Genomic DNA, 231,995 nt, shown 5'->3' with positions numbered 1-231,995 from the left:
TTGACGTTGTTGTACAGCAGAAACCAACACAACATGTAAAGCAATTATCCTCCAATTAAAAAGATAAAGCAAAAATAAAACACATGAGAATTATAGCATATGTTAGAGGAGAGAAGTGAAAATATGCTATTGTAAAGTTATACTGCTTATAAGGTGGTATATCATTTGAGATAGATTGTGTAAGTTAAACATGTACACTAAAAATCCTGAAGAACCACTAAAATAACAAAATGAAGGTTTTTAGCTCAACAGCCAACAAAGAAGATAAAACAATGATAAAACTTGATTAATTTAAAAGATGGCAGAGAAAAGGGGAAGGTGGGAACAATAGCTGAGACAAATAGAAAACAAGTAGCAATATGTTAGACTCAATATTTAACCATATCAAAACCCAATTAAAAGCAGATTTAAATTAAACTGGATTTCCCACTATAATCTGACTAAAGCCACATGCTACCCATATGAGTGCAATAAACCTGAAAAACTGGGAGAGATAATAAATCACTGCTTTAAACCAATATATTTTCAGGAGATTTATTATTCTGCAATGATTAACTGGAACATCAAAACCAGAATCAGGTCACTGTATCCATGTGTATAACTGTGCTTGTTCTAACAATAAATTCTGTCCTCCTCAGTCTAAAACGCTGACAACTCATTTCCAAACATAAAGACCTAGGTTTCTGACCACATAAATTGGAAAAAAACTTGCAATTGTTTGGATACAAGAAAAAAATATTCTTTAAGGTCAGTTTTCTATGGTTCTCTGTCTTTAATTAAAAATTTCAAGTGCTAACTTGGTCGTTTTCTCTCTTTAATTTCTCCCATGCATTTTGCACAAAGCCAGGCAGGGGATTGATATACAATAAACGTCCTTAGAACAAACAACCAGTTACAGCTTTGTGTGGGAACCCACACTGGACACACACACACCCCTCCTCTCCCAGCTCCTCCCTCGTGGAAGGCGGGCCTTCCTGGGGATGCTGTCATCCTTCTTCCCGGGGACCTGCTTCCTCAGCTCACCCTGCCCAGGAAGGCGGGATGCCCTGGTACTTGGCCCGAGATTCAAGCTGAGCAGCAGTCACTGGCCTGGGCCTGCATCTTCTGGACGTTCTACATCCCTTGATAAAGAGCCAAAGTCCTGAGCCTTCTCCCAGCCCCCGAGACCTGCCAGCGGTCCTGCGCCTGCACTGTGTCCCTGATGCTGGTTACATGCTTGAACATGACTCACGCGTAAAGTGGCCGTCCCCACACACACTCTAGTGTTCTCACTCCTCCTCCACCTCCACACCCATGGGCTGTATATAACGTACTCACCTGAAAGAGACACCAGTTTTCCCTTTGATTGTCAATGAAGATCCGACAGTCAAGGACCCATCACGTGTGTACGGGACCTGCCAGGGAAGACGAGAGTGGATGAGGGGCAAGGCCAGGTGTGGACTCCTGCCCTACAGTGGTTCCCAGGGGTGCAGCAGGTTAGACATCAAAGGGCAGACTCTTGCTGTTCTTCAGTCGCTAAGTTGTGTTCAACTCTTTGTGACCCCACGACTGCAGCACGCTAGGCTCCCCCGTTCTTCACTATTTCCTGGAGTTTACTCAGATTCACGTCCATTGAGTCACTGATGCTATCTAACCATCTCACCCTCTGCTGCCCTCTTCTCCTTTTGCCTTCAGTCTTTCCCAGCATCAGGGTCTTTTCCACTGAGTTGGCCCCTCACATCAGATTAAGAGCACAGGTTCAGAAGTCAGCTGCCTGGATTCAGTACTGATTTGGTTCCTTCCTGACAGTGAGATCTTAAGATTCATTAAACTCCTCCGGTCTCAGTTTCCTTGGCACAAGGAGGATTATCAGAAAGTCCTACTTCCTAGGATGTTCTCAGGAACAGATGAGCTGGTATATGTAAAACCTTTAGCTGAATCACTGGCACATGCCTGGGGCCAACTGTCAGAAAGGGAGGACCCTTTCTGAAATACCATTCTTGTATTATTTTCTAACATCTGAAACTCAAGAACTGAGGATGTAAAAATATAAAAAAGAAAAAACCTCACTCCAGGGCTTCCCTGGTAAAGAATCTGCCTGCCAATGCAGGGGACACAGGTTTGAACCCTGGTGTGGGAAGATCCCACATGCCACAGGACAACTAAGCCTGTGCCCCACATCTATTGAGCTTGTGCCCCAGGGCTTGGGAGCCTCAACAAGAGAAACCACTGCAATGAGAAGCTCTCGCACCAAAACTAGAGAGCAGCCCCTGCTCCCCGCAATGGGAAAAAGCCCGCACGCAGCAGCAAAGACCCAGTGCACACTGATGAACATAGATGCAAAAATCCTTAATAGAATCTTAGCAATCAGAATCCAACAACACATTAAAAAGATCATACACCATGACCAAGTGGGCTTTATCCCAGGGATGCAAGGATTCTTCAATATCTGCAAATCAATCAATGTAATACACATTATCAAATTGAAAAATAAAAGCCATATGATTATCTCAATAGATGCAGAGAAAGCCTTTGATAAAATTCAACATCCATGTATGATAAAAACTCTCCAGAAAGCAGGAATAGAAGGAACATACCTCAACGTAATAAAAGCTATATATGACAAACCCACAGCAAACATTATCCTCAATGGTGAAAAATTGAAAGCATTTCCCCTAAAGTCAGGAACAAGACAAGGGTGCCCACTTTCATCATTACTATTCAACATAGTTTTGGAAGTTTTGGAAGTTTTCTGCCCACAGCAGAAAAAGAAATAAAAGGAATCCAAATTGGAAAAGAAGTAAAACTCTCACTGTTTGCAGATGACATGATCCTCTACGTAGAAAACCCTAAAGACTCCACCAGAAAATTACTAGAGCTAATCAATGAATATAGTAAAGTTGCAGGATATAAAATCAACACACAGAAATCCCTTGCATTCCTATACACTAATAATGAGAAAATAGAAAGAGAAATTAAGGAAACAATTCCATTCACCATTGCAATGAAAAGAATAAAATACTAAGGAATATATCTACCTAAAGAAACTAAAGACCTATATATAGAAAACTATAAAACACTGATGAAAGAAATCAAAGAGGACACTAATAGATGGAGAAATATACCATGGTCATGGATCAGAAGAATCAATATAATGAAAATGAGTATACTACCCAAAGCAATCTATAGATTCAATGCAATACCTATCAAGCTACCAACGGTATTTTTCACAGAGCTAGAACAAATAATTTCACAATTTGTATGGAAATACCAAAAACCTCGAATAGCCAAAGTAATCTTGAGAAAGAAGAATGGAACTGGAGGAATCAACCTGCCTGACTTCAGGCTGTACTACAAAGCCACAGTCATCAAGACAGTATGGTACTGGCACAAAGACAGAAATATAGATCAATGGAACAAAATAGAAAGCCCAGAGATAAACCCACGCACCTATGGACACCTTATCTTTGACAAAGGAGGCAAGAATATACAATGGATTAAAGACAATCTCTTTAACAAGTGGTGCTGGGAAAACTGGTCAACCACTTGTAAAAGAATGAAACTAGAACACTTTCTAACACCATACACAAAAATAAACTCAAAATGGATTAAAGATCTAAACATAATACCAGAAACTATAAAACTCTTAGAGGAGAACACAGGCAAAACATTCTCTGACATACATCACAGCAGGATCCTCTATGACCCACCTCCCAGAATATTGGAAATAAAAGCAAAAATAAACAAATGGATCTAATTAAAATTAAAAGCTTCTGCATGACAAAAGAAACTATAGCAAGGTGAAAAGACAGCCTTCAGAATGGGAGAAAATAATAGCAAATGAAGCAACTGACAAACAACTAATCTCAAAAATATACAAGCAACTCCTGCAGCTCAATTCCAGAAAAATAAACAACCCAATCAAAAAATGGGCCAAAGAACTAAATAGACATTTCTCCAAAGAAGACATACAGATGGCTAACAAACACATGAAAAGATGCTCAACATCACTCATTATCAGAAAAATGCAAATCAAAACCACAATGAGGTACCATTTCACGCCAGTCAGAATGGCTGTGATCCAAAAGTCTACAAGCAATAAATGCTGGAGAGGATGTGGAGAAAAGGGAACCCTCTTACACTGTTGGTGGGAATGCAAACTAGTACAGCCACTATGGAGAACAGTGTGGAGATTCCTTAAAAAACTGGAAACAGAACTGCCATATGACCCAGCAATCCCACTGCTGGGCACACACACCGAGGAAACAGAATTGAAAGAGACACATGTACCCCAATGTTCATCGCAGCACTGTTTATAATAGCCAGGACATGGAAGCAACCTAGATGTCCATCAGCAGATGAATGGATAAGAAAGCTTGGTACATATACACAATGGAGTATTCAGTTCAGTTCGGTCACTCAGTCATGTCCGACTCTTTGTGACCCCAAGAATCGCAGCACGCCAGGCCTCCCTGTCCATCACCAACTCCCGGAGTTCACTCAGACTCACGCCCATAGAGTCAGTAACGCCATCCAACCGTCTCATCCTCTGTCTTCCCCTTCTCCTCCTGTCCCCAATCCCTCCCAGCATCAGAGTCTTTTCCAATGAGTCAACTCTTCGCATGAGGTGGCCAAAGTACTGGAGTTTCAATTACTCAGCCATTAAAAAGAATACATTTGAATCAGTTCTAATGAAGTGGATGAAACTGGAGCCTATTATACAGAGTGAAGGAAGCCAGAAAGAAAAACACCAATACAGTATACTAACGCATATATATGGAGTTCAGAAAGATGGTAACGACAACCCTGTATGCGAGACAGCAAAAGAGACAGAGATGTATAGAACAGTCTTTTGGACTCTGTGGGAGGGGGGGGGGGTGATTTGGGAGAATGGCATTAAAACATGTATAATATCATATAAGAAATGAATCGCCAGTCCAGGCTCAATGCAGGATACAGGAAGCTTGGGGCTGGTGCCCTGGGATGACCCAGAGGGATGGTATGGGGAGGGAGGTGGGAAGGGGGTTCAGGATGGGGAACACGTGTACACCCGGGGCGGATGCATGTTGATGTATGGCAAAACCGATACAATATTGTAAGGTAAAAAAATAATAATAATAATAAAAGTAAAAAAAAAAAATAATAAAAGTAAAAAAAAAAAAAAAAAGACCCAGTGCAGCTATAAATAAATAATCTTGAAAAAAAAAGTCATTGATTAAAAAAAAATTTACTCCAGTGAAAAACATTTATTTAAGGAGAGAAGGAAATAATGGGAAAGGGAAGCCCTATTTGTGGGATGCATATGCATCGGAATTATCAAAGGCAACGCATGTCATTTCAAGAACATGTACAGTACTGTTGAGAATCCAGCCAGTGCTTGTCGAAAGGGTGAAGGACAAGAAAGTAATTGGGAGAATCTACAAGTCATTGACTGATATCTATTGTAAACTCTGGACTGAGGGGGAATTTATCCCTTCCAGCTTCAGGTGACTTGGTTCTCTGCAACCAAGTTCCCCAGTGGCTTTCCCTTGCTCAAGGATTAACTATATACACATATGTAGGATTTGGTTCTATCCAAGGTTTCAGGCATCCACTGTGGGTCTTTGAACATAACCCCTGTTTCCAAGGGGCCACTACTGTAGATCTTTTTGAGTTGGGGTGGGGGGTCTTCATTTCCTTTGAGGAGTATCCAGAAGTAAAACTGCTGGATCATATGACAATTACATTTTCAATTTTTAGAGAAATCGCCATACTCTTTCCCATGACAGTTGCACCACATTTCTCTCAACTTTTACTCCAGTCTCCTCTTGTCTGCATGGTTTCTAAGGAGACATTTGATATAATTCTTATTTTCACTATGTGGGCAGGTGCTTTTTCCCTCTGGCTTCTTTTTGTCTGTGGTTTTGGTGTTTGGCATAAATTTGGGATATTCTCAGATATTATTACTTCAAATATCTCTTCTGTTCCTTTCTCTTTTCTGCAGCTGGTTCCCCATTAAGCACATGCTACACTTTCTGTACCTGTCCCAGAGTTTTTTGATATTCAATATCTTTCCAGTCTTTTTTCTTTTTTTCAGTTTTCGAAGTTTCTATTGACATATCCTCAACCTCCGAGATTCTTTCCTAGCTATAGCTAATCTAGATAATGGGCTCATCAAATGCATTCTTCACTTATGTAAAATTTTTAATCTGTAGGGGTTCTATTTGACTCTCTTAGAATTTCCATCACTCTGCTTATATTATCCATCTGTTCCTGTAGGCTGTACTTTCTTCCTTAGAGCTCGTAGCATAACTTTGTATTAAGTTTTGAAACCGAGATGTGGGAATCCTCCAAACCTCTTCTTTGTGCAGACTATCTTGGCTGTTTGATGTCCCTTTCAGCTCCATGTGAATTTTAGGATCTGTTTTCCATTCTGCACACTGAGGCTACTGGCATTCTGACAGGGAGTGCACTGAATCTCTCAAACCACACTGGATAACATATTTAGAATTAATAGTATTAACAATATTGTCTTCCAACCCATAAACATGGAATGTCTCTTCATTATTGAGGTTGCTCATCTATAATTTCTATCAATGGTGTTTTGTCATTTTCAATGTAGAAGTCTGGCACCTCCTTGATTAGATTTTGTCTTAAGCACTGTATTCTTTTTTTCAGTTCAGTTCAGTTGCTCAGTCATGTCCGACTATTTGCGACTGCATGAATTGCAGCACGCCAGGCCTCCCTGTCCATCACCAACTCCCGGAGTTCACCCAGACTCACGTCCATCGAGTCAGTAATGCCATCCAGCCATCTCATCCTCTGTCGTCCCCTTCTCCTCCTGCCCCCAATCCCTCCCACCATCAGAGTCTTCTCCAATGAGTCAACTCTTCGCATGAGGTGGCCAAAGTACTGGAGTTTCAGCTTTAGCATCATTCCTTCCAAAGAAATCCCAGGGCTGATCTCCTTCAGAATGGACTGGTTGGATCTCCTTGCAGTCCAAGAGACTCTCAAGAGTCTTCTCCATCACCACAGTTCAAAAGCATCAATTCTTCGGTGCTCACCCTCCTTCACAGTCCAACTCTCACATCCATACATGACCACAGGAAAAACCATAGCCTTGACTAGATGGACCTTTGTTGGCAAAGTAATGTCTCTGCTTTTGAATATGCTATCTAGGTTGGTCATAACCTTCCTTCCAAGGAGTAGGCGTCTTTGAATTTCATGGCTGCAAATCACCATCTGCAGTGATTTTGGAGCCCAGAAAAATAAAGTCTGACACTGTTTACACTGTTTCCCCATCTATTTCCCACAAAGTGATGGGACCAGATGCCACGATCTTCGTTTTCTGAATGTTGAGCTTTAAGCCAACTTTTTCACTCTCCACTTTCACTTTCATCAAGAGGCTTTTTGGTTCCTCTTCACTTTTTGCCATAAGGGTGGTGTCATCTGCATATCTGAGGTTATTAACATTTCTCCCGGCAATCTTGATTCCAGCTTGTGCTTCTTCCAGCCCAGCGTTTCTCATGATGTACTCTGCATATAAGTTAAATAAGCAGGGTGACAATATACAGCCTTGACATACTCCTTTTCCTATTTGGAACCAGTCTGTTGTTCCATGTCCAGTTCTAACTGTTGCTTCCTGACCTGCATATAGGTTTCTCAAGAGGCAGGTCAGGTGGTCTGGTATTCCCATCTCTTTCAGAATTTTCCACAGTTTATTGTGATCCACACAGTCAAAGGCTTTGGCATAGTCAATAAAGCAGAAATAGATGTTTTTCTGGAACTCTCTTCTTTTGTCCATGATCCAGCAGATGTTGGCAATTTGATCTCTGCTTCCTCTGCCTTTTCTAAAACCAGCTTGAACATCAGGAAATTCACGGTTCACATATTGCTGAAGCCTGGCTTGGAGAATTTTGAGCATTACTTTACTAGCGTGTGAGATGAGTGCAATTGTGTGGTAGTTTGAGCATTCTTTGGCATTGCCTTTCTTTGGGATTGGAATGCAAACTGACCTTTTCCAGTCCTGTGGCCACTGCTGAGTTTTCCAAATTTGCTGGCATATTGAGTGCAGCACTTTCACAGAATCATCTTTCAGGATTTGGAATAGCTCCACTGGAATTCCATCACCTGCACTAGCTTTGTTCATAGTGATGCTTTCTAAGGCCCACTTGACTTCACATTCCAGGATGTCTGGCTCTAGGTCAGTGATCACATCATCGTGATTATCTGGGTTGTGAAGATCTTTTTGTACAGTTCTTCTGTGTATTCTTGCCACCTCTTCTTAGTATCTTCTGCTTCTGTTAGGTCCCTACCATTTCTGTCCTTTATCGAGCTCATCTTTGCATGAAATGTTCCCTTGGTATCTCTAATTTTCTTGAAGAGATCTCTAGTCTTTCCCATTCTGTTGTTTTCCTCTATTTCTTTGCACTGATCACTGAGAAAGGCTTTCTTATCTCTTCTTGCTGTTCTTTGGAACTCTGCATTCAGATGCTTATATCTATATCCTTCCTTTTCTCCTTTGCTTTTCGCTTCTCTTCTTTTCACAGCTATTTGTAAGGCCTCCCCAGACAGCCATTTTGCTTTTTTTGCATTTCTTTTGCATGGGGATGGTCTTGATCCCTGTCTCCTGTACTATGTCACGAACCTCATTCCATAGTTCAACAGGCGCTCTATCTATCAGATCTAGGCCCTTAAATCTATTTCTCACTTCCACTGTATAATCATAAGGAATTTTATTTAGGTCATACCCAAATGGTCTAGTGGTTTCCACTACTTTCTTCAATTTAAGTCTGAATTTGGCAATACGGAGTTCATGATCTGAGCCACAGTCAGCTCCTGGTCTTGTTTTTGTTGACTGTATAGAGCTTCTTCATCTTTGGCTGCAAAGAACATAATTAATATGATTTCGGTGTTGGCCATCTGGTGATGTCCATGTGTAGAGTCTTCTCTTGTGTTGTTGGAAGAGGGTGTTTGCTATGACCAGTGCATTTTCTTGGCAAAACTCTGTCAGTCTTTGCCCTGCTTCATTCCATATTCCAAGGCCAAATTTGCCTGTTTTTTTTACACTGCTCTAAAAGAACTGGTTTCTTACTTTCCTCTACAGGTTGTTCATTGTCAAGGTATAGAAATAGGGAAGAATGCTCAGAGGGCCCTAAGACGACAAAAGCAAGCAGCCTTCCTTTATATATGGAGTGTCTAGGAAACTGCAGGCACTTAGAAACTTAGGGATTCATTAGGTCCTCTGTCTCTAGAAGACCTCCAGGCTGGAGGGGTCTGGAAGGATCTGGGTGCAGCCTCCTATGTCACACTTCATAACCCCTGAAAGCTGCCAGATGTTCCTAAGCGAGGGGAGACAGAAACCAGGAAAGCCACGCACCATGGTTTATGCTGTATCTGCCCGAACATCTGACATTCAGCTCCTGAGTTCCAAACACCCCACCGGGCTGACTTTACCCTTGACTTATCAGTATCAAGTTCCTTTTGCCAACAACACCATTCTCTAGTCCTCTCAGCATCACATAGGGTTCATACGGAATGTCTGGCACGTAGAAAGGTATGTTACAGAAAGGAGCTGTAATGGTTAATCTTCTGTGTCATCTTGACTGGGCTGTTGGGTGGTCAGGTCTTGGGCTGTACATTATTTTCAGTGTGTCTGTGACCGTGTTCCTGGGATGAGATTAACATCTGAATCCACAGACTGAGTAAAGCAGAATGCCCTCCCTAGTGTGGATGGGCTTCCTCCCATCATCTGAAGACCTAAACAGAACAAAAAAGCTCACCAGCCTAGAGAAGGGAGGGTTTTTCCTGCCTTCAGAATGGAACCGAAACACTGGCTCTTCCTGGGTCTCAGGCTTCCAGACTCAGACTAGAACTACATCTTTGAAGATCTTGGGAATTGTCAGTCTCCATAATCAAATTCCTCTGTGTGTGTACATTTGTACACACACACACACACACCAGTTTCTCTGGAGAACCCTGACAAATACAGGGACCAATAAATACTTGAGGAATGAAAAAACAAGTCAAAAGAGGCTAACATATAAAGTCATATCCCTTCCTTAAACAGCCCCAAACCTGACCACCTTCTTCATGACATCCTGAGACACTCACTCTGTCTCTATTTCAGGGTTAGCCCTTGATATTTCGGCCAACTGGGCCCTTCCAAAACCACACTCCCCACTCCACACCTGGGACGACGTTCTCTTTGTGCCAAATCTGCCCTTGATGTCTTTCCTACAAGCAAGAGCCAAGTCCTGGTTCATATCAGGAATATTTTATTATGACTGGAGTAAGTGTGAGGGCAGGGGCACATGCTGGCATCTTCTGGGAGTGGCCATGATCCTGCACATTATGGAAGAGTGGAATGGGGTGGATATCTTCACTGGAAGATCTTCTGCCCCTTAAAATGTATCCACTGAAGTCAGCACAGTATCTCCCCTCACCTTCAGCATTTTCACAGACTGTACGGGCAGGCGGTGGGCAAACTGGCAGAAGGACTCGTTATTCACAAACACCTAAGGAAGGAGATGTATTTCTTGTGAGCTCAGAACGATTAGGCCTCCTCTTTCCCTTTCCTACTTTCATTGCCTTCTGTAAAATTTCTTTACTCTGTAAAAGCAAAGCAGAAATTCTTCTCCAGGACATCCTGCCAATACAGTGCTGTAGAAATCATCCTCCATGTCCACTTCCTCGCCTCCAGAGCTGCCATCCCTGCTTTACCCTGAGGGCAGGGGGCCTGCACGTCTCCCTCCACACTGCTGACTGTCTGATACAGTAAGAGCTGTGTGGAGTTCACCTCAGCATCTCTACTTGTACAGCACACACACTGAGTACAGCACACAAGATCCTGAGTATAGATGCCTGTGCTATACAGGGACAAGGGGCTCCACCACTCTGTTGTACGCCTGAAACTCACATGGTAAAGTAAATCAATGATACTTCAATTTCAAAAAGCACATGTGTTAAAAATACAAAACAAAGAAAAAATTGGTCTTTTGTGATCACATCAGAGTTGGACTCTCTGTGTGTTTCTCCACAGCAGCCCCAACACAGCCATGGCGCTCCACACCCAAGAGGGCCCACACACCTTGTATTCATTCTCCAGCACCAAGAATCGAAGCTCAAATGGCTGGCCTGGCACGAAAGGGTCAGAAAACATTCTCTTTTCCTCCTGCCATCCCCCTTTCTGGAAACTGTTCATCACCACCATGCTGTTCGTGTAGACTCGGAAATGGAATGCAATGTCGCTGTCTTCCTCAATACCCGTGCAGAAATTCACCACAAGCTCTGGGTTCTTCCTGCAAAGACAAGAGGATAGCTCCTGCAGGCAGGCATTTACTGCAGACAACAACTTCCTCAGGAACAACCACAGTCCTTTTTTCTCTCTCTCTCCCTCTCCCTCCTTCCCCTTCCCCCTGCCTTCTTTCTCAAAATATTTATACCTTTCTCACTTTGCTATCTCTCTCTCTTTTCCTCCCCTGCCTCCCCAGCTCACACACACACACATAGACACAGACACACAGAGGAAGGAAATCCCACCTGAAGTGTAATCTCACACTTTTGCATGAGACACTTCAGCTTATTCTGATGATTAAAGAAGATCAAGCTGTTTCCAATGAATGTCCCCAAGACATGCTAACACTCTCCCCTTGTGCTTCACCCTCCATCAGACATAAACCGGCCTCTACTCACCCACAAGAAGACTCAAGATTTCCCTTGATCTTCACCATGAAACCCACAGCCAGGGAAACAGACTGCTGATAGGGGTTCGGCTGTGGAGGAGACGGACGTGTCAGTGAGTGAAGAGCCCATGTTCTCTCTCCCACATCATTGCCCAAGCAGACTCAGGACACAAAACGTGATCTCCTCCTGCAGCTAAGAGACATTAGTATACCTCCAACAAGGAGACATTAATCCGAGTCCAGACATGCACTCAGAGGCACAGATACATATATTATATACAAACCCTTCCAAACCCAGAGAAACAAGATGCAAAAGGACATACAATAACGCAAATCCAGTGATTCCCACTCACACACACACACTCCTTCCCATTCTCTACCAGTATGCACACAATGATTTGTGTCAAGGTGACCTGGCACCAGCAGCAGAGGTAATCAGATTCCTTCCTCCCATTTTTCATACCAAGCAGTCCATAGTCTCCATCTGGGCCTTTCTTCCCTGTTGAAACTGTGTGTGTGAGTCTGTCTGGAGAAGGTGCCCTATAAATGCCATTAGGAGGTGAATCACCCCTGACCCTTTCACTCAGGCTATAGAGCCCCGCCCTCTGTTCTTCTGAAATTCATGATATAAAAAGTGTGTTCAGTCCACACTATCCAAAGTCCCCTGTGATAATAAGAAGTGGGTTCAAACTGTACTCACTTCAGTTCAGTTCAGTCACTCAGTCGTGTCTGACTCTTTGCAACCCCATGAATCGCAGCACGCCAGGCCTCCCTGTCCATCACCAACTCCCGGAGTTCACTCAGACTCATGTCCATCGAGTCGGTGATGCCATCCAACCATCTCATCCTCTGTCATCCCCTTCTCCTCCTGCCCCCAATCCCTCCCAGCATCAGGGTCTTTTCTAATGAGTCAACTCTTCATATGAGGTGGCCAAAGTATTGGAGTTTCAGCTTTAGCATCATTCCTTCCAATGAACACCCAGGACTGATCTCTTTTAGAATGGACTGGTTGGATCTCCTTGCAGTCCAAGGGACTCTCAAGAGTCCGCTCCAACACCACAGTTCAAAAGCATCAATTCTTCGGCACTCAGCTTTCTTCACAGTCCAACTCTCACATCCATACATGACCCCAGGAAAAACCATAGCCTTGACTAGACGGACCTTTGAACCATCTTCATAACAAGATTTGTTGACAAGTCCTGGACTTTCTGCTAGAGTTTTATTAATTTCAGTTACTTCTCCTGATAGAGAATAGAGTTCACTAGGAGCTTTCACACTTTCCAAGCACCAAACTCCTCTTGTTTGTTCAATTTCATCCCAACTTAAGGCAGACTACGGTAAACATCTCCCAAAGCTTCCTGTGCAAAATTGCTGATTCCCAGTGCTTCAACACCGTTTTCTGTTGTAACCCATTCGTGGTTTTCTGTGAATTTCCGCACCGACAGCAGAGCGAGGCCAGTGCGCAGTGCTCGGACAGCACCCGCCCATAGTCCCCAGGGCCGCGGCGAGCAGGGCGCATGTGATGCCGAGATGGCGTGCAGGCTGCCAACCGCCGCCCGCACGCTCCGCACTGTTGGCAGCGCCGTGTTCCCAGGCGTGCAGAGGGTCTCCGCGCGGCACTTAGAGCACCTGGGCTCGCGGGGCAGCCCCGCCAATTCAAGATTTTTAAAAGACTGAAATCGTAAACAGTATGTTGAGCACAACAGGAACTAAATTAAAATCAACAACAGAAGAAAATTTGGGAAATTCACAAATGTGTGGAAACTGAACAATAGTCTCCTGAAGAATCAACTGGTCAAAGAAAAAAATCACGAGAAAGATTTTAAAATATTTTGAGATAAATGAAAACAAAAGCACACAACTTATGAGGTGCAGCACAAGCACTGTTCGCAAGGAAATTTAAGAGTTGTAAATGACTATATTAACAAAAATGAAAAACTTCCACTTTAAGAAACTAGAAGAGCAAACTAAATCCAAAACAAGCAGAAAGAAATCATAAAGATGAAAACAGAAATGAAACAGAGAGGAGGAACAGACAAAATCAAGAATCAAAAGTTGGTTCCTTGAGAAGATTAACAAAACTGACAACTGTTAGGGAGACTGACCAAGAAAAAAGAGAGAAAGCTCAAATTATTTGCAATTGTCAAAGAAACTATTTTTAATGTCTATTAGAACTTACAAACATTCAGCAAAGTTACTGGACAACATGGAACCATTGGCATTCTTATACACCAACCCAAGAGTCCCATGTGCCTGGCCTGTTCAATGTCCATTGATTAAAGAGGCTAAGAACCCTGGTTGGTAACACCTATAAATCTCCCTAGTCATCCCTCCCCACTGCCTCGACTTGCTCACTGACCTGACTTGCTCACTGCCCCAAGTAAACTCCATTTAAAATTTCTCATTTAGTCACAGTTTCACTAGCTACATCTATAAACAATTGGGGCGGGGGGGACTATAAACTTATGTAATTTAAAGAAAACTGACACATACATCACATTAATACAGGAGAAAGATCCATTTTAAAGATTCCAGTTCTTCCCTAAATTAATCTAAGAATTCATGAATTCCTAAGCAAAATCCCAGTAAGCTTTCAGAGAAATTCTCAAACTGACTCAAAACTTCACAGACACTGTAAAGTCCAAAGAGAACTGAGACAATCTCGAAGAACAAGGAAGGAGATTCAAGCTCATTCACTGTCAATAAATCACATATTAAAGTGTTTGATATAAATATAGTAAGACAACATACACTGGTGCAGATAAGCAAATAAATTAATAGGAAAGAACAGAGGTGGGACTTAGCTGGCGATCCAGTGGTTAAGAATCCTCCCTTTCCACTGCAGGGTCCATGGATTCCATCCCTGGTCAGAAAACTAGGATCCTGCGGGAAGGGAGGCAGGGGGAGGGAGGACTGTCCAGATACAGACCCAAGCACAGAGGTGGCATTACAAGAGGGTCTGGAAGACAGTTCCCCTAGAAGTTTGGAGCAGTCTGGGATGAAAGTTTGGGAGTTACAACTGTAGGGTAGGCAGAGAAGCCTGCCAGAGACTTAGATTTAAGACGAAGGGCAAAGGGGAAGGTAGTGTGGAGAAAGAATCGTGAAGGACAGAGGCTGGGAGAAACAAAATGAAAGAGCGGGAGAAGGAGAAAGGTAAAGTGGATGTGGGGAACGGAAAGAGAAGACAGCAGGGGAAAAGACCAAGAAGGAGAAGGAACAGAGAGGAAAGAGGGAAGGGGAAAGAAAAGCTGGAAAGAGAAAAGCAGATGGGAAACACAAAGAGGTGCAAACGCATATGGGGTAACAGCAGACACGGGAGGGCCGTATCAGGTTTCCAGCACCAAAAGTTGTAGTTTTCTAAAACAAAATAGGGTCTGAGACACTGATGCTGAGTGTGTCTTACCAAGAATTACTTGACTAAGATTCAAAGTATGAAGCAGCCGTTCTCATTTGTTGGGTGCTAAGAGCAACTTCAGTTCAGTTCAGTTCAGTCGCTCAGTCGTGTCTGACTCTTTGCGACCCCGTGAATCGCAGCACGCCAGGCCTCCCTGTCCATCACCAACTCCCGGAGTTCACTCAGACTCACATCCATCGAGTCAGTGATGCCATCCAGCCATCTCATCCTCTGTCGTCCCCTTCTCCTCCTGCCCCCAATCCCTCCCAGCATCAGAGTCTTTTCCAATGAGTCAACTCTTCACATGAGGTGGCCAAAGTACTGGAGTTTCAGCTTCAGCATCATTCCTTCCAATGAACACCCAGGATTGATCTCCTTTAGGATGGACTGGTTGGATCTCCTTGCAGTCCAAGGGACTCGCAAGAGTCTTCTCCAACACCGCAGTTCAGAAGCATCAGTTCTTCAGTGCTCAGCTTTCTTTATAGTCTAACTCTCCCATCCATACATGACTACTGGAAAAGGCATAGCCTTGACTAGACAAACCTTTGTTGGCAAAGTAATATCTCTGCTTTTTTATATGCTATCTAGGTTGGTCATAACTTTTCTTACGAGGAGTAAGCATCTTTTAATTTCATGGCTGCAGTCACCATCTGCAGTGATTTTGGAGCCCAAAAAAATAAAGTCTGACACTGTTTCCGCTGTTTCCCCATCTGTTTCCCATGAAGTGATGGGACCAGATGCCATGATCTTAGTTTTCTTACTGTTGAGCTTTAAGCCAACTTTTTTACTCTCCTCTTTCACTTTTATCAAGAGGCTTTTTAGTTCCTCTTCACTTTCTGCCATAAGGGTGGTGTCATCTGCATATCTGAGGTTATTGATATTTCATAGGTTCAACCAACTTATTTTGTGTGCTACTTGAGGATATAGTTCAACTCAGCAAAATAAAGAACAAGAGGGAGGGGCCTTCCCTCGTGGTCCAGAGGTTAAGAACCTGAGCTTCCCATGCACGGAGGTATGGGTTCAATTCCTGGTCAAAAACTAAGACCTCCCATGCCACCCAGTGCAGGGGTTGGGGGGGTGGTGGTCACAAACAAAGGGGAATTTGTGTGAAAGAAAGGAGAATCCACACAAGAGGGTAAGAAGGGGAGCTTCCAGGTTGAGTCCTATACAACAGGCCTGGAAAGCAAGCAGAGCTGATTCCTGGGGGGAGGAAATGGCAACCCACTCCAGTATTCTTGCCTGGGAAATTCTGTGGACAGAGGAACCTGGTGGGCTACAGTCCATGGAATTGCAGAGTCAAGACATGACTGAGTACACGTACATGTACATCTGCGACCAATATAAGAAATAAATTATTGGTGTCCAGAATACAACAAAAATGTTCTACTAAACCTCAAAGGTGGGGCGGGGGAGGGGGGTGAATACTAGAAAATCGTCAAAGGAAAGAAGTAGGAAATTAGCAAAAGAGAAAAGCAAAATAGACTTTAAAATAGAGTGAAGAGTCTCAATTTCATTGGTTAATAAAGAAATGGAACTGGATCAAATTTCATGTACCCACTATTACAAACATAAGGCCCAAAGTGGAGTCACTTATGCTCCACACTGCCAACAGACTTAATTTACAGTTTCAGCTCTCCCAGAAATGGAATCTTAAGCAATCAGGAATTGCTCAATCAGTACTAGTTAGGTAACTGCCTGATAGACCCCTGCTATCTCATAAAGGGAAGTAACCCTGCAATAATCTGATTTCCCACCTTGAATAACCTAGTTCCTATTCCCTTCTGCCTGTACAATACAAATCATTCATTTTACACAGCTCCTCTGAGCTCCTTTTGATATGCTAGACTGGATCCTGCCTGATTCATGAATCACTGAATAAAGCCAATACAATCTTTAAAATTTACTCAGTTGAATTTTGTTTCCGGAACACCACCAATGGTTGACATTTAAAAGTATGACAGTGCCGGGAGCGAGCACGGGAGTTCCCACTCATGACAAAGGTCATGCGGAGAGGCCTGATATGCAAAGACGAGTCAGGGCTCAAGGGGTCCCCGTGGACCTGCCCGAGCATCTACCCCAAAACCAAAATCTGTCTGTTTTACTACTTCACAACTTTCACCAACTCTTCTGACATTAATGGGGGGCTATCCCCGACCACCTTTCTCTGTAAGAAAATCAACTTAAAACTCTAGTTAATAAGTCTCCTGGGCATAATAGGAGTGTTTCAATTCAAACCCCTCTGATGACTTTCTAGCTTGCCTGACAGGTTTGTTCAGATTCACAGCCTCCCAACCATGAGAGGCACGGGAAGCTTAAGATATTCTAACAATGCAGAGCTTCCCAGAGAATAGAACTAGTAGAGGATTTCTTTGTTGAGCTAATGCTTGCTGCCAAGTTTCCATATCCCTTACTTACTGTGTCCCTGGGAGTGTATTGATTAATATAGTTGGTGTATAGAAATGTAAGTAGTAGCTTTAATGTTTGTAACCTTGGACCCTTGAGTTAATTCTTTTCTTGTTATAGCCCACCACACTTCTGCCCTATAGGAATGCAACTTTTATCTAATGCTTTCGGAGGGTGGCGCCTGACTTTAGAATAATCACCTTTAGAGAAAAATAAGTTTTCTGAAGAAAGGGTCATAAAATGTTAACAGGCCTCCTGGCCAGAAGATGATGTAAATCACCTAAAGCTATTGCATATGATAAGTTTGCAGAAAGAAAGCCTGGCTTCGATAAGGATCAAGGACTGCTGACCTTGCATGACTCTACCCACCGCACACACCCCCCCCCCATTATCCTCTATGCACAACTTAAGGTATAAAAACTACTTTGGAAAATAAAGTGTGGGCCTTGCTCACCGAAGCTTGGTCTCCCCATGTCGTTCTTTCTCTTTCCTTTTCCTATTCAGGCTGATTCCATGGAGCCCAGGGGCTCTCTGCGTTCACTTTCCTGCCTGGGCTTCTAAGACCCACTCGAGAAGGTGCCTAAGGTGGGGCACCTTCCGCGATTCGAGAGGGCGCCTGCGGCCTTCGTGAACAGAGCAAGTCCCGTGCTGGGGCTTTATTGGCTTTCTGCGTAAACCAAGGGATATCAGCCTCTTTTCTCTCCTCTATTTTCTTAACTGCAAAATTCTGCTATTCTTTTAATCGCTGACGCCGTCCTCCCAAGGGAATCCCTGGATCCAACCGGGGCTAGACCCTGGTATGACAGTACCACTAGTTAAAAAGGAGGTGGAGACACAAAAACTTCCATTACTGGTGATGTAATTTTCTACTACATGTTAGATCACGAAAGGAATGTTCCCCAAAGCTAAAATTATACATAACAGCCCATCTCTGGGAACCCTCCCAGGTAATGATCATTAAGCTAAAATATCTTTGTTTACCATATAGAAAATATCTTAACAAGGCTCACCTGAGGATGAGGTGGGACGGTCATTAACACAGTCCCTCCAGAGGTTGACGGGAACCAGGAAGCCACACACGTACTCACAGATCAACACCTAGTCACAGATTTCTTACACACACTCACACACATAGTCACACAGACATGCAGCTCCCCATGTCACACATGCCTCCCCACATTCTCACTCACTGTACATGAACATTGTGCTCCACTCTTACACACAGACTCATGAAGACAGATCCATAATCTCAGCCCCTTGCACTCATGCACACACTCCCTCATCCCATTCAGTGCTTCCCCCCCACCCCCCGCAAAGTGACAGTGTCTCGGTAGAGTTCACTCTCAGTCAGGTACCATCAAATGCTATTGCACTGGTCCCGGCTCCACACGATTCCCACAAGGATTCAACATAATAGATCCTCAAGGAGTCTCTCTTCCACACAACTCTCAATACAACATTCCAAGTAGAAATGTACATATTTTCATCTTACGCAATTTCCTATCTCTTCTTCCTCCCTTTATCTGACCTGGGATCACTGAAGGCTGTGTCTTTCAGCTCACCCGTTGCTCTGACATTGTTATATCTTCCTCAGGGCAGCCCTTCCAAACTGTGTCCAGTTTTGTAGGTGAATCTTTTGGAGTTGCAGAATACAAGTGAATCCTGGCAGCCCCGCCCTCTGGCTTTGTTCCTGTTTGTAAGCCTCAGAGTTACCCAGCAGGGTGAAGGGGGATGTCAGAAGCAGATTCAGTCACAAGCATGTCCTTGAGCAGGGCATGTCTGTGGCACGGCAGGGACTGCGGTGAGGGTAATGCCAGGGCGGAGGGAGTAGCCGGGGAAACACAGGAGTAAAGGTGATGGAGCGAGGGGGTGGCTGAGTCTAAAATCCAGCCTTTGCGCCTCTTCCCAGGTCTTTACCCCACAGACAGAATCTACTCAAAAGGTGCACATTGTTATAATTTTCACAATGGCAAAGAATGGATGACCCTGGCTCAAAAGACATGAACTTCCCGAAGGCTTCCAAGCAAGGCAGCATTTGGGGTGAGAGCTGTAGGATGCGTGACTTCTTTCTGATTGGTTTTGGTGAAGTAATGGTGATGTTTCAGGAATCTTTTTTTTTTTTTTTAATGTATTTTTGGCTGTGCTGGGTCTTCATTGCTACCTGGGTTTTTCCTCTAAGTTTCGGAGAGCAGGGACTACTTTCTAGTTTCAGCACACTGGCTTCTCATTGTGGTGGCTTCTCTTGTTGCAGAGCACATGCTCTAGGCTGCATGGGCTTCAGTGGTTGTGGCTCCAAGGCTCTAGAGCATGGGCTGAGTAGCTGTGGCACACCAGCTTAGTTGCTCCATGGCAGGTGGGATCTTCTTGGAGTAGGGATCGAACCCACATCTCCTGCATTGGCAGGTGGATTCTTTACTACTGGGCCACCTGGGAAGCCCTGTTTCAGGAGTCGAATCATCAACCTTCTGGTTCCAACCACTTGCTCCACATCATCCTCCACTTGAGTCTAGGTGTGAATTTCTGTAGAACAACTCAAAGATATGTGTCAGATTGTTTTATGTATCACGAGGAGGAGCTAGGATTCTGTTTATCGGTGAACCATTGTTTAAGCCATCATTACTGTTCTTCCTTCTCCCGTTTTTTCCTGCATTCCCTCACTTCCCTAATTAGTAACTGTCTGAGTCTGCTCTTCGGAACTCAGGGAAGGCCTTAGAAAGAAACTAAAGCCCTTTTCAACAAACAAGAAACAGGGCTTACAAAGGCTGTGTATGTACCTTGGAGGGGTCTGTTGTGGCCTGCTTGGTTTCAACACTCCCCACTTTTGTTTGACACTCCTCAATCCTGAAGTGGGACAAGAGAAGGAATACAGTTTTGAATAGAGAGGTCTGTTATAAACTTGGCAGGGAACTTGGTTTTACGAGGGCTTGGTTTCCCTGGGCATAAATCCTCACTTCTGCCGATCCTGTGAAAGTACTGGCTGATCCTCAGCTGTCCCAAAATCCTTCCCAGGTGGCACAGTGGTAAAGAGACCACCTGCCAATGCAGGAAACCCGGGTTTGATCCCTGAGTTGGAAAGATCCCCTGGAGAAGGAAATGGCAACCCATTCCAGTATACTTGCCTGGAGAATTCCATGGGCAGAGGAGCCTGGGTTTGACATAAAATTGTAGGACTCTGGCTCAGAAAAGTTGAAGTAGATATCCTTGTTCCCACCGCATCCACTAAGCTAGTTTGACTAAGAATCCTAGAGAGTATATGTAAGACAAATAAAGAAGACTCTGGAAGGTGGAGAGAAAAAGACGGTGCAGCTGGGGACCCTGAGCCCCCAGAGCATCATGATGTTCCCCGATGACACCTGAGTTTTCTTCTTGTCTCTTCTGTCCCAGAACGGATACTACAGTAGCTGGAAGTCTGTAAACCATTAACCATTAAATGCCCAAGTGGATGAAGAGAGAGGATTATACTCCTGAAATAATGCTTCCTGTTTAATTTGGGGGCCTAGTGTCCCCTGCTGGATGCTGATCACCCCTCCAGGTTACCTCCCAGTACACACACATGCACGCGCACAGAAATCTGTATGGATGTCAGGATGATTTATGAACATGCAACAGTTTGTTGTTCAGTCGCTCAGTCATGTCTGACTCTTTGCGACCCCATGGACCACAACACACCAGGCTTCCCTGTCCTTCACCATCTCCCAGAGCTTGCTCAAACTCATGTCCATTGGGTTGGTGATGCCATCCAACCATCTCATGCTCTGTCAGTCCCCTTCTCCTCCTGCCTTCAGTCTTTCTCACCATCAGAGTCTTTTCCAATGAGTCGGCTCTTTGCATTACGTGACCAAAGTATTGGAGCTTCAGCTTAAGCATCAGTCCTTCCAATGAATATTCAGGATTGATTTCCTTTAAGAATTGACTGGTTTGATCTCCTTGCTGTCCATGGGGCTGTCACAAATCTTCTCCAACACCACAGTTTGAACGCATCAATTCTTCAGCGCTAGGCCTTCTTTATGGTCCAACTCTCACATCCATACATGACTACATGCAACAGTAAATATAAGATAAAGTTTGTTATCCATACAGTAAATAGTAAAGGGATTCCCCAAGGAGACAGCTCAGTTGGCGGGGAGTGAAGTCAGAGCAAAGTGGGGCAGCAGGCTTTGGCTTTATTGGTGAGGAGGTGGGTCCAGGCTCTGGGTTTATGAAGGGCCAGAAGTGCCTCTATTTCAAATTCCCCTGGTGTACACTTGGGCTTTGTTAATATGGTCCCAGAGATAGTAGGGATTAAGCAGAGAAAGGACCGGGGAGCCTGTCCAGGACCCGACATTAGAGATGTTTGTAAATGTAGGGACTTCCCTGGTGGTCCAGTGGCCAAGAATGTGCTTCCGCTGCAGGGGGCACAGGTTCGATCCCTGGTTGGGGAACCAAGATCCCACATACCTGTTGGTGCAGCCAAAAAAAAAAAAAGATGTTTATAAATGTAAATAACATAAACATTATTGCACTTTGCCCCCATGCCAGCACACTCAGGCCTTCCCGCAGCTTAGAAGCAGTCCACCGTCCATCTTTGTTTCTGTCACAGCAGCTCAGGCCAGACCTGAATTATCCCTGCCCGTCTTTCGATCACACCTGGAATGTGCTCTGTCCACAAGTCCTATTGGCTCTGCTTTAAAATTCTTCAAGGATGGAGCACCGCTCATCACCTGACAGCTCAGTGAAGCCAGAGATTGTATCTGATACCTTCCTGTTGCATTCCTGTGTCCCTGAAATTGCCTTGCTCCTAGTAGATGCTTCATAGTTATTTTATAATCCTTCCTTTAAATGAATGCCTTCTCTTCCCTCTGAAATAAAGCCTAGTTTTTTCAGAAATCCTCAGTAATTTCTATAGGTTAAGAAATTCAACTGTTTCTTCAGAATCTTTTTATGATTAGCTAACCTAAAGAAAAGTAAATAGAGAGGTATTTCATGTTTAAAATTTAATCAGAATAAGGAAGAGAAAATTCTGGTGAAACCATGCTGAGATATCTTATCTTAGGATTTCATGCAAAAAGCATTTAGTAGCCGTGTCAACTTTGTCGTAATGCCAAGACAGTAGGAAACGTTAAACGATATAAAGAGTAATGTGTGTCATACACAGCGATAAGGAAATTGCAAATAACATCAACACTGCTGTCAATTGCTTCATTTTCTAGAAGAAGAGGTGACTGCTTTCCTATGTTTGTTGGGCATCTTCATTTAAGGTTGGCGGGAATGATATTTAACACAGGCTTCCAGGGACTTCCCTGGTGGTCCACTGGTTAGGACTCTGCACTTCCACTGCAGGGGGTACAGGTTCAATTCCTTGTCAGGGAACTAAGATCCCACATACCACAGAACAGCTAAGCCAGTGGGCCTCAACTACTGAAGCTCCCACACCACAATGAAAGAGTCTGCACTGCAATGAAAGATCATGTGTGACAATATTTTTTAAAGAACATGAGGCTTTATTAGAATTTAAGCAGTTTTTGCATGTCTTCAGTGTGCGTGTGTGTGTCTGTGTGAGAGAGAGAGATACCATCTCATCTTGTCACGTGTGTAGCCACCGTGTAACCACCACCACTGTTCCACGCACACAAACTCCCTTGTGCTACCCCTTTACAGTCAGGTTCTCAGCCTCATCCGAAGCCTTGATGAGCACTGAGCTTCATCACTGGAATTTTGTGGTGTCAGGAGTTGAGTCGAACAGTAAGTAACCTGTTGAGAGCGACATTTCATTCCTCACAGTACCCTGGAAATTCATTCTGTTTTGTTTTGTTTTTTTCCCCAAGTATCAAGTAATCAAGAAAAAGTCTCCTTAACTCTAGGCAGGGTCAGACTTTCTGTTCTATTTATTTTATTTCCTTTTCTTGCCTTATTTTACTGACTAAAACCTCCGGTAGTAGATCAGGTAGTAGTGATAATGAGTCTTGGCTCATTTTCAATCATAGACCTAAAACATTCAGTTTTTCATTATTGAGTGTGATGTTGACTGTAGATTTATTACAGCTTTCTATCAGGTTGAGAAATTTCCCTTCTATATCTAGTTTGCTGATGATGTTTGTCAGAAACCAGCACAATTCTGTAAAGCAGTTATCCTTCAATTAAAAAATAAATTTAAAATTTAAAAAAAGAAAAAAGATGTTTTTAAAAGAAAAACTTTTATTGGAAAGAATTATGAGTTCTCGAGAAGCTGCAAATGTTGTATAGTGAGGTCCCATGTACCCATTGCGTGTGCTGTGCTAAGTCACTTCAGTCAAGTCTGACTGTTTGCAGTCCTATGGACTGTAGCCCCCAGGTTCCTCTGTCCATGGAATTCTCCAGGCAGGGATACTGGAGTGGATTGCCATGCCCTCCTCCAGGAGATCATCCTGGCCCAGGGATCGAACCCATGACTTTTATGTCTCCTGCATTGGCAGGCGGGTTCTTTACTGCTAGTGCCACCTATTGCCTAGTTTTTCCCAATTGGATACATCTTACGTAATTATAGTCCAGTGTCAAAACCAGGGATTATACATTGGTACAATGTATGCATATAGTTCTGTGTCATTTTATGAGAAATGTAGGTATATGTAACCAGTGCCACAATCAAGATAAAAAATTATTCCAACGTCAAGATAGACCTCATGTCATTCCTTTGTAGCAGCATCTAACACTTCTCCCTGATCTCCATCTATAAGCCACCTCCCATCTACTTTCTGTCTCTGGCTTTAAACTTTTTAAGATGTTAAACAAATGCACTTACACATTATGTGACCTTTTAAGGATGGTTTTTCCACTCAGGACAATGCTCATGTATTCTCTTGATTTCTTCTTAACCTCACTGTTCTTCATTTCTGCCTCTTTTTCTTTTGGGTCCTTGATCTGAACAACTCAGTGCCAATTCATTCCCGTTGTAAGCTGCACTCACTCCCTTGGTGATCTCAGCGTGTCACAGTTTTAATTGTTATCTATATGTTAGAATTTCAGATTTTACATCTCCAACCAGACGTCTCTTCCAAATTCATGCCTTAAACCCTGTACAATAGGCATCTCAACCTCCAAGTGCCCAAAGCTGAATTCCTTATCTTTTTCCTTCCCAGTGGTCCCAGCCACAGTTTGCTGACCTCAGTGTATGGCTTCAGCAATATATGAACCATGAACTTCTTGATGTTCAAGCTGGTTTTAGAAAAGGCAGGGAACCAGATATCAAATTGCCAACATCTGCTGGATCATAGAAAAAGCAAGAGAGTTCCAGAAAAACATCTATTTCTGCTTTATTGACTATGCCAAAGCCTTTGACTGTGTGGCTCACAATAAACTGTGGAAAATTCTGAAAGAGATGGGAATACCAGACCACCTGATCTGCCTCTTGAGAAATTTGTATGCAGGTCAGGCAGCAACAGTTAGAACTGGACATAGAACAATAGACTGGTTCCAAATAGGAAAAGAAGTTCGTCAAGGCTGTATATTGTCACCCTGTTTATTTTACTTATATGCAGAGTACATCATGAGAAACACTGGACTGGAATAAACACAAGCTGGAATCAAGATTGCCAGGAGAAATATCAATAACCTCAGATATGCAGATGACACCACCCTTATGGCAGAAAGTGAAGAGGAACTCAAAAGCCTCTTGATGAAAGTGAAAGTGGAGAGTGAAAAAGTTGGCTTAAGGCTCAACATTCAGAAAACGAAGATCATGGCATCCGGTCCCACCACTTCATGGGAAATAGATAGGGAAACAGTGGAAACAGTGTGAGACTTTATTTTTCGGGGCTCCAAAATCACTACAGATGGTGACTGCAGCTATGAAATTAAAAGACACTTACTCCTTGAAGGAAAGTTATGACCAACCTAGATAGCATATTCAAAAGCAGAGACATTACTTTGCCAACAAAGGTCCGTCTAGTCAAGGCTATGGTTTTTCCTGTGGTCATGTATGGATGTGAGAGTTGGACTGCGAAGAAGGCTGAGCGCCAAAGAATTGATGCCTTTGAACTGTGGTGTTGGAGAAGACTCTTGAGAGTCCCGTGGACTGCAAGGAGATCCAACCAGTCCATTCTGAAGGAGATCAGCCCTGGGATTTCTTTGGAAGGAATGATGCTAAAGCTGAAACTCCAGTACTTTGGCCACCTCATGGGAAGAGTTGACTCATTGGAAAAGACTCTGATGCTGGGAGGATTGGGGCAGGAGGAGAAGGGGACGACAGAGGATGAGATGGCTGGATGGCATCACTGACTCGATGGACGTGAGTCTGAGTGAACTCCGGTGTTGGTGATGGACAGGGAGGCCTGGCGTGCTGCAATTCATGGGGTCGCAAAGAGTCGGACACGACTGAGCGACTGATCTGATCTGATCTGATGGCTTCAGTAGTTCAGTAACAAGACCAAAATCCTACTAGTCATTCTTGATTGTCACTTTTAATTTTTTATTGAAGTAACATTGGTTTATAACATCATAAAAGTTTCATGTGTGCAGCATTGCACTTCTGCGTCTGTTTCCTCTGCCCCGCCAAACATTGTGTTTTTGTCCGTCATCGTACAGTTGATCTGCTTTGCCCATTTTCCCTCCCCCCATAACTACTATTCTGTTTCCTATGCATTTATTTTCATTAGGTGTGTTTATTTATTTTGTTGATGTTGTTTGCTTTTTATGTTCCACTTATGAGTGAAGTTATATGATATTTGTCTTTCTCAATCTGACTTATTTCCACTTAGTATGATGCCCTCAAGGCCTGTCCATGTTGTTGCAATTGGCAGGATTTCAACTTTTTATAGCAGAGTAGTGTTTCATATATATATGTCTATATCTCACCTCTTGTTTATCCAGTCATCCAGTGCTGGGCACTTTTTGTTTCCATATCTTGCTGTTGTCCCCAGTGCTTTGACAAACATACAGGTGCATTTATCTTTCTGAGTTAGTGTTTTTGTCTTCTTTGTGTACATACTCTAAAGTGGGATAGCTGGATCATATGTTAGTTCTGTCCTCAACTTGTTCCACAGTGGCTATACCAATTTACATTTCCAGCAACAGTGTATGAAGGTTCCCTTTTTATACATCCTGGACAACACTTGTCATTTTTTACCTTTTTGTTAATAGCCATCCTGACAGGCATGAGTTGATATCTAATTGTGGTTCTGATTTGCATTTCCCTAATAATTTGTGGTGTTAATCTTTTCATGTGCCCACTGGCCATCTGGCTGTCTTCTTCCAGACAATGAAGAACTGTCTATTCGGCTCTGTCTACTTTTTAATCAGGTTGTTTGTTTTCTTGTTGTTGACTTGTAGGAGTGCTTTATATACTTTGGATATTAACCTTTATCAGATGTATCATTTGCAGATATCCTCCCTGTTTGGTAGATTATTTTTTTCATTTCCTTGATGGTTTTGTTTACCATGAAGGAGACTGATAGTTTGATGTTTATTTTTGCTTTTTTGTTTCCTCCGATCAGGTGACATATCTAGAAAGATACTGCTGAGACTGATGTCACTGAGCATACTGCCTATGTTTGCTCCTTGGAGTTTTATGGTTTCAGGTCTTAGATTGATGCTTTTAATCAATTTTGAGTTGATTTTTGGATATGATGTGAGATAATAGTTTCTTTTTTGTATGCCCATCTTTCGCAGCATTTATTGAAGATACTGTCCTTTCTCCATGGTATGTTCTTTGTTCCTTTGTCAAAAATCAATTATCCATTTATGTGTGGATGTTTTCTGGGCTCTCAATTCTGTTCCATTGGTTGTGTTTCACTTTTTTTTTTTTTTTGGCCAGTTCTGGGCAGTTCCAAATTGGGAAAGGTGTATGTCAAGGCTGTATGTCGTCATCCTGCTTATTTAACTTATATGCAGAGTACAACATGAGAAATGCCGGATTGAATGAAGCACAAGCTGGAATCAAGATTGCCGGCAGAAATATCAATAACCTCAGATATGCAGATGACACCACCCTTATGGCAGAAAGCGAAGAAGATCTAAAGAGCCTCTTGAAGAAAGTGAAAGAGGAGAATGAAAAAGTTGACTTAAAACTCAACATTCAGAAAACTAAGATCATGGCATCTGGTCCCATCACTTCATGGCAAATAGATGGGGAAACAGTGGAAACACTGACAGACTTTATTTTATGGGCTCCAACATCACTGCAGATGGTGACTGCAGCCATGACGTTAAAAGACACTTGCTCTCTTGGAAGAAAAGCTGTGACCAACCTAGACAGCATATTATAAACCAGAGACTACTTTGCCAACAAAGTCTGTCTAGTCAAAGCTATGGTTTTTCCAGTGGTCATGTATGGATGTGAGAGTTGGACTGTGAAGAAAGCTGAGCGCTGAAGAATTGATGCTTTTGGACGGTGGTGTTGGAGAAGACTCTTGAGAGTCCCTTGGACTGCAAGGAGATCCAACCAGTCCATTCTGAAGGAGATCAGTCCTGGGTGTTCATTGGAAGGACGATGCTGAAGCTGAAACTCCAATACTTTGGCCACCTCATGCGAAGAGTCGACTCATTGGGAAAGACCCTGATGCTGGGAGGGATTAGGGGCAGGAGGAGAAGGGGACGACAGAGGATGAGATGACTGGATGGCATCACCGACTCAATGGACATGAGTTTGGGTAAACTCTGGGAGTTGGTGATGGACAGGGAGGCCCTGAGTGCAGTGATTCATGGGGTCACAAAGAGTCGGACCTGACTGAGCAACTGAACGGAACTGAACTGAACCTAAAGAAAAGTAAATAGAGAGGTATTTCATGTTTAAAATTTAATCAGAATAAGGAAGAGAAAACTCTGGTGAAACCATGCTGAGATATCTTATCTTAGGATTTCATGCAAAAAGTATTTAGTAGCCGAGTCAACTTTGTCGTAATGCCAAGACAGTAGGAAATGTTAAACGATATAAAAAGTAATGTGTGTCATACACAGTGATGAGGAAATTGCAAATAACATCAACATTGCTGTCAATTGCTTCATTTTCTAGAAGAAGAGGTGACTGCTTTCCTATGTTTGTTGGGCATCTTCATTTAAGGTTGGCGGGAATGATATTTAACACAGGCTTCCAGGGACTTCCCTGGTGGTCCACTGGTTAGGACTCTGCACTTCCACTGCAGGGGGTACAGGTTCAATTCCTTGTCAGGGAACTAAGATCCCACATACCACAGAACAGCTAAGCCAGTGGGCTACAACTACTGAAGCTCCCACACCACAATGAAAGAGTCTGTGCACTGCAATGAAAGATCATGTGTGACAATATTTTTTTTAAAGAACATGAGGCTTTATTAGAATTTAAGCAGTTTTTGCATGTCTTCAGTGTGCGTGTGTGTGTCTGTGTGAGAGAGAGAGATACCATCTCATCTTGTCACGTGTGTAGCCACCATGTAACCACCACCACTGTTCCACGCACACAAACTCCCTTGTGCTACCCCTTTACAGTCAGGTTCTCAGCCTCATCCAAGCCTTGATGAGCACTGAGCTTCATCACTGGAATTTTGTGGTGTCAGGATTGAGTCGTACAGTAAGTAACCTGTTGAGATCGACATTTTCATTCCTCACAGTACCCTGGAAATTCATTCTGTTTTGTTTTGTTTTTTTTTCCAAGTATCAAGTAATCAAGAAAAAGTCTCCTTAACTCTAGGCAGGGTCAGACTTTCTGTTCTATTTTTTTATTTCCTTTTCTTGCCTTATTTTACTGACTAAAACCTCCGGTAGTAGATCAGGTAGTAGTGATAATGAGTCTTGGCTCATTTTTGATCATAGACTGAAAACATTCAGTTTTTCATCATTGAGTGTGATGTTGACTGTAGATTTATTACAGCTTTCTATCAGGTTGAGAAATTTCCCTTCTATATCTAGTTTGCTGATGATGTTTGGCAGAAACCAGCACAATTCTGTTAAAGCAGTTATCCTTCAATTAAAAAAAAAATTTAAAATTTAAAAAAAGAAAAAAGATGTTTTTAAAAGAAAAACTTTTATTGGAAAGAATTATGAGTTCTCGAGAAGCTGCAAATGTTGTATAGTGAGGTCCCATGTACCCATTGCGTGTGCTGTGCTAAGTCACTTCAGTCAAGTCTGACTGTTTGCAGTCCTATGGACTGTAGCCCCCAGGTTCCTCTGTCCATGGAATTCTCCAGGCAGGGATACTGGAGTGGATTGCCATGCCCTCCTCCAGGAGATCATCCTGGCCCAGGGATCGAACCCATGACTTTTATGTCTCCTGCATTGGCAGGCGGGTTCTTTACTGCTAGTGCCACCTATTGCCTAGTTTTTCCCAATTGGATACATCTTACGTAATTATAGTCCAGTGTCAAAACCAGGGATTATACATTGGTACAATGTATGCATATAGTTCTGTGTCATTTTATGAGAAATGTAGGTATATGTAACCAGTGCTGCAATCAAGATAAAAATTATTCCAACGCCAAGATAGACCTCATGTCATTCCTTTGTAGCAGCATCTAACACTTCTCCTGATCTCCATCTATAAGCCACCTCCCATCTACTTTCTGTCTCTGGTGTCATTTTAAACTTTTTAAGATGTTAAACAAATGCACTTACACATTATGTGACCTTTTAAGGATGGTTTTTCCACTCAGGACAATGCTCATGTATTCTCTTGATTTCTTCTTAAGCTCACTGTTCTTCATTTCTGCCTCTTTTTTTTCTTTTGGGTCCTTGATCTGAACAACTCAGTGCCAATTCATTCCCGTTGTAAGCTGCACTCACTCCCTTGGTGATCTCAGCGTGTCACAGTTTTAATTGTTATCTATATGTTAGAATTTCAGATTTTACATCTCCAACCAGACCTCTCTTCCAAATTCATGCCTTAAACCCTGTACAATAGGGCATCTCAACCTCCAAGTGCCCAAAGCTGAATTCCTTATCTTTTTCCTTCCCAGTGGTCCCAGCCACAGTTTGCTGACCTCAGTGTATGGCTTCAGCAATATATGAACCATGAACTTCTTGATGTTCAAGCTGGTTTTAGAAAAGGCAGGGAACCAGATATCAAATTGCCAACATCTGCTGGATCATAGAAAAAGCAAGAGAGTTCCAGAAAACATCTATTTCTGCTTTATTGACTATGCCAAAGCCTTTGACTGTGTGGCTCACAATAAACTGTGGAAAATTCTGAAAGAGATGGGAATACCAGACCACCTGATCTGCCTCTTGAGAAATTTGTATGCAGGTCAGGCAGCAACAGTTAGAACTGGACATAGAACAATAGACTGGTTCCAAATAGGAAAAGAAGTTCGTCAAGGCTGTATATTGTCACCCTGTTTATTTTACTTATATGCAGAGTACATCATGAGAAACACTGGACTGGAATAAACACAAGCTGGAATCAAGATTGCCAGGAGAAATATCAATAACCTCAGATATGCAGATGACACCACCCTTATGGCAGAAAGTGAAGAGGAACTCAAAAGCCTCTTGATGAAAGTGAAAGTGGAGAGTGAAAAAGTTGGCTTAAGGCTCAACATTCAGAAAACGAAGATCATGGCATCCGGTCCCACCACTTCATGGGAAATAGATAGGGAAACAGTGGAAACAGTGTGAGACTTTATTTTTCGGGGCTCCAAAATCACTACAGATGGTGACTGCAGCTATGAAATTAAAAGACACTTACTCCTTGAAGGAAAGTTATGACCAACCTAGATAGCATATTCAAAAGCAGAGACATTACTTTGCCAACAAAGGTCCGTCTAGTCAAGGCTATGGTTTTTCCTGTGGTCATGTATGGATGTGAGAGTTGGACTGCGAAGAAGGCTGAGCGCCGAAGAATTGATGCCTTTGAACTGTGGTGTTGGAGAAGACTCTTGAGAGTCCCTTGGACTGCAAGGAGATCCAACCAGTCCATTCTAAAGGAGATCAACCCTGGGATTTCTTTGGAAGGAATGATGCTAAAGCTGAAACTCCAGTACTTTGGCCACCTCATGCGAAGAGTTGACTCATTGGAAAAGACTCTGATGCTGGGAGGGATTGGGGGCAGGAGGAGAAGGGGACGACAGAGGATGAGATGGCTGGATGGCATCACTGACTCGATGGACATGAGTCTGAGTGAACTCCGGGAGTTGGTGATGGACAGGGAGGCCTGGCATGCTGCGATTCATGGGGTCGCAAAGAGTCGGACACGACTGAGCGACTGATCTGATCTGATCTGATGGCTTCAGTAGTTCAGTAACAAGACCAAAATCCTACTAGTCATTCTTGATTGTCACTTTTAATTTTTTATTGAAGTAACATTGGTTTATAACATCATAAAAGTTTCATGTGTGCAGCATTGCACTTCTGCGTCTGTTTCCTCTGCCCCGCCAAACATTGTGTTTTTGTCCGTCATCGTACAGTTGATCTGCTTTGCCCATTTTCCCTCCCCCCATAACTACTATTCTGTTTCCTATGCATTTATTTTCGTTAGGTGTGTTTATTTATTTTGTTGATGTTGTTTGCTTTTTTATGTTCCACCTATGAGTGAAGTTATATGATATTTGTCTTTCTCAATCTGACTTATTTCCACTTAGTATGATGCCCTCAAGGCCTGTCCATGTTGTTGCAATTGGCAGGATTTCAACTTTTTATAGCAGAGTAGTGTTTCATATATATATGTCTATATCTCACCTCTTGTTTATCCAGTCATCCAGTGCTGGGCACTTTTTGTTTCCATATCTTGCTATTGTCCCCAATGCTTTGACAAATATAGGGGTGCATTTATCTTTCTGAGTTAGTGTTTTTGTCTTCTTTGTGTACATACTCTAAAGTGGGATAGCTGGATCATATGTTAGTTCTGTCCTCAACTTGTTCCACAGTGGCTATACCAATTTACATTTCCAGCAACAGTGTATGAAGGTTCCCTTTTTATACATCCTGGACAACACTTGTCATTTTTTACCTTTTTGTTAATAGCCATCCTGACAGGCATGAGTTGATATCTAATTGTGGTTCTGATTTGCATTTCCCTAATAATTTGTGGTGTTAATCTTTTCATGTGCCCACTGGCCATCTGGCTGTCTTCTTCCAGACAATGAAGAACTGTCTATTCGGCTCTGTCTACTTTTTAATCAGGTTGTTTGTTTTCTTGTTGTTGACTTGTAGGAGTGCTTTATATACTTTGGATATTAACCTTTATCAGATGTATCATTTGCAGATATCCTCCCCTGTTTGGTAGATTATTTTTTCATTTCCTTGATGGTTTTGCTTACCATGAAGGAGACTGATAGTTTGATGTTTATTTTTGCTTTTGTTTCCCTCCGATCAGGTGACATATCTAGAAAGATACTGCTGAGACTGATGTCACTGAGCATACTGCCTATGTTTGCTCCTTGGAGTTTTATGGTTTCAGGTCTTAGATTGATGCTTTTAATCAATTTTGAGTTGATTTTTGGATATGATGTGAGATAATAGTTTCTTTTTTGTATGCCCATCTTTCGCAGCATTTATTGAAGATACTGTCCTTTCTCCATGGTATGTTCTTTGTTCCTTTGTCAAAAATCAATTATCCATTTATGTGTGGATGTTTTCTGGGCTCTCAATTCTGTTCCATTGGTTGTGTTTCACTTTTTTTTTTTTTTTGGCCAGTTCTGGGCAGTTCCAAATTGGGAAAGGTGTATGTCAAGGCTGTATGTCGTCATCCTGCTTATTTAACTTATATGCAGAGTACAACATGAGAAATGCCGGATTGAATGAAGCACAAGCTGGAATCAAGATTGCCGGCAGAAATATCAATAACCTCAGATATGCAGATGACACCACCCTTATGGCAGAAAGCGAAGAAGATCTAAAGAGCCTCTTGAAGAAAGTGAAAGAGGAGAATGAAAAAGTTGACTTAAAACTCAACATTCAGAAAACTAAGATCATGGCATCTGGTCCCATCACTTCATGGCAAATAGATGGGGAAACAGTGGAAACACTGACAGACTTTATTTTGCGGGGCTCCAACATCACTGCAGATGGTGACTGCAGCCATGACGTTAAAAGACACTTGCTCCTTGGAAGAAAAGCTATGACCAACCTAGACAGCATATTATAAACCAGAGACTACTTTGCCAACAAAGTCTGTCTAGTCAAAGCTATGGTTTTTCCAGTGGTCATGTATGGATGTGAGAGTTGGACTGTGAAGAAAGCTGAGCGCTGAAGAATTGATGCTTTTGGACGGTGGTGTTGGAGAAGACTCTTGAGAGTCCCTTGGACTGCAAGGAGATCCAACCAGTCCATTCTGAAGGAGATCAGTCCTGGGTGTTCATTGGAAGGACGATGCTGAAGCTGAAACTCCAATACTTTGGCCACCTCATGCGAAGAGTCGACTCATTGGGAAAGACCCTGATGCTGGGAGGGATTAGGGGCAGGAGGAGAAGGGACGACAGAGGATGAGATGACTGGATGGCATCACCGACTCAATGGACATGAGTTTGGGTAAACTCTGGGAGTTGGTGATGGACAGGGAGGCCCTGAGTGCAGTGATTCATGGGGTCACAAAGAGTCGGACCTGACTGAGCAACTGAACGGAACTGAACTGAACCTAAAGAAAAGTAAATAGAGAGGTATTTCATGTTTAAAATTTAATCAGAATAAGGAAGAGAAAACTCTGGTGAAACCATGCTGAGATATCTTATCTTAGGATTTCATGCAAAAAGTATTTAGTAGCCGAGTCAACTTTGTCGTAATGCCAAGACAGTAGGAAATGTTAAACGATATAAAAAGTAATGTGTGTCATACACAGTGATGAGGAAATTGCAAATAACATCAACATTGCTGTCAATTGCTTCATTTTCTAGAAGAAGAGGTGACTGCTTTCCTATGTTTGTTGGGCATCTTCATTTAAGGTTGGCGGGAATGATATTTAACACAGGCTTCCAGGGACTTCCCTGGTGGTCCACTGGTTAGGACTCTGCACTTCCACTGCAGGGGGTACAGGTTCAATTCCTTGTCAGGGAACTAAGATCCCACATACCACAGAACAGCTAAGCCAGTGGGCTACAACTACTGAAGCTCCCACACCACAATGAAAGAGTCTGTGCACTGCAATGAAAGATCCCGTGTGACACAATATTTTTTAAAGAACATGAGGCTTTATTAGAATTTAAGCAGTTTTTGCATGTCTTCAGTGTGCGTGTGTGTGTCTGTGTGAGAGAGAGAGATACCATCTCATCTTGTCACGTGTGTAGCCACCATGTAACCACCACCACTGTTCCACGCACACAAACTCCCTTGTGCTACCCCTTTACAGTCAGGTTCTCAGCCTCATCCGAAGCCTTGATGAGCACTGAGCTTCATCACTGGAATTTTGTGGTGTCAGGATTGAGTCGTACAGTAAGTAACCTGTTGAGATCGACACCTTTCATTCCTCACAGTACCCTGGAGATTCATTCTGTTTTGTTTTGTATGTTTTTCCAAGTATCAAGTAATCAAGAAAAAGTCTCCTTAACTCTAGGCAGGGTCAGACTTTCTGTTCTATTTTATTTCCTTTCCTTGCCTTATTTTACTGACTAAAACCTCCAGTACTAGATCAGGTAGTAGTGATAATGAGTCTTGGCTCGTTTTGGATCTTAGACTGAAAACACTCAGTTTTTCATCATTGAGTGTGATGTTGACTGTAGATTTATTACAGCTTTCTATCAGGTTGAGAAATTTCCCTTCTATATCTAGTTTGCTGATGATGTTTGGCAGAAACCAGCACAATTCTGTTAAGCAGTTATCCTTCAATTGGGAAATAAATTTAAAATTTAAAAAAAGAAAAAAGATGTTTTTAAAAGAATAACTTTTATTGGAAAGAATTATGAATTCTCGAGAAGCTGCAAATGTTGTATAGTGAGGTCCCATGTACCCATTGCGTGTGCTGTGCTAAGTCGCTTCAGTCAAGTCAGACTCTTTGCAATCCTATGGACTGTAGCCCCCAGGTTCCTCTGTCCATGGAATTCTCCAGGCAGGGATACTGGAGTGGATTGCCATGCCCTCCTCCAGGAGATTATCCTGGCCTAGGGATCGAACCCATGACTTTTATTTCTCCTGCATTGGCAGGCGGGTTCTTTACTGCTGCTGCTGCTGCTGCTAAGTCGCTTCAGTTGTTTCCGACTCTGTGCGACCCCATAGACGGCAGCCCACCAGGCCGCACCGTCCCTGGGATTCTCCAGGCAAGAACACTGGAGTGGGTTGCCATTTCCTTCTCCAATGCATGAAAGTGAAAAGTGAAAGTGAAGTCGCTCAGTCGTGTCTGACTCTTAGCGACCCCATGGATTGCAGCCTACCAGGCTCCTCCCTCCATGGGATTTTCCAGGCAAGAGTACTGGAGTGGGGTGCCATTGCTGCTAGTGCCACCTATTGCCTGCTGCTGCTGCTGCTAAGTCGCTTCAGTCGTGTCCGACTCTGTGCAACCCCATAGACGGCAGCCCAACAGGCTCCGCCAACCCTGGGATTCTCCAGGCAAGAACACTGGAGTGGGTTGCCATTTCCTTCTCCAATGCAGGAAGGTGAAAAGTGAAAGTGACGTCGCTCAGTCGTGTCCGACTCCTCGAGACCCTTAGTTTTTCCCAGTTGGATACATCTTACATAATTACAGTCCAGTGTCAAAACCAGGGATTATACATTGGTATAATGTATGCATATAGTTCTGTGTCATTTTATGAGAAATGTAGGTATGTGTAACCAGCACCACAATCAAGATAAAAAATTATTCCAACATCAAGATAGACCTCATGTCATTCCTTTGTAGTAGCCTCTAACACTTCTCCCTGATCTCCATCTATAAGCCACCACTCATCTACTTTCTGTCTCTGGCTTTCAACTTTTGAGGATGTTAAACAAGTGCACTTACACATTATGTGACCTTTTTAGGTTGGTTTTCCCACTGAGGACAATGCTCATGTAATCTCTTGATTTCTTCTTAACCTCACTGTCCTTCACTTCTGCCTCTTTTTCTTTTGGGTCCTTGATCTGAACAACTCAGTGCCAATTCATTCCCGTTGTAAGCTGCACTCACTCCCTTGGTGATCTCAGCATGTCACAGTTTTAATTGCTATCTATATGTTAGAATTTTAACTTTTACGTCTCCGACCAGATCTCTCTTCCAAATTCATGCCTTAAACCCTGTACAATAGGCATCTCAACCTCCAAGTGCCCAAAGCTGAATTCCTTATCTTTTTCCTTCCCAGTGGTCCCAGCCACAGTTTGCTGACCTCAGTGTGTGACTTCAGTAGTTCAGTAAGAAGACCAAAATCCTACTAGTCATTCTTGATTCTCACTTTTAACTTTTTATTGAAGTAACATAAAAGTTTCTTGTGTGCAGCATTATACTTCTGCGTCTGTATCCTCTGCACCGCCAAACATTGTTTTGTCCGTCATCGTACAGTCGATCTGCTTTACACATTTTGCCTCCCCCCATAACTACTATTCTGTTTCCTATGCATTTATGTTCATTAGGTGTGTTTATTTATTTTGTTGATGTTGTTTGCTTTTTATGTTCCACCTATGAGCGAAGTTATATGATATTTGTCTTTCTCAATCTGACTTATTTCCACTTAGTATGATGCCCTCAAGGCCTGTCCATGTTGTTGCAATTGGCAGGATTTCATCTTTTTTATAGCAGAGTAGTGTTTCATATATATATGTCTATATCTCACCTCTTCTTTATCCAGTGCTGGGCACTTTTTGTTTCCATATCTTGCTATTGTCCGCAATGCTTTGACAAATATAGGGGTGCATTTATCTTTCTGAGTTAGTGTTTTTGTCTTCTTTGTGTGCATAGCCTAAAGTGGGATAGCTGGATCATATGTTAGTTCTGTCCTCAACTTGTTCCATAGTGGCTATACCAATTTACATTCCCAGCAACAGTGTATGAGGGTTCCCTTTTCTATGCATCCTCGCCAACTCTTGTCATTTTTTACCTTTTTGTTAATAGCCATCCTGACAGATATGCTGCTGCTAAGTCGTGTGAGTCGTGTCCAACTCTGAGCAACCCCATAGACGGCAGCCCAACAGGCTCCTCTGTCCTTGAGATTCTCCTGGCAAGAACACTGGAGTGGGTTGCCATTTCCTTCTCCAATGCATGAAAGTGAAAAGTGAAAGTGAAGTCGCTCAGTCGTGCCTGACTCTTAGTGACCCCATGGACTGCAGCCCACCAGGCTCCTCTGTCCATGGGATTCTCCAGGCAAGAGCACTGGAGTGGGGTGCCATTGCCTTGAGTTGATATCTAATTGTGGTTTTGTTTTGATTTGCATTTCCCTAATAATTTGTGGTTAAACAATCTTTTCATGTGCCCATTGGCCATCCGATTGTCTTCTTCCAGACAATGAAAAACTGTCTATGCAGCTTCTGTCCACTTTTTAATCAGGTTGTTTGTTTTCTTGTTGTTGACTTGTATGAATTCTTTATATACTTTGGATATTAACCTTTATCAGATGTATCATTTGCAGATATCCTCCCCTGTTTGGTAGGTTATTTTTTCATTTCCTTGATGGTTTTGTTTACCATGAAGGAGATTTTTAGTTTGATGTTTATTTTTGCTTTTGTTTCCCTCCAATCAGGTGACATATCTAGAAAGATACTGCTAAGACTGATGTCAATGAGCATGCTGCCAATGTTTTCTCCTTATTGTTTCAGGTCTTAGATTCAAGCTTTTAATCAATTCTGAGTTGATTTTTGTATATGATATGAGATAGTAGTTTCTTTTTTTGTATGCCCAACTTTCGTAGTATTTATTGAAGAGACTGTCCTTTCTCCATGGTATGTTCTTTGTTCCTTTGTCATAAATCAATTATCTATTTATGTGTGGATTTTTTTTCTTGGCTCTCAGTTCTGTTCCATTGGTTATGTCTTTTTTTTTTTTTTGCCAGTACTGTGCAGTTTTGATTATCATGTTTTTTTCTGCAGTTACCATGACTTTTTAATATAGTCTGAGACCACAGGAGTATGACTTTCAGCTTTTTTCAGGATATCTTTGGCTATTGGGGTCTTTTGTGAGTCCATATAAATTTTAACATTTTCTATCTGTGAAAAATGTCTTTGAGATTTTGACAGGGATTGCATGGAATATGTAAGTTGTGCAGGTAATATGGACATTTTAACAATTTTATTTCTTTCAATTCATGAACATGGACTGTCTTTCCATTTGAGTCTTCGTCACTTTGTTTCAACATTGTATAGGTCTCAGCGTATGGGTCTTTCACCTCCTTGGTTACATTTATTCCTGTGTATTTTTGTTGTGAATATAAAGGCACTTCATAGATAAAACTGCTTTCTTAATTTCTCTTTCAGGTAGCTCATATTTAGCATGTAGAAATGCAACATTTTGTCTATTGATTTTGTACCCTGTACAAACTTTACTGTATTCATTTACGTGCTTAGTCACTCTGTCATGTCCAGCTCTTTGTGACTCCATGTATTGTAGCCTGCCAGGCTTTCCTGTCCATTGAGACTGTCCAGGCAAGTATACTGGAGTGGGTTGCCATGCCCTCCTCCAGGGGATCTTCCCAACTCAGGGATTGAAGCCAGGTCTCCTGCATTGCAGGGGGATTCTTTACTGTCTGAGCCACCAAGGAAGCCTTACATTTATTTATAATTTTTAATCATTTCTGGTGGAGTTATTCGGGTTTTCTGTATGTAAAATCATGACATCCAAATATAGCATCAGTTTTGTTTTTTCCTTTCCAATGTGGATATCTTTTTTTCTTTTTCTTGTCTAATTGCTTTGGCTAGGACTTCCAATATTATGTTGAATAGGAGTGGCAGAGTGGGCATCTTTGTCTTGTTCTTGATTTTAGGGGGATAGCTTTCAGCTTTTCACCCTTGAATGTATGATGTTTGCTAGGAGTTTGTCATATGTCACCTTTACTATTTTGAATACATTTCTTCTATACCCAATTTATTGAGGTTTTCTTTTAATCACTAATATATGTTGAATATTGACAAATGCTTTTACGTATTGACATGATCACATAGCTTTTATCCTTTATTTTTCTTTGATGTGGTATATCCCATTTATTGATATCTGGATGTTGAACCATCCTTGCCTTTGGTTAGCACTTTCCACCTTCCACTGCCTGTGTCAGGGGCAAGGCTCCAAGCCCTGACTATCACTGCTTGCACCTCCAGGGTCCTTAGTGCCTTGCAGATGCCAGTGTCATTCAGTGCCTGCAGATGCCAGGCAGTATTCACTGCCTGGGATACTGGGATGGTGAGCTCCTCTTCTGAGAGTGCCTGAGTCACAGCCTCTAGCACTGTGGGGGGTGTGGAGGGTGAATGGGAAGCCTGGTTGCATGGGTCTCTGCTATGTCCAGGGCTGTAACTAAGCCTTGCAGGCTTCACTGCTGTGGATGGCGACCTCTTTGCTGAACTCCACAGTTCTATCAAACCGCATCCAAGTCCCGGTCACTGCTCTCCAGGATTACTGTAATGGCCTTGTGAATGGTCTTATTTTGTCCAGGTCCACATACAGTCTATTTTCCACACAGCAGCAGAGGAGATCCTTTTAAAACACAGATGAGAACAGATCCCTCGTCTGCCTCAAGTGCCCACCTCACTTACAGCAAGAGTCCTGCAATAGCCTGTGATCTACTTTTCCATCTCCTGAGTTGAGCCCTCCTTCTCTCTCTCTTTACTCCAGTCACACAGTCACCCTTTTGTTCCTCGAAACTTCATGTTGTCTTTTCACATTGTGGTCTCCATGCTGATCTCTCTAACTAGAAGTTCTTCCCCAAAATACACGTGGCTCTTTTCTTGACTGCTAAGCCTTTGCTCAGTTCTCATCTCCTCAACAAGGGCCACCTTAACCAGCCTATTTGAGATTAAGCCCTTTGTGGACTGCTCTGTTCTATTAACAACATCTTTTTCAAGACACTTATTCCCTTCTAACACATTATATATTTTACTTGTGTATTATAATTTGAAAGTTACTGCATATATTTTCCAGCTGGAGTATAAGCTCCATGAAGCAAGATTTTTATCTGTGTTTTTCCACTTATGCAGATAGTACAAAGCCTGCTGCCGATTCATCACTCAATAAGCAGTTGTCAAATGAACAGATAGATGGTTGGATCCCTTTGATTGCTTTACTAACAACCCTCTGGTTTGGGATTATGGTCATCAGATATTCTGTGTGTAAGAAGACTGGATCTAGCAGAGGTTACACTTTTAATAAGTCCTCACAATGGCAGAGCTTGGACTCTCATCCAGGTGCTGTGTCTCCCCAAGTCTAGGGCGAATAGGGAAATTGCCAGCAAAGATTCTGGAATAGGTTTGATGTCAAAGAAAAAGTCAGCTGCATACGGCATGGGATGGGGACCAGTTTTATGAAGAAGGGTAGCCAGGGAGCTCTCTGTTACAGCTGTATCATTGTCACTTATCAGTAGACACAAGGAATTGCACTTAGATTAAGAATATCAGCATCTCTAGTACGTGAACCGTGAACTTCCAGATGTTCAAGCTGATTTTAGAAAAGGCAGAGGAACCAGAGATCAAATTGCCAACATTGCTGGATCATGGAAAAAAGAAGAGAGTTCCAGAAAAACATCTATTTCTGCTTTATTGACTATTCCAAAGCCTTTTACTGTGTGGATCACACTGAACTGTGGAAAATTCTGAAAGAGGTGGGAATACCAGACCACCTGCCCTTCCTCTTGAGACACCTATATGCAGGTCAGGAAGCAACAGTTAGACTGGACATGGAACAACAGACTGGTTCCAAATAGGAAAAGGAGTACGTCAAGGCTGTATATTGTCACCCTGCTTATTTAACTTATATGCAGAGTACATCATGAGAAACGCTGGACTGGAAGAAACACAAGCTGGAATCAAGATTGCTGGGAGAAATATCAATAACCTCAGATATGCAGATGATACCACCCTTATGGCAGAAAGTGAAGAGGAAGTAAAAAGCCTCTTGATGAAAGTGAAAGAGGAGAGTGAAAAAGTTGGCTTAAAGCTCAACATTCAGAAAACCAAGATCATGGAATCTGGTCCCATCACTTTATGGGAAATAGATGGGGAAACTGGAAACAGCGTCAGACTTTATTTTTTCGGACTCTAAAATCACTGCAGATGGTGACTGCAGCCATGAAATTAAAAGACACTTACTCTCGGAAGGAAAGTTATGACAAACCTAGACAGCATATAAAAAAGCAGACACATTACTTTGCCAACAAATGTCCGTCTAGTCAAGGCTATGGTTTTTCCAGTGGTCATGTATGGATGTGAGAGTTGGACTGTGAAGAAAGCTGAACGCCAAAGAATTGATGCTTTTGAACTGCGGTGTTGGAGTGTACTCTTGAGAGTCCCTTGGACTGCAAGGAGATCCAACCAGTCCATTCTAAACGAGATCAGTCCTGGGTGTTCATTGGAAGGAATGATGCTAAAGCTGAAACTCCAATACTTTGGCCACCTCATATGAAGAGTTGACTCGTTAGAAAAGACCCTGATGCTGGGAGGAATTGGGGGCAGGAGGAGAAGGGGACGACAGAGGATGAGATGGCTGGATGGCATCACCGACTCAATGGACATGAGTTTGAGTGAACTCTGGGAGTTGGTGACGGACAGGGAGGCCTGGCGTGCTGCGATCATGGGTTCCCAAAGAGTCAGACGCGACTGAGCGACTGAACTGAACTGAACTGACTACAGTTTGAACCCACTTCTTATTATTACAGTGGACTTTGGATAGTGTGGACTGAACACACTTTTGATGTCATAAATTTCAGAAGAATAGAGGGCAGGGCTCTATAGCCTGAGTGAAAGGGTCAGGGGTGACTCATCTCCTAATGGCATTTATAGGGCATCTTCTCCAGACAGACTCGCACACACAGTCAACAAGGAAGAAAGGCCCAGTTGAAGACTATGAACTCCTTGGTATGAAGGATGGGAGGAAGGAATCTGATTACCTCTGCTGCTGGTACCAGGTCACCTTGACACAAATCATTACGTGAATGCTAGTAGAGAATGGGAAAGAGTGTGTGTGTGTGAGTGGGAATCACTGGATTTGCATTATTTTATGTCCTTTTGCATATTGTTTCTCTGGGTTTGGAAGTGTTTGTATATAAAATATGTATCTGTGCCTCTGAGTGCATGTCTGGACTCAGATTAATGTCTCCTTGTTGGAGGTATACTAATGTCTCTTAGCTGTGGGAGGAGATCACGTTTTGTGTCCTGAGTCTGCTTGGGCAATGATTAGGGAGAGAGAACACTGGCTGTTCATTCACTGACGCATCCGTCTCTTCCATAGCCAAACCCCTATCAGCAGTCTGTTTCCCTGGCTGTGGGTTTCATGGTGAAGATCAAGGGAAATCTTGAGTCTTCTTGTGGGTGAGTAGAGGCCGGTTTATGTCTGATGGAGGGTGAAGCACAAGGGGAGAGTGTTAGCATGTCTTGGGGACACTCATTGGAAACAGCTTGATCTTCTTTAATCATCGGAATAAGCTGAGGTGTCTCATGCAAAAGTGTGAGATTACACTTCAGGTGGGATTTCCTTCCTCTGTGTGTCTGTGTCTATGTGTCTGTGTGTGAGCGGGGGAGGCAGGGGAGGAAAAGAGAGAGAGAGATAGCAAAGTGAGAAAGGTAAAAATATTTTGAGAAAGAGGGCAGGGGGAAGGGGAAGGAGGGAGAGGGAGAGAGAGAGAGAAAAGGACTGTGGTTGTTCCTGAGGAAGTTTTTTTCTACAGTAAATGCCTGCCTGCGGGAGCTATCCTTTTGTCTTTGCAGGAAGAACCCAGAGCTTGTGGTGGATTTCTGCATGGGTATTGAGGAAGGCAGCAACATTGCATTCCATTTCCGAGTCTACACGAACAGCATGGTGGTGATGAACAGTTTCCAGGAAGGGGGATGGCAGGAGGAAAAGAGAATGTTTTCTGACCCTTTCATGCCAGGCCAGCCATTTGAGCTTCGATTCTTGGTGCTGGAGAATGAATACAAGGTGTGTGGGCCCTCCAGGGTGTGGAGCGCCATGGCTGTGTTGGGGCTGCTGTGGAGAAACACACAGAGAGTCCAACTCTGATGTGATCACAACAGACCAATTTTTTGTTTGTTTTTTATTTTTAACACATGTGCTTTTTGAAATTGAAGTATCATTGATTTACCTTACCATGTGAGTTTCAGGCATACAACAGAGTGGTGGAGCCCCTTGTCCCTGTATAGCACAGGCATCTATACTCAGGATCTTGTGTGCTGTACTCAGTGTGTGTGCTGTACAAGTAGAGATGCTGAGGTGAACTCCACACAGCTCTTACTGTATCAGACAGTCAGCAGTGTGGAGGGAGACGTGCAGGCCCCCTGCCCTCAGGGTAAAGCAGGGATGGCAGCTCTGGAGGCGAGGAAGTGGACATGGAGGATGATTTCTACAGCACTGTATTGGCAGGATGTCCTGGAGAAGAATTTCTGCTTTGCTTTTACAGAGTAAAGAAATTTTACAGAAGGCAATGAAAATAGGAAAGGGAAAGAGGAGGCCTAATCGTTCTGAGCTCACAAGAAATACATCTCCTTCCTTAGGTGTTTGTGAATAACGAGTCCTTCTGCCAGTTTGTCCACCGCCTGCCCCTACAGTCTGTGAAAATGCTGAAGGTGAGGGGAGATACTGTGCTGACTTCAGTGGATACATTTTAAGGGGCAGAAGATCTTCCAGTGAAGATATCGATCCCATTCCACTCTTCCATAATGTGCAGGATCATGGCCACTCCCAGAAGATGCCAGCATGTGCCCCTGCCCTCACACTTATGACAGTGATAATAAAATATTCCTGATATGAACCAGGACTTGGCTCTTGCTTGTAGGGAAGATATCAAGGGCAGATTTGGCACAAAGAGAACATCGCCCCAGGTGTGGAATGGGGAGTGTGGTTTTGGAAGGGCCCAGTTGGCCAAAATGTCAAGGGCTAACCCTGAAATGGAGACAGTGAGAGTGTCTCAGGATGTCATGAGGAAGGTGGTCAGGTTTGGGGCTGTTTAAGGGATATGACTTTATATGTGAGCCTCTTTTGACTTGTTTTTTCGTTCCTCAAATATTTATTGGTCCCTGTATTTGTCAGGGCTCTCCTGAGAAACTGGTGTGTGTGTGTGTGTGTGTGTATACAAATGTACACACACAGAGGAATTTGATTATGGAGACTGACAATTCCCAAGATCTTCAAAGATGTAGTTCTAGTCTGAGTCTGGAAGCCTGAGACCCAGGAAGAGCCAGTGTTTCGGTTCCATTCTGAAGGCAGGAAAAATCCTCCCTTCTCTAGGCTGGTGAGCTTTTTTGTTCTGTTTAGGTCTTCAGATGATGGGAGGAAGCCCATCCACACTAGGGAGGGCAGTCTGCTTTACTCAGTCTGTGGATGCACTGAAAATAATGTATAACCCAAGACCTGACCACCAAACAGCCCAGTCAAGATGACACAGAAGATTAACCATTACAGCTCCTTTCTGTAACATACCTTTCTACGTGCCAGACATTCTGTATGAACCCTACGTGATGCTGAAAGGACTAGAGAATGGTGTTGTTGGCAAAAGGAACTTGATACTGATAAGTCAAGGGTAAAGTCAGCCCGGTGGGGTGTTTGGAACTCAGGAGCTGAATGTCAGATGTTCGGGCAGATACAGCATAAACCATGGTGCGTGGCTTTCCTGGTTTCTGTCTCCCCTCGCTTAGGAACATCTGGCAGCTTTCAGGGTTTATGAAGTGTGACGTAGGAGGCTGCACCCAGATCCTTCCGGACCCCTCCAGCCTGGAGGTCTTCTAGAGACAGAGGACCTAATGAATCCCTAAGTTTCTGAGTGCCTGCAGTTTCCTAGACACTCCATATATAAAGGAAGGCTGCTTGCTTTTGTCGTCTTCAGGCCCTCTGAGCATTCTTCCCTATTTCTATACCTTGACAATGAACAACCTGTAGAGGAAAGTAAGAAACCAGTTCTTTTAGAGTAGTGTAAAAAAAGAATACAGTGCTTAAGACAAAATTTAACCGAGGAGGTGCCAGACTTTTACATTGAAAATGACAAAACACCATTGATAGAAATTACAGATGAGCAACCTCAATAAATGAAGAGACATTCCATGTTTATGGGTTGGAAGACAATATTGTTAATACTGTTAATTCTAAATATGTTATCCAGTGTGGTTTGAGAGATTCAGTGCACCCCCTGTCAGAATGCCAGTGGCCTCTGTGTGCAGAATGGAGAACAGATCCTAAAATTCACATGGAGCTGAAAGGGACATTAAACAGCCAAGATAGTCTGCAAAAAGAACGGGTTTGGAGGATTCCCACATCTCGGTTTCAAAACTTAATACAAAGTTATGCTACGAGCTCTAAGGAAGAAAGTACAGCCTATAGGAACAGATGGATAATATAAGCAGAGTGATGGAAATTCTAAGAGAGTCAAATAGAACCCCTAAAGATTAAAAAAATTTACATAAGTGAAGAATGCTTTTGATAAGCCCATTATCTAAATTAGCTATACCTAGGAAAGAATCTCAGAGGTTGAGGATATGTCAATAGAAACTTCGAAAACTGAAAAAAAGAAAAAAGACTGGAAAGATATTGAATATCAAAAAACTCTGGGACAGGTACAGAAAGTGTAGCATGTGCTTAATGGGAGAACTAGATGCAGAAAAGAGAAAGGAACAGAAGAGATATTTGAAGTAATAATATCTGAGAATTTCCCAAATTTATGCCAAACACCAAAACCACAGACAAAAAGAAGCCAGAGGGAAAAAGCATCTACCCACATAGCGAAAATAAGAATTATATCAAACGTCTCCTTAGAAACCATGCAGACAAGAGGAGAGTGGCGTGAAAGTTGAGAGAAATGTGGTGCAACCGTCATGGGAAAGAGTATGGCAATTTCTCTAAAAATTGAAAATGTAATTGTCATATGATCCAGCAGTTTTACTTCTGGATACTCCCCAAAGGAAATAAAGACCCCCCCACACCTCAAAATATATACAGTAGTGGCCCCTTGGAAACAGGGGTTATGTTCGAAGACCCACAGTGGATGCCTGAAACCCTGGATAGAACCAAATCCTACATATGTGTATATAGTTAATCCTTGAGCAAGGGAAAGCCACTGGGGGACTTGGTTGCAGAGAATCAAGTCACCTGAAGCTGGAAGGAATAAATTCCCCCTCAGTGCAGAGTTTACAATAGATATCAGTCAATAACTTGTAGATTCTCCCAATTACTTTCTTGTCCCTCACCCTTTGGACAAGCACTGACTGGATTCTCAACAGTACTGTACACGTTCTTGAAATTACATGAATTCCCTTTGATAATTTTGATGCATATGCATTCCACACAGAGGGCTTCCCTTTCCCATTATTTCCTTCTCTCTTTAAATAAATGTTTTTCACTGGAGCAAATTTTCTTTAATCAATGACCTTTTGTTTTTTCAAGATTTATTTATTTATTTATAGCTGCACTGGGTCTGTTTTTTTTTTTTTTTTTTTGTTTTTTTACTTATTATTATTATTATTATTATTTTTTTTTTACTTTACAATATTGTATTGGTTTTGCCATACATCAACATGCATCCACCCTGGTGTACACGTGTTCCCCATCCTGAACCCCCCCCCACCTCCCTCCCCATACCATCCCTCTGGGTCATCCCATTGCACCAGCCCCAAGCTTCCTGTATCCTGCATCAAACCTGGACTGGCGATTTGTTTCTTATATGATATTATACATGTTTTAATGCCATTCTCCCAAATCATCCCCCCCTCCCTCTCCCACAGAGTCCAAAAGACTGTTCTATACATCAGTGTCTCTTTTACTGTCTCGAATACAGGGTGTCATTACCATCTTTCTAAATTCCATATATATGCGTTAGTATACTGTATTGGTGTTTTTCTTTCTGGCTTACTTCACTCTGTATAATAGGCTCCAGTTTCATCCACCTCATTAGAACTGATTCGAATGTATTCTTTTTAATGGCTGAGTAATACTCCATTGTGTATATGTACCACAGCTTTCTTATCCATTCATCTGCTGATGGACATCTAGGTTGCTTCCATGTCCTGGCTATTATAAACAGTGCTGCGATGAACATTGGGGTACATATGTCTCTTTCAATTCTGGTTTCCTTGGTGTGTATGCCCAGCAGTGGGATTGCTGGGTCGTATGGCAGTTCTATTTTCAGTTTTTTAAGGACTCTCCACACTGTTCTCCATAGTGGCTGTACTTGTTTGTTTTCCCACCAACAGTGTAAGAGGGTTCCCTTTTCTCCACATCTTCTCCAGCATTTATTGCTTGTAGACTTTCGGATCGCAGCCATTCTGACTGGCGTGAAATGGTACCTCATTGTGGTTTTGAGTTGCATTTCTCTGATAATGAGTGATGTTGAGCATCTTTTCATGTGTTTGTTAGCTATCTGTGTGTCTTCTTTGGAGAAATGTCTAGTTCTTTGGCCCATTTTTTGATTGGGTCATTTATTTTTCTGGAGTTGAGCTTCAGGAGTTGCTTGTATATTTTTGAGATTAGTTGTTTGTCAGTTGCTTCATTTGCTATTATTTTCTCCCATTCTGAAGGCTCTCTTTTCACCTTGCTATAGTTTCTTTTGTTGTGCAGAAGCTTTAAATTTTAATTAGATCTGATTTGTTTATTTTTGCTTTTATTTCCAATATTCTGGGATGTGGGTCATAGAGGATCCTGCTGTGATGTATGTCAGAGAGTGTTTTGCCTATGTTCTCCTCTAGGAGTTTTATAGTTTCTGGTATTATGTTTAGATCTTTAATCCATTTTGAGTTTATTTTTGTGTATGGTGTTAGAAAGTGTTCTAGTTTCATTCTTTTACAAGTGGTTGACCAGTTTTCCCAGCACCACCTGTTAAAGAGATTGTCTTTTCTCCATTGTATATTCTTGCCTCCTTTGTCAAAGATAAGGTGTCCATAGGTGCATGGGTTTATCTCTGGGCTTTCTACTTTGTTCCATTGATCTATATTTCTGTCTTTGTGCCAGTTCCATACTGTCTTGATGACTGTAGCTTTGTAGTAGAGTCTGAAGTCAGGCAGGTTGATTCCTCCAGTTCCATTCTTCTTTCTCAAGATTGCTTTGGCTATTCAAGGTTTTCTGTATTTCCAACAAATTGTGAAATTATTTGTTCTAGCTCTGTGAAAAACACCATTGGTAGCTTGATAGGTATTGCATTGAATCTATAGATTGCTTTGGGTAGTATACTCATTTTCACTATATTGATTCTTCCGATCCATGACCATGGTATATTTCTCCATCTATTACTGTCCTTTTTGATTTCTTTCATCAGTGTTTATAGTTTTATATTTATATATATATATATATATATTTATATATATATAGTTTCTTTAGGTAGATATATTCCTAAGTATTTTATTCTTTTCGTTGCAATGGTGAATGGAATTGTTTCCTTAATTTCCGTTTCTATTTTCTCATTATTAGTGTATAGGAATGCAAGGGATTTCTGTGTGTTGATTTTATATCCTGCAGCTTTACTATATTCATTGATTAGCTCTAGTAATTTTCTGGTGGAGTGTTTAGGGTTTTCTATGCAGAGGTTCATGTCATCTGCAAATAGTGAGAGTTTTACTTCTTCTTTTCCAATTTGGATTCCTTTTATTTCTTTTTCTGCTCTGATTGCTGTGGCCAAAACTTCCAAAAATATGTTGAATAGTAGTGGTGAGAGTGGGCACCCTCGTCTTGTTCCTGACTTTAGAGGAAATGCTTTCAATTTTTCACCATTGAGGATAATGTTTGCTGTGGGTTTGTCATATATAGCTTGTATTATGTTGAGGTATGTTCCTTCTATTCCTGCTTTCTGGAGAGTTTTTATCATACATGGATGTTGAATTTTGTCAAAGGCTTTCTCTGCATCTATTGAGATAGTCATATGGCTTTTATTTTTCAATTTGATAATGTGGTGTATTACATTGATTGATTTGCGGATATTGAAGAATCCTTGCATCCCTGGGATAAAGCCCACTTGGTCATGGTGTATGATCTTTTTAATATGTTGTTGGACTCTGCTAAAATTGTATTAAACATTTTTGCATCTATGTTCATCAGTGTGCACTGGGTCTTTGCTGCTGTGTGTGGGCTTTTTCCCATTGCAGGGAGCAGGGGCTGCTCTCTAGTTTTGGTGCGAGAGCTTCTCATTGCAGTGATTTCTCTTGTTGAGGCTCCCAAGCCCTGGGGCACAAGCTCAATAGATGTGGGGCACAGGCTTAGTTGTCCTGTGGCATGTGGGATCTTCCCAGACCAGGGTTCAAACCTGTGTCCCCTGCATTGGCAGGCAGATTCTTTACCAGGGAAGCCCTGGAGTGAGTTTTTTTCTTTTTTATATTTTTACATCCTCAGTTCTTGAGTTTCAGATGTTAGAAAATAATACAAGAATGGTATTTCAGAAAGGGTCCTCCCTTTCTGACAGTTGGCCCCAGGCATGTGCCAGTGATTCAGCTAAAGGTTTTACATATACTAGCTCATCTGTTCCTGAGAACATCCTAGGAAGTAGGACTTTATGATAATCCTCCTTGTGCCAAGGAAACTGAGACCAGGGGAGTTTAATGAATCTTAAGATCTCACTGTTAGGAAGGAACCAAATCAGTACTGAATCCAGGCAGCTGACTTCTGAACCTGTGCTCTTAATCTGATGTGAGGGGCCAACTCAGTGGAAAAGACCCTGATGCTGGGAAAGACTGAAGGCAAAAGGAGAAGAGGGCAGCAGAGGGTGAGATGGTTAGATAGCATCAGTGACTCAATGGACATGAATCTGAGCAAACTCCAGGAAATAGTGAAGAACAGCAGAGCCTAGCGTGCTGCAGTTGTGGAGTCACAAAGAGTTGAACACAACTTAGCAACTGAAGAACAGCAAGAGTCTGCCCTTTGATGTCTAACCTGCTGCACCCCTGGGAACCACTGTAGGGCGGGAGCCCACACCTGGCCTTGCCCCTCATCCACTCTCGTCTCTCCTGGCAGGTCCCGTACACACGGGATGGGTCCTTGACTGTCGGATCTTCGTTGACAATCAAAGGGAAACCTGCCATTTCTTTCAGGTGGGTACGATATATATAGCCCATGGGTGTGGAGATGGAGGAGGAGTGAGAACACTAGAGTGTGAGTGGGGACGGCCACTTCACGGGTGAGTGATGTTCAAGCGTGTAACCAGCATCAGGGACACAGTGCAGGCGCAGGACCACTGGCAGGTCTCGGGGGCTGGGAGAAGGCTCAGGACTTTGGCTCTTTACCAAGGGACGTAGAACGTCCAGAAGATGCAGGCCCAGGCCAGTGACTGCTGCTCAGCTTGAATCTCGGGCCAAGTACCAGGGCATCCCGCCTCCCTGGGCAGGGTGAGCTGAGGAAGCAGGTCCCCGGGAAGAAGGATGACAGCAGCCCCAGGAAGGCCTGCCTTCCACCAGGAAGGAGCTGGGGAGGTGGTGTGTATGTGTGTCCAGTGTGGGTTCCCACACAAAGCTGTAATTGGTTGTTTGTTCTAAGGATGTATACTGTATATCAAGCCCCTGCCTGGCTTTGTGCAAAATGCATGGGAGAAATTAAAGAGAGAAAATCACCAAGTCAGCACTTGAAATTTTTAATTAAAGACAGAGAACCATAGAAAACTGACCTTAAAGAATATCTTTTCTCCTTGTATCCAAACAATTGCAAGTTTTTTCCAATTTATGTGGTCAGAAACCTAGGTCTTTATGTTTGGAAATGAGTTGTCAGCATTTTAGACTGAGGAGGACAGAATTTATTGTTAGAACAAACACAGTTATACACATGGATACAGTGACCTGATTCTGGTTTTGATGTTCCAGTTAATCATTGCAGAATAATAAATCTCCTGAAAATATATTGGTTTAAAGCAGTGATTTATTATCTCTCCCAGTTTTTCAGGTTTATTGCACTCATATGGGTAGCATGTGGCTTTAGTCAGATTATGGTGGGAAATCCAGTTTAATTTAAATCTGCTTTTAATTGGGTTTTGATATGGTTAAATATTGAGTCTAACATATTGCTACTTGTTTTCTATTTGTCTCAGCTATTGTTCCCACCTTCCCCTTTTCTCTGCCATCTTTTAAATTAATCAAGTTTTATCATTGTTTTATCTTCTTTGTTGGCTGTTGAGCTAAAAACCTTCATTTTGTTATTTTAGTGGTTCTTCAGGATTTTTAGTGTACATGTTTAACTTACACAATCTATCTCAAATGATATACCACCTTATAAGCAGTATAACTTTACAATAGCATATTTTCACTTCTCTCCTCTAACATATGCTATAATTCTCATGTGTTTTATTTTTTGTTTTATCTTTTTAATTGGAGGATAATTGCTTTACATGTTGTGTTGGTTTCTGCTGTACAACAACGTCAATCAGTCCCAAGTATACATAGAAGCCCCCTCCCTCCCTCCTGAGCCTCTCCCCTGCCCATCCCATGCCTCTAGGTCATCACAGAGCTGCGAGCGGAGTTCCCTGTGTTATACAGCAACTTCCCAGGGCTCTCTCTCAGTCTTCACTTTATTTTTATATGTTATAAGCTCTGCAAGGCATTGTTATAATTTCTCTTTAACAATTATATTTACCGATGTAACAGCCATCTCCACTGCTCTTCATTCTTTGGTGTAACTCCAGATTTCCAACTGGTGTCCTTTTCCTTCTGCCTGAAGGACGTACTTTAACATTTCTCCAGAAGGGGTTTGTTACTGGTGACCTTTTCTGAAAAAGTCAAGGTTTCACCATTACCTTTGAAAGATACCTTTCCTAGATTGAAAAAGTACACTTCAGATTCTGTTGGAGAATTCAAATGTAACCTGTGCATCAGATGATATCAAGGAGTTTTCTGGAACATTGTAGTGGTAGTTGTGATTATGTTTTCAAAGTCCTTATCTGTTAAGATAAATTCTGGAGTGTTTATATCAAAAATGATAGTATGACTGAGATTTATTTTAAAATTCGCCCCCCCTCCCCCGCAAATAAGTGGGAGGAACAATGAAACAAGAATATTCATAATTAAAGTGGGAGAGTAGGTACAGAGGCATTATTTATATTATTCTTTCTTGTGAGAATTAATAAAGGAAAAAACCTCACTAAAATGAAGTTGGGCAGCCAGAAGAGGGAGCTCTTACGCATGTGCCACTGGCTGTCTCATAAATCCCAGCAGGAAGAGATGTACCTTACCTCTCTGGCAAAAGTGACCTTACTTTACGACCCCCAGCAGGAGGAAGAAAGATTTTCTCTCTGCCTGGAAACAGCTCAGCTAATGAAAATACACTGTACTTTAAACTCTCCGTTTCCTCCAATGGACTCTTTGTTTATACTAGCTCCTCGAAACTTTCCCTTTTCCTCAGTAAGAGTTTCCTTTCCTTTTTCTTAAAAAAAAATTTTTTTTTTTTTTTTTTTTTGGTCATGCCATATGGCATGTGGGACCTTAGTTTTCTGATCAAGGATCGAACCCATTCCCCCTGCATTGGAAGCTCAGAGTGTTAACCACTGGACCTCCAGGGACGTCCCTCTTTCTTTCTTTCGTTTTTTTAATTACTTACTTGGTCGTGCTAGGTCTTTGTTGCAGCAGGCGGGATGTACCATTTTGTTATGCCCTGCTGGGGTCTTTAGTTGTGGCACGCAGGGCCTTTTACTTGCAGCCCTTGAGCTCTTAATTCGGGAGCATGGAATTTTAGCCACTGGACCACCAGAGAAGGCCCCTCCTCTCTTGTTCTTTATGAGCTTGCCTGTGGTTCACCAGAGCTGCGTGTTTTGGATCGGACTTCCTTTGGTGCTTCTGAATAAGTCTGTTTGGCAGGTAAAATAACTGGCTGTTTTATTGTTTGAGGTTAACATTCTTCTTCTTTTGGTGCTTGTTGGAAATTTTTCATTAGAGAATGAGGGAAAGCAGTTAGAATCACTGCTTTCCTGTTCTAGGTATGGAAATGTTGCTCAGCAACCCCTCAAAAAAAAGAAAATAAAATGTGATAATTGTTACAAAGGGTAGGTACAGAGTTTTGAGGGCTAATTCTAGGATGGGTTGTCCTGGCCAGGGAGGTCAAGAAAGATTTTCCTGAAGGAGATTGTTTAGGCTCTGAGAAGAGAGTAAGAGTTAGTTAGGATAAAAGAGAAGAATTTACAGGTGGAAAAGCAGTTTGTGCAAAAGTGTAATCAGCATGACAAAGTAAAGAACATAGCATGGTGGGCGTAGAAAGCGTGAGAGGGACTTCCCTCATAGTCAGGGGTTAAGAATCCACCTGCCAGTGCAGGGGGCACGGGTTCCATCCCTGGTTCAGGAACTAAGATCTCACTTGCCATGGAGCAACTGAGCCTGCAAGCCACAACTATCGAAGCCCTCACTCCCTGGCTGTTTTTGTTGTTTAGTCCTCAGTCATGTCTGACTCTTCGTGACCCCAAGGACTGTAGCCTGCCTCTGTCAATGGGATTTCTCAGACAAGAATACTGGAGTGGGTTGCTATTTCCTTCTCCAGGGGATCGTCCTGACCCAGGGATCTGACCTGAGTCTCCTGCACTGGCAGGTGGATTCTTCACCACTAAACCACTGGGAATCCCACAGTTAATGGGCTCACTCTCTAGAGCCCGTGCTTAATACCACTTCATTTAAGACAGGGAAATCTGGGTTCAGACTGGCTGGGTGCAAATCTAATTTTGCCACTTGATGTGAATAACATGAGTAACAAGTTACTTAAGTTTTCTGTTCTTTAAGGTAGGGGTCCTCCACCCCCAGGCCAAGGACTGGTACCAGGCCACAGCTCACAGATAATGTGAGCTATCTCTCACATTACCACCTGAACTCCATGCCTTGTCAAATGAGTGGCAGTGTAATAAATGCAATGTGCTTGAATCAGCCCAAACCATCCCACTCCTCCCCGCCCACCGTCTGTAGAAAAATGGTTTTTTACAAAACTGGTCCCTGGTGCCAAAAAGGTTGGGGACTGCTGCTTTAGGGTCTTCATCTGTAAAGCCCAAACAACAGTAGACCTGCAGTACACAGTTTCTATGAAGATTAAAGGAAATATATGAAATCACCTTAAAATTGTGTGTGGCACAAAGAAAGTACCCAACTGATATTAACTCTTATCCTGAAACTGTGAGAGTGTTGTCTTCTCTAGTAAATAAAATGATCACAGGATGCTGGTTTCAGAGCTTTGAGTCATTTAAAGCAGTTATATTTTACAAATTTAATTTGTACAAGTAGACTTGTATGAAAAGATCTCCTGGTATGCCTGCTAGATTTTTAGTGAAGGGAGTGTTTATATATATATATATATATATATATATATATTTTTTTTTTTTTTTTTTAGATGCAAGCATTCTTAAAGCTTTAAATTGTATTATCAACTTCTACATGGATTAACTTTTCTAAGTGGATTAACTTTTCCAGGCAAGGAGATCAAATCAGTCAATCTTAAAGGAAATCAATCCTGAATGTTCATTGGAAGGACTGATGCTGCAGCTGAAGCGACAATACTTTGGTCAGGTGATGCAAAGAGTTGGAAAAGACCCTGATGGTGAGAAAGACTGAAGGCGAGAGGAGAAGGGGACTGACAGAGGATGAGATGGTTGGATGGCATCATCAACTCAATGGACATAAGCTTCAGCAAGCTCTGGGAGATGGTGAAGGACAGGGAAGCCTGGCATGCGGCAGTCCATGGGGTTGCAAAGAGTCAGACATGACTGAGCCACTGAACAACAGCAAGAGTGAGGACACATTCTTTCATCCAGATAAAAACAGAGCTGATGAGATTCAGTCTTACTTGCTTTGAGAGGTGATTGATACACTTAATCTCCTAGCTAACTTTAGCCTAAGGTGCTTATCAAATCTCCTCCCTTTGCCAAGCACCAAGCTCCAATTTTTATACCTTTCACAAGATTTCTAGGTGTTAAACTCTGCTCTTGCTTAAGAATTGGCAACTAATACATAACTCATATTTAAATTTCCCCCAATTGTCCAAAACCATGTCTTTTATAGCAAATTTTAAGCCCCGCATCCAGTCAGATTCTGCGCATTCCATTGGGTTCCTATATCCCTTTAGCCTCTTTTTGTTGTTGGTTTTCACTTACTCAGGCACGTCCGACTCTTTGCAACCCCATAGTGGCATTGCAGGCTTCCCTGTCCTTCACCATCTCCTGAAGTTGGCTCAAACTCATGTCCATCATGTTGACGATGCCATCCAACCATCTCATCCTCTGTCAGTCCCCTTCTCCTCTTACCCTCAGTCTTTCCCAGCATCAGGGTCTTTTCCAATGAGTTGGCTCTTCTCATGAGGTGACCAAAGTATTGAGTTTTAGCTTCAGCATCAGTCCTTCCAATGAACACCCAGGACTGATCTCCTTTAGGATGGACTGCTTGGATCTCCTTGCAGTCCAAGGGACTCTCAAGAGTCTTCTTCAGCACCACAGTTCAAAAGCATCAATTCTCTGGCACTCAGCTTTCAGGAAAGCATCTGCCGGAGTTGCAGGAGACCTGAATTCAATCTGGCTTGGGAAGCTCCCCTGGAGAAGAAAATGGCAACCCACTCCAGTATTCTTGCTTGGAGAATCCCATGGACAGAGGAGCCTGGCAGGCTACAGTTCATGGGATCGAAAGAGTCGGACACGACTTGGTGCTGTCTTTTCTTTTTTTTTATGATCCAATTTTCACCTCCATACACTGGAAAAAAACCGTAGCTTTGACTTGATGGACCTTTGTCAGCAAAGTCATGGTTCTGCTTTTTAATATGCTTTCTAGTTTTATCATAGCTTTTCTTCCAAGGAGCACGTGTCTTTTAATTTCATGGCTGCAGTCATCATCTGCAATGATTTTGGAGTCCAGGAAAATAAAGTCTGTCACTGTTTCCATTGTTTCTCCATCTGTTTGCCATGAAGTGATGGGATCCAATGCCACGATCTTAGTTTTTTGAATGTGGAGTTTTAAGTCAGCTTTTTTACTCTCCTCTTTCACCTTCATCAAGAGGCTCTTTAGTTCCTCTTTGCTTTCTGCCTTTAGGATGGTGTCGTCTGCATATCTGAAGTCATTGATATGTAGCCTCTTTCAATCGAGAACACTCTTCTGCCTTGTTGTACCATTTTTGTTAAGTTTCCAGGAGCGTTCTATCAGTAAGGGCTTGTGTACCCATGGCCAAGAAAGACAAACTCTGTTGGGGGGGTGTTTGTAGTAAAGTAAGGGTTTATGCAGGGCATCCAGGCAGGGAGTGGGAGACAAACCCTTACATTTGCTCCAACCTGGTCTTTGACTTAGGGGGTTTTATAAAGGGGATGGAGAAGGCAATGGCACCCCACTCCAGTACTCTTGCCTGGAAAATCCCATGGATGGTGGAGCCTGGTAGGCTGCAGTCCATGGGGTCGCTAAGAGTCGGACACGACTGAGTGACTTCACTTTCACTTTTCCCTTTCACGCATTGGAGAAGGAAATGGCGGCCCACTCCAGTGTTCTTGCCTAGAGAATCCCAGGGATGGGGGAGTGGGGGAGCCTGGTGGGCTTCCGTCTATGGGGTCGCACAGAGTCGGACACGACTGCAGCGACTTAGCAGCAGCAGCAGCATAAAGGGGAAGAATGCAGAGACAAGGATTAATTATCATCTTATGACATTCCTGAATGTAATTTCAGGAATCAGGATGTGTCTGGTTATGATTCTCTGGCCATGTGGTCCATAGCTCTGGGATTTCTTAGCTCATTTTGCTCCAGAGAAACAACCTGCATTTGTACTTTAATACTGATAACTGTAACAGCAATGTTAGTACATTAAAGATGTTATCGAAAACAGCAGTTACAGCCATCTGACTCTGGTGGAGTAGTGTTCAGTTAGCACAGGATTGCAGTCCAAGGGGACAAGAAAGAAGTTTTGAATAGAGAGATTAATCAGAAACTTGGTAAGGAGACTTGGTTTTAGAGGAATTTGGTTTCAATGCCCCCTCCTGTTTTAAGTTCCCCTGAATCTTTGAGGAAACAAGACAACAATTGCTCTAGCTAATTCTTGCTGAAACAGGTCATCGTCCTGCCTCAATCTGGGGAATTGACCCTGCTTAGGGATCTTCCATGTTCCAAGTACTGGATCTGAGTCTTTCATGATTTAAGGCTTTTAGTCCCTTGGTCCACCCTTTCGGGGCAACAGACCCAATTATGAGGAAGTGAAAGAGTGATGACTGGAAATTTAATAAGTTTCGGAAAGCAGATCTCATTCCCTGAGGAAAGAAGGAGAATAATCCTGAAGAACAGGCTGGCCTGGGCACTTCTGGGGAGACTTGTTTTAAGCCTGATAGGCAGTTGTCTAATTTTATCTAAGTAGGTCTAACTTTGTAATCTGGCCACTAACATATAAAACACGTATGGCTACTGAACATATGTGTCCTTTTTCTGCTAAAATCCAATCTAAAGCAGTTGTCTAGTACTATTCATGATAAAAAATCTAGTGGTTTATTCTGAGGGGCTGTAGCTTAAGCTCTATCATTGTCACTACTATTCTTTCTTATTGTATTTATTTTTGGCTGTGCTGGGCCTTCACTGTGGCTCTTGGGCTTTCTCTGGTTGCAGTGAGCGGGGCCTGCTGTCTTGTTGCAGAGCATGGCTGTAGAGCGCAGGCTCAGTAGTTGTGGCATTCGGCCTTAGGTGCCCCATGGCATGTGGAGTCTTCCAGGACCAGGGATCGAACCCGAGTCTCTTACATTGGCAGGCGGATTCCCACTGAGCCACCAGGGAAGTCAGTTACTACTATTCTTAAGTAAGAGAAAGATTTTATTGTTACCTTGAGACTATAATGCTTAGTTGGCAGCTGCTGGCAGATACTGTTTTGAGAATTGATGGCGGTATCCTTGATACACTTCAGGAAATTCAAGGTCACAGTAATACAGGCATTTGTCTGAAACCATGTCCACAAGGGCTGTCCAGCTTTGTTTTGATTTCTACATGTACTTTTTCCTTAGTGGTTAAAGCAGATGTACAGTGTATAAGCCAGAATGACTTCCCCATACCTCAATAGGTGAACATTTCTTCTGTCATTTCCTGTTTTGATTACAGATCTTTTGCTTGGTCAAAATGTTTGCCCCTTGGTGCCAGGGTGGTTGGTCCATCACGTCCTGTGGTGCTAAGCCTACTTTTTGTTTATATATATTTTTGCCTCACTATCCACATTGGGAGAAAACTGATCAGACATAGTGAACAAACTCAGAGGCATTTTAATGAGGAAACATTTTATAGGCTGTACATTTTATCAGTTATACCAATTTGTCACAGAAACATTGTATTAATATGCTGCTTTTAGCATGGACTTAAGAAACATTGTATTAATGTGCTGCTTTTAGCATGACTTAAAACAAGCAGTGATGTGTTATGAGTAGCTATACTCTGTTACAACTTCACTGGGCAGTTTTCTTTCCGTCTTAAATATTGGGGGTAACAGTATGGTTGGAAGTAAAAAATATATATATAATTTCCAGTGTTATAGGAAGACAGACAACTTGTGAGCAGTTCAGACACATGAACTGGATGGGTCTCACAAGCCTGGCTCTGATTCTTGGATTAGCCACCTATCACCCTGGCACCTCACTCCAGCACTCTTGCCTGGAAAATCCCATGGACAGAGGAGCCTGGTGGGCTGCCAGTCCATGGGGTCGCTAAGAGTTGGACATGACTGAGCGACTTCACTTTCACTTTTCACTTTCACGCACTGGAGAAGAAAATGGCAACCCACTCCAGTGTTCTTGCCTGGAGAATCCCAAGGACGGGGGAGCCTGGTGGGCTGCCGTCTATAGGGTCGCACAGAGTCGGACACGACTGAAGCGACTTAGCAGCAGCAGCACTGCTGTGGTCTTGTCCTGATGTGGGTGTCTTTTGGCATCAGCAGGCCTTTCTACAGGCCAGTCCAACACAGAGCCCTCTCTTAAGTGGGAAATAATAAATTCAACAGTCAGTTCCCTTCAGTTTTGTTGCAGATGTGCTTTTTAAGAGTACCTGATGAAGGCCCTTTGATCTAGGTTTCAGACAGTCCTTTAAGTGCTGCCTTCTCAAGTATACACAGTCTCCTGTTTGTAGTTCTTAGGGCATCTGATCTTCATCCAAAGATAGATTGGTGTGATCAGCTTCAGAAGTAAACTTAAAGTGTCCTTCAATAATTCAGTTAAACTTTACACAATAATGTAACATAACCCTAGGAGGTATCTTTGGAGGTGAGTCTTAGGCAGTAAATACAGATCTCAATCAACAAAACTAGGATTTAATATCTACTGAAACATAATCTTTTTTCTGGGCTTCAGTGTGTGTTTGCAACCAAGTAAAAGTTTATTGAAGGGTGCCAAGCACGGGGGTGTGAGACAAGTCTCAGATCCCTTCTGACCTGGTCTTTGAGTTAGGTTTGTTGTTGTTGCTTTAAGAGGAAGCACAAACTGAAATTGTATGGCTCAGGGAGTCCCTGTCCTGGCTGACCTACTGGTATGTGGGGCTGGGACACAAGGCTGCTGGCCAGGGCGTCCCAAGGGTCCTGGTGTTAGTGCTGGCCCATTGGTGGGCAGAGCCAGGTTCTGGTATGAATGGCTGAGGGCCCAGGGTCCCAGAGCTGGTGTTGTCCTGCTGTTGTATGGGGCCGGATTCTGGGGCAGGTGGCTCAGGAGCCCCGGGTTGCTTGAGGCTGGTACCAGCCAGCTGGTGGGTGATCCAGGTCCCAGCCTTTCTGGCAGCAGGGTTGAGGTGGTCCTGCGGCTGATGCCCACACAATGGGGAGTGAGGCAGTGTCTTAGGGCCATTGCTGAACCACTGGTGGGTGGAGCCAGGTCCAGGGGTTTCTGGCAGAGGGCTTGGGGTTCCCAGAACTGGTGTCAGCCCACTGGTCGGTGGAGCTGTGTCCTAGGGCCTTTGTTGCAGGGTCCTGGGAGTCCTGGAGTTGGAGTCAGCCACTGGTGGACTAGCTGTGGGGCCCCAGGGGTCCCAGAGCTAATACTAGCCCACTGGTGGGTCCTGGACCCTCTGGTTGGTGGGGCCAGGTCCCTGGGGAGTCTGCTGATTGATATGGGTATCCCAGGACTGGTGCCAGCTGACTGACGGGTGGGTCCAGGTCCTGTGCTAATCAGCTAGAGGGAAGATTCCAGAAGCACATGTACCAGCAGCAGTGCCCTGTAGAATGAGCTCCTCAGAAGGGCTGCTGGCAGGTGAGTCCCAGTCTCTCCTGCCCCTCCAGGAGGCTCTCCCGGATCTACAGGTGCATCTGACTCAGGTTCCTTTCAAAGGACTGCTCCTGCCCCGGGTCTCAGAGCATCAGGGATTCCGTGTGCACCCTTTTGATCGAGTGTTTCCTACACCCGCTGACTCTCCCAAAGTAAGTCCCACTGGTCTTCTTCTGGGTGTTGGTCTTCCTGATGTAGAACCTCTAGGTTGGGGAGCTCAGATTCCTCACTCCTCCGGGTGAATCTCTGCAGTTGTAATCATCCCTTGTTCGTGGGTTGCCTACCTAAAGTAGGTCTTGACTGCATCTCTGCTTATCTTGTTGTGGTTTCTTTTCTATACCTTTGTATGTTAGGTTGTAGAAGATCTTTTCAGCTAGTTTTTGGGTCATTCTCATGGACAGTTGCTTTGTAAATATTTGTAGCTTCTGTGTGCTCATGAGAGGAGGTGAGCTCAGGGTCTTCCTACTCTGCCATCTTGTCCATTCAGCCAAGTATTTTTTTTTTTTTAATATACCACAACTGACTGAAGAAAAAATATATAATAATATAAACAGAACTATAAAAGTAAAGAGATTGACTCAGTAACCTCCCTATTAGAACTCCCCTAGAGGAGATGGCTTGACTGCTGAATTATGCAATACATTGTATGAAGCCAACATTACTCTGATACCAAAGGCAGAGAAAGATATCACAAGAAAGGGACATTACAGATCAATATCCGTATGTATTTTTCCACATGCCTGGGAAAGAGGAAATGTGATTGGTGAATATCTAGCTATCCTCTCCCACAGTGACTCATCTGTGATTTTTACAGGTTTGCAAATGACCCCTTCTAAACTAAGTTCTCTCCAAATTCTGGAAAATACACAATTTCAGAAAATGTTAAAATTAAATTACATCCATTGTAGAAGGTAATTGAATATTGCTAATATTTCTGTGCTCTACAATGACCTAAATTAAAATGGTGCTTTAAAAGAAAAAACTGCCATCAAATTTGGATGCTGAAAATATTTATAACAGATACAGAGTTGACCTGAGGCTTTATAGTTCATCTAGAAAGTCATCAGCAGGTTTTAATACATAACAAAAAGACTACCCTGGGATTGCAAGAACAGTGGTCCTCTAAGTGTGGTTTCCAGATCAATAAATCAGCTCATCTGGGAATTTATTAAAATGTGTATTTATGGGTCCCAATCTGTATCTACATATATAGTGATATATTGAATTCTGGGGGTGGGACCCATCTTTATATGTTTTTATAAAACGTCAAGGTGACTCTCATGTATCCTAAAGTTTGAGAACTACTGGCTGATAAAGATCTCTCTTCTGGTCAAAAAAAAAGTCAAAACCTTGCAAGCTCAAGAGAATGAGAAGACAAGACACAAATTGGGAGAAAATAATTGCAGAACACATATCTCATAAGACTCTTGTCAAAACAAAGAATTCTCAAATACACAAGAAGAAGAACAAATCAATTTAAAAATGGGCCAAAGATCTGAAGGAGCTTCTCTGGTGGCTCAGTGGTAAGGAACCTGCCTGCCTATGCAAGGTTCAATCCCTGGGTCAGGAAGATCCCCTGGAGAAGGAAATGGCAACCCACTCTAGTCTTCTTGCTGGGAGAATCCCATGAACAGAGAAGCCTGGCAGGCTACAGTCCACGGGGTCTGAAAAGAGTCGGACACGACTTAGTGACTGAACAACAGCAAAGATCTGAACAGATACCTTAACAAAGAAGATACACAGATGGCAAATAAGTATATATGCTGCTTAACATCAGATATCATTAGAACTGTAAATTACAACAGGATAACACCACAAAACCTTTAGTATGTCTAAAACTAAACACAGACAACACCAAACAGGGATGCGGGTGTGGAGGGACAGGGACTCTCCTTCTGTGCTGGTGGGAGTGCAGGATGGTACAGCTACTTTGGAAGACAGTTTGATGGTTTCTTACAAAACTAAACGTATTCTTACTGTGTTTACCGCCAGCTGTGCTCCTATATATGTTTACCCACAGGGGTTGAAAACTTATGTCCATTGAAAAACTTGCACATAAATATTTATAGCAGCATTATTCATAGTTGCCAGAAACTGAAAGAAATCCAGGTGTTTCTGTGTAGGTAAGTGGGTAAATTAACTCAGGTACATTCAGACAGTGGGATCTTGTTCAGCACTAAAAACTGTGAGCTATGAAGACATGGAAGAATCTTAAAGGCGTATTCCTCAGTGAAAGAACCCAATCTGAAAAGGCTACATACTGTATGATTCTGACATAGGACATTCAGTAAAGGCTGCAACTGTGAGGATGGTAAAATGACCAGAGGTTCCCAGGGTGCAGGAGATGAGTAGGTGAGGCACAGAAGATTTTAGGTCAGTGAAAACCCCCTGCATAATATTTTAAGGATGAATGTATGTTGGTACACATGTCTCTAGATCCACAGGATGTGTAACCCCAAGAGTGAACCCTCAGGTAAACTGTGGGTTTTGGATGATTGTGATGTGTCAGTGTAACTTCATCTGTTATAAAAAGTGTACCACTCTGATGGGGCATGTGGATAATGGTGGGGCCGGGGTGCTATGTACGTGTGGCAGCAGAGGGTATATGGGAAGTCTCTTTATCTTACTCTCAGTTTTGCCTGGAATCTAGAACTGTTCTTAAAAAAAAAAGTCTAAAAAAGACATTAGGGGGAGAGCTGGTGAGATAAAAAATAGTCTGGTGACTTCCCTGGTGGTCCAGAGGTTTAGAATCTGCTGCCAGTGCAGGGGACATGGGTTCAGTCCCTGAGAGAAGAATTAAGATCCCGCATTCTTCAGGGCAACTAAGCCTGCACGCCACAACTAGAGAGCCTGCACGCTGCAGCGAAGACCCAGTGCAGCAAAAAAGAAGAAAAAAGACTGAAATTTAGTTAATATACCAATGTAAATTTCTTGGTTTTGGCCAATGTACCTGGGTATGTAAGACATTAACATAGAGGGAGCTGGATGAATTGTTTGTGGAAACTCCCTAATTATCTGTGCAACTTTTCTGTAAATCTAAAATTGTTCCATTATAGAAAGTTTATTCACACAAACAAAAACCCACTACAAACCCTAAGTGGATAGCTGGAGTATAGGAGGCTCCAGGGACTAGTTCAGCACAGTGCATACAAACTCAACAAGGTACATATGGTTTTTGAGGAAGTGTAATCTCCCAATCTGGGTCCTGGGAAAAATTCCTCAGAAAATACAGAAATGTTTACATATGTTCACCAAAATACATGAGTAACACCTCTTGCAGAGAAAAACGTTATGAGGAAGAATAAATGAAGGTGAGAGGGGAAAAAAATGAACAAAGGGTCAGGGAAAGGGAAGTAAGAGGCAAGAGAGCAGCATGATTTTTTTTTTTTAATTTAGTTTGAGGATTTCCCTGGTGGTTTTGTAGAATCCCTGGCTTCCCTGGTGGCTCAGGTGGTAAAGAATCTGCCTGCAATACGGGAGACCAGAGTTTGATCCCTGGGTTGGGAAGATCCCCTGGAGAAGGGAATGGTTACCCACTCCAGTATTCTGACCTGGGGAACTCATGGACTGTATAGTACATGGGGTTGCAAAGAGTCAGACACAACTGAGCGACTTTCACTTTCACCGGTGGTCCAGTGGTTAAGAATCCACCTTGCAATGCAGGGGACTCAGGTTTGATCCTGATCAGGGAACTAAGATCCCACATACTGTGGGGCAACTAAGCCCATGTGTCTCAACAAAAGACCCCAAAAGATGTAACAAAGATCCTGAAACGGCCAAAAACAAAAAAATCTTTAAAAGTTCAATTTGTTAAGTTCACTTGCTTAGAACTGTTCGTGGACTTTCAGCTGTCCCAAATTTGAACACTCCTTAACCTAAGTTACAAGGACCTCTGTGATTCAAGCTCTGCCAAGTTCTTCCCCCAAGTCAGCTGCTGTCTTGCGTGGGAAGGCTGGGAAGACCTGATGTTGGGGGGCTTTGACAGTCCATCTCCTCCACAAGCTGTCCCTTAGACATTCACTCTCGCCCCCCAGTTCACACTGAGAGCTGCCCACCCACAAAACCCCTTCTTCACCTTTTGATTTCAGGTGTCTTACCAACTTATTCTTTCTCCCAGCACCCTGTTTGTTTATTTTATTCTGAGTGACAGTGTTGAACATTTTATCCATGTCCTCCTCAACTTTGATTTATTTTCCTCCACTATTTGAGGTCAGAAATAAAATCTGGACTCACACCGTTATCCCCAGGACCCTGGACAGCACCAGGCACAGCCTGGGTTCTCATTAAGCCTGTTGAGTGGATGATGGGAGGGTGTGGCATTAGGGAGGGGTAGGGTGGGGGCATGATTTTGTTAAAATTTTGCTTAAATATTAGGCCTCTAAACCCAGCAGATGTGTAAGACTACAGTTCACAGTCAGGCAACACCTGGTCGAATCACTGTGCTTCTCAAGGATTTCTCATGGCAGGTAAGCTGGGTGAAGGCAATGCATGCCGAGGATGCTAGAGGTTGAGTGGCTGGCTTGTGATAAACTGAGGTGAGAGGGGCGAGAGTTTGTGGTAGTCTCTGAACTTCGCCAACACTGGCTCATCCGTCTGGGGAACCATTGGGTTATACCAGCAGGGAGCATTTGAAAACCATAGTGCTTACTGCATGACAGGTCAACAAATCGACAGACGATTTTCTTTTCGTTGTTTTTGGCTGTGCTGGGTCTTTGTTGCTGCTCAAGGGTTTTCTCTAGTCATGGCGAGTGGAGGCTGCTCTTTGTTGTGGTGTCGGGGCTTCTCGTTGCTTCTCTTGTTGAAGAGCACAGGCTCTAGGGGCTTTGAGGGATGTGGAATCTTCCCAGACCAGGGATTGAACCCATATCCCCTGCATTGGCAGGCAGATTCCTATCCCCAGGGAAGTCCACAGACAAGTTGTTGGGACAGGGAATATCGACTTTATTCAGAAAGCCAGCAGACCAAGAGGATGGTGGACTTGAGTCCCAAAGAACCTCTGTGTCTGAGTTACAATTCAGGCTTCTTTTATTCCAAAAGGGGAGGAAGTAATGTCAAGCACTTCCTGGTTCCCATCAACCTCCGGAGGGAATGTGTTAATAACTTTCCCGCAGTCATCCTCAGGTGAGCCTGGTTAAGATATTTTCTATATGGTAAACAAAGATATTTTAGCTTAATGATCATTACCTAGGAGGGTTCCCAGAGATGGGCTGTTATGTATAATTTAAGCTTTGGGGAACATTCCTTTCGTGATCTAACATGTAGTAGAAAATTACATCACCAGTAATGTAAGTGTTTGTTTCTCCACCTCCTTTTTAACAAGTGGTACTGTCATACTTTTAAATGTCAACCATTTGGTGGTGTTCTGAAAACAATATTCAACTGAGTAAATTTTAAAGATTGTATTGGCTTTATTCAGTGATTCATGAATCAGGCAGGATCCAGTCTAGCATATCAAAAGGAGCTCAGAGGAGCTGTGTAAAATGAATGATTTGTATTGTACAGGCAGAAGGGAATAGGAGCTAGGTTATACAAGGCAGAAAATCAGATTATTACAGGAACTAGGTTATACAAGGTGGGAAATCAGATTATTGCACGGTTACTTCCCTTTATGAGATAGCAGGGGTCTATCAGGCAGTTACCTAACTAGTACTGATTGAGCAATTCCTGATTGATGTGCTTAAGATTCCATTTCTGGGAGAGCTGAAACTGTAAATTGCCTGTTGGCAGTATGGAGCATACATGACTCCATTTTGGGCCTTTCATTTGTAATAGTGGGTACATGAAATTTGATCCAGTTCCATTTCTTTATTAACCAATGAGTCTCTTCACTCTATTTTAAAGTCTATTTTGCTTTTCTGTTTTGCTAATTTCCTACTTCTTTCCTTTGACGTTTTTCTAGTGTATTTCCCACCCCCCCCCCCCACCTTTGAGGCTTAGTAGAACATTTTTGTTGTATTCTGGACACCAATAATTTATTTCTTATATTGGTCGCAGATGTACATGTACGTGTACTCAGTCATGTCTTGACTCTGAGATTCCATGGACTGTAGCCCACCAGGTTCCTCTATCCACAGAATTTCCCAGGCAAGAATACTGGAGTGGGTTGCCATTTCCTCCCCCCAGGAATCAGCTCTGCTTGCTTTCCAGGCCTGTTGTATAGGACTCAACCTGGAAGCTCCCCTTGTCACCCTCTTGTGTGGATTCTCCTTTCTTCCATACAAATTCCCCCTTGTTTGTGACCACCAACCCCCAGCGCCTGCACTGGGTGGCATGGGAGATCTTAGTTTTTGACCAGGGATTGAACCCATATCTCCGTGCATGGGAAGCTCAGATTCTTAACCTCTGGACCACGAGGGAAGGCCCCTCACTCTTGTTCTTTATTTTGCTGAGTTGAACTATATCCTCAAGTAGCAGACAAAATAAGTTGGTTGAACCTATGAGTATCTGAATGTATCTTTATTCTCTTCTCACGTGGAAGGATAAATTTGACTGCATAGAGAATTTTATCTTGAAAGTCATTTCCTTAAGAATGTAATATTAAAGTCCCCAACTATTACAGTGTTGCTGTATATTTCTCCCTTTATTTCTTTACTATTTACTTTCTATATTTATGTCCTCCTATGCTGGGGGCAGAGATGTCTACAAATGTATCTTCTTGTTGGATTGACCCCTTTATCCTCCTGTAATGCCCTTTTTGTCTTTTGTTACAGTCTTTTGTTTTAAAGTGTATTTCTTCTGATGCAAGTATTGCTGCCCCAGCATTCTTTTCCTTCCCACTGGCGCTGCTGTTGTTGTTCGGTCACTTAGTCGTGTCCGACTCTTTGCAACCCTGTGGACTGCAGCTCACCAGGCCTCCCTGTCCTTCACCATCTCCTGGATCCTGCTCAAACTCATGTCCATTGAGTCAGTGATGTCATCCACCCATCTCGTCCTCTGTCATCCCCTTCTCCTCCTGCCTTCAGTCTTTTTCTCCATCAGGGTCTCTTGCAGTGAGTCAGCTCTTCTCATTAGGTGGCCAAAGTACTGGAGCTTCAGCATCAGTCCTTCCAGTGAGTATTCAGGGTTGATTTTCTTTAGGATTGACCCCTTGGCATGGTATATCTTTTTTGATCCTTTCACTTTCATCCTCTGTCTGCAGTTTTGAAGTGTATCTTTTATAGACAGCATATAAAAGGCATATATTAATAGAAGCTTTAAAAAATCCATTTAGCCACCTAGGTTTTTTGATTGGAGAGTTTATTCCATTTACATTTAAAGTAATTATTGATGGATGTGTAATTGCCATTGCAAAAATTGTTTTCTGGCTTTTTTTATAGTTCCTCCTTCTCTTTCTCTCTTACCTTGTAGTTTGATTGTTTTCTTTAGTGTTCTGTTTATATCTTTTCTCATTTTCTTTAGGTATCTAGTAAAAGTGTTTTCTTTGTTGTTACCATGAAGTTCACATCTATAATATCCTATATATTTTTAACCCCCCCACACACATTTTATATTTGTATGACACGTTTTACATCTTTTTATTTCATGTATCTCTTGACAGGTTATTAATCTTGAATTGATTTTACTACTGTGTCTTTTACTCTTCCTGCTTGCTTTGTATGTGACTTATCCACTTCTTTTATTATTGAATATATATATATATATTTAAAAAATACTTATTTGGCTGCATTGGGTCTTACTTGAGGCATGCAGGATCTTTTATTGCCATGCAAAGACCCTCTGGTTGTGGTGCATGGGCTCTCTAGTTGTGGTGTACCAGCTCCAGAGCATGTGGGCTGAGTAGTTAAATGGACTCATGGACTCAGCTGCTTTGCAGCACGTGGGGTCTTAGCTCCCTGACCAAGGCTCAAATCCATGTCCCCTGCATTGCAGGGCAGATTCTTAACCACTGGACCAATGGGCAACTCCCTTGGAAGTATTTTTTAGGAAAGATTTTCATCTATTCTCTTTTAACAGAAAAACAAAATTCAACTCGGCGATTCCGCACACGCTTTAATGGAGAACAGCTAGGAGCACTAAGAGATGTATTTGAAAGGACCAGGTACCCACATTGTTTCCTCATAAGAACACTTGCTTCAACTATTCATCTTGATGCGTCAGTTATAAAGGTATGTACCTGAGATCTGTCTCTATATAGCTAGATAGCACACCTAACCAGAGTTTCACACACATTTAGTCACCATGTAATTCTCATTGCTTGAAAAATTGCTGTGTGCCAGGACAGATGTTAAGCATTTTATATATTTGTTCCACATTTGTTTTGAAGAACAAGAGTCACAGAGAGGAATTATCTTCCAAGAATTATAAACAGTAGAGCTAGAATTTGAACCTAGGCCTTTCTGACTCCAGACCCACGGTGCTAGATGAGATCCTTTGGTGATGGATTTGGGTCTGTTCCTGTTTATTTCTAGATTCTCCTTAATCACAACATTCAGTTATCTATATACCTTGTGGCTAAATTCCCTTAGAGTACTCGGCATAAGAACTGCTGGACGAATCCTAAAGGCACCCCAAGCTACACTTCCACTCCGTATTCTCAGGCTTAAGAATCCTCTCTGAGAACGCAGAGTATCCACCAAGACAAAACCCACTTTCTAAATACATGTCCTGTTCTTGGCTGAAAGCAGTCTGTCCTGTCGTGCCCGTTGCCAGCGCAATCCTATGCCCCCTTTGCCTCCTGGATCCCAGGACCAGGAGAGGATAGAATTTTCCTCACTCAAATCAAATGTGAAGACATGTGAGAGTAACTTTCATATACCAGAACCAACCAAATTTCTGGAGTATATGAGGATTCTCCTTTGGCTGCTTCCCCCTCTTATTAACCTGCTCATCTCTTCCCTCTCCAGACTTGGTTTAAAAACCAACGTGTCAAAAGGAGGAGGGAGGAGAATCAGACTCAGCAAAATCTGTCACCAGGAGACCCGCGCCGGGTTGTCTCAGTGAAGGAGGAAGAGATGCCCTTACCGGGCACTTCCGGAAGCGCTCATCCCATGAGTCTCAGCCTTGCAGGTGATTCTCATCACGAGCTACCTGAGCTTTCTTGTGCTGAGCAGTGTGAAGGGGCTGCTGCCACTCCATGCCCTTCATCCTGCAATTTCCTGACTGCTCTAAGTCTCAGAGACGCTGATCTTCCTTGGGCCTCCAGTCCTTATGACATGGATCAACTTATACAGTTATACGACTTACCTGGGGATGATGACCCCAGCAGTCTGGATCAGTACCTCTTCCCAGAGTGCTCCAGCTGGGGGACTGTGGCCGGCACTGATCACCATCGTGAGGACGAACACAGCTACAATCCTGAGAAAGTTCCGTGATCCAAATTTTTTTTTAAATGGTTTTATTTATGTTTGGCTGTGCTGGGTCTCTGCTGCTGCGTGGGCTTTTCTCCAGTTGCAGGGGACGGGAGCCGCTCTCTAGTTGCGGTGCTCGGGCTTCTCTTGCTCCGGAGCACAGGCTCTAGGTGTGCAGGGCCCGTTGCGGCTCCCTTCTGTCCTCTAAGTGCCTCCTCAACCAAATTTCAGTATAAAGGGCAGTCATCAGGTATCTTTGGAGAAATAGCAGAAACTAGCTAGTTCTCCTAGTTTGTCCCAGTTGAGCTATCTCCATTAATATTATGTAAAAATACCTATTTTTCATGAGCCTCTTTGTCTTAAAAAAAAAAAAAAAAAAAACAATTAGGGACCTCTGTAGTGATCCGAGGGTTAGGACTCCACACTTCCAATGCAGGGGACATGGGTTCAGTCTCTGGTTGGAGCACTAAGATCCCACATGCTGCATGGCACAGCTGAAAAAATAAACACCCAAATAACAACCCCCCCAAAAAATGCATTTAAGAGTGTGACATTAGCAATAGATTGGATGAGGAGGTCCCAGCACTTGTACCTGACAAAAAAAACCAATGATTTAATAATTATCCACTGATGAGAATAGCTCTGGGAGAGCTCTGGAGTTCAGTTACTACTCAGCAGGGTAGCAGGCACATGAAAGATGCTCAACATGGCTTATCATCTGGGGAATGCAAATCAAAACTGCAGTGAGGTGTCACCTCACCCCCAGTCAGCATGGCTGTCATCTGAAAGACCACAAGAAATGTTGGCGAGGACAGGGAGAAAAGGGGAGCCTTCAGACACAAACAAGAGCACATCCCCATGGGAAATGGAAGCCTTTTACCCATGTCACCACATAGCTTGCAGCCAAGACTGATCCCTGTGGCTGTGACCTCGCACTAGAGCAAACAAGAGCAGGCAGGCCTTGTCCACTTTCACCAAGGAGTACCAAGGAGCCCTGGGGCTGTCAGTGACACCAGAAGCTTTTGCCACTGAGGACTCCCCAAGTCTTCTCGCATGCGAATCCCAGCTGACGGAACTGTGAGGCATCCGTGCCTGAGCCTTCAAGAGCAGGAGCTGATGCTGCAGCTTCATCGAACACTGGCACTCACGTATGCTGCGAAAACCCATGTCGCTGATCAGAGGATGTGACTGCCTGTTGACCTGTGGGATGGACCTAGCCAGTGAGGGACTCCTCGCCCCATCTTCTGTCCTTTGCACGTCCATTCTGCCTGCATTTCCCATAGCGGGAACTGTTACAAAAACGCAGTCTTGAGAGAGGAAAGTGTTGCTGAGACCACCTGGACTGAATACATGACTGAACCCAGTTAAGGCCGCCATATAAACATTTTAAGATTTGGTGGGTGGATGTGGAGACCTACTTGTCCTGCGTCCACCCAGGATGAGCTTTGTAATTAAGTTTCTTTGTTCATTTAAGCTGCCACCCACCAGTCTGTTGTGATCTGCCTCTTTCTTCACTCTCTTCTGGGGACCAGTTTATGAATCATTAGGTCAGTACTAAGAAATGGAATGAATGAAATGGAACTCGATTAAAACTAAGGTGGTTAACAAAAAAACAACTAAGGTGTAATCCAGTACTACAAAGGTTGGGTGGGCCAAAAGGACTCCTCTACTGTCCCGTCAGCTCTGTTTTCTCTAGTTCAGAAAAAATTTAAAAGTCAAAGATAATGAGAAATCTGACCTGCCATCATTTTGAGCATAGGTTAGGCAGAGTGATCCAAATGAAAATTGACAAAGAGTCAGAGTCTCTTCGCTGGGGACCCAAAGCCTTTTTACACAACAGTGAGTAAAAAGGGTCAGTGGTGGAAAGAGAAGTTTCCAGGTCTCTGTGATGTGTGAGCCCCACCAGCTGGGATACCAGAACCCAGTGGTGAAGTCCTGACATGAACTGTAATGAGACTGAGAACATGAAGGGCTGATGGGATTACAAAAGGTGGAACATTTAAACAGGCAGTAGGTAAAGAAGTTGTGTCCCCTTTGCCTGAATGCTTTATGGGAAAGGATATGACCTCAGGTCATGAAACACATACCCTGCTGCTGCTGCTGCTGCTAAGTCGCTTCAGTCATGTCCGACTCTGTGCGACCCCATGGACTGCAGCCTGCCAGGCTTCTCCGTCCATGGGATTCTCCAGGCAAGAACTCTGGAGTGGGTTGCTATTTCCTTCTCCAATGCATGAAAGTGGAAAGTGAAAGTGAAGTTGCTCAGTTGTGTCCGACTCTCAGCGACCCCACCTAGTGTTAAAGTAAAACTGGCAATCGAATCCTATTGGAGGCTACAGTTAAGAATGTAAGGTTTGGTTGAAATAGTGTGAAAGTTTGGAGATGAACAGTTACATTTCAACAGTCTTTATGTAAAGTGGTTTCGTTTCCTTTACCTGATTGTGTTATAGAGTGGACATTGTATCTGACTGGGAAATGGTACTCCTACCAAGTACCGTAAAACAGAGGGCACATACATTCGCCCTTCTACACTATTAGTTAAAAATGCTAAATAAGAATGAGAAACATTGCACGTCCCAGGGTGATTCATTGGAATAGAGAATTTCCGCTTGACAGGCAAGCTTGCTATTCCTTTAAAAAAATTTTTATTTGGCCACATTGGGTCATGTTGTGGCACAGGGGATATTTCGTGTGGTGCATGGACTCTAGTTTCAGCACTCTGGCTTAGTTGCTCCACAGCATGTGGGATCTTAGTTCCTCGACCACGTACTGCAGCTGTATCCCGTGCATTGCAAGGTGGAATCTTCACCACTGAACCACCAGGGAAGTCTCAAGCTTGCTATTCATATTAGCTGACTAATGGATACACTGGAAACTGTCCCTTTGACTAAAGGATTTGAAATAATCTTGGGACCCGAAATAGCCATGATATTTTGGATGATGTTTAAGAATTGCTCTAAGGGGAATGGCTGTACTTAGAAGAATGTGTAACAAAATGAAAATGGTTTATACAAGAACATGCTGCCTGGGGGATGCAAGGAGGAGGTATAATCAGGCAGCCTCTTTAACCCTGGGACTCACTTTGGAACCATGCGAGGACCCACTGAGTTAGGGACATCCCTGCATTTTGGTTTTACTGACTCATTGATGGTACCCAGAGAGAAGGCAATTGGCTTGGCTGTGTGGTCAGGTAGAGGGGCAATGGTTACCTGGCCTCTGAAAGGATACTGAGATGAGGCGTCATAGAAATCACTATGGGAATTTGAAGGGTGTATTAAAATAAGGCCCATCTATGCTCCCCAACTCTTACAGGTTTGCAAGATGTTTGGATTCAACGCGCCGATATCCGTGTGCTTGCTTCACCTCAGTCTGTGAAATGAGTGGGTCTGGAAGCACTGCTGTGCTGCAGAGATGGGCTGAACCTAGACCTGTTCGTCTTGCTCCATGTAAGACAAGCAAAGCCAACAAGAGCTGTCCATCTGCCAGCAAAGAGACTGAGACTGCAGGTGAAAATGTGGCCTTTCCCTGGGGGAAAAGCCCTGATCATAGCTGGAGCGCGAGAGGTGACTACACATGCTGGGAACAGGGATGGTTGCTAAGCAGAAAACCGTACTATAATTTATTATTATTTTTGATATTTACTTCCTTGACTGCACTGGGTCATAGTTGCAGCAACATGAGATCTTTGTCGAGGCGCATGGGCTTAATTGCCCCAAGGCATGTGGGATCTTAGTTCCTTGATCAGGGATTGAAACCACATCCCCTGCATTGCAAAGCGGGTTCTTTTTTTTGGCTGTGCTGGGTCTCGTTGCTTTGCGTAGGCTTTTCTCTAGTTGGGGCGAGTGGGAGCTGCTCTTCGTTGCAGTGCTTGGGTGTCTCATCGCGTTGGCTTTTCTGGTTGTGCAGCACAGGATCTAGACCCCCGGGCCTCCGTAGTTGAGGAGCATAGGCTCAGTGGTCGTGGCGCATGGGCTTAGTTGCTCCACAACGTGTGGGATCTTCCCGGACCAGGGATCAAACCCATGTCCCCTGCATTGCAAGGTGGACTCTCAGCCCCCGGACCACCAGGAAGTACAGGACTGAACTCTTAACCTGTGGGATCTGATGCTGTGTCCAGGTCCATCATGTCAGAACCGTGTTAAAATTGTAGAACTCCTAGCTGGTGTGTGAGAATTTCTTGGCATTGGGAAAACCCACACACATCTGGAGCCAGAAGTGAAGTATTGAAGTTTGAGCAAAAACAGGAGTTTTCTTTACATTCCTGTGTGTAGGAAACCCCAAAGAGTCAGAACCTCAGAACGAATAAATTTAGTAAAGTTGCAGGATACAAAATCTACAGATATTAGGCACATCTCTATACACAAACCACAGATTATCCGGAAAGAATTTTAGAGAGCACTCCCATTCCCAACAGCAACAGAAATAAAATTCTTAAGAATGTACTTAACCAAACAGGTGAAAAACTTGTACACTGAAATTTATAAAAATCAGGAAATAGATTAAAATTGAATAAGGCCCAGTTAAATGGAAAGATGACCAGTATTCATGGATTGGAAGAATTAATACTGTTTATACTTGAATTATAAATATAAACAAGAATTAACTTGTTTATACTTCCCAAAGTGATCCACTCTCCAGAAGTCACCTCATGAACATAAAAGTCACTTTTATGGCTCATCTCAGGAAATGCCAAAGGTTTTATGCCAAGATCTTCGTGCCAGGAACAGGAACAAAGACCTCATATGTATTTCTTATTATAGATAACAGTATCACAATTTAAGTGCTCAGGTGCTTGGAAAAGAGTACAGAAGTTCAGACAAATCAGAAAATTGCAGAACAGGAATTCTGGGCTATAAGCAGAAGTTTTGAAGGAGACTACAGAGGAGGTGAGCTACAATTTTGGATCTTCCCTGTACAATATGTCCGTCCCATCTTCCCCTTCAGAAACCAGCTGTTAATTGAGTTAGACTCACCCTACCTAAAGTTTGAGAGGCATGCTGAATTTGACCAGAACAAGAGTGAGCAAAAGCACATTGAAACGTCCGTGCATAATAGATGAAGAGAGGGAAAGACAGGGGAGAGTCAGAGTGGAGAGAGGGTCTCTTTCGGAATGTTGAGGATGGGGTGCGGGCAGGAGGGACTGAGACATGGAAAAGGACCCACCTGTTGGCCCAGTGGTTAAGACTTTGCCTTCCAGTGCAGGGGTGCAGGTTTGATCCCTGGTCAGAGACCTAAGATCCACATGCTTTTTGGCCAAAAAAACAAAACATAAAACAGAAGCAATACTGTAACAAACTCAGTACAGACTTTAAAATGGTCCCTATAAAAAAAAATCTTAAAAAAATAAAAGGAGAGAAATAGTAATAAAGGAGAGTATAAAAGATGGACGGAGAAGGCAATGGCACCCCACTCCAGTACTCTTGCCTAGAAAATCCCATGGATGGAGGAGCCTGGTAGGCTGCAGTCCATGGGGTTGCTAGAGTTGGACACGACTGAGCGACTTCACTTTCACTTTTCACTTTCATACATTGGAGAAGGAAATGGCAACCCACTCCAGTGTTCTTGCCTGGAGAATCCCAGGGACGGGGGAGCCTGGTGGCCTGCCGTCTATGGGGTCGCACAGAGTCGGACACAACTGAAGCAACTTAGCAGCAGCAGCAGCATAAAAGACGGAATAGAAACAGCTGGATTTATGGAGCAGTGATAGGAGATCAGTGGGAAGGGCCAGCACTGCCTCAGATTTGGATGTTTAAAGTGAAGCCAGTCCACCTGAACCCACTCAAGGTGAGGGCAGTGTCCTGAACGCGTGTGCAAGGCAGGCTGGGGAAGGAGGTCACTTGGAGGTGAGTGGTTAGAGGGATAAACTCATCACCCACCTGAATTCAACTTACTCTGGGTTATGGGGAGAGCCTGCGGTGCAGGGGTGTGGGGAACATGGTATTTTGCATAAAGATGAGGAGGAGGGCAGATTTAGAACTCAGCTCCAGATTCAGAGGGAAGAGGAAGAGAGAGGGGGAGATCTCACTCAAGAAAGCTACCAGGGAGGGAGACAGGGCTGTTTCAGGCTCCGGAAAGATTTTATACTTGTGTGGCTCTCTCTGACAGCGCTTTTTAAACTCGAATGTACCTTTCAGTTCCCTGGAGATCTGTTTAAACTGCTGATTTTGATTTCATGGGTATGGTGATTCTGTTGGCTGAGACTCTGCCTTTATAGTAACAAGCTCTGAGGTAACGCAGATGCTGCCGGTCCAGAGGCCACAGCTAGGCTCTGTGGTCCATTTTTATAGCAGTTACCACATTATCCTTGTATTTCTGTGACTTAAAAATGGTCCTTTTGTTTTTCAGACTCTGAGTTTCCTAAGGCCAGTGTTTTCTTTAAAGTTGAACCCAGGCGCCAAGCCACAATACAAGGTAGGTACTCTGCAGTCTTGCAAATGATTACGTTTAAAAATACGGTCATTTAAATTTGCATGTATGACTTGTCAGAATGCATACGTAGTCTTGTGTGTACAGAACTTTATGCAGCATACTTGTTACTGAACCAGACTTGGGTCTGCTTGCCCAGTGCGCAGGGAAGCCAATCTTTTGCCACTGTTTGTGGTGAAGGAAAATACAGGGTTTATTGCAAGGCTCTGCAACATGAGGCCATGCAAGGAGCATGGGCAGCGGGAAGCGTTTGTAAAGACGGCGTGAGGGAGAGGGTTGCAGGCATCAGCTCGTGGACATTCTTCTGATTGGTTGTTGACAGGGTGGTATTTCAGGAGTTAACCTCGTCAACCTTCTCATTCCGACTGGTCCGAAGTCTACGTGCTTATGGTCAGCATGCAGTTAACTACTTCCACCTGGTGGGGCTTTAGTATCTGCAAGACAGCTCACACACACGGCTCCAGATATAACCCGTGGCCCTTTAGGGGGAACGAGAGGCCCTTGATTTCCTTTTATGGGTAAACTGTTATTATTTCGTTGTCTGTTTTTGTTTCTGAATTCTCTCATTCTCTGATTAAATTTGCTCTTTGGAACTGAGGGAAGACTTAGGAGGCTAAAGCTTTTCTGCGAACAAGAGGCAAGGGACATGGAGGCAGGATCTGCCTCTAGGCGGCCGGGAAGGGGAGCCCTACAGGTTCCTGCTCAGTTTCATAATGATTGCCTTGTTCCTTGTCCCACCTCATGAACTTGGACACACAGCACCCCATCTTCAGTTCTGGGTATCTCCCACCTACGGGAGAGGCAGTGGGTGGTGGCTAGCCTTCTCCAGGTAGGATCACCTGAAGTGAATCTGCCACCTCTTTCATGAAATCTCATTACCCGTGTCGGCTTAAAATGTACAACATGAGAGTTGTGAGTTAAGTTCTTATTTAGGGCAAAATGAGGATCATAGCCTGGGAGACAGCACCTCAGACAGCTCTGAGAAACTGCTCCAAAGAGGTAGGGGATAAGGTCAGTATTTATGTGATTTTGATGAAGGGGGAATACATGTAGTTGGTCAAGCATGTGTTTTTTCTAGAAAGTTCCTACTAGTCTCACGAAGCTTTTGCTAGTCATGAGGAACAGTCGTCACCATGAAGGATTTTAGTGCTTTTCTGGATATGGGGAGACACAAGAATTGGGTTCATAAAGTCAGTTCCTGAAAATATCTAACTATCTGAAGGCCTATCCTGCCAGTTCTCCCCAGGAAGAGAGTGCCTCATTTCTTGCCTCCACCCTGGACTCCTTCCAGGGGCTGCTGAAGGTTAGCAGCGGCTGCAGCACAGGACACTATGAGAGGTAGATGGCAAGCGCCGATTTGTAGGTGACACCTGTCATTTGACTGCTTTCTGCTAAACATGGTCAAAATTGATTAATTTAATACATTACATTAGGAAATAAGACAAAGAATATTGCTAAATTGATCCAAGAGCCATCAGGTGGCCTGGGGAATCAAACAGTGCTGGGGAGGAGACAGAATGTGGTCTGAGGGAGGGAGCGGGATGAGATGTTAAAAAGGCAGACCTCAGATTGATTAATTGGCATGTGAGGAGCTCGGAAATTGCCAATCAATCCTAACAAAAAATAAGAAAGACGAACAGGTTGAAAAGCCAGCAACTCTTCCTGAATGTATGTAAGAGAGGGGAGGACGCAGGGCATACTGCAGCTCCCAAGACTGGAGAGACAGACAAGTATCAATCGGTGACGTCATTGCCTGCTGGAACAGAGACTAGGGGGAAGCATCACGGGGACCAGCGCTGGGGTAGGAAAACCTAAACTGTAGCCGACAAGTTGTCAGAGGCTAAGTGTGGACAGTCTGGGAGTTAACTCTCAGGAGGACACAGTTACAATGGGCACCTGTAATATTGTGGAATTTACCTGGAGGAGTTTGACCAGATTCCCACATTAAATGTGGAGGAAAAGGAAATCCCCTTTGCTTCCAGCTTGTGGAAAGGAAACCCACCCCCCCCCCCTTTTTTTTTTTGGCATGCTGCACTGAGTTCTTCGACCAAGGATTGAACTCAGGCTATGACAGGAATCACTAGGTCACCAAGGAATTCCCAGAACCATTTTGAAGTATGCTAGAACGCTCTCTTCACAAGACCTGCCCTCAGGCAGCCGAGCTAACCAGAGCTTAAGCTGCTAGGGTTTTATCAGAGTATCACTAACCTGGAGGAAGGAAATATCTAAATTTAGCTGGCTCAAGCCTCATGGGAGAAGGGAAATGCCCACTCTGGCCATCTTGTGCACCCTAAGGGGGTGGAATCTGAGAAATATTTGTGAAGTTTAGAGTCACAGACTTACAGACCCAATCATAGGACTATAGAATACTTCTCCCTCCCCCACCTAACCACTACATGACTAAGGCATCTGTGGATGCAATTTTAAATGGGACTTTTTAAAAACTTTATCTTGTGATACTTGTTAGTGTAAAGAAATGCAACGGATTCCTGTATATTAATCATGTATCCTACAGTCTTGCCGAGTTCATCTGTTAGTTACAGCATTTTGTGGGTGGAGACTTCCGCAGATAGTGACAGCCTTACCTCTCTCCTTCCAAACTGAATACCTTTTATGTCTTTTTCTTGTGTGATTTGCTGTGGCTAGGACTTCCAGTACCATGCTAAACAGAAGTGAGAGTGGGCATCCTTGTCTTGTTCCTGAATTTACTGGAAAGACTTTCAACTTTTCATCATTGAGTGTCATGTTGGCTTTAGGTTTGTAATAAATATTCAATAGCTTTCATTATGTTGAGGTATGTTCCCTCTACGCCCACTTTTATGAGAGTTTTTGTCATGGATGGAGATTGAATTTTGTTACTTTTTTTTTTTCAGTCTATTGAGATGATCATGTGATTTTCTTTTTTTCTTTAAAATCTGGTGTATTACATTGATTTGTGTGTGTTGAACCATTCTTGTGACTCTGGAATAAATTTAGCTTGATCATGGTGTATAGTTCCTTTTTATGTATTGTTGACTTTGGTTTGCTTATACATTGCTGAAAATTTTTGCGTTTATATTCATCAAACATATTTCCCTGTAATGTCCTTTTTTGTTGTAGTGTTTCTGTCTGGCTTCTGTATCAGGATAATGGTGGCTTGTAGAATGAATTCGGGGGTGTTCCCTCCTCCTCAACTTTTTGAAATAGCTTTAGAAGGATCATTGTAAGTTTTTCTCTACATGTGTGGTAGAATTCCCCAGTGAAGCTCTCTCATCTTGGACTTTTGCTTGCTGGGATTCTTTTTAAAAATTAGATTCTATTTCACTTTAGTGATCTGTTCAAATTCTCTGTGCCTTCTTTATTTCAGTCTTGGTTAGATTGTAAGTATCTAGGAACTTGTCTGTTTCTTCTGTGTTGCCCAGTTGTAGGCATGTATCTTCACAGTATTCTCTTGTGACTATCTCTGTGGCATTAGTTGTTATTTCTCCTCTCATTTCTTGTTTATTTGTGTGTGTGTACATCCACCTGCTGGGTCCTCCCATTTTTGGTAAGCCTGGTTAAAGGTTTATCAGTTTTATTTATCTTTTCAAAAAAACTATCCCTTGGTTTCGTTGACATTTCTATTATTTTTATCTCCATTTAATTTACTCCCTGCCTTTTCCTTCCTTCCTTTTGCTGACTTTGGGCTTTGTATTTTCTTTTTCTAACTATTTTAGGTAATAGGTTAGGTTGATTTTTTTTTTCTTGTTTCTTGAGGAAGACCTATATCGCTCTGAACTTCCCTCTAAAGATTGCTTTTGCTGCATCCCATGGATTTTGAAAAATTGTGTTTTCATTTGTCTCGATGTATTTTTGATCTCCTTGTTAATCCATTGGTTTTGTTGTTGTTGTTTTTAAGCAGCATGGTATTTAGTCTCCACCTTCTTTTCCTGTTTTAATTTCTATAGTTGATTTCTAGTTTCATACTGCTGTGGTCAGAAAAATGCTTGCTATAAATCGTATCCTATTAAATTTGTTGCTTGAATTGATCTCTTACTGTATCGATCCCTATGCCTTAATAGTATAGCCTTTGTCTCAAGGCCTATTTTGTCTGAGTATGGCCAGCCTTGTTTTCTTGTCATTCCGTTTGCATGGAATATCTCTTCCCTTCTTCTCACTTTCAGTCTGTGTGTGTCTTCTGCCCTAAAGTGGTCTCTTGTAGGCAGCATGCTGAGAGTCTTTGATTTATATCCAATCAGCTATCCTATTTCTTTTTTTTATAGGAGCAGGTAGCCTATTGACATTTAAATTATTGATCAGTATGTGCTTGTTTCCGTTTCATTCCTTGACTGCCGGTTGTTTCTGTAGTTCTTTGTTCATTTCTTCTTTTTGTTTTTCCCATTGTGGTTTGATGATTTTCTTCTGCAGTGTGCTTGAATTCCTTTCTTTTTGTTTTCTGTCTATCTGTTGTAGGTTTTTGATTTGTAGTTACCATGGAGTTCATATATGTTGACCCATAATCATACCTCTGTATGTTAGTCACCTAGTCATATCTCTGACTCTTTGCAACCCCATGAACTGTAGCCTGCCAGGCTTCTCTGTCTATGGGGTTCTCCAGGCAAGAATACTGGAGCAGGTTGCCATGCCTTTCTCCAGGGGATCTTCCTAACCCAGGGATTGAATTCTGGTCTCCTGCACTGGCAGGTGGGTTCTTTACTGCCTGAGTCACCAGGGAAACCCCATAGTTATAACCTACCTGCTTTAAACAGATACTATTAAATTTCAAACACATTCTAAAAGGCCTACGTTTTTTCTCCTCTCCCTCACATTTTGTGTTTTTACATCATTTTTTATATCTTCATGATTATCCTTTTGCTATTTATTGTAGTTACAGTTGCTTTTACAATTTTTTGTTTGGTTTTTCAGTCCACACACTGGCTTAAGTTATCTTCAATCCTTACTATATATTTGCCTTTCTTGTTGGAATTTTTTTCTTTCCTGTTGATGCTTATTTCTCTGCATTTAGAGAAGACCCATCAACATTTTTTTTAGAATGGGTTTAGTATTGTTGGATTCTTTTAGTTTTTGCTTGTCTTAAAATTTCTGTCTCTTTCTGTTTGGAGTGATAATCTTGCTGGCTGGAGTATCCTAGGCTGTAGGTTCTTCTCTTTCAGCACTACCATGTCTCTTCTTTCTGGCTTGCACAGTTCCTGCAGAGGAAGCTGATAGCCCTGTGGGGATTCTCTTGTATGTGACTCTGTGTTTCTCATGCTGCCTTGGGAATCCTCTTGATCTTTAACTTTTACCAGTATGTAATGGTCGTGGTTGTCCCAGCTCTAATGCAAGGTTCTGGTGTGGAGTGGATAGAGCCCGGGCATTTGCCCAGCTGGGAGTGGGGCTCGTGGCACGGTGGTTGCTGGGGTCCCAGTGGCTGTGCTGTGCTGGAGGCCTGGGCTGCATCCGTGGTGCGGTTGGAGCACCAGCAGTGGCCACTGCTGCCCCACCTGGACCACCCGCAGGCCCTCAGGTTGCCCCTACATCTCTAGAGCAAGTCTTTTCTTAGGACTTGGCTGCCTAGATTCAGTCAAGTTGTGGCATGAGGTCAGTAAGCCAGGGTGTTCGCTCAGTTAGGATTGGGGAATGTGGCCACATAGGCAGAACACTCTCTGGCATAAATCACAGTAATATTTTTTTTTGATCTGTCTCCTAGAGAAATGGAAACAAAAATAAACAAATGGGACCTAATTAAACTTGAAAGCGTTTGCACAGCAAAGGAAACTAAACAAAAGGAAAAGACATCCTTGGGTTGGGAGAAAATATTTACAAGTGATGTACTGGATAAGGAGTTAACATTCAAAATATAGAAACAACTCCCAAAGCTTAATTTAAAAAATAACCCCATCAGAAAGAGCAGAAGGCCTGAAACAGACACTTCACCAAAGAAGACATACAGATGGCCCGCAGGTGCGTGAAAAGACGTCCAATGTCACAAATTATCAGGGAGACGCAAGGCAAAACCACCACAAGTTGGTGAGCTGGCTGTCATCTTTGGCTCAGCAGGTGTGGGGATGGCGGGACTATGAGTGGGTGATTGGACCCCGGAAGGTACCTGTAGAGACCCAGTACCTGAACGTTTGGGACAGTGAGCGATCACTGTGGCGCCCGGCCCCAAGGTCACTACCAACAGTGAGCTCCAGGTGGCGCCATTTGTATATAACATGAAAAACCCTGCTCGGTGATGGTGTGGTCCTCTCCATCTGCTGTGGGTGGGCAGCTCTCCTCTGCCCTCTGCACAGGCATGGCTGCTTCTCAGGCTCACAAACCAGAGGATAAACACAAGTGGACACAGCTGAAACTCAACCAACTGCTTTCCAGTGGGGATGCTCTATCCAAGTTCCCTGCCTGTTTCCAGCATTGTTGCTCAGGGCTGAAGACTCACTCACCCCTTACCCTTGCTGTCCGAACAGGATGAGGGCCAGATCCCGAGAGGCATTAGCCAGGCAAAGGATATTTTAGGCCAAAAGAATAAAATTTAAATGAAAATGGAGTTTCTCTTTGGAAATATTAAAGATAACTGACATGGAAAAAAGTAGAAAATCGGAATAGACCAATAACTGAATAAGTTATAAAGGAAGTAAAAAGATCTACGCTCTAAGAAAGGCATTAGACTTTAGATTTTAATTAGGTCTAAAGGCATTAGACATTAGATTTATTAACCAATTCATTGTGCATTCAAAGAAAGAATTCCTAGGTTATAGAAAGTGGTCCAGAGAATATGGACACTACTCAAATCATTTTAATTATTAGCATAATTCTCTTAACAAATCTAGAAAAACAAAATAGAGTAAAATCCAGGTCAATGACATCCATAAATGGAAGGAAAATTTCCAGATAAAATACGAACAAATTGAGCTCAGCAATGTTTTGACAAGTACTCAAAATAACTTATAGGGTTGCTTTCAGAAATACAGAAATACCTCAGTGTTAGAAAGTTTGTCAGTGCATTCCAGCCTATTCACATGTTGAAGATGGAGTAACACTTTGATCATCTTGAGAGGTACAGAAATGTTGCAAATTAAAGGGAGAAGTCGGAAATTTAGTCATCTCCTCCCTTTACTGTTCTTCCAGCTGTAGGGACAGGAAGCTGGGGCACAAATTCATCATTTTTTAAAAGTTTGAGGAGAGAGGGCAGCTGAGGGTGTCTGAATCCTCAACTACCTTGACTGCAGATGGCAAAAACGGGAGAGCCAGAGAGATGGGAGAGCTGTGGGGAGAGAGGGTGAGGGACACTGAAAAAGTGATTGAGGCAGAGAGAGGGAAATGTAGAAATGGAGCAGAGACCAGGAGCAGAGGGAAGCACTGACACTCAGAGAGAGGGGATCCTCGAAGACATTTCCTCATCTGGAAACCATGATTCTGACGCTTGCCAGCCACAGAACTGAGGGCTGAGTCATGTAGTATCTACATGATTTCATCAATTCTGAGCTGCTCTGCTTTCAGCCTCTCTAGAAATTGTATTTATCCTATAACTGAGGGCATCTTACAGTTGCTCTGTGTTGAACAGCAATCACAATGCAATCATCCTTGCCTGGCTGTTGTTTCCAATAATGTGACTGGACCACTACAATCTCATAATATTTAAGCCCAAATATTATTTGAAGAAGGAGTTTGAATCCAGTTGTTGTCTGGAAACTCCTTCCATTGATTCATGGTGAAAGGAAGAAAGCTGAGCTCAGAAGCAAATCCATGGACAGTAGTTGAACATTCTAACAAATGTTCCATCAGTTATGCTCTTGATAGCACAAGGACAATATTTATGGGAAAGCAAAAAGGTTAAGAACTCTAAATCAGAAAATAAGTCAAAATGTTTGCAGTTTACTTTGAGTTGCACTGATGGGTGGATACATGTATATAAAGCCAGTCCAGGAAAAAAATTCTAGTGGGACAACCTTAGACAGATGATTCCCCTCTCTGGGATTCAGTCTCCTCACATCTGTGAAACAGGAATAATAATAGTTAATACCTACCATTTGGAGTCATGAAGATTAAATGAATTAAAATGTATACAGCTCTTAGAGAAATGCCTGGCACATATTAAACGCCATGTAAACATTTTATATTACTTTTAGAAATACACAGTGTTCTGTACATTATTTTTATTCCAAATGATACAGACTGAGTTGAAGTTTTTTAAAGAACATGTTGCTTTTCACTTGACACCTTTCAGTATCTTAATTTTTTCGTGACTTTCATGTATTACTTTACTGAAAACAATTTTAATCATGGCTATTTCTATTTCTAGATAGCAGAAATATCTAATCATCTTGGGACAGACCTTCTGTCTTCCAGAAAAGCCTAGAACGACAGTTTAGTGACATCAGTGTATAGCAGGTATTCACGCCTGACTGCTAAGGTTGCGGGGGATTAGCATAAGGGACAGAGGTCTTCTGGGAGGAAAGGGATTAGCTCCCAGACTCCTTCACTTTGAGATACGGAAGTTTTAGAACATTTCTATTAAACTGGAATGGCCAGATTGTAGTCATCTGTCATGAAAAGGTCAAGGGATTTCTATAGGAAAACTCACCATAACGTGTACAGGTGTGTGTGTTTGGTAGTTAGACACAAGGTAGCTTGACTAGTTAGAGGATCTGTATTCCTCTGTGAGGGGTATAGCAAGTGGATTTCCATGTAAGGGGGAAGGTGATTATTATCTTAACCAATAGGACCACCACAATGAAGGACCACAGTCTGACTGGCATAAACAACAGAAGTTTACTTTTCTTGGTCCTGGAGGCCGTGAGTCCAAGGTCAGGGTGCTGGCGGGATTGGCCGCTGAGGGCTGTGATGGAGCTCCATGCCTCTCCTGCGAGCCCCCGGCTTCCAGGGCTCTGCAGGCAGTCTTCGGCGTTCCTTGGCTCGTTAAGTGCTGTCACCTCATCTCTGCCTTCATCTTCATGTGTCATTCTCCCTGTGTGCACATTTGTCTCCATGGCCAAATTTCCCTCTTTTTATAAGGCCCACCCCAGGCAGGCATATCCTCTGAGTCAGGAATACTTGGCACCGAGAAGACACCATCTGGGTATTTATGTTTATCTGGACTTGAGAGATAAGAAAAAGAAATCTCAAGTTTACTTTTAAAATTAGTTTTATTATGTACCTCTAGTACATTCTCAGTTTTGTTTTGTTTTGTTTTGTTTTTTAACTTTACAATATTGTATTGGTTTTGCCAAATACTGAAATGCATCTGCCAGAGGTATACATGTGTTCCCCATCCTGAACCCTCCTCCCTCCTCCCACAGGAGGTTCGTGCATCGAACCTGGACTGGCGACTCGTTTCATACATGATATTATACATGTTTCAATGTCATTCTCCCAAATCTTCCCACCCTCTCCCTCTCCCACAGAGTCCATAAGACTGTTCTATACATCAGTGTCTCTTTTGCTGTCTCGTACACAGGGTTATTGTTACCATCTTTCTAAATTCCATATATGTGCGTTAGTATACTGTATTGGTGTTTTTCTTTCTGGCTTACTTCACTCAGTATAATAGGCTCCAGTTTCATCCACCTCATTAGAACTGATTCAAATGTATTCTTTTTAATGGCTGAGTCACGCCAGTCAGAATGGCTGCAACCCAAAAGTCTACAAGCAATAAATGCTGGAGAGGGTGTGGAGAAAAGGGAACCCTCTTACACTGTTGGTGGGAATGCAAACTAGTACAGCCACTATGGAGAACAGTGTGGAGATTCCTTAAAAAACTGGAACTAGAACTGCCTTATGATCCAGCAATCCCACTGCTGGGCATACACACTGAGGAAACCAGAAGGGAAAGAGACACGTGTACCCCAATGTTCATCGCAGCACTGTTTATAATAGCCAGGACATGGAAGCAACCTAGATGTCCATCAGCAGATGAATGGATAAGAAAGCTACGGTACATTCTCAGTTTTTTAATTGAGGTATTGGGTTTACAGTATCACATAAGTTTCAGGTGTACAGTAGTGATTCATAATATTTAAAGGCTAACTCTAATTATAGTTATTATAAACAGTGGCTATATCTCCGTACTGTATAATATGTCCTTGTAGCTTATTTATTTTATACACAGTAGTTGTGCCTCTTAATCTTCTACTCCTTTCTTGGCCTTCCCCCTTCCCTGCCCCCACTGGTAACCAATATGTTCTTTTGGTAAGAACATAGAACAAAACTGGTAACCCCTTTATATTCTTTATATCTGTGAGTCTGTTTCTTTTTTGTTATATCCACTAGTTTGTTTTATCTTTTAGATTCCACCTATAAGGGATATCATACTAGATCTAAGAAAATATTGCTACAATCCCTGTCCAGGAATAAACGTTTTGCCCATGTTCTCTTCTAGGAATTTTATGGGGTCATGTCTTAGGTTTAGGTCTTTAAATCATTTTGAGTTTATTTTTGTATATGGTATGAGAGAGTGCTCAAATTTCATTGATTTACACGAAGCTGTCTAGCTTTCCCAACACTACTCGTTGAAGAGACTGTCTTTTTTGCCTTGTATATCCTAACCTCCTTTGTTGAAAATTGATTGACCATACAGGTGTGTGGGTTTATTTCTGGGCTGTCTATTCCGTTCCACTGATCTTTGTGCCATCACCACAGCATATAGGTCACTACAGTTTTGTAGTACAGTCTGAAATCTGGAAAAGGTTATGCCTCCTGCTTTCTTTTTCCTAAGGATTGCTTTGGCGACTCTGGGTCTTTTGTGTTTCTGTATAAATTTTAGGATTATTTGTTCTACTTCTGTGAAAAATATTGTAGGTATTTTGACAAGGGATTGCATTAAATCTGTATGTTGCTTTGGGTAGCATGGCTATGTTAACAATATTCGTCCAGTCTTTGAATCATCTTCAGTTTCCTTTATTAGTATTTTATAGTTTTCAGCATATAGGTTTTTTGCCTGCTTGGTTAAGTTTATTCCTAAGTATTTATTTTGTGTGATTTAACTTTTGTTTTTTACTTTCTCTTTCTGATATTTCATCGTTAGTGTAAAGAAATGCAACAGATTTCTGAATATTAATCTTGTATCCTGCAATCTTGCTGACTTCATCTATTCTGATAGTTGGTGTGTGGATGCTCACTAAAGAGCATCATGTCATCTACAAATAGTGACAGTTTTACCCCTTCCCTTTCTATTTGGATACTCTTTTTTAAAAAAATTATTTTGTTGCCATGGCTAGGACTTCCCATACTATGTTAAATAGAAGTGGTGAGAGTGGGCATCCTTGTCTTGTTTCTGAATTTGATGGGAAGGCTTTTAGGTCTTCACCATTGAGTATTACATTGACTGTGGGTTTGTTGTAAATGGCTTTTACTCTGTTGAGATATGTACCCACTTTGGTGAGAATTTTCACCATGAATGGGTACTGAATTTTGTCAATGCTTTTTCTGCATCTTTGAGATGATCATGTGCTTTTTGTCTTTTCTTTTGTTGGTGTGTTGTATCACATTGATTTGCATATGTTGCAAATCTGGAATGAATCCAAGTTGATCATGGTATGTGATCCTTTTTATGTATTGTTGGATTTGGTTTGTTAATACTTTAAGGACATTTGCATCTATATTCATCAAAGATACTGGTCTGTAATTTCCTTTTTTTGTAGTGTCTTTGTCCAGTTTTGGTACCAGGGTGATTGTGGCTTCATATAATGAATTTGGGAATATTCCCTCCTCTTCAGTTTTTTGGAGTAGTTTGAAAAAAATAGCTATAACTTTTTCATTGTATGTTTGATAGAATTCCCCCAGTGAAGACATATGATCCTGGACTTTTGTTTGCTGGAATTTTTAAAAAATAGATTCTATTTAACTTCTAATGATTGGTCTGTTCAAATAACTTGGTGCTGCTTTACTCAGTTTTGGCTGGCTATGTTTTTTAGAAACTTGCCCAGTTCCATTTTTTTTGGCTGAGAATTGTACATAATATTCTCAGGATTTTCCCCCCCTGTGGCATCAGTTGTTATTTCTCCTCTTTCTTATTTTATTTGGGTTGTTTCTCTTTTCTTCTTGATGACCTAGCTAGAGGTTTGTTGATAGTTTTTCTTTTCAAAAAACCAGCTCTTGGTTTTATTGATTTTTTTTTATTGTTTTTAATCTTTATTTCCTCTCTGATCTTTATTTCCTTCCTTCTGCTGACTTTGGGTTTTGTTTGTTCTTCATCTTCTAGTTCTTTTAGGGGGCAGGTTAGGTTGTTTATTTGAGATTTTTCCTGTTTCTTGAGGAAATCCTGTATAGCTACGAACTTCTGTTTTAGAGCTGCTTTTGCTGCATCCCATAGACGACTCCTGCAATGCAGGAGACCCTGGTTTGATTCCTGGATTGGGAAGATTCCCTGGATAGGCATCCACTCCAATATTCTTGGGCTTCCCTGGTGACTTAGATGGCAAAGAATCTGGATTGCCTGCAATGCGGGAGACCTGGATTCAATTCCTGGGCTGGGAAGATCCTCTGGAGGGAGGCATGGCAACCCACTCCGGTATTTGCAGGGAGCGAGCTCCGCCCTTGGCAAAGGTCATGAGGAAGGAGGCTTGGCATACGCAAAGGCAGGATCAAGCCTCAGGAGTCTCCCTGGAAATTCTCGAGCATCTACCCCCAAAACCAGAGTCTGCCTACTTTCTGCTTTGTGCTTTCACCTACACCTCAGACTTTACAGGGGGCTGTCCCCCACTACCTCTCTCTGAAACAAGAGTTAGCTTACAGCTCCAGTTAATAATTCCTGGGTGTGACAGTGTTTCAACCTACAAACTCCTTTGGAAGTCCTCTAGCCTGCCTGAATAGGTTTTTCCAGCCACATGTGATTGCTCAGAGCCTCCCAACTGTGAGAGGCATGAGATGTTCTAAACTGTCTAAATACAGATTCCTTTGAGCAGTTAAAAGATTGATTAGAAATTGTATTGGTGAAGGGATTTTCACTTGTTGGGCCAATGTTTGCTGCTAAGTCTCCATATCCCTTACCTGCTGTGTCCCTGGCAGTGTATTGATTAATATAATTGGTGTAAATAGTAGCTTTAATGTTTGTAACCTGGGACCCTTGAGTTAATTCTTTTTCTTGTTATAGCGCACCACACCTTTGCTTTGTAGGAATGCAACTTTATCTAATGCTTTTGGAGGGTGGCGCTTGACTTATCACCTTTAGAGAAAAATAAGTTTTCTGAAGAAAGGGTCTTAAAATGTTAACAGGCCTCAGGGCCAGAAGATGATGCAAATCACCTAAACTTTTGCGTATGATAAGTTTGCAGGAAGAAAGCCTGGCTTGCTGCATGACTCTACCCCTTCCCCCATTATCCTCTATGCATAACTTAAGGTATAAAAACTACTTTGGAAAATAAAGTGTGGGCCTTGTTCACCAAAACTTGGTCTCACCATGTCGTTCTTTCTCTTACCTTCTGGCTGAATTATTCAGCCTCTTTTCTCCACTGAATTTCCTCAATGAGCTATCCTTATTCCATTACTCTTTATATCCTTAATTAAAGTTTAATTAAGCAGTTGTTTCCTGATCCTCGACGATGCCGTCCCTGCTTCGAATTCCCTGGATCCACCGGGGCTGGACCCCGGCAGGTATTCTTGCCTGGAGAATCCCCATGGACAGAGGAGCCTGGCGGGCTACAGTGCATGGGGTTGCACGGAGTCGGACGCGAGCGATTGCACGGAGTCGGACGCGAGCGATTGCACAGAGCGACTAAGCATAGCACACGGACTTTAGTGAAGTTGTGTTTTCATTGTTGTTTCGAGGTATTTTATGATTTCCTTAATTTTATCATTGACCCATTGGTTTTTTAGTAGCATATTATTTAGTCTCCATGTGTTTGTTTTTTCTCCCATTTTTCTTAAATTAAAAAAGAATTTTTTTATAAAGTGTTTCGCATTTCTGCCTGTGCTGGGTTTTTGTTGCTGCAGGGGCTCTTCCCTAGTTGCAGCAAGTGGGGGCTACTCTGGTTGCAGCATGCGGGGCTCCTCTGGTTGCTATGTGCAAGTCTCTCTCGTGGCAGAGCGTAGGCTCTAGGGTACTCAGGCTTCAGTGGTTTTGGCTCCCAGCTCTAGAGCACAGGCTTACAGGTTGTGGTGCTTGAGCTTAGTTGCCCCTCAGCATGTGGGATCTTCCTGGACCAGGGGTGGAACCCGCGTCTCCTTCCTTGGCAGGTGGATTCTTTACCACTGGGCCAACAGGAAAGCCCTTTCCCATTTTTCTTTCTGTGGTTAATTTCTGGCTTCAGACTCTTGTGATCAGAAAAGATGCTTGAAATAATGTCTATCCTCTTAAATCTGAGGTTTGGTTTGTGACCCTTTTTATACTCCTGTCTTCCACATTTAGTGACTTTGTTCTGTTTTACATCTTCATGCTTATACTTTTGCTGTTAATTGTAGGTATAATCATTTTTATAATTTAAAATTATTTTTAAAAATCTATATCCTGGCTTATTTAAGTGATCATCAATTCTTCTATATATTTGCCTTTCCTATTGTAATTTTTTCTTTCCTGTAGATCATTACTTCTTTTCTATTTAGAGAAGTACTTTCAATATTTCTTTTAGGGTAGATTTGGTGTTGCTGAATTCTTTTGGTTTTTACTTGTCTGAGAAATTCTTTACCTCTCCTTCTATTCTAAATAATAATGTTGCTGGGTAAAATATCCTAGGTTGCAGGTTTCTCCCTTCCGGACTTTGAATATATCATACCACTTCCTTCCAGCCTGCAAAGTTTCTACAAAGAAATCAACTGACAGCCTTAAAGGGCTTGCCTTGTAACTGACTGTTTTTCTCTTGCTGCCGTTAGAATCCTCTCTTTAACTTTTGCCATTTTAATTATATGTCTTGGTGTGGGTTCATCTACTTTGGAACCCTTTGTGCTTCCTGTACCGGAGTATCTGTTTCCTTTTTCGGAATGTTTGGGAAGTTAGATGTGATTTCTCCCAGGAAACATTTTCTATTCCCTTTTGTCTTTCTCTTCTTTCTGGAACCCCTATTATGTGTAGATCGGCACACTTTATATTATCCCATGGATCTTGTTTTTTTCATTTGTCTTTGTCTGCTGTTCTGATTGTGTGATTTCCATTATTTTATCATCCGGATCACTTATTTGTTTTGTATCATTTAGTCTCCTATTCGTTGCTTCTAGATTGATTTTTACCTTGGCAGTTGACTTGTCTAATTTTGATTGGTTCATCTTTATACTTGGTACTTCCTTGTTAAAGTGACCTGCACTTCTATGATAATCTTTCTGAATTCCTGTAGCATTTTTGTTACCTCATTTTTGAGCTCAAGGTCTAGTAGACTGGTGAGATCTCTTTCATTACTCTTTCAGAGGATTTCTCTTGTTCTTTTAAGGGTAGTTTCTATGAGTTTTCATTTTACTTTCTCTGTCTCTATAAATTTAGGAGAAATAGTTATCTCCTGTGGTCTCGAAGGGGTATTGTAATGTGGCGGCATGCCTGGGTAGACTGTGTGAATCCAGTGTTTTGGGTGCAAGGGCTGCTTTTGGTATGGACGCCAGCACCATCTTTCCCCGGAGTGTGGTGGCTGTCTTTCCCTTGTTTGGGGCATTTCTGGCATTCTGGTGTCCAGAACCTGTGCTGGATGCTGGGCAGGGCTTCCTGTTTGCTGTGTGGCTGTCACTGCCTTGTCGGGGGCAGGACCTGCTCCCCAGTTGTTGGATAGAAGCCCTGAGGGTTAGGTTCTATCAGGCTCTGTTGCCCTTGAGTGCATGCCCTGCCCCAAAGGAGGTGACTGACTGCTACCGCAAGGGAGTCCCGTGTGGACCTGCACATCACGTGTGCTGCTGTCTCTGGTGCTGCTCAGAAGCCGCCCCAGTTCATGTACCTTTCTCTGCTGTGTTCATCCCAGACCTAGTGCTAGGCTGTGGTGGGGGCCGGGCTGTGGTGAGGATCTGGCTGGGGTTTAGAGCCGAGGCACTGTGGCGGCAGGAATCAAGGTGGCTGTGCTTCCTTCGGGGACCTGAGCTGCGTCCCTGGCAGACCTCTTCCAGGACTTGTCTGCTCCAGATCGGGCTCCAGGGGATGGTGCGGGGTGGGTGGAGCCAGAGCGTTTGCCCCTTTAGATTGGGAAGTTCAGCCAGGCGCAGGTCTCTCTGCCCTGACTGGTGTGCAAGCCAGCACCGTGCACTCCTCGTGAGTGGAATCTAGGCTTCTCCAGCCCTGTCTGTCCCAGCAGATTTCCCAGCATGCACGGGCTCCCCACGGTGGCGCTCCGCCCGTATGGACCTCCTCTCCCTTACAGGTCACCCCCAGGGGCACCAGTCCTGTGCTGACGCTGCCCCACCTCCACCGCCCGCCCCACCTGGCTACACGGAGCGCTTTCTTGCAGCATTGGTTGTATGGGAGATCTGTTAGTTTCTAGTTGGCTTCCTGTGAGAATTGTTCCACATGTAGATGTATTTTGGTGTATTTGTGGGGGGAGGTAAGCTCCCTTTCCCCTTACTCCACCATCTTTATCCCTCCCTCACTACATCTTCTTTACCCATTCGTCTGTGATGGATATTAGGTTGCTTTCACAGCTTAGCTATTGTCAATAATGATGCCGTTATGAACGCTAAGATGCATGTATCTCTCTGAGCTAACGTTTTTTGTTTTCCTTGGATATATACCCAAGAATGGAATTTCTGGATCGTATTTTATCTCCAGTTTTAGTTGAGGGAATCTCCATACTGTTTTCCACAGTGGCTACACTGACTGACATTCCTACCTCAGGTACAGGGTTCGCTTTTCTCCACATCCTCCCCTCAAGTTTGTTATCTGTGATCTTTTTTATGATAGGCATTCTGACGGTTGTGCAGCTATAGCACATTTCGTTTGTGTGTGTTTATTTTGTTTTTATTTTTATTGGAATATAGTTGCTTTACAGTGTTGTCTTAGTGTCTGCTATACAGCACAGTGAATCAGCTGTATATACACATGTAGCTCCTCTTTCTTGGATTTCCTTCCCATTTAGGTCACCACAGAGCACTGAGTAGAGTTTCCTGTGCTATTCAGCAGGTTCTCATTAGTTATCTGTTTTATACATAGCATCAATAGTGCATATATGTTAATCCCAATCTCCCAATTCATCCCACCTTGTTTCATTTTTTTAAACAGCTTCATTGAGATGGAATTCACAGGCCATAAAATTCAACCAGTTAAAGTGAGCAATTCAGTATTTTCTTAGTATATTCTTAGTAGATATGTGAAACAGTCACGGTAATCAAGCTTTGAACATTTTCATCAACTCAGAAAGAAACCCCATACCCTTAGCTATCACCTACCAGCCCATCCTTCTCAGTCCTAATCAACTAAGAATTCAGTTTCTCAATATATATATATTTGGCTATTATGTACATTTCATATAAATGGAACCCTACAATATGTGGCCTTTTGGTTTTTCCCTTTTAACTTTTTATTTTACATTGGAGTATAGTTGATTATCAATCTTGTGTTAATTTCAGGTGTACAGCAGACTGGTTCGGTTATAACGTGTATGTATCTGTTCTTCAAATTCTTTCCCGTTTAGGTTGTTATGTGGTATTGGGCAGAGTTCCTTGTGCTGCACAGTAGGTCGTCACTGGTTATCCATTTTAAATACAGCGGTGTGTACATGTCCATCCCAAATTTCCCAGTTATCCCTTTTCCCACCCTTCACAATATGTTCGTTCTGTTTTCTACATAAGTTCATTTGTATCATTTTTCTTTTGGTTTCTGTATATAAGGGATATCAAACAGTATTTCACTTTCTTTGTCTGACTTACTTCACCTAGTGTAATAATCTCTGGGCCCATCCATGTTGTTGCCAGTGGCATTGTTTAATTCTTTTTAATGGCCGAGTAATATTCCATTGTATATATGTACCACATCTTCTTTATCCATTCCTCTGTCAATGAATATTTAGGTTGCTTTCATGTCTTGGCAATATGTGGCCTTTTGATTTTTTTTTTGTTTTAAAGATTTTTTTGGTTGTTGTTGTGGACTATTTTAAAAGTCTTTATTGAATTTATTGCAATATTGCTTCTGTTTTCTAATGTTTTGTTTTCTGGCTGTAAGGCACGTGGGATCCCAGCTCCCTTACCAGGTACCAAACCTACACCCATTGCATGGAAAATGAAGTCCTAACCACTGGACTGCCGGGGAAGTCCCTGGTCTGTTGTATGTGGCTTTTTTTTTAACCTTAGCATATGTCTTCAAGGTTCATTCATGTTGTAGCGTGTGTCAGCCCTTCATTGCTTTTCATTAATATTCACTTGTGTGGCTATATCACATTTGGTTTATCCGTCCATCGGTTGGACGTTTGGATGGTTTGGGGTTTGTGTAGACAGTTTTCTTTTCTCTTGGGTATATTCCCAGGAGTGGAATCATTAGGTCATATAACTCTACGTTTAATCATTTGAGGAACTCCTAGACTATTTGGAAAGTGGCGGGACCTTTCTACATTCCGTCCGACAGTGTACGAGGGCTCTGATTTCTCCACATCGTCACCAACACTTCTCTGACTTTTCGGTTATAGTTATCCTAGTGGGTGTGAATTAGTACTTCACTGTGATTTCGATTTGCATTTCCCTGATGACTGACGTTGGGCATCTTTTCATATGCCTGTTGGTCTTCTGTATGTCTTCCTTGGAAAGATGTCTGTTCAGATGCCTTGCCCATTTTTAACTGGGCTTATTTACCTTTTTATTACTGAGTTGTGCAAGTTCTTTATATATTCAAGATATAAGTTGCTTTTTAGATATATAATTTGTGAACATTTTCTCACATTGTGGGTTGTCTTCCCTTTCTTGATGGTGCCCATTGATGTACAAAGGTTTTTAATTTTGATGATGTCCAATTTACCTTTTCTTTGTTGTTTGTGTTTTTGGTGTCGTATCTGAGTTTCATAGTTTTTGCTCTTACATTTAGGACTTTGATCCATTTTGAGCTAATTTTTTAATATGGTTTAAGGCGAAGGCCCACCTTTATTATTTTGTATGGACCACGCAGCTGTTGCAGCTTCATGTGTTGATGAGACTGTTCTTTCCCCGTTGCATGATCTTTTGGCGACCGTGTGGAAAGCCAGTCAGCCAGACACCAGACCCAGTCCTGTCTCCAGGCGTCGTCACATGCTACACTGTGAACCCACAAGGTCTCCACGGTATGTGGCCTCTTCTTTGTCTCTGGACATGGAGTATCTTTTTTGGTGGGTTCCAGTGGCCTCCTGTCAATGGTTGTTCAACAGCTAGTTGTGATTTTGGTGCTTTTGCAGGAGGAGATGAGCTCACATCCTCTACTTCGCCATCTTGAACCGGAAGCTTTGCTTTATTCTTGCTCTTACTGCGAAAGCATCCAGTTTTTCCCCAATAAGTATGATGTTAGCTTAAGTGTTTCATAGATGCCTTTATCATGTTAAGGAAGTCCCCTTCTATTCCTAACTTGCTGAGAGTTTTTATCATGAAAGAGATTTTTCCAAATATTTATATCTGTTGAGATAATCACATGGTTTTTGCTTCTCATTCTATTGATGTGGAGTATTACAGTAATTGATTTAGGGATATAAAACCAATCTTGCCTTCCTGGAATCAGTCTCACTTATTCTTTGTGTGTGTCCAAATATAAATTTTATTTGGAATAATTAGGGTTTTCTTATAAGCTGATGGATGTAATGCACAGTAGCAAACAGCAGAGAGTTCCTGATTTTTCCTACACGTGCTGGAATGAAAAGCGGTTAGAATCTTGGTTGGTTCCAGTTTTATTTCAGAAAATTTGTAATCGGTTATAGGCCAGACATTAAGATGCAGTTCCCAGGTCCACCCAGGAAAGCTCCTACCCTCAGTCCTGGGTCTGGATCACACCTCTGCTCCTGCCCTAGACACTGGCCCCAAGGCAGCAAAGTGTATCCTTGTGCAGAGCAATAATGTGTCGACTTAAAAAAAAAAAAAACTGCTCAGTGTGAGAGTTGCAAGTTATGTTTATTTGGGGCAAAATGAGGATGATAGCCTGGGAGACAGCATTTTAGACAGTTCTGAGAAACTGCTCCAAAGACAAGTGGAGAAGGTCAGTTTATATATGATCTCGGTGAAGGCGGGGAGTACATGCAATCAAGCACCTATTTTTTGCAGAAAGTTTCTGCTGGTCTTGTGAGGGCCTCTGCTAGTCATCAGGAGCAGTTGTCACCGTGAAGGGCTGTACTGCTGTTCTAGACATGAGCAGATAACAAGGATTGGGCTCATAAGATTGGTTCCTGAAAATATCTACCTACCTGAAGACCTGTTCTGCCAGTTTTCCTCTGAACACAGAGTGCCTCATTTCTGCTCTCTGCTCTCCACCCTGAACTCCTTTCTGGGGGTGTTGGAAATCAGCAGCACATGTTTTAATCCTTGTAGAGGCAGATGGCAAGTGCCAGTTCATAGGTGACAATGGGAAGCCCATGCGGAGCCATCTTTCCCAGCCAGACTGGAAGAGGGAAATCTCACTTGCTCTTGGTGTGTAGTTCTTTTTATACGTTGCTGGACTTGGTTTGCCTAGTGTTTGAAGATTTTTGCATCTGCATCAGTATTCATAAGGGATACTGGCCTGTAGGTCTCTCTCCTTGTATCTCTTTGCCTAATTTAGGTAGCAGGGTGATACTGGCCTCATAGAATGAGCTGGGAAGTGCTCCGTCCTATTTATTGGAAACATTTGTGAAGAGTTGGTATTCATTCATCTTTAAATGTTTGCTAGAATTTAGTGGTGAAGCCATCTGAGTCTAGGCTTTTCTTTATGGGTAGTTTTTAGACTATGAATTAAATATTTTAACTTGCTTTGGGTTTGTTCAGATGTCCTATTTCTTTGTTTCAGTCATTTGTGTCTTTCTAGGAATTTGTTTTTCATCTAAATAATATATTGGCATACAGTTGTTCATAATATTCATTTTTTTTAAAATTTCTGTAAGTTGGTAGTAATGTCCCCTCTTTCATTTCTGATACTAATCATTTCACTCTACTCACGTTTGTTCTTGGTATATCTAACTAATATTGTTACTACATTGATCTTTAAAAACCCAACTTTTGGTTTTTCTGATTTTCACCATTATTTTTCTAGTCTCCATTTCATGTATTTCTGCTCTAATCTTTATTTTCTTCCTTCTGACTGCTGTAAGTGTAGCTTTTTCTCTTTCAAAGTCTTGAGTGGAAGTTTATTATTTTCAGTCATCTTTTTAAATAAAGGTATTTACAAGTATATATTTTCTTCTAAGCACTGCTTTTGCTGCACCCCATGAATTTTGATTTAGGATGTCTTCATTTTCATTTATTTCAAAGTACTTTCTAATTTGTTTTTTTCTTTTGGTTATTGACAAGAATATTGTTTAATTTCCACATACTTGTGACTTGCCCAAATTTCTTTGCTATTGCTATCTGACTTTATTCCATTGTCACCAGAAAATTCTCTCTACCTTTATCAAGATTTGTCTTGTGGCCCAGCACGCCGTTTCCTCTGGCGAATGCTCCACAGGCACCTGAGGCAAGTGTGTCTTCTGCCTTTCTATAGATGTGTTAGGTCTAGTTTGTAAGTGTTGCTCAAATCTTCTGTTTTCTTATTGACATTCTGCCTGATTGTCCTATTTATTATTGAAAGTGGAGTACTGACGTCTCCTAATACTATGTTTCTTAAAGAAATTTATTTCAAAAATTTTTATTTTTGGCCATGCTGGTTCCTCGTTGCTGCTCAAGGGCTTTCTCAAGCTGTGGTGAGCAGGGCGATTCTCTAGTTGTGGCGCTTGGGCTTCTTTTGTTGCGGAGCATGGGGTTCCTGGGTGTGCACGCTCAGTAGTTCCTGCTCATGGGCTCTCGAGCCAGGGCTCAGGAGTTGTGGCGCATGGGCCGAGTTGCTCTGCGGCACGTAGGATCTTCCCAGACCAGGAATTGAACCCATGTACCCTGCATTGGCTGATGGATTCTTAACCATGAGTCCACCAAGGAAATACCCCATTTCTTACCTATGTGGTGGCCACATGTGCACTCAGAGTATAATTTTTTTCAACTGTATACACATGTATTAATATGTATGTGTCTCTACACATAGATACACTATATGGCACAATTTTTTAAAACGAGTTTTTTAATTTTACCACTATTAGGATAGAGCCCAAGTTCTTCTCATGACATATAAAGCCTCATACAACCTGTATTCTGCCTGTATGCCTGACCTAATCTCCTGCCATCCTCCTGCCTCCCTCTCAGCTCGGGCCACACTGACCTCCCTGCTCTAGCTGACAGGTCAAGTAATAGCGGAGCTTGTTGGAGGGGCGCTTAATTGGCCCTGTGTTTAAAGCCATTTGTATTAGCAAAGCAAACAAATGTCTGTGGTGGGCTGAGTGAGTGGGGGTTGGACATCCAGGGGCAGGGATTACGTGGCAACTGCAGCCTCCCAGAGATTAGGAGGAAAGGTGTCTGCTTATATAAGACAGCTGGAGATGGTCCTGAAGGCTGCCAAAAAAGGAACAGTTGTGGGTGAAGGAGCCATCAATCAGGTCCCCTGAACAGGTGGAGGCTGGCGCTACTCTCAGCGGAAAGCTGGGCTCAGAGCTCCAGTTACCAGCACGGAGAATCCAACTATCAAAACCAATGCCAGGGGGGAGGGAGAGGATGAGAAAGAAGCCTGAGTCAGCGGAAAGAGCGAGTCCAGAGCACCTGAGGTGACTGCAGACCCACTAGAAAGGGAGCTGGACCCCAGTAACAATAACATCTAACTAGGCAGTTCTCAAGGTAGGGTCCCCTGGACCAGCAGCATCACTTTGATGCAGGAACTCGTTAAAAATGCAAAGTTTCAGGCTCCCCTTTCTGAGAATCAGAAATTTCAAGGGGAGGGAGGGCAGGGCCCAGCAACCATGTCTTAACAAGCTCTCCAAGGACATTCTCACGTCCAAGTCTAAGAACCATGGATTAATGTCAGTGGGTGTGTGGACTATGCGCCAGGCACTGTTCTGAACGATTTACTTCTGTTAACTCACTGGGCTTCATAATGGTGTTATCACAGAGGACAGCACCATTTTCCAGATGGGAAAGGTGAAGCAGTGACTTCCGTAACTCACCTGAAATCAGAGGGCCAGGCAGAGCAGAGACGCGGCTTGGAGCTGTGCTCTCCCCCTCCTACCACGCTCGCCTGTGGTGAAGCTGCGTCCAGGACATGGCCGCTGGAATGCTTCTCAGACACTCTTGCCAGAACCCATTCCAAGTTTGTGATTTTCTAAAGTTGGACCTGAGAATTTGCACTTTTTCACCAGGTTGCACACTTGGAGAACTGTCCTGTCACTCTGCATTTTCCACACACTGACTGAGTGCAGCTAATGGAAACGTTGACTGGGGCTTTAAAACAACAACAACAAGCTCCATGCGTATAGGCCCCTGCTGGGATGCTTTGGGCTACAAATGACAGAAACCCAATTCAAACTGGCTTAAGCAGAAACGATATTTATACGCTCATCTAACGGAGCAGGTTACGTCTGCCTTCAGGTACAGGTGGATCCAGGGCCGAGGAGGTAGTCAGGATTCTCTTTCCCTCTTCATCTCTCAGCTCTGTCTTCCTTTCTGTGTGGTCATTTCCAGGTGAGCCCTCCTTGCAAACAGGCCCCCAGCAGCTCTGGCCTTGGATCCTACTGGCTTGGCAACCACCACCTTTTGTGTTTTGTGGTGTCCCCCTTCCCTGCCAGCTCAGGGGAAGCCCACCCCAGCTCTCATCGGCCAGGTCTGGGTCACAGGCTCATTTCTGAAGTCGTGGTGGTCAGGGAGATGGAAGAGTCTCAGTAGGGAGGTCCAGGTTATGGGCTCAGCCCTAGAGAACCAGCAGGTGGACTTACCCGCACCCAAAACACACAGATGAAGAGGCAGAATGTGGGATGCTGCAGCCAGAAAAATGGGCGGCTACTGGGCAGGCCAGTATAACGTGTCCACTGCACCACCTTCAGGGAAAGGGCACCAGGCAGCCGACGTGTGTCCCACTCATTAACCTTTCATAAATGGGTCCGAGCACAGAGATGATGGTGAGAGAGGGAACCTGGAGTTTGATGTGTTGTTTTGTTTATACAGAGGAAAGGCTTGGGCAAATAGCCTGTGGCCCTAGAAGTCAGCACAGCGGTTATCCTTGGGGAGAGGGTGTATGATCAGTCCTCTGTTGCTGCTTTAACGACCCCCCTCACCTTAGTGGTATCATAAAATACTGGGACCTGATGACGACTATCATTTACGTGTCTGGTAGTTCGCTGAGCTCTTAAGTATGTGATCGCAGTGGTGGAATTCCTATAAGGTGATGGACGGACACAGCAGTGTCTGCACCAGGAGGCAACCAGCGGGTGGCGGGAGCAAGCAGGACAGCCTATAGTCTGAGACCCACTCAGTTAAACGGGGACTGAAACCAGCCTCACAGGGGCGCTGGGAAGAGTCAAGGGAGTCATGCAGGTAAAGGCCTCACACGCCACCTGACACAGCGCGGGTGTCCCTGTGAGAATAAAAGGAGTCAGGCCTGAGGAGGGAGGGCTCATGCCCTACCCTGCAGCGTGTTACCCCCAGCAGGAAGAGGGGTACCCTGCACTCCCAGACAGGAAGGGCAACCACCTTACTACCCAGAAGCGGGAGGGGACGCTTCCTTCTTGCCTTGCCACAAGCCCAGCCAATGGGAAGCCGGCACTGCCTGCTGCCTCTGATTAACTTTCTGATAACTTTCCTGTCACACTGTCCTTACTACGAAAGCCTTCTACGTTGTGTTAACTTCTTGGTTTGCCATACAGAATGCTGCCCCATCCATGAATTTTTAAATAATGCAAATTAGATCTTAATTTACTCAGTTAAACCTTGTTTTTTGCTAACACTCCTAAAAGTGGTAACTCACTCACCACATGATCACCAGTTGTTTGGCTCCATGTAAGAGGACCCAGGTCCAAAGGGCTTGAATTAGAAAGAAATGCATTACTTCACACACAGCAAGAAATCCAGAGGTGTAGGGTGTTTCAGGGTTGTTGAAGTCAGACATTTAAGAAAATTTAATTTTACTTCCAAAAGAATTTTAACTTAAAAATACATGTATTTATCAAGTGCCAACTAATCACCAGGCCCAGAAGTGGAGACACAGCAGAGGAAGCAGAGCCCCTCGCCTGGCTCCGTGACTCAAGTCCTTCTGCCCAGACCTCCTCGGCCTGACAGGCGAGCCCCCAGGGGCTGGCACTGCCCCCCTCACATGGCATATCCAGAGGTGGTACGAGGAGTCTGAGCTGCCCACTCCCCTTTTTGATTTAGCTCTACAGAGGTATTTACGTGCAGTGAAATAAACCCATTTTAAGTGCACAGCGCAGCAAACCCCAAAAGGTTCCCTCTTCCACTTGCTGGTTTTACCACGTTTTCGTGCGCAGTGTCTCTGTGTGCTGGGTTCTCAGCTTTCTGGAATGGTATCGTCGTCCGGTATGGAATCTTCTGAATTTTGCTCCATTCACAGAACATTATTTTTCTCGCACACCTGTAGTTCCTTCCTTTTCACTACTGCATAATATTCATTTAAGAGGGATTTATTGACTCCATGCCAGGTTCTGGAGATAAAGTGGCGACAAGAACAGGCTTTGTCCCCATCCGTGTGGATTTATCGATCTCAAGGGAGAGACAGTCATTTAGATCATGAAAGCATCTCGCCTACCGTCTCATTGTGGCTGCTTCTTTGTGTTTGGATGTAGAATATCTTTTTGGTAGGTTCCAGTCCTTTTTTGTTGATGGTTGTTTGGTAGTTGTGATTTTGGTGTTTTCGTGTGAGGAGGTGAACTCAAGTTCTCCTACTCTGCCATCCTATCTCCCGTCTCCAGGAGACAGACATTTAGATGCTGATGTGTATCACAGGTAGTCAGGGCTGAGATGAGGAAAACCAATAGAGCAGAAGCCCAAAACAGACACCCAACCACCCTGGGGGATCAAGGAGGACTTCCTGGAGGAGGAGACATCTTATTTGAGACCTGAAAGATGTATGTGGTTACTTTTGAGAATGAGGTAGGAAGAAAGAGGGAAGCTTCAAAAAAAAGAGAAAAACATGTACAAATGCTTAGAGATGAGGAATCTGGAGGGCTAGACCAGCACAATCCAAGAGAAACATCATGAGAACCACAAATGTAATTTAAAATTTTTTAGTAGCCACATCAAAAAAAAAAAAAAGGAAAATTAATTTTAATAATATATTTTATTTAACCTGATATATCCAAAATATTACCATATTAACATGTGAACAGTATAAAAGCTATTAATGAGACATTTTACATTCTCTTTTTGCACTAAGTCTCTGAGATCTGGCCGGTATTTTACACTAAAGTACATCTCAGGCCACACAAGCCACATTTCGAACCCTCCACGACCACACATGGCTGGTGGCTGCCTTACTGAGCAGAACAGCACAGCAAGACCCTTGTTACTCAAAACACTGGCCTCGCTTGGGAGCTTGTTAGAAATGCAGAATTCTCAGTCCCCCTCCCCAGACCCACTGATTCAGAATCTGCATTTTAACACGATCCCAGGGGACTTATATGTACATTAGTTTAAGAAATATGGGTCCAGTTCTGCCTGAAACACTTCTGTGGCTTCCCACTGCCCTCATGAGAAACCCCAGGTACTGGCCCTGGTAGTCATTCATTCATTCGCTCATTCATTCCTGTTACTGCGCGCCTGCTGTGCGCCAGGCCGGGTGCTGGGTGATCCTGGGACACAGCAGGAACACAGACAGACCTGAGTCATGGAGCCCCCAGGCAGTTAAAGGTAAGTACCCAGATCCCTGTTTTCCTTTAGACTGTGTTAAACACACTGTGCTGAGGTGAAGTTACGGTGTGCATGGGGTGTAACGGGAGGTTGACCTGGCTTGAGTGGAGGGGCGGCCAGAAACGAACCCAAATAAGGAAGAGGCCACTATCGCGGCAGAGAGCCACACGCAGGTGAAATGTCCCGCTGCAGGGGACGGGCTGCCAGGCAACTCGGCCGGCCTCGGTCACTAAGAGGGATCGTTTTCAGGCTTCAGGGCCATGTGGAGAAATGCCCGGAGGGGATCGGGTTACGGGGAACGAGCCAGTGATGGGGCTGCAATACTGTCACACCGGCAGAGATGCCTGCATTTGGAAAGCCCACGGGGAGGAGCTGGGCTCAGGAAGATGGTCAGTGTGCCCACAGCGGGAGGACTTAGAGCAAGGAAGTTGGGTCCCTTTTGCTTTGAAGGCCATGTCTTCTGATAAAACACCTGAATTGCTTTAAACTAACTGAGCAGGGAGGGAACGTGTGCAGGATGTGGAGGGAACAAGAATGGCCACGTGCTGTAACTGCTGAAGCTAGGTGATGGGGGCACGGGCACTCATTAGACTCTTCTCTCCGCCTTGGCGCATGTTTGAAGTTTCTCCTTAAAAAAACAAAACAAAGTTAAGTGTTTTTCTTCGCAAGTAATTGGGGATGTTGAAAAAAATATTTTTGGCACCTGGAGAAGAAAGTCTTTGAAGCTCTTCTGAAAAGAAGAAACTGCAGTATTAGAAATGTGAGCATCTCAGGGAATTTCCTGGTGATGCAGTGGTTTGGGCCCCGTAGTTCCACTGCAGGGGGCATGGGTTCAATCCCTGGTCAGGGAGTGTTAGATCCCATAAGTTGCCTGGCAAGGGCACCCCCCGGCCCCCCAACCCAAAAAAAAAAAACCAAAAAACCACTGTGAATGTAAGCATCTCCTTAAGAATGGAGCCCAAGGGGAAGAGGGTTGAAGGCACAGACAGTAGAAGCAATAGTATTCCTGGGTTCAAATCCCAGGGCTGCCACTCACTACCTATGCGACCTGAAGCAACTGATTTCAACTCTGAACTGAAAAACTGGGATAACAGCAGCTGCCTCCTAAGGGCTGTGTTAGGTTGTTACTGAATTAATGCACACAGAGGGCTCAGACTGGTGCCTGGCTTGAAGCAGTGCATGTAAATGTTGGCAGTGGTTATCACAGCACGTGCCAGGCAGATGTCAACACGGCAAAAGGTCTCAAGGCAGACGCACCTGCGGTTCCTTTACAGAATTGACTGTCCCAGTAGTCTGTATCAGAGGGAAAGTCAGGAACTCTCCCAACACCGATGTATTGATACTTTAGTAACCTTCCCTTACACATACAAAATCCTTTTCTACAAGTCAGTTGTTCCAAAGGCTTGTGAAACACCCTCTAAGTAAGTGACTTAAGTTCTGTTTATAATGATAACTGAAGACTTCACGGTAAAGAGGTTCCCTAAGTTGATGGGACCTTGAAAGGAATCCTATAAGCACTCAGAAGTCAGTCTGGGGTGACTGAAGGTTATAGACACACCCCTGTTCTCTTCCTGCCCTGGTGGAATGGTTTAGGTGATATTTTACAAATGATTCCTAAAAGGTTTTTTCCTCTTAAACACAATGTGATTATTGTCTTTTGTTTAGTTAACTCTTTCTCCCACAACAGCTACTGGTGTGTTCTGTTAGTATTCAACAAAAACATGTTTGTTGCAAAAAATACTTTAAAGTGAATCTCCTCTCCCCTACTTTCAACATGCAGAAATGACCACTGGTTTTACATTTTGTCCATCATCTTTACAGATGATGTCTGGGAGTGTTTCAAAATAATACGAGTGGGAAGAAAGCGGGTGGTGTATGTGGAATGGGCAGGGCTGGCGGGACTGAAGGTCACGGGGCTGAGCGAGGGTGCACGCTGAGGCCCAGGTGAGAGTGAGGGCCAAACTCTAGGAAGAGAGGAAGTGAGTTCAGTGTGTCTGTGGCTTAGGCAGTCGGGGGGACAGGCGGAGCAAGTCAGGGACCAGGTCACACCACACACTCAGTGTCAGTCTATGGCATGAGGACTCGGTCCTGAGGACGCTGGAGAAATATGGAAGGACTTCAAGCAAGAGGGTGTGATAAGATCTGGGTTTCACAGAGATCCCTCAGCCGTCCAGTGGAGGTGGGTTAAAGGGGGAGACAGGAGACCAGGCAGAGACAAGGTAGGATAGGACAGAGCTGGACCAAGGCAGGGCCATGACAGATGAGAAGGGGCAGGTGGTCAAGCCCTGGAGGAGGATGGTAGGATGCAGGTTGGGGAGGGAGGCGGCATCAAGGATGAAGCCTTGAGCTCTCTCTGGGAGCCAGGTATGCGACACCCCTGTGACAAGGGCCAAGAAGAGGAGCAGGTTTGCAGTTTGGGACATGGTGAGTATAGGGGTCCGGGGCTGAGGGCAGGATGGAGAGAGGGCTTCTGGGGCCCAGGGAGGAGTCGGAGCTAAAGGCGGAGAGTGGGCATCATCAGTACAGAGGCAGGAAACAGATCACAAGAGGGTGAGATGGCCCAGAGGCAGGAGGAGAGAAGAGCCCCCCACCAGCCTCTGATTTAAGGGGTCAGTGAAAACAGGAACCTCTTGCAAAGAAGCAAGACACAGGAGAAAAACCAGGGGACACTTGTCATAGAAACCGAGGAGAGCATGTCCTTACAGAAACGGGAATGGCCCGCCATATTTGCTAAGATGGCCCATAGGATGAATACCAAAAAGTGCCCACTGAGCCGGGATTCTCAGCCCAGAGAAAGAAATTACAAGAAAACGAGGGCAGAAGGAACCCTCTGGAGACTGGATGAGAGACCATTATGGACTCAAATAGGTTTATTTGTATACACTGATATCTGTATATATACACACACAAATACAAATGTGTGTGTACATGGGTTTCTGCGTATACATTTCCCCAGCTCTGTCAGCTGAGAGACAACGGAGACACCTCAGGTGCAATGACCACGCTCAGTGCCCAGTTCTTGGTTTCCAATGCCACCCTCCATCAGAGCAACTGGGGCTACCTGCAGAGGGGCTGAGTCCAGGGCTGGGCAAGTAAATGTGAGAGGAACTGGCACATCTTACAAGTGCTGAAGAATAAGGAAAGTGCTCGAGGGAAAAAATAAGAATACAGAGCCAACCTGGAAGAGCCCCTATGGCCAAAACTGGAACAAGTTGAGTGAAAAAGTTAATTATGATAGTATTGGGTTGGATGCAGAGAATAAAATATCCATGAGTCCGCACTGATACGACTGTACAAATAAATGGGATAGAAGGGACAAACCTCCCTACAGAATTCCCAGTAAGAAAAGAGGAAATCAGAAAAGCATCCTTAGAACACCACAGTAACAACTGCTGCTGAGCAGCTTCACTGAGGAATACCAAATGAGCGGGCGGAACGCTGAGGGGACCGCTCAGGAGACCCTCACAGGGTCTTCCCGTATTTATCAATTACTGTGGCGGTTTTGACATATGAGAACAAATTCTTTGTATTTTCTCTCCAGGAATTGGAGCTTCTGGGCTGGATTTTGTGACTAGTTTCTAAAAGGCATAAGGAAAAGGAAAACCCTATGAGAAACCTGGCAGCCAGCACCAAAAGGAAGTGATCCGGGTTCCCATCACCTGAGTGGTACTCTTTGCCCAAACCTACACTCCTGGTGTAGCCAGGAGAAGAACATCAGACGACCCCAGACTGAGGGGCGTCCTACCCCATACCTGACCGGGAAGGCCATGGGAGGGAAAGACAGACTGTCACAGAGTGGCGGACACGGGATGAACAACTGCGACACGGCGTCCTGGAACAGAAGAGCATTAGTCAATTCCACCCGTTCTTCCACTAAAGCGAATTCTGTTAGCAGAATAGTAATCGGTGTTCATTGCTTAGTTTTCACAAATGTACTGCAATTAAGTAAGATGCTAACATTAGGGGAAGCGGAAGGAAGTCTCTCTATTATCTTTGCAACTTTCCCGTAAATCTCAGAAAAAGCTTAAGTATCTATTGACTTGGCTACATAGTCACCACCTGCATCCCAGACTCCATCTCATGGGTTCTCGACTCCAGGAAGTCCTCCCTGATACCTTCAACGAGGTCACGTGCTTCACTGGGCTTACCTACCTCCCCCTTCCCGCCGTGACCCCCGTGGTCAGGGCTGTCTCCCCACTGGACAGGTGCTCTGGGAAGACAGGCCGGAGGCTGCTGCAGTCATCTCCAGGGTCCCCCTTACTTCCTGGGACCTGACCTTAGCCCTTTAAGTTCAGAGCCTGCCAGACCCCCCCACCTTCCTTGTCTCCCTACCCTTCCCCCAGTACACCAACTGTCACCAGCACTGTGATTATTTGAGGTGACCACCCTGTCCACAGCCCTTCCCAGCAGACAGACCTCACTGCAGGAGTCCTCCGTCCACGGTGGGTGGAGGGGGTTGGACACTGGACCCCAGCACTCTGACTTCTGTCTGGGGAACTTGGGACGGAAAAGCTGTGGGACCACGTGGGAAGACCCCATAGAGTCAACGCAAGAGCCCCCCAGGGCCAGCCTAGCGGCTGCAAACAAAAACATCAACTGCAAAGAGCAGCGGGGGCCCACAGGGCCTGGGGGAAGCAGGGTCACTGCCCCGTGTTGACTCTCTTCTCTGTCATCACCCACAACCAGCCCACTGTGGGGTCTGCCTTCAAAACGCATCCGGACGACTGCTCAGGCCTCCCCACGCCCTCATCCAGGTCACCGTCCCCTCCCCACAGGCTCCCTGCTTCCACTCCCAGATCTCAGGTCCATCCACACACTCCCTCCCTTAGTGAACTCATCCTGGACCTTATAACCATGACATCACCAACAACTCCATGTTTCTGTCTCCAGCCCAGACGGCGCCCCTGAACACCAGACTCCTGTACCTGCTGGGGTGCCTACCACGACCACGGGCTCCTTCACACAGTGAAACAACACTCTGCTCAGGCTAAAACCTTGCAGTCACTGACCCCCCCTTTCTCAACTCGCACCCCAATCCACTTCCACCACTACCAAGCTGGCCGAGCCACCACCTCTCAGCTGGATTGGAGCCGCAGCCTCCACGCTGGGCCTGCTTCCATTAAGAGGCCCCCAAAGCGGCCAGAGGAACCCCACTAGGACATGAGATGACGTCACTCCTCAGCTCAGGATGTTCCGACTGCTTCCCACCTCCCTAGGAATCAAATCAAGTCCTTCCCATGCCTGCCCCCGCCCCAATCCCCTGCGTGTCCCCCACCCCCATCCCCTTTCCACTCAGTCTGCTCCAGTTCACCCCTTTTTGCTCCTCCTACGCACTGAGCACATCACAGGACCTTTGAACTTGCTGTTTTTTCCCCCAAACAAAACAGGCGCACAGCTGGTTTCCTCCCTTTTGGTCAGGTCCCGTCTCCAATCGCATTTTCTGAGATCTCTCATTTAACCCCTCCACCTAAAATAGCAGCTCTTGTCGCTATCCCCTCCCCTGGCCTTCACCAATACTAAGGTAAGGGAAAGTAAGTGAAGTCGCTCAGTCGTTTCTGACTCTGTGACCCCACGGACTGCAGCCTATCAGGCTCTTCCATCCGTGGGATTTTCCAGGCAAGAGAACTGGAATGGATTGCCATTTCCTTCTCCAGGGTATGTTCCTGACCCAGGGATTAAACCCGGGTCTCCTGCACTGCAGGCAGACACTTTACCGTCTGAGCCACCAGGAACAAAAATACTAACTTTTGTTAACATCATCTACCTGTCCCCGCTAGAATGTTAAGTTCCAATGAGGACAGGGCTCTTGAGCATCTTATTTACTATTATAAAACCAGCACCTGAAACAGTACTGCATATCTGATGAATCAACAAATAAAACCCAGACGTTGGCTCCAAGTAACAGAAGGCCCTATTCAACTTGGCTTGAATGATTTAAAAAAAGAAGCTTTATTGGATCCCCTAATAAGAAAGTCCTGAACTAACTCTTCTCAGATGCGGCCTGATCCAGCACTTCAACAACATCCCCAAGGACCTGATGCCTGTCTATCCATTAGGCCTTCCGAGAGAATGGCTGTGCCCTACGGCCACAGCCCACCTGGGTGCGTGCTTAGCCGTGATCATCTTCCCTGCCGTGGGTTAGGTGTCTGCCCTCTGACAGACCCTGTGCTCCTCATGGCAACCTTCTGAGATGACAAGTATATTCTAGACTTTACGATGAAGAAATGGAGCCTCAGAAAGGTGAAATCACTTATCTAAAATCATATCGCTAGTAAGTGGAGGAATTAACGCTTTAATTCCTCTTATGACCCCTTCTTTAACCATCATGGAGATTTTAACGCTGGTGACCATGATGCTGGTAATAGCCATGATATGCTCACCATGTGTATCCTGCTGGTCCTCCACTAACTTCTCTGTGCCCTGGTTTTCTAATACACATAATGACAATAATAATACTACCACACAGGGTGACTCTGAGGGTTAAAAGAGCTAATACATAATATGGACTTCACTGGTGACTCAGACGGTAAAGAATCTGCCAGCAATGCAGGAGATTTGGGTTTGATCTCTGGGTGGGGAAGATCCCCTGGAGGAGGGCATGGCAACCCACTCCAGTACTCTTGCCTGGAGAACCCCATGGACAGAGGAGCCTAATGGGCTACAGTCCCTGGGGTCACAAAGAGTTGGACACGACTGAGCGACTTAACACTTCTCATTACACTTATTACTAATACATAAAATGGTCAGATCTCAAAAAAAAAAATCTGTCTCAGTTAGCTATTGCCAGGTAACAAGTCCCCAAACACCATGGCTTAAAATAGAAACCATTTATTTGCTTCTGATTCTGTAATTTGGACAAGGCTCTGAGGGGCAATGGGACTCAGGATGGCTCATCTCTACGCCATGTGGTGTCAGCAGAGAGCTGGGCTAGACTATCCAAGATGGTACCACTCATGGCTGATGTAGCACATCAGCTGGGGGCTGACTGGGCCTCCCTCTTTCCACATCTCTCTCCAAGGGGTGGTCCAGGGCTCCAAGAGAGTAAAAAGCACAAGCTTCTACTTCCTAAGGCCCAGGCCCCCCCAACCAGCACAGCATCACTTCCACTGGATTCTGTTGGTCGAAACAAATCACAGGCCAGCCTAGATTAAAAGGGAGGAGGAGACTCCACCTCTTCCCAGGAGAACCAGGAAAGAACACATGGTCTTCCTCAGTAGCAGCCACTTTAACTTCACGGCAATCAGCTTCCTCACAGGCGTCTCTACTTCAGTCCTCAATCCCCTACAGCCAGTTCCCCACACAACGCCCAAGGGAGCTTTTAACATACGTAACCGATCATGCCTCCTTCCACTGTTCAAAATTCTACAGCTTCCCAGGACTTCCTTGGTGGTTCAGTGATTAGGACCCTGAGCTTTCACTGCTGAGGGCACAGGTTCAATCCCTGGTCAGGAAACAGATCCTGCAAGCCAGCGCAGTGTAAAAAAAAAAACAAAAACCCAAAACCCAAAACAAACATTCTTCTACAACCTCCCAATGCACCTCGGGTAAAGACACAAACTCCTTACAGGATCCACATGGTCTGGCCTCTTTCTCCCCCTCAGCCTCTACATTCCAAGTCTCACACACACACTTGATTGGGTTAATATCCTTCATCACCTCATTTCCTAGGGTCCAGATGAGACATCCTGTCAAGTGTTCTCACAACACTCTACTTTGTAATTTCATATCTGTGTGATAAGTTAACAATCTGAACCTCCACCCCCGAGACTGAGTTCTCTAGGGAAACTCTTTTGTTCTCTGCTGCACTCTCAATTCTGAGCACAAAGCAGAGGCAAGATGAAATGCCCCTTGGATGTCACAGACCTCAGCAAATTTTCAGGCAGCCCTGGGCACAGGGGATCAGCAGAGTCCCTAGGATGCTGGGATCGCTAACTACTATGAAATCACCCGTCCATTCATCTTGTAAATAGTTACTGGGCCTGTACTACATGTCAAGAGCTCTTCTAGGTGTTAGACAGAAAGCATGGAGTAGATAAAAGCTTCTGCCCTGATGGTCTGCTATGGGGGAAGACAGACAATAAGCAAGTTAAAGGGAGGACAAATATGAGTATCAGTGATCCAGTTCTAGAAGGGTTGTCAGGAAAAACCTCCAGAAGAAGGTAACATCTGAGTAAAGACCTAAAGGAGATGAAGATGAGCCTTGACTCTGTGGGAGAAGAGGGTTCAAGGTAAAGAGAACAGCAAGTGCAGAGTTCCTGAGGCCAGTATGGCTGGGGCAGAGGGAACAAGCCGAGGGGAGTGGATGATGTCAGACGGGTAACAGGGACACAGCATGCAGGGCCTTGCAGGCCACAGAGAGGAATGTGGTTTCTACCTTCTGTGAGATAGAGCCACACGGAATCAAGAGCAGGGAGGGGAATGTGACCAGATGCAGGCTTTCAGAATGTCCCTTTGGCTGCAAGTGAGGAACAGACAGTGGGGAGCAAGGAGACAAGCGTGGACAGAGCCAGGGTGACAGGAGTGGAAGTGGGAAGAAATGGTCAGGTTCTGAATATACTTTGAGAGTATTTGCTGATAGACTGGACTAGGGTATAATACAAAGAGGGGAGTTGAGACAACTCCAAAGCTTTTGATCTGAATAACTACAAGGATAGAGCTGACATTTAGTGAGAATGTGGGAGGAATACGTTTTGGGGAAAAGACCGGGAGTTCAGTATCTCTAGATATCCAAGAGGAGGTATGCTGGCAGTCAACAGATCAGGGGAGAGGTTCTGGGTAAATGTCTATGCTCATCACAGATTCCTTACAGGACTTACATGATCCAACTCCTGTGATGTCTTGATGCTCATCTTGCACCTTGCTAAGTCTGGTTTACTCACAGATCCTGAGCTCTCTACCTCCTGGCCACGTAATCTTGGGCTGTGCTTAGTTGCTCAGTTGTGTCCAACTCTTTGCGACCCCATGGACTATAACGCTGTTCATTAGGATTCTCCTGGCAAGAATGCTGGAGTAGGTTGCCATGCCCTCCTTCCCAACCCAGGGATCGAAACCAGGTCTCCCGCATTGCAGGCGGATTCTTTGCCGTCTGAGCCACCAGGGAAGCCCAAGAATAATGGAGTGGGTAACCGATTCCCTCTCCAGGGGAACTTCCCCACCCAGGAATCGGACCGGGGTCTCCTACATTGCAAGTGGATTCTTTATCAGCTCAGCTACCAGGGAAACCCTATCTTGGGCAAGTTATTTAATTTTTTCTACCATCGGTAACCTCGTTTACAAAAGGAAGATCATAGTAGTATCTCCTTCCTACGGCAATTCATTCAAAAAATACTATTAAGCATTTTTGATATGCCAAAATCTGTTCCACAGTGCTAGAGAGATCCCTCTCCCACACAGCCTGTGAAATCAGCCTTCTGGAAGTCTCCTCCACCCACATTCATCCTCCCCTCCCATCCAAGGGCCCTACCATGGTACAACCCTGGCATCTCCTGCCTAGGACACCACGGCTGCCATCCTGGGCTCCCAGACCCTAGTCTCTCCCGTCAATCTCTTCTGGCAGCTGGCAGCAAATTGGGTCTCTTCCCTTCTGGAAATTACCCCGAGGTTCCCCACTGCCCTCAGGACAAAGTCCAAGCTCCCTCAAGAGCCAACAAAATCCTCCACGACCTAATTTACACAGCCCTTTTCAATAAGATTTCCACTAACACGAATCACCTGCGATTCATTCACACACACCTGTTTCTCATCATTGCCTTCGCGCAAGCCATTCTGCCGCAGCACCGCCACCCCCAAACATTCCTCCGTCTTCAGGTCTCAGTTCAGACAGCACCTCCTTCCCCAGGAAGGTTTCCCTACCGGTGCCGGGCTGGTTCTCTCCGCGTTCCAAGCGGCTTCCGTTAGCGAATGCATGCAGATCCATAACGGGGCTCTTGCCCGTCTCTCCTACCGACTGGGGCTTCCCGCGAGCCGGACCCAACAAAGCAGCTAGCAATGCCCCATATTGTGGGGCCACTTCGGGCCTCCCCGCTTACCTCGTGATCACGAACGCCTAACTTGCATGCTCTCCCAGCACAGCGCGCAACCCACCTGCCGCCAGACTGGAGAACTCAACGCTCCGGAGAGTCTGGCCTAAACCACCCAATCACTACCTTCCTCTCCTCTACAGCCCGCCTCCAGCATCCGGGCCCTGGATGTCTCTGACTGCCGATTGGCTGCCTGGGAAGCCCCTAAGCGCGTGAGCGAAAAGAATTCTGGGCTCTGTAGTTTCGCAACGAAAACAGTGAAAAAGGAGTGCCAAGAACGCCATTTCCCAGAAAGCGCCGCGCACCAGTATCCTTTGAACCTGGCGGCTCTTGATTGGCCGGTTGGGGGACAGAAGTTTCCAAATTACCATGGAAACAGGCCCACTTACCTGGAACCCCGGTAATTTCCTTTTGCCTGAGAATCTAAAACATTTTGCTCAGCACTGATTCCAAAGAGTGACACAAGACGTGTGCATGTGTGAGTGGGGTGGGGGGTGGGTATGTAAATTCTGTTCGCATTGCTGCCTGCCATCCCCCAGATGGCACCAATAAGGCCTGCTACATGCACTCAGCACCTACTGAACGCCGGGCAGAATGAGCCACGCCTGTGCAGACTCTGCACAAAGCCTGGCTTCTCAGGACAGAACCTGATGTTCTCCATAGACAGCTGGCCCTTTACCTTTCAAGGTCTCTGTTTATCCGAGAAAAAGCCAGTGTGGGCTAGGAGCATATCCAGGATCGCTGTCTAGGATTCCACAGCCCCACGCCTCCTACAGGCCCATGTCTGTGCCATAACTTCCCCAGGGACCGGGGCCTCACCCCAACCACAAAGCTCTGCCAGCACCCCTTCCCCAAACACCGTTCCCCATGCCTCTGAGGGCGGGGTGAGGGGAGCCAAGGGCCTGCAAACGCTCAGGCGGGCATGTGAGAAAGCTCTTTACTGGGGGGTACAGCAAGGAGGAGCAAGGCCATCTCCCCCTACCTGCCCCCACCCCTCCTAGGGCCCTGGGGTGAGAGGGGTCTCCCCCACCCCACTGGACCACCACTGTCTTTGGTACAATAAATAGAAAACAAGGGGAGAGAGGGGGCCAAGGGTCCAGTCCTTAGTGGGGAGGTGAGCCTCAACCCCTCTCCTTGAACCCCTGCCCCAGGCCCCAATCAGTGCAGGCCTCACCCGCCCCCGCTGGGTAGCAGCAATTCCAGTCAAGGGGAGAGATGAGGATGGGAGCCCAGGGCCCCCGGATGGGGGGGTATGGCTTCAGGAGGGGCCCCAGGGAGGGGGCAGGGTCATGAGCTGGCTGCCGTGCTCTGGGGTACACCACGGAGGCCCAAGCGAGGCCCCAGGGTGGTAGGGTCATCGGGGGGTGGGAGGGGTGGACGACCCCCTGTCATCCGAGTCCGGAGGGCTGAGGCAGCTGGGTGCTGGGGGGCAGGCGCTGGGTGAGGTGGGGAGCAGTCTGGGGGCCCGCCCACCAGGCTCACATCCATCAGCTCCGGGGGTGGTGGTGAGGTTGGTGATGGGGGACGACCAAGGCATCGGGGTTGGGCGGGTAACTGGGCTCCAGCCCCTGGCAGTGATGAGGCAGAGGCAGGGGCCTGATGTGTCTTGTGGGGCACATCCCCCCCGGCCCAGGGGCGCAGCGGCTGGGAGGGCGGAACCTAAAGGAGCAAAGCAACGGTGGGTGATGGAGACCTGGGTTCTGAAGCCCCAAACTGCCCACCACCCTCCTCCTAAGTCCCCAAGACCCCATTACCTGGGGGCTGTTCATCTCACAGTCAGTGATGGGGGGCCCAGGGCCCCCACAATATCGGTTGCTATAGCGGTAGGTCCTGTTGTCACTGGAGGAGCCACTGGAGCCTCCTGGAAGTGCCAAGGAAGGAGAGAGGCTTAGCAAGGAAAGGGAGGGGGGGTGGTCTTCAGGTGGCTGAGTCTGGTTCATGGCCCAGGCCCATTCAAAGGATCAGACACAAGTGAGATTAGGGGTCAGGGTTCAGTTGGGTGTCAGAGAGTCAAAACAAGTTTTAGAGATCTGAGCCCAAGCTCAGAGAGACGCTCAGGGATCGTCTGCGCTCCCCTGCTCCACCCACTGTTGAGTTCAGGATCTCGTAGTTTCAAAGCTCTAGGCCAAGGCCCAGGTGACAAAGCTATTCCCCACCCCACCCCCATCCCCCCGCCCCACACCCCCCAATCAGAGCTACCCGACCCTCATCCGGCACTGAGCACCCACCGGAGCTGGAGATGGAGCTGGCGGTGCTGGAGGAGGGGCAGGTGTCGAGGGGTGCGGGCGAGGTGGAGGCACTGCTGCCCGCCGGGCCCGTGTTGGTGGCCTCATCAGCCGTGCGGCGGAAGAAGCCGTGCTGCAGCGCCCCCAGCGGGCTGATGCGGGCGGCGGGCTCATACTCCAGCATGCGCAGCACCAGGTCCTGGAAGCGGAGGTAGTCGGCGGGGCTGTGGCCCGGCTCCCCCGCCCGCCGGCCCCCGGGCCCGCCCGTCTGCACGCCCAGCACCTCCTGCAGCCGCCGTGTCCCAGGGCCCTGGTAATCCTGGCAGGGGGAGGTGGGAGGGGGGGCAAGAGAGTGGCCGTCAGTGGGCAGGAGGGGCAGGGAGACACACACGGGGAAACAGAGGCACAAGAGAGAAAGTGGAAAAAGAGAAGCTAAGAAGAGCTGTGCGGTGGGTAGTAGGAGAGAGGGGGTGGGCGGGGGAGGAAGGAAAGGACAGACAGGGAAAGACACAGGGAGAGGAAGCAGGGAGACGGAGGAGGGAGCCCCAAGTGTGAGAGAGTGAGGGGCCGCCGGGGTAGGAGGAGCGGCGTGGGGCGGGGGCCGCACCTTCCTGAGTTCCTTTGTCCTTCGTAGGGTCCAGCCGCCCCCAGGCAGCCGCTCAAAGTACTTTCGAGCCTTGGGCGCCTGGTCCAGCATGGGGGCTGGTGGGATGCCCAGCACCTCCACGATCCGGTTCATCTGGTCCACCTGAGAGCAGGCGGGCCGTCAGGGTCACTGGGCCGGCCGGGCCTCCACCCCCTCCTTGGGAGCACACCCCCTCCTCGGGAGCACACCTCATTGGAGCCACTGAAGAGGGGCTCTCCAGTGTGCATCTCCACCAGGATGCAGCCAAGGGACCACATGTCAATGGCCAGGTCGTAGGGAGTGCCCAGGAGCACCTCGGGCGAACGGTAGAAACGGCTCTGGATGTACTGGTAGATCTGGAGAAGGGGAGAAGGCAACCATCAGAGGTCCCAGCCTCTGTTACGAGAACAGCCCCAAAGCTAGGAGGGCCGACCGAGGGCAAGCCTCCTGCCCCCAACACTTGGGACGGGGGGCGCCAAACCCTCATGTTATCAGCACCAGCTTGCTGGAATCACCACCACTATCGTACTTATCGGCTTCAGGGCTCTCTGCCGGCCTAGTCTGGTCCTGAGCCCCTCTAAGTCACCAGGGGCTGGCAGCCGCCAAACCTAGGCCCTTCCCACCCTCCCAAACCAGATCCTTTTCAAGCCACTACCAGCATCATCTTAGCTGCAAAGTTGAAAAGCCTCGCCCCTTCCATCCCCAGCTTTAAGAGCACAGGGTAAACAAAACTTTGCAGAGCGCCCCAGCCTTTCAGGCTCACAGCCACCCAACTATCCCTCTGCCCACCCCCTCCTCAATCTGGCAAAACTGGCCCTGTCCCCTCAGGCTCCGCTCTCCCCTCTCCTTCGGGCAGTACACCCGGTGGCCCTCTCCCTCTCTTGGCCCCATCCCAAGCACCGTAGCTCAGGTATCAGGCTGCACGTGACAAGGCTATCCCCGCCTAGCCTCGCCCCGAGGACCCAGGCCGCCAGTCGGCCCCGCCCACAGCCGGGCCACACCCACACCGAGCCCCGCCCCCGGGGCTGGGCCGCACCCGCTGGCCGAGCTGGCAGGAGCTGCCGAAGTCCACGATCTTGATGGCGCTGCGCTTGGGGTTGCAGAGCAGGATGTTCTCGGGCTTGAGGTCGCAGTGAATGATGCTGAGCTCGGGCGTGGCCAGGAAGAGCAGCGCCGTGCAGAGCTGCTGCGCCAGCTTCCGCGTCAGGTTGAGCGAGACGCCGCGGAAGTGCGTGTTGCGCAAGAGGTCGTACAGGTTGTAGGAGAGCAGCTCGAACACCAGGCACAGGTGGTTCCGGAACATGAAGTGCCGCTTCAGGTGCACTGCCGGGAAGGGGGCGGAAACGGGCCGAGCAAGAAACTGAGGCTCTGCGAGGGCTGCGGCCCACAGTCACAGAGAGGCTGCTTCTCGAGCACAGACCAAACTGGAGTTTGCTCTGCGTGCTGGGTGCATGCGTGCTAAGTCGCTTCAGTCGTGTCCCACTCTTTTCGACCCTGTGGATTGTAGCCCACCAGGCTCCTCTGTCTATGTGATTCTCTACTGCCTACTAATTGGAACGTTTTCATATGTCCACAATTTCATTTACAGGAAGTTAATCTCTTTTCTAATCTCTGTCAGACTTTGTGATTAAACCAAAGAGGAAGTTTCTATTTGCTGCTGATGGGTTTTTAATACCGTCCTACACTTCATTTTATAACACTGTTTTTAGTCTCAGTTCTATTTTTGTGACAAAGGGTACTCGCTTTCCATTTACCGTAAGGATGTGTATCTTCCCTTTAAAAGAAACACAGACTCCTTCAATCTACTTGATTTTTCTAAGAGGAATCAGTACAGCAAAGAGGACAAATATGCACACACAGTAAAGGCTCTGGAGGTCAGCGCCTGGTCAAATGACAGCTCTGCCGAGTACAAACGCGGCGACCTGCTGCAAGTGATGGCACCTAACTGCCTCTGTTTTTCCATGTCCAAGCTGTGGGTAATCTGTGATGAGGGTCACCAAGTTAATGTGTGTCAAGTTCTTCCAGTAGAGCCTGACCCCTTAGTGAGCACTCAATCAACTGACCAGCATTCTCATGTGAACAGGGTACGGTGAAAGTGGCAAGCCTGCCCTGAAGACCTCAGCCCCTGCCCGTAAGGGGGGGCCCACCCGAGCAGCCCTGCCCCAGGCCTCACCTATGTAGTACTTCATCTCTGTGTCGTGCTGGTTCATCAGCTCCAGCAGCCGCAGCTCAATCTGGGCCTGGTTCAGGAAGGCTTTCTTGTTCTTGATGATCTTAATGGCCACCAGCTCCTGGGTCTGATGGTCATAGGCCTTCACCACCTGTGATCACAGGCCGTCACAATGTGAGGGAACGGGGGCACAGGGAACAGAGCCAGGGACCACCCCTCTCTCCAGCAAGGACACCCACCGATACCACCACCAGTAATACTACTCATTCAAAACGGCTGTTTACCCACAGCCAGACGCTAGGGTAAACACGGGACACAGCCTTATGTGGGGAGTCCTGTTGTTTGCACTATTTTATAGAAAAGGAAACTGAGGCACAGGTAACCAACTGACTGCACTGGGACAAGTGGCCCCGCGCGGAGCTCGAAGCCACTGAGCCCACTGGCTGTGGGTGGGGGTCAATACCAGGGGGTGCCCGTACCTCCCAACCCCTGGATCAAGGTCGGGTGAGGGGCATCCCGCACCTGGCCAAAGGAGCCTTTGCCAATGAGTGAGTCGATCTCATAGCGCTCCAGCCAGCGCTCGCCGCTGCGCACGATGTAGTCATGGTTGTCATCGTCGTAACCGTGGTTCAGGACCTTTTTCTCCTTCTTGGTGCTCGAGTCCTGAGGTGGCGCCTGCTGGGCCCGCCGCTTCTTCTTCGCATAGTACACCTGCCCAGCCGGCCAGGAGACGGGGAGCGGTGAGTGACAGGTTGTCAGGACCCCTCTGCGCCCAGCCTGTATCCCCGCTCCTCTGCCCACCTCATTGATGTGCTTGTAGGTCTTGATGAGGTCCACGGAGAGCTTACGCAGCGGGGCCGAGGTTGCGTCTCGGAAGGCCAGGGGCAGCCTCCGCGGCAGGAGCCGTACTTCCGGCAGCACCTGGGGACAGGCAGGGTGACCAGTCGGTGGGCACTGAGGGAGGCCTCCACCCCTACCTCAAGGGGGCGAACTCTGTGGGCTGTTGGCTCACCATTACCACACGGGTTATTTATCTGGTCACTGACAACCCCACTAGAATTTAAACTCCCAAAGGACAGAGACTTGACTTATTCTCACTTCCTCTCCTGAGCCTGGAGCAGGGCCTCACACAGAGTGGGTGTTTATGAGCAATTTGCTGAGTGAATCACGAAGTGAATGATTTACCCCTGACCTTTCATCACACACCTTGATTCTTTTCTAAACCTCAGTTGGAGAGGTTGGAAACCTGGGCTCTGACCCTCCCCATCCTTCAGTGGAGACCATCCATCCCGGGACTGCCTCCCAGAGGGGCTCCCTATCTTGCCTCGTCCTCACCCTTTGGGGCCTCCCCACCCTGCACCCCTTCTCTGTGCCTCTCTGCCCAGTTTCTTCACCCTGAGGATCGTGGATCCTCATACTCCATCCTGTTTCAAGCTCTACAGCTCAGTCTTCAGTCTACCCTTGAAGCTCTTAACCCTGCACTCCCAGGCCCGGCTGGCTCCAAAATCCTTCAGGCTCAAGCTTCTTCCCTTTGAACTCCTCCAGATCTTTCACTTTGGATTTTTTTTTTTTCTTAATGAGTATTTATTGAGTGTTTACTGTGTGCCCGGCACTGTTCTCAGCATTTCCAACTGCATTTCATGAACTTGTTTAATCCTCACAACGCTGTGAGGTAGGCATCGGGTCCCATTTGACAGAACAGGGAAGTGAAACATGTGGAACCTAAGGAAATAACCACTGTGCCTGGACGGGAGCCCAGGCTCTCCAAATCCCGACTCCTCCAGCGACTCCTCTCTATCTTCCACTCCCAAGGCACCCTTCACGCCCGGCAGACTGTCCTGGGCAACCACATCATCTTTTTTGGCCCCAAGATCCTTCTATCCCAGCCTCCCCCTTCCCCAGGCAGGTGAGGAGCCAGCGGAACGCGTACCTGCGTGTGCTCCTGGGGCCCCGGGAAGCCAGAGAAGGGACCATGGCCCGGTGGGACAGCCATGGTGGGCTCAGAGGGCCGCAGGGGAGCGAGGCCTGGAGCGGGAGCCCGGCCGGGGGGCGCCTTCTCGCATCCTGCACCTCGGCTGCCACCGCCGCTGAGACCTGAGAGGGGGCGGGGTGGGGGGGAGAGGGGGGACATGGAACAAGGGGATGTGTTGGCCAGTGCCAAGCAAGAAAGAGGTGGGCAGCAGAGAGAAGGCGGGGCCCAGAGCAAGGAGGAAAGGGTGCAAGGGGTCAACAGGTGGCAGTGAAGAGCGGACAGAGAGAAGTGGCGGTGGGGGCACAGCAGAGTCCCCAGCAAATGATGACCAGATACATGAAGCAGGCGGCACGCAGAGAACACGGGAAAGGGAACAATTGGGAGCCAGGCAGGAATGTGGGCCGTGACAGGAAAGGACAGAAAGACATGAATAATTGGGGGGAGGAAGAGAAGAGAGAAACCACAGACAGCACAGGGAGTTGGGTTCACGCTCTCCTCCCCATTTCCACTTATGGCTCTCCTCAGGGCCCCTCCTGGAGTCTTCTCTGAACGTCAGGGCCTTGTCTTACCACAAGACGGTCCCTCCACTTCAAGGTCTACACTTCCCAGTAGGTCCCCCAATCCAGAGAACTCTAGGCTCCCTCCCAAACCACAAGGGAGTCTTCCGGCCCCCTCTAAATCACAGCAGACTCCTCTGCAGGCCCCTAAAACCACATCAGGGTCCTCAGAGAGCTCCCAACCACACCAAGGTTATCTGAGGACCCCTTTATAACAGAGTCCTAACCCCAAGGCATTCTCACCCACCAGGGTACACCCTTCTCAGGGGACCCTCCCCATGTGGTGCCAAGACCTCTTCCCTAACATTTCCTCCCACATCAGGGACCACCCTCCAGTAATTTCCCAAACCATATCCAGTTTCCGCATGCTACACCAGGGCCCTTCTCCACATTACTCCAAGCTGCTCCCCCCTCCCCCACTAGGGCCACTCCTTTGGGAAGCAAGGGGGAGGCGTTTCTATCCGCGCTTTAGAGTGGATCGTCCTTCTCTCCCCTACCATGGATCCTACCCCCACCCTCCCAACCAATATTCCTGTCAGGGCCCTTTCTCCAGTTACTCCTTCACACTACAGTCAATCCACAGCTGTGCCCATTCCTAGAAGTCCCCCAGAGCCAAATTCGCCAAATATCACAGAGTTCTCCCCTTCCAGAGTATCTTCTACACCAAACTCCTCTCCCCACGGGCCTTCTCCCCTGTCAGTCCTTTCTCCCATGCCAAGCCCTGCCACTCCACGATCCCTCCTCTCTCTTGGAGCTCCCCCACAAAACAATCTCTGCCCCGGGGCCCTCCCACAACAGGACCCTCTCTCCCAGCCTCCACCCCATACCCGGGTCAGGGCTGGCGCGCCCACGGGGGGCTGGAGCGCGGTGGGGCCCCCAGTTGGGTGGGCGAGCGGCCAGCATGGCGGTGGTGGCTGTGGTGAGGAGACAGCCGCCTGTCCCGGCCCTGCCGGCCCGGCAAGCCCCGCGGCGGGGAGGGCAAGCGGGACAGGCGGCCCGGTGGGTGACAACAGCAGGCAGCAGCCGCCGCCGCCAGGGGCGGGGAGAGAAGGAAACTAGGGTCAGCCCGGGGCACGCGGGGGAAGGGGAAAGCAGGTGGACGGGGGAGGGGCGGGTTAACCCTCGCCCCGCCGGCCCCGCCCAGCGCAGCCACCCGCCCCAGGGGACCCCGGCGTCCCGCCCCCCACCCTGGAGGCCAGCCCCGGCCTGAGGAGCCCAGGCGGGCGGGGCCGGACCGAACTTGGCAGTCCACACCTACCATGGCAACAACCGTGCCATTGGTCGTTGCTGCCAAGACATCAACCAATCACAGCGCAGGACAGCGGTTGCTAGGCGACGACGATGCGGCCGGCGGAGCCGAGCCCAAACAAAGGGCGGGAGCGAGGCCCCGCTACCCCCTCCTAAGACTGCTCCCTCCGGCTCGGCCCCTTCCAGGAATCCGACTATGAATAGCCAGGCAAAGCCTGCACCTGCCCGCCGCCCCCCTTCTCTCCTCCTTCGGCCTCGTGCTAAATCTCGCGGCGACGCAGGCAGGGCGGGTCCCAGACTACCCTCCCTCCCCGAGAGCGCGTGCTGCCCCCCGGGAGCTGCGTCCTTACCTGAGGGCACGGGCAAGGGAACTCAAGCTGCTCGGGAAGCCCGAGCTCAGTCCTGCCCACAGGCTGAAGATATCCGGCGAGCGCAGCGAGCCAGGGCCACGATTACCCAGTAATGCAACCAGCAAAATGGCGACCACAACAAACCGGCCCCCCGCCCCGGACTCCGCCCCCACCCCCCCCAAGCTGTTTCCCCTCACGTGACCCACGGCAGCGCTCCGCGGCTGCGCTCCGAGGACCTTACAGGGATCCATGCGCAGTGAGCTACCGACCCCGCCCAAGCGCCGAAGTCCAAGTTACGGCTGCGCAGGAGGCAGCTAAGAGAGGAGCGTGCGCAGTGCGACCGGGTGGGAGCGCTCGCCCCACCACCACGCCGGTGGACCCAGCGCACTGCAAGCGCCCTGTGAATAGACGTCGTCAAGCAATCAGCGGCAAACGGAGCGACTGATGAGTCTTTTAATACAAAAACAAACGTGTAACAGTAGCTACAGACTCTCTGGCGATCCAGTGGCGCTGGGCTTCAGTTCTTCACTTTGGGAGGTGGCCTGAGAGAAGAAAGTGGACTTAGAAGAGCCCGTCACCACTTTGGGGCACTCGTAACACAAGTACTGATGGGGCTTCGTGCTCACCTGTACACACCCACGACCACAGCATGGTCTCTTTCGTACGGCTCTAGGGTCAGCTGCTCCTGGGGCTTCATGTTCTCTTGCTGCATCTTTTTCACTTCAGAGGCAAAGACAGCCTCTGCGGAAGCTGTGGAGTCAATGCAATTAGCCTGCAAAAGAGAGGATTTGAAGTCTGGGGCAAGCTTTGGGATACCCTCCCCCCCCCCCCACCTTTTGTGCTTCTTTAAACCCGCAGAATTTGTTTTTATTGGAGACTAGGCTTTGGAAATGTACGAAAAGACTTTGTGAGACAAGTTTTCTATTTGGTTTGGATTTGGAACAAAAATCCTTCAACAGAACCCTATTTATCTAAAACCTAGTGTTTAAATTTTACGCATTTTTTCGCCTCCTAATTCCTTTTCTTTAGGAATTATGCAGCTGAGAATACCAAAAACAAACGCAGCAAAAGAGAATGGGGAATCTGGCTGAAGTACTGGAGAAGCCTCTGAATTTCAAAAGACTTCTTAAAAATGCACCTAGCATTTATCTGTTGTTTATTTTTATACCAGGTTCTGTTCTAAACATTCCACATATACTGAGAAGTGTAGTCCTTACATCAACACTAAAAGAGACAGGACTAATGTCACTATTTTACAAGAAACAGGTATATAGGTTAGGTAACTTGCTCAAAAACACAGCAAGCAGGAATCCAAACTCAGATACTCACTCAACCACTATAGTCTAGCCTCTTTAAATTCTATGGTTTTTAGTTTTGTAGACATTTTTCATTATGTTCTATTTGGTTGGGTGGCTTATAGGGAGCTGGGAATACACTGAATCAGGATATTCCAAGAAGATACCGCCACCCCATAGACTCCTCCAAGCTCCACACCTTAATGGAAATCACAAAGTGTCCTCCATTACGCAGGAAGGTGTGGGCATTCAGGGCTACAATCCGGGTCTGGTCTGGCTGGGCCACGTCAGCAAAGATCACATCCACCATTGCTAGGGAGAAAAAAGTAGCAGTTAAAAGCCGGATCCACGTAATCTTCCCAGCTCCTCCCATGGGGCCTGAGCCCCAATACCAGCAGGTTCCTGGCAGTCTTCCCTGCCTCCAGAATCACCTCCCCCGGCAATGATCCCCCACCCTCCACAGTGCCCCCAAGGTGGGTCCAAAGCCCAGTTACACCAATCATTCATTCCTCTTGTAGACCATATTGCCACCTACTCTGTGGCCAGCCCCGGGCCGGCCGTGGGGGGCACAGAGACGAGTCAGACCCGGACCCTGCCCTCGAGACGCTCCCGGGTCTGGGGGGGAGACAGACACGTCATCAAAAAGGCAAGAAAAGGCGAGCACTTACAGGCAATCGCGTCTGCAGGATTGTGAAATGAAGAAAAGTTGCAGGACAGAGGTAGGGTATGAATGCACAGGGAAAAAAACTCACAGGAAGAAAAACTTAAAAAAATGAAAAGATGGTGCAATGACTTTTTTTTAAAATCAGGAAAAGCCAACATCAAATTGTTCAGATCAGTTACCTCTGGGGGTGCTTTATAGGTGCTCAATTTTTATACTATGTTTCTGAACTTTTTTTAAAAAAAAAACAAAGTTATTAATATTCACAATGGGTCCCTCTAGGTGTGCTTTCCGGGTTATGATGTCACCAGAGGATGCTGATGAGGACCTCTGAAGGAGGTTTTTATGCCTAAGTCAGGGGTAGCATAAAAGGTACTGGGTTTTGGAGGCAGGCAGGCAGGAAGTACTCAGCGGGAAGTGGGAATGTCAGGAGATTGGAGGGAAAGAGGTTGGCCCAAGGACCCAGATATTTGGGTCCCTGAAGCGGGACCGCCACCTCCACCTCACCTGGCTCCCCAGACTATTTACATTTTTGCAGACTCAACCTGTTCATCCACTCCAGTTCCATCCGAATCAGGACTCCGGGGGCCTCCTCCAGGACACCTGGGGTGGCCTGTCTCACACCTTGCCCTCTCCCAAGCCAACCCTAGACCCCTCACCGATGAGCATGCGGTATTTGTGTGGGTGCCGAGCGTCTTCAATGACAGGAATAATGTTGGTCCGCTTCTTGGCCAAGTTAATGAGGTCACGGCCAGAACGGTGGGAGAACTCAACTGCATAGACCAGACCGTCCTAGAAGACATCAAAGTCAAACAAAAATAACAATGATAACTAGTTCTCCTGTATGGAGTACCTACTCTGGCCCATATACTGCGTTCAGCTCAGTCGCTCAGTTGTGTCCGACTCTTTGTGACCCCATGAATCGCAGCACGCCAGGCCTCCCTGTTGTCCACCACCAACTCCCGGAGTTCACCCAAACTCATGTGCATCAAGTTGGTGATGCCATCCAGCCATCTCATCCTCTGTCATCCCCTTCTCCTCCTGCCCCCAATCCCTCCTAGCATCAGGGTCTTTTCCAATGAGTCGACTCTTCGCGTGAGGTGGCCAAAGCATTGGAGTTTCAGCCTCAGCATCAGTCCTTCCAATGAAAACCCAGGACTGATCTCCTTTAGGATGGACTGGTTGGATCTCCTTGCAGGCAAGGGACTCTCAAGAGTCCTCTCCAACACCACAGTTCAAAAGCATCAATTCTTCGGCACTCAGCTTTCTTCACAGTCCAACTCTCACATCCATACATGACCACTGAAAAAACCATAGTCTTGACTAGACAGACTTTGTTGGCAAAGTAATATCTCTGCTTTTTAATATGCTATCTAGGTTGGTCATAACTTCCCTTCCAAGGGGTAAGCATCTTTTAATTTCATGGCTGCAGTCACCATCTGCAGTGATTTTGGAGCCCCCAAAAATAAAGTCTGACACTGTTTCCACTGTTTCCCCATCTATTTCCCATGAAGTGATGGGACCAGATGCCATGATCTTAGTTTTCTGAATATGGAGCTTTAAGCCAACTTTTTCACTCTCCTCTTTCACTTTCATCAAGAGGCTTTTGAGTTCCTCTTCACTTTCTGCCATAAGGGTGGTGTCATCTGCATATCTGAAGTTACTGATATTTCTCCCTGCAATCTTAATTCCAGCTTGTGCTTCTTCCAGCCCAGCGTAGTTAAATAAGCAGGGTGACAATATACAGCCTTGATGTATTCCTTTTCCTATTTGGAACCAGTCTGTTGTTCCATGTCCAGTTCTAACTGTTGCTTCCTGACCTGCATACAGATTTCTCAAGAGGCAGGTCAGGTGGTTTGGTATTCCCATCTCTTCAGAATTTTCCAGTTTATTGTGATCCACATAGTCAAAGGCTTTGGCATAATCAATAAAGCAGAAGTAGATGTTTTTCTGGAACTCTCTTGCTTTGTCGATGATCCACAGATGTTGGCAATTTGATCTTTGGTTCCTCTGCCTTTTCTAAAACCAGCTTGAACATCAGGAAGTTCACTGTCACGTATTGCTGAAGCCTGGCTCGGAGAATTTTGAGCATTACTTTACTAGCGTGTGAGATGAGTGCAATTGTGAGGTAGTTTGAGCATTCTTTGGCATTGCCTTTCTTTGGGATTGGAATGCAAACTGACCTTTTCCAGTCCTGTGGCCACTGCTGAGTTTTCCAAATTTGCTGGCATATTGAGTGCAGCACTTTCACAGCATCATCTTTCAGGATTTGGAATAGCTCAACTGGAATTCCATCACCTCCACTAGCTTTGTTCCTAGTGATGCTTCCTAAGGCCCTCTTGATTTCACATTCCAGGATATCTGGCTCTAGGTGAGTGATCACACCGTCATGATTATCTGGGTCGTGAAGATCTTTTTTGTACAGTTCTTCTGTGTATTCTTGCCACCTCTTCTTAGTATCTTCTGCTTCTATTAGGTCCATACCATTTCTGTCCTTTATCGAGCCCATCTTTGCATAAAATGTTCCCTTGGTATCTCTAATTTTCTTGAAGCCACAAGCAGCTCTTCAAATCCCCAAATCAAAACATTACCATTTAATGACCGGTTATCATGATGTGTGTGTGCATGCCAAGTCGCTTCAGTCCTGTCTGACTCTTTGTGACCCCACTGACTGTAGCCTTCCAGGCTCCTCTGTCCATGGGATTCTCCAGGCAAGAATAATGGAGTGGGTTGCCATGCCCTTCTGGAGGATCTTTCCAACCCAGGGACTGAACCCATGTCTCTTGCCTCTCCTGCATTGGCAGGTGAGTTCTTTACCACTAGAGGCACCTGGGAAGCCCTTGTTATCATTTTACAGATGAAAAAACTAGGTCCGAGGGTTATTCCATCCTACTTTGTCTGATCTGAGAGCCCAGGCCCCCAGTTCAGGCTTAAAATGAGGAAGCTAGGGCACAGAGATGACACAACAGCTAAGAATACCTGCACTGGGCCAGACACTGCTCTAGGCACGTTACAGGATTTAATTCATTTATCATCACAATCACCCATTTTCCAAAGGGGTACACTGAAGCTCAGAGAGAGTAAGTACCTGCTGAAAGCCACTTCACTCTTAAGAACCTGCACCAGAGTCTGGGGTTTTTAACCATTAAATTACATACCCTCTAGCCTCATAGCCGAGTAAGGGATCATTGAGATGTCTGGGTGCCCTCTCAACAGGGAGGCCATCCAGCCGCACAGAAGCATAGGCCCCCAAACTGACAATCTCCTGTTTAGGGAAACCAGAAGCCCAGATTTGAGGGCTATCTTTTTTTTGGCTGTACCACATGGCATGTAGGATCTTAGTTTCATAACCAGGGATGGAACCCGCACCCTCTACAGTGGAAGCCTGCAGTCTTAACCACTGGACTGCAAGGAAAGTCCCAGAGGGGCAGCAATCAAATCAAATGTACTCTCAGCTCTGGCCACCCCAACATTGGTTACCCCGACACCCAAGCCCATTCGCTCCAGGCCAAGAACTCAGGTGTGAGGCTGAATGGAGCTCCAGTGACCATGTGGTTCAAGCCGCTGCTTTCACACACAGGCACTGTGACCAGGAAGGGCCTGGCTCCCAGGCCCTTGGTGCAGGGAAGCAGCCAGGGCCTCTGAGTCCAGGCTGGCAGAGGAGGGGACCTTTCCCTCCCTCCCACCTCTTCCTGTCCCTGTCTACTCACTGGGCCGACGATATCAGAGACGTGGGAGACGGTGGTGCCCGAGGCAGCCCCGAGGTAGAGGACCTTGGCCCCCGGCTTGATGTGGATCTGGTCCACCCCACCCAGGATCGCCGCTGCCAGCTTGGAACGGAAAGGGTTCCAGGCACGGTACTCAATTTTGTCATCTCCCTCCTGTACCGGAGAGATGGGGACAGAAGTCAGTACCAGGCTCTTCTGCAAGACCCCACGGCTCTTAACTCTAGGGCCCTCAAAAGGGCCTGGGCCCCCAGTCATTGTACGAGAAACAAATGAGTATATACATCTGTGACCACAATGACCACGACAGGCAGGGCCTGCACTCTCATGGGGGTTCCTGACTCAGGGAGAAGGGGCAGTGGCGGGGACAAGATCATCCCAGACAAGAGCAAGGCAAGACCTCTGTGTTCGTTCTACGAGCGCTGCCTGTGCCGGCCCCTAAGCTCAGGCACTGGGCAAACACACCAAAGGGGACACAGGCCTTGCCCTCCAGGAGCGAGGACATGCTGAATGGACACACACGGCACAGGAGCCAGTGACAGGTGCTCAGGAGAAGGGTCAAGCCAGGAAGCGGCGTGTGAAGTCTGGGGAGCAGGGCGAGGGCAGGTGAGGATGAGAAGGCGGCGGCCAGGAGAGCCCGGGAGAAGGAACTGCCGGAAGCTGAGGGCTCACTCAGGTCAATAAGGAAGTGAGTTCCGGGCAGCAGGAAGCCTGCAGAGAGGTCGTGAGGGCTGCTTCTGCTAGACAGGGTGGGCCAAGGGGGCCTTGTGAGGGAGACAAGGTGACAGCTGACCAGAGATGCCTGATAAGGGACTGGCCCTGCCTGGAGCGGGGAGGAGGAGAGTGTTCCAGGCAAGGGGAACGGGGAGGCTGTGGGAGTGGCTAGAAGACACGTGGTTAGGGAGAGAGGGAGATAGCATGTGCAGGGCCCCCCAGTCACACTGAGGACCCAGGACTTGAACCTGAAGCCAGTGCAAAGTCACGGAGGTGTCTGGGAAGAGGAGTGTGTGATCTGACTTGTAGCTTAAGATGATCCCCTGGCTGTCTCGTGTAGGATGAACAGTGGGGGGCAGGGAGACCAGACTGCTGGTGGCCCTGGCGGCTTAGTCAGGCATGGGGTCTCACCGAAATCGAGACTCTCTTCTCTCCGTAAACGGATTCCCCAGGGACCAGGTTCTTGGTGACCAGTGCATCTTCCTTTCCTCGACAAATGAAGACGCCTGGGGAAGGGGTCAGAGCAGGGTCAACACCCCATCAGGGCACCGCCCCCTCCTAACCCCGGTGGGCTCCCCGCCCTCCTCACTCACCCTCATGTCGATGGGGCTCTACCATCACATTCTTCCCCGACGGGTTTCCTTTCTTTCCTCCCCGACCACGACCCCGGTTGCCACCAGACTGGAACCCGCCACCTACAAGGCCGAGACATGGTGAGAGCGAAACCCCACCGTGCTTCCCTCCCCGCCCCAGCCCCCAGCCCCGGGAGAGCCCGGTCCATCACCTCTTCCTCCCCCTCCTCGTCCACGGCCCCTGAAGCCTCCTCCTCCTCCACCGCGACCTCGGCCTCCGCCGAAGCCTCCTCGGCCCCCGCCGAAGCCTCCGCGGCCACCACCGCGACCTCCGCGGTCACCAAAGCCACCGCGGCCACCGAAGCCACCCCCGCGGGGGCTGAACCCTGTGATGGAAACAGAAATAGGAATCGTCAACAGGGCCATGGAGCTTGAGAAGTTACTTCTACAGTGAGGGACTCTGCTCAGGAGAGAAACGTGTGCACACGCACACTGGGAGAGGTGTCCACACGTGTCCACGGCAGAACCAACAGGACTGACCCGAACGTCCATCAGCAGAAGGGATGAATGAGACTCGACCGTTCACAGCCATCAAAGCAAAAAGGTTAACAGCAACATGGGACAGATAGAAAAATCTCAGAATCCCGGTAAGTGAAAAAGCAAGCCCTAGAAACCCATGTCAGACACAACATCCTTTTTAAAAAGTCCAGCCACAAGCAAGACTGAACAGGACTAGGTGTGTAGACCTAGACGATAACCCATGCACTCCTTTCCCCTTACAGAGACAAAAGGATGTGGTCAATGTGAAGCTGACTATTAGGCCTGGGGAGGGTGAAATTATAGGATGAGGATGAGAAGGAAAACGGGTGGAGGCAGAGCACTGTTAATATTCTGCTTTCCTCGGCTGGGGAGTCAATTCACAGGATCTGTTCTGTTTCCAATATTGATTAGTCTGAAAAAGAGTGCATGCCGTGTGTGGCCACGTGCTGTGACAGGAGGGTCCCCCAGGCCCTGAAACTTCTTCACGCTCTCCCACTCAGGACCTTGTGTGTGGCAGAGAAGTGCTAGCCCCAAATCGGTTGGCGGGGGGCGCATTCGGCATCCATCTTTCCCCCTAACTGTTCCCCCTGCTTCTAAACACACACAAGTCTCCCCCAGCTTGGTGGTGGGGGTGGGAACGGTGAGGGGGAAGCAAAAACCAAAAATTGTCCTTTATGGATGGGCAACAGCTTATAAGCAGTTTACTTACTTGTCAACATGATGGAAAGTTTAGGGGAAAAAAAAATTCAGAGAGACTTGATTTTCATCACTTCGGGAGTCAGCAAACACTGTTCGCTGAGCCCAGAGCAATGTCTGAAGCAGAGAGATTTCTCCTGGTGCTCACAGATTCAGTATCTGACCTCTGCGACGGCTTCTAAAGCTCTGCTGTACTTTCAGAAAAATGGAGTTACCAATCATTTGTGTGAAAATCCATGGTTTCAAATGACCTCCCTTGATGTAAACTATTCAATATTAAACCTGCTAAAGTTTTTGCAAAGGCGTGTTATATTCCCACCCTATGAAGGGTTTATTCCTCTTTTTTAAAAAATTTGAATTTATTTTCTTTTGGCCACACCATGCACCATGGGGGATCTCAGTTCCCGGACCAGGGATCGAACCCGAGCCCCCTGCCTTGGAAGCTCTGAGTCTTAACCACTGGACTACCAGGGAAGTCCCCATGAAGGCTTCGATCATCTTAAAAGCATTAAAAATGAAAACGTAGAACTCTGAAGAGCTAGTCCTAATGTAAGTGTTAGGAATGAGCTGGTTTCAAACTCCTACCCGGGAGCTGCCGGCCTCTGGTCTCCTGCCCCCTCTGCAGTCTCCTGCCCACACGGCAGCTGGTGACTGACCTTTTCAGAAAAGCCAATCGGCTCTCACCATTCCCCTGCCCAAACTCCTTCAGGTTTGGGCATCACATTCTAAAGGTTTTCCATCACATTCTAAATGGAATCAGTTCCTTTCTTGGGCTTCCAAAGTCCTAAGTCAGTGGGCTTGCCCCATGCAAGCAATTCTGAGTAACTGTCTGGGGTGGGGGCCCAGGCCTGGGACTTTAAAGTTCCTCGGGTGACTCTAATGTGTGGCCCAGACTGAGAATCACCACACTGGCTTTGCTGACTTTCCTGACCTCACTCTAGGCTAGGTCCTGTGTTCTTCCTCCCCAAGAACAACACCACTTCCAGCTTCTACACCCTTGACATCTTCTGTCCCCTCTGCCTGGGTCCTGAGGACACTGCACGCAAGTGGAGGCCCCCTCCACTGCACGCAAGTCTCTGACCAAACGTTCCTTCCTCAGACCAGCCTTCTCTGGCTACCTGGCCTTCATTCCACTTTCTTTTTCTTCCTGCCAATTATCATACATGGCATTTTAACAATTATCACTGCCTCTTCCCCACTCCCCCCACTGGAATCAACTCCAAACGGACAGGGATGGTTGTTTAGGTCATCACTGCATCCTGCGGGACTATGGGCTCCATGAAAATTAAATGAGCTGTTTACTGATGACTCTTAAAAGTCCTGGGTTCTGCCTCAGGAAGAAAGCGCCCTCTCTATCCACTCAGGAAGCAGGTGATCGGACAGTGACCAGAGCCCCGGTCCCTCCCCTGAGACAGCTCGTGGACTGAACACAGGGAGATGGCCACTCCATTCACGACCCTAGAGAGTAGGCAAGGTTCATGGGTGTCTTGAAAAGTTCACCTGTAAGAAGGAGATCTGGAAAATAACACAGTGCCCACATCATAGAATTGTAAAGATTAAACGACAACACACAAAAAGCGCTTAATATGCTGCCTTACACGCAGTTTGAATATATTATTCAAACTCAGGGGAGCAAGTCTCTCCTCCTTCCTACTTAGGGGAGAAACCACTATGCCTAAGAGACGCTCAACCCAGTCCTGCCAAAACAGAGACCCAGAACGTGTGGGCATGGTATGGGGCACAGTATGCATGATCCTATTTCAGTTCCTGGAGCTCTTAGAAAAATGGGCTGTACCCACTCCTCAGAAAAACACACATTCACATATTTAAAAAAAAAAAAAAAAGTTTTGGTTTTTAAACAGACCCCCAGTTTAAAACTTCTCTTCTGCCACAGCCTTCCCCATCTCCAAACTGGCACCCCACCCTTCCAGTTACACACACCAAATCCCTGAATTGTCCTTGACCCCTCTTATGCCCACATGCAAACTATCAGCTCTATCTCCAAAACATATCCGAAAGGGTGACAATTTGTCAACCAGGCCGACTGCTGCCACCCTGGTCCAAGCCACATCATCTCCAAGTAGATGACAGCAACCACTTCTTACTGCTCTGTCTGCCTTCACTCTTGTTCCTCTAAAACCTTTCACACAGAGCAAGAAGCTGCTGCTAAGTCGCTTCGGTTGTGTTCGACTATGTGTGACCCCATACACAGCAGCCCACCAGGCTCCTCTGTCCCTGGGATTCTCCAGGCAAGAATACTGGAGTGGGTTGCCATTTCCTTCTCCAATGCATGCATGCTAAGTCGCTTCAGTCGTGTGTGGCTCTGTGCGACCCCATAGAAGGCAGCCCACCAGGCTTCTCTGTGCACAGTATCCTCCAGGCAAGAATACTGGAATGGGTTGCCATTTCCTTCTCAAGAGCAAGAAGGATCCGTTTAAATGTCTCAGTCAAGTCTGACTGACGTCATATCCTTGCTTGAAATCTCCCAAAGACTTCCTCTCTCAACCAGACTAAAATCCTTGCTAAAGGACTTCCCTGGTGGTCCAGTGGTTAAGAATCCACTGACCAATGCAGAGGACATGAGTTCGATCACTGGTCTGGGGAGATCCCACATGCTGAGGGGCAACTAAACCAGTGCTTAGAGAAAGTCCAAACAACAGTGAAGACCCGTGCTCCATCATGTCCAATTCTTTGCGACCTCATGGACTGTAGCCTGCCAGGCTCCTCTGTCCATGGAATTTTCTCACCAAGAATACTGGAGTGGGTTGCCATTTCCTACTCCAGGGAATCTTCCCGACCCAGGGATCAAACCCGTCTCTTGAATCTCCTGCGGAGACCCAGCACAGCCTAAAATAAATAAATAAAAATCCTTGCTAAACAGCTGACTCCTGACAACTTCTACAACTTCTTATCCTAACACAGTGAGGGCAGGGTTGGGAAAAAGATGTAGCCTCCATTCCTGGGACAATCAGACCACAGGATGCCTGTGGGCTTGCCAGGGTCTCAGGTGGCACCACCTGACACTTCACCAGAAGATCCCCAAACACTGAAGAGAAAGGGAACCTGGGAGGGGGCGTGGAGTCACAAACTCCACTACCCCTGACCAGATGACCCCATTTCTCCACGGGCCAAAGGGGAAGGAGGGAGAAAAAAGAAAACCTGTACTAAGAAACAGACCCTCTCTGTCATGATGGAAGTTTTCCCCAACTCCAGGGGAGCAAGTTGCGGGGAGGAGGAGGAAATCAGCCTGATTTATAAGAGCTGAGACATCTGGGGAAAAGGACCCTAATTTTGTTCCCCTTGATGAGAATGGTAAAGATAATAATTAGAACCAACACTATTATACGTCAAGCACTGTGCTATGCGAGGTATAATAGACAAAATGTAACTATATGTGAAAGTTTAAGGTGTACAACCTGTCCAGCTCATACACATATATTGCAAAAGGATTACCACCATGAGCTGTTTTTTCTTAACATGCTCTCACTAAATTTGAACTGGGCGCCATTTTATTGATGAGATAACTGAGGCTCAGAGAGGTAAAGCGACTTGCCCAAGGTCACACAGTGAGTTAAGCTTAGTTAGGAGTGAAACTTTGAACTGGGAGGCCCTTCTGCTGTCAAAGCAGGGACTCTCCTCATTCCACTAGGAGGGAGGTGCGGAGGGTTCATCAGAATCTCCAGTAAAACCGGAATGAATAAAACCACTCACGCCTTGTGATTACCTCCCTCCCCCACCCCACAATCCTATACTCGGTGTGTGAAGTTTCACCTCACTTCTCACCGCAGGTGAGGATCACTAGGCTCCGGATCTCACTCCATGCTTAGGGATCCGCCCCCCTCGGGAGAGTAGAGAGCGGGAAAGTGGGCCACAGACTATCAGGCCAGAATACTCATCTATGCGGCTCTCTCCGAGAAGCTGGGTGTGAAGTCAAGGGTACTGTAGCTACGGCAGCGACAGGGCAGGATACGGGGTCTTAAGAGGATCCAGCCCAAGATAAGGGACTCTCCGTCTCGCGATGAGGTCAAATCTCCAAATCCCACGCCCAGAGATCCAAGACCCCTGATGTCTGGATCTAGATTCTGGGTAGTACCCTCGACTGCCGCCCGCGGCCCAATATCCAAGACCCCTACTGATGGCCTCAATGAAACGAATTCCAGTTCAGGACATCCCCAATTTTAAGCCCAAGACCCTCGACTCACGACGGTGACCTCTGACGAGTCAGTCACAAACCTCTAGACCAGGAACCCGAACCCTAGGCTCAGGTTCGCTCCTAGGGCGGAACCAAGCCCTCTCATTCCCACGAGAGGCCGGAACAGGACCCTTCCTCACAAGAGACCGGATTCGGGGCTCAGAAACCCTGCCCGCCAGGCCAAGACCCCGCCCCTCTGTTCCCGCCTGGCACTCCACTCCCCGCCGAGTCCCAGCCCTGACCCAGACCCCAACCCCGGGCTGCACCTGGTTTCATAGCGAGCGCAGAGCTGCTGGGCTCAGGAATCGGTGGCTTCCCGGGCTCCACGCGACTGAAGCTGACGCACGTGGAAAGGAGCGCAGGCGCGCGGCGACGTACAGTGGGTGACGCGACCACGCAGCCCCGCCCCTCCGAGCCGCAGCCCCGCCCCGACCCCAGCGCGCTCGCTGTGGGCGGGAATTTTTGAGCTTCTCAGGGCACCGCCCCCTCGAGCGCCCTAGGCGGTACCGTGACCTGTGCAGAGGTCGTTACACTAAACACGCTTCCCGCTTCTCTTTCACAGGTGCGAGCACCCCAGTAATTACGAGGCGAAAATATAGTCCCTAAGTCGTGTCCGACTCTGCGACCCCATTGACTGCAGCCCGCCAGGCTCCTCTGTGAGATTCTCCATGCAAGAATACTGGAGTGAGTTGCTGTTCCCTTCTCCAGAGGATCTTTACGAACCAGGGATGGAACCCTGGTCTCCCGCATTGCAGGCAGATTATTTACCGTCTGAGCCACCAGGAAATCTCAGTAATGAGGGCTCATCCTCAAATTTTCGCAGGAGCTGTGCCCTCTGCTTCTCTTCTCTATTCCCAGTTAACTGCCTAAAATTCCCTCTACACTCAAAAGCCTTCCCTGATCCATTTCCATCCCCAAGAATAAGGGCCAAATCTGGACTCCATTCATACATTGGAAAAGCATTTGTTGTGTGCCTGCATGTACCAGGCACTCTGTTCTAGGCACTGGGAATGCAGCAGGGAACAAGACATACGAATTCTGGAGCTCATATTCCAATGAGGGAAACAGACACCAAACAAGTTAGTAAAAACATGCTGAATGGTAGAAGGCCATAGTGCTTTGGAGAAATAAGTGCTTTGGAGACTGGTGTTGGGAAGAGGGGTGAAATTTCTTACAGGGTGTTCAAGGAATGCATCCAGTGACTTTTGAGCAAAAAGCTAAAGGAAGTGAGTGAGGCACGCTCCTGTCTGGGGGGAAAGAGTTCCAGGCAGGTTGGATTGCATGTGCAAAGGCCCTGAGGCAGGAAAGGTAAGGAGAGTTGCAGAAACACTGAAGAATGTGTTTCAGGCAGAGTGAGCAGGGGAGAGGGGAAGAGATGCGGGCAGGGAGGTTCACAGGTAAATTGTGTGGGGCCATGGGGTGAGAACTTTGACTTTTACTGAGTGAGATGGAGGGTTCTGAACAGAGAAGGGATGTGATCTGACCTGGGTCACTCTGGCTGAATGTGGGAAAGGGAGTGAGAGATAGAGGTGGGAGCAGGAAAACCAAGGCGGGGCCTGCTGCAATGGATCAGGGAGGAGACAGGAAGGACCAGATCAGGATGCAGGCGGAGGAAGGAACATGGAGAAGCTTCTTTATTAATACTGAGAATTTTGCACTTTGTAATTTTGTAATTTGAATATTCATCCTCATATTGATTCCACAAAGCAAAACATGTGCTACTATGAGAAATTAGTAACAACCTCCAGGAGAATCCACTGGTCTGTTCTGTTCATTGTTGTATCATTTTGTATCCAGAATAGATAGAGTGCTGCTGCTGCTGCTGCTGCTAAGTCGCTTCAGTCGTGTCCGACTCTGTGGGACCCCATAGACGGCAGCCCACCAGGCTTCGCCGTCCCTGGGATTCTCCAGGCAAGAGCACTGGAGTGGGTTGCCATTTCCTTCTCCAATGCATAAAAGTGGAAAGTGAAAGTGAAGTCGCTCAGTCGCGTCCGACCCTCAGCGACCCCATGGACTGCAGCCTTCCAGGCTCCTCCATCCATGGGATTTTCCAGGCAAGAGTACTGGAGTGGGGTGCCATTGCCTTCTCCGAGATAGAATGGGTGCTCCCTAAATGTTTGTTGAAGGAATGAATGAACCTGTGCTGTCTTGAGTTCTCTGTGCAGGGTGTTCCAGAAACACTCCTGAAAATTTGTTTACATATTAAGATGGAAAACCTGTGGAGTCTATGCTGCATTTCCAGGAACTGTGTAATATTTCAAATGGTTCCAATTCAGAGTAGTGTTATCTACTACTCTTGGATCTTACTGTTTGCCTTCCAGTTAAAAATAATTTTTTTTCTAAAGAATGAAAATCCAGGACGTCCCTGGTGGTCCAGTGGTTAAGATTCCATGCTTCCAATGCACGGGGTGCGGGCTCCATCCCTGGTTGGGGAAATAAGATCCCACAGGCCTCGAAGTACAGCCACAAAAGGGAAAGAAAAATGGATGACAATCCTCAGAGTACAGCGCAGGCTGTATTCTGGAATCCTGGCACCATCTCCTGACTCTGAGATATTGCACCTGCCAACTTGCTCTGCAGACCTGAAACGGGTACTACCAGTGAGTAACTGGGCTTCCCTGCTGGCTCAGAGGGTTAAGAATCTGTCTGCAATGGGTTGGGAAGCCATAGAGAAAGGAATAGCTATCCACTTTAGTATTCTTGCCTGGAGAACCCCATGGACAGAGGAGACTGGTGGGTTACAGTCCATGGGGCCACAAAGAGCCGCACATGACTGAGTGACTGAGCACACAGTGAATAATTAGGGGGATACCTGCTAGTCTTGTGCTGGGGGCACAGTGGTGACTGAAAGAGTCCAGCCTTCCTGGACATGCCAGGCCCTGGTCCTCTGACAGTGGCAGTCCAGAGGGGTCAGGGCCAGAATGGGGGGTAGGGGGCGGCGCAGTACAGGCAGAATGGTCAGGGCTGGGATAGAGGAGGCATCCCTGGAGGGCTTTTCTGCATGTCCCCCATGTCCCCTGAACCTTCCTTTTACCTTCCTGCTCTGACCACAACCTAGTTCTCCCAGGAAGACACGCCTTTCTGTGCAGTGCTTCTAAGCAGAGGCTATTTCTCTTCCTCAGCCTTCATGCTCACTGGGCCTGTATATGCAATAAGCTCCTCAAGACTACTTCAAAACCATCCTCTGCCTCCTCTCTAAGATCCTCACTTTGAAGTTTCTGCACAGAACCTGCTCCCCTTCTTGTTACCAGCTTTATCGACTCCCAAGTCACTGCAGCTCACTTCATCTTTTTAGCTCTAGGCTCATGGCCACCCAAGCTGCTCCTCTCATAATTCTTGTTGACTTCCAAATTCAGGTAGATGATCCTGTGACCGTTCTGGCCTCTGGATCTCTTGACTTCCTCTCCTCTAGCGATCTCGTCCTCCGCCCAAACCTTCCTTCCCACACGCAGACTTTGTGCAGGGGACACAATGGTGACTGTGGCAGTGCCGAGGTCCCAGGCTGTTGAGAGGGAAAGGCCCACCCCCAGACAGTGACAGCCCCAAAACTGCAGCCCCTGCAGAATCTCAGTTCCATGCATCTCACTGTCTGCCCATCACCTCTTGTCTCTCCAGTTCACTCCCTCTGAAACTGTTGCTCCGAGGACACTTCAGCCCCATGAAGCTGACCTCCTTCTCCCTGCCCCTCACCTCACCTCCTCATGATCACACTACTCTCACCACCCAGCCCAATCCCCCATCCACTGTTATCTCCTCTTCTTTCCTCATGCCCTCAAACTTCTAACTTTACCTTTTGCACCCAATTGAGTCCACCCTCCACCTCCTTCACACCTGCACACTGGCAGCTAAATGTGGATGGAGAAAAACCCACACCTACTCTGACACATGACCCCAAGCAGTCCCTAATGTGGCCCAGCCATCCTATCACATGTCCCTAATTAAATCATTCTCCCATTTCCTTTCCTTTTCTTTTTTTCTTAGTAGTATCGGCAATGTGTTCATTTTTAAATGCTTAGGGCATAATTTACATGTCATAAAATCCACCTCTTTGGGGACTTTCCTGGTGGCCCAGTGGTTAAGAATCCATCTTCCAATGTAGGGGACTCAGATTCAATCTCTGGTCAGGAAATTAAGATCCCACAGGTCGAGGGGCAACAAAGCCCACCCACCACAACTAGAGAGAAGCCCATGTACCACAACAATGAAAGACCCACGTGTGACGACTAAGACCGGACATAGAAACAAACAAATAAATAAATATATTTTTAAAAGATCAATTTGTTAAAAAAAAAACACCTATTTTATGTGTAGAGGTCAACACGTTATAGAACACATTTTAGTAAATTTAGTTTATACACTCATCACCACAATTCAGTTTCAGAACAGCTCAATCATCCCATTTCATATAGATAAGATTATACAATACGTAGAATTCTGTGTCTGGTTTTTGTCACTTAGCATCACGTTCCAAATGGTTGCATGTATCACTAGTTGGTTCCTTTTCATTGCTGAGTTCACTGTACGGCTAGACCACACTTTGTTCGTGCATGGGCTCTCTCTAGCTGCGGTGACCAGGGGATACCCTTCATTGAGTTGTGCAGGCTTCTCATTGCGGTGGCTTCTCCTGTTGCAGAGCATGGGCTCTAGAGTGCAGGCTCAGTAGTCGTGGTGTAGGGGCTTACGTGTTCCATGGCACGAGGGATCTTCCCGGACCAGGGATCGAACCTGTGTGGCCTGCATTAGCAGGAGGATTCTTAACCACTGGCCACCAAGAAGTCTTGGACCCCTTTTCTTGAAGGATCATTTTACACTCTCTTTTCTCTCATCAGACCTCAAAACTTTTTCTTTCTTGCTCTTAACTGATGACTGTGTTTCCCATTTGAATGAGAACATACAAGGAATCACAATTTCAGCATCCTCTGACCCATATCTACCAGTCTGTGGCACCTGTTAACTTCCTTTGCTATAAAAGAAATCTGTTTTTGTGTTCATACACTTCACTGCCGACCCCAGATATATTTCCACCACAAGCAATTCTCCAGTTCTCTGCAGACTCCAACTGCTGTCCTACAATTTAATTTCGTTTGGACACTAACTACACGGAGTTGCAGCAGACCCCACAGGTTAAGGACAGAGAGTAACAGAGGAAATCCACTTTCAGTGAGGTGGTTGTGGAAGGGCTCTGTAAGGTAGTAACAGGTAAGTGGACATCTGAAGGATGAGAAGCATCTAGTCAGTGATGAGTGGAGGGAACAGCTCTTTCACAAAGGAATGAAGTAAAAAATTTGGCATGTTCAATACCCTGAAAGATAAGGTTCCCAAATCATAATGACAGTGATAGGAGATGAGTCAGAAGAGGTTGGCAGAGGACTTCCCTGGTGGTCCGGCGGCTAAGACTTCATGCTCCCAATGCAGGGGGTTCGGGTTCAACTCCCTGGTAAGGGAACTAGATCCCACATGCCACAACTAAAGATCCTGCATGCCACGACTAAGACCTGGTGCAGCCAAATAAACGTTCAGTCACAAAGTTGTGTCCGACCCTGCGACCCCGTGGACTGCAGCATGCCAGGCTTCCCTGTCCTCCACTGTCTCCTGGGGTTTGCTCAAACTCATGTTCATTGAGTCGACGATGCCATCCAACCATCTCGTCATCTGTTGCTCTTTTCTCCTCCTGTCCCCAATCTTTCCCAGCAGCAGGGCCTTGTCTTCAGAGTCAGATCTTCGCATCAGGTGGCCAAAGTTTTAGGGCTTCAACTTCAGCATCAGTCCTTCCAATGAATATTCAGGGTTGATTGCCTTTAGGATTGACTGGTTTGATCTCCTTGCTGTCCTAGGGACTCTCAAGAGTCTTCTCCACTACCACAGTTCAAATGCATCAATTCTTTGGGGCTCAGCCTTCTTTGTGGTCCAATTCTCTTTATTTATAAATAAATAAATACTTTTAAAAAATAAGAGATTGGCAGGGGCCTTTTAGGTGAAGGAATTTGATTTTATTACGATCAATAGCCAGTGGTACTCTTTATAGGTAAAGAAGAGTCCTCTAGTGGCTGTGAGCATGAATTACAGGCGGGGAGGAGCAGATGGTACGCATGATGATGCCAGCTGAACCAGGTGGTGACAGTGGGCGTGATAAGAAAGGCAGGCAGATTTCAGTTATGTTTCAATACAATCCAAAAAGATGCTTTGATGAACAGAGTGGAGGGCAAAGATGAGGGAAGAATCAAGAATAACTCCCCATGTTCTGACTGAGGTTTGGCAGTGATAGTCACTGAGGTGGGGGAGACTAGTGTAGGCAGGGCAGGAGAGTTAGGACAGAAGAGAGACTTCAGCTTTTGATGCGTAGATTGGACGAACACCTTAAGTCCTCACTCCAACTCTGTGAGGTAGGGACTATCTTTAGCTCTACTTTAAGTATGATGCTTTTGGCTGAATGCTTGTGTCCTTTCAAGATTCCTGTGTCGGAAGCTGACCTCCAACGTGATGGTATTTGGAGATGAAGACTTTGGTGGGGTGAGATTACTGCCTTTATAAAAGAGGCCCAGAGAACTCCCTTGCCCTTCCACCAAGTGAGGACACATGAGAAGATGGTCATCCATGAACCAGAAAGCAGGCGCTCACCAGATACCAAATCTGCTGATGCCTTGCTCTTGGACTCCCCAGGCCCTAGTGAAAGTCAAAGTGTTAGTTGCTCAGTCGTGTCTGACTTCGCCACTCCATGGACCTTAGCTCTTCAGGCTCCTCTGTCCATGGAATCTTCAGGCACTACTGCATTGGGTTGCCATTCCCGTCTCCAGGGGACCTTCCCCACCCAGGGATCAAACCCGGGTCTCCCACATTGCAGGTACATTCTTTATTGTTCGAGCCACCAGGGATCCCAGGCTCTAGAACTGTGCGAAATTTAAATGTTTGTTGTTTATAAACCACCTATTTTACGATATTTTGTTATAGCAACCTGAGTGGACTAAAACATATGAAGAAACTGAGTGGCAGAGAAATTACCGTGCCCAGATTATAAAGTTAGAAGCTGTTGATATTTTCATTTTCTACTTCTTCCCTCCATCCAAATGTTCATTTTCTCATCCATCCATTCTTCTAATCATCCAACTGCCCATTTTCCCATTTCCCCATCTACATCTTTCCCAATCTATCTATCTGTCTCCATCCAGCCATCCCCTCACCTGCCAGTAAATATTCATCATATGCCAGGTTCCCCAGGCATCTGACACCTGATGCACAGGAAGGGGGGGCTTCCCAGGTGGCTCCGTGGTGAAGAACCCACCTGCTAATGCAGGAGATGTAATAGACTCAGGTTTGATCCCTGAGTCGGGATCCCCTGGAGGAGGGAATGGCAACCCACTCCAGTATTCTTGCCTGGATCCCATGGGTAGAAGAGCCTGGCAGGCTACAGTCCACAGGGTCGCAAAGAGTAGGACATGACTGAAGCTACTTAGCAAGCACGCATGTACAGGAAGGAAGGTCATGGATAAGCAGACATGAGACAGACACACTGGTGTGCAATTTAATCGAAGATATTTATTGAATGCTTTTCCGGTTGGCCTCGGTGGCTCAGCAAAGGGGTAGAGCAGAGGGACACATGCAATGACAGAGTGCGTCCCTCAGCCTCCAGAGGCTTCAGGTCCTGCAGTCTTCCTTCCCGGTGGATGACTGATCAGTCCTGACTGTGAGACACAGACACTTAGCACTCTTTGTAGACGGAGCGCCCACCCTGACTTCCCCCTTCCCGTGAGGACGCAGGTGCCCCTGGTCCAAGAAGCCTGGCCTCCGAGCTGTATCCCTTACCATGGGGAGAAGTCCTGTGCTTTCCAATTCTCCAACGTTGTCTCTTGGGAGTTAGGCCAATCGTTGCTCCAGTCCGCGTCAAAGTTTCCACAGGCCCCACACAGCTTCCCAGCATGGTCATCGCTGACCACCACAGCCAGCTGCCCATCGGCGCCAAGCTTCACCTGAACCCCCTCCTTCTGCTGGACTAGCACAGAGCCGTCAGGGTTCTGACTCACGGACACAGATGTTAACACCTCAGCTGGGAGGTCCACTTGGAGACCATTCACCTGGTGGTTTTGGCGGGGGGAAAGGTGCGTGAAACACAGAGGTGAGGCTGGAACTACAGAGAAGCTGGTTGTTACAACAAAGGAGACCCCAAGGAAGACAACGAGGCCAAGGAGCAAACACAGAGAGGCAGATGCTGAAAGAGATAAGGCCCGGATGGATGCACCAAATGGAGAGACGGACACCTAAGATAATCAGAGATGTGGATGAATGGATAGAAGCACGGAGAGTGGATGGATGAAGAGATGGATCAACGCATAAGTAGGTGTGCACACAACATTCCAAAGGCACCTGGGGTTGGGGGGAGGCACTTGCACCAGAGAGATAAACAACGAGTCAAACCCCAGCATCATCCTGTCTAATTCTAGTTTCCAAAATAAAAAGAACCCTTGAGCATGTCCTGTTAAGTTACTGGTTCCCTAACAAGGCAACTTCATCCCTTATTTTTGCCACGCTGATGTCTGAAGACAAGTCATGACCTCGCCAGTGTAATAACCATGTGAGAAAATGACCGTTTGTCCATCACAGGCTGTGGACTCAGTAACTGTGGTAACCTGGTGAGTTTTTTTCTTCTAAATAAGTGTTGTCTGTTTTCTCTGATGAGTTAACCCTTGTAAAGTTAGACTCCCTGGAGAGCCTTCTTTCAAAGAAAAGTTTCTTTTTTTCAAAATGCTTTTGTATGTGACGCTTCCTCTGCCAGATGACTGGAGAGTCAGGTAGATAAGAAAGATAGGTAGACAGATCTGAAGAGGTGGATGGATGGACGGATGGTGAATCAATGGAAGGAAGGAATGGAGGGGGAAGGAAGGGAGGCAAAAAGGAAGGACAGGTGGAAGGAGGAGAGGAGGAGGATGGATGGATGCTGTGAAGGACAGCTGGAGAGGCGGGCGGGAAATCTCAGCAGGCTGCAAGCTTAGATGGTATAAGAAGTGGGACTGAGTTATCTGTGTTCCCAGCACATGGCCTGGTGCAGAGGGACCAGGCGGGTCACAAAACCAGCTGCTTCCTGGGGCCAGACCCTGATCTGGGTACTGGTGACAAAGTGACGACCGAGGGGAACAGGATCCCTGCCCACCTGAGGATTGTATGCCAGTGAGGGAGCACGTCAACAAACACGAAGAGATAATGGATGACTTCAGAGAGTGACTAGCACTGCAAGGGGATAAAACAGAATGACCGCACAGAGGCTGGGCTGAAGAGGGAGAGCTTCCGTAGGGCGTTGGGAAAGGTCTCTCTGTAGAAGCGGTGAGACTGGAACTGAGATCTGAAGGATGAGAAGGAGCAGAGGCTTAGGAAATCTGGAAGGAGAGTACTGCGGCAGGGGGAAACGCAGCAGCCCGGCGGTGGGAACAAGCGTGGTCCACTGTGTGAACAGCATAAAGGCCAGCTCGGCCTGTTAGCAGCACAGCCCATGAGCTCAGGAAGGAGCTGGAGGCGATGAGGTTGGCGAGGCCAGCGGGAGTCTGATCGCATAAAGTCTTGCAGGCCATGGAAGGGAGGTGGCTTGAGTTTGGAATGTTGCTCTGAGAAGTCGCTGCAGAGTTTAAAGCAGCAGAATGGCCCAATCCGATTCACATTTCTAGAGCATCTGTCTGCTGTGTAGAGAATTGTTTCTGGACAGATGAGCAAAGGAAGGTTGTGAGTAGGAGTCTGCAGTAATCTCACTCCTGGGCATATATCCAGAGAAAAAACGTAGGTCAAAAAGACACATGTACCCCAGTGTTCATTCACTGAAGCACTACTTACAAGAGCCAGGACATGGAAGCAATCTAAATTCCATCAACAGACGAATGGATAAAGAAGATGTGGTACATATACACAAGGGAATATTACTCAGCCATAAAAAGGAATGAAATTGGGTCATTTGTAGAGACACGGATGGACCCAGAGTCTGTCACACAGACAGAAGTCAGTCAGAAAAAGAAATATATTCATGCATGGATTTGCAATCTAGAAAAAGGGTACAAATGAACCTATTTGCAGGGCAGGAATAGAGACGCAGACACAGGGAATGGACATGAAGACGTGGAGGAGGGCGGTGGGATGAACTGGAGGTCGGGATTGACCGTATACGCACTGCCACGTGTAAAACCGACCGCTATCGAGAGCGTGCTGGATAGTGTGGGGAGCTCAGCTAGGTGCTCTGGGACGACCTAGATGGGTGGGGGGGGAGGTGAGGGGACACACGTATATATATGCCTGATTCCCTTCATTGTGCAATAGAAACTAACACAACATTATAAAGCAACTACACCCCAATACAAAAATTAAAAACATATTCAACATAACAAAAGAGTAGGGGCCTGTTCACCTGAATTATGGGTCCAGCAGAGAGTCAGTCGGAGAAAGAGTGACTGATCTAGACTATGCTAAAGAGAGAACACAAGCTTCCCTGCTGAAAGCAGGGCTGAGTCTTGGACCATCTCCCTGCACGGGGGAGGAATGCAGAGCATCCCCTGGGGGAGGGGTGTGTGGAGCATGGGCTACACCCCTACTGGACCTAGAAGACACCGGTGCATGGCGCTGCAATCCAAGAACAGGCCATGGAAACAGGACACGGGAGCTTTAGAGCAGCCTGACGACTGTGTTTGGTCATGAGGCTCTATGACACAGGCCATGGCGGAGCAGACTCTGAGTCCTCATCAGCCCTCAGTTCGGCCAGAGAGACTCTCTCTAGACATTTGGAATCAGGGTGGTGAGAACTGTGGAGTTTGGCAAATGCAAGACAGTGATAAGTCAGTGGAAGTCAAGGGACAGAAGGGAGGACCCATCTGGGCTGGAATGGACTCAGGAGACAAACAGTGACAGGCCTGAGGGGACCCTGAGAGCAAGCTGAAACACAGCTGAGGGCAGAGGAAAGTGGCCTGGAATTGACGGAGTTCAAAGAACGGTCCCACTGAGCGAGCACTGCGCCTGGAGTCTATCTCGGTCCCCTGTGTCCACACCGTCACCACCAGCACTCCATTGCCATCAAAGTGGTTCAGGGCATGGGTGGTGCTTGTGGGTTCAAGGCTTGGATCTCTCAGGTACTCTCTGAGTGACCTGAGTAAATGACTTCACCTTTTTGGGCCCTGGTTTCCCCTCTGAGTAAACGGAGATAATGATAATCCCTGTTTCATGAGTATGTTGGAGGGAGTCACAGAGAATGAAGCTGACTGGTGATCAGCAAGTCTTAAACACAGAGGTACAAATCCAGGGCACCTAGATCCAGCCACTCCTGAGGCTGTGTCCCTGGATTTTCTAGTTACATGGGCTGATAAATTCAGTTTTGCTCAAGGCACTCTGAAATTGGTTTTCTCTCACTTGAAACCATAGAGTCTTGCTTAACACTAACATCTAAACGGGTAAGTTACTTGACTGTGCTTTTGCTCCTCAAGAACTCAGCCAGAAGAGAGGGACTAAGTTTGAAGTATTGACACAAATACAAACCCAGAGAAACAAATTGCAGAGATCTGTGAAGAAAACAGACGTTAGGACAGACAGGGCACAAGGAACGTAGGCACACTGCAACAGGAAGAACAAAGCCCAGGGGAGACACAGTCCCTGTGTCCTGGCTTACCCATACACCCTTGTTTTGGGTCACAGTCACCAGCCCGTCCTGGAAGAAGATATGAACCCGGGCCACGGCTTCCACTTTGCCTTTGCAGGGCTGGACATCGGCAACCACACGGTACCAAGGCACAGTCTCCTGTGATCCTGGGCAGCGGAAAGAGATCTCGTAGACACCAGGGGAGCTGACGGCGCTGTGGGCCCCATCGAAGGTGGTGAGGTTGGCACCCACAGAGAGGGAACAGAGGCCATGGGGCACCCAGCAGTCCCGGGTCCCAGCCTGGACCTCGCATACACGGCCCAGCGGGCAGCTGGCTGCCTGGCATGTCAGGCCGGTGATTGAGGAACAGGAACAGCGCTGGCTGCAGTCCGAGGTGAGCAGGGAGGAGTTCACCTGTGCACAGAAAGGGGCAGGTGACAAGGTGCGGTGGACTGCAAACACGGCCACCACCTTCCACCCTCTGCATCCATCCAGGGTCACTCTGCAGTAACTTCCTCTAAGAAATGGAGTTTAGGACTTGCCTGGTGGTGCAGTGGATAAGTCTGCCAACCAATGCAGGGGACCTAGGTTCGACCCCTGGTCCAGGAAGATCCCACATGCTGAGGGGCAACGAAGCCCGTGGGTCGCGTCTACTGAGTCTGTACTCTAGAACGAGAAGCTGCCGCAGCAGAAGCTCAGGTACTACGATGAAGAGTAACCCCTGCTCACTGCAACCACAGAAAGCTCACGTGCAGCAATGAAGACTCGACCCCAGCACAGCCAAAAATAAATAAATTTTTTAAAAAAGAAAGAGTGTTTTTTAAAAAAGAAAGAAATGGAGTTTATTTCCCCTTTCCCATTAATCTGAGCTGGACTTAAGACTATGCCTTGGTTATTGCAATGCAGCAGAAGCAACGCTGTGCCAGGTTCAAGCCTGGACCTCAAGAGACCCGACAGCTTTACTACTCTTTCTTGGAACCCTGTCCAGCCACCACAGGCTAGCCCACCCAAGGAGGAGAGATCTCATGGAAGAGGGACGGCCAACCCTCAGCTGACCCACTGGGGGACTACAGAAGTATGAGTGAGCCCAGGGATGGCAGAAGAACTGCCCTGCTGAGCCCAGGCCAAACAGCAGAGCTGCAGAATTGTGAACAGTTTTTTGTTTTTTTTTTGTTTGGCATCTTCTTTCCAAGAAGTCCTGCACTTCTAGACCCTCCAGGCTACCATTCTGCTATTAATAAAACTAGGATGAGGGACTTCCCCGGTGGTTCAGTGATTAAGACTCTGCCCTGCAATGCATGGGACACGAGTTCAATCCCTGGTCGGGGGACCAAGATCCCACACACTGTGGGGCAACTAAGTCTGCATGCTGCAACTACAGAACCTGTGTGCCACAACTAGAGAGAAGCCTGCATGCTGCACTAAAGACCGCATGCAGCAAAAAAAACAAAAACCTGGGATGAATGGGGAAGGAATGCGGTAATCTATCTTTCCTTTATTTGACAAACATGCTTCTGAAGAAGCAGGACAGCCTCATGGTTCAGAGGTGAGTCCAGGCTGCTGGGGTATGAACCCCAGACTCCTCCCTTGCTAATGGGTAGCCTTGAGCTGACTTCTCTCTGTCATCTGTAAAATGGGGAACATAATAGTCCGTGTCTTGCAGAATTGCTGTGACTATCGAATGACTTAACATCTATAACCAACTTAGTGCATAGTGAGAGCTCCAAAAACATCAATCATGGGCTTCCCTAGGGGTTCAGTGGTAAAGAATCCGTCTGCCAATACAGGAAACACAAACCTGTGTCAAACCCCATTCCAGGTCCAGAAAGATCCCATATGCCTTGGAGCAACTAAGCCTGTGTGCCACAACTGTTGAGCCTGTGCCCTAAAGCCCAGGAGCCACAACTACTGAGCCCACATGTTACAGCTACTGAAGCCCGTGTGCTCTAGAGCCTGTGCTCTGCAAGAAGAGAAGCCACCAAATGAGAAACCCGTGCCCCACAACTAGAGAGCAGCCCCCACTTGCTGCAACTACAGAAAAGCCCGAGCAGCAACAGAGACCCAGCACTGCCAAAAATGAAATAATTTTTTTAAAAAATCCATCACAAAAATAAATTAGCTCTTAACTTTCAATTCCCATTGTTAAATGGCCATAGTTGTGCTACCTACTGCTGCTGCTGCTGCTGAGTCACTTCAGTCGTGTCCGACTCTATGTGACCCCAGAGACGGCAGCCCACCAGGCTCCTCTGTCCCTGGGATTCTCCAGGCAAGAGTACTGGAGTGGGGTGCCGATTCCCTCTCCAGAGTGCTACCTACTACACTGCTGTAAATTATTGTTATTTTTCCTGGGTGTGATGAATGTGGAGGGTGAGGCCCAGCGCTCAGCGAGCGCCTTTCAATCACCCCTGGCTCCTCAGACACCCAGGGTGCAAGGATGATGGTTAACCCCATTTTACAGATAGAGAAAATGAGGCTCACACAGAGGACTGCAGTAGGTCCAATATCACCCTCTCTACAAAGATATCAGGTCCTAATGCCTAGAGCTACTCAATGTCACCTTATATGGAGAAAGCGTGTTTGCAGATGTGATTAAGGATTTTGAGATGGAGAGATTAATCCTGGCAGGCTTTAAACACAGTCAAGTGTATTCTTAGAAGCAGGAGGCAGAGGGAGATTTTAGGGCACACAGCAAAGACGGGGGGACATGTGACATGGAAACAGAAATTGGAATGATGTGACCATAAGCCAAGAGCTTCCCATGTGGCCCAGTGGTAAAGAATCCACCTGCCAATGCAGAAGATTTGGGTTTGGTCCCTAGGTCAGGAAGATCCCCTGGAGGAGGAAGTGGCAACCCACTCCAGTATTTTTGCTTGCAGAATCCCATGGACACAGGAGCCTGGCGGGCCACAGTCCATGGGGTCGCAAAGAGTTGGACCCAACTCACCAACTAAAATAGTGAGGGTTAGTCGTTCTGTCCTGTCTGACTCTTTGCCTGCCAGGCTCCTCTGTCCATGGGATTTCCCAGGCAAGACTACTGGAGTGGGTTGCCATTTCCTTCTCCAGAGGATCTTCCCAACCCAGGGACCGAACCTGTGTCTCCTGCATTGCAGGAGGATTCTGTACCATCTGAGCCACCAGGGTAACCAAAAACAACCAAAGACAAGGCCATAAGCCAAGGAATGCCTGCAGCCACCAAAAGCCAGGAGAGACAAGGAACAGATTTCCCCCTAGAGCTGTCATCTTGGCCCACCTATTCTGGTTTCTGACTTCTGGCCTCTATAACTAAACAAGAGAATAAATTTCTCTTGTTTTAAGACATCAAGCTATGGTCATTTGTCACAGCAGCCATAGGAAACTAATACGGGGACTTCACCAGCATTGAGTCACAGGAGGGAAATGTGGCAGCCTCCCTGTCCCCATCCTCGAGGGGATCAGCACAGAAATTCTGGGTCTCCACAGACTTAGAGGATGAACTTATGGTTCCCGAGGGGGAGGATGGGAGGAAGAGATAGTTAGGGCGTTCAGGATGGACATGTACACACTGCTATGTTTAAAATGGATAACCAGCAAGGACTGATTGTATGGAACTCTGCTCAATGTGATGTGGCAGCCTGGGTGGGAGGGGAGTTTGGGGGAGAATGGATACATGTATATGTATGAATGAGTCCCTTTGCTGTCCACCTGAAACCATCACAACATTGTCAATTGGCTATACCCCAATACAAAATAAAAAGTTTAAAAAAAAAAAAAATACAGAAAATCTGAGTCTCCCTCAAGCTCCTCCATCCTCCTTGTCCACCTCAAGCTCCATGCTGCTGTTTAGTCCCTTCAGTCGTGTCTGACTCTTTGCGACCCCATGGACTGCAGCCCATCAGGCTCCTCTGTCCATGGTATTCTCCAGGCAAGAACACTGGAGTGGGTGATGCAGGGAGCGAGCTCCGCCTCTGGCAAAGGTCATGAGGAAGGAGGCTTGGCATACGCAAAGGCGGGATCAAGCCTCAGGAGTCTCCCTGGAAATTCTCGAGCAATCTACCCCCAAAACCAGAGTCTGCCTACTTTCTGCTTTGTGCTTTCACCTACACCTCTGACTTTACGGGGGGCTGTCCCCCACTACCTCTCTGAAAAAAGAGTTAGCTTACAGCTCCAGTTAATAATTCCTGGGTGTGACAGTGTTTAACCTACAAACTCCTTTGGAAATCCTCTAGCCTACCTGAATAGGTTTTTCCGGCCACATGTGATTGTTCAGAGCCTCCCAACTGTGAGAGGCATGAGATGTTCTAAACTGTGTAAACACAGATTCTTTTGAATAGTTAAAAGATTGATTAGAAATTGTATTGGTGAAGGGATTTTCACTTGTTGGGCCAATGTTTGCTGCTAAGTTTCCATATCCCTTACCTGCTGTGTCCCTGGCAGTGTATTGATTAATATAATTGGTGTAAGTAGTAGCTTTAATGTTTGTAACCTGGGACCCTTGAGTTAATTCTTTTTCTTGTTATAGCCCACCACACCTTTGCGCTGTAGGAATGCAACTTTATCTAATGCTTTTGGAGGGTGGCTCCTGACCAATCACCTTTAGAGAAAAATAAGTTTTCTGAAGAAAGGGTCTTAAAATGTTAACAGGCCTCCGGGCCAGAAGATGATGCAAATCACCTAAGCTTTTGCATATGATAAGTTTGCAGGAAGAAAGCCTGGCTTGCTGCCTGACTCTACCCCTTCCCCCATTATCCTCTATGCATAACTTAAGGTATAAAAACTACTTTGGAAAATAAAGTGCGGGCCTTGTTCACCGAAACTTGGTCTCACCATGTCGTTCTTTCTCTTACCTTCTGGCTGAATTATTCAGCCTCTTTTCTCCACTGAATTTCCTCACTGAGCTATCCTTATTTCAGCCTCTTTTCTTCACTGAATTTTACTGAGCTATCCTCATTCTATTACTCTTTATATCCTTAATTAACATTTAATTAAGCAATTGTTTCCTGATCTTCGCCTACGCCGTCTCTCCTTCGAATACCCTGGATCAGCCGGGGCTGGTCCCCGGCAGGTTTCCATTTCCTTTTCCAGGGGATCCTCCTGACTCAAGGATCAAACCCACATTTCCTGCATTGGCAGGCGGGTTCTTCCTCTGACCCTCAAGCTCCTCCACCCTCCCTGCCCACTTCAAATTCCTCCTTACCGGCAAGTATCGGCCATCATGGGTGCAGCCGCAGTCTTGGACAGGAATGCAGACGCCCTGGGACAGCAGGAAGCGGTCGTCACACTCACAGCCCTCAAAGCAGCGGGTGGTGCAGCCCGTGAGGCCAGAGAGAGCCGCGCAGGAGCCCTGGCAGGAGCGTGTGCAGACGGAGTAGTGGCTGTTGGTGGGGCACTGGAGCGCTGCAGAGAAAGGAGCGGGGTGGGGTCACAGCTGCTCGCTGAGAAATGAACAGGACCCGCTGCACACCTGGATCTGAGCTGCCGGTGCTGGGGACACACAGCTCCAGCCCCTGCCCTGTGGGGCTCATGTCAGTGGGACAGACTGTGATGGTCCAGTGTGATCAGGGGAAATACAGGCAGAAGGTCAGGGCCAGGATGGGAGCTGTGAGGACCCAGGGGAAGCACGCATAGTGAGGGCCTGGGCTCTGGCTAAGCAACGGGTGGATGGTGTGGCTGCCTTGAGATGACGATCAAGGTTGAAAAATAAGATTATGTTTGGGGTGAAATGCTGATGTCACATGGGAACACAGGAGGTGTGTGAGGGCCCCCTAAGGACACCTAGTGGAAAATGCTCAGGAGGTCACTAGACCCATGAGGCTGGCAGTCAGGAGAGAGGTCAGAGAGGGAGACAGACAGTGTCCACTGCCTGCGTGTAGGTCCTGCCCTGAGAAGAATGAAGGAGACACAGCTCGGGCCTGGGGTCATGAGTGGCCACTGCTGTGTCCAGGAGAGTCTAAGGAAACACAGCCCTGTCCTGGGGGTTTGAAGGAAACAGATAAGCCCTGACTGGAGGTTAGCTAAGAGGTACAGTCTTGGGCTAGGAGTCTGAGGAGCCTGCAGTCTTGTCCTGAAGGATCTAAGGGGTGATGGTCCCATCTTGGCGGGGGTAGGGCGGGGGCCTGGGTGAGACTCAAGTTTTACTGTGTGACCTCCTGACCTGCCCGACCCACCCTCCCAAATCACCACAGATGTCCAGGAAGGGCCCTGAGAACTGTAAGAGAAGGTTTCAGGAGAGCGGGCCCCTGAAAGGAGTCTGAGAAGGGCCAGTCAGCCGGGCAGGAGTGAAGCCAGGAGCAGAGTGTGCTAAGGGAGGAACTGGGGCCCTGCCCTGAGATGCAGACAGAACAGGGGGCACTGAGCCCGAGCCAGAGTCCTCCCAGGGGTCCCCAGACACTCACGGCAGAAGCTGTCTGTCCTCCAGGGCTTCACAGCCATGCCGGCCGCCTGGCAGGCCGCTGTGTAGGCTGCCAGGCTGCGGCAGAGGTAGGTGACGTTGCCCTTCTGGGCACAGAGGTCATACACGCACTGGCGGAAGTACTCAGAGGGGCTCAGCGCTGCGTGGCAGGCTGAGAAGGGGCCGTTGGCATCCCGGAGCTGCCCGCAGGCCTCGAGGCTCTCGTATGGTGCCGTCTGCTCTGCTGAGCACACAGGGCAGCCTTGGGGTCCACAGCCCTCGCTGCAGCCCTGGGAGGAGCTAGGTGCCCGCCATGCAGCTCCAAAGGCATCCACGCTGGGGGCCGTGGTGCCGCTGGGCAGATCAAGGTCATCATTCCAGTTGCCATTGAAGTTGCCACAGAGCCCGCAGAGCCGGTTGCGGAAGGGGGAAGGGATGGATATGAGGATGTGGGCGTCGCCATCAAAGAGAAGCCGCAGGTCCTTGGTCGTCTGCAGAACGATGTTCCGGCCCTCGGCCGTCACCCGCACGTGACCCACAGCCACGGGCAGGGCTACGGCCTCACCATCCACAGTGACCTGGATGGAAGGGCCAGGTGGGTCAGGGACTCAGAGAAGCACAGGTCAGCCTGTCCCCTCGGACTCCCAGGCTACAGACTCTCTCTCAGTTCCACTGGGGTGAGGCCATGTCCCCCAGAGACTTCCCAGGGCAGAGTATGCTCCCTTCAGAGACCCCAGGCTGACAATGTCTCCTTCAGGCCCCCAGGACAGATCTATGTCCTCCTTAGTCCCCTTGCACTGGGTTCATATCGCTCTCAAAATCCCTAGGTTAGGCCCTCTCCTCCTCAGACCCCCCCCAGGGCAAGGCCGGGTCCACTTACCTGCGGCCCTCGAGCCAGGGTCACCACCTGGCCAGCCACAGTAACCACCACACGTTGGGGATCTCCAGCTGCATTCTTCTCAAGCACAATTGTAAAGTCCTCGTCCCCAGGCTGTGGGTGGCAGACCTGGGCCAAGATATAGGAGCAGGAGCCATGCAGGTCATAGACGCGTCCATCCAGGGTAATGTAGTGGACGCCCCCATTGGCCAGGCAGCGGCCACAGCCGGTGGGGCGACAGGCCTGGACGCCGTCCTGCACCCGGCACTCCTCGTAGGGCCTGCAGGTCTCGCCCTCCTGGCAGCTGACTTGGCCGCCGGGTCCACACTGGCAGTGCCGCCCACACTCAGGGCCCGGGTAGAAGGTCTCGCCCAGCGGGTAGTAGCGGCCCTCGTGGAGGCAGCCGCACTGGCCCACAGGCACACAGGTGTCTCCGCTGAGCACGAAGCCGGCGTCGCAGACGCAGCCCTCACGGCAGGTGGACTCGCAGCCCTCAGGCGCTGAGAGGCTGGGGCAGCTCACAGGGCAGGAGTCACCACAGAGCTGGTAGTGGCTGTGGGCAGGGCACTGGAAGGCTGCGGGGACAAGAGGGGAAGGAGGCAGGGCGTGAGGGAGGGACGCCGGGGAGGTACAGAGCGGGAGAAGCTGCTGGGGTGACTCTGTGTGTTTTGCCTGGGATATCTCATGAGCGAATCTGTCCAGGGATCTGAGTGGGGTGTCTGACCCAGCACGGCCAATGGGGGATTCAGTGTGGGGATCTGGGAAGCAGGTCTCTCTAGCCAGGCTGCGTAACAACCTGCTCAAGTATTTCTAAAGATCAAGTCGGTCTGACTGGGTGACTCCAACCTCATATATCTGACCAAGATATGCAGGATTAGAACCGACCCTGAGTATCTCAGGGTGTGAATCTTGCTGGGGTGTGGGGCCAGATGCATCTTGGGGTATGAATCCATCTGAGTATGCCTGCCTGTGGATGTCTGATCTGGAAGCCTCTCACAGTCTCTCTGACAGGGTCTGTCAGTGTGTGACTCTGACCACACGTGTATCATTGGGTGAAGCCGACAGGATAAACGTGACCAGGAGATCTGCCTGAGGGGAACTGCCCAGGATTCTCGGACCATGAACCTGTATGTATCTTCCTGGGGCTATGTCAGGGTCCTGATTCCACCCTGATTCCACCAGATAGGTATATCTGCCTACGTGTGTCTCTGTGTAAATGTGACCAAGTGTCTCTAACCAGAGGAGGCCCTGTCTGAGGTTATGAGACGAAATCTATCTGACCCTGTGCATTACCCTGTTTAAAAAACAAAACAAAACAAAACAGTCTAGAGGCATCTGGAGCTTCCCTGGTGGCTCAGTGTGAAGAATCTGCCTGCCAATGCAGGAGACCTGTGTTCCACCCCTGGGTTGGGAAGATCCCTTGGAGAAGGACATGCCAAACCACTCCAGTATTGCCTGGAGAATTCCATGGACAGAGGAGCCTGAAGAGCTATAATCCATGGGGTTGCAAAGAGTCAGACACAACTGAGCAACTAAACACCACCACCACCAACAGAGGCATCTGACGAGGTGTAGCTCTCTAGGTCTCTCTGAACAGAGGTAACTGAGAGAATCTACTGGGGTGATCAGTCACCCCAGTCTATCTGAGTGCATAAATCCTGACAGTGTACTGGACTGGATATGGACATCTCTTTGCTGACAAACGTCCATCTAGTCAAAGCTATGGTTTTTCCAGTAGTCATGTACGGATGTGAGAGTTGGACCGTAAAGAAGGCTGAGCACCAAAGAATTGATGCTTTCAAACTGTGGTGCAGGAGAAGACTCTTGAGAGTCCCTTGGACAGCAAAGAGATCAAGCCAGTCAACCCTAAAAGAAATCAACCCTGAATATCCATTTGAAGGACTGATGCTGAAGCGGAAGCTCCAAAACTTTGGCCACCTGAGGTGAAGAGCCAACTCACTGGAAAAGACCCTGATGCTGGGAAAGACTGAAGGCAGGAGGAGAAGGGGACGACAGAAGACAAGACGGTTGGATGGTATCAGCGACTCAACAGACATGAATTTGAGCAAATTCTGAGAGATAGTGAAGGACAGGGAACCCTGGTGCTTTGTAGTCCATGGGGTCACAAAGAATAAGACACAATTTAGGGACTGAACAACAACTGGACCCAGGGTTTCTAGCCACATGTATGAGTCTCTCCCACTGCAGTATGTCACTGGGTATATTCCAGTGTGTGAATGCCAAGGTATTTCTTTCACAGGCTAAGGGAAGGCGGGATGGTGCCTAAGCCCTACGGAGAAGGCTCTTGTCTCAGAGCCCAGCAAAGAGGGTAGGAGGAGAGACCCCACTATGTGTACCGTGCATGGATCACTACTCACGACAGAAGTCCGGCCGCCTCCACTCGCCGAGCTGAGCCCCAGCGGCCTGGCAGGCTGCCACATAGGCGGCCACGGCCGGGCAGAGGCCTCCTGGATGGCCCTGAGCCTGGCAGGCGTCCAGCAAGCAGGCCTGGAAGTACTGCTCGGGCGGAATGAGGCTGTGGCAGGGAGCCAGCGGGCCTTCGGGGGACGAGATCACGCCGCAGGCGTCGGGGCCGCCGAAGGGCTCCTGTTGCTCGGGCGTGCAGGGTTTGGGGCACGGCCCGGGCACGCACTCTCCGCAGCCCGCGGCGCCGCCCACTTGCCAGCGGTCGGGGTTCCCTTCCACCGCGTTCAGGTCGTCGTTGGGGTTCTTGTTGTAGTTCCCGCACAGGCCACAGAGGGCGCCCGCATACGCCGCCGGCACGCGCAGGCGCACGTTGCTGTTTCCGTCGAAAGCAAGCGAGATCCCGGAGGCGGTGGTCACTACCACGTCGGCACCGCTCAAGTAGGCGTGCACACGGGAGTCCAGCTGGAAGGGCAGGGCGACCAGCTTGCCGTCCACCTGAAGGGGCGGGGTGGGAGTGGGGGTTACTGAACGTCGGAGGCACAGGTTAGAATCTTGACTTCACTATCTACTGGGGGCTGGGGTGGAGACACCTTGTGCGCGTCACCTTCCCCTCCTTGTAATAGTTAATAGTTGTAGCAGTAATAACGAGGGCTTCCCCGGTGGCTCAGTGGTAAAGAATCCACTTGCATGCAGGAGAACCGGGTTCAATTCCTGAGTGGGGAAGATACCCTAAAGAAGGAAATGGCAACCCACTCCAGTATTCTTGCCTGGAGAATCCCATGGACAGAGGAGCCTGGTGAGCTACCGTCCATGGAGTCGCAAAGAGATGGACATGACTGAACTAATTTTTTTTTTTTTTATTGACAGGATATCATTGGCTCCTCACACTACCCTCTAAGGCAGATACTTTTCTTAGACCCATTTCACAGAGGAGTAAACTAAGGCTTAGACATGGGGAAGCCGCTGTTCCAAACCCCCTACTGTGAACCCCTCCATCTGCCCCCTTAGCCTGTGAAAGGCAGTCAGGGAATTGGCAGACCCCTAACTATCCCAGGCAACCCCAGGGCTGGCACGTGCTGGTCCACAGACTGCTCACCTGCAGCTGCCGGGGCCAGCCGGCACTGAGGGTGAAGCTGTGGCCGTAGATGTGCAGGGTCACAGTGCGGGTGTAACTGACGGCCTGGCTGCCCCGGTGCTCATTGGCTACCGTGACGGTGAAGTTCTCAGCCCCCTCGGGTAGGTCATGGCAGGGCGCACTCAGCAGGTACTCGCAAGCGCCTTGGAAGTCAAATCGGTGCCCATCCAGGGTGATGTAATGGGGGTCACCCCAGGCCTGACACTCAGCTGTGCTGACAGGTTGGCAGCCATGCTGGCCTGAGGGCAGCAGTGCACACTCTTCACCTAGCCCACAGCTGGCAGGCTTGCAGACCAGCGAGCCACCTCCGGGCCCACATTGGCACCTCTGGGAGCAGGTGGCATCAGCCCAGAACTCACTGCCGGCCTCGTGGTAGATGCCATTGGCCCAGCAGCCACAGCCGCCTTCCAGGGGGACGCAGCGGTCGGCACTCAACACGAAGCCTGAGTTGCACTGGCAGCCCTCCACGCAGGGGCCCTCACATACGGCAGGGCTGGTGGGGGGCGTGGGAGATGGGCAGCTGGCTGGGCAGGGTGGGCCACAGAGCTCGTAGTGGCTGTTCTCCGGGCAGGGGAGCTCTGTGGGTGGATGAAGAGAAAGAAAGAGAGAACGGTTTCAGGAGGTGGGGTCTGAGGATAGGGTGGGACGAGCCAGAGAGAGACCAAGATGAACAGAATTAGAGACGATGGAAGACCCAGGGATGGGAAGAGAGAAGAGGAGAAACAGACAACCAAAGGCAGACGCAGAGACGAGGGCCAAGACAGCGAGAGACAAAAACAAACACAGCAAGACAAAGAGAAACAAACAAACAGACCCAAAAGGACTGGAATGAAATCAAACCAGCTCCAAAGCATTGGGACCCCTGGCGGCAGCTCCTGCTCTGTCCCCCCAGCGCTCACCACAGCCAGCCTCCGTCCTCCAGTCCTTAATGACGATCCCAGCGGCCTGGCAGGCGGCAGCGTAGGCAGCCAGAGCCTGGCAAAGTATGTCCTTGGCCCCACCGCCCAGGCAGACATCCAGAACGCAGCCCTTGAAGAAGCTATCGGGGGCCACATGGTCATGGCAGGCGGCAAAGGGGCCTCCGGAGCCAGGGGCCAGGGGTCCACAGAAGCCGGGGCCCCCGTACTCCTCCAGTCGGTCCTCAGCGCAGGTCGGGCAGGACCCCTGACATTCATCCCAGCACAGTGGGTCCCAGCCTGGAACCCGCCAGCTGCCGCCCCAGATAGGTATGGAGGGAGCCAGGGTGCCATTGGGGAAGGCTTGGTCGTTGCTCGGGTTGCGGTCCATGTTCCCGCAGAGCCCACATACGGCGCTGTGGTAGCTGCTGGGCAGCGTCACTTCCACTCGCCAGTCCCAGTCATAGGTGACCTGCAGCCCGAAGTCAGTGGCCAGCACTGCTTTGGATGCACCGTGGGTCACCAAAAGCCGCCCGTCAGCCACAGAGACAGGCAGTGCCCTCAGCACACCGTTCACCTGGGGGGAGAGGAGGGCGGGAGGCAAACCAGGTCACTGGAGATGCGGAGGCCCAGATCTGGCCCCCTGCCTCCCTCGCTCGTCCCGCCGTGGCTGGGAGCTGCCAAGGCCTTCCTCATGACTGCTGCTCATAGAGTCATTTGACAAACACTATGGAGGTTTGCTCTAGTCCAGGCCCTGGAGAATGAAAGCCCACCCCGTGGCTTTCTCTGGGTTTCTCTTTTGATCTCCATCTCCCTCCCTTCTTCCCTCTCTGTCTCTCTTTCTACATCTGGACCTACTGCTCTCTCTGGTCTCTCTCTCTGAGTTTCTCGCACTCTGTCTCTCTTTATTCTTTCTCTGGGTCCTCTTCCCTTCTCCGTGTCTCTCTCACTTGTGCATTATCTCTCTCTGCATCTGTGTGTGTGTGTGTGTGTTACTGTCTCTCTCTGGGTCCATCTCTCTGGTCTTTCTCTGGGTCTTACTCACCTAGTCCCTCCCTCTCTCCTTATTTCCTGTGCATCTCTGTGTGTCTGGCCATCTCTGCCACTCACTCACCATCGTTTATCGAGTGCCTACTCTGTTCCATAAATCATTCTCTCCCTGTGAGCTGCCACTAATCTGCATCTCCGTTATTCTGGGCAGAAAGGGCAGCCCATCTTGCTGTCTCCGGATCTCCTTGAATTTCTCTCCATGTCTGAGGCTCGGGGCCTCTCATTTGTTTCCTCGCAAACAATCAAGGGTGCTTACCTGGGTCAGACCCTCAGCTGAGCACTCTACGTGCATCACTCACTGTGGGGCAGTGCCTGCTATGATGCCCATTTCACAGATGAGGAAACTGAGGGCCACCAAGTCCAGTCATTTGCCCAGTATCACACATCTCATAAAGAGAGGGTGGATTCAAACCCAGATGTCTAAAAAGGCAAATTCTGAAGTCCTACATTAAAGCCCTTAATGAAGGGCTAGACTCATTTAATTCCCAAAAGTGGGGTGATGTAATTATCATTGCTCTTGCTATTTTGTTTCAGGACTAAGTGAAGAGAGAGAGCCCTGAGCTCCCCATCTGTGACCAGCAGGACCCTTCCCACCCTACCTGGGGACTTGGGACCAGCCTTACCCGGACTTTGCCGATCTCGCCTTTGTGGATGGAGATGTTTGTGTTGAGGGTGGTCACGGTGACCAGCCTCACATAGGACACTGAGGGGTTGCCCCGGTTCTCGTTCTTGGTGGTGACAGTGAAGGGTGTCAGGCCCTGGGCATTGCTCCCTGGGCAGTCGGTTGATGCCAGCACATAGTTACAGGTGCCCTGGAAGTCAAAGTTCCAGCCGTCGAAGGAGTGGTAGTGTGGGTCGCCCCACAGCCAGCACGTGGCCTGGTAGTTGGGCACGCACACGCCCTGGCCATTCTTATTCTGGCACGTCTCCTGTGGCCGACATGTCACACTGTGGCACGGGTCTGGGGACAGAGGAGAGAGGACCTTGAGGGGCTGCCAAGTGGAAAGCCAGTTTCTTCCCAGAATCAGCCGGGACATCAGCTCTGAGGGCTCCTGGGGTGTGGGGGCGGGGGGGAAGACCAGGTTCCAGGGTCCTTCCATTTGAGAGGCTGGCCCCCAGTCTGCCATTTCTGAGACCAGGCCCAGGGTGCCCCTGCTCCCATGTCTGAAACTGTGTCCAAGACCCTGTCAAAGGTCCCACTTCTGAGACTCAGGCCCCAAGACACAGGTTCTAGTCCCTACCTCTGTGACCAGACTCTGGGGTCCCTTGCTTAAGACCTCAGCCCCAGAGGACTGAGGTCTGAGACCACAGGGGTCCCTGGTCCCTGTGCCAGCCCTGCAGGCATCCCTAAGGATACCCACAGCCAAGGGTCCTCTGTGTCCCAGGTTCCTGGCACCCAGATTTCCTCACACCTGGGCCCCCAGCCTCCTGGAGGCTCTGCATGGAAACCCGGGTCCTGGTGGTCTCTGTGCCCAAGACCAATGTACTGCATGAACTTTCTGGTGGGAAACTAACCTCAGAGGTCCCAGCATTTAAGAGCCTGACCCCGGGGCCCCTTTTTCTAAGTCTCATAGCCTGCTGAGCCCTCTGTTCCAGACTCCATCTCCCTGGGATTCCTGTGCCTAACACCCTGGTCTTGGGAGATCTCATTTCTCAGGCCCTGCCTCCGAGGGTCTCTTTGTCCAGGACTCCCTTCCTAGGGCCACTGAATCAGTGAGCCCGGTTTTTGGAATCCCTATGCCCAAGTTGTTATTGTTGTTTAGTCGCTAAGCTGTATCCAACTCTTTTGCTAGCTCATGGACTGTAGCCCACCAGGCTCGCCTGTCCATGAGATTTCCCAGGCAAAAATACTGGAGTGGGTTGCCATTTCCTTCCCCAGGGGATCTCAACCCAGGGATAGAACCCACGTCTCCTGCATTGACTGATGGGTTCTTTACCACTGAGCCACTAGGGAAGCCTCTAGGACCAAGACCCCACCTCCTCTCTCCCCGTGTGCTCATTTTCAGTTGACTGCTTCTTAGCTCCAAATCCTCCAGTGGAGTTGGGCTTTGTCAGTAGAGGGAGCTAGAGGGTAACAGCAGGAGGAAGGGGTGGCTCCTGCTTCTAGCGGGCCTTGCTGTCTGGGCTCCTGGTGGCACGTGGCACCAGCAGCTTGTGGGACACCTGCTCAGTGAAGCCCCTTCTGGTTTCCCTGTGCACCCCAGCAGGCGGCTTCCCAGTGAGTTTGCCAGCACCCCAGTGAGGGTTTTCCCGCCTGCCAGCTCCAGCCTGCATAACCTGTCTGCCACTCTCCAGTAAGATCTGCCTCCCATCCTTGACGTGGGGGCCGTCTTCCCAATTCCTCCCTTCCTTCAGTGCTCTGCTGTAACCTTTGGGGCAGGGGCTGCTCCCTACATCTACTCTTCTTGTGTTCATTAGCGTTTTTTTAATCCCTTAGTAGTCAATATCTATAAGCAAAGAATTCTGTTAAACTTCCCCTATTTAAGCTCCTGTGTGGCTTCCCAGGTGGCGCTAGTGGTAAAGCATCCCTCTGCCAATGCAGGAGATTTGCACTGGGGCAGTGCAACCCACTCCAGTATTCTTGCTGGAAAGTCCTATTGAGAGAGGAGCCTGGCAGGCTACAGTCCATAGGGTCGCACAGAGTCAGACACGATTGAAGCAACATAGCATGTGTGGTTTCTGTCTCCTTTGGACTCAGACCGACATAACAGGGTCCCTGGGAGTCCCACTTATCCTGCCCATGAGCCCCGAATGTCAGTCAGTCCTGGAGGTATATCTGTTTAGCCTCAGGAATAAGGGAATTTTCTCTGCCCTTCACCCAAGAAATCAGTCCTGGGGTGTGGCTTTATATCTCAGACTTAATCCTGAGAGGTGTCACTGTCTGAAGGTGTATCTCTATAAATCCTGAACCTCCACTTGAGGCAGGTGCTGTATTCAAGACCCTGGCCTTCGGGAGGTCTCTGCCTGAGATCTCAGGACTCTGCTTTCTTTCTTTCTTTAAGATATTTTTGATGTGGACCATTTTTTTAAAGTCTTTATTTGTTACACTATTGCTTCTGTTTTCCGTTCTGTGTTTTTGGTCCAGAGGCCTGTGGGATCTTAGTTCCCCGGCCAGGGATAGAGCACACACCCGCTGCCCTGGAAGGCGAAGACTTAACCACGGAACCACTAGGGAAGCACCAGGACTCTGCTTTCTGTCCCTGTGGGTCCCGGTCTGCCCTGCCCCTTGGGGATGGTGACTGAAACCCTGAGCCTAATTCCGCATACCAGTGACCAGCAAACTATGCACTGCCAGCTGCCTGTTTCTGCAAATAAAATTTCACTGGAGTCACACCCCTTCACTTACACGGTCTACAGCTGATTGCGTGCTGCAAAGGGAGAGCTCAGTAGGGACAGAGACCATATGGCCTGCAAGTTTAAATATTTACCCTCTGGCCCTTTAGAGAAGAAGTTTTCTGTTCTCTGCCTTACTCAGAGGGTCTCTGCTGTCTGCCTGGGGAAACCGATTCCTGAGGGTTCCCACTGACTGCTTTCTACCATAAGAGTCCCTGCCTCCCAGCCTGGAGGGCCGCTGCCCCTGCCCCGGGAATCCTAGCCTACGGGTCCCCAGGTCTGAGACTCCAGTTGTGAGTCCTCTGTGCCTGCCACCATGAAGATCCGGGTGATGCCACCCTCAGATCCGGAGTCCCTGTCCTCTGTCCCCCTCGCTGCACCCTCCCTGGCCCCAACCCAGCACCTTTGGTGACGCAGCTCAGGACTCCTCCCGAGGGCTGGCAAACCTGCCCGTCACTGCAGCTGTGGTTCTGGCACACCAGGCCTTTTCCGGGCTGGCACACGCACTGCTGCTGGCAGTTGTCAGTGAGTACCACCTTCTCGGGCTGTGGGGACAGAAGATATGGCTGTCAGGGCCAGGCTGACTCTGGCAACTGCGGTGTTCCAGGCATAGGCGGTCCGGAGGATGTAAAAGGGACATCTTCCGGCAGGGTGGCCCCTTATCTGTGAAACTAAAGCACAGCATGGCCTTGGGGTCCAATTCATTCATTCGTTCGCTTTCATTCATGTACTCATTCATTTACTCTGAAATTTCCACTAACTGTCTGCTGTATGAGAGAAACAGTGTAATGTGGGAATTAAGAACATAGGATCTGGAGCTGATTGCCTGGGTCTGAAGCTGGTTTCTGTTATTTCCAAGTTACATCACTCTGCACAAATTGAGCTTTGTCATGCCTGAGTTTTCTCACCTGTAAGTTGCAGGTAATAATAGCACCAATTGCTGTCATTTAGTCGCTAAGTCGTAACTGACTCTTTTGCAACCCCATGGACTGTAGCCTGCCAGGCTCCTGTCTACTGAATTTTCCCCAGGCGAGAATACTGGAGTTGGTTGGCAGTTCCTCCTCCAGGGGATCTTCCCAACCCAGGAGTAGAACCCACATCTCCTGCATTGGCAGGCGGGTTCTTTACCTTTGCACCGCCAGGGAAGCCCTATTAAAGCATAACTGAGTTAATAATACATATAAAGTACAGATGAAATGAAAAGGGATTTTCTTTAAATATCCAGACTGGAGAGGAAACAGGGGTAGAGATGAAACAAGACTGGGAAAATGTTGATCATTTTTGAAACCAAGTGATGGGTACAGGGAGATTTATTATACTGGTCCCTTGACTTTTGCCAGTGTGAAAATTTTTATAGTAAAAGGTTTATATATAACATTATATCTATTATACATGAATAAATAAAATGCACATATACTGTGGGCTTCCCAGGTGGCGCTAGTGGTAAAGAACCTGCATGCCAGTGCAGGAGATATAAAAGATGCGAGGTCTGTCCCTGGGTCGGGAAGATCCCCTGGACGAGGAAGTGGCAACCCACTCTCATATTCTTGCCTAGAGAATCCCATGGACAGAGAAGCCTGGGCGGCTACAGTCCATAGGGTCACAAAGAGTTGGACACGAATGAAGTGACTTAACACACACACATATGTGTGTTGTTTACACAGCACTTAAAGCGGTGACTGGCACATAGCAAGCACCATCTACCTGTTTGCTGTACTACTATTATTATTCGTATGAGGAGGAAAACAGAGAGAGTTCTTGCCCTGACAGAGCTCTCAGACCTTTAAGGGAGACAGACTTTACATAACACACATTCAAAGGAAAAGCAGTAACTCTGAGCATGGGAGAGGGACACAGAGGGAGTGAGCCTCTGGTATAACAAAGTTGAAATCTACACCTGGGATACAAAGCCAAAACTTGACCTGAGGAGCCAAGGGAGGGTTTCAAGTTGTGGGTGCACGCATGTCTGCCAAGTCGCTTCAGTCGTGTCCAATTCTTTGTGACCCCATGGACTGTAGCCGCCAGGCTCCTCTGTCCATGGGGATTCTCCAGGCAAGAATTCTGGAGTGGGTTGCCATGCCCTCCTCCAGGGGATCTTCCCGACCCAGAGATCAAACCCATATCTCTTATATCTCCTGCATTGGCAGGCAGGTTCTTTACCACTGGCGCCAAATGGGAAGACCTCAAGTTGCGGGACCTCTGCTCGTATTTAGAAAGGTCTTACTTGCTACTGTGGGGATGGTAGACCAGAGACAGCAAAAGTGGACAAACTGGACCATGGTGGGGCCATGGCGAGGGGAAGAGGAACGGATAGGAGAGAATTTCAGGAGGCCAAATGGACAGGTTGCGGGAGGGGGTCCAGCAGGCAGCCCCCGTTCTGCCCGGGACGGCAGGGTCCCTACCTCGTAGTAGATGCCATTGTGGTAGCAGCCGCACTCCTGGATGGGCACGCAGCCTTGGCCGTCACTGAGGAAGCCGGAGTCACACTGGCAACCCTCGGCGCACCTCTCTGGGCACTGTGGGGGGGCGCTGAGTGCCGAGCAGCCCAGGGAGCAGGTGTCTGCGCAGACCTCGTAGTGGCTGTTGGGGGGGCACTGCATGGCTGCAAAGAGGGGGTGCAGGTCAGGGCCCTGGGAGTGAGAGGTGCTGGAGCCCAGGGTCTGCCCCTTCCATGTCTCTGCCTCCCCCTCCCTGCCCCTCACTCACGACAGAAAGACTCGGTCCTCCAGGGTTCCACGTGGCCTCCAGCTGCCTGGCAGGCACTCACATAGGCGTGGATGTTGCTGCAGAGAATGCTTTCGTTGCCACCGCCCACGCAGAGGTCAAAGACACAGTCTTGCAAGGGGCCCTGGGGGTCCAGGAGCTTGTGGCAGGCGGCCAGGGGCCCTGTGGGGCTGGTGAGGAGCCCGCAGAACTCCTGCTGCTCATATTTGTTCTGCAGCTCGGGTTTACATTCCAGCTCCGTGTCACAGTCCTTGTCACCCGGCTGGCAGGTGGGGGGCGGCAGGCAGGGTGAGTCGGGCACCGCCTCCTCCCAGGAGTTGCCAAACTCATTGGCGCTGCCCGCCTGTGAGCCATCTGGCTTCTGGAAGTCGTCCTTGGGGTTGCCGTTGTAGTTCCCACACAGGCCACACAGCTGCTGGTAGTAGTTGCCTGGGACAGTGACCCGCACGTTGTACACGAGGTCGTAGGCCACACGCAGGCCGAAGTCAGTCTCGATCACGACGTCTGAGCCGTGTTGGAAGACGTGGATCCGGCCCTCGTCCAGCACCACGGGCAGCCTCCTGTCCACACCGTTCACCTGGGAGGCAGGACAGGCGGGGCTTCAGAGGGTACGCTTCGAGATCCTAGATCAGGCCCCTGCCTGACACTGAAGATCCATGGGATCTCACCTCTCTGGGTCTTAGTTTCCATATGTGTAAAATGGGCATAATAATAGGGTTCATAGTGGGTCGATCAGTGGCTCCCCAAAGATAAGTCCGCCAAGAACCTCAGAATATGACCATATTTGGAGAGGTAATTAGGGTAGAGATCTTGAGATGGGATCGTCCTGGATTAGGGTGAACCCTACATCCAATGACAAATGTCCCTAAAAGAGCAGGAAGAGGAGAAGGTACAGGGAGACCCAGAGGAGAAGGCTGTGTGAAAAATGAAGACGGGCTGGAGCAATGGGGGCACAAGCCAGGAACACCTGGAAGCCCCAGAAGCGGCGTGAGGCAGAGGAGCATTCTCCCCCAGAACCCCTGGAGCGGGTGAGTCTCTTGCCCACACTTTGATTTTGGACTTCTGGCCTCCACAGCTGTGAGAAAATAAATTTCTGTTGTTTTAAGCCACCAAGGTGGTGGTGAGTTGTTACGGCAGTCTCAGGAAATGAATATAGGTCTCAATGGAGTAATGCTCTTAGGACAGCAGGGACCAGGAGGGAGGGGCAGGTGGAGCGGAGGGTGGAGTGGAAGGGAGGAGGGGGTTGGGGGGTGTCCGGAGGGGATAATCAAGGGCCAGGGAGGGCTTCCACAGTGGTCCAGTGATAAAGAATCCGCCTCCCAATGCATGGGACGCGGGTTCAATCCCTGGTCCAAGAAGATCCCAAGCCTGTGTGCTACAACTACTGAGCCTGTGCTCTAAAACAAGAGAAGCCACTGCAATGAGAAGCCCGAGCACCACAAGGGAGAGTGGCTCCCACTCGCCACAACTAGAAAGACCGTGGACAGCGACCAAGACTCAGCACGGTTATAAATAAACAAATTTAAAAAAAGAAAAAGGGCAAGGAGAGGGGAGACTGAGCCACATAGGAGAAGGCCCAGGTCCCCAAGGTCTCCGCCCTCCTTGGTTCCCCACTGTAGGCTCTGACTGGCACCTCCTCTCCTGGGGGACCCCATGCCCCCCACATCTACTCAGAGCTCTGTGCCCCCCGCCCCTCAGCTGAGAGCTGTGCTCTTCCCACCCACAGACCTCCCTCTACCGAAGACCCCTCCCCTTCACGTTCTGGGCTGTTCTCACCGTGACTTTCCACTGATTCTGCTCCAGCCGCAGGGTGAAGTTGGCCACCTGCACGGTGATCGCCTTGGTCACACTGACTTTCCCGTTGCCCCAGGCCACATTCTCCTGCAGGACAGCAAACTGGGGCAGGCCAGGCCGAGTTCCACAGGTCTGAGCCAGGACGTACACGCAGGTACCCATGAAGTCGAAGCGTTGGCCGTCGAAGGTGGTGTAATGGGGGTCTCCGGATGCCTGGCAGGTGGTAGAGCCCACAGCCACGCAGCCCAGGACGCCATTGGACGGCTGGCAGGCCTCGTGAGGGCCACAGCTGGACGGCACACAGGACACCAGCCCGCCCTCCTCGCAGTAGCAAAGGGAATCGCACTCGGGTCCCGGGTAGAAGGTCTGTTCGGGCGGGTAGTAGGAGCCCTGGTACACGCAGCCGCAGGAGGCCAGCGGCACGCAGGACTCACCGTTGAGCACGAAGCCCTCGTCACACACGCAGCCCTCTTTGCATTCGAAGCCGCAGCCCCCGGACACCGGGAGGTCTCCGCAGGACAGCGGGCAGCCATAGGAACACTCCTCGTAGTGACTGTGGGATGGGCAGCTCAGCGCTGCAGGGAAAGGGGCCGTCAGGACGAAGCAGCCTTGCTCCCCGGTGACACCGAAGACCTCCTGACACACATGTGCATGCACATATGCACACACACACTCACACGTATAAGCAGTCCGGCGGCAAGGAGCCCCTCAGTTCAGCGGGGCCCAGGAAACATTACATCCCAGTTAATCTAATCCTGATAATTAAGATTCTATTCCAATTTAACTGTGGTCTGGGGTCATCTGTACTGTCTTTAATGACCTTATTCAAGTTGGAAACAAGTTGTGGATCTGTGATATATATTTTAAACATGCATAGGCATGTGTCTCTATAATCTATGCAATGTATTTGTAAATGCAGTATTTTTAGCTTCTTTGTTCTATAGCAGTAATGTAGTACTGGTGGTAGTAATTCTATAGAAAATTAAAATATTTGTCCAGGGTGGTAAAGAAAACAGTGAAAAAGAATCCCCATTCCTCGCTCCAAACTCACCACCTCAGATTATAAAACAGGGGTTTCCACAAAAACAGAAAACCCTGAAACTGAACCCAATCAAGTCTCTCTCTGCACTGTCCGTCCAATCCGAGAGCCACACATGGCCCATTTAAATGTAAGTTAGTGACAATGAAGTAGAAACCTGTTTCCTCATCTGTTAAATGGGTATAACCACACCCCTACCTCATGGAGCTGTTATAAGAATTAAGTGACTTAATGCTATCTATATATTAATGAATGTACATAAGGCCAAGCCCCCCAGCTGTCACTCTCGGTACTCACGGCAAAGTTCCGCACTCCTCCAGGGGTGCACGGTGAGCCCAGCAGCCTGGCACGCATCAGCGTAGGCTGCCAGTGCGTCACACAGAGGCCCGGACTGGCCTGGCAGGAGGCAGCGGTCATAGACACAGTCGCGCACAGCACCCTGTGGGTCCAGCGTTCGGTGGCACTCCCGGAAGGGACCACTGGGGTCAGCGAGGATCCCACACTCCTTCTTGCTCTGCAGCTGCTCAGCCACCAGGGAGTCCAGCTTGGGACAGTCGCCTGGCTGGGCTGCGCCACAGCCTGGCCTCGTTTCCTCCTGCCAGCTATTTCCGAAGGCCAGTGCGTTGGCAGCTTGGCCTCCACTCTTCAGAGCAAAGTCGTCAGCTGGGTCCTCGTTGAAGTTCCCGCAGAGCCCGCACAGGGCCCCAGCGTAGCTGGTGGGCACCTTGACGGTCACATGGGCGTCCCAGTTGTAGGTGACTGTCAGGCCAAAGTCCGTGCGGATGACAGCGTTTTGGCCCTGGCGGAACACCTGCACCTGCCCATCTGCCGCCTGGAAGGGCAGGTACTGAAGGATATTGTCCACCTGGGGAGAGATGGGAGAGGACCAAGAGGTCAGGGTAGTCGAGGCTCTGTGGCCCTCCCTTCACTCACTCAGCTCTGGCTCTGCTGGGCTCCTCGATATTCTCCTGATGCCCCTCAGGGCCTCTGCACTTGCTGTTCCCTCTACCTGGCCCACTGTCCACCTCCCTGTCCATGGGATTCTCCAGGCAAGAATACTGGAGTGGGCTGCCATGCCCTCCTCCAGGGGATCTTCCCAACCCAGGGATCGAACCCAGGTCTCTTACGTCTCATGTACTGACAAGCTGGTTCTTTACTGCTAGCGCCACCTGGGAAGCCCTTCATCCTTCAAGTATTTGCTTAAATCTAAATCCCTAACCCATGGCCTTCAAAACCTACAGGCTCTGTCTCCCTTGTTTCCTCCCTGACCTAACCTTTCTCCCACTCTCCTCCTCACTCTTTCTGCTCCTAACGCACACTGGCTTTATTTCTTCTTTTTTTTTCTTTTTCCTACTATGTGCATGCCTGCTAAGTCGCTTCAGTCATGTCCGAGTCTTTGTGATCCCACGAACTGTAGCCCTCCAGGCTCTTCTATCCGTGGGATTCTCCAGGCAAGAATACTGGAGTGTGTTGCCATTCCCAGGGGATCTTCCCATCCCAAGGACAGAATTCACATCTCTTGCATTGACAGGCAGATTCTTTACCACGGTGCCATCTGGGAAGCCACCATTTTCCCACTACATTTATGATTATTGTTTTATTATAAACAGTACAAATGATGAGCCAGATTAACAGGAATATTGGGTCCCAAGCATAAGAGCTTCTATCCCATGGGTCAAGGTGCACCTCCTTCCCAGGTATCTACACTGATTGTTCACCAACCAGGAAGTGCTCATTGTTCAGAGTTTTTACGGAGGTTACATGACGTAGGCAGGGTTGATGAAGTCATCTGCCACTTGCTTAAGCTCAGTCTCCAAGTCCTCTCTCCCCACTGGAGGCCCAGGGTCGGGACTGAAAGTCCCACCTCAGTCACCTAACCCCACCTCAGTCACCTTGGTTTTCCTGACAGGCAACTGAGCCTTCACTCTGAAGCTACCTAGGGACCTGCCCTGATTCACCTAATTAGCATAAACTCTGGTATGGTTGAAAGAGGCACTTAATGACGAAGGTACTGGCTTTTTTGATAGTCGCCCAGCTCTCCTAGTTTAGTCTAACTTTAGCGGTTTTTCACTTTGCCAAGAACACCGCCTACCACTTTTCTCCTGGCTGCTTCCCTTCCATCCTTTAGCACTTGGCTTAAATCTAAGCCCCTTCCCTAGAACATCCTGCTTAACTGTGGCTCCTGTCCATCTTTGTGCCGGCACCACCTCCCACCTCCCTCCCTGGGCTCCCTGCTGTCTCCCAGAGCAGATCAAGTGCACCCCCACCCCTGGGCCTTTGCACTTGCTGTGACCTCTCCCTGGGATATCTGGGATACCACCCATCACTCTTTATTTAGCCACCTCTACTTCACCTTCTAGGTGTCAGCCTTGATCCAAACTCCTTAATGAATGGCCTAAAAGGCCATAGTGTGGTGCCATGCAGCTTCTTAGTTGTGGCATGTGAGATCTAGTTCCCTGCCCAGGGACTGAACCCAGGCCCCCCGCATTGGAAGCATGGAGCCTTAACTACTGGATCACAAGGGAAGTCCCCACGCAAGCATTCTGACAGTCTCCTGAACTCACCAGGCTCAGCCCAGCCTCAGGGCCTTTGCACTTACTGTACACTATGCTTGCAACACACCTACTCTCTCCCACATCCTCATTCTTGGTCTGGCTCCCTCCCCATTATCCTTCACATCTCAGTTTAAAATCAAGCCCTCTACCCACCAGGCCCTGCTTGCCCCCTCTCTCTGACCTCATCCCCCACCAGCCTCTCTCCCCCACCTCCCCAGCCTCTCTCTCAGGTGCAGCCTCTTTGGCTCCATCCTGTTCTTCAGCTCAGTCCAGCCTCAGCCTTGGCACCTGCTGTTCCCTCTGCCTGGCAACCACCACTCTTCACCTGGTGGCTTCTTCCTCATCCTTCAGGTTTCAGATTAAATCTAAAACCTCCATCATAACCATCCCCGACATCATCCCCTCCCTCGCCCTCCCCTCCCTCTCTCCATTCCAGCCCTGCTGGCCTCCGTGCTGTCCCTCTACCCTTCATGTTTGTTCTGCCTCAGAGCCTTTGCAATTGCTGTTCCTTCTCCCTGGAACACTCTTCCATCCGCTTCCCTCCCTGCCTGTTCCATCTCTTTATTCAGGAAAAGCAACAGAATGTAGAGGTTAAGAGTATGGACTCTGGTGCCAGACAGCCTGGCTTCAAATCCTGGCCCTGCCACTCATTAGCTGTGTGACCTTGAATAGGTGACTTAACTTCTCTGAGCCTCAGTTTTCTCCTCCAACAACACTAGCTATTTCACAGCGTTGTTACAGAGGTTAACAAATGAGTTACTGTACATCAAGCATTTAACACAGAGAAGTAAATTATTCCCAAGTGGCTCAGTGGCAAAGAATCTGCCTGCCAATGCAAGAGCCATAAGAGATGCAGGTTAGATCCCTGGGTCGGGAAGATCCCCTGGAGAAGGAAGTAGCAACCCATTCCGGTATTCTTGCTTGGGAAATACTATGGACAGAGGAGCCTGATGGGCTATAGTCTACGGGGTCGCAAAGAGTCGGACACAACTGAGTGACTATAATGCACGCATATCTCTATCTCTCTATCTATATATATGTATATATATTGGCTATTATTGTTCAAGACTCAGCTTAAATGTCATCTCAAATAAATGAGAATATAAATATTAAAATTATGCCTTCTGTTTAGCTACAATTTCTCTATTCCAAACACTAGGCTTTGTGGGCAGAATTCCTTTATTCTAAGGCTGTTCTGAGGATTACAGGTTAAGGCCTGTCAAGGGTTTAGTGCAGTGTCTGGCACATGGAACACTCTCTTGGATTTCCATTTCCAGTTCTTTCTCCTCCCTAAGGCAGGGGCTACTGCCTCAAACTGCTCAATAATAATTATCAACTATCACTGTAAATCTTTAGAAATCCTGCTTCTCAATTTTCATCTTTTTTAAAGAAAAAATCAGTGGTTCTTGACTTCTGCTGGGTGGTTGTCTCTTTAAGAACCCTCTGTCCAGAAACCTATGACCTGTGGGTGCATTTGTAAGCACCCTCTACACCTTGCAACACCTCCCTGCCAACACACTTTTGTTCCGGACCTTTCAGGTCACCTCACTATCTGAATATCAATTGTCCTCCAGAGAAAGCCCAAATCTTTACCTTTGGAGGGTTCATAGCAATAAAACATGAAGTCAATATTTACTGAATACTTGTTGGGTGCCAATGCCTCTTTTAAACATTCTGCAAATAACAACTGGCCAAATCTCCACAACCACCTTATAAAGCGACAGCCATTGGGGAGGCACCATCTTATTATCCTATTTGTCAGAGGACAAACCTGAGGCTCCAAGAGACAAAGACACACAGCCAGGAAGGGGCAGCACTGCCCAGCTTGTGGGGGGTGGCAGGCCTAACTACTGACCACCAGGTCTTCTAACAGACCCCCATCCTCCACCAGACCCATCCTCTTTAAGGGGGATTCCGGCACCTCCAGCCAGCCTCGGGTGCCCCTCGCTCACCAGCACTCGGCCAGGGTACTCCCGGCGCACCGCCACCTTCACGCCGCGGGCCTCGACCCGCACGGCGCGCGTGTAGCTCACGGTCTGGCTGCCCCGATGCTCGTTTTCCACCAGGACCCGGAAGGTTTGCAGCCCTGAGGCCTGGCCGCACGAGCCAGCCAGCAGGTACGTGCAGGTGCCCATGAAGTCGAAGCGTCGGCCATCGAAGCTCACGTAGTGCGGGTCCCCGGACCCCTTGCAGGTTCCGAAGCGGTCGGGGTAACAACCTCGGAGGCCGTTCTGGACGAGGCAGCGCTCGCCCTTCGGGCAGCCCTGCGTGTCGCTGCAGCGCACCTGGCCTGTGGCGGCGTCGCAGGTGCAGCGCCGCTGGCAAGTGGTGTCAGCCCACACCTCCTGGCCGGGCGCAAGCGGGCGGCCCTCGTAGATGCAGCCGCAGGACGAGGCCGCCACACAGGCGCCGCCGCTCTCCACGAAGCCCTCGAGGCACACGCAGCCCTCCACGCACTGGCGCGCCGAGCAGTTGGACGGCGCCGCGTCGGGGTTGCAGGAGGCTTGGCAGGCCGGGGCGCAGAGCTCGTAGCGGCTGTTGGCTGGGCAGGACAGGGCTGCGGGGACACGGGAGAGTGAATCAGGCCTGCGGGAACGTGCTAGGTCCTCCCTCCCCAAGCCACTGCGTACCCGCGGCTCCCCATCTTAGTTAATGGACGCCCATCCTTCTGGGTGCTCACGCCCCAAACCTGAAATGTAGTTGATTCCCTCCTCTTTATCTGCCGAACAACCAAGTTGTCCGTAAATCCTGTGAGCTCCATCTTCAGGAGCGATCCGGAATCTGACCTTTCTCCGTGCACCACAGTCCCCACCCTGGTGCTGTCAGCTCTCAGCTCCTGCCTGGTCTCCCGGCTGCTCCCATCCTACATCTCATCCTGTTCCTCACCTGCAGCCAGAGGGATCTGTGAACACTTGAGTCCCCTCTCCTGCTCAGAGCCCTCTGGTGGCTCCGTCTTGCTCAGATTAAAAGCCAGAGTCCTCCTATTGGCCATGAGGCTCCCCAGGTTCCATGGTCTGCCCCCTCACCTCCTTGTCCTCATCTCCTCCTTCCAGTCTGCCTCTGGCTATCTCCACCCTGCACGGTGGCCTCCTCTCGGGTCCTCACACTCCCCCCTCTCCTTTTCCCCTCTGCCTGTACTGTATTAGCCTTTCCTCATTGAAGGCATGCAGAAGGTTCCTGGAACCCAGACGGCCTGGGTTCAAATCCCAGCTCTCCCCTTCTCAGCTGTGTGATTATGAGCAGACACCTCCAACCTCTCTGTGCCTCAGTTTTCCCATCAGCAGAATGGGATAATAATAGCCTCCTCTATGTAGAGACATCCCATGCAGAGCGTCATTGCTAACTCACTCTGTTCCCTAATCCTGGTCTCTGCTCCAAAGGCACTCCCTCACAAAGGTCTTCCCTGAGAACTCTCTTCCTGAGCCTCCCATTTACTTTTATCCCATGAATTCTGTTTCTTTTGCTCTCTGAAGATATTCCACAGTTTATGGCTTGCTGTCTGTCTTCCCTGCTAGGACTATAAATTCTATGAGAGTGGGGACCTGATCTGTCTCAAACATGGTGGAATCTCCAGCACCAAGGACAGGGCCTGGCCCACAAGAAATGCCCAGGAAATGCCCAGGAAATGCTGTGAAAACTAATGGGGAGATAAACGAATACACTGGTTCCTCTTCTGCACCAGGCATTGGGAAACTCAGTGGTGATGGTTGTGCTGGTGGTGATGGTGGTGTTTACTGGGCAGTGAGGACACAGCAGTGACCAAGACAAACCCCAAATGGCCCCAGTGTTTCCCTCAGACTTATGCCTCTCCGGAGTCCCTGTCTCAAGTCCTGAACCTGGAAGCCTTTTCCTCCTTCCTGCCCTGGGCTTTCTGCCTCCTGAACATTTCTCTGGGAGCCTCACAACGGCAGAGGCAAGTGTGTGTTGGTCCCCACTATGCCCATCACTAACACAGGGGTGGAGCCAGATAGGGGTTTAGGGGATGCATGAATGAATTAATGGATATATAAGTGAATGAATGATTCAGTGAATGGATACCTGGCTATGGAGCTTGGACTTTATCCAGAAGATGTCGGAGAGTCATGGAAGGGTTATAAGTGAAGTGATATTCACATGTCTGCTTTGGGACACCTCATGCCAAGCCTTTGCACATGTCCTTCTCTCAGCTTGGAGCCCATTGCTTGCCCCCTGCTTTCCCATCTAGTTCTAATCCTTTCTACAGGCTTCAGATTGGCATCCCTTTATCTAGGAGAGTCTCCGTCACCCCACAGGCTGAGTCAGGAAGCTTCTCTGGTCTCGCATAGCCCCTCTGAACTTCCTTCATCCCAGCCCTGACCACTCTGGACCATCACTGTCTAGTGCTACATCTGCTTCAACTTTAGGCTCACTGTGGGCAGAGCCTGGCCATCTGGCCATTGCTGTGTCCTCAGCATCGTCCAGTTCCAGGCTGGACCACAGTCAATGCTCTGATGCAGGGGGCACCCCTTCCTCCTACCACATGCTCCCAGCCCCCACCAGGGCATCACTCACGGCAGTTGGCTGATGACCTCCAGTTCCCGACAGAGATGCCAAGCTCCAGACAGGCCTGGGTGTAGGCACTGAGGCCACGGCACAGGCTGGCTCGATCCCCATTGACCACACACAGGTCATACACACATTCCTTTAGGAAGGGCTGGGGGTCCAGGGCCTCGTGACAGGCAGCAAAGGGGCCGTTGAGCTGGGTCAGCATGCCACAGAAACGACTGTCCTCATAGTGCTGGGCCTGCTCTGGGGTGCAGGCAGGACAGTTTTCTTGGCAGCCATCCTCACAGAGGTAGTCCCCGTCATCCAGCTTCCAGCTGCTGGCAAACTCCACAGCATCGGGAGCCTGCTCCGAGTCAGGTGTAAGGAAGTCATCAGTGGGGTCACCATTATAGTTGCCACACAGTCCACGCACCTGGCCCTGAAAGCGCACGGGCAGGCTGAGTGCCAGCTGGGCATCCCAGTCGTAGCTGACCACCAGTCCGAAATCCAGCTCCACCACGGCCCGTGTCCCACTCTGGTACACTCGCAGGCGTCCCCCAGACAGGGAGGCAGGCAGGCGTGAACGCTGGTTGTCGATCTGCGGAGGGAACGAGGAGGGGAGGGTCAGATCCCCATGTGGTCTGGCCTTCAGCCCCTCATCTCTTCCCACACGTGTCCCTCCTCTAGCCACATGGGGATTCCTCCCTCCTGTTAGTGCCACCCATCAAGCTTCAGCATCTTTGCTCCTGCCTTTCCCTTGGCCCAAAAGGTTCTTTTCCTAGAAATACACATGGCTCACTCCCTTGCCTCTTACAAAGACTTTGCTCAAATGTCACCATCTCAGGGAGGCCATCCCCAAGCACCCTATTTTATATGGCAACTCCTCCTTAGTCCCTGTTCCCTTTCTCTGCTCTATTTTTTCCCTCTAGTGTCTAACTTTCTAAAATGCCATCTGCAACAACTATCTGATGTTTATTGCTGTTTAGTCTCTAAGTCATGTCCAACTCATTGCAACCCCACGGACTATAGCCCACCAGGCTCCTCTGTCCACAGGATTTCCAAGGCAAGAATACTGGAGTGGGTTGCCATTTCCTCCTCCAGGGGATCTTCTCAACCCAGGGATCGAACTCACATCTCCTGCCTTTGCAGGCAAGTTTTCTACCACTGAGCCACCAGAGAAGCGCTAATCTGATGTTTATCGTCTCTAACTTGACTAGACTGTCAGCTCCACAGGACAGGGGTTTTGGTCTCCTTCAATCACTGCTTCATCTCCAGATACGAGAACAGTGCCTGGCAGAATAGCAGGCACTCAGTAAGTGAATTAGGCACTGCTGTATTAAGTATACACTCACTGGGCACTGACTCTGGGCCTGGCCCTGGCCTGGGAGAGCCCTGGAGATATATTGATGACCAGATCCCACTCCACTGGGGGAGACAGACCTGTCACTGGATAGTGACAGATCCTAGTGATCAGGGCTGGGACGATGGAGAAATAAGAGGCTGCAGGAGCCTAGAAAAAGGGCAGACCTAAATTTTCAGGTCAGGAGAGGCTTCCTGGAGGAAGGGACACTGAACTGAGCTGTAAAGGACCAGGGAGAGAGAGAGCCACAGAAACCAAGAGGGAGAGAGGTGTTCCTTTGCAAATGTCCTTAGTGGAGACAGAGAGTCCAGCTGGGAGATAAGGAATGTATTCTCTCTGTCCCCAGGACCATTTTCCTCTTCCTGAGCATCTCTTTCTGATTCTTTCTTCACACAGTCTTGTCTTAGCCAAGTAGATGGAGTGTAAAACAAGGGATAACAGACAGAGAGGACAGCATGAGCAAGGTCAAAGGTAAGACATCATTCATTCAGTCAGCAATGCCTCCCTGAGTCTTCCTGTGTGTCCAAGTCTATGTCAGGCAGTGACTGAGACAGCCCACATTCACAGGCTCTCAGTCCAGGGACCACTGTCCAAATCCATCTCTTGCTTAAGACCAGGGGTCTTCATTTTTTCATGACACAAGTAGTATCTGTTCAGTACAGAAAACTTCAAGAGCACACATGATTAAAAATGAGAAAAGAGAAAACCACCTATATTGCTACAGACACACACACACATATTTATGCATCATGCAAGTTTCTTTTTCTACTTTTAAATACATTTTTTTAAAAATAATGAGCCCATCTGAAGTCACCATTTCATGAACCTCTATTGTCTCTAAAATAGTCTTGTGGGCATCCTAGCATCATTCTACCTGTAACTCTAAACCTTTGCTAAGTCACTGACCTCTGTAAGGATCTGACAAAGTAATAGTTCATCTCTCTGAAAAACTACACAGCAGATACAAGATCCTGGACATAAGTTCAAGGGATCTGAGGTCCCCCTGAGTTTGTGTTCAACCTATCTAGACCTCAAAAACACCTGCTTTAATCCACACGGTTATTGATCTCACAGATCCACCTGCACACTCATAAGATGAGAGAAGTACAAGAATATTCATGGGGACTTCCTGGCTGTCCAGTGGTTAAAAGTCCGTACTTCTATGGACTTTTAAAAAGTCGAAACCTACAGAGGGCGCAGGTTTGATCCCTGACTGGGGAACTAAGACCCCACATGCCTCTCGGCCAAATAAATAAATTTTATAAAAGAGATCTCCATTAAAAACTATAACTTTAAAAAAAGAATATTCAGGGCAGTAGTGCTCACCATCATGAACACAGCATCCAATCACAGGGGGCTGAGCAAAAGGAACCATAATGCATTCAGCCAATGGCAGGCTGTGCAGCTATAGAAAGGAAAGAGGAGGCTCCCTCCCCACTGAGGAAACAGCTCCAGAATGCACTGTTCAGGGCAAAGTCAAGTGCAGAACAGAGCCCACGTGCAGTACTGTTTGCTAACAAAGGGGAGAGGTAAGAATGTGTGTCTATATTTACTTGTATTGGCATAAAGAAACCCTAGATGAACACTCAAGAAATCAGTAAAAGTCGTTACCTGTGGGGAGCAGGGGAAAGCAGGTGGAGATGGGGGTAAAAGCAGGACCTTTCACAACGTGCCTTCTTGTTTTGAGCTGTGAATGCTTTATCTATTAAAAAATTAATTGCAGCAACAGGGAAGAACTTTGAAACTACTATGCTGAGCTTAAAGAAGCCTTCCACAAAAGGCTTCTTGCACTGGCTGATTCCGTTACTATGAAGTTCTTGAACCAGCAGAAGTAATCTCTGGTGGAGAAAAGTTAGAACTATGATTGCCTCTATGCGTGGGTTGGCCATTGTTTGAGAAGGGACATGAGGGAGTTTTTCAGAAGGATGAAAACATTCTGTACCTTGACAGAGCTTAGATGTGCACATTCATCAAAACTCAGTGAGCCGTCCACTTACGATGCGTGGATTTCGTTATGTTTAAATTTTATCTCAAAGGTAAACAAAAATGTAAAAATATTATATTCTAGTTAATGGTATACATGTTGAAATCTCTAGGGATGAAGTGCGTTGATGTCTAGAACTTACTTTCAAGTGCAAAAGAACAAATTTGCAGTCAGTTGTAGTGAGGTGGGTGAACCTGGAGCCTGTTAGACAGAGTGAAGTAAGTCAAGAAAAACAAATATAATACATTAAAGCATATATATGGAATCTGGAAAAACAGTACAGATGAACCTAATTGCAGTGAAGGAATGGAGATAACAGACATAGAGAACAGACTTGTGGGCACAGTGGGGGAAGGAGAGGGTGGGATCAACTGAGAAAGTAACACTGACCTATATACACTCCCGTAGGCAAAACAGGCAGCTGGCGAGAAGCTGCTGTGCGGCACAGGGAGCCCAGCCTGGCGCTCTGTGATGGCCCAGAGGGGTGGGATTGTGGGCCAGTGGTGAGAGACTCTAGAGGGAGGGACTATATATACAAATGTCTATGTACATATACAGAGACATATAGTTTTGATTGATTTACCATGTTATACAGCGGAAACCAACACAACATTGTAAAGCAATTATCCTTCAATTAAAAATAACTTTAAAATTAAGTGAATAAAAAGAGGGATTGTTGAGTGGACAGAGGGACAGGCAGATGTTAGATGTATGATGAACTAAGAGGAGTAAAGTGTTTAGAATCTAGGCAACTGGCAAATGAGTGTTCACTGTACAACGATTTCAATCTTTCTGGATGTTTAAGCATGTTCATAGCAATATAGTAGGAAAAAAATCACTCCTCATTTATTTTCCTATTATTAGATTGCTGTTATTTATGTTGGCTGAGTAGCGATCCATTTACCAGAGGCAGAATAGCCTAGAGGTTAAGATGCAGGCTTGGGAGCTACCCTGCTGGTGTTCCCAGCTCCATCTCTTACTAGCCTGAAGCTCTTGAGTAGTCATTCATTGTTCTGGACCTCAGTTTCCTCATCAAAAAGTGTTAATAGTGCCTACCTCCATAGATTGCCGTTAGCATTAAATGCATTAATACAATAGAAAGTGCGAAGAAACAAACCCAGCACATAGTAGGTACTCACTAAAATTTTAGGGTTTGGTCACTTAAGAAATTCCCATTGTTGGATATCTGTCTTCTTTCTCTCCCCGACCCTCACTGCCTTCTTGATACAATAATATAAACACATTGGCATAAACCTGTTTTTCTAACCATATCTCTGAGCATTCTTAAAACTTTTAGAAATCGAATTGCTGAACAAAAGGATTTTAAGGTTCTGCCACTGGTTTTCAAATCCCCCTTCCCCAGCCCCCACGCCCTTGGCCCACTTCTCTGCACCCTCCACCCCATGGCAAAGAGCTTGGGTCTGGGGTCCAACACCCAGACATTGCCTCCTCCATCTGACTGGCAGGCGGCTCCTGGGTATTAAACTCTGATGGCTCCTCTGGATCCTTACCCGGGCGAAGCCAACTTCCCCTCGGGCCAGTGACACTGCATGGTTGTAGGCGCGCACGGTCACCAAGCCCACGTAAGAGACACGGCGGCTGCCTCGGTGCTCGTTCTTGGCATCGACGCTGAAGGCAGGCAGGCTGTCATCGTTACTCTGCAGCTCCGCCAGTGAGTACAAGCATGTGCCCATCATGTCGTAGTAGCGGCCGTCGAAGGTGGTATAATGGGGGTCACCCTGGGCACGGCAGGTAGCCACGGGGGCCACGCACCTGGCCTGCCCATTTACCACCTTGCAGACCTGCCTGGCAGCACACTGCTTGCCTTCACAGGGGGTCTTCTCCAGCGACCGCTGGGCTGGGGAGGGAAGGAGGATGGCCACAGAGAAAGAATCAGGAGTGTCCACCCAGTGGGAATCCTGGAGTTCTCCTGCCCTGGGGAGTTTGGGTGGCTGACGCCCAGCCACCCATTCAAGAAGTGGGGAGACTGAAGTCTGGAATTTCATAGGGAGAGAGCGGCTCAGGCTTGATTGTTCCTAGGTTTGGTGGTTCCCCAGTTTAATATGGCTCAGCCCCGAGGAACTGGAAGGTGGTGAAGAGCCACTGGCAGGGACAATCACAGAAAGGCCTTCATTTTTGTTTTTTCTCTCTGTTTCCCCCCTTTCCTCTACCTTCCCACTCAGGGTAAAAGGTTAAGGAATCCTTTTTTAAAGATAGAAAGTGGGGACTTCCCTGGTGGTCCAGTGGTTAAGATTCCACCCTTCCAAGGCAGGGGGCTCAGGTTTGATCCCTGGTCAGGGAACTAAAGTCCCACATGCTGTGCGGTGTAGTCAAAAAATAAAAATAAAATAAAGATAGAAAATGGAAAACAGACTGTTCAACAGAATGGAAATGGCAGAGTTAGGTTGCCTATATTTGAATCTTGGGACAACTAATTACCTGTGTGACGCTAGAAAGTAATTTAAAATTCTCTGTGCCTCAGTTTCCTCACTTGTGACATGGGGGTGATAGTAATACCTTCTTCACAGGGACAGTTGGGAAGGGGAGAGTGGCCAGGTTTAAATAAGCTAAAACATAAGTTAGGGTTTGGAACTGATCTCTGGTGTTAATGAGGTTATTATCTGTTATTAACATTCACCTGTCTTTTCCCCATCACTAATCAAGCCCAAAGTGGCCCTTTGCAGCTGAGTGGCTTCCATGCCCTGGAGGGTGGACAGGAGTGCTGGGGACCCGTGTCTAGGATCCTTGCTTCGGGAGGGGGGCCCACACAGGAAGAAACAGCTCTTCCTCCCCTGTCCCCTGGTCTTCAAAAGCTCTTGCCTTCTGACTACTCACAATAATGGCTCACCCTTGCGTGGCCCTGCTCACTAGCCTGATGCCCCCTAAAGGCTCCACTGCGTTAACTTATTGCACTGTCACTTCACAATCCCGTGAGGGGTGCAGGCGTTCTTCCCATTTTGCAGATGTGGAAACAGGTCCACAGAGGTGAAGTCACAAGCCCCAGGTCACACAGGCAGAGGTGGGATCTCAACCTGGGAAGTCTGGCTTCAGCATCCGTGCCCTCAAACGCTGCACTGCCTGGTGGCAACTCCTCGACAGGCTGGGCCCCCAAGCACACACAGGGCCGGATCCTAGAAATGAACTATGTTAACACATACAAGGTCCCTAGAGTGGTCCCTGGTATTTTGAGAAATACTCCCCCCACGGTATCCATCATTATTATATTAATACTTTTAGATCTCCTGAGTTTGGCTTTCATATATGAGGTGTATGTGTGAGGGAGGGAGTTAGTAACTGGTATAGTTGTAGCTTCCCAGAGGGGCTCAGTGGTGAAGAATCCACCTGCCAATGCAAGAGATGCAGGAGACGAGGTTCAGTCCCTGGGTCAGGAAAATCCCCTGGAGGAGGAGGAAATGGCAACCTACTCCATTATTCTTGTCAGGAAAATCCCATTGACAAGGGAGACTGGCAGGCACAGTCCATGGGTTTGCAAAGAGTCAGGCATGACTGAGTGACTGAACACACACATAGTTGTCTATCAGTTGCTAGAATAACAAAATATTTTCAAGCTGGTTGGTAAGAAACTGCTGACCTGATCCCAGCCCGTAAAGATCCCTTCCTCTTGGCACCCTGGCTCTCCCCAGACCCCCTCCTTCCACAAAAGCAATAGAAAAAGGGCTGATGCCAGACACCCTGCGGGCTTCTAGAACCCTGCTGCAGAGCTGTGTCTGGTATCTCTGCAGACTGGTTGGGACTCTGGGTCTTGCCAGTTGCTAAACATTTAGAGAATTGCTTCTGTGGTAGGGTGGGGGGAAGAGGACAGGGAGGACCTGGGAAGGCTTAAGGAAAGGAAGGATGGCAGGGAGGATTCAGGTAAGTGGGAGGCAGCTCAGCTGACCCAGAAACCACAGATGAGCACAGAGATAATGGGAAAGGGGAAAAGGCAGGAGAGTCGGCAAAAGGGTTACCATCTGGACAGGGTCAGAGGTCATTTTTTGTCACTCACTCCGGCCACAGGCAGCTGCTGTCCCGAAGCTCACGTCCTGGTATAGCCCGAAGGTGAGCAGCCCAAAGCTGGTAGCGGCCTCGGCCACATGGACACTGTCAGTTGTGCCAAAGTCCAGTTCGGCATATGAGAACTCACTGCCTGGCACAGCGGCCCAGGAGAGTTTGGCCCCTAGCCTCTGCCCATCCATGGTCAGCTCGCCAGCAGCCTTGGTTGGCGCCACCACCAGGGCCACACCCTTAGAGCCTGGCACACTCCTCACCACGTAGGCAGGGCAGTAGGCCGCCACGTCTGGGATCAGGACCAGGTGGGGGTCATAGGTCTCTCCATCTTTGGTGGTACCCGCACCAAACATCAGGACTTGGATGCCCACGTCTGCAGACAGGTAGAGTGGCCGGGACTGCTGGATCTCAAACTCTGCCACGTTGCCTGCCTGGAGCCCCCGGGAGCCAGCGGTGCCCCCCAGGTGGTAGGTCAGCCTTGTGGCCTGGCTGGCCATGACGTAGATCACATCATGCTGGCTGTGGAAGGACAGAGGGGGCACCACGTAGCGGGTGCCCCAGGCAGACGTGGGTAGCAGCTGCTCTACCACATGGTTGCAGTTCGAGTTTCTCTGGGCACAGCTGTGGCCGGAGAGGACAGCCACGGGGCTGCTGGCAGTGACCTTTGACCCCGAGAGGTTAGATGTGCTCTGTATCTGGGCCACCTGGTAGGGGTCCAGGGTCACATTCAGGACACGGCCTGCTGCGTAGGACTTGCCCTTGAATGTCACCGACCCCTTCAGCCGTATACTGACAGAGGCACCGGCTGCACCCGCCACCACAGCAAACTCCTGGAGGTTCCTGGACGAAGGGCTGGAGGGCGTGAGCACAAAGTACTCAGTGCCCAGGGCGCGGACAGGCCTCAGCAGTGTCACATCCGCCGTGCTGGGCTTAGCGTTTACCGCCTGCACCGAGATGGCACGGTCAGCGCGGACCACCACCGCATGCTGGAAGGTTTTGCTGCCGACCATCTCAGCCTTGGCGCTGATGTTGACCAAGACTGACTGCCCTGGCCTGACAGTGACCTTCTGTGTGGTGCCATCTGCCCGGCTGAGGATGGAGACTGAGGTGAGGCTGTCCGACAGACTGGAGAGGAGGAGGTAGAGATAGGCCTTGCTGTACCCGGGATTATAGTTCTGCAGGAAGGCCGTGAGGAATTCCTCACCCCCGCTGCTCTGGGGGTCCACTGAGGCCTCCTGGGTCAACCCTGGGGTGAGAAAATGCAGTCGTGGGTCTTTCCTTATCCAATCCCCCCTACCCGTGTCAGAGAAGCAGCCTCCTGCCCTGTGCCTGGCTCGCAGGTTGAAACATTAACATGAGTTTCTGTTTTCTCTCTTCTCTCTCCTTTTCCCTTAGTCACGCAGTGATCACCTACCAACCTTTCTGGCTTTTGCCTTCCAGAAGCCTGAACACTTCAGACAGGGCTCTCAGGCTCAAATGCTGATGGGGCCCAACAAGAGACATAAATGTGTGAGACAGAAGGGGCGACTGTGGGGCTAGAACATTCATATGCCATACGCATTGCTATTGGCTTTAATCTGTTGTGGTTATGATGTCTTATAGGTTCTCCCTTAAAAATGTCAGATCTTACCATTTTTCAAAAGAAATTGGAGAGTTGAATTTCTGTGTGAAATTTCCAATCCAAAATTGTTTTAAGTAAGCAGTATGGGGACGTCCCCAGTGGCTAAGACTCCGAGCTTCCAGTTCACGGAGGCTGGGTTCAATCCCTGATCAGGGAACTAGATTCCATATGCTGGAACTAAAAGTTCAAGTGGTGCAACTAAAGATCCCACTTGCTGCAACTAAGACCCGGTGTAGCCAGACAAATAAATAAAACAAATACTGCACTGTGGGGCCCAACCTCAGGTGCCAGTTTGTGATTTCTGTGTTCACAGGATGAAGCATGAGTGTGAAGGGTAAAAGGGGATTATGAGAGTATGGACAAAATGTCTCCTAGCAATAGAGAGGAGTGGGCACTTTTCAACACCTCCATCAAGGAAGAGATCCTCCAGGGCTGAGAGGAGACGGGGAGAGGAAGAGAGAGATCACTCTATGGGGTCTTAGAGAGTGTTGTGGGGGGTTACAGAGGGACTGTCTGCTGAATAAGGGGAGCCTTGAAGAACATCCCAGTGTCCCACAGCACCAGGGGATCAGGGGGATGAATGTAACTAGAGTAACCTAAATAGATGTTGACTGGTAACTAGAGGCCCCAGATGTCCCATCCGTCCCCCGAACTTTGGCTTTATGTAGGACTCTAGTCCTGGACAAAGCCCTAGAGAATTAGGCACCAAGCCCACCCCTCCAAATGATGTTAGTGAAATCTTCCATCACCTCCACAGAATGAGGCTCTAAGTCAAAACTTGAGTTGAGCTGCAGAAAATCAAGAAAGTAGCAATTCTTACCTACTTGAATTCAGGGACTAAAGATTTTACCTGCTTCCCTCCAGAACTGACAGAGGATGGGTGAATTCCACCACATTTCTCTGCCTGACTTAACGGCCCTCTCTCCCAATCTCAGCTAGCCTGAGGTCACACTGGGAGATGGGTTTGCAGAGGTGGCTCCAGTGGAGGGTGCTGACTCAGGCAGGCAGAGTTCTTCAGTCTGGAACCAGGACATAGATGGGATTTCGGTCTAACTTACCCCACAGGAGGGTTGCTCCGGCCCAAAGCATCCACCAGCTCCGCAGGGAACCCATGTCTGCAGTGGGAGAAGAGAGGGGGTCATGGGAGGCGGATCTGTCCCTCTGTCAGAGGACAAAAGTGCCTTGTCTCTGGACAAGGGCTACCTGGGCACTAGGAAGGCTGAGGTGAGCTGGGTCCAAGGGCCAACGTATGTATAAGGGGAGTTGGACATCTGGTGGGTCTGGTGGTTGGGCAGGGAGGGCAGAACAGGAGTCGGATGTCCTGTGGGTCTGGTAGCGGGTGAGATGGGGAGGCCTGGAGCCAGGGGCAAGGGTAGGGGACCTGATGTCCTGCTTCTAAAGGTGACGCGGCCTCTCTCACCTGCAGGTTCCTGGAGCTGTGGGAATGGCCTCTGGGCTGGCCTATATAGTGGAGTCTCTTAATTCCTCAGGCCACACCCTGGGCCACCTGCCACACAGATGGTGCCAACTTCCTGGAGGAGGCTTCTGACCCCAGGGTCAGCTGGAATGGGCACCCTGGAGGCCTGTGAAGGGTGAGGGCAAGCCTGCATGCCTGATTCCTGAGAAGGGTGTGAGAACAGCTGGTGGCTGTGCCTAGGGAGTCTGCTAGAGACTTCAGTCCTGGCAGGGTGGTGTCCCCAAGAGAAACAGCTGGGGAGCAGGGTGCTGAGGGCCTGGACCTGGGCTCTCAGACGGCAGGGAGCAGGAGCTGAAAGTGGCATTTGGTCCTGTTTGCTGGTTTGATGGCTAGATTTGTTTGCTTTTTTTTTTTCCTTTTGGCTCCTGCCAGGAACAATAGTGAAGGACTCACATCCGGGTCCCCAGTCCCCTCAAGCTCTTCTCTGGCCCCCAGCTATCCATATCCTGTTTCCAGTCACTCGAGGCGGGGGGTGGGGGTGGGGGTGGGGGTGGGGGTGGGGAGCGGGGAGGTCAGATGTGGGGGGTGGGGGCAGGGTGGGGGCAGGAATCTGAGCACTTGACCCAGGGCTGTGGAGTGGGACACAGTACCTCCACCCCCAAACCACAGGGTCTCCTGGGTACCTAATCTGCAAAATGGGAACATCAGAAATAGCCTCATTGGGCTTATTTGTCTCCCAGAGGATACTGTAAACTCTCAAGGACTGTAGTAGGGAGGCAGGCTCTTCTGGTGTGGCCCCAGGTGGGGAGCAGCTGGGATGCAGGGGCTGGAGCTGCCTGCAAAGAAGGATGGAGGCCACTGTTTCCTGGTTCCACATAGACAATGGGCTCTGCTTTCTGGAGAATTTGTTTTCTGGGAGGTGTTTTATTTTCCTGAGAAGGGTCTAGCTGAACAAGTTTTGGGTGATGTGGTGCCCCCATCAACCCAAAATCTGCCTGGGATGGGAGATGGAGTTCTAGGTCACATCTAGGGGAGCAGAAGCAGAGACAGATGAGAGGAGGTATGGGTGTTCAGAGATGGAGTCACTTCCTCCCAAGGGGCTGGCCTGACCCATGCCCTGCTCTCCTCCTCCCAGCCTCAGGACTCATTGTTTGCTGGGGAGTCTCCCCTGGGAACAGCAGCTGCAAAGCCTGGCTGTCCTCTCAGACAACACCCCAGCAGCTGCTGCCCCCAGGACTTCTCCTCCCTTATCACAAGGCCTGGGCCTCCAGGCGGCCAGGGTGGGTGGGAGCTGTCATAGCCCCCACCCAGGGCAGGTTCCCAGAGGGAGAGATAAAGACTCAGAGTTGACTGAAACCCAAAGTCAACCGGGAAAATGAGGTGAGCAAACAGGAGACTGAATGAGAGCCAAAGGTATCAAGAAACAGGTAGGGGTGAGGGGATGCATGGGGAATGAGAGCTTTGTGTGGTGGCTTCCTGGGTCCTGAGGGAAAGGATTGGGAGGAGGCGCTGCTTCGAGTCCTAAGGAGGAAAGAGCTATTTGCAAACAAAAATGTCAGATCTTCTATATCAGATAGATACCCCTCATTTAGCCTGAGACATCCAGAGAATTAAGGGCTGAGGGGCAGAGAATTAGGGTAAGACCCAAGGTGATTCTTCACATCAATCTCTAAGCCTTGAGGTCTCCCCTGATTAACCCAGAGAGGAGCCTTCCCCCATCCAAATCCATGGCTGCATTCTGCAGAGTCCCCAGAAGTGAGGTGGTGGTGGAAAGTCCCCACAATTTAGGATGTGACACCCCTGGGACCTTCTCCTTCCTCTCAGAGCCCAAGGGATATGAGTGCGGTAGGTGTGTATGGAGGGGGGTATGCTATGACACACCTTGTGCCCTACTCCATGCCATATCAAATTCTCAGAAATCCCACTGGTGATCCCCGAGATAACCTGTGGGGGCAGTTCCTTGCGGTCAGTAAAATCACATCCGTCCTGCACCAGCAGTCCTGGGCTGAGCCCAAACAAGGGGGTGTTTGTGTGTCTGAGCCTCTGGCCTCTCCCTGCTGACAGATTCTGTTGGGGGCAGACCTGTGTTGGTCATACCATTGGAGACCCCTGGGGCCCTCTGGCTTGTCTGGGTTTTGGAGATCCAGAGCACAGGTGGAGAGAATTTATTCTGCAGCTCAATTCAGAGTACATTCAGATCAAGGAGGTCAAAATTGCTGGAAATGTTGAACTTCATTCTTTCATGCTCTGGATCCCACAAGGGATCTTTACACCTCCTTGGGGATTCCTCCATCTTGCCACTAAGCTCCCTGAGGTTCAAACTTGACCTTCTTCCTCCTTTGCTCAAGAACATTCCATGCCTCTCTGTTCCTGTGAATGCAAGTCCACATTCTTGGCAGGGCTGTCTGAAGTCCTAATGCCCCACTTCCGGCAACTTTCATCTTGCCAGTGCAGTTCCTTCCACTCTTCATCATGTTCTACCTGCTAACTCCAGGCCTGGAATCTAGATATCCTTTTCTGCATGTGTCATTTCCCAAGAACCCGAGGTAAGGCTAATCTCTCTTATTCCTCCTACGTGGCACTGGCCATCCACTTCCTTGCTTTACAGGAGCTCCCTTTATTTGTTTTACCCGCTTGAAACTTCAGACCTGCTACATCTATGGTCCTGTTCTGCACCTCCCCACCCATGTCTCTCTCACCCACCACAATCTGACTTCCATGTGCATTGAAATCGTCTGCTAAACCCTCCAATGTAGCTCCTCTGTAACATTTGACACAAACACTTCCTCCTTAAAAATTTCGAATGCCTTGGTTTCCATATCACTTTCTTCTGGATCTTATGTTACTTTGGTCTGTTTCCTACAATAACTCTTTTAACATTGGTGTTCCTCAGATTCTCTCTCTGCTTATTTCTCTAACTGCCTCTTTTTTCCAGATCTTTTTGTTGTTGTTCAGTCACTAAGTCGTGTCTGACTCTTTGCAACCCCATGGACTACAGCACGCCAGGCTTCTCTGTCCTTCACTATCTCCTGGAGTTTGCTCAAACTCATGTCCATTGAGTCAGTGATACTATCCAATGATCTCATCCTCTGTCACTCCCTTCTCCTCCTGCCTTCAATCAGCATCAAGGTCTTTTCCAGTGAGTCAGCTCTTCCTATCAAGTGACCAAAGTATTAGAACTTCAGCTTCAGCATCAATCCTTCCAATGAATATTCAGGGTTGATTCCCTTTAGGATTTACTGGTTTAATCTCCTTGCTGCCTAAGGGACTCTCATGAGTCTTCTCTAGCACCTCAATTCAAAAGCATCAATTTTTCAGCTCTCAGCCTTCTTTATGGTCCAACTCCTACATCCGTACATGACTACTGGAAAAACCATAGCTTTGACTAGATGGACATTTGTTGGGAAAGTGATGTCTTTGCTTTAAAATGTATATATATATATATATATATATTTTTTTTTTTTTTTTTTTTTTTTACAGCTGAGCTAGGTCTTCACTGCTATGTGGGTTTCTTTCTAGTTTCAGGGAATCAGGGCTGCTCTCTAGTTGCAAGGCACAGGTTTCTCATTGCAGTGGCTTTTCTTGTTGCAAAGCACAGGCTCTAGAGCACAGGCTAAGTAGTTGTGGCTCATGGGCTCAATTCCTCCACAGCACGTGGGATTTTCCAAGATCTGGGATGGAACTCGCCTCTGCTGCTTTGGCAGGTAGATTCTTTACCACTGAGCTACCAGGGAAGTCCTCTCCAGGAGATCTTATATGTGTCCACTTATACTATTTTTGTGATGATGAAACTTCTGTGTTTTGGGCTGTCCAGTGTGGTAGGCAATAGCTCCATGTATGCATTGAGCTCTTTTAAACATTTTTTCTTTTATTTATTTGTTTGGCTGTGTTGGGTCTTAGTTGCTGCATGCATGATCTTCTATCTTTGCTTCTATCTTTGCATGAGGGATCTTTAGTTGTAGCAATGCAAACTCTCAGTAGTGGCAGGTGGGTCTAGTCCCCTGACCAGGGATCGGACCTGGGCCCCTGCATTGGGAGCTTGAAGTCTTAGCCACTGGGTCACCAGGGAAGTTCCTCTATTGAGCTCTTGAAATGTGACTAATGTAATGGAGGAACTGAATTTTTAATTTAATTAATCCATTGAAAATTAAATTTAAATAACCACCTGTAACTTATGTCTGTATTAGACAGGATAAAACTCCAGAAAACTCTATCTGCCACCCATACCTACCTACCCATCTATTCTCTTTTATACCCATTTTCTATTCCTGGTCCCCTTGTAGAAACCATTCTAATTTGATTCATGGGAATATTTTTAATGTCCTCTTGAAATAAAATACACATATTGGTAAATGCACAAATCATAAATGTATGCAGCTCATTGAATTATTTAAAAATGAATATATCCTTATAACCCACAACCAGGTCAAGAAAGAATATTTTCAGCAGTCCAGAGCCTTCTGAATTTCCCTTCCTAATCACTACCCACTCCCTACTTGCCATGCTTGCATGCAGTCACTCAGTCGTGTCTGACTCTGTGCAGCCCTATGGACTGTAGCCTGCCAGGCTCCTCTGTTCCTGGGATTCTCCAGGCAAGAATACTGGAGTGGGTAGTCATCCCCTTCTCCAGGGGATCTTCCTGACCCAGGGATCATAAGGAGTCCCTGTTATGACTTCAAACACCACAGATTGTTTAGCTTGCTGGGTTTTGTTTCCCCCCCCTCCTTCTTTTTTGGCCAAGCCATAAGGCATGGGGTATCTTAGTTCCCCAACCAGGGGTGGAACCCGAACCCCCTGCATTGGGAGCTCGGAGTCTTAACCAGTGGACGCTGTTTTTGAACTTTACACAAATGAAATGTCCATATTGTTCTGTGTCTGGCTTCTTTCACTCAGTATTATCCTATGTACATAACTGCAGTTCATTTCCATTGCCATATGATACTTGCTTGTTTAAAAATCACTACATAGTTCCCCATTGTACTGTTTCCACTTTGGGCTAATGAATTCTATCTTTTGACACACGTGCAGTTTCTGTTGGGATGTGCTGTGGAGTTCCCAATGCTGGGTCACTGGGCTTGGCTTTAGTAGATGCTACCAAACATGTTTCAGTTTCAACTCCGATAAATGACTGGTATGGTTGCTCCTTAGCTTCACCAATATTTGGCCTTGTTAGACTTTGTAATTTTAGCCATTCTAGAGGTGTAGTGATGTTGTGTTGTGGTTTTAATGTGCATTTCCTTGTTCTTTTAATGAGGTTGAGAACCTTTCACATAGTTATTGGCGATTAGAATCTCTTTGCAATTGGTGATTTTAGTGATGTGCTTGTTCAAGGCTGCCCATTTTTTAAAATTAGGCAGTCTTTTGGTTTGGTCTGTATGACCAAATTGTATGACCAATTGGTCTGTATGAATTCTTTATATGTTCTGGGTACAAGTCAATTATGGTTTATATATTTTGCTTTTTTTCTCCCACTCTGTGATTTACCTTTTCAAAATTTATCTTTTTCTTTTTTTGGCTCAAACCACATGGCTTGTGGGATCTTAGTTCCCTGACCAGGGATTGAACCCACAGCAGTGAGTCCCAACCACTGGACTACCAAGGAATTCTCTCTGATCACTTTCACTTTTTTAATACTGAAAAATTCTTAATTTTAATGTGGTTCATTTCATCCATCTATAACATTTTGTGACTGGCCTTTTTTTTCCTGTGTTGAATTCATCTAATCCATAAACATTTTGGGCTTCCCAGGTGTGCTAGTGGTAAAGAACCCACCTGCCAATGCAGTGAGACATAAGAGATGTGGGTTTGCTCCCTGGAGGAGGGCATGGCAACCAGCTCCAGTATTCTTGCCTGGAGAATCCCATGGACAGAAGAGCCTGGTGGGCTACAGTCCATGGGGTTGCAAAGAGTCAGACGTGACTTAACGACTCAACCACCAGCAGCACTGAAGACTTTCAAAGGGACACTTTGTGTTCGAGGTAATGGTCAGTGAGAGTCAGAGCTATGGTGGCTATTGACTCTGATGAGGAATGAATAAGTATTCCTTGCTGTTCCCAGGAACTGTGATCAAATGTTGACACTCTTTTACACCTGGACTCTGTAGAGCAGGTTCTCCTACCTAAGGTGGAAACATGACACAATCCAGGAAGCTGAAAGAATGCCTCCCAGCCAGAGATAATACCCTTTTTCTCTTCTTTGAATAGGTGAACTATAGGTACATGGCAACTTCCTGCCCGAGCCATGCCCTTCTCCCTCAGCCATAGATGGTTCTGAAAGGCAAAGGAAAGGCAGCAGGTAGTGGGCAAAAATATCTAACTTAATATTTCAAAGCTGAACTGATGTAATCCCTGTGAAGAGAAGCTTTTGGAAAACCTTTAAGACTGAGAACTCAAAGAGTTGGGTTCCCTCCTAGAACCCTGTAATTCCTTTACCAAAACACATTTCACATCATCTTGTAATTGTTTTTTTGACCTCCTTGATCTGAATAGGGATGTGTTTATTTTGCTGATTAGTGAATCCCCAGGGCCTGGTATAGTCCTGGCTCTCGGCGAGTACTTAACAATTATTTCCTGATTGAATGGAATGGAGAAATACGCGAAGATCTGGAGGAGTGAAAGAGATTTGCGGGGTTCAGTTCTGTCTGTTATATTGGCCTGTGATGGAAGTTGTCCTTTCCATAGCATTAATGGAGAGTGGTATATATATATTTTAATATTTATTTATTTTATTTTTATCAGTTATTTGGCTACACTTGGTCTTAGTTGCGGCATGTGGGATCTTTGATTTTTGTAGCTGCAGGTGGTATCTAGTTCTCTGACGAGGGATTGAACCCAGGACCCCTGGATTGGGAGTGTGGACTCTTAACCACTGGACCACCAGAGAAGTCCCTGGAGGTTAGTAGAGACACTTTGCAGAGGCAGAGTGGGAGAATCAGGCTGCCTGGTCATTTAAAATGGATATGCTTGTTATACTTCAAGTATACAGCTCAGATCAGTGGTCTCTGTGCTCATCAGACCTTTCCTAGGAGAAGTAACAGTTGAATATTTTAGGTTCAGTCAAATTTTGTTATGATATACAACATACATGTATTAGCCAGATATGAATAAATATAGACCATGGGAACTACATATCTGAAATTTACATAAATATTTAAAGATTTTTAAAAATGCAAATGCCCTGGTGGTTAAGAACCTAAGGTCACTTGGCCCCTCTGTTTCTCATTTGTCTGCCTTTTTTCTTATATTCTTGTGGGTTAATATGAGCATTTCTTATAATTCCATTTTGATTTGTAGGTTTTTTGGGGGGAGGGGGTGTTGGGTCTTCCTTGCAGCATGCAGACTTCTCTAGCTGCAGTGCACTGGCTTCTCTAGTTGTGGCTTGTGAGCTTAGTTGCCCCTTGGCATGTAGGATCTTATGTGCCTGATGAAGGATTGAATCTGTGTCCCCCTGCATTGGAAGGTGGATTCTTAACCACTGGACCACTAGGGAATCCCCTATATGCTTTTTGGGTACATTTTTGTTGTTGTTCCATCACTCAGTCATGTCTGACTCTTTGGGACACCATGAACTGCAGCACACCAGGCTTCCCTGTCCTTCACTATCTCCTGGAGCTTGCTCACACTCATGTCCTTTGAGTTGGTGATGCCATCCAACCATCTTGTCTTCTGTCGTCCCCTTCTCCTGTCTTCAATCTTTCCCAACATCAGGATCTTTTCTAATGAGTCAGCTCTTCGCATCAGGTGGCCAAAGTATTGCAGCTTCAGCTTCAGCATCAGTCCTTCTAATGACTATTCAGGATTGATTTCCTTTAGGATTGACCTCCTTGCCATCCAAGAGACTCTCAAGGGTCTTCTCCATTACTTTGGATAAAATTTCTTAGCACTTGCTTTAGGACTTACAAATGAATATGTAACTTATTACTCAATATTTTACCACTTTGATTGATGTGCTGAAACTTTACTTCCATGGAGGTTCTTTCAACCTTCTTCACTTTAAAAAAATATAATTGTTTCAAGTATCACCTCCATCTATAGTAAGCACCACATCAAATGATATAATTTTTTCTTCAACCATAATTGATTTTAAAAACTCATAAGCAAGGTAATATAGTTAGTTCTGAGAAAGGTAATATATCTACCCATTCTGTTATTCTTTCTTTCTGAAGTTCTGAGACTTCTGTTATCATTTGGAGCTTGGAGAACCTCCTTTACCCATTCTTTAACAGCTGTTCTACTGAAAAGACACTAGCTTTTCACCTAAAACTTATTTCCCTTTAATTTCTGAAGGGTAGTTTTGCTGGCTATAGGATTCACAGTTGACGGTTCTTTTCTCTTGGCACTTGAAAAATATGATGTCATGCTTTCTTCTCAATGGTATTAGATGAAAAACCCACTGTAATTTGATCAGTGTTTCCCTGTAGATAATGTATCATTTGTCTCTAGTGCTTTCAAGATCTTTCTTGCCTTAGTTTTCATAAGGTAAGTAAGTAAGTAAGTGTTAGTTGCTCAGTCATGCCCGACTCTTTGCAACCCCATGGACTACAGCCCACCAGGCTCCTCTCTCTATGAGATTTTCCAGGGAAGGATACTGGAATGGGTTGCCATTTCCTTCTCCAAGGGACCTTCCCAACCCAGGGATCAAACCCAGGTCTCCTGCACTGCAGGCAGTTTCTTTACCCACTGAGCTACAAGCGAATCCCTTTCATAAGGTAATTGGTGTGTATTTCTTTGGATTTACTCTGTTTAGCTTCTTGAATCTGTAGGTTTATATCTTCTGCCAAATTTTGTAAGGGTTAGTCATTATTTCTTCAAATACCTTTTCAGCCCTGCTCTTTCTTTTTCTCCTTCTGTTACTCTGTGATACAAATGTTAGATTTTGCATAATTGTCCTGCAGGTTCTCTAAGGATTTGGTAGTTCTTTTTTCCTGTCAATTTTTTTTTCTGATTTTGTTTTTTTGTTTTTAATAAATAAATCACATTTTAATCACTTGGCTTTGTTTAATCCACAAGATCAAGTTTACAGCTTTTTATAGTCTGTTTTCCCAAACCACGTGACCTAATGTGTTCTCTGAAACCTTTAATATTTTAAGAAAAACTTGTTCCACCTTTCATTTTGCAACCCCAGAGATGACCTTCCTTACACTCCCCATCAATGGCCAATGAGTCACCTCAAAGAAACAGTGCTGGAATGGTGGTAAACTACAGTCTCAAAGACCCTCAGAATAGTCAAAGAAAAAGAAAAAAGTTATCGAGGAAGACAGCCTCCAATGTTCCCTGGAATGGCTCTCCCTGAACATCCCACTCACACCCTGTGGCCACTCTGGCCAGGACCCTGGAGCATTCTGTTCCTTCTGCCATCTGTAGCAGGTTCTGCAGGGCTGAAATGGTGTTGCACAGACAGGTCTGAAATTCGTTTCTGCTGGTGACCTATGCGGTTCACAGCCACACCAGGCCAGCAGCAGTTCTCAGCCGTGTGCCCTGAGCCAGCTGAGAGCCATGGCAGACTGAAGGCTCATGACATGCATTACGTGATCCCTATCCAAACAGAAATAAGGGTTTCATTTGCTTTATTTCCCACTCTTCTGGAAACTTTCCCCCTTGGAGATCAGTTTTCTTGGAGCCGAACTCCTCAGCCCTGGAAGTAACACAGGTACTGAGGGATTCATTGCCTAATGTTTTGCATGCCTTCCCACCAAGTCCCACTTACGTGTTACTATTTTGGCAGTGATCTCTGGCAACCAGAGAGAGAAGAGGAAACTCCCCTTGTTCTGAGGGTATCAACTGTGACAACACATCCCTGCCATCTCAAGTAGCAAACTCTAAGAAAGAAAAGTTTCTGCATGGTAATACTAATGCAAAAATCTCAGGCTAGGATCATACTGATTCAATGGCCTATACAAGGAATTCCTTAAATTACTCTTACCCATGCCCCACCCCCACCCCTGCCCACAACTTGGTAGAGAAGGGTTTATTTTTATCCCCATCAGAGTAGAAAACCTTTGCATCATTTACTATAGTCTAAAAATTCACACTGGTTTCTCAATGCTTTGTGCCAAGAGGTCAGATACTGTATTTCAAATGAAATGCTTAGATGCTTTTTTTTTTTAGCTAGAGACTAACCCGAGGGCCAGTGGCTGATCCACAATCTGTACTACAGCACAGATTAAATCTGCAGTTTCTTCCTTTCCTCCCACCAAAACCATCAAACCTTGAGCAGCAAGCTCCTTGAAAGAGAAAATCAGAAAACTCCTGATCTGCAGTGATCAATATGAACACAGGGAATGCTCCTCAAAAGACTGACCAAGAAAGCTTGGTGGTGGTTTTTCTTCTTAAACTTGGGCAAATCACACAGGCCTTTGAGGCTCACCCCACTCCCATTCCTAGAACACAAAAAATGTTATTTGAAAATTTCTCACTCCCTTACAATATACTGAGGTGTCAGGGAGTGTTTAACAGGAGGATTCCTACGTGCTATTTCTCATAAGTCCTTGTTTCTTTTTAAGCCGAACAGCAGGCTGCTCCCAGGAACTGAGGTCATTGTGTGAGACAGACTTGGGTCTTCTTTAGTAAACATTCTCTTTACGACAAAACTGCTTAGTCTCGCCCCCCTTTTTGAGATATGGATTGTCTCCTGACCTTGTGACCATTATTATCCCCTGTTCCCTTGGTAACAGTTACTGTACATTTAGTTTTCTGATCTTTATCATTGTCGAAAGAAATTTCTTGTACTATAGCCTATATATACTTACAGAAAAATCATTAAAGCACCTTTGCTCCGTCAGAGCTTGGGTCCCCGTGTCTTTCTTTCTTTCTTTCTTTCTCTCTCTGTCTCTTCCCCTCCCTCCGGCTCTCTCTTTCACTTTCTTATTGTCAACTCCGGACTGCCAGGTCCCGGTCCATTAAAGGACCCCAACAAGTGGAGCCCACAAGGACACTGCTATACGTGGCATTTCTGACGGAGTGACTCCAGGAGGTCAGGGCCTATTGAGGTCGGTGAGTACTAAGACACAGGCCAAATGGCTGGAAAGCCCCATTATTTCTCTACTTTACTTCACCATTGTTTAAAGCTCAGGGACTTTTGGTTTCGCGCCAATGAATAGAGGCTTACTTTCAAACACTGGTTAAATGTAATCCTTGGTTCCCTGATAAATGCAGTTTTGATTTAGAAATTTGGCACCAAGTCAAAGAAAATGTTGAATGAGCCGCCAAACAAGAAAAAAATACTCCAATTGATTTCTGGCCATTTCAAGGTAAATTTTAGCCCTCCTAATATTTGACAACAGACAGAACACTTATTGCATGAATATGAATTAGATGATGAAACTTTACAAAAGGCCCAATTAGAACAACATAAAATATTTCAAAATTTTCTTACTAGCCCTGCCCTGGCTGCTTCCGGAGAAGGCAACGGCACCCCACTCCAGTACTCTTGCCTGGAAAATCCCATGGACAAAGGAGCCTGGTAGGCTGCAGTCCATGGGGTCGCTAAGAGTCGGACACGACTGAGCGACTTCACTTTCACTTTTCACTTTTATGCATTGGAGAAGGAAATGGCAACCCACTCCAGTGTTCTTGCCTGGAGAATCCCAGGGACGGAGGAGCCTGGTGAGCTGCCCTCTATGGGGTCACACAGAGTCGGACACGACTGAAGCGACTTAGCAGCAGCAGCTGGCTGCTCCAAATGCTCCTCCTCTGCCAACAGGCACAAAAGTCTCTCCTTTGTTGGAACCTAATGAAATTTATGCTAATTTTTTAGCTAGATTAGAAACTGCTATTTCCCATACTGTAATTGGAGAAGAAACCAAGAAACAGCTAGAGAAATTACTTGCTTATGAGAATGCAAATCAGGAATGTCAAAGAGCTATTGCTCCAATTCGTGAGACTGGGACTATTATTGATTATTTGAAGGCTTATCACAATCTAGGATCAGAAAAGCAAAATATGCAAATGCTAACTAAGACAATGGCTGCTACCTTTAGAAAGGGAAATGAAGGATGCTTTACATGTAGAGATAAAAACCATTTTAAAAGGGACTGCCCTAAGAAAGCTAATAAAAAACCTCCAAGAATTTGCCCTCGCCGCTGTAGAGGAATGCATTGGGCCAAAGATTGTAAATCTAAATTTGATATTGAAGGAAAACCTATTCCAGGAAACTCCAAACAGGGGACACCCCAGGTCCCCTACAACAAAAACCAGGGGCAAATTCTATGTTTTCCCTCAAACCCTCCACATCCGGCAGTGCTGCCGTCAATATACCAGCCCTAAATGATTTTTTCCTTTACCCTCAAGCAGTCCCTTCTAGAGTACCTACCGGACTTTTTGGACCCCTGCCCTCACAAACCTTCAGTCTTTTATTTGGCCGATCTAGTTTGGCTTCTAAAGGAATTACTGTTCACCCTGGAATAATTGATTCAAATTATAAGGAGAGATTCAAATTATGATGTCATCTCAGATTCTATGGCAATTAAAAAAGGGGGACAAAATTGCTCAATTACTTCTTTTGCCTTACATTTCTATTAACTCCTCTAATAATGTACAGGCAAATGGGTTCAGCTGCTGCTGCTATTGCTAAGTCGTGTCCGACTCTGTGCGACCCCAGAGATGGCAGCCCACCAGGCTCCACCAACCCTGGGATTCCCAGGCAAGAACACTGGAGTGGGTTGCCATTTCCTTCTCCAATGCATGAAAGTGAAAAGTGAAAGTGAAGTCGCTCAGTCATGTCTGACTCCTAGCGACCCCATGGACTGCAGCCTACCCGGCTCCTCCGTCCATGGGATTTTCCAGGCAAGAGTACTGGAGTGGGGTGCCATTGCCTTCTCCGAATGGGTTCAGCAGTACAGATCAAAAACAATCCTTATGGACATCATTGGTATCTGAATATGCCCAACCAAATATAAATATCAAAATTAATGGTAAAAGATTTTCTGGTCTCCTTGGCACTGGATCTAATATTACTATTCTTTCCAAACATTTATGGCCCAAATCCTGGCCTATACAAAAGGTCTCTTACCAAATTGCAGGAATTTCTCAAACCAAAGTACAAGAAATTTATCAAAATGTTCAAATCTACCCATATGAAGGACCAAAAGGCCAGCCTGCAACATTAAGACCTTATATGATAAATGCACCCCTTAATTTAATAGAAAGAGACTTACTTATGCAATGGCAAACTCAGATATACATTCCACATTTTTCCTAGGAGCCACTACTCATTTAACAAACAAAGCAATTAAAATAACTGAGAAGAATGACGAGCCTATTTGGACAGAGCAATGGCCCCTTACGAAAGAAAAATTACAGGCTACTAAAGAACTTATAGACACACAATTAGAATTAAAACATATTGAGGAATCTTACTCTCCTTAGAACTTTCCTATTTTTATTATAAAAAAGAAATCTAACAAATGGCATCTCTTAACAGACCTTAGAGAAGTTAATGCATTAATGAAACCTATGGCACCCCACTCCAGTACTCTTGCCTGGAAAATCCCATGGACAAAGGAGCCTGGTAGGCTGCAGTCCATGGGGTTGCTAAGAGTCGGACACGACTAAGCGACTTCACTTTCACTTTTCACTTTCATGCATTGGAGAAGGAAATGGCAACCCACTCCAGTGTTCTTGCCTGGAGAATCCCAGGGACGGGGGAGCCTGGTGGGCTGCCATCTATGGGGTCACACAGAGTTGGACACGACTGAAGTGACTTAGCATAGCATAGCATAGCATAGCATGGGTACATTATAACCAGGGATCCCATCACCTACTACTATTCCTCAAAATTGGCATATTATTATTACTGATTTACAAGATTGCTTTTCTAATATACCTTTACACCTTTTAGACCAGGAGAGATTCACTTTCTCTCTCCCTTATCCTAATCATATCGGGCCTCATAAAAGATTTCAATATACTATGTTACCTCAAAGTATGCTTAACAATCCTACTATTTGTCAAAAATTTTGTAGCCAAGGCTTTACATCCAATGTAACAGCAATTCCTTCATGCATATATCATTAATAATATACTATAACTACAAAAAGGAGAAATGATATTTTTGACACTGAATGGCCATGATATTCTTTAGACTCCAGAGAAAACTGATTAAAATAAAATCTTTTTTGAAATTGCAAAACTGGTTCTTCTTCCATGTGCAGTTAAGAAAAGGTTAACTTCTTAAAACACTTTTTTGGAGCTCCAGTTCTGCCTGGGAAACAAAAACAGGCCTAAGAAAAAACCTAAAGTTAACTCTTATCATGTCCTTGGGATACACAACCCACTCTATCTGGGACTCCAGCCATAAACAAATTGGTGGAAAAAAAATATATATATATATGTATAAAAGATATTTTAAAGCAGAAAAGATATTTCAAATGGAAAACTACCTCTGTCTATTTAAAATTATCTATGTCTCAATATATGTCTTTGTTTTTGGATAATATGAAGTTAACGAGCTCTATTTAAATTCACTTGTTTGCTAATCTAATTAAGACATGTCTTAACTCATCAACATTATATAATACTTTTATTATGCCTAGGTTTAAGGTAAAACTAAATTTGTCAACAAAAAGGTAACTCTTTATACATATATATAAATATATAAATGAGATGAAAACTTTTAGATAAACTCTATTAAAAATAATTATATTTTTAATAGAATAATCTATTATTATAATCTATTATTATAATCTAAAATAATCTCTTAGGATTGGGGTAACTTAAGTTTCTGGAGTTATGCTAAACCAAATAATAAAAGTTTATTAAATAGCTAGGTCATTTCCAAATGAAGTAAGATTTTAAAACATTAATTACTGAACATTAACTTCCTCTTATAAAAAGTTTTTTTACACAGAAAAACTAAAGAGATTTTAAGCTATTAATAAGTATAAATATAAATATATATTTATATAATAAATAAATATATTATAATATATAATATGATATAATAAATATATTCACCAATCTATAAAATGCTAATATACAAGCACTTCATAGTTGCTAAAGAAAAATAAGATGTATACTTTTAATAAAAAGATATCAGATCAGATCAGATCAGTCGCTCAGTTGTGTCCGACTCTTTGCGACCCCATGAATCGCAGCACGCCAGGCCTCCCTGTCCATCACCAACTCCCGGAGTTCACTGAGACTCACGTCCATCGAGTCAGTGATGCCATCCAGCCATCTCATCCTCTGTCGTCCCCTTCTCCTCCTGCCCTCAATCCCTCCCAGCATCAGAGTCTTTTCCAATGAGTCAACTCTTCGCATGAGGTGGCCAAAGTACTGGAGTTTCAGCTTTAGTATCATTCCTTCCAAAGAAATCCCAGGGCAATGGCAAATAAAATGATGAATACAAAAATACAAAAAAGGTTTATAACAAATAAAAGAAAATTTTATGACAAATGGATGTAACTCATGGCCCTGAACTTTCTTCCTCTTCCTTCTTACATCTTGATCGGTACAAATTCTTCTTTTATAGGGGCCACACCTCTCTGAGGTGAAACTACACATGTTATAACCCACCTATTAGCTTACTTTACAATAATGAGAACACTTAATTCCATAAAAACAGACAATGGCCCTGCCTATATTTCTAAACAATTCAAACAATTTTTACATTCATTCTCTATTAAACAGATTACAAACGTTCCTTATAATCCACAAACACAAGACATAATTAAATACATTACACACTGAAGCTACAAATAAAAAATTAAATAAAGAAAAATACACAGGAACACTTTTATCTTCCTTATCCAGAGCAGACTTTACTAGATTCTAACGCAATATATTCTTTAAACCTATAACTAATGTTAATATAGCTTTATTTCTGTTTCCAGTCTGTAAGATTCTTAAAACAAAATAACATCAACTTCAATGCCTATTTCACAATACACAACAAAAACAACATAAAAAAGACACCATTTGCTGAATAAGTTATTTGTTCCTAAGAATATCAAAAGTGCAAAATATTCACCTTCTTTTTAAGTCTGTCTTGTAAGTATCATCTTCCTTGACACACTGAACAGAGAGATTCAACAGCTGCCAGGTTGCATTTCCTTTCCAAGGACAAGGTCAAATATATTAGGATATGAGCAACATTTCATTTATCAAGTTGTTCTGCATCAGCTTTTCAATAATTTCACTTAGGAAAAAAAATATTTGAATGTTTGCTCCTAATCCTTTGCCCCAAATAACACAAACCACTTAAAAACCACAGTCAGATCCCATTTCTCTTTATATCAGAAAAAATGTATGTACTGAATGAGAAAGAAATCAACCCATTATTTCAAAACCACAGCCAAATTTTCATAGTCAGTCAGTGATGACAACAAGACTACAGTACGTAATGGGAATTAAGACAAACTTGCTTACTAACACGTTGCTTGGTTGGAGCTGAACTCTACGTTAGACAGACTATGCCTCCGACACATGGGCCTAATGAAAAAATATTTTTTAAATGGGTACATATATCTACAAAGGCTTGCTTTGGGCCACTGACTGTCCCATCTGTTAAACATGAGGCATAAACTGTATCAACCAGAAAAACCTACCTCTAACAACATCAATGTTGTCAATTCCAAGATACCCAAAGACCAAGAAGTTAAAGCCCAAATTGGATCTATTTGATTTACATATATGAAAAGGAAGAACAATAGCATTGGCTGAGCAAGATGATGGCTCATACATTTGACACAGAAATAAACAAATTCATGGAAACAACATTCAAGAGGAAAGGTTTAAATAGTCAAGAGTCAAAGTGAAAGTGAAAGTGACTCAGTCGTGTCCGGCTCTTTGTGACCCCATGCACTGCATAGTCCATGGAATTCTCCAGGCCAGAATATTGGAGTGGGTAGCCTTTCCCTTCTCCAGCAGAGCTTCCCAGGGATTGAACCCAGGTCTCCCGCATTGCAGGCGGATTCTTTACCAGCTGAGCCACCAAAAGCTTCTCAATGTCCTCTTGGGGACATTATCTACCAGTCCCCAAACAGATCTCTAGATGATTATTTTTGGACTGAAATATTTCCTAGGAGTGTTTTCATCATTATCACTTTCCTTTCTTTTTTATAACTATTGTTAATATAGCTTTATTTTAAATTTTAAAAACTTACCACAAGGAGATATTTTGGCAAAAACAGAAAAACATTTTGAAACATTAAAGGACACCTCCCTTCCTTTGCCCATTTGATATCAAGATGGATTAACTAATCAATGGAAATCTAAGAAACTAATCTTACAGGGAAAGGGATATGCTTCTATTTCTCCAGATGGATCCAACAAACTCACAAGGCTTCCTCTTCAGAAGATTCAACCTAAGGGGGCTCCCAGCATTCAAACTAGAGATGAAACAACAAAAACCCCAGAAGGAAGAAATTCCAATACAAGCCATGGTGGTTTTAAAAAATTTCCAAAAAACACCACACTCAACGTCACCAACCTTATGATCTCCCTACTTGGGGACAGATAAAAACCCTTACTAAAACAAGCTGAAAATCTGATTTCTCAACAGGGAATGCCTCAGAATCCTGAAAATATTTTTCTTCGCTACTCTTGCTTTGGGTGTTGTTCTAAAAGGTCTTGTAGGTCTTCATAGAACCATTCAACTTTAGCTTCTTCAGTGTTACTGGTTGGGGCATAGGCCTGGATTACCGTGATACTGAATGGTTTGCCTTGGAGACGAACAGAGATCATTCTGTCGTTTTTGAGATTGCATCCAAGTACTGCATTTCGGACTCTTTTGTTGACCATGATGGCTACTCCATTTCTTCTGAGGGATTCCTGCCCACAGTAGTAGATATAATGGTCATCTGAGTTAAATTCACCCATTCCAGCCCATTTTAGTTCGCTGATTCCTAGAATGCCGACATTCACTCTTGCCATCTCCTGTTTGACCACTTCCAATTTGCCTTGATTCATGGACCTAACATTCCAGGTTCCTATTCAATATTGCTCTTTACAGCATCGGACCTTGCTTCTATCACCAGTCACATCCACAACTGGGTATTGCGTTTGCTTTGGCTCTATCCCTTCATTCTTTCTGGAGTTATTTCTCCACTGATCTCCAGTAGCATATTGGGCACCTACTGACCTGGGGAGTTCCTCTTTCAGTGTCCTACCTTTTTGCCTTTTCATACTGTTCATGGGGTTCTCAAGGCCAGAATACTGAAGTGGTTTGCCATTCCCTTCTCCAGTGGACCACATTCTGTCAGACTTCTCCACCATGACCCTCCCGTCTTGGGTGGCCCCACACGGCATGGCTTAGTTTCATTGAGTTAGACAAGGGGGTGGTCCGTGTGATCAGACTGGCTAGTTTTCTGTGATTATGGTTTCAATGTGTCTGCCCTCTGATGCCCTCTCGCAACACCTATCATCTTACTTGGGTTTCTCTTACCTTGGACGTGGGGTATCTCTTCACGGCTACTCCAGTAAAGCACAGCCGCTGCTCCTTACCTTGGACGAGGGCTATCTCCTCACGGCCGCCCCTTCTGACCTTGAACGTGGAGTAGCTCCTCTCGGCCCTCCCGCGCAGCTGCCGCTCCTTGGACGTGGGGTTGCTCCTCTAGGCCACCACCCCTGACCTCAGACGTGGGGTAGCTCCTCTCAGCTGCTCCTCTGCCAAAGCAGCCTGGCAGTATAGGTCCATTATAGGGGACTGGAATGCAAAAGTAGGAAGTCAAGAAACACCTGGAGTAACAGGCAAGTTTGGCCTTGGAGTATAGAATGAAGCAGGGCAAAGGCTAACAGAGTTTTTCCAAGAGAACGCACTGGTCATAGCAAACACCCTCTTCCAACAACACAAGAGAAGACTCTACACATGGACATCACCACATGGTCAACACCGAAATCAGATTGATTATATTCTTTGCAGCCAAAGATGGAGAAGCTCTATACAGTCAACAAAAACAAGACCAGGAACTGACTGTGGCTCAGATCATGAACTCCTTATTGGCAAATTCAGACTTAAATTGAAGAAAGTGGGGAAAACCACTAGACCATTCAGGTATGACCTAAATCAAATCCCTTATGATTATAGTGGAAGTAAGAAATAGATTTAAGGGCCTAGATCTGATAGACAGAGTGCCTGATGAACTATGGAATGAGGTTCGTGACATTGTACAGGAGACAGGGATCAAGACCATCCCCATGGAAAAGAAATGCAAAAAAGCAAAATGGCTGTCTGGGGAGGCCTTACAAATAGCTGTGAAAAGAAGAGAAGTGAAAAGCAAAGGAGAAAAGGAAAGATAAAAGCATCTGAATGCAGAGTTCCAAAGAATAGCAAGGAGAGATAAGAAAGCCTTTCTCAGAAATCAATGCAAAGAAATAGAGGAAAACAACAGAATGGGAAAGACTAGAGATCTCTTCAAGAAAATTATACATACCAAGGGAACATTTCATGCAGAGATGGGCTCGATAAAGGACAGAAATGGTATGGACCTAACAGAAGCAGAAGATATTAAGAAGAGATGGCAAGAATACACAGAAGAACTGTCCAAAAAAATCTTCACGACCCAGATAATCACGATGATGTGATCACTGACCTAGAGCCAGACATCCTGGAATGTGAAGTCAAGTGGGCCTTAGAAAGCATCACTACGAACAAAGCTAGTGGAGGTGATGGAATTCCAGTGGAGCTATTTCAAATCCTGAAAGATGATGCTGTGAAAGCGCTGCACTCAATATGCCAGCAAATTTGGAAAACTCAGCAGTGGCCACAGGACTGGAAAAGGTCAGTTTTCATTCCAATCCCAAAGAAAGGCAATGCCAAAGAATGCTCAAACTACCTCACAATTGCACTCATCTTACACGCTAGTAAAGTAATGCTCAAAATTCTCCAAGCCAGGCTTCAGCAATACGTGAACCGTGAACTTCCAGATGTTCAAGCTGGTTTTAGAAAAGGCAGAGGAACCAGAGATCAAATTGCCAACATCCACTGGATCATCGAAAAAGCAAGAGAGTTCCAAAAAAACATCTATTTCTGCTTTATTGACTATGCCAAAGCCTTTGACTGTGTGGATCACAATAAACTGTGGAAAATTCTTCAAGAGATGGGAATACCAGACCACCTGACCTGCCTCTTGAGAAACCTATATGCAGGTCAGGAAGCAACAGTTAGAACTGGACATGGAACAACAGACTGGTTCCAAATAGGAAAGGGAGTACGTCAAGGCTGTATATTGTTACCCTGTTTATTTAACTTATATGCAGAGTACATCATGAGAAACACTGGGCTGGAAGAAGCACAGCTAGAATCAAGATTGCTGGGAAAAATATCAATAACTTCAGATATGCAGATGACACCACCCTTATGGCAGAAAGTGAAGAGGAACTAAAAAGCCTTTTGATAAAAGTGAAAGAGGAGAGTGAAAAAGTTGGCTTAAAGCTCAACATTCAGAAAACGAAGATCATGGCATCTGGTCTCATCACTTCATGGGAAATAGATGGGGAAACAGTGGAAACAGTGTCAGACTTTATTTTTCTGGGCTCCAAAATCACTACAGATGGTGACTGCAGCCATGAAATTAAAAGACGCTTACTCCTTGGAAGGAAAGTTATGACCAACCTAGATAGCACATTGAAAAGCAGAGACATTACTTTGCCAACAAAGGTCCGTCTAGTCAAGGCTATGGTTTTTCCAGTGGTCATGTATGGATGTGAGAGTTGGATTGTGAAGAAAGCTGAGCACCAAAGAATTGATGCTTTTGAACTGTGGTGTTGGAGAAGGCTCTTGAGAGTCCCTTGGACTGCAAGGAGATCCAACCAGTCCATCCTAAAGGAGATCAGTCCTGGGTGTTCATTGGAAGGACTGATGCTGAAGTCAAAACTCCAATACTTTGGCCACCTCATGCAAAGAGTTAACTCATTGGAAAAGACCCTGATGCTGGGAGGGATTGGGGGCAGGAGTAGAAGGGGACAACAGAGGATGAGATGGCTGGATGGCATCACCGACTCAATGGACATAAGTCTGAGTGAACTCTGGGAGTCGGTGATGGACAGGGAGGCTTGGCGTGCTGTGATTCATGGGTCGCAAAGAGTCGGACACGACTGAGCGACTGAACTGAACTGAACTGATGCTTGCTTTGCTTGCTTTTGCTTCCCCCGCTCAGGCTGACTTGATTGGTCACACTTACTGGGCTTATATACCTAAGCCCCCTTTTTTATTGTAGGTTATAGAATGGACAGATATAGGACCAATCGTATCCACTAATGGCTCAACACATATGCCCCTCCTTGGAGCTTGGAAGGGCCTCTCATTCTGAGAAAGAAGGAAGACTAATTAACATTTCTCTAGGCTATGAAATCCTTCCCTTATGCATGGGCCCAACAAAATTATTTATTAATGTTAATCAACAAAAATGGGCTTTTGTCCTGCCTCCAAAAAGGAACTTCCACATGCTGCTTGGATTAATTACTGCCCTTTCTTTGTCCATGAACCATGTTTATACTACTGAAACTTTAGGGAAAGAATTAAAGAAAGAACAAAGAATGTTCTTTACAAAGGGTTTACTAATATGCAAAGGGTTTACTAATAAGAAGCTTAAATATATTCCTGTTCACTGGGACAAATGTCAGACCAAATCAGGAAAATTAATGTTTGTGGCTAATCATACAATTGTTGATTGGGGACCCCATGGTATATGGTTATCTAACTGCTTAGATGATATTAACAGCACTATAATACTTGAGTGATTATATTACTGAATATATAGTGTATTGTGATTATTGAGTGTAATACTATAATACTTGAGTGATTGTATTACTCAAGTAGCATAGAAGGTCTCTAATACTACAATGGAACATTACCATGACAAAGGACATCTTGGGTGACTTGACGGTAGAATGTCGCTCTCCCCACCCCACCCTCCGCTGCGCGGCCCCCCCCCTCCCCCCACCCCGTCCTAGAATCGTCCTTGATAAACAGATTGGGCCTAAACAATGAGACATCTGGAAACCGCTGCAAACACCGAGGAACTTGGGACTTGAACTGGACATTTCACAGGGACCAATCACAGGGACCAATTGTAGTCATAGAAACTATTTCTTTCGTTATAATCAATCATATTTTATATAAGCCTATGTGCCACTTCCTTTTGTTGTAGCTACAGGAAATTTACAATTCAATAAGACTTTTTATTCTGTAACTTGCATAAATTATAAATTATATACTTGTCTTAACTTCTCTATTTCCTTGAGAAATGACTCCCTTTTGATTCTTTGATCTCGACATTATCTGCGGTTACCAATAAATCTCCAGCAGCCCTGGGAAGAAGGTCCCATGGCTGGACTTTCTTCCCGGTTACTTACTAAATTGCTCCCATGATCTAAACAATTCATTGGATGGCTGATTTTTGGCATTTTGAGATTAATAGCTATTTGTACCAATGCTGCTGTCACTGGTATTGTTTTACAAACCTCAATTCAAATACATAATTTTATTCAAAATTGGACTAAAGATGCCTATGCTATATGGGCCACTCAGGCTTAGAAAGATGAGGATATTCAAGAGAAAATACAAGAACTAAAACATCATCAAATGGGTTGGAGATCAATTAACAGATGTACAAAAACAGGTGATACTAAAATGAGATTGGAATTCTACTCAGTTTTGTGTTACTCCTGTTCATTTCAATAATAATGCCTACAACTGGGAACAAATCAAATTTCATTTGCAAAATATACATGATAATGCCTCTCTGAATGTACAATTATTACAAAAAGAAATTTGAAACCTTTTCTAAAAGTCTGTTCTCTTCCACTAATTTGAAAACTTTAGTTAAACAACTAGCTGATCATTTATCTGGGCTAGACCCACGCGGACGGTTTCAGAGTGGGTATACTCTGATACTCACAGTATATTCAGTATACTCAGTATATTCAGTATATACACAGTATATATATACACAGTATATTCAGATACTCACAGAATCGGGTCTGGAACTGTAATTTTAGTGATTGTCTTGACAATTATATTTGTCATCTACCGTTGCCTTCATGCAAAGATTATTAAAATGAAACAAACTCTAATGGTCAGAACTCTTTTTACAAATATTATAAATAAATAAGGGGGAATTGTCAGGGAGTGTTTAATGGGAGGATTCCTATTGCTGTTTCTCACAAGTCCTTTGTTTCTTTTTAAGCGGAACAGCAGGCTCCTCCCAGGAACTGAGGTTATTGTGTGAGACTTGGGTCTCCTTTAGTAAACATTCTCTTTAAGACAAAACTGCTTAGTCTCGCCCCCCTTTTTGAGATATGGATTGTCTCCTGATCTTGTGACCATTACTGTCCCTTGTTCCCGTGGTAAGGGTTACTGTACATTTGGTTTTGTGATCTTTATCACTGTCGAAAGAAATTTCTTGTTCTACAGCCTATATATATTCACAGAAAAATCATTAAAGCATCTTTGCTCCATCAGAGCTTGGGTCCCCATGTCTTTCTTTCTTTCTCTCTCTCTCTCTCCCCCTCGGGCTCTCTCTATCACTTTCTGATCGTCAACTCCAGACCGCCAGGTCCTGGTCCCTTAAAGGACCCCAACATTGAGGGAGAAGAGATTTCTGCTTTACCCTCTACTAAAAACTAAAATTAACGGGACCCTATAAACAAGTCAGGCAGCCAACATGATGCTGGTAAGTTCGGCAAAAGATGACTGGGTTGAGGAGAGAAGAATCTCAGGGAGAGAGTGCTCGGGTCTTAGTTAGGCAAGCCCAAGCATGAATAGTTTAGTGCTCTTCCTCAGATGAAATGCCTGCAATTTCATCTCTGTCTCCCCCAGTTGCCATCCAGAAGGCTTTGGCCACCTTTTCTGCATGCATCTTTCTTTGCTCATGAGGAAGCATCGCAGCCTTGTCTTTCATTTCTTTTAACTTTGAAAACAGTCTTTCAAAATTCTCCAAATCTCCACCACCTGTAGTAAGACTGGCAAGTTCTCGAATATCCAGGTCTAACATGGGATCCACAATGCTATCGACCTGCCTGTCTACTGTGTTAGAGGCAGCCCCTCCATGATCCAAGAGGGATTTGGTCCTCTCTGCTGCTGGAACACAGGGCTGCTTTGAGTGGCAGGTCTCTGTTGATCCAATGCTATGGTTTGCGCCAGTCAATGAGGTGAGACAGTTAAGGCCTTGGTTCCTCTCATTCTTCATCACTACACTGGACCAGACATTAGCATTCAAGGCTTGAACAATTTGATTTACTCCTGTAGATTCTGGGAGGTCATCATCTTCCTCAGGCAACTCTTCTGGACTAAGTTCTACCAATTCAAAGCCATGTTTGATACACCACTCGAGCTTTCTGTCAGTTTACACCGTTTTCAGACACTCTATCACAAACCAAGATCATCACCTCAGGTAACCGTGACTCTGCCAGAGGAAGCCAGGATGAAACACTATCAAGACCAGATTTTTGTGTGCTGTCAAAGTAAACCACAAATGCTTGGACAGACTCTGCAATCTCCGCGGTGATGAGAAATTTGTTTGGCACCACACACACATTGATATCTGCTGAGTAGTATTTATTATCGATGGTCCAGGGATAAAACCTCACAGCATCGTTGGCAGTCACTTCCACAACAGCATCTTCTGTTCCAAGAATATGTTGCACCAGCCGGTCTGAGGAGAAGGTGGAGGAGCAGCTAGTAACGAGCACGCAGGGGATGCCCGCAGCCATCACTGTGCTGAACCGGTTCCTTCCCAGAGCCACTCTGATTTTTTTTTTTTTTGATTGGGCAATTTCTGTTGTTTTACCTTCAGAGTCACTTACGTTTTCCTCTGTCATATTCATCCTCCTCTTGAGTCTTTCCAGTGAGTCTTTAAATATCAGTTATTATCATTCTCAGTTTTATCATTTCCATTGTTTTATATTTTCTATATCTTTGGTGAAATTTTCTATTTTTTCATTAGTCTCAAGAGTATTTGTAATTGCTTGATGAAGCATTTTTATGATGGCTACTTAACATCTTCGTCAGATAATTCCAACATCTAATTCAACTCAGTGTGGGCATCTGTTGATTGTCTTCTCATTCAAGGTGTGACCTTCCTGGTTTTTGTTATGATGTGTGATTATTTTACTATATCCTGAACATTTTGGATATTATGATAAAAAAAAACAACAACTCTGGATCTTATGTAACTCTTCCATTTTATTAGGCAGTTGCCATATCTAGGTTTAGCATGCAGGTCCTGGCCTAGTTTTGTGTGCTGTGGTTCCAGGGACAATTTAATTTTCAGAAGACTTGTAGTGTTATTCTGGTCTTTTTACTTTCCCTAGTTATGGTTGCACTTGCATCCAATTTGTTTTGGTACCACTGGTAGAAACTGAAAGAATTTCCTAGTGTCTGCATGATGCTGCTAGATTATGGGTAGGAGACACTGGCATGAAGGGGTGGAGAGCACTTTCTTCCTGGACTGCCCAGTGCCAGCAGGGCTCCTGCTCGATCACTGCTGATAACTAGCCCATGGGAGAGAAAAGCACCTACTTGAGTGCCTTCTGATGCTGGATGAAGGCTAGAGAGCCAGTGGGTGTGGGCCACCTCCTGTCATTGGGTCAGTTGAGAAATGCTGGTTCACTGTGTTATTCCTCAAGTCCTAAGGTCCCAAGTCACTTAGGCTTCTACTTTATACCTTTCACAGACTTCTTACAAATATCTGTTGTATTATTTCTAGAGTTTTTTTGGCCATATCAGAGAGAGGTAGGGAGAAATGAACGTCTGCCAACTTGTCTGGAACCAGAAGTCACCATTTATTATTCTAATAATTTATTGGTAGGGTTTTAAAAAATTTCTTATGTACCCAATCCTATTGCTTATGAATGTGCTCAGTTGCCTCAGTCATTTCTGACTCTACAACCCTATGGACTGTAGGCTCCTCTGTCCATGGGATTCTCCAGGCAACAATACTGGAGTGGGTTGCCATGCCCTCCTCCAGGGGATCTCCCTGACCCAGGGATCATCTCCTACATCTCCTGCATTGCAGGCAAATTCTTTACACACTGAGCCAAGTGGGCTTATGAATAATGAGTTTAATTAGTCTCTTTATCATCTTTATATCTTTTCTTTAGCCTATCTAATACATAGTAGAATAAAAGGCATGATGAGGGTATTCTAGTCTTGCTCCTGATCAGAAAGTAAAAGCTTTCAACATTTTGCTACTAAATATAAAGCTTGCATAGTATTTCTGTGAGTACACATTATTCTATTAAACAATTTCCTTCTATTTTTTAGTTTTTTTACACATAAATGAATGTTTAATTTTATTAAATGATACTTCTGCATCTGTTTCAGTTATGTTAACATCCAATGTTGATCATTATCTAGATCTAGGGCTGCCAGGTAAAATACAGGACATTCAGTTAAACTTGAACTTCAGATAAACAAAATTAATTTTCAGGATAAATATGTTCAACATAGGGCTTCCGTGGTGGCAGGAGACCCAGGTTCGATCCCTGGGATGGGAAGATCCCTCCGAGAAGAGAATGGCTACCCTCTCCAGTATTCTTGCCTGGAAAAATCCATAGACAGAGGAGCCTGGAGGGCTAGAGTCCATGGGATCAAAAAGAGTTGGACATGACTGAGCAGCTAACACACATACATGTTCAATATAACTCTACTATAATTTTATAAGTAGTTCCCATGAAATTTATATGCTGAATCTGGCAACCTTCCTAGATTTATTATTTCATTAGGGACTTTGCAAAATGGGGATTGCTAATTTATCATTCTTTCTTCATTTACTAGCTACTGTATACAGAAACATCTGTATACTAATATATACATACACTACTATACAGAGAAACATCCCTCATTAATTCCTTGGTTGCCCTGAGTTGCAGGTAATACAGAAAAAACAACTCAAATGCTTCAGTTTTCAGACTTAGCTCTTTCTGAAGGCAAACATTGGGTGTGTGTGTCTGTGACAGGTTTTAAACATATTTGCTCTTTAAATTTCCACCTTTGACTAGTAGGAGCCTCCTTGATTTATAGTACGACAAGATGTTCCAGGCTCATCACTGTACACTTCCTCACCAAACCCAGAAATCAGTCATTTCTCAAAAAGCTTTGATTCCTACTAGTTTACCGAATTATATTTGGAGACCATAATCTGGGCACTAGACACAGAATTATCTTTTTGTTTAAATTTTTTTAAAATTTCGGAGTTTCGTTCGTGGCAGAGCAGCTCCCTCGCTGCGACCTACCGAAAGTCAGCCCTCCCCACAAGGGTTTGTAGCCGCACTAGCGGCGGCGGGACCCTGGAGCCTGTTTCTACCTCTCCCGACTGGCGCCCCGCTATCCCTACCCAGCGGCGTCCTCGGCCCACCCTCGGTGGCTGCCTTGGTCCGCGCGACAGGAGCGAGGCAGGGCTCGCGCGCAGGTCCCCGGACTCGCCCGCGCCCGTGAGTCTAGGGAGGCGTCCGTCTAGCCTAAGCCGGGGCCTCGGGTCCAGCGGCACCACCACACCGGGGGCAGGGCGAGGGGGAGGGGGCGGCCCTTGCGGGACCTCCGGGCCTCAGCGCCTCGCCCCCTCCCCTCCCGGCCGGGGGCCACGCCCAGGCGCTGGGACGCAGAAAGGGGAGAAGCTAGGGGTAGAGCGGAGGGGCGACGAAACGTGAGGCTATAAGGATCCGCGCCGCGGGTCCTCTGCCACCCCTGGCGCGGGGGCACAGGGGGCGGTCGCGGCCCTTTGATCTCGTTAGAAAAAAGAAGAGAGAGAGAAAAGTGTATAAAACATTTGCACGATTCCAAAGCCCAGGTTTTATAATGAGGTATATTTCCAGAGGTCTAACTGCAGTCTCTGTGCCCTCTATCACATTTCTTCTTCTTCCGACTTCCCGGGTGGTCAAGAATCCGCCTGTCAATGCAGGAGACACGGGTTCCATCCCTGATCCGGGAAGATCCCACAGTCCACAGGACAGCTAAGCCCCTGAGCCAGCAACTATTGAGCTTGGAGAACCACAGCTACTGAGCCCTCACACTGCAACTACTCAGGTCTGAGCACCCTCTTACAGCCTGTGCTCTGCAACAAGAGAAGCCACCCCAATGAGAAACCTGCCCTCCGCAACTTGAGAATAGCCCCTGCTAGCCACAACTACAGAAACACCTGCTCAGCAATGAAGACCCAGTACAGCCAAAAATTAAAAGAAAAAGAGCTGCTTGAAAAAAGATTTCTTATTTTCACCTATAAATAACTATATTTATGGGATTTTTATTCGTGTCCATTGTTTCTCTTTGAAAATACACAAACGTATGTATGTGTGTATTTGCATTTCCCTTCTTTCTTACACGAAAGGTAGCATGTTGCACACACGATCCTACACTTTACTATTTTGTGTAACACTTCATCATGGCGTTCATACCATAACAACATGTAAAGATCTCCATTCTTTTTTAGAGTTGCATAGTACTCTACTGTGTAAATATACCTTAAGTTTATTCAATCATTCCACTACTGATGGATATTTTGGTTTCAAGTATTTTTCTGTTACAAAAAGTACTACCATAAACACCCTTGTACTTTCATTATTTTGTATTTTTGTCACTGTATCTTTGTGATAGAACCCTAGAAATGAGAGTAAAATGAGAATTTCTGGATCAAAGGGAATATATAAGTTCGTTAGAAGTGAGATTGATATGTAAAAAGCTACATGTGACTTTGCTGGAAACTACCAGATCCTACTCCACATAAGTAAAAGTCATTCAGTCGTTTCTGACTCTTCGTGACCCCATGAACTGTAGCCTGTCAGGCTCCTCTGTCCATGGGATCCTCCAGGCAAGAATAGTGGAGTGGGTTGCCATGCCCTCCTCCAGGGGATCTTGCTGACCCAGGGATCGAACCCAAGTCTCCTGCATGTAGGGGGACTCTTTAAGGTTTGTACTATTTTTCACTCCCACCAGCAATATGAAGGTGCCAGTTTCCCCACAACATTACAACAAAGTATGTTGTCAATCAGATAAAGAAATTATATCTCAATGTCATTTTATTTTGCATTTTAAGTATTATAAGAGGTCAAGCATCTGCTCGTTTGTTTAAGGACTTGTGTTTTCTGTGAATTCTGTTCGTCTTTTTACTTTTCTCACTGTATTTTTTGCTATGCAAAAGTTTATCATTATGTAGTCAACTGTATCTTTTCTTTTAGTGCTTCTACATTCTGAATCACAGTTAGCAACTTTTGCCCACTTGAAGATTATAAATCAAGTCATTGTTTTCTTTTAGGATTTTCATAGTTTCATCTTTTAAAATTCAGATCTCTGAGTCTTCTAAAATTTATTCTGATGTATGGTGTAAGGAGTAGATTCAATTTGATCTTTTTCCATATGATTATCCACTTACCCCAGTACTTATTAAAAAAATCCTTCTTCCCTCCAGTGGTTTGAGATGCAACCTTTATTATATGCTAAATTTCTATATGCACTTGGGTCTGCTTTCTGAATTTTCTACTATTTTTTGGTATATCCATTCATGTGCTAATTCCTCATTGTAATTACAGAAGTTTTACACTATGTTTAACTCTCTGGTCGTACCTACCTGTCATGGTCCTTTTTCTAAGACCTTTCCTAGCTGTGCTTGTTTACGCTTTCAAATATGTTTTTATAATCAACTTTTCTGATTCTAGATAAAAACCTGATGATAGTTTTGAGGGAGTTCCATTGCATTTATAAGTTAACTTGGAAAGAATTACTATATTATGCGAGACTTCTATTCAAAGAAGTTGGCCTTCCATTCATTCATGTTTACTTTTCTGTCTTTTATGAGTATTTATAATTTTCCTCATATAAGTTTTACAGGTTTCTTGCTAAGTTTCTGCCTGGGTGTTTTATTATCATTACTGTTTGCTCTTGTGTATAGGGTGTGCTCTTTTGTGACCTCTTCTGACTGGATACTGCTGAAGGCTGTTGATTTCTGTGTATTAATTGTGTGTCATGCTACTTCACTAAATTCTCCTGTTCATGATTGCTGTTCACCAGTTCTTTTTATTTATTTATTTTTTACTTTGGCCACACCGCGCAGCATGTGGGATCTTAGTTTCCTGACCAAGGATCAAAGCTGTGCCCTCTGCATTGGGAGTGCAGAGTCTTAAACACTTGACGTCCAGGAAAGTCCCTTCACTGATCCTCTTATAATCATATTATCATCAAATAGAGGTAGTTTCCAGTATTCATGCCCCTTAATTAGAGGCATAAAGTTAAAGGAACTGAAGATAGAGGGCAACCTAATAAAAATACTATCCCCCTCTCCTTGTGTCAGGAGACAGGCTTCACCAATTAACCCCATTCTCTAAATCTCTGCTCCTACACATCATTGTATAATCATGTTCAATTTCTTTAAAATACATATGTACATGCACACACACACACACACACACTTTTCTAACAATGCATTCTGCCCTAAATGAAGCCCTCTAACTCTCGTCAAGTTTCTTGAAAGAGCTGTGTACACTCACTGACTCAACTTTCTAAATTCTTCTACATTCTTCAGCCCTTATAGTCTAGTTTTCACCCCATCACTTCGCTGAGTTTACACCAGCCAAGGTCACCAATAACCACTGTAATCAAATCCAGAGGATATCTTTCTGCTCTGGTGTGATCTCTCACAACCTGTTTTTTAAATTTTCTCCCTCTGCTCATTTCTCTGACAGCACACTTATGTGCATGTGTGTGTGCAATGCACGCAAGTTTCCATCTAACCCCTTGGGTTGCAACTTTCAAGCTTCTTATCCTCTGCCACCACTCATCTTCAAGCCTCTATCACGTTGCCTCTTCTTACATTCTACACTCTTTCTAAGCCTTCTCAAACCTTTTCCTGGTTTCAGATACCACCATAAGGTGACTCATACCTTGTAATGATTCTAAATGACCTTTTGTTATATTTCTTATTGTAAATAAGATACCATCCAGCAGTTATCAATATTCACTATTTACCACCATGTAATGGCTGAGATGCAAAAACTAAGTCACTGGTGCTAGGCCAATATAAGTACAGTGATAAGGGACATGACACAGTAATTCTTGATAACAGGGGTACAAGTTCAGGAGAAAAATCAATGATTCTACACCAAGAGAGGATTTTGAAAATTGTAAGAATAGCTCTCCTTTGAGTTCCAGATGGTGTGTCTGTCTACTGGATACCTACTGGATATCTCAAAGTCACTGCAAACTTAGTATATCCCAAACCTCACTGTCTCGCTCCACCTACCTAGGTTCTTTGCTTATTCTTAATCTCAGTGAATGATGCCACCATTGGCATCAGTTCTCCAGAAAACCAAGAGTAAAATGCCTGTTTAATTTTTTTAAGTTAATATACAGTATGTGTTGGTGTTAGTAACTCAGTTGTGTCTGACTCTTTGTGACCCCATGGACTGTAGCTTGCCCAGCTCCTCTGTGCATGAAATTTTCCAAGCAAGAATACTGGAGTGGGTTGCCTCAAATTCATCTACTTATTTCCAAGTTCCTGGTGGCTCAGACAGTAAAGAAACTGCCTGCAATGCAGAAGACCCATGTTTGATCCTGGGGTTGGGAAGATTCCCTGAAGAAGGGAACATCTACCCACTCCAGTCTTCTTGCCTGGAGAATTCCATGGACAGAGATCTGGTGAGCTATAGTCCATGCAGTCACAAAGAGGTGGACAAGACTGAGTTACTAACACTTTCATTTCTTTCTTCTTCTCAACTGCCATTTTACTAATGGATTCACATAGCCATTGCTCAAAGTCTTTTCCCCTTTGCATCCATATCTGCACTGCCATAAGAGTGATCATCCTAAACAAGTAAAATCTTGTCAAGTCATCTCCCAGCTTAAAACCCTTCAGTGCTTGTCCCTTACATTTAGGATAGATTTTTAACTCCTTACATAATATTCAAGACTGCAAATTATGCCTCCAGCTCTTCTTTCCTATTTCAACTCATCACTCCTGGTCCCCTTATGTCTCCTACACATACTCTCACTTGCCCTGCTTCTTCTTTTAGTCTGGAATGCTCTCCCTCACTGATCTAATTCCTACTTATTCTTCAGGTCTCTTTGGCTCTAACCTCCTGGCTGGGTTAAGTGCCATCCATTTTTATTCTTGTGGGGGCAGGAGAAGAAGGGAACGACAGAGGATGAGATGGCTGGATGGCATCACTGACTCAATAGATGTGAGTCTGAGTGAACTCCGGGAGTTGGTGATGGACAGGGAGGCCTGGCGTGCTGCGATTCATGGGGTCATGAAGAGTCGGACACGACTGAGCAACTGAACTGAACTGAATTCCTGTAGGAGACCCACAAGTGCTTCCCTTATCTTTTCTCTTAGTAGAGTGCTTTTCAAAGTGTATCTGGAGACCCCTGCATCTCCTCAACCCTTTCAGGGGGTCCCCTGGGTCAAGCTTATTTTCATAGCAAAACTAAGATGTTATTCAGATTTTACATTATGTTAAAATCTGCAAAAACAACGGCAGGTAAAAATCCTGTCTCTTGGGAGTTCCTTGATGGTTGGTGCTTAAGAATCCACCTTGCATGCAGGGGATGTGGGTTTGATTCCTGGTCAGGAAACTAAGATCCCATATGCTGAGGAGCAACTAAACTCTCATGCTGCATCTACTGAGTCTGTGAGCTCCAGAGCTGGCACGTCACAACTAGAGTCCATGTGCCACAGTTACTGAAGCCTGGGTGCCAAAACTACAGAGTCTATGTGCCATGACAAAAGATACATATGATTTAATGAAGATCCCATGTACTGCAATTAAGAAAAACTCCTGGCTCTTGTTGCAAATCAAGGCAGCGGCACCCAACATCTTAGAAATTATTGTATTCTACACAAGCACTCACAGCAAAAAACAAACAATAATATCCAATTTTTAAATTACTAATTCCACTAAATCTCTACCCTTGAGTACATGTCATTTTAATATACTGCATGACAAAATGCAAGGTCAATATAAAGCTACATAATGATATATGATGACTGTCTCAAGAAAAAGCATTTGTTTGATTACTTGAGTTATGAACTGTACTGCCAGCTTTTGTCATAGCGTAACTTTTTTTTTTTTTTTTACATTGAAAGAACAGTTTTAAAACCAAGACTTGATTATCTGACAGATAGTTTCTGAAAAAGAACAAAGTGAGACTCCTCTTTAAGGAGAATAACTGACTGAATTTGTGACAGATGATAAAATTTGAACCTTCAAGGAAAAACACGTATCTGCCACCTGTGTCTACCAACTTTCTAAATATTTACAGATTTTCTAATAAGATCAATGTGGATACTCATGACTATGATTTTTTCAATATTATATAATGAGATGTTTCAACATTTTTGAAAATTTGAATAACTCACTAAAGCAATATTTTCCAGTTATCTGGTGCATGATGGTATAAAACAGTGAACAGGTAAAAGATGTACTCAAGGGCTTCCCTGGTGGCTCAGGGGTAAGAAATCTGCCTGCCAATGCAGGAGATGTATGTTTGATCCCTGATCGGGGATCCCACATGCTGCAGGGCAACTGAGCCCCTGCTGCTGCTGCTAAGTGGCTTCACTGGTGTCCAACTCTGCGACCCCATGGATGGTATGTAGCCCATCAGGCTCCTCTGTCCATGGGATTCTCCAAGCAAGAATACTGGACTGGGTTGTTGTTCCCTTCTCCAGGGGATCTTCCCACCCAGGGATCGAACCCTCCTCTCTTATGTCTCCTGCTGTGGCAGGTGGGTTCTTTACCACTAGCACCACCTGGGAAGCCCACCTAAGCCCTGTGCCAATTAATATTTTATAATATTTTAAATATTTGTATAATTATATTTATAATAGTTATATAATTTATATAATATTTTTAGTAAATCTTTTAAATATACTTCTGTAACTGCTTATACACGTGAAGCCAGATTTTCCTAATATACTTCACCCAAAACAACGCTTCACAATACACTGAATGCAGAAACAGATACCAGGATTCAACTGTTTTCAATTAAGCAGGACATAAAAGATACTTGAAAAACTCAAAATAATGTCACTCTTCTCAGCCGATTTTGTGTGTGTGTTTCCTTATGGTTCTCATTAAGATTGGTCAAGCCTACTATAAGTAAGCTCTCACTGATTACAACTAAAAGTTCTAGCCAGAAAACAGAAAGCAACTTCCCGAGAACCCCGGAAAGTAACTGAGAGAAGGCAGGTTGGGGAGGGAAGTCAAAATCTGAAAAATTACTGATATAGTGGTAAGGTTTTGTGGGTTTTTTTACCTTCCTGTATCTTCCTACTTAAACCAATGAAAAATGAAAGTGTTAGTTGCTCAGTTGTATCTGACTCTCTGCGACCCAATGGAATGTAGTCCACCCAGCTCCTCAGTCCATGGAATTCTCCAGGCAAGAATACTGGAGTGGGTAGCCATTCACTTCTCCAGGGAATCTTTCCAACCCTGGGATCGAACCCAGGTCTCTTGAATTGCAGCAGATTCTTTACTGTCTGACCACTAAGGAAGCCCAACTTTAACCAGATGGTGATCCAAATCCCAGATCGGGGCAGCAAACGAAGGCATAAAAATTTTAAGAAACTCTCTTTTCAGTCAGAGGACAGGGAAGGATCATCTATTAGCAGCAAGCGTATGGGGGAGAGGGGAGGAGGTGTTGGGGAAACCAATAGAATAATTAAATGAAACAACTCAAACTCAAAAGAAGGCAAAAAGGGGAAAAGATAAGAACAAAACACAGGGGGAGCAAACAGAAAACAAATAATAAAGTGATAGATCTAAGTCCAATTTATTAATAATTGCATTGCACATAAATGAATGAAACATACCAAATAAAGGCAGAGATTGTCAGGTTAGATTAAAATTGTATGCTGTCTGGACTTCCTTGGTGGTCCAGTGGTTAGGAATCTGCCTGCCCATGCACAGGACATGGGTTTGATCCCTGGTCCCAGAAGATCCTGCATGCGGAGGGGCAACTAAACTGACGCGACACAAGTACTGAAGCCACGGCCTAGAGCCCACGCTCCACAAGAAAGGAAGCCACCACCGTGAGCAGCCTGTGCACTGGATCTAGAGAGCAGCCCCCGCTCCCTGCAACCAGAAAACGCCCTTGCACGGCAAAGAAGACCCAGTGCAGTCAAAGGTAAATAAATATAACTTAAAAAACAAAATGAAAAGCTATGCTGTCTGATTTTAGGAGTGACTTCAGCATCATGGCAGCTTAAGACACTCCCTTTGTCTCTCCCCTTCAATCTACAACCAGTAAAAGATCCATAACTCAGCAAAGGTGCCTCTTCCCAACACAGCAGGATGCCAGAGAATTCCTCAGAAGTGTGCATCTGAAGGTGAGTGGACTGGAACACACAGAGGAGGCAGAAGAAGGGGGACAGCCGAGGTGGTTCCTGACCTGATCCCTGGAACCTGGCCACGGTGGCCGATCTCGCTGAGAAACCAGTGGCATCAGGGGAGACAGTGCCTGTGACACCAGCCTCCCAGCTGCAGCAATGCTCGCAGCCACAGGGAATCACACAGCAGCAGCAGCAGCAGGGCCTCTGACCCTGTCCATTCAGCTACAAAGGGACCCACAACTCCAGCGCCTGCCCTGTCTGCAGCAGCAGAGCCCACCAACCTGACCACTCTGGTCATGGCAGAGATGCCTGCCACCCTGGATCCCCTCCGTGGCAGAGCCAGGAGACCCCAGACATGGTGGAGGCATGTACCCTCCCAGTGCCCCAGGTGGTGATGCCAGCAATGTTGGCAGCAGCAAGGCACCAAAAAACAGCAACAATGATGGCATAAGGGACACCACAGAGGTAGTGGAGAATTGAAAGTTGTTGTTTCATCGATAAGTCATGTCTGACTCTTTTGCCACCCCATGGAATGTAGCCCGCCCAGCTTCACCCGCCAGGCTCCTCCTCTATCCAGGGGATTCTTCAGGCAAGAATACTGGAGTGGGTTGCCATCCTGCCTCCAAGGGATCTTCCTGACCTAGGGATTGAACCTGCCTCTAAGAGTGGAAAGTGCTCATTCTCAAATATTCAATTATACATATTGAATATTTGAGAATGAGCACCCAGAATTGGGGGGTCCCTGGCAGCTCTGATGTAAAGAATCTGCCTGCAATGCAAGAGACTTGGGTTCAGTCAAGGGAACAGCTACCCACTCCAGTATTCTTGCCTGGAGAATTTCATGGACAGAGGAGCCTGGTGGGCTACAGTCCATGGGGTCCATGGGGTCCAAAGAGACAGGACTAAGTGATTAATACTTTCACTTTCATAACCAGAGGTAGCTCAGGGAAGAGAACTCCAAAGCTTGTGCTATTGCACCACCTACTGGAAGACACAAGTTGTTGTTCAGTCGCACAGTTGCGTCTGACTCTTTGTGACCCCATGGACTGCAGGAGGCCAGGCCTCCCTGTTAATCACCATTTCCCAAAAATTGCCCAAGTTCACGTCCATTGATTCAGTGATGCCATCCAGCCATTTTATCCTCTGATGCCCTCTTCTCCTTCTGCCCTCAATCTTTCCCAGTGTCAGGGACTTTTCCAATGTATCGGCTGTTTGCATTAGGTGACCAAAATACTGGAGCTTCAGCATCAGTCCTTCCAATGAATATTCAGGGTTGATTTCCCTTAGGATTGACTGGTTTGATTTTCTTGCCGTCCAAGGGACTCTCAGAAGTCTTCTCCAGCACCACAGTTCAAAGGCATCAATTCTTCAACACTCTGCCTTCTTTACGGTCCAGCTGTCACAACCGTATGTGACAACTGGGAAGACCATAGCCTTGACTACACAGACCTTTGTCAGTAGCGTAATGTCTCTGCTTTTCAACACAGTCTAGTTTTGTCATAGCTTTCCTGCTGAGAAGCAATTGTCTTTTGATATCATGGCTGCAGTCGCCATCCACAGTGATTTTAGAGCCCAAGAAGAGGAACTCTGTCACTTCTTCCACCTCCTCCCCTTCTATTTGCCAGGAAGTAATGGGGCTAGATGGCATGATCTTAGTTTTTTTTAATATTTAGCTTTAAGCCAGCTCTTTCACTCTCCTCCTTTACCCCCATCACAAGAAAGGCCTTTTATTGCTAACGTTGAATCCTTACAACCAAGTATAAGGAAAACAAGTTTTACCTAAAGGAGTTGTTCAACTGCTCCAAACGCGTCAGCTAAGAACAACGTATCAGCTAAGGAACAACATATCAAGCACCTTGAAGAACCATGGTAACACAGTATTACAAAAAGAAAGTAACAATTCTCCAGAAACCAAACTTAAAGTCACAGAATATTGCTATCTAATTGATAGAGAATTCAAAATACTTGTCATGAAGAAACTCAGTGAGCTGCAAGAAAACTCAGAAAAGCAGTTTGGTAAACTTAGGAATAAAAATAATGAACAGAAAGAATACTTTACCAAGGAAATTGAAACTCAGAATAATAATAATAACCAAACAGAACTGGACCTGAAGGACTCAACAGATGAGATGACGAACCATTAGAACACATTGGAAACAGGGCAGACCACATGGAAGACAGCTCGAAGACAGAAATTTAGAAATGATACAGGTAGAAGAGAGATAATTAAGATATTTTCTGAGTTCTCCCAAGTATGCTGCTGCTGCTGCTGCTAAGTCGTTTCAGTCATGTCCAACTCTGTGTGACCTTATGGACCAGAGCTCACCAGGCTCCTCTGTCCATGGGATTCTCCAGGTAAGAATACTGGAGTGGGTTGTCATTTCCTTCTCCAGGGGATCTTCCTGACCCAGGGATCGAATCCGGGTCTCCTGCATTGCAGGCGGATTCTTTACCAGCCGAGATACCAGGGAAGCCCAAGACTACTGGAGTAGGTTGTCATTTCCTTCTCAAGGGCATCTTTCAACCCCAGGGTTCGAACCCGTGTCTCTTGCGTATTCGGCACTGGCAGGCAGATTCTTTACCACTAGTGCCATCTGAAAGCCATGGGTGTGTTCGCTTTGTGCAAATCTGTTGAACGGTACACTAACGATATGTATACCTCTCTGTACTTGAATACAAAGTTTACTTAACAAAACTGTAGCTGGTGTGATAAGCAGCAGTGTTTTCCCGCGGCCGGAAGCACAGGCTTTGTAGACAGAAGACCTGAGCCCCCGCGCTCTAGTTTCTTTCAGAGCGAAAGAGGGAACATAATGTCTGTCAAGATTCAATGGGTTGAGCACGTAAAACTTAAGCAACAGGGCCTGGTATAGGTCTGCAGGTCTCCTGCGTGACCCAGCTTCTGGCACCGCTGCCTCATTTTCCCCATCCGTAATGCATGGGTTCTACTCGATTCGCGGCTACCGGTAATGGCGGGCTTGGAGCTCCTCACCCCGGGTCTGGAGCCAGGTAAAGGGTGTCACCCTTTACGAGTAGCCTTGGTCTTTCTGGCTCCGCGCGGAGGGCAATCCTCGGCTGCAGCCCACGTGGAAACTCCGTTAAAGACCCCCCCGCCTCTGCAGAACCCTGCCCAAGCCTCTAAACAAGAAAGAAGAGCACTTGGCCAAATCTGACAGATCTCTAAGAAATTCCCCAGTTTGAAAACCAATGCGGGCAGCGCCGCCTGCTGTCACGAAAACCAGCGCCGGAAAAAGCCGCGCGAGACTATGGCCCCGCGCGCTATTGCCGACTCGCACCTCCCCGGGCCCGCCGGCGCGCCCGCGAGGTACAAAGTGCGCAGGAGCAAGTCTTGGGGGCGGAGCTCAGGACGAAGCCGCCCTGCACTTTACCTACCGCGCCCATTCAGCCTTCTCTCAGTGATGTCTTAAACTACGTTTCCCAGAACCCATCCAGGCCTTGCTTTCCGGTGGCGTCAGCGGAAGCGGTGACTGGATTAGGCCGGGCCACACAGAGGCCGGCTTGGTCACTATGGAGGAGATAGGTATCCTGGTGGAGAAAGCTCAGGTCCGGTGGGGCGTGGGTCGCGGGGAGAGGGCGAAGCCGACCTGGTTGGGATTGAGTGACTTTGGGGATCCAGGCGTGGGTCTGAGTGATTTCGGAGGCCTCAGTGGAGAGCTTCGTGCCGATCCGAGGCCTGGGCTGGGTGTCTGGGTGTCTGAGTGATGATAGTAGGGCTTGGGAAGCGGGGCTGGGGAAACGGTGACGCTAGAGGTTCTTTGGGGCTGAAAGATTTCGAGGTTTAGGTGGAATGCTGTGACATAGCTAGGCCCGGTGGCATTAGGAGTGGGTCGGGTGGTGAGTGATGTATGGGATTCGGGCATGGGGCCGAATGATATATGAGGTTGAGCTGGAGAGCTGACTGATATTTGGGGCTTAGTTGGTGTTGGAGCGCCAAGTAATATCTATAATCTGGCCGAGTGATGTTTGGGGCCTGCCAAGGAGCTGGGTGACATAAGGGCCTAATGTGAGTTGGAGTTCATGAGGGATATTTGGGGGGTAACTGAGTAATACCAGGACTGTATGAAGGCATGGTGACTTTCACCATCAACTGAGGCACCCCTGTAGTATTTCGAACCTGTTGAGGGCATTGGGGTCTGGTAAGGAGTTGATCAGACATTTAGGCCCTAGATGGGAGTTGGGACATTGAGGACATGTTACAAGTGGCATCTGATACCAGAAGATCTGTTTGGAAGGCTGTGTGACCAGGGAGTTTGTTAGGAGCTGGGTGACTTCAGGAACATCTTTAGGGGGCTGAGAAGTTCCCAGGATCTATTTAGGGTGCTGAATGATGTCAGGAACCTATTAGGGGCCAAGTGACTTCATGGTGAAGTGGGGAGGGGGGCTTTAGATTCTTTCATAAGGGGACCTTCCAACCTGAGTTTCCTTCTGTGGCCTAGGATGAGATCCCAGCCCTGTCTGTGTCACGGCCCCAGACTGGCCTGTCCTTCCTGGGGCCTGAGCCAGAGGACCTGGAGGACCTCTACAGCCGCTACAAGGTACATTCAAAGCCAGTCCGAAAAATATCAACGTTGGTGTTGTCGTTAGTCACTAAGTCCTGTCTGACTCTTTGTGACCCCTTGGACTGGAGCCCACCAGGTTCCTATGTCCATGGGATTTCCCAGGCAAGAATACTGGAGTGCAAAACGAGCTCAGTAATAACCTAAAGGGGTGATATGGGGAGGGAGATGGGAGGGAGGTTCAAGAGGGAGGGGACATATGTGTACTTATGGCTGATTCATGTTGATATTTGGCGGAAAACAACAAAATTATGTAAAGCAATTATCCTTCAATTAAAAAATAAATAAAAAAGAATACTGGAGAAGGTTACCATTTCCTTTTCCAGGGCATCTTTACCAGGGAATAAGAACCTGTTGTATAGTGCAGGGAACTCTACTCTATACTCTGTAATGGCCTAAATGGGAAAAGAAACTAAGAAAAAAGAGTGGGTATGGAGCCTGGTAGGCTGCAGTCCATGGGGTCGCTAAGAGTCGGACACGACTGAGCGACTTCACTTTCACTTTTCACTTTCATGCATTGGAGAAGGAAATGGCAACCCACTCCAGTGTTCTTGCCTGGAGAATCCCAGGGACCGGGGAGCGTGGTGGGCTGCCGTCTATGGGGTCACACAGAGTCGGACACGACTGAAGTGACTTAGCATAGCATAGCATATGTATAACTGATTCACTTTGGTGTATACCTGAAACTAACACAACATTGTAAATCAACTATGCCAATAAAAAAAGAAATTAACAAAACCAGTCTGGACCCTGCACAGGGCCCAGCGTCCCATAATTCCCCTACCTTCATTCCTTGGCTCAGCAAGGCCTGGAACCATCCCCTGCTTCTCCACTGTCTGCTCACAGAAGCTGCAGCAAGAGCTGGAGTTCCTGGAGGTGCAGGAGGAGTATATCAAGGATGAGCAAAAGAACCTGAAGAAGGAATTCCTCCATGCCCAGGAGGAGGTGAAACGAATCCAGAGCATCCCATTGGTTATCGGGCAGTTTCTGGAGGCTGTGGATCAGAATACAGCCATTGTGGGCTCCACCACAGGTGTGTGGCGGGGGTGGGGGTGAGGGGGGTGTGGTTTACCCATCTGTCCATTCAACAGCTGTTAACTACTTACTGCCATGTGCCAGGAACTTACAAGGGCAAACAAGGGAAGATGGTGTAATAGTGTTTTTCAGAGTATTTTCAGTCTGATGCAAAAGTAGAAATATATTTTACATATTTTACATACTCTCCCTTTTTTTCTTCTCTATAAGTATGTATATATAACTAATACAGTAAAAGTTTGACCAAAGGATACTTAGCTTCACTGTGGTGTGATACTCTAATTAGTTTTCCATTCTGTTCCAGTCTGTTTTGTTTTAAACAGCATTCTGGTCATGACTATCTAAAATGATTTCACAACTACTACTGAGTTGAGCTGAGTTGAGTTCAGTTCAGTCGCTCAGTCGTGTCCTACTCTTTGCGACCCCATGAACCACAGCACGCCAGGCCTCCCTGTCCATCACCAACTCCTGGAGTCTCCCCAAACTCATGTCCATTGAGTCAGTGATGCCATCCAAACATCTCATCTTCTGTCATCCCCTTCTCCTCCTGACCTCAATCTTTCCCTGCATGAGGGTCTTTTCAAATGAGTCAGCTCTTCGCATCAGGTGGCCAAAGTATTGGAGTTTCAGCTTCAACATCAGTCCTTCCAATGAACACCCAGGACTGATCTCCTTTAGGATGGACTGGTTGGATCTCCTTGCAGTCCAAGGGACTCTCAAGAGTCTTCTCCAACACCACAGTTCTAAAGCTTCAATTCTTCGGCACTCAGCTTTCTTTATAGTCCAACTCTCACATCCATACATGACTACTGGAAAAACCGTAGCCTTGAATAGACTGACCTTTGTTAGCAAAGTAATGTCTCTGCTTTTTAATATGTTGTCTAGGTTGGTCCTAACTTTCCTTCCAAGGAGTTAAGCGTCTTTTAATTTCACGGCTGCAGTCACCATCTGCAGTGATTTTGGAACCCCAAAAATAAAGTCTGACACTGTTTCCACTGTTTCCCCATCTATTTGCCATGAAGTGATGGGACCAGATGCCATGATCTTAGTTTTCTGAATCTTGAGCTTTAAGCCAACTTTTTCACTCTCCTCCTTCACTTTCATCAAGAGGCTCTTTAGTTCTTCTTCGCTCTTTGCCATAAAGGTGGTGTCATCTGCATATCTGAGGTTATTGATATTTCTCCTGGCAATCTTGATTCCAGCTTGTGCTTCATCCAGCCCAACGTTTCTCATGATGTACTCTGCATATAAGTTAAATAAGCAGGGTAACAATATACAGCCTTGACATACTCCTTTTCCTATTTGGAACCAGTGTGTTGTTCCATGTCCATTTCTAACTGTTGCTTCCTGACCTGCATACAGGTTTCTCAAGAGGCAGGTCAGGTGGTCTGGTATTCCCATCTTTTGAAGAATTTTCCACAGTTTATTGTGATCCACACAGTCAAAGGCTTTGGCATAGTCAGTAAAGCAGAAATAGATGTGTTTCTGGAACTCTCTTGCTTTTTCGATGATCCAATGGATGTTGGCAATTTGATCTCTGGTTCCTCTGCCTTTTTAAAACCAGCTTGAACATCTGGAAGTTCATGGTTCATGTATTGCTGAAGCCTGGCTTGGAGAATTTTGAGCATTATTTTACTAGCGTGTGCTGCTGCTGCTGCTAAGTCGCTTCAGTCGTGTCCAACTCTGTGTGACCCCATAGACAGTAGCCCACCAGGCTCCCCGGTCCCAGGGATTCTCCAGGCAATAACACTGGAGTGGGTTGCCATTGCCTTCTCCAATGCATGAAAGTGAAAAGTGAAAGTGAAGTCGCTCAGTTATGTCCGACTCTGTGCGACCCCATGGACTGCAGCCTACCAGGCTCCTCCATCCATGGGATTTTCCAGGCAAGAGTACTGGAGTGGGGTGCCATTGCCTTCTCCGGGCTCTGGTTAGGACTCAGTTATTATGTGAGAGCTGCTGTTATTAACATGGGTCTAGGTGCTGCCTTCATGATGGTCATTGTTCCTGCGTCTTACCTGTCCTTTCTTGCTTCTGGCCTCTGCTCCTCTAGATCAAGCCATATGATTGTAAAGCTTGTGGGGAAAGGTGTGTGACTGGACCCTGGAGTTGGTAGTGAAGGGAGGGAGAGATCCAAAGTGAGTGTGTCTTTGATCTGTTGGACTCGGGGACAGTGGTTGTCCCTGAGATGGCAACATGGGCAGAAAAGCAGCCTTGTTGAGAGAATGAGGGCAGCCTGGGACATCACAGGGAAGTGTCTGGGAGGCTACAGGACAGCCAAGTCTGGAGGTCAAGAGAAACACTGAGGCTGGAAGGAGATGTGTGTGTCACTACCATAACTGTAGAAGGTGGACTAGGGAGGTGAGATAGAGGAGTCTGGGCAAGCAAGAATCTGTGGCGGAGACCTCGATGGGAAAAGAGGAATTCCCTGCTGGTCTAGTGGTAAAGAGTCCACCTGCCAATGCAGGGGACACAAGTTCAAGCCCTGGTCCAGGAATATTCCACATGCTGCAGGGCACCTAAGCCCACGCACCCCAATACTGAAGCCCGTGTGCCCTAGAGTCCATGCTCTGCACTAGAGAATAGCCCCTGCTCACCGCAACTAGAGAAAGCTCTCTCATAGAGAAAGCAACAAAGAATCAGTGTAGCCATAAACAAATAAATAAATAAATTAGATGGGAGAGGTTGGTGCTGAATCAGGGCAGGGTCCCTGGGGAGGAGCGGAGGGATTGGTTGGAGAGACATTTTAGGAGGCCAGTGGAAGGCCATGGTGACTGACAGGCTGTGGAGGGAAACAGAGAAAAGCCCAGGACGAGGCTTAGGTCTCTTTAGTGACTCGGGACCACAGGCCTCACTGAGACCCAGGAGGAGGAGCACAGATGCGGGGGAAGATACTGAGAGCACACTGAGACACAGTGAGTGAGCCCTGCCGGGGGACATCCAGGGGCAGGCATTCCAGGGGGCTGCTGGTCACCTGGTCCGGAGCTCAAGAGTTAGGGGTAGAATCTGGGGCTTCTCATTTTCCCCTTTCCCTTCTTGTCCTTCACAAAGGCTCCAACTACTATGTGCGCATCCTGAGCACCATTGACCGGGAGCTGCTCAAGCCCAACGCCTCGGTGGCCCTCCACAAGCACAGCAATGCCCTGGTGGACGTGCTGCCCCCCGAGGCCGACAGCAGCATCATGATGCTCACCTCAGGTGAGGGGGAGCCCAGGGCCAGGGAGGCCTGAAGGGACCCTGCGGGCCAGGCTGGGAGCCCCAGCTCTGCTCTCCCACCAGATCAGAAGCCAGACGTGATGTATGCGGACATTGGGGGCATGGACATCCAGAAGCAGGAGGTGCGGGAGGCTGTGGAGCTCCCACTCACACACTTCGAGCTCTACAAGCAGGTAAGGAGCCAGATCTGGCAGGGGAGGGAGAGGCCGGGTCCACCAGGTCTCCAGCTGGTGATGGACTCCCTGGCTCATCCTTCTCTCCACCTCTGGGCTTCAGATCGGCATCGACCCACCTCGAGGCGTCCTCATGTACGGCCCACCTGGCTGCGGGAAGACCATGCTAGCAAAGGCTGTGGCTCATCACACGACAGGTGAGCCGCTTGGCCCCTCCCCCAAGCTCTGGTCTTCTGGGCTTTTCCGACCTTGCCCTCAGCTCTCTCATCCTCCCCAGGAAGTAGCGTGGCATGGCGATTAAGAATGTGGGCTCTGGGGTCAAAGCCCCAGTGTGTGTCTTACTGAGTGGCGATGCCATCCTGGGGAGGTGACTTTACTTTCGTGCCTCAGCTTCCTCATCTAATAAAACGTTCATTTCATAGCATGATTGTGGAGAGAATTAATGAAATAATGACATAGTTTTCCTTTGGTGGGTCATGGCCTGTTTGTAATTATGAATTCAAATTCATGGGTTCTAACCAGCATTTTAAAAAGTAAAACAGAACAGAAAACATCAGAGTTCACCCCACGTACTAAGAGCTCATATTGTTTGTGAAACTTAATGCACACAAATATGCATACACATATCTGCTGTGGTTATACAAATGTATTTCTTGTAAATTTCAAAGATGTCTGAAAGTCACTGTATTACTGTTTGTAAAAAGCCTAAAAACAGGACTCTTAAAATCTTAATATATTAAGCCAGGGAGCAGTAGAGAGTAGTGGGTAAGCACTGGGTCAGGCCGCCTGGGTTTTTGAAATATGGACCTCTTACAACTTCTTATGTAAGGCTGTACTACTTATGTAAGTTAGTTTGTGTAACTTCTTGGCAAGTTAGCCTCTATGTGACTCCATTTCCTAATTTTCTGGATTATTCAGAGGATTAAACCAATATAAAGCTTCTAAAACTGTACCTTGGCACATAGCAAGTATAGTAAATATTAGCCATTGTCGTGATCATTCATTGGTTTAGCAGCTCATTGAACTTCTGCAGTCCCCGGTGCTGGGATAGAGAGATGAGCCAGACACGTCCCCTGCATTGGAGAGTTTCCCAGTTTGGCTGAGGAAAAAAGGACAATAAACACTTAGTCACTCAGTATTTATTGAGCACCTGATACACAACAAGCTGTGTCCTAGGTGTGGAAGACATGGCTGTGAAGAGAACAAAGTCTCCATACCTCATAGAGCTGATGTCTTAGTTGAGGAAGTACTTGAACAGATGAATGAATAGGTCATATGTCATATGGTGCTAAATGCCTGAAGAAAATAATTAAGAGGCAGGGAGATAGGGAAAAACAGGGGCTGTAGCTTTATGTGCCAGGACTGGAGGTGGTCAGAGAAGACTTTTCTGAGGTGACATTTATGTAAAGACCTAGAATACGCTTTTGAGAGAGTGAGTCATGTGAACATCTGGGGGACGGAGTGTGTCAGGCTGAGGGACTTCGCTGGTGCAAAGGCCTTGAGGCAGGTATGTGCTTAATGTCCCAGAACAGTGAGGAGGCCCCTATAGTTGAAGCCGCGTGAGCAAGGGGTCATGGTAGGAAGTGAGCCTGGGTGGGGACAGTCTACAGAGTAGCAAATGCCTCAGGAAAGCAAGGAAGGTAGTGGGATAGCCTCCAGGAGGGTTGTCAATCCATTCTGCATAGGCCTCTCAGAGAGGGGTCCCAGAAAAGAGGTGTGAGGAGTCTGCCAGGCACTCTGTAAGGAGAGGGAATAGCATTTGTGAAGACCAGGGAGTGAGAAAGAACTTATCTAGGGAGTCACGAGTAGTGGTGAGTAGACCGTGACTAAACTCTGTGGGGGCAGGGAACTGGTGATTTTGTCCTTTTGTGTTTCCAGTGTCCACCCAGTAGCTGAATTGTGGTAGGTGTTCAGAGAATAACTGAAGGAGGGGCTGGGGGACCAGAAGATGAGGCTGAAGAGGTCAGAAAGGGCATGAATATAAATCATCTTAGTGCTAATATAAGAGAGTTTGGCTGTTGTCCTGAGAGCAAGGTGGTTGTAGACAGGGCGAGTTCAATAGAAATACGGCCCTGGAACAATAGAGGCTTGAACTCTGAGGGTTCACTTGTACCCAGATTTTTTCACACAATGCATGGTTGGATAAATAGATGCAAAACTGCAGATACGGAGGGCCAGCTATAAAGTTATACACAGATTTTCTACTACACAGAGGGTCGGCGCCCCTAAACCCTGTGTTGTTCAAGGGTCAGCTATAGAATGCAAGCTATATATATAATTTAAAATTTTAAGTACTCATTATTTTAAACACGTTAAACAGGTGAACTTAGTCTAAAATATATCTATTACTTATTTAATTGGTATATTCAAAATGTTATTTTAACATGTAGCAGATAGGAAATTTGAGTTTTTTCTATAATTTTTTCATTGTAGTAAAATATATGTAATGTAAAATTTATTATTTTAACCACTTTGTGAGTGTACAATTTACAAGTGACATCAAGTGCATTCACAGTCCTGTGCAGTCACCACCACTATCCATTTCCAGAACTTGTTCATCATCCCAAACTGTAACTCTGTACTCATTAAACAATAATTCCCTAT

The 231,995-nt window shown here is 46.5% G+C and overlaps 7 protein-coding genes, 2 long non-coding RNA genes and 1 pseudogene across 14 annotated transcripts in view; 4 read left to right on the top strand and 6 right to left on the bottom strand.

The window, feature by feature from the left end:
- Positions 1 to 9,991: 9,991 nt before the first annotated feature.
- On the bottom strand, positions 9,992 to 19,071 carry LOC102273010 (galectin-16). Its single transcript, XM_070386829.1, has 4 exons — positions 19,002 to 19,071; positions 11,653 to 11,732; positions 11,048 to 11,258; positions 9,992 to 10,475 (listed from the first exon to the last, which is right to left on the bottom strand). The coding sequence occupies exons 1-4, from the start codon at positions 19,014 to 19,016 to the stop codon at positions 10,362 to 10,364; spliced, it is 420 nt and encodes a 139-aa protein (XP_070242930.1). The 5' UTR covers positions 19,017 to 19,071; the 3' UTR covers positions 9,992 to 10,361.
- A 23,160-nt stretch (positions 19,072 to 42,231) lies between these two features.
- LOC102273289 (galectin-16) lies at positions 42,232 to 44,057 on the top strand. The gene is made up of 4 exons (XM_005890582.2): positions 42,232 to 42,243; positions 42,617 to 42,696; positions 43,093 to 43,303; positions 43,876 to 44,057. Exons 1-4 carry the CDS (start codon positions 42,232 to 42,234, stop codon positions 43,987 to 43,989), a joined length of 417 nt encoding a protein of 138 aa, XP_005890644.2. The 3' UTR covers positions 43,990 to 44,057.
- A 16,382-nt stretch (positions 44,058 to 60,439) lies between these two features.
- On the top strand, positions 60,440 to 69,793 carry LEUTX (leucine twenty homeobox). Its single transcript, XM_070386732.1, has 3 exons — positions 60,440 to 60,467; positions 68,436 to 68,587; positions 69,326 to 69,793. Exons 1-3 carry the CDS (start codon positions 60,440 to 60,442, stop codon positions 69,791 to 69,793), a joined length of 648 nt encoding a protein of 215 aa, XP_070242833.1.
- A 5,973-nt stretch (positions 69,794 to 75,766) lies between these two features.
- On the top strand, positions 75,767 to 106,574 carry LOC138991773 (uncharacterized). The gene is made up of 3 exons (XR_011467662.1): positions 75,767 to 75,994; positions 76,112 to 76,177; positions 106,437 to 106,574. It is a non-coding gene; the product is annotated as an uncharacterized lncRNA (long non-coding RNA).
- On the bottom strand, positions 101,117 to 122,215 carry DYRK1B (dual specificity tyrosine phosphorylation regulated kinase 1B). Of its 4 annotated transcripts, XM_070387707.1 has the most exons (12): positions 121,291 to 121,492; positions 119,865 to 120,028; positions 118,736 to 118,855; positions 118,457 to 118,645; positions 117,938 to 118,085; positions 116,801 to 117,087; positions 115,974 to 116,120; positions 115,747 to 115,887; positions 115,423 to 115,458; positions 115,143 to 115,338; positions 114,669 to 114,775; positions 101,117 to 114,573 (listed from the first exon to the last, which is right to left on the bottom strand). In XM_070387707.1, the coding sequence occupies exons 1-12, from the start codon at positions 121,364 to 121,366 to the stop codon at positions 114,202 to 114,204; spliced, it is 1,983 nt and encodes a 660-aa protein (XP_070243808.1). In that variant the 5' UTR covers positions 121,367 to 121,492; the 3' UTR covers positions 101,117 to 114,201. The 4 variants fall into 4 exon arrangements, with proteins under 4 accessions (XP_070243808.1, XP_070243810.1, XP_070243807.1 ...); XM_070387709.1 differs by lacking the exon at positions 121,291 to 121,492 and adding an exon at positions 122,062 to 122,215 and having other exon boundaries at positions 115,143 to 115,458; XM_070387706.1 differs by having other exon boundaries at positions 115,143 to 115,458; positions 121,291 to 121,491.
- Positions 122,216 to 122,500: 285 nt separating this feature from the next.
- FBL (fibrillarin) lies at positions 122,501 to 134,836 on the bottom strand. Its single transcript, XM_005890561.3, has 9 exons — positions 134,723 to 134,836; positions 129,241 to 129,414; positions 129,050 to 129,151; positions 128,868 to 128,962; positions 127,728 to 127,898; positions 124,677 to 124,809; positions 123,556 to 123,668; positions 122,688 to 122,833; positions 122,501 to 122,603 (listed from the first exon to the last, which is right to left on the bottom strand). Exons 1-9 carry the CDS (start codon positions 134,730 to 134,732, stop codon positions 122,579 to 122,581), a joined length of 969 nt encoding a protein of 322 aa, XP_005890623.1. The 5' UTR covers positions 134,733 to 134,836; the 3' UTR covers positions 122,501 to 122,578.
- Positions 134,837 to 141,969: 7,133 nt separating this feature from the next.
- On the bottom strand, positions 141,970 to 201,209 carry FCGBP (Fc gamma binding protein). 3 transcript variants are annotated; one of them, XM_070387702.1, is made up of 21 exons: positions 201,109 to 201,199; positions 184,784 to 184,840; positions 182,103 to 183,350; positions 179,608 to 179,954; positions 174,780 to 175,350; positions 172,202 to 172,806; positions 167,992 to 168,559; positions 166,638 to 167,230; positions 164,844 to 165,438; positions 164,540 to 164,739; positions 162,541 to 162,682; positions 159,428 to 159,765; positions 157,758 to 158,331; positions 156,820 to 157,436; positions 155,675 to 156,218; positions 153,300 to 153,871; positions 152,424 to 152,997; positions 151,226 to 151,425; positions 146,083 to 146,466; positions 142,257 to 142,525; positions 141,970 to 142,135 (listed from the first exon to the last, which is right to left on the bottom strand). In XM_070387702.1, the coding sequence occupies exons 2-21, from the start codon at positions 184,836 to 184,838 to the stop codon at positions 142,126 to 142,128; spliced, it is 9,006 nt and encodes a 3,001-aa protein (XP_070243803.1). In that variant the 5' UTR covers positions 184,839 to 184,840; positions 201,109 to 201,199; the 3' UTR covers positions 141,970 to 142,125. The 3 variants fall into 3 exon arrangements, with proteins under 3 accessions (XP_070243803.1, XP_070243804.1, XP_070243806.1); XM_070387703.1 differs by lacking the exon at positions 201,109 to 201,199 and adding an exon at positions 185,146 to 185,168; XM_070387705.1 differs by lacking the exon at positions 182,103 to 183,350 and having other exon boundaries at positions 201,109 to 201,209.
- Positions 201,210 to 207,712: 6,503 nt separating this feature from the next.
- Positions 207,713 to 209,838, bottom strand: LOC102266635 (alpha- and gamma-adaptin-binding protein p34 pseudogene; annotated as a pseudogene).
- A 13,963-nt stretch (positions 209,839 to 223,801) lies between these two features.
- Positions 223,802 to 231,995, top strand: part of PSMC4 (proteasome 26S subunit, ATPase 4) — a 10,660-nt gene continuing 2,466 nt past the window's right edge. The window contains exons 1-6 of the mRNA XM_005890562.3: positions 223,802 to 223,957; positions 224,851 to 224,949; positions 225,817 to 226,003; positions 229,054 to 229,200; positions 229,282 to 229,391; positions 229,495 to 229,588. Of these exons, the coding sequence (XP_005890624.1) occupies positions 223,922 to 223,957; positions 224,851 to 224,949; positions 225,817 to 226,003; positions 229,054 to 229,200; positions 229,282 to 229,391; positions 229,495 to 229,588 (673 nt within the window). The 5' untranslated portion in view covers positions 223,802 to 223,921. The remainder of the gene's footprint in view (positions 223,958 to 224,850; positions 224,950 to 225,816; positions 226,004 to 229,053; positions 229,201 to 229,281; positions 229,392 to 229,494; positions 229,589 to 231,995) is intronic.
- The window catches only part of LOC138991772 (uncharacterized), a 10,122-nt gene continuing 7,725 nt past the window's right edge, over positions 229,599 to 231,995 (bottom strand). The window contains exon 4 of the long non-coding RNA XR_011467661.1: positions 229,599 to 230,490. This is a non-coding gene — a long non-coding RNA (uncharacterized lncRNA). The remainder of the gene's footprint in view (positions 230,491 to 231,995) is intronic.

The sequence above is a fragment of the Bos mutus genome, chromosome 18 (assembly GCF_027580195.1).
Source record: "Bos mutus isolate GX-2022 chromosome 18, NWIPB_WYAK_1.1, whole genome shotgun sequence".
NCBI lineage: Eukaryota > Metazoa > Chordata > Mammalia > Artiodactyla > Bovidae > Bos > Bos mutus.
Note: the sequence above shows the minus strand (reverse complement) of the source record. Positions and strands in the feature narration are given on the sequence as shown.

What these genes read in the sequence shown, in the direction of transcription:
- LOC102273010 (XM_070386829.1), bottom strand. An exon ending in AATCTTGAGTCTTCTTGTGG is followed by an intron (nt 11,259 to 11,652) that starts GTGAGTAGAGGC and finishes TTGTCTTTGCAG; the next exon opens with GAAGAACCCAGAGCTTGTGG. An exon ending in TGCTGGAGAATGAATACAAG is followed by an intron (nt 10,476 to 11,047) that starts GTGTGTGGGCCC and finishes CTCCTTCCTTAG; the next exon opens with GTGTTTGTGAATAACGAGTC.
- LOC102273289 (XM_005890582.2), top strand. An exon ending in AATCTTGAGTCTTCTTGTGG is followed by an intron (nt 42,697 to 43,092) that starts GTGAGTAGAGGC and finishes TTGTCTTTGCAG; the next exon opens with GAAGAACCCAGAGCTTGTGG. An exon ending in TGCTGGAGAATGAATACAAG is followed by an intron (nt 43,304 to 43,875) that starts GTGTGTGGGCCC and finishes CTCCTTCCTTAG; the next exon opens with GTGTTTGTGAATAACGAGTC.
- LEUTX (XM_070386732.1), top strand. Translation starts at nt 60,440, where the DNA reads ATGAGCTCCTCAGAAGGGCTGCTGGCAG. An exon ending in CTCAGAAGGGCTGCTGGCAG is followed by an intron (nt 60,468 to 68,435) that starts GTGAGTCCCAGT and finishes CTCTTTTAACAG; the next exon opens with AAAAACAAAATTCAACTCGG. An exon ending in TTGATGCGTCAGTTATAAAG is followed by an intron (nt 68,588 to 69,325) that starts GTATGTACCTGA and finishes TTCCCTCTCCAG; the next exon opens with ACTTGGTTTAAAAACCAACG.
- DYRK1B (XM_070387706.1), bottom strand. Translation starts at nt 121,366, where the DNA reads ATGCTGGCCGCTCGCCCACCCAACTGGGGGCCCCACCGCGCTCCAGCC. An exon ending in CCTGCCAGCTCGGCCAGCGG is followed by an intron (nt 116,121 to 116,800) that starts GTGCGGCCCAGC and finishes CCCCTTCTCCAG; the next exon opens with ATCTACCAGTACATCCAGAG. An exon ending in GGACAAAGGAACTCAGGAAG is followed by an intron (nt 115,459 to 115,746) that starts GTGCGGCCCCCG and finishes TCCCCCTGCCAG; the next exon opens with GATTACCAGGGCCCTGGGAC.
- FBL (XM_005890561.3), bottom strand. An exon ending in ACTTTGTGATTTCCATTAAG is followed by an intron (nt 122,834 to 123,555) that starts GTGTGGAGCTTG and finishes TCTCTTTTGCAG; the next exon opens with GCTAATTGCATTGACTCCAC. An exon ending in GTGGTCGTGGGTGTGTACAG is followed by an intron (nt 122,604 to 122,687) that starts GTGAGCACGAAG and finishes TTCTTCTCTCAG; the next exon opens with GCCACCTCCCAAAGTGAAGA.
- FCGBP (XM_070387702.1), bottom strand. Translation starts at nt 184,838, where the DNA reads ATGGGTTCCCTGCGGAGCTGGTGGATGCTTTGGGCCGGAGCAACCCTC. An exon ending in GAGGTCATCAGCCAACTGCC is followed by an intron (nt 172,807 to 174,779) that starts GTGAGTGATGCC and finishes GTGTCCCCGCAG; the next exon opens with CCCTGTCCTGCCCAGCCAAC. An exon ending in AGTACCCTGGCCGAGTGCTG is followed by an intron (nt 168,560 to 172,201) that starts GTGAGCGAGGGG and finishes ATCTCTCCCCAG; the next exon opens with GTGGACAATATCCTTCAGTA.